At 40.3% G+C, this 288,358-nt stretch overlaps 1 protein-coding gene, 1 non-coding gene and 1 pseudogene across 7 annotated transcripts; all 3 read right to left on the reverse strand.

Moving 5' to 3' along the window:
- Nucleotides 1-15,587: 15,587 nt before the first annotated feature.
- LOC112812925 (GTP-binding nuclear protein Ran pseudogene) lies at nt 15,588-20,602 on the reverse strand (annotated as a pseudogene).
- Nucleotides 20,603-46,680: 26,078 nt separating this feature from the next.
- On the reverse strand, nt 46,681-203,687 carry USP9X (ubiquitin specific peptidase 9 X-linked). 6 transcript variants are annotated; one of them, XM_025857855.2, is made up of 45 exons: nt 203,566-203,687; nt 145,039-145,292; nt 141,006-141,151; nt 138,688-138,767; nt 136,233-136,345; nt 134,785-135,003; nt 132,076-132,191; nt 131,616-131,867; nt 131,404-131,542; nt 129,347-129,499; nt 128,130-128,234; nt 126,462-126,668; nt 125,075-125,211; nt 123,460-123,608; nt 109,875-109,962; nt 106,751-107,093; nt 105,290-105,385; nt 104,424-104,635; nt 102,991-103,231; nt 102,295-102,444; nt 100,933-101,053; nt 93,145-93,275; nt 92,672-92,950; nt 91,394-91,519; nt 90,341-90,466; nt 88,534-88,700; nt 83,483-83,591; nt 83,113-83,259; nt 82,189-82,335; nt 81,005-81,227; nt 78,038-78,258; nt 75,188-75,378; nt 70,221-70,394; nt 67,492-67,633; nt 65,590-66,343; nt 65,067-65,190; nt 64,203-64,428; nt 63,532-63,682; nt 58,926-59,111; nt 58,274-58,494; nt 58,095-58,183; nt 53,831-53,987; nt 53,464-53,676; nt 53,017-53,112; nt 46,681-50,610 (listed from the first exon to the last, which is right to left on the reverse strand). In XM_025857855.2, the coding sequence occupies exons 2-45, from the start codon at nt 145,132-145,134 to the stop codon at nt 50,473-50,475; spliced, it is 7,701 nt and encodes a 2,566-aa protein (XP_025713640.1). In that variant the 5' UTR covers nt 145,135-145,292; nt 203,566-203,687; the 3' UTR covers nt 46,681-50,472. The 6 variants fall into 6 exon arrangements, with proteins under 6 accessions (XP_025713640.1, XP_025713641.1, XP_025713638.1 ...); XM_025857856.2 differs by lacking the exon at nt 203,566-203,687 and adding an exon at nt 179,401-180,084 and having other exon boundaries at nt 123,460-123,593; XM_025857853.2 differs by lacking the exon at nt 203,566-203,687 and adding an exon at nt 179,401-180,084.
- Nucleotides 203,688-264,503: 60,816 nt separating this feature from the next.
- On the reverse strand, nt 264,504-264,610 carry LOC112813032 (U6 spliceosomal RNA). The gene has a single exon (XR_003205418.1). It is a non-coding gene; the product is annotated as a U6 spliceosomal RNA (small nuclear RNA).
- Nucleotides 264,611-288,358: the final 23,748 nt, after the last annotated feature.

Genomic DNA, 288,358 nt, shown 5'->3' on the forward strand with positions numbered 1-288,358 from the left:
CTTGGGAGGAGGGAGGAGGTCGGCTTACCCGGAAGCCCCTGGAGATGGCTGAGAGGCGGGGAGCCGACCGAAGGTTAGGGCTCCGCAGGTCCTGGTGATGCTTCTCCCCCTGAGCAGAGAGGACTCGGAGGCTGGCAGCCAGCAGAGCAATGCACACCCCCATCCTGGGCCTTGGCCCGGCTGGGGACCTGGGGGCGGGGGTGGGGGGGGTGAGGTGACCAAGGGCCCAGCGGCTGAGGGACACGCGAGCAGAGGCCCCGAGAAAGAGCACCCGGCGGGGGGCGGGGACGACACAGGCCGGGCACGGGGGCTGCACAGCGGCCTCCCCGCACAGCAGAGACAGGCTGGCCTAGGCATCCTGCAAGGCCCCTCTGCCTGGGTGGAGCTGCCGGCGTGGTCCAGGAGGCTGGGAGGGAACCGCCCTTTGAAATGTTTCTCTCCCCGCTTTGCCCCCAGGTTGCTAGGGTAAAATCCATAAACACCCCGACGGGCTTCGTTACTGATTAATGAGCTCCAGCTTTATGTCCGACAAGCCTTGGACTCGAACCAGGTGGCTGGCTTCCCGCCTTTCCTAAGGGCAGGTTCAAAGCTGCCCGCTTTCCCCCCGCCCCTCCCCCGGCCCCAGGCTCCCACAGCACAGTCGGATAGAAAGATAAGGAATCCGGGCTTCCTCCTCCACCGAAGCCTGGTGAACTCTCTGCTCACTTGTGTGTCTTCGTCCGCCTGTCTGGTCCTTCCTGATTCAGAGGTCGGCGGGGTGGGTGGCAGTGCCCCTTCCCAAGCCTGACCCAGCACCCGTGCCCTTGAACTCATCCTCATCAGCCATCTCTGAGGCATTTCACAATTTCCCTTCTTTTTTTAAGACTTTTTTTTTTTTTTAATAATCTCTACACCCAAGGTGAGGTTTGAACTCACAACTCCTGAGATCAAGTGTCACTTGCTTTACCGACTAAGCCAGCCAGGTGCCCCTCTGTGTTCTTTTTTAAGATTTATTTACTTTATTTTTTTGGGCGCCTGGGTGGCTCAGTTGGTTAAGTGATTGCCTTCGGCTCAGATCATGATCCCAAGGTCCCGGCATCGAGTCCCATATCAGGCTCCCTGCTCAGTGGGGAGTCTGCTTCTCCCTCTGACCCTCTTTCCTCTTGTGCTCTCTGTCTCTCATTCTCTCTCTCTCAAATAAATAAATAAAATCTTAAAAAAAAATCAACTTTAAAAAAAGATTTATTTACTTACATTTTTTAAAAGATTTTATTTATTTATTTGACAGAGAGAGACAGCGAGAGAGGGAACACAAGCAGGGGGAGTGGGAGATGGAGAAGCAGGTTTCCCGCGGAGCAGGGAGCCCAATGCAGGGCTCGATCCCAGGAACGTGGGACCATGACCTGAGCCGAAGGCAGATGCTTAACGACTGAGCCACCCAGGTGCCCCAAGATTTATTTATTTTAGAGAGAGAGTGAGAGTGAGCTCCTGCGCAGGCGCCTGTGGGCAGGGGGAGAGGCGGAGGGAGAGGGAGACAGACAGAATCCCCAGCAGACTCCCAGCTGAGTGGGGAGCCCTACATGGGGCTGGATCCCTCAACCCATGTGGTTACAACCTAAGCCAAAGTCACTAATCAGACACTTAACTGACTGGGGAGCCAACCAGGTCCCCCTGTGTTCTTTTTAAAAAAAACTAGTTTTATTAAAGTAGATGCTACATACAATCGACTAAGTGTATCATTTTGATGAGTTTTGACAAATGTATGCACACGTGTAACCACTATCACAATCAAGGTATAGATTTTATTACCCTAAGAAAGTTCAGTGGTGTCCCTTCCCAATCTGCTCCTGCCATCCCCATCCCCAGGCAACCACTGATCTGCTTGCTGTCACTCCAGAATAGATTTGTCTTTCTATAGTTTCGTATAAGTGGATTCCTACAGTATGGACCCTTTGGTGTCTTGCTTTTTTTGCTCGGCATGCATTTTGAGATTATCCATGCTGTTGTGTGCATGAATAGTTCATTCCTTTTTCTTGATGACTAGTATTCCATTCTATGGATATACCACAATTCTTTTATCCATTCACCTGACAATGGGTATTTGTGCCATTTCCACTTTTTTTAAAGCTATTATGAATAAAGCCATGGTGAACAATTGTATACGAGTCTTTCTGTGGACTCATTTCTCATTTACCCATTTCTCTTGTGTGATTAAGAGCAGAATAGTGGAGTCATGATATTTCTATGTTTATTTTTTTTTAAAGATTTTATTTATTTATTTGAGAGAGAGAATGAGAGAGAGAGAGCACGTGAGAGGGGGGAGGGTCAGAGGGAGAAGCAGACTCCCCGCTGAGCAGGGAGCCCGATGTGGGACTCGATCCCGGGACTCCAGGATCATGACCTGAGCCGAAGGCAGTCGCTTAACCAACTGAGCCACCCAGGCGCCCCATGATATTTCTATGTTTAAATTGCTAAGGAAGTGCCAGACCATTTTCCAGAGTTGCTAAAACATTTGACATCCCCACCAGCAGTGTATGAGAGCTTCAGTGGCTCCACATTCTTGCTAGCACTTGATATTGTCAGTCTTTTTCATTTTAGCCATTCTGATTGGTGGGTAGTAGCATTCTGTTTTCCTTTAGCTTGTTATCATGAAATATTTTCAGCACGTGAAATATTAAGATCCTAGGACTCTGGGATCATGACCTGGGCTGAAGGCAGACACTTAACTGACTGAGCCACCCAGGTGGCCCCATTTTCTTCTTTTTAAACAGCTTTATTTACATGTAATTTACATACCATACAATTCACCCAAAATATTTAATTTATTTATTTGACAGAGACAGACACAGTGAGAGAGGGAACACAAGCAGGGGGAGTGGGAGAGGGAGAAGCAGGCTTCCCACCGAGCAGGGAGCCTGATGCGGGGCTCGATCCCAGGACCCTGAGATCATGACCCGAGCCGAAGGCAGACGCTTAACGACTGAGCCACCCAGGTGCCCAAAATTCACCCATTTAAAGTATATAATCCAATGCGTTTTAGTATATTCACAGATAAGTGCAACCGTCACCACTTTGGGGTCTTTTAATCCTCGTGAATTTGTTAAAAATTGGACACTTTTTTTTTTTAAAGATTTTTTAAAAATTTATTTGAAAGAGAGATCAAGAGCGGGGGAAGGGGAGAGGGAGAAGCAGACTCTATGCTAAGCAGGGAGCCTGACGCAGGGCTCGATCCCAGGACGCTGGGATCATGACCTGAGCTGAAGGCAGATGCTTAACCAACCGAGCCACCCAGGGGCCCTGGACACTTTAAATAATGTAATGTGACAATTCTGGAAATCGGAGTCTTCCTCGATCCAGGGTTAGTTGTTGCTGCTGTTTATCCTTGTTGTTTGTTTCTGAGCTAATTCTATATGGTATATTCTTTGTCATGAGTGGCCACTGACGTCTCTGCTTGCTAGCTTAGTGGTCAGCTAATGAATGGACAGAGATTTCCTCAAGTGTCTGGAAGCAGTAAGTCCCCCAGTTATTGCCAGCGTGCTGTGGGGAACCATGGGTGCGAAGACACACTTTCAACACCCAGCCAGGCAGTCGACAATTCTGCCTTAGCCTTAACTTCCTGCTTGCACAAAGTCTCGACGTCAGCCCGAGCTGAGAGATTAGGGCTTCTCCCGGCCTTTCCTGGGCATGTGCACAGCTCTCCATGTGCAGGTGGCCTTCTAGATTTCCAGGAATATGTGAGAACTTTTCTGAGCCCCCATGGACATCTTCTTCCGTAGCTCTTCCTCCTCTTGTTGTCCCTGTGTCTGCTGACAACACCTTCAGCTGAATTGGGACTTTTTAGGTTACAGGAAACAGTTACTCCTCCGTGAAGTCAACTGTAGGTCCCGTGTGGGGCAATCAGAGAGACAGGTCTTGGGGCCTTGTTGGGCCACAAGAGGCAGAAAGGAGCCCAGGCTACAAGAGCCCGAGACCCCTCTGGTGGCCTCTCCCTCGCTCCTCGGCAATCTGCTGTCTTCTTTCCCTGATGACTACATCCTCTGCTTACTCATTTCATTCATCCTTTCTGTTCCCTCATAACTTCTGCTTACTCATGGCCTACCCACATCATGACCTTTTAGCTTATGCTCCCTTGATTAACTGATGAATCCCCCAGCATGCCCTGGTTTCAACCACCAAGTGTGAGAAAATCTCCTTCTCTGGGCTCATCTTCTCTTAGGCCCCCCTCAGAGGATGCCACTCCTCCTGTGGATTTACTTATCTCAGGTCCGGGCCTCACCGCAGTCCAATCAGCTATTGCCAAGGGGGTAGGGTGGAGTCAGGTGTTTCACTACAAAACACCTTCCAGGAGCTATGGGTGCGACACAGTTTCACTTGGTGCTGAGGATTTGCCGACACCATGAAAGACATCTCTAGGACTGTCACCTGCTATGGCAGAGCGTAATGATTAAGAGCACAGTGTCTGAAGCTAAACTGCCTCAATTTGTATCCCAGCTCCTTCACTTCCCAGTTATGTGTCCTTGAGCAAGTTAACTTCTTGGGACCTCAGTTCCCTTATCTGTCAAATGGGAATGGTGATAATCATCGTACCTACGGCAGGAGGGTTAAATAAATTAGCGTATGTAAAGCGCTCCGTGTAAATGCTAGAAATCATTATCCAGCCACTGCGGGTAGAAAATGCAGACTCCTTTCTCTCTCTTTAAATCTCCCACATCCGATGTCATTAACGTTCTACCAATCCTATAACCCAAATCCTTTTTTCTTTTTAATTTTTATTTTTTAAAGATTTATTTATTTAGAAAAGAGAGTGCACACGCGCACTAGTGTGCTCACAGAAGCAGGGATAGACGTCAGCCACTCTGCAAGCAATGGGGGTGCTCTGCTCCCTGGCAGTGCCCTGGGAAAAACGGCCTGACCCAAGAGAGCTGGCTAGGTGGCCCACCTGAGGGGCTGGACTCCAAGCTCCGGGACCTCCAGCCTGAAAAAGATTCCTAGACCCCCTGCCATCAATCCAAAGCACTGTCTTGGAATAGCCATAGGCTCCCAAGCTGATATGAAGGCTGGATTCCAGTATACTGACTTCAAGAAGTACATGTTTGTTTACACTGAACATACATTTTCATGGTCCAGAAATATCCATGTTTCCCATTAATAGCCCCCTGCTACTCTGAATAAAGGAAACTGGGAGGCCAAATTATTTTGTGGCAAGTTTGCTTAGCAAAAGTGGTGGACATGAAAGAGGACTTCAGCTGCCTCCATTTTATTGAATGATTGATTGATTTTTAGAGAGAGAGCACAAGAGCACATGCCCGGGGCGGGGGGCAGAGGGAGAGGGAGAGAGCGAATCTCAAGCAGGCTCCACACTCAGTTCAGAGCCCAACGCAGGGCTGGATCTCACCACCCCGAGATCATGACCTGAGCCAAAATCAAGAGTTGGATGCTTAACCGACTGAGCCACCCAGGGGTCTCAGCTGCCTCCATTTTGACCTCAGACTTTCTAGTTGGGTTCTTTCCAGCTTGTCTCTTGGCTCAGGTGGAAAACCCCAGGGCAAAGCATCCCCTGATGGGAAATAAAACTACCCCCTCAAGCAACAAGGACTGCCCTGAGCCAGCAAGATCCCGCCCATGGCTGACTCCAAGACAGTGACCAATTTGACCTTCACTGCCCACCTGCGCATACCCACCCACCCACATTTTTTTCTTTTTTTTTTTTTAAGTTTATTTTTTTAAGTAATCTTTACACCCTCTGTGGAGCTCAAACTCATGACCCTGGGATGAAGAGTCACAAGCTCTTCTGACTGAGACAGCGAGGCACCCCCCACCCCCACATTTTCCTTATATAAACCTGGAAGTATTTTTGGCACTTTGGAGACGGTCTTTGAGGCGTTAGTCCACTGTCTGCCTGGTGGTGGCCTCACTGAAATAAAGTCCTTTCTTGTTTCCCCTTCACTCGTTTCTCTGCCTTTAGGTTTTGTCAGTGGCCAAGTGGCCAAGCCTGGTCTGTTTGGTGCTCTTGTACCCCTGAGCCCCGGCTACAGACATACCTACCCAATCCCCTTTCTCCTCTTCCCCCTTGCCAACAGTACCCTGATATTACAGGAAGCAGCAATATGCCAGATAGAAAATGACATTCCCAGACTCCCTTGAAGCTAGGGATGACCACTGAGATGTGAACGGAAGTTGGTGGGTGAGTTTTCTAGGAAAGGTCTTTGATCCTTTGCCCTTCCCCTACTTCCTGCCTAGAATGTGGGTGTGGTGATGGACTCCTAGCAGCCTGGTGATCTGAGGGAGGGAAGCCCTGCCCTGAGGATGAAGAAAGGTAGAAAGAACCGGGCTCCCAGAGGCCTATGGAGCTACCTTGTCAGCCTTGGTTTGCTTATCTCTGGACTGCTTTTAAATGAAAAAGAAATAAACTATCTTGTTTAAACCACTAATGTTCTGTTTAACAGCCACACCTAATCCTAACTGATAAAATGAGCATAGAATCAGAGTACAGGCAGGAGGACCACCCGGAGGGGTAGTTCTTGCAGGCGGGGGTGTGAGTGCAGAGCCCTAGCCGTCCCCCGCAGCGGCCGCCTATGGCAGGAGCCTCAAAGATGGCCCCTGATGTTGGCCTCAAGGTCCTTCTCTCATATACAACCCTCCCGCAATGACTAGGGCGGGCAGTGTAGCTAATAGGATGCTGCCGAAGTGACAGTGCGTGACTTCTGACGTTAGGCCTTAACTGAAACTTCTACCTTGTTCTCTCTTGGGTCATTTTTTTCTGGGGAGAGGCAGTTGCCATGTTGTGAAGACACTCCCACAGCCCTAAAGAGAGGCCCACGTGGTGAGGAATTGAAGTCTCCTGCCAACAGCCAGTGTTGACTTGCCAGTCATGTGAGTCAGCCATCTTGGAAGTGGATGCTCCAGCCCAGTCAAGTCCTCAGAGACTGAAGTCCAGACTTAACTGCAACCTCATGGGAGACCCCAAATCAGAACCACCCTGGGAGCCACTCCCAGACTCTGGACCCACAGACACTGTGAGATGGTAGAGTGTTCAGTGTTGTTTTAGGCAGCTAAGTTTTGTTACACAGCTGTAGCTAACCAATACCCCACCACATGGGGACCTCTCGGTCAGCTTGGCTCTTGCCTCTGGCAAGTGGAACACTACCAGTTTCCTGCTCTTTGTGGACCAGCGGACTCTGGAGCAGAGCTTCCTGGCCAGAGCACCGTGGCTTCCTAGCTGCTGGGAATGGGCTGCAGGTCCCCCAAGCAACTGATGGTTGTACACTTTCTTGTAATTTTATTTGGATTTTATACAAATTCTATATTTTCTATCATCACCAATCCTTTTTTATTACCACAATTATATACTTTAAAGGAAATGGAATCGTTTTTCTTTTTTTTTTACCAAGCTTTTTATCAACACTCTGAAATGAATGATGCAAATGTTATCATTTTCTGTGTGTGATGAGGTTAGGAAGCCCTGGTCTACACTCACTGTTGACCGTTCCCTTCCACAACATGTTCTCTCCTTGAGCGGGGTCATCGCGTCATTGCCTTCTTGGACATGTACTCACATTTCCCCGAGACTACCACTCTAGTGGACTTGGCCATGGCTGACATTTCTCAGCTGAACCCTCAGACTACAACCTCTTGTGCTGGACGGAGGGTTGGTTGGGCTGGTTGCAGAAGTGGCCTGTTGATGTCTCCAAGCCTACATATCCTTCCTTCTCGAGTTTCCCGCATTGTTTAGGCAATCAGCTCCACCTCTCAGAGTCACACCATCTGGTTAGAGCATAGTCAGGGCTGAGGATTGTTTTGTGGCCTGGGGGAGCCCTGGGGGAGGAAAGCTGACTAATCAGAAATGGCTGGTAGCTGTATTTCCCTTTCTCCTTTGTAGCATTCCTGGTTCTCAAAATGAGGTTCCAGGACCACCAGTAAGAGCAGCACTTGCAAACTTGATAGAAATACAGATTCTCCTGGCCTCCCCCTAGACCAATTGAATCAGACCCTCTGGGGGCGGGGCCCAGCACTTTATGCTTTAATGAGCCCTCCAGGGGATTCAGAGGCCCCTCTTGTGAGAACTTGCAAAGCTCTCTCTCTCTTTTTTTTTTTGTTAAAGATTTTATTTATTTATTTGTCAGAGACAGAGAGAGCGAGAAAGAGCACAAGCAGGAGGAGTGGCAGGCAGAGGGAGAAGCAGGCTCCCCGCTGAGCAGGGAGCCCGACGCGGGACTCGATCCCAGGACCCTGGGATCATGACCTGAGCCGAAGGCAGCTGCTTAATCAACTGAACCACCCAGGCGTCCCCTTGCAAAGCTCTCTTAAGTCTGTCAGGGAATTGGATGAGAGGGCATCTTGCCTCTTAACTGTAAGGTCACTCAGCAAGGGTAGCGTTGACCGTTGACCAGAGCAGCCTCCGTGGCCCTCTGGGATCTCAGCACAGTGGGGTAACCCCTAGAGCTTTTCCACGTTGGGGACGGGGTCTGGGTGGGGGTTACTAATCTCTTAGAAAACTGGGTAGACAGAGATGGGCTCATAAACACTGCAAAGAAGTTGAGTCCCTCTGAAGGGTGAGATAACAAGGTGAGCTTTTTAGTATCTTTTTTTTTTTTAAAGCCCAGGTGCAGAGGGGCGAATTAACAATACTCCTCTGTTTGTGTCAGATTAACAGCAGTGATTCCCCATAAGGCCTGTTGTGTGCATGTGTGCATGGGTGCGTGTGTGTATTCATCTGATCTCTGTTCCCGCCCCCCTCCCTTTCCCCATAGACAGTCATTTCAATGTAGATCTTTTCCTTCGAATGGGCTCTTTTCCATAAACATGGTTTGGGGTTTTTTTTTTTTTTTTAAGATTTTATTTATTTGAGAGAGAGAGATACAGAGAGTTCTAGAGAGAGCAAGCCCGAATGGAGGGGAAGAGCAGAGGCAGAGGGAGAAGCCAGGCTTTGCCCTGAGCAGGGAGCCCGACGCGGGGCTCGATCCCAGGACCCTGAGATCGTGATCTCAGCTGAAGGCAGCCGCTTAACCGACTGAGCCACCCAGGCGCCCCAACGTGTTTTTTGTTTTAATGTGAATTGTATAGCCATGTAACACACATATGGAAAAATGCACAAATTGTAAGTGCACACCTGGATAAACTTTCACAAAATGAACACACCTTTGTAACCGGCTCCCAGCTGGAGAGAGAGAGAGAGCCCATGACCAGTGCTCCAGAAGCGCCTCGTGCCCCTTTCCAGTCACTACCTCTCCGAGGGTAATTTGTTCCTGGACTTCTAACGGCACAGGTTACATTTCCTGTTTTTGAAATTTATATGAATGGCACCCGTACATATTTTGAATTTACATTAATGGTATTGGCTTATATATATCATTCTGTTTCTTACCCTTTTTTTTCCACTAAAGATTAAGTTTTTCAGGGGCGCCTGGGTGGCTCAGTCGTTAAGCGTCTGCCTTCGGCTCAGGTCATGATCCTGGGGTCCTGGGATCAAGCCCCACATCAGGCTCCCTGCTCGGCGGGAAGCCTGCTTCTCCCTCTCCCACTCCCCCTGCTTGTGTTCCCTCTCTCGCTGTCTCTCTCTCTCTCTGTCAAAATAAATAAATAAAATCTTTAAAAAAATAAAAAATAAAAAATAAATGTGAGACAGGAGTTCATCAAAATCCTAGAGGAGAACACAGGCAGCAACCTCTTCGACCTCAGCCGCAGCAACTTCTTCCTAGAAACATCGCCAAAGACAAGGGAAGCGAGGGCAAAAATGAACTATTGGGACTTCATCAAGATAAAAAGCTTCTGCACAGCAAAAGGAACAGTCAACAAAACCAAAAGACAACCGACGGAATGGGAGAAGATGCTTGCAAATGACATATTAGATAAAGGGCTAGTATCCAAAATCTATAAAGAACTTTTTTCTATTAAACTTTTTTTAATTTTAGATTTTATTTATTTATTTGAGAGAGGAAAAAAAGAGAGCAAGCATGAGCAGGGGGTGCAGCAGAGGGAGAGGGAGAAGCAGACTCCCCGCTGAGCAAGGAGCCCGATGCGGGGCTTGATCCCAGGACCCCAGGATCATGACCTGAGCCGAAGGCAGACACTTAACCATTGAGCCACTCAGGCACCCCAAAATCTATAAAGAACTTATCAAACTCAACACCCAAAGAACAAATAATCCAATCAAGAAATGGGCAGAAGACATGAACAAACATTTTGCCAAAGAAGACATCCAAACGGCCAACAGACACATGAAAAAGTGCTCAACGTTGCTCGGCATCAGGGAGATCCAAATCAAAACCTCAATGAGATACCACCTCACACCAGTCAGAATGGCTAAAATTAACAAGTCAGGAAATGACAGATGTTGGTGAGGATGCGGAGAAAGGGGAACCCTCGTACACTGTTGGTGGGAATGCAAGCTGGTGCAGCCACTCTGGAAAACAGTACGGAGGTTCCTCAAAAAGTCGAAAATAGAGCTACCCTATGACCCAGCAATTGCACTACTGGGTATTTACCCCAAAGATACAGATGCAATGATCCGAAGGGGTACATGCACCCCAATGTTTATAGCAGCAATGGCCACAATAGCCAAACTATGGAAAGAGCCAAGATGTCCATCAACAGATGAATGGATAAAGAAGATGTGGTATATATACACACACACACACACACACACACACACACACACAATGGAATATTATGCAGCCATCAAAAAAACCCCACAAAATCTTGCCATTTGCAACAACATGGATGGAACTAGAGGGTATTATGCTAAGCGAAATAAGTCAATCAGAGAAAGACAAGTATCATATGATCTCACTGATATGAGGAATTCTTAATCTCAGGAAACAAACTGAGGGTTGCTGGAGTGGTGGGGGGTGGGAGGGATGGGGTGGCTGGGTGATAGACACTGGGGAGGGTATGTGCTATGGTGAGGATTGTGTAAGACTGTTGAATCACAGACCTGTACCTCTGAAACAAATAATACATTATATGTTAAAAAGAAAAAAAAAGTAGGAAGGGAAAAATGAAGGGGGGGAATCAGAGGGGAAGATGAACCATGAGAGACTATGGATTTTGAGAAACAAACTGAGGGTTCTAGAGGGGAAGGGGGTGGGTAGATGGGTTAGCCCGGTGATGGGTATTAAAGAGGGCACGTATTGAATGGAGCACTTCGGTGTTATACGCAAACAATGAATCATGGAACACTACATCAGATTTAGAGTCATCCCCCTCTTCCTGATACAGCCAGAGAGACACGCTTGTGAATGGAGAGTTCCCTTGCACTTGTAAACCTCTCTAACAAAAGGGTACCATCTACTTAGTTTTTTCTGAGCTTCACTTGTTGGCAGTTCCTTGAAAGTAATCTGCCTATCAGGATCCTTATGCCAAAGAGACATATTTTGGGGTGGCAAGTGATGCTCCCCTACAGTGTCATTTCGGATTTTAGAAGCAACACACAGCCCATTCTAGCCGGCCTCTCTGATATAATTACTGAGTAAAACGGAGGCAGAGGGAACCCAGAGCAAGAGACAGCTTGGAGTTAAGGCTCTAGTACAAGCCACTAGGCTGAGAGCTCTCAAAATTCTCTCTGGGGCGCCTGGCTGGCTCAGTTGGTGAAGTGTCCGCCCTCGGCTCAGGTCATGATCCTGGAGTCGGGAGATCAAGTCCTGCATCGGGCTCCCTGCTCAGCGGGGGGTTTGCTTCTCCCTCTGACCCTCCCACCTCTTGAGCTCTCTGTCTCTCATTCTCTCTCTCTCAAATAAATAAATAAAATCTTAAAAAAAAAAAAGTCTCTCTGGATAGAGACGCTGTACAGAGGCCCTGGCAAAGCGCAGATAAGAGAATCACACACAGACTCTCAGGGTTCAAAGCAAGTCTGTGCCCTCCCGTTCTGCAGTCAAATGTTTGCCTAGCTTTCCACTGGATGCCTGATCATGGACCATCCTCAAAATTTTAGTTCACCGCTTACTTGTAGGAAACTTTCCACAGACAACCACACTCTGTGGCCTCCAGTTTCTTGCATTGAATTTGTGTTTTATTGAACTGGATTTGTAGCCATTTGCCTTGCTAAGCGATCCACGTGTGTTGACTGTGTCTTCCAACTAGTTGTGTGATATCGAGCAAATGAACTCATCGGTTGAAAAGTGAAAGTAATAACACTTCCTTGCAGTGCTGGTTTCAGGTAAAGTGTGTAAAGGGCTTAGCACGGGGGCCCTAAAACAGTAGTGTTTATTAACACTAGGTTGTTAAGAACACAGTATGGTGGTTCCTCAAACAATGAGACATAAAAAAAAAAATGAAGCATAGACTTACCATATGATCCAATAATTCCATTTCAGGGTATGTCTCCAGAAGAATTGCAAGCTGGGCCTCAAACAGATTTGCACACCCACATTCGTAGAAGCATTGTTCACGATAGCCCAAAGGTGGAAACAACCGAAACGTCCAGTGATGGATGAATGGATACACAAAATGTGGCATACACATCCAATGGAATATTATTCAGCCTTAAAAAGGAAGGAAATTCTGACACATTCTACAACATGGATGAGCTTTGAAGACCCCAGGCTAAAATAAGCCAGACACAAAAGAACAAATATTGTATGATTCTCCTTGTATCAGGTACCCAGAGTTTACCAAACTCATAGAAAGCAGAAAAGTGGTTGCCAGGAGTGGGGTGGGAGAAGGAAATGGGGAATTATTGTTTAATGGACACAAATTTTCAATTTGGGATGATGAGAAAGTTCTGGAGGTGGATGGTGGTGATGGTTGCACAACACTGAGCGTACTTAATGCCACAAGTGGTTCAAGTGGAAATTTTAGGTGATGTATATTTTACTACAAAAGGTATGCAAATAAAATGTAATTGCTTTAAAACTGGGTTGTGAACTTCCTAAGAGCAGTGAGCGCATCTTTTATTTCTTTAGTGTCAGTCAATTAAAAATATTCATGGAAGCCTGACAACTGTATGTTGTCGAAGATGGAGAGCCTGACCCCACAGAGCTCGTGTTCCAGATGAATCTACCTCTCTCCATAGTGCCTGGTGAAATGTGTCAGACACAGGGGAAGGGCGCGTTGAGTGGCGACAAACATTTGCACAGGGCTCGGTAGCTTTTTGCTATCACCTCTAAAGCAGGCTTTAGGATTTTCGGAGGGCAAGGTCCTTTTCCTGCTTAGCTGTGGTAGCCAGCCTCCAAGATGGCCTCCAGTGATCTCTGCTTCCTGGTATTCACGCCTTTGTGTGATCCTCTCGTTAAGCGTGGGTTGGCTTAATAAATAGAAGGCAGAAGTGATGATGTGTGATTGGAAGACTAGGTCATAAAATGTAGAGTGGCTCATCTCTCAGTATCTGTCTCTTTCTCCCTCTCAGTACTTAACACTGGGGGAAGCCTTGTCCAGAGCAGCCCTATGGGAGAAGCCAATGTGTCAAGGAAGCCAGGCCTCCAGCCAACAGCCACACGAATGAGCTTAGAAAAAGATCCTCTAGGTTCAGTCAAGTCTTGGGAGAGTATAGCTTGACGGCAGCCTTCCCCCCATAAGACCTTCTGAGCCAGGGCGCCTGGGTGGCTCAGTTGGTTAAGACCTTCTGAGCCAGAACACCCAGATCCCTGACCCTCAGAAACTGTGTGTCATGATAACTGTCTGTTATTTTAAGCCACTAAGTTTTGGAGTCATTTGATACACACAGCAACATATAACTAATATCTTCCCCCATCACAACGCAGCAGGTCACCGTTGAACCCTGGAACTAGACTCTCTGGATTCAAATCCTGGGTAGGCCACTTCTAAGCTGTGTGATCTTGAGCGTGTGACAATTTTCCTGTGACTCAGCTTCTTCGGTTATAAAATGGGGGATATGACCTCATTAGGTTGGGAGGATTAAATAAATGCATATAAAGTGCTTAGCAAGGTGCCTGGCATATAATTAGCAGTCCGTAAATGGCCCCTGCTATTGCTGTCATTATTATAGGTGATGGGAGAATGGCACAGGGTCAGTGTGGGGATTAAGGGTGTCAGTAGCACGATGCTCTTGACCTCTGGGGAAAAGGGGCAAGGAGTCTTTGTAAGTGCTCCTGAAACAGGCCCCCATGGTTTTGCCTCGGTGCAGAGCATTATTGGCATCTACTTACTGCAGATGGGACTGTGCCGCCCGGAGTGAGGACAGCAGCCCTTAGGGACAGTTCCATGGATGCCAGGGTCAGGGGTTTGCCCAATCCTTGGGTGAAGCAGCCACCATTCAGAACACATGTCCCCCTAGGGGCGCCTGGGTGGCTCAGTTGGTTAAGCGACTGCCTTCAGCTCAGGTCATGATCCTGGAGTCCTAGGATCGAGTCCCGCATCGGGCTCCCTGCTCCGCAGGGGGTCTGCTTCTCCCTCTGACCCTCTTCCCTCTCATGCTCTCTATCTCTCATTCTCTCTCTCTCTCAAATAAATAAATAAATAAATAAAATCTTTAAAAAAAAAAAAGAACACGTGTCCCCAGGTCTTAAACATCCCTGCTCTGGAAAATGAAGTCAGAGAACACTTTAGACCCATTGGACTGTGGCTAAAACGAGAAATGCTGGGATTTCTAGGTTCCAGGACACAGTTGCTGTGATTTTCCCTTTTCCCAAAGGGAAAACATTTGATTCCAATTTACTGGGAGGCCCCAAATAAGCTTTTTCCCTCAATCGGAAGGTATGACGTACCATGTCCGCCAAAGGAGAGAAAGGGTGGGAAAATGTCAACAGGAAACTTCTACCATCACAGCAGATTGAGGGGGGGTGGGAGGGGATGGGGTCACTGGGGGATGGGCATTAAGGAGGGCACTTGATGGAATGAGCACTGGGTGTTCTATGCAACGGATGAATCACTGAACTCAACCTCTGAAACTAATAATAATAATAATAATAAATAAAAAAGCAAATTGAATTACTAAGTGAAAGAAGCCAATCTGAAAAGGCTCCATACTGCATGAGTCCAACTCTATGACATTCTGGAAAAGGCGAAACTATGGAGACAGTAAAAGGATCAGTGGTTGCCAGAGCTTAGGGGGAGGGAAGAATAGGCAGAGTGCAGAGGATTTTTAGAGCAATGCAATTAGTGTGTATGATACCATAATGGTGGATACGTGTCCTTCTGTCAGTGAGCCCTGTTGCTCAACTATAGACCCTGCCAATTAAAACCAGAAATAGACAAGCCCGCCTAACTCAGGCTCTAACTAAAACCCATTGTGCTTATTTCTTATCGCACTTTCTTGAGGCATTGACGAAAATGTTTTGCAATGACTGGAACATTCCAACCACCAGACCAGAAAAGTTCTGATACCGACGGAATGCCTAGAAGGCCACACCCCACACGTCTTCTTCCTGGCCCATGATCATGGGCTGAACACATGCTGACCCCCACGCGTGATCACGCGTCATCACGCGCTCCCTGCCTGCTGTCTTGCACATATCCCCCAAACCTCTCTTTACAAAACTCTAGGTGTCCATCTTGCAGGTGGAGAGGTCCCTTGAGCCTGCCACCACCACCCGTTGCCAGCAACCGAAATAAATTTCTCCCTTTCTCCCTTCCAAACCCTCATTTCTGGAGTTATTGACTTCTCTTGCGGCAAATTTATCCGAGTTTGTTGGCAAGGGCGTTGGCAAACTTAATCAGGAGCTGGGCTTTCGACTTGTCCAGCCCCCAATCTCCCCAGGATCCCCCTGGACGGAGCAGGTGGCCAGGGCTGTGCGAGGGCTCACCCGTTTGTTTCCTGAGTGAGTGGCTGTGAGAGGTCGATCAGTAACAATTATACATTTGTGCAAACCCATAGAATGTACAACACTGTACAACACCAAGAATAAACCTTAAGGTAAACTACAGACTCTGAGTGATTATGATGTGTCAATGTATGTCCATCAGCTTAACAAATGTGCGCTCTGGTGGGGGATGTTGACAAGTGGGGGTGCTGTTCATATGGGGGGGAGAGAGAGTATATGGGAACTCTCTGTACCTTCCTCCCAATTTTGCTGTGAACCTAAAACTGCTCTAAAAAATAAAATCTATGTTTTTAGGGGGCTTGGGTGGCTCAGTCGGTTAAACGTCTGCCTTAGGCTGAGGTCATGATCCCAGGGTCCTGGGATTGAGCCCCACATCAGGCTCCCCTCCTCAGTGAGGAGCCTGTTTCTCCCTCTGCCTGCCGCTCCCCCTGCTTGTGCTCTCTCTCTCTCTGTCAAATAAATAAATTAAAATCTTTTTATTTATTTATTTGACAGAGAGAGAGAGAGACAGCGAGAGAGGGAACACAAGCAGAGGGAGTGGGAGAGGGAGAAGCAGGCTTCCTGCTGAGCAGGGAGCCCGATGCAGGCTCCATCCCAGGACCCTGGGATCATGACCCCAACCGAAGGCAGCCGCTTAACGACTGAGCCCCCCAGCCCCCCCCAAATCTATGTTTTTAAAGTAAAATGAAAAATGAAGCTTTGATTTGAAGGCATATTATTTAGAAGCCCGTTGACTCCAAGCAACAGAAGTTTCGAGCTCACTGAACTTCAGAAGGTTAGCAGTGACAGGTGCCTGGCGAACCAGAAGACAGGGATTATTGTTACGGAAGATGGTGGGGGCGGGGGAGCTGCAGTGGGGCTCAGAAAGGCCAAGAAGGCAGCCGCGAGCATAAGCAGAATTCCTGTGGCCCGCCCCTCTCAGTGCTAGCAGCATTTTATGCTCGGTCTCCCCCTTCCTCTCTTCCCTCTCTCCCTTCTTCCCTTGGCCTTTTCTGCTGGCAGACTGCTCCCTCTGCCTCCTCAGACCTACAGCCTTCCATAGCTCCCCTGTGTACACCGAACGGCCCCTGGCTCTTCATAGACACGTGTTGCCTTTCTCCATCCCAATCTTAAATTCCTGGGTGAGGAGACTCTGGTGGCCCTGTACCTTGGGGGCAGGTGTCTGCTCCCTGCCCCAGCATCCCTGGCCACCGTGGGTGGAGGCGGGGACCTGGGAGCCCGGCACTGCGCAGAAAGTCAATGGAGAGGCGGGGCGGGGGGGGGTGGCCCTAGGAGGGGGTGTGGAGGGCTGGTGGCTTTCAGCTGGGCCTAATTCTGCGACATGTGACAATCGTCCGCTTAGGAGCAGGAGCATTACGTGAGCTGCTGACAGAACTCTGCCCCACTTTCTGTGCTTGCTGCTGGTGCCCGCTTTCCCTTTTGATTTAAGGCCTTGCAGGGGCTCTGATTTGGAGCGTGGCATCAGAGGAATTCTTTACCGCCAACTAGCCTTAATTCCTCCTTCTTACATAACCAAATGGCAACCGAGAGGATGTTTGGATTCTGGCTTGCCTGCCTTTTTTTTTTTTCTTTTCCGGTGCAAGAGTTTATTTATTAATTAGTGTGCAAAAAAATAAATAAATAAAAAGGAAGTAATAAAATAGCCTTGTTGATGTTCTGGTCCGCGTGCTGTGTGCTCATTTGTCGGCAGCCTGGCGTGGGGAAGCGGAGCGCTCGGCCCCGGGGGAGGGGGCCCGCACGGAGGGTGTCAGCATCATCCGCTGCGGATGCGACCGGCCAATGCAATTCATTCCTCTCCTTCCTTCCCCTTGCCCGCCTCCCCCCACCCCCCGTTTCTTCCTCCTCCCTCCCTCTCTCCCTCCGCGCTCGCGCCGCGGGGTCTGGGCGCCCTTGCAAGGAAAGAGGGCTTCCTGGGACGGTGGCTTCGAGGCCCGAGAGCTCACATCAGTCATTCCAAACGACGTTAGGAAGCGGGACGGCATCGATAAGGCGGGGGAAAATCAGGTTCCAGACGGCCTCGGGGGGGCGCTTACGTCCAGGCCAGGGCCGCGGGCCCCCCCCACCTCCCCGGCCGCCCGGCGCCCAGCCGGGGACAGTGCTGGTCCCGCCCCCGGCCCTCGACGCCGCGCCCCGTCACCCCTTCACTTCGGGGCTGCGCGCAGGTGTACAGCCGTCGAGGATCGGAGCCCAGGGGTGCCGGGGCTCCCGGAGAGTGTGACTCAGAGGGGGCAGAGGTTCCCCGCTCCCCAAAGCCGGGGCGTCCCAGGACGACTGGGAGCCCAGGGCGGTGCGCCCACCACCTGTCCCCTCGCAAGGCTGGTGGAGGGGATGGAATGACTGCCTGATCGGTCTAAGAGAAGCTTCTGGCCCCTCCCCGGATGGTTTGGAGCGGTTCGTAATTCAGGCTGGCCCGCCTTTTCCGGCCCCTCCCAGCACCCTCACCCCCACCCCGAGGACGGGGCAAGCGCTATCGGGCAGGCGGTCCTGGGCACTGTCACTACCCGAGCCAGAGCGTGGCCAGGAGGGCGGGCCAGAGAGCCGAGCGGGCGGCCCGGGAGGCGGGCCTTCCCCATAGGCTCCTCCCACTCCGGGAAGGATGGGGGGTGGGGGCCAGGGGCGCCTGCCCTGTTGGAGTCCTGTTGGGGGCGCCAGCTGCCTTTGGCGAGGTTTTTGGATGTGGGGTCATGCCAGGCTCCTCATCCTTATTCACCTCATGAGACACTCAGAAAATTTATATTATATAATATCCCAATGACTTCCAGGGGTGAACTGGAGAGTATTTGGAGAGTCGAAATGGGGCCTGGTGGAGGAAAAAATGATTTCATTGTGTGTATTATGCAATCATGTAAAGAAAATGAAATATAAACTATTGGAAATGGTGTTAAATACCCAGCAGGCATATACAGTTTCCTAATGAAGTCTTCACAACCCTCCCTTTATGTTCTCCTTTATACTATGGAAAATTTCACACATAAAAAAACAGATGAGTAGATAATCCTCAGCTTCAACAATTATCAAGGTAGGGTCAATTTCGTTTCATCTCTCTCCCCACCCACTTCCCCCTCCTGTTCTTATCCTTTCATTTTTTTTTTTAAAGATTTATTTATTTATTTGAGAGAGAGAGAGAGCAGGGTGGGGAGGGGCAGAGGGAGAGTTAGAGAATCTCAAGCTGACTCCAGGCTGAGTGTAGGCGTCCAGGGCAGGACTCGATACCACCACCCTGAGATCATGGCCTGAGCCAAAATCAAGAGTCAGAGGCTTAATAGACTAAGCCACCCAGGTGCCCCTATCCTTTCATTTTTTTAATGATAAATTGAGCTTGTGTTTTAGTTAGCCTTTGCTGTGTAACAAGCCACCCCAAAGTGTACTGGCCTAAAACAGCAATAGTCCATGCTCTGTCATGATTGTGCTGGTTTGGCCGGCCACTTTCTCCGTGGGTTTTGACTGGACTCATTCAAGAGGGAGGCTCAGCTGGGCTAGAAGGTCCAAGATGGCTTCACTTGCGTGTCTGGCTGTGGACTAGGACCCCTCAAGTCTCCTCTCCTCCATGACTTCTCCTGTTCTAGTAGGCTAGATGGACTCTTACATAGCAACCCGAACCTTCTAAGGGAATCAACACAGAAGCCTCAAGCTTCCTGTCTTAACTGTGGGAGCCCCAAGTCACGTCCACCTCTTTCTATTGGCAGAAGCAGATCACAGGGCCAGCCCAGACTCTTGGGTGGGGGGATGGAGAAATAGCCGGGCTCCTAGATGGGAGGAAGACGTGGGAGGACCTACTACACAGTGCAAAGGAGCATGGGAGGAATTGGTGGCCTTTAATCAATCTAGCACAGTTTGCTTTCATCAACTTAAGTTTTTATATGAGGTTTAGCGCTTGCAGTGGCCACACATAATTCCCGATCTAGACTTTTTGATGATTAACACTTGAATGCTTGATAGTCACCATCGAGGAGAAACTTTGTTAGCACAGGTAAGCAATTGACTCTTTTTTTTTTTTTATCATCCATTTAAAATTGTGCAACAGTTGGAATTATATTTAAAGCATCTAGCAGCTCTTCCTTTAGTGGACAGGTGAGATGTTGAAATTTCTTAGTGTAATGCATATGGATTTTGAAACCAAACGTGTCTCTTCCTATTAGGCACTTAAAATAAAGATGGTCTAATTGGCGGAAGGCACATGCATTAGAGAGCTGCCAACCTGTGGTTGGCGTGGGCGCCATGGAATTTCGAACCAGCCACAGGATAGAGGTATCTGGTACATGTGGAGATGGTGTTTCTGGGCACGCTGTGAGGGCCCCCCTCTACCAGCCTCATACCGTACTACCAGAACTGTGTCCGTGCCAACCTCTGGTGGGGCAAGAATGGGCGTGGCCACGAACTCCAAGTGAGGGTCTCCAGTTAGTTTTCAAACAAGCCAAAGGAAGAGCTTCTCAAAGTTTGTAGTTACTTTTAGCAGAAATGTCATAGTACTGAAGATTCTTTCAATGGAAAATGATGGATTTTGCCTTAACTTTCCTGTCCTTAATACCCACTTTGATGCCACCCAACGTGATGGGGATGTTTTCACATACTTGTACCAAATCTCTATGCCAGTGAGGCACATCCTTGGAAGTAACGCTCGATGTTACATCAGACATTACGACGGCACGCTGGGTTCATATATAACAGCCATCTCTCCTTGGTCCACCAAATTTCTCCTGATCCTTTGAATTCCATACATTGAACTCAACGGTCCTCTTCTGGTGTGGAACACAAGCAATGGGCGTCAACCTCCAACGTAGTCACATACTTCTCCAATTCACCAGTCAAATGATGTTCCACAAATGTCATTTTTCCAGCACATCATCACCAACCAACACAAGTTTGAACTGAACTTGTGATTCTCCTTGGGCAGCTTCCAGAAGCATCCCCGTGCTCCATCTGACTGAGGGCGTTATGACCATTATTCTTGCATTTACTGTTAACATGATAGCATTCTCCATCTGTGTACCCTCTTGTAAAACTAGGCAACAGTCTACAAGACCACCCTCTACAAGACCAGTCTACAAGACCACACTTCTCACACCAACTACAGAGTTCAGGGGTCCCCAAGACCACCCTCAGGTTTGATTATTTGCTAGAAAGACTCACAAAACTCACTGAAAGTTGTTATACCCACAGTTATAGTTTACTACAGTGAGACGATACTGATTAAAATCAATTAAGGGAGGGGACGCCTGGGTGGCTCAGTCATTAAGCATCTGCCTTCGGCTCAGGTCATGATCCCAGAGTCCTGGGATTGAGCCCCACTTTGGGCTCCTTGCTCAGTGGGGAGCCTGCTTCTCCCACTGCTTGCCACTCCTGCTGCTTGTGCTCTCTCTCTCTGACAAATAAATAAATAAAATCTTTTTAACAAGGGGGGGACAGAGAGAGGGGCCTGAGCAAATCTGTGCTAAGTTGCCTGGGGCACTGACCACCACTCCCAGGTCCAAGTTGAACCCTGAGCTTCAGGCAGAATAAGATCTGCCACCACCACACCCTAGGAGACCAGGCATCTTGGAGGTTACATGCACATGTGACTCTGGGAAGGAAGGCCACACCCAGCATGTGGGACAGACGTAGATGGTGAAGAATCTGGAGCCCCATCAGTCTACCCGTTCTAAGAGTAGGTGACAGATTGTTTTCCAAAATGGCCACAATTAAAAAAAAAGAAAAAAGGCCACGATTCCAGTTGCATGAGGTATCTAGAATAGTTAACTCATAGAAACAAACAGTAGAATAGAGGTACCAGGGGCCAAGGAAGGGGGAAAGAGGCAGTCACTGTACAGAGTCTGAGTTTGGGATGATGAAAAATTCTGGAGTTGACAACACCTAAGGCTGGTGAGAATGTGGAGCAACAGGAACGCTCATTCATTGCTGGTGGGAATGCAAAATGGTACAGCGGCTTTGGAAAGTAGTTTGACAGTTTCTTACAAAACTGAACATAGGCGGGGGCCTGGCTGGCTCAATCGGTGGAGTGTGCCACTCTCCATCTTGGGGTCATGAGTTCGAGCTGCACAATGGGTATAGAGATTACTTTAGTTTTTTTTATTTTTTAAAGATTTTATTTATTTATTTATTTATTTATTTATTTATTTATTTGACAGAGAGAGAGACAGCGAGAGAGGGAACACAAGCAGGGGGAGTGGGAGAGGGAGAAGCAGGCTGCCTGCTGAGCAGGGAGCCCGATGTGGGGCTTGATCCCAGGACCTGGGATCATGACCTGACTGAAGGCAGACACTTGACCGACTGAGCTACCCAGGTGCCCCTACTTTTAAAAAAGTGTGAAGAAAAACAAACACAAAAAAACTCTAAACATAGACTTACCATATAATCCAGCAAACGCATTCCTTGGTATTTACCCAAAGGCTTTGAAAGCTTATGTCCACACAAAAATGTGCACACAGATGTTTATAGCAGCTTGTTCATAATTGCCAAAACTTGGATGCAACCGAGATGTTTTCAGTAGGTGAGTGGATAAACAGTGGTACATCCACACCGTAAAATATGATTCAGCACTAAAAAGAAATGAGCTGTCAAGCCATGTAAAGTCATAGAGGAAACTTAGATGCATGTTACTAAGTGAAAGAAGCCAATCTGAAAAGTCTACATACTGTATACTTCCAACTATATGACATTTTGGAAAAGGCAAAACTACAGAGACGGTGAAAAGATGGCAGTTGCCAAGAGTTGGGGGAGAGAGAGGGATGAATAGGCAGAACACAGAAGAGTTTTTGAGGCAGTGAAAAGAAATGGTCCTATACTAACTCAAAAGTGCTAAATGAATAAAAGATAACATTTTTTAAAGTATATTTAAAAAAATGCTCTGGAAATGAATGGTGGTGATGGTTGTACAATGTGAATGTATTTCATGCCACTTGAATGTATACCTAAAAATGGATAAAAGGGTAATTTTGATGTTACGTATATTTTACCACGATACCAAAAAAAAAAAAATTTTTTTTAAAGTAGGCTCCACGCCCAATGTGGGGCTTGAACTCACAACCCCGAGATCAAGAGTTGCCTGCTCTACCGACTGAGCCAGCCAGGTGCCCTACGATATAAAATATTTAAAGAAAACATATGGCCACAATTATTACCCTCCCTGTACCTGTACCCTCCTCAATGCAGAGCAGCTCCTCTCATCAAGAGATGTAGCCCTTGAACCTGGTCTTGGGACTTGCTCTGACCAGTCCGAATACCAAATGTCATGCCTGGTCCAGGCCTGTCAAGAAGCCTTGAGCATTTTTGCTGTTTCTGTTTGCTCTCCTGCAACCCAGCCACCTCCCTATGAACAGACCCAGGCTCGCCTGCTGGGGGATGCCAAGACCATGTGGGAGAAAGACGATCTGACCGGCTGAGGCCATCCCAAACCAGCCTGCCCCAGCCAACCTGGCAGTGGATACTGTAGATGTGGGCATGAACCACATGCATCAGTGGACCAAGTCCAGATTGCCAGTCCACAGAATCAAGAGCTAAATCAAGAGTTGGATGGGGCTTCTAGGTGGTTCAGTTGGTTAGGCATCTGACTCTTGATTTTGGCTCAGGTCATGGTCTCAGGATCCTGCATCAGGCTCCATGCTCAGTGTGGAGTCTGCTTGAGACTCTCTCTTGCTCTCTCTGCCCCTCCCCCCTCACTTGCACGCTCTCGCTCTCTCTCTCTAAAAAAAAAAAAAGTTGGTGTCTTAAGGCACTAAGCTTAGTGGTGGATTGTTTTGTAGCAAAAGCTAACTGTCTCAGAGTGTGGTGATGGAGGTAAATAAGGACCTTCCTGGTGAGGAGCCTAACCCTCTCAGATGCTGGTTTCCCTTAAGTTGGAGTGTTTGAGGGACACTGGCCACTAAGGGTTCTGGGAACACTTTTGGAGATAGCTATTACCTTCATTGATGTTGAAGAAGCCTAGAACTTCTTGGAGGTCCAGGTTCCAGCCTTATGGGTTCTTGGATTTCAGAATCCAATATGAAAGAAAGTGGGTGAGCGAGAGAGCAACTAGCCAAGAACTTCTGGCGTGATGGCAGTGGGCATGGGGAGAGGAAGGGGTTGGGAGCCCAAGCTGGCCCTCCCAAGAAGCAGGCCCACCTGCTCTCCGTTGAGCCTCCAGGATGCTGTGTGGGCAGCCCGGCAGCAATGCCCCCAGGCAGGTTGGTGGGCCCACTCTGCTTCCCCTGGTGGGAGGCTCAGATGGGCCAAGGTTAATGCTAAATCTGGAGATTCTTACTCAGAGCTGGGTTTCACACCTTCTGGCATTCAATACTAGCCTAGTTTTTAATAAAAACAACACTATTTTGGTGCTGTAAACCTATTTTTCACCATCTGGCATACCCTTATGCCTCTTACGTTTTTTCTTCTAGTACCACCTGACAGGAAAAAACCATCATGGGACTAGAAGCTCCCTACCAAGGAGGATATTACTGCACATTCAAATGGACAAGGTACCTCTCTGCAGGTTGCAGCTGCTTTATTCTGAGCAGCAGACTTTTAAAAAACCTCTTTCCACAAATGTCAATAGAACAAAAGAAGTTTGGCTCGTGAAATATTAAGATAAAAAATAAGTTTGATTTTTTTTTTTTTTTTTTTGCATAACAGATGATGACAATCTAAAAATACGCAAGAGGCTAACGAGGAAGAAAAACCACTCCTTCTGTCTGAGGGGAATGGTGAAATAATGGCCCAAAGCTGTCCTCTACAATTCCTTTGGGAGTGACATTAAAGGAATGGAAGGCATGGGGAAACCAATGGGAAAATTAGCTTAAAAAAAAAAAAAGATTTCATTCTCAAGCAATCTCTGCATCCAACATGGGGCTCCAGCTCACAACCCCGAGCTCAAGAGTCGCATGCTCTACCAACTGAGCCAGCCAGGCGCCCCCAGGAAAATTAGCTTTGTTAGTAAAATTAGCTTAATTAGGAAAAATAATTCTCATCAGATCTAGCTTTTAACAAATCAATGGGCATTTTATGATTCTATGTATTTTCTGGAGTAGAAGTCTGATGTCAGACTTATGCTCACCAGCACTTTTTTACCAATAAGAAGAGCTACTCCAAAGCACACAAATGTCTCTAGGGAAGGGGTCTTGGCCTCTTTTTATGCCGTGAGCCTGTGGTTCTCCTTGGTTCTTGTGTATGTGAGATGAGTGTGTCTGTGTGTGCACGTGAGTGCGTGTGCACATGAGTGGGAGGTGGATGTAGGCTTTGTAGTTTGAAGAGTTTCTGATTTGGGGGAGCCCTTACATAGAAAAAAAGAACAGAATGGATACAGAATTAGGTAGGAGAGGGGTGTTACTTAGAGGAAGAAAGAAAAGACAATACGTAGCATTTTTAAAAAAAGTAATCTCTACACCCAATGTGGGGCTAGAACTTAGGACCCCAAGATCAAGAGTTACATGCTCTACTGACTGAGCCAGCCAGGCGCCTAGCACATAGCATTTTAAAGGCTGAGAAATACCTCAAATCTCACATAATTCAGAAAACTGACGTAAACTTTTGTTAACTGCCTGACAACCTCCCACAAGGCTTTTCCCCTATTTTTGGCTGCGGACTCTTTGAGCCCTTTTTGTATGACAACAATTTTGTGATATCATTTTCTAGCAAGAGGATAGAAAGATAACTTACTCTGTTTTTCTTCTGGTGTAGTTGATGGAAATTTGGTTTTCACTATTTTTTTAAAAGATTTTTTTGTTTATTTATTCATAAGAGACAGAGAGAGAGAGGCAGAGGGAGAAGCAGGCTCCCCGCTGAGCAGGGAGCCCGATGTGGGACTCGATTCCAGGACCCTGGGATCATGACACGAGCCAAAGGCAGATGCTCAACCATCTGAGCCACCCAGGCGCCCTGGTTTTCATCATTGATAGTTTAGAAAATTTTCGGCTTTGCAATTTGTTATTAGCAATGCTGTATACATTTGGGGGACTGCTGTCAAATATGGGGAAACCTCTATCAAGTTTCTTTTATAGAAAAGCTGTACATTTTCAGGGCATATCAAGGATTCAAGTTCAGGGACCAATCTCAAATACTCTGAATTAACAATACTCATCAGCCAACTTGACCTCAATGCCTTGTTGAGGTCTATTATGAAATCTCTGTTATCTTTGTCAATGTCAGTATTTTGGTCAAATCAGCAAGAAATTTAAATATTTTCCCATTGTGTTCATATACTTCACTTTTCATTCAGTAGATGATTAAACAAACCAAGAACACATTTATTACCTCTATTCAAAATTTATCGCTTTCTCCTTTGGTATGATCTGAAAAAAAATTTTGTTACAGTTTATTTTTCCAGGCCAGATTTGTTTCTATTGGTTACATATGGACATACCTGAAAAATAATTTCATTTTATAGGGATTTTGCAATTATCCTCACTGCATTATTGATGATATTCTTGGGAGGGCAAATTTCTGTTTTGATCTGCTCACAAGTTGAGGCATTTGGTGATTGGAAGAATTTCCCACAGACTAGTTTGCGCTCTGCACATTTCAAACCTCGTTTCTCCTCCTCCCACGCCCCAGCTGCTGTAGTGCTCGATGTCATGATGCCAGGTGGGCAGTGGGATTATTCCCGGAAGTCATTCCTACCCCGGGATGGCCGGTAATAACTGCATGTGTAAACAGTTCCCATTAAAGGCACACTCAATGTATTCCCAACTCCACTTCCCCTTAGCCAGACCCCAAAAGCCCTGGGCCGCTCCAGGACCAGAGGGGCAGTGTGACAGAGGGTCAGAGCGGGAAGAGAGCGACCTTAATTAATTACAGCTCAAATAGTTCACTTCTGCAAACTGTAGCAATACACATGACCAGGTGAATACATTTCTGGGGCCCCGCCGAGGGTCTTCAGCAAATGAGGCGCCCCCTCGCTTCAGCTTCATTAGCTCCGGGCGGGGGTTTTTTGTTTCTTTCTTTAACGAGCGGCAGCGGAATACCAAAGGGCCTACTCCGGAAGGCTCGGATCTGCGTCTCCCTACGACCTTGAACAAGCGGCTCGCCTCTGCGTCCACCTCGGTCCCGCAGCGGCCGGCCTCCAGCGCGCGCAGGGGCCCCCTAGGGTCGACCCCGTCCTCGGCCGTGCAGCCCCGTGGCCTCTAGAGGGCACTCCACCCCCATCCCGGAGCACCGGCCGCGTGCGCTCGGTTGCCAAGCGGACCGCGGCGTCTCGCGGCTGGACCGGCTCCCGGGGATTTCCGGTGCTCTGCGCGCAGGTGCTCGGCGCGGCCGGCCAACGCCTGCAGAACCCAGGTCAAGGCCGCGGGGGCCTGACGCGGACCCCGCTCAGGTTTGAACGTGACGGGGCAGGAGCCTCAGGGAGTGCGCCGGCTTCCTCACTGAAGTTCGGGGAACCCTTTCAGGTGCACAGAAGAGTTTTCCTTACCCATGAACCCCCGGGGGGGCAAAGGGCCGGGCCCCCTGCTGAGGTCTGCGGGGGGGGGGGGGGCGAGGGGAGGGTGGCTTCCCCAGCACTGGGCCTCTGGGCCTCCTCTGGGGACTTGGCCACCCGTCAGGCTCCTAAAGCGTAGAGGACACCCCTGCTCTTGATTTGGGGTGTCGGGCCTGGGAGGGGGTCTTAGTAGGTGATTTCGGGGTGCTTGTGACAGGGCGGGACCGCGAGCCGGGGTGGGCACACCAGCTAGAGAAGAAGGCGCCGGGCCTCTGAGGGCCTGTGTTGGTGGCACCACCCGGAGCTGTGCCGCCGGATCCTATGGGGTCCGCACCGCCCCTATTTGGAGGCCAGGCTATGCCCTGGGAGGAGGGCCCACCCCGCGGGGCAGCCCCCTCCGAGGCTGGCTGGCTTGGGTCTGGGAGCCGTGGCCGTAGCTCAGGTTTTCAACAAAGTATTGTCTTTGACCGCTGGGCCTCAGGTCCCTGGGGGTCTGCGGGAGACTGTCCAGAGCTCCCCTTCCAGGTCTGAGCAGAGGGTTGGGGCGAGGAGGCAGAATCAAAGGATTCAGGTGAGAAAATCACTGTGATGACTATGCCGATCATCAGTCCCCACAGCTGAACCCTGGGATAGCCCCAGTTCAGGTGTGGGAGGCTGCTGGGCTGGGCCCGGCCCGTTGTGGCCACGGCACAATCACAATAGCTACTGATTGGGGGTGGGGGTCAGGGGGCGGGAAGGGTTGGCCAACAGAGGAGGTACAGGAGGGTATCTGTGGAACCGGTGGGGGGCGGGCTGAGGGGGTGCGAGACTTCTTGCAGCCCCAGGCAGAAAAGGCACACGATGTGTGTGTGCGCGTGTGTAAATCAGCATAACACAGAAGTCATTGTTTTAATCACCTTGAAGCGTACAGTTCACTAGCATTCCGTCCAGTCCCAGTGTCGTGCAACCATCAACTTTATCTAGTTCCAGAACATTTTTTTTTCAAAGATTTTATTTATTTACTTGACAGAGAGACACAGCGAGAGAGGGAACACAAGCGAGGGAGCGGGTGGGAGAGGGAGAAGCAGGCTTCCCGCAGAGCAGGGAGCCCGAGGCGGGGCTCGATCCTGGGACCTGGGATCATATCATGACCTGAGCCGAAGGCAGACCTTAACAACTGAGCCACCCTGGCGCCCCCAGAACATTTTTATCACCACAAAAGGGAACTGGTACCATTAGCTGTCACTCCCTATCCCCACCCCTCTCCCAGCCCCAGGCAACCACTACTCTTTCTGTCCCTATGGATTCGCCTATTCTGGGTATTTCAGACAGGTGGAATCATAGACTATTTGGTCGTTGGCTTTCCCGGAGCGTGATGCTTCCAAGGTTCATCCGTGTCCTAGTGTGTACGGGTACTTCATTCCTTTTTGTGGCCGAAAAATATTCCGTTGTGCGGACATAGTTGTAGTGCATTCTGTTTATCCATTCCGCTATGAATGGCACTCGAGCCGTTTCCACATTTTGGCGATTCTGAACAGAGACACATGTAGCTTTCCTCTGTGTCTTGCCCTCGTCTGGGGGTTCCTCTGCGTGCAGCACTCCCTGCTGATGCTCGGATGTGAACGGCCCCCCCACCCTCGCTGGGGGAATCTCGGGGCTCATCAGGCTCGGCCTCAGGCCCGGATATGAAGCAAGAAGAGGGGAGACCGGCTGGCTGTGGGGCGGCAAAGGGTGCGGGGAACCTGTGGAGGCTCCGCCTGCACGAGCAGACCAACGTGGTCTTTCTTTGCCAAGGGAGAGGGGCACGTTGTGATGGCCAGTTCTAGGAAAGGGAGCCGGTCTCCCCCTTTACTTCCAGAAATCTCTGGGTGGGGGACTCTGTCTCCAAATCCACATGCAGGGAATCTTCCCTGGGCCTGTGGATCCGTGAACAAACCAGGTCAAGGTAAGCTTTTAATGGCTGGGGGTCCTTTGACCTGTCAGGTCTTCTAGTTACAGAAAATAAGCCCGCCTTTGTCCTCTCTGTTCCACCCTGCTCTTGACTAGAAATCAGCTGCTCAGTGAACAGGAGCAACTCCATTCCAAATCAGGTCATTTGGAATTCAGCATTTCCTAACTGACATACCATGGGTAAGCTGCTCTCAAATTTCCAGGTACCATTTGAAAAAAATTTTTTTTATTTTTAAATTCTAGTAGAATTAACATACAGCGTTATATTAGTTTTAGGTGTGCGGGATAGTGATTGAACAGTTGTATCCATTACTCGGCGCTCATGACAAGTGCCGTCCTTCATCCCCATCACCTATTTCCCCCATCGCCCCAACCCACCTCCCCTCTGGTGACCATCTGTTTCTTCTCTAGAGTTAGGAGTCTGTTTTTTGGTTTGTCTCTCTTTTTTCTTTGTTCATTTATTTCTTAAATTCCACATGAGTGAGATCATATGGTATTTGTCTTTCTCTGACTGATTTCACTTAGCATAATACCCTCTAGCTCCATCCATGTTGTTGCTAATGGCAAGGTTTCATGCTTTTTTATGGCTGAGTGGTATTCTATTGTGTATATATACCACAACTTAACTATCCATTCATCTATTTTTTAAAAATAATTTATTTGAGAGGGTGAGAGAGCACATGAGCACAAGCAGGGGGGAAGAGGGAAAAGCAGGCTCCCCACTGAGCAGGGAGCCCGATGTGGGGCTCGACCCCAGGACCCTGAGATCGTGACCCGAGCTGAAGGCAGACACTTAACCGACTGAGCCACCCAGGCGCCTCTCCATTCATCTGTTGATGGACATATAGGTTGCTTTTCTATATTGGCTAGTGTAAATAATGCTGCAATACATGTGCATGTATCCTTTCAAATTAGTGTTTTGGTTTTCTTTGGGTAAATGCCCAGTAGTGGAATTACTGGATTGTATGGTAATTATCTTTTTAAGTTTTTTTTTAATTATTTTTTTAAAGATTTTATTTATTTATTTGACAGCACAAGCAGGGGGAGCGGCTGGCAGAGGGAGGGGGAGATGCAGGCTCCCCACGGAGCAGGGAGCCCGATGTGGGGCTCGATCCCAGGACCCCGGGATCATGACCTGAGCTGAAGGCAGATGCTAAACCGACTGAGCCACCCAGGCGCCCCTCTTTTTAAGTTTTAGAGAAGACTGGATGATACTGTTTTCCCCAGTGGCCGCACCAGCTTATATTCCCACCAACAGTGCACAAGGGTTGTCCTTTCTCTCCACAGCCTCGCCAGCACCTGTTGTTTCTTGTGTTGTTGATTTTAGCCATTCGGACAGGTGTGAGGTGGTATCTCATTGTAGTTTTGATTTGTAGTTCCCTGGTGCCAAGTGGTGTTGAGCATCTTTTCATGTGTCTGTCGGCCATCTGGATGTCTTTCTTTTGAGAAATGTCTGTTCATGGCTTCTGGCCATTTTTAAATTGGATTATTTGTTTTTTGGGGTTTTTTTTGGTGTATAATTCTGTTATTTTTAATTTATCATTTCAGTGACAGTAATTTATTTTTAAATCTTACTGAGTTAATGATACAGACATGTTGCAAAAGCAAAAGGTATGAAGGGTTTATATTGAAAAATGTGTTGCTTCTATTGTCAGTTCATGTGCATACATTTTTTTTCCCTCAGAGGTTACCAATTTTACCAGTTTAAAAAAATTTTTTTAAAGATTTATTTATTTATTTGAGAGAGAGAGCATGAGCAGGGTGGGGGAAGAGGGAGAGAGAGAATCTCAAGCAGACTCCCCAGTCAGCATGGGGCCCGACTCAGGGCTCAATCCCATGACCCTGAGATCATGACCTGAGCTGAAACCAAGAGTGAGACACTTAACCAACTGAGCTACCCAGGCGCCCTCAGTGTTTTAAAAATTATTCTGAAGATATTATAGGAATAAAACACACATGTATGTGTGTATGTGAATGTGTATTTTTCTTACCAAAATGGTGGTTTAGTATAAAAAATGTTCTGCAAGTTGTATAAGTTCTATATTTTGGATACTAACCCTTTATCAGATAGGTCATTTGCAAATATCTTCTCCCATTCAGTAGGTTGCTTTTTTAAAAGTTTTGTTGACTGTTTGCTGTGAAGAAGCTTTTTATTTTGATGTAGTCCCAATAGTTTATTTTATTTTTCCAATAGTTTATTTTTGCTTTTGTTTCCTTTGCTTGAGGTGACATATCTAGACAAATGTTGCTACAGCCAATATCGGAGAGATTACTGCCTGTGCTCTCTTCTAGGATTTTTATGGTTTCAGGTCTCACATTTAAGTCTTTAGTCAATTGTGAGTTTATTTTTGTCTATAGTGTTAGAAAGTGGTCCAATTTCATTCTTTTGCATGTTGCTGTCAAGTTTTCCCAACACCATTTGTTGAAGAGACTGTCTTTTTCCCATTGCATATTCTTGCCTCCTTTGTTGTAGATTAATTGACCATGTAATCATGGGTTTATTTCTGGGCTCTTTATTCTGTTCCTTTGATCTGTGTGTCTGTTTTTCTGCCAGTACCGTACTGTTTTGATCACTACAGCTTTGTATTTATCTTGAAATGTGGGATTGTGATATCTTTAATTTTGTTCTTTTTCAAGATTGCTTTGGTTAGGGGCGCCTGGGTGGCTCAGTTGTTAAGCGTCTGCCTTCGGCTCAGGTCATGGTCCCAGGGTCCTGGAATCGAGTCCTGCATCAGGCTCCCTGCTCAGCAGAGTCTGCTTCTCCCTCTGCCACTCCCTCTGCTTGTGTTCCCTCTCTCACTGTGTCTCTCTCAAATAAATAAATCAAAATCAAAAAAAAAAAAGATTGCTTTGGCTAATCTGGGTCTTCTATGGTTCCATACAAATTTTAGGATGATTTGTTCTAGTTCTATGAAAAATGCTGTTGGTATTTTGATAGAGATTGCATTTATTTAATGTAAGTTGCTTTGGGTAGTATGGACATTTTAATAATATTGGCTTTCCCAATCCATGAGCATAGAATATCTTTCTGTTTGTTTGTGTCATCTTTAATCTCTTTCATCAGTGTTTTTATAGTTTTCAGAGTACAGCTCTTTCACCTCCTTGGTTAAGTTTATTTGTAGGCATTTTATTCTTTTTTTTTTTTTTAAAGATTTTATTTATTTATTTGACAGAGAGAGACACAGTAAGAGAAGGAACACAAGCAGGGAGAGTGGGAGAGGGGGAAGCAGGCTTCCCGCCGAGCAAGGAGCCCGACGCAGGGCTCGATCCCAGGACTCCGGGATCATGACCTGAGCCGAAGGCAGACGCTTAACGACTGAGCCACCCAGGCGCCCCTGTAGGCATTTTATTCTTTTTGATGCAGTTGTAAATGGGGTTGTTTTCTTTCTCTTTCTGCTACTTCATTATAAGTGTATAGAAATGCAATAGATTTCTGTATATTGATTTTGTATTCTGCGACTTTACTGAATTCATTGATTAGTTCTGATAGTTTTTTGGTGGAGTCGTTAAGGTTTTCTATATATAGTATCATGTCATCTGCAAATACTGAAAGTTTTATTTTTTCCTTACCAATTTGGATGCCTTTTATTTCTTTTTGTTGTCTGATTGCTGTGGTTAGGACTTCCGGTATGATGTTGAATAAAAGGGGTAAGAGTGAACATCCTTGTCTTGTTTGATTTTAGGGGAAAAGCTCTCAGTTTTTCCCCTTCGAGGATGATATTAGCTGTGGGTTTTTCATATATGCCCTTTATTATGTTTAGGTATGTTCCCTCTACCTCTACTTTGTTGAGAGTTTTTATCATGAATGGATGTTGTACTTTGTCAAATGCTTTTTTTTTGCATCTATTGAAATGATCATATGGCTTTTATCCTTTCTCTTATTGATGAGATAGATCACATTGATTGATTTGTGAATATCGAACCACCCTTGTATCCCTGGAATAAATCCACTAGATCATGGTGAATTATTTTTTTAAATGTATCGTTGGATTTAGTTTGCTGATATTTTGTTGATAATTTTTGTATCTGTATTCATCAGAGATATTGGCCTGTTCTTTTTTTTGTGGTGTCTTTATCTGGTTTTGGAATCAGGGTAATGCTGCCCTCATAGAATGAATTTGGAAGCTTTCCTTCCTCATCTGTTTTTTGGAATAGTTTTTGAAGAATAGGTATTAACTCTTCTTTAAAAGTTTGGTAGAATTCCCCTCTGAAGCCATCTGGTCCTGGACTTTTGTTTGATGGAAGTTTGTTGATCACTGATTCAGTTTCATTGCTGGTAACTGGTCTGTTCATATTTTCTATTTCTTCCTGATTCAGTTTTGGGATGTTATGTTTCTAGGAATTTATCCATTTCTTCTAGGTTGTCCAATTTGTTCGCATATAATTTTTCATAATATACTCTAATAATCCTTTGTATTTCTGTGATGTTGGTTGTCATTTCTCCTGTTCATTTCTGATTTTGTTTATTTGAGCCCCCCCCTCCGTCTCTCTTTTTTTTTCTTATCAGTGTGGCTAAAGGTTTATCAACTTTGTTGATCTTTTCAAAGAACCACCTTCTGGTTTCATTGATCTATTGCTTTTTTTTTTAGTTTCTATTTAATTTATTTCTGCTCTAATGTTTTGTTATTTCTTTCCTCCTACTGGTTTTTGCTCTTGTTTGTTCTTTTTTTCCTGACTCCTTTTCTTGTAAGGTTAGGTCACTGATGTGAGATTTTTCTTGCTTCTTGAGGTAGGATTGCTATAATCTTAGAACAGCTTTTGCTGCATCCCAGAGATTTTGGACCACTGTGTTTTCATTTTTATTCATCTTTATGTATTTTTTGATTTTCTCATTGATGTCTTGGTTGACCCATTCATTGTTTAGTAGCATGTTATTTAACCTCCATGTATTTGTGTTCCGTCCAGGTTTTTTTTTTTTCCTCTGGTTTATTTCTGGTTTCATAGCGTTGTCTTCAGAAAAGATGCATGGTTTAAGTCTTTTTTAATTTATTGAGACTTGCTTTGTGGCTTAATGTGATCTTTTCTGGAGAATATTTCATGTGCACTTGAATGTGTTTTCTGCTGTTTTAGGATGGAATGTTCTGAATATATCTGTTAGACCCATCTGGTCCAATGTGTCATTCAAAGCCACTCTTTCCTTGTTGGTTTTCTGTTTGGATGATCTATCCATTGATGTAAGTGGGGTATTAAAGCCCCCTACTATTATTGTATTACTATTGATTTCTTCCTTTATGTTTGTTAATTGCTGCTTTATGTAATTTGGGTGCTTCCATGTCGGGTGCATAAATATTTACAATTGTTATACCTTCTTGTAGGGTTGTCCCCTTTATGATTATGTAGTGTCCTTCTTTGTCTCATTACAGTCTTTATTTATTTTTTGTTAAGTAGGCTCCATGCTCAGCATGGCACCCAACATGGGGCTTGAACTCACAACCCTGAGATCAAGACCTGAGCTGAGATCAAGAGTCAGACACTTGGGGCGCCTGGGTGGCTCATCTGTTAAGCGGCTGCCTTCGGCTCTGGTCATGATCCCAGGGTCCTGGGATCGAGCCCCACATCGGGCTCCCTGCTCTGCGGGAAGCCTGCTTCTCCCTCTCCCACTCCCCCTGCTTGTGTTCCCTCTTTCGCTGTCTCTCTCTCTGTCAAATAAATAAAATCTTAAAAAAAAAAAAAGACACTTAACTGACTGAGCCACCCAGGCGCCCCTACAGTTTATTTTAAAGTCTATTTTGTCTGATATAAGTATTGTTACCCTAGCTTTCTTTTCACTTCCATTTGCATGATAAATGTTTTTCTATTCCTTCACTTTCAATCTGCTTGTGTGTGTAGATCTCAATCACTTTTGAAAAAAATATTTATTTATTTGACGAGAGAGAGAGAGCGAGAGAGGGAACACAAGCAGGGGGAGTGGGAGAGGGAGAAGCAGGCTTCCTGCTGAGCAGGGAGCCCTATGCGGGGCTTGATCCCAGGACCCCGGGATCATGACCTGAGCTAAAGGCAGTCGCTTAACCAAATGAGCCACCCAGGTGCCCCACTTTTTTTTTTTTTTTTAAGGATTTTATTTATTTTTTAACAGAGAGAGAGACAGTGAGAGAGGGAACACAAGCAGGGAGAGTGGGAAAGGGAGAAGCAGGCTTCCCGCCGAGCAGAGAGCCCGATGTGGGACTCGATCCCAGGACCCTGGGATCATGACTGGAGCCGAAGGCAGGCGCTTAAGGACTGAGCCACCCAGGCGCCCCACTTTTTTTTTTTTAAAGGAGACCGACATTAGTTTGCCTACTTTGTGTTTTGACAAGTTAGAGAATTAAAAAAACAACAACCCACTAGTATCATCATCATATAAGGATGGACATTTGAATTTTAAAAGGTCCAAAGATCCTATATTCTCATAGGACCATCTTTTAAATGGACCAGTTTCAGTTTTATGAGAATCTTACGGTGTTGTTTTGATTTCTCTCATCTGCCTCATTTTGACCAGACAGATCCTCAGAGTATGAGGTTTGGGGACCAGCCCAGTGTTTAGAAACCTGCCCTCCTTGGATCCCTTCCTTAGGACCCCTGGGAGCTTCCCATCTGGTTATCTTGTTTCCTTCTTTAGTTATTCTTACTAGTTTGCTTTTTTAAAACTTTACTGATTACTTAAAAAATTAAAAATTAAAAAAAAAAATCTTTGCGGACACCTGGCTGGCTCAGTTGGTAGAGCATGAGACTCTTGATCTCTGGGTTGTGAGTTTGAGCCCCAGGTTGGGTATAGAGATTACTTAAAAATAAATAAACTTCAAAACTTTACTGAGTAATAATTGACAAATATAAAGTGAACAGCATGATAATATGCATATATATTGTAGAATGATTGCCAAGATCAAAATAATTAACACATCCATCACCTCACATAGTTAAAACATAGTTGGCTCTGTGTGTGTGTGTGTGTGTGTGTGTGTGTGTGTGTGTGTGTGTGTGGTGAGCATGTTTAAGATCTATTCTCAACAACTTTCAAGTCTACAATAATATAGTTACCATGCTGTACATTAGAGCCTTAGACCTTTTTTTAAATTTTATTTTTTTAAGTTTTTTATTTTTTTTAAGATTTTATTTATTTGACAGAGAGAGAAACACAGCGAGAGAGGGAACACAAGTAGGGGGAGTGGGAGAGGGAGAAGCAGGCTCCCGGCTGAGCAAGGAGCCGGATGCGGGGCTCGATCCCAGGACCCTGGGACCATGACCTGAGCCGAAGGCAGACGCTTAACGACTGAGCCACCCAGGTGCCCCTAAATTTTTTTTTATTTTTAAGTAATCTCCACATCCAACCAGGGGCTCGAACTTACGATCCTGAAGATCAAGAGTCACATGCTCTACCAACTGAGCCAGACAGTCGCCCAACCTTATTCTTCTTAAAACCGAAGATTTGTACCCTTTGACCTACACCAGCCCATGTAGGTTTTCTTAATCAGTCATTCGTGGGGTCTTTAGCTAATTAGAAATCACATTGTTTAAATCAGAACCTCCTGTAGCTTTTAGAAATCTCAGTGGTGAGCAACCTTTATCTTCCCCCACAAGAGCCAATTTCGGGGGGAAAAATGATGCTTGTGTGTTGCATTTATTTTTATTCCCAATGAAAATAGCTTTGAGTCCCGTGGGGGAAAATGTATTTTCTTCCAGGGTAGAATGCGTGGGCAATCAAGGAGATTTATGCTAATGAGAGACTGGTGCTGCTTTCCAGTTACTAAAATGTTAATATCTGGCATAGTTGAGAACTAGTTACCTAGAGGCAGCTTTCTAATTCCTTACCCTAAAATTCATTGACAGGATGAGGGTATAGGTAAAGAGAAGGGCACAAAACCATTTACTACCAGCAGGAGGCTTCATTTCTCCCCATTTGATCCACCAGACTTGTTTTGATCCCATACAGGAAAGGAACCTGTGAAGACTTCTGCTTGTCCTTAGTACATTGCAAACTGTGCATTTCAGTCAGAACGCAGGTGCTTTCTAGGGTGGAGTTAACAGCCCGTGCTCAAAACAGCTGCTGTCCATGGGGAGTACCAGCTTCCTACGAGGTCCTTAAGGAAGCCCAGAGTGAACCTACTGGAATCGCTGTTTATGAAGGCTTTAAAAAAATTACAAAAATAAGTGCTTCTGTGTTATCAGGCAGATTTTACATACAGAGATCGTAAGTCAAATTATTGTGCAGTTGAGACATCTATTTTTACTAAATCATTCAAGTCAGCCCTAGCGGACCACAACTATGACAAAGAATTTGATCCAGGGGCGCCTGGGTGGCTCAGTTGGTGAAGCATCTGTGTTGGGTTCAGGTCATGATCCCAGAGTCCTGGGATCGAGTTCCCCCATGTAGGGTTCCCTGCTCGGTGGGGGTGGCGAGTCTGCTTCTCCCTCTCCCCCTGCGTGTGCACGTTCTCAAATAAATAAAATGTTTTAAAAAAAAGACTTAAAAAAAGAATTTGATCCGATTGATGCTAAGGTGTGGTGTTTGCCGCCTGGAGTCCAACTGCATGCGTTTGATTCCCGGAGGGAGCATTGTGAACTAATTTAGTTACTGCTGTGTGTGGCTCCTCGTGTGGAGGGACTTACCAACAGGGCCAGTGGAGTGTGACGGGGTTAGCAAGACATCAAAGCTGGGGACTGTTTTTAATGAGCCAGCGGAGGAGGAACAGACACCGGGTACAGCAAACTTGGAGAAATCACATGATCGAGGACACGCTTCCATATTCATTTCCTTATGCCTGCCTTTTCAGGCAAGAGCGTGCTTCGCCAGATGAGGACTAAACAGAATTGTCTGCCAGGCCGCAGTTCTCAGTTGGGTTTTCATTGTTAAAAAATGATTTAAAAAAGCCCCAGAGTTGGGGGGGGGATTGCACCTGGCTGGCTCAGGTGGTAGAGGGTGTGACTCTTGATCAGGGGGTGGTGAGTTCAGGCCCCACCTTGGGAGTGGAGCCTACTTAAGAAATAGTAATATTAAGTAAAATAATAATAATAATAATTAATAAACGCCAAAAAACTCCTGAAAGTGGGGCCTTCGGTGGAAGCGGCAGCATTGCTGCCCTTGACATTGAGTAGAGGCCCCGAAAGCCCCAGAAGCTGCACTTCGCTTATTTAGGGCCGTTTCATTAGATTTTGTGCTTTGGTAGTAAATTAAGAAAGCAGAAGAAACAAAAAGATCACCTACTGGGGGGAAAAAATCCAACACTTGCTAAGAGTTTATTCTATGAATAACTTTAAATCCTTGCAAGTCGTTTTTTTCTGTTGACCTCTGTCCGACACCCCCCCACCCTGCAAACCGAAAGCCCAGCCTCGGTTTTCTGTGACACAGAGAGGAACCGGTTTGTGGACAAAAAAAGTCTTTAATGTCCTCTCCTCCGGGGGCGCAGTAGTTGTCCGATTACAAAACTGCCCCCGCGCAGCTGTGACGTGCCGACGATCTGTTCCGGGACAGAAGACCGTGTAGGTTCGTTCCCGGGGCGCGCGGGACACCTTCCCTGGCTCCCTGGTGGTGGATGGCAGTGGGCCTGCCGCCCAGTGCCTTTGAACTGCGGCCTTGCGTTTGCCCGCCTCGTTTGGCCCCCGGCGGAAGACAAAGAAAACACGTTTTTGTGGTTCCCTCTCCCTGCGGAGAAACCCCGGGAAAGCCTTCTAAAGCTCTCGGAGCAGAGCTTTCTCCCCGGGACGAGGCCATTGTACCTTCCTCACAGGGTGGAGGATTAGCGCCGTCTTTTCGCGATACATATAATGCTATCTCGTGAGAGCACCGAGCAAACCAATAGGGAAAAGTCCCCACTGGAATTTTCCAAAGCAAACAACGCACCGAGCTGACCGCCATTGGTCATCCATGAACGTCCTCTCCCAAGCACCACCGGGAACCACTGGGTGAACTAGTTAGGCAGAGGTTCCAGAAGATTCTTCCTGCTAATTTCAGCCGCAAAGCCACATTGAGACGTAAAAACACGACCCCGAAGTTGTGACCCCACGCCCCCCACCCCCAGTTTCCTTGCTTTCCTTCGAATGCATTTGTTGCTCTAAAGTAAATCACACGGTCCCAAAACATCCTGGATAAAAATAAATTAAGTCGTGTTTCTTTCTGCGTTGGAAATTGCTTCTGGCTGCTCAGCCAGCCATGCTTTTTGCTAAACGCAGGGCTTTGTTTTTGCTTCTTACTGAAGCAGGTTTATAAACAGCAGAGGCAAAATGCACCAACTCAAACAGATGGCTCGAAGTGCTATTTCATTTGTCATTGTTTGTTCGGGGAATATTGCAGAGCTGGGCTGCTGGGACTGCAGACTGAAAGCTAGAGGAATCGTCTTGGGCAGAAGCAGAGCTCCCTAGTTGCAGAGCTGGGGCTCAGTACTTCCCTTTTCGGCAAGGAAAATTTGACAGAAGCCAGCCTCCTCTTGCTCATGGGACTCTAATCACAGGGGAGACAAACCAGATGACTAGGAATCTTGTTTCCACAAATGGTGGAAGGTAGTCGTGTCCTACCCCCACGTCTGTGCAGAACGCCATTTCTAACCCAGACCTCCATCGTCCCTTCCGGAGCAACACCATCCCTTCCTTTGGACCCTGACACCTTAGCCAGGAAATGCTACACTCTGGTCATTTTGCTCACACAACAAGCAATGCTCAGTGTTCCCGAATTCACCAACTTACTTATTTTTTTCTTTTTCCTTAGAATTCTTTAGGATCCTCCTGGTCCTTCTCCGGGTAATACAACTTGCAGTTCTCCCCATGGAACTGCCAGCCTCGGGTTGCTGTGGCCTCCTGAGCTGGCCATCCGTCAGCAGGCGTGGGCTCTGTTACACACTGCGCCTCAAGGATACCCACTGAACTGCGATGGGAACCTGGTTATCCAACCTGATCTCTGTTGACGAAAATAATACTTGTAGCAGACTTGCCAATTCCGGCCAAGAGGTGCGTGGGTGTTCGTTCTATTTGTCCACTCGTCTGTAGTTTTACAATTTGGCAGACACCCCCCCCCCATTTTTTTAAAGAACAACAGTTGAAATGGTTTTCAAACTCTGCTGCGTGTTGCATGTGGAACCTAAAAAAAAATGCTACAGATTCCTAGACACACCATATCGATGCTCAGTTTCCAGGAGTGGGACCCAGAAATTGTTGCGTTTTTTGTTTTTTGTTTTAGAATTGTTTTAAAGATTATTTATTTATTTATTTGAGAGAGATTGAGAGCAGAGCAAGAGAGAACATGAGTGGGTGGGGGGAGCCAAGGCAGAGAGAGAAGCAGGCTCCCCACCGAGCAGGGAGCCCGATGTGGGGCTCGATCCTAGGACCCCAAGATCATGACCTGAGCCGAAGGCAGACGCTTAACAGACTGAGCCACCCAGGTGCCCCTGAACATTGGGTTTTTAAAAAAAGCTCCCCAGATGTTCCTCATTCAGCCAGTTCAGCATCAGCCCTTGGACCAGAAGCACCACCACCTCGCAAAAGTTATTCTGTGTATATTTATGATTCTGTGTATTTATGATTCAGCCCATACAAAGCCAAAAACCACGTTAACTCACTTAAAAACCAAAAAACTAGCAGTGTATCTGTCCATGTGGGGATTCAACCCTTTCAGTCTACCAGACATCATCACTATCCCAAGAACAACAAAAAAAGGTCTTTTTTTAAAGTCTCTATATGTGAAAAGTGGGTCAAAACTCATTTGACAACATATAGACTATGATCCTCGTGCTGTTTTAAAGCCAAAGTTTGAAACTTTCCTAGTTTAGATTACCACACAGTCTGTGAACAGCATTTCAATATAAATGCATTTCCTTTTCAGACAATCTGGAGCTTTAATTCTGCCAGCTCCGGGGCAATTCAACTTGACAATAGTATCTTTTTCACAGTAGCATTGGATGTTATAGATCGTACACCAGATTTTCTTCTGATTGTCCTCGTTTTAGCTTGAATTTCCTTCTCTTGTGTGCAGAGTGATCCTTACCATGTTTTGAAGGGAACGAGCTGAAGCCCACCCACCATGAGTCCTTACATGTACATACACACAGTCACTCCTTGGGACTGCTGACCCAGTCTGCACACTTTGTCCCTTACTTTGTTCTTGCTTCTTATTTAATATTTTTTATTTTTTTAAGATTGATTTATTTGAGAGAGCGAGTGAGCACACGCACAAGTGCATGCGAGGGGGTAGCAGGGGGGGCGGACAGAGGGAGAAGCAGGCCACCCGTTGAGCAGGGAGCCCAACGTGGGGCTCGATCCCAGGACCCCGGGGTCATGACCTGAGCCGAAGGCAGATGCTGAACCAACTGAGCCGCCACCCAGGCGTCCCCTCCATTTTAATTCTAAGCAGAGAGATTTTATTAGTTACCTTTCTTTAAACATGAAATTGGCACTGACTGTCAAGAAAGTTGGCTTTTTTATTAGAAAAGACACAAGCACATCTGAAAAAGCCCAGGGAGGACATGCCTGACACTAGCATTTCTCTGGACTGGATACAAATGACTTTACACAAGACGAATGGCTGTGCACTTGGCATCCAGAGTCCAGAGCTTTCCAGACCAGGTTGGGACCCAAAGCACCGTACTCAAATCGAGAGCAACTGGAACAGACCGCAGTTTAAGGCATTATCAGAAGAATGTGAGTTTGAGGAGCACCACCCGGTGCCTCAGTGGGTTAAGCGTCTGCCTTCGGCTCAGGTCATGATCCCGGGGTCCTGGGATCGAGCCCCACATCGGGCTCCCTGCTCGGCGGGGAGTCTACTTCTCCCTCTCCCTCTGCCCCTGCCCCTCACCCCGCTTGTACTCGTGTGCTCTCTCCCAAATAAATAAATAAAATCTTAAAAATAAAAAAAAAATGTGAGTTTGAGTGATATGTGCACTTCACACATAGAATTCATGCTTTGGTTCTGATACCCACCCTCCCCTCCTTTCTTTAGGGTCACTTTCTTCAGCACCCGTAACATGGCTGCAGCATTAAGTATTATTCCCCAGTGATCGAGTGATCGTTACAGCAAAAGTCATGTCTGATGGAAACTCATCTTAACAAAGGGCAGAGGGAAATGCACATGAGAATGATTCCCACCCTGAGGCTGGCCTTGGGCAGTTTAAATTCAGACCCTTTCAGAAAGCTTCATAAGAAGGCGTGTCTTTAATCAGAATGACTGTGGTGGGCTTTAATATGAATAAACAGCTTTCTATTTTTTTAATGAGGGAAAACATTCCTAGTTGAGATCAAAGTTAAGAACCATATACAAAGTAGGACTATGTTAGCATTGTTTTTCTTCTCATTCCAAGTGGAGCCTACAGGAGACCCTCATCTGAGCTACCAGTGTATAATCTTTCAGTGTACTTACTCTCACATCAGAGTAAGAAAAAGTAAAAGGCACGTTTCAGTTTTCAAAATTGCAACCCCGCATCAAAGTCATAACAAAAGCTGTTCCTCAGTGGGAGTGCACACGAGACGAGACACACAGCGAAGACCTGTTGCAGGTTGATGTCTGGCATCATTTAAAATATGGGACAATAGGGGCGCCTGGGTGGCTCGGTCGTTAAGCGTCTGCCTTCGGCTCAGGTCATGATGGAGCCCCGCATCGGGCTCCCTGCTCGGCGGGAAGCCTGCTTCTCCCTCTCTTGCTCCCCCTGCTTGTGTTCCTGCTCTCGCTGTGTCTCTGTCAGATAAATAAATAAAATCTTAAAAATAAATAAAATATGGGACAATATAGTGTTTTAGGCAGCTGTATTTCCTCTCTTAATCTAGACACAAAATGTAACACTGCATTTCAGATTTAATACATACGTTTGTGAACAAATTCGGAACACAAAAAACCCATCCTTACTTGACTTTTCCTGACTCACTAGTCAAATTTATTATTATTTTTTTAAGATTTTATTTGACAGAGCGAGCAAGCACAAGCAGGGGGAGCAGGCTTCCCTGAGCAGGGAACCCAATCTGGGGCTCGATCCCAGGACCCTGGGATCGTGACCTGAGCTGAAGGCGGGTGCTTAACCGACTGAGCCACCCAGGCGCCCCTCGTTAGTCACATTTAGAAGGCCAAGTTTTAACAACTGCTTTTAAACCAACCTAACACCAAACTTCAGCATTTAGTTGGAGATTCAGGCATGACCTTATTTAGTTATGTCTCCTTTTGGTTCTAGCCTTATATTTCCAGTTCATTCTTTTTTATTTTTTATTTTTAAAGATTTTATTTATTTATTTGAGAGAGAGAATGAGAGAGAGAGAGTACATGAGAGGGGGGAGGGTCAGAGGGAGAAGCAGGCTCCTCGCTGAGCAGGGAGCCGGATGCGGGGCTCAATCCCGGGACTCCAGGATCATGACCTGAGCCGAAGGCAGTTGCCCAACCGACTGAGCCACCCAGGCGTCCTCCAGTTCATTGACTTAAAAAAAAACAAAACAACATTTCAATATAAACATTCTAGAGTTAAACCAGCTTCCCTAGGATATAAATTATTACTCTTCTCAGCCTCGGACTGATTTTTGTAATGATTATTGCCTATCAACTTCATAGCAGAACAGCAATTAAAAGCTTAAATGTAAATTGAATATTGAAAAATTATTACTGCTCAAAAGCACTCAAAATTGTTACTCTTGGTTACTTGGCACTGTGCTTTTCTGGAGACAAAAACAGTGAGTGGAGGGACATCCTGTAGCCATTTCTAGTTTATCACGGGTGGTAAGGTGTTTTCAATACTACATTCTTCTCCAGCCTGCACTCCTTCCAAAACAGTATATTGGATTCTTTTCCCTGTCCAAACGGAATATCTGCTAACCTTAGTGTAAGAAGCCTATTTCAAGTGTTTAATGCTGTGTCAATATGTGCTAAACAATAACTCAACGTCCAATTTATCTAGCACTTGCATTTCTAGCAACAACTGCTAAACCGTGCTTCGGTGGCTATATTAGAAAGGCAAGTCTGTTCATATTTTATTGCAAATCTAAATTTTTAGATTTTGCTTTTTAATTAAAAAGCCCAACCTTGGGGCAAAAGAGAAGGCTAACTGCAACCTAAGAAAGAGCTTGGTATGTATTTTCTTTTTTTTTTTTTTTTAAAGATTTTATTTATTTCACAGAGAAAGTCACAGCGAGAGAGGGAGAAGCAGGCTTCCCGCAGAGCAGGGAGCCTGATGCGGGGCTCAATCTCGGGACCCTGGGATCATGACCCGAGCCGAAGGCAGACGCTTAACGACTGAGCCACCCAGGCGCCCCTGTATTTTTAAGTCAAAATCTGTCATGAGAGACAGTGAAAACTTGGTTTTTAACACTGACTCGGGGGCTCCTGGGTGGCTCAGTCAGTCTGCCTTCAGCTCGGGTCATGATTGGGGGGGGGGTCCTGGGATCGAGTCCCGCTGTTGGGCTCCCTGCTCAGGGGGGAGTCTGCTTCTCCCTCTGCCACTCCCCACTGCTCGTGCTCTCTCAAATAAATCTTTAAAAAAACACAAAAACTGACTCGGTAGCTTTAGCTTTTAAGTCTTTAGCACATTCACTGTCTTAAGTCTTTAAGTCAGACTTCCTAAAGGAAGATATGTTAGCCTTTGGGGAATCTGTGTTAAGACCTGTTTTGTAGTGAAGAAATTTATCCTAAATGCTTAAGACACTCTGAAAGTAGATGGCTGAAAGAACTAATTAATAGTCCTACTGATGAATATTTTCAGTAAGGTAAGGTACTCACCAATTTGAGCAGTCACCATCTAGATTTGTTTTTAAACACACAGCTTGAAAAAACTTTGCCTATATTCATCCAACAGCACACACTATATCAAGAACTAAGTCGGGGACACATCCTGAACATTTAGAGACCTTAGGAAAATGGATTACCAAGGGCTTTTCCTCAACACACACTGAGCCCTGTCAACCTGTTTGCTTGGTGCCCTGCACGTAAATCCTTCCTCCTGCCAACAGCCACGGTGGAAGCTGCAGTTAGGTCCGAAGGCAAGGGGATTCTGAACCTTCGTGATGCAACGCTTCCTTCGCTCTACGACACCAGACTTAAGATCCCCATGTTAGCTTTACTTCTGAATTCCAAAGGTGTACCCTGTGTTTTAGTTAAGTGGGGAATTACACGAGAACTTGACTGATCCAGAGGGTGATGTTCAGCAACACTCTTAAGAATACATTTCCAAATCTTCATGCAAGAGAATCCTTCCAAAGGACTCCTGGAAACTCTCACAGCATCCAAAGCATCCATTTTGAGTATTTTAACATCTATACAGTTGAAAATAGAAAATGAATACAACTCTTGCTATCTACAGGTGACCCCACCAGGGTACCTTTGGGGACGAATAGTGAGAAGGGGAAGGAAACCAGTTGTTACACTTGTTCTCACACAGGGAAGTGCCTTGACAGACACACGAGGCCTGGGCAGCAGAATACTGGTGCAGAGAGAGTCTGCTCAGCGTCTTAACTGTAGTGTGCGTGGAAAGAAAACTGGAGGCTAGGACACAGAACCATCTCGAGAACCGCTTATACAGGGCACTCCCGTAATAGTTTGAGGACTCCTCAAAGGTTCAGTTCCATCAGACTTTTTCTTAATAAACTTGTCAGTTGGCCAGCTTTATTGCTAATTACACAAACAGGGTCTATTCCGCTAAGTTAATGTAAAAATAAGCCACACGAGAAAAGCCCAACACAATGAAAAACTTCTATTTCCAGATATTAAAAAAAGGTATTTGCTGTGGGTTACTACGAAATGGGATTCCCTACATTTTGATACAATCCCAGAAATTTGTAATTTTGATTACTGGGGCACCATGTAATAAGATGGCATCGTTAGATGAAATGTGGTATATTCTCTTTAAAATGTTGATGGAGCACAAGGAGATGATCTCTCATTTTCAGAAAACAGTTGAAAGCATTCCCACTGTACTCTGGAGTCTTGTCATTTAAATGGACAATCAAGTCATTTTTATATGGGTCTGAAATGTTTTATGGACAAAAGTTTGTGGTTGAAGAAATTCCCTTTGAGACTTTTATCCCTAAAGAAAATGAGCTATGAAAACCTTTTATGTAACCCCCAACTTTAAACGTTTAGGTAGATAGATAGTAAAAATTTAACTGTTAACTTTTTACTGACCTGTAAGTTGTCAGTTCAAAATAGCAGTGGCTATGTACATTTTCATTCAATTAAGTGTATTCATGTAGCTAAGAATAAAGTTCAAACGGTTTAATCCAAGTGCAGTTTTCCAAAATGCAGAACAGTGGTTAAATATCAGTCTTTTGATTCTATTTTTCAGAAATGTAGAAAATCTGAGCTAGGTCTTTAGCAGTACCCCAACTTAAAGGACACACCAACAGGCTTCTGTGGAAATCCTATTTCTTTGCAACACCGCAACAAAGAATTGCATTTCAGATACTAAAAAGTAGAGCAGATGAAATCTGCTGGAGAATTAACTGAATTGTCACTCCTATGACTCCCCTTAAAACATGTGACCTGCTGCACTTCTGATAATTTAAATGAACCTTGAAACACACACCAGAGTGTTTGCCAAGTCTCCATTTTAGACTGAACTGTTAAGTCAGCAATTAGATCACAACTCAATTTTTGAACTGCTTAGATGTGAATATACTTTGGAGATACAAAAGGAGGGCCAAATTCCTCTATTTGTAAACACTTCCCTTTTTAAGTTCCCATTAAATCTATTACACCTCTAAATTACCTGTTTATATTTTAATAAATAAAAGGGAAAGCCGAAATTTAATTTATAAAGTTTTATTTTTGTATATGTGCTAAATCTTAGGAACTGTGGACAATCTTCAGTCTGTTGGCTTGTAAAAGGCTGAGAAGTGTGTGATCTGGGTGGTGAATTTCCTTTGGGGAATCTGGATCTCAAAAAAAAAATCATTTGCAAGTTTAAAACATGGTGCACGTTTCCCCCTTTTTTCTTACACCTATGAATCTGGAGGAAAAGCACTACATTTCTGCAAATGTAAAATAATTGTTATACAGTCGGCAGCAAGTTCTTAATACATTTAGCACTTTTTGTAGTGATGTATCACACCCAAAACCTTATTTTTAAACACTAAACACTCATGTAGGTGCAGGACCAATTTTGGTTGAGCACTACTATAAAACCAGTACTGATTTTTTTTTCTTAGTAACACAAAAAACGGGGTGGGGTGGGGCGGGAAGGAGGATGTTTTCCTTTCTCTGCAGTATGTAGTACCTTCCAGCTAGAGACAGACAAAGTTGGGCACTTCTTATAAGGAAAAGGCAATTTTCTTATCCAGTTAGAATTCTAAATAAGGCAGGATATATCCACCAAATTAACCACAAAATTCAGCAAAGTAAGAGTTCGTGGGAGAAGAGAAGCTGGAAAAATACCAAGAAAAAGTAAAAGGAACCATTTTGTTGGAGTAGTCATCAGAAAATTCACAGACTGTTGCTTTCATTTACAAACGTAATTTCAATAAAAAAAGGCTCCTCTTTTTAACCACTACTAGGATTAAATACTTATCATTCACTAATAAAAGTTAATCATGAAAAAAATATAAAACATTTTAATTCTAAATTTGTATATATAATAGCTAAAAGACACAAGTTTGGGAAATTATGTTATTTCTGCCTCTACAATGCTGAGCATGAAAATTTGGTTGGTGGAGGGCTTAGAAACAGCAGCGATATGGTTTTACCAAGTTGTGCACGGAAATACTTCGATCCAACAGGGCAAAGCCCTTGTTCACAGATTAACAATGAAAAATAGCTTTAGTCTTTACGTTAACAGATTCTATGGTCTTCTATGAAGTTATCATGCCATTTAGAATCCTGGGGGGTACTTCTTTGAAAGGAAGACTAGTGATTCTGAAACAAACATTTAAAGTAGGAATTATATATATGGCTCAAGAAATCAGTTGAGGGAGAATTAAAGATAGGCACTTTGAAGACTTGGAAGTTTAAAATGTGCCACTGATGTTCAGAAAAAAACCTCAACACCACCATGTTGCTCTTACAATAACATGCGCCTTAAAATTTCCGCTTATATGTTAATGCTTGCTTAAGAAGTTAGAGAAAACAATTCACACAAACAAAAATAAATCTCCCTGTTCACTTTCCCTCGATCCTGGGCACAACACAGACGGCTCTTCCACAAATGGAGGGAAAAGGATTCACAAGCCCTCACCTGGCACAAGGGGAATTGTCAATTCAAAGCAACCAAGATGGGATCTCCCTCCAAGGAGAAAAATTCACAGCCTTTTCAAATGTCAAGTTTTTCGTGTTTAGGAAGTCATTAAAGTTTTTAAATTAAGTACATCACATACTTTGTTAAGGAGCAGGAAATACAAAAACCACCTCTCCTCATCTGGTGAGAAGGTGTATTTAAGGATAGCAAATTGTCCAAATAAAGTTAACCTATTTTGCTCATTGCTAAAGAGGCCTGGAATTGAGGAACTCAAACTACCAACTGGAACTGCAAAGTGTAGGACTTTTGCTCAAACTTAAACTCAGATGTAATATACTTAAGGTAAAAACAGGATCTGTCTGGTGTCAAAATTTCCTAATATTACATAAAACCTAGAAGCACAAATGGACTATAGAGTACTGCAAATAAGATACCCAAAGCTTTATCTTAAATACCTGCCCCTTTTAATCACAAAATAAAGCAATTCTCAATTTTGTTTCTGCTTTGTTCAGTTCCAACTGTAGCCTTTTTGACAAAACATTTTCCTATTAACTAAATTGTAAAAAATACAACCAAGCTTGTGCTCATTAAATATACATGTATATAAAAAACATACAAAAAGTACAAGATTATGTTAGGAAACTTTTACAGTGTCAACATCCTGTTTTCTCTAAATCTTTAGTCAAGGGCCAAAGGTCAAATCTTTCTGTGCACAAAAACTCGATGTGACTGAACTCCTGAATTCAGTGTCATGCCTAAGCATGCTATGCACAGAATTTTATTATGCAGTCCTCAAAAAAAAAAAAAGACAAAAAAAGGAAAAAAAAAAAAACAACCAAAAAACAAAAAACCAACCCAAAAACAAAACCAAAAACACACCACAGGACAAAAAGTTCTTCGTAAATCAAATTCTATTTGTGAATTCAGCAAAATAATTTCTATAAAATAAAACAGCAAAATATTTAAATAGAATAGGGTGGACTGTATCTGCAGGGGTATTTGGTTTTTAGACAGGTTCCAAAAATTACACACATTCAAGTTACCAATTCTCTTTTAAATACAGTATTAACTGATGAGTTCCTTATCTTTAATTAAATGTTTATGCTGAAATTATGATACCTCAATTAGATTGACTAACCACTAGTTTCCTTTTTAATCAAGACCCTGCTTTGAACATTCAAAGTTTTGGAATAATGGAAAAGGAGCTAGGACAATTTTTGCTTTCAAGTAAAACTGTGCCTCGAGCAGAAACTCAGCTAGACATCTTGGTGCAGTGGTGCTCCAAGTACTGTGGGATTCTGGTGACTTCCACTTCACTGGGGTCCAGCAGAAGGAAAGTTTTAGAAGATTCACCTAATAAGCTCTACCAAAGAAACAAAACAAGCACACCAAATACAGTCTTCTATTATGCTCCAAGCATCCTGGCATAGCAAATTTTTGCATATTTGTTTTAAATCTTTAAAAATTCCCATTACTGATACTTAAATTTCTTTATCCCACCCAGAGATTGAACTGTCAAACATCAGACATAAGCAACATGTGTGTAACTGAAAACCGCCTGTTTATCATATCACATTTCTCCCCTTGTTTTATATTTATATTCTACGTGTAAGAAGGAAAAGCTCTGAGCAAATCAGCTGTCACACTGGGACAACTGCTGTCATTATGGTAATTTTTTTCCTCATTGGCTACACTAACCTGGTGTGAAGCCATGCTAAATGTTACAGCATAACTATAGCTTCAAAGTGATTAACCTAATATCAGAATTAAAAAGGCAATGAAAAAGATCTAGAAACAATGTTACATCACCAATTGTCCACATCAACCAAATAATTTAAAGGTTACCAGCCTTACATCATTGCTCATAGTAAAACTGACTCCAGTGGCAAAGAATTAACATGAAACTATTGGTGTGGTTGACATGGATGGGCTCTGTTTTGTTGCTGTTGGTTTATTTTTTTTTTTTGTAAAGGAGTAGATCCAACTGCCACGAGGCAGGCAACACTGGTTGCAGAGTGCAGTGGGTAGAACAAGAAAATTAACTTGTAGTTTTTGTAGATCTGTGAGTCTCCTCAAGAAAAGTTTCTTGCTTAAGAATTAACAGTCAAACATTAATATACTATATACACCTTTGCCATTTACACATTAGCATCAGGCCATTTATTACAAAACACTATACACTTTCCACTGCAGGCGGGTTATATATTGACAGCAAATTTCTGCAGATAAGACAGTGAATAAACTCTCCACTCCATGTTATGATTAGGAATAGTTTTTCTAGTTTTAAATTATTAGCCAGACACAGAAAAAGGTTGGACTGTAAGGCCTGGGTGCACAGTCTTGATGGAACCAGTTAGTTATGTGCATTTCACTGATCCTTCGTCTGAGGTGGGGATACTTCTTCACTGCCTTCATAATTTTCTTGTGCTCGTTGGCCAGTTCTCTGAGGGTTGTTCATGTGATGTGCTGCTGGGCCTGTATATGGCTGTCCATGCACATGGTTATTCTGAGAGGGGAGGAGAGATCAATGTTAAAACTTTTCATATAGTAAACTTTAAAATCATGGGCTAAAATCTGTGGACACATAAACATTTCTTTTATTCCCGGAACTTACAAAGAGTAAATATCCTTAGGCTAATGGTGAGAAAGAAAAAACAAATTCATTTCAAAGAGGAAAGCTAGGGACACTTGGGTGGCTCAGTTGGTTAAGCGTCTGCCTTCAGCTCAGATCATGATCTCAGGGTGCTGGGATCCAGGTTCCACACTGGGCTCCCTGCTCAGTGGGGAGTCTGCTTTTCCCTCTCCCTCTATTGCTCCCCCTGCTTATGCTCTCACTCTCTGACAAATAAATAAAATCTTAAAAAAAAAAAAAAAGCTAGCCTAAATGCAAACCTCGAAACCCCAAACAAAAGCAGTGTAGATCTGTATAAATCTTTACCTGAAGTGATTTTTAGTGCCCCAAATCATTTAGACCTAAGTCCAACAAATAAGGGATTACAGCCTGTTATTGTTTATTGTCAAAAACACTCACAATATGATTTGTGAGTTAGAACACATTTATTCTGACTCTTTCAAGCACCTAGAAAGCTTCTATATGATAATGACAAATCTGACTGATTGTGGTCATATGAGATCTGCATTAGCAACAACCTTTAACAGAATGGTGCTAATGAAAATACAGTATTAAAGAAACATGGACGAGCCAGGCATGATTAATATATGAGCTTTCTCAGGGCCAAGGAAAGTAAGTTTCTTCCTTGTAAATTTCATTTCTTAACCCTTTAAACCCATGAACCCTCATTTTTCTGTACATTCCCACCAGTCAATAAGATTTTAGGTCTTTCTAGGGCGCCTGGGTGGCTCGGTTGGTTAAGCGACTGCCTTCGGCTCAGGTCATGATCCTGGAGTCCCAGGATTGAGTCCCGCATCGGGCTCCCTGCTCAGCGGGGAGTCTGCTTCTCCCTCTGACCCTCCCCCCTCTCATGTGCTCTCTCTCATTCTCTCAAATAAATAAAATCTTAAAAAAAAAAAAAAAGATTTTAGGTCTTTCTATAATTTGTATTATGAAAATATGTTGAATATGCATTTTCTAATTATTGAGTATGCTTCTATTTCCACCCCCCCGCCTTTTAAAGTAGGCTCCACGCCCAATCTGGAGCCCAGCTTGGGCTTGAACTCACAACCCTAAGATCAAGACCTGAGCTGAGGTCAAGAGTTGGACTTTTTAAAATAATTTTTTATTGTTATGTTAATCAACATACATCACATCGTTAGTTTTTGATGTAGTGTTCCATGATTCATTGTTTGTGCATAACACCCAGTGCTCCACGCAGAATGTGCCCTCTTTAATTCCCATTACCAGGCTAACCCATCCCCCCACCCCCTTCCCCTCTAGAACCCTCAGCCTGTTTTTCAGAGTCCATCGTCTCTAATGGTTGGTCTCCCCCAAGAGTTGGACTCTTAACCAGCTGAGCCACCCAGGCACCCCTCCATCCTGAAATATAAGAATGTCTTAAATAATGGTTCTGAAAGTATGGCTTCCAGACTAGCAGCAGCATCAATTACCTGGGAAAGAAATGTAGATTTTCTGGTTCCACCCCAGACCTAAATGAATCAGAAACTTGTACTCTGTATTGGAACAAGCCTACCAGGGGATTTTTTTTTTTTTTTTTAAAGATTTTATTTATTTGAGAGAGAGAAAACATGAGCAGGGGGAGGGGCAGGGGCAGGGGGAGAAGGAGGCTCCCCGCTGAGCAGGGAGCCCAATGTGGGACTCGATCCCAGGACCCTGGGATCATGACCTGAGTTGAAGGCAGACATTTAACCGACTGAGCGACTTAGGCGTCCGCACCAGAAGATTTTGATGCTTGTTCAAATTTGAGCATCACTGCCTCAAAAGATCTGAATTAGTCACCTCTGGGTTTTAGAAAGGTTATCTAAATTTTATTTACTCATCTTACAGGAAATTTTACAGCAATCTATCAAATCCTTGATATTTTTCAACAATCTTGAGTGTCACTGAAGTCTTAGTTAGGCTACGTAACCAAGAACAATTTCCTTCATTGCCACATCTTCAAGTCTTTGGAATCCATTTGCAGATTCAGCCTAACAGGAAATGTCCTAATCCTTTGTACTAAATATTATCATTTTATGTTGACCTCAACTGCCACAGTTTTACTAAGTCTGAGTACAAATGACAGGCACCTATTTGACCAGGAAAACACCATAGGGGGAAGTTCAAACACATCGCATCGTGACCCTGCCCCAGCCATTCCTCTTTTGTTCATGTTCTAAAGGTAGTCTTGATAATCCCTTTATTACTTTGCAGTCACAACAAAAAATTCAGCCATTCTTTAAATAAAGCATAAAAACTGGTTCTAGGGGATAAAAACACAAACCAACCCCTATTTACCTGTTGATACTGAGATCCAGGTGAATGGGGGTATAATGGGGCATCTTCAGGTGGAGGTGACTCATGCTCATCTGGGGCATCTTGGTCATCTGGCTCCTAATTTTAAATATTTAAAAATAAACAATTATGTAGGCAAATTCATGCTTGAGTTTTTTGTATTTGAAATAAAATTTTAAAAACCTACAAAACTGACTCACAAGTTTCCTTCTACAGAAGACAAATTGAAACAGATGAAAAAACCTGATTTGGGTTCTCTTCAGAAAGACTACATTTCAGACAGTTTCAGAAATTTCTCTAAAAGGCTTTCTCATTAACTTAAGATTACATATAGTAAACACTAAAGCAAACAAAACCTAAACAAAATTTCTTTGATATTATCATTAATACATAAACACTGGCCTATAAAGTAACAAATTGCTTTCTTCCATTTTTTTTTTTTTTTTTTACCTCCTCTGGACAGAGTTCACAAGCTTTTGCAAGTGTCATCCTAGCACTATGTGATCTCTCCAAGAAATAACCATTTGATGTTTCATTGCTCTGCACTGGAGGAGACCAGTTGTTATAAGTGTACTGAGGGTTGCCGGTGTATGGTCGTCTTTCAAGTTCATCTCCAAGCCATTCCACTGCCCAGGTCCACTTTCTTTTAAGATCTCCGTTGCCCTTCAAAAGAAAATAAAACCATGTATGGAAAAGGTTTTGGAATACTTCTTAAAGTTAACTTAAAATAGTAACTCCAAATTCTTATTCTTTTCTTTAAAATGGAATCCCTAATTCTGATTCAGACTTCTACAAAATTGTAAGAAAAAACACTCACCTGCAGAATCTGGTAAGCAACAGGACAATTGCTAAAAAGAGCTACCATACATTTTATACACTGGTATGCTCTTTTTTGATAGTGATTCTTAGAGCGCTGGATTGTGTCAAACAGCCCATCTCGGTCATCTGGGATTCCTTTAAGTGCGTTATGAATTCTGAAAAAGAACCAAATATAAAATTAAAACTTGTAAAATCAAATAGCAGCCAACATTAACTGAGTGCCCACTATGTGCCACTCAATAAAGATCTTGGATGTCATGTCATCTAATGCTGGACAGCAGGTACTGTTATTGAGCCTCTGCACAGGTTAAGGAGAGGGGTGCAGAGAGGTCTAACAGCTTGCCCAAGGTCATACAGCCGCCTAGCAGTGTGTGCTCTTACCAACTTGTTACCAATCCAAAATGATTTTGCTAGGTATGTAATTCAAAGACACTACCAGAAGTGATTTGAGGACACCAAGAGTAATACAGACAAAGTCAACTAACAACTAAGTTTATGACTGCTGTACCTAAGTTTGCTTCAAGTCAGTTCCTTTTATAAAACTGCATTTCGGAAAGTAAGTAATCTGTGACTATGAAATGGTGATATAATTTGGAAGTACAAAACGAACCTGAATTCTAATAATGAGCTATGGCAAAACAATTTTCACCATTACTATAATATAGCTGATTGGCCAATGATCGATGATTTCCTTTCAGTTCTTGCCAAGCCTAACAGAATAATATGTAATCAGTGATTTCTTGTTCTCCCCAATAAGCAATTTAAAAAAAGGACTCTAGGGGCAAACTGTGCCTGTTTTCTTTGTGTTAAAAGCATCACCTGCCAGTAAACAAAATGTGGTATATATACACAGTGTAATATTATTCAGCCTTAAAAAGGAATGAAATTGAGAAACATGCTACAATGTGTATTACTTTTTTTTTTTTTTTAAATTTATTATTTTAGAGAGTGAGCAAGTGAGCAGGGGTGGGGGGCAAAGGGAGAGGGAGAGAATCTCCAGCAGACTCCCTGCTGAGCATGGAGCCCAACGTGGGGCTGATCTCATGACCTTGAGAAACCATGACCTAAGTAGCTATCAAGAACTGCACGCTTAACTGACTGAGCCACCCAGGCGCCTCTACAACACGCATGAGTCTTAAAAGGCATTAAGTAAAATAAGCCAAATAAAAGAGGACAAATATTGTATGATTCTACCTATATGAGGTACTTAGAATAGGCAAAATCGAAGAAAAAATAACAGTTACCAGGAGTGGGGGGAAAAGGGGAATGGGGAGTTATGGTTTAATGGGTACAGAGTTTCAGTATGGGATAATGAAAAAGTTCTGGAAATGGATGGTGATGACGGTAACATAGTATTATGAGAATATACTTAATGCCACTGAATCGTACACTTAAAATGGCTAAAATGGTAAATTATGAACATTTTACAATTTGACTACAAAAAATAATAAAAAATTTACCTGCCTGCAATTCTACTGAGGTATATCCAAGAGAATTGAAAACAGATGTTTAAAAACAAATGACATGTACATGAATGTTCACAGCAGCATTATTCACAATTGCCAGAAGGTAGAAAACAACCCAAATGTCTAACACAAAAGGACATTTTGTATGATTCCATGTATCTGAAGAAGTGCCCAGGCAAAATCTGGACATTGTGCCTAGCCTATGGTCAGACAAATCTATAGAGACAGAGCAGATTAGTGGTTGCTGGGGGATGGGAGGTAAATTTAAGGAGTGACTGCTTAATTGGGTATGGGGTTTCCTTTTGGAGTGATGAAAATGTTCTGGAATTAGAGTGGTAATGGTTGCACATTGTGAATGTACGAAAAGCCACTGAACTGTATTCTTTAAAGTGATTAAAATGGTGAGTTTTATCTCCATAAAGAACATTACCTGTGTAGTCCATAATTTAAAAATAAACCAAAAGCCTTATATACCATAAATTTTATTTAATAAAATGTTCCAAATCAAAATGCAAGCTTTTTTTACATTGCATGCATTCATAAGATCTTTTGTTTGGAAATCATGACTCCAGCTATTCTGCAAGGTTTACTAATTTCAGACCAATCATACAAGCCTCTTGCTGTTTAATCTGAAACACTTCAGTGTATATTGTTTTTACCTTCAGTTTTGTCAAGTGATAATGAAGTGTTAAGCCATTCTTTCTGCCACATCACATTTTCTTCCCATTAGTTTTAACTGTTTTCAAATACTATTTTTATCTGTATCATCTTTGCCTGCCTTGTTCTCCAATGCCTGGTAGTGCCAAGCACATGGTAGATACTCCATAAATATTCAAACACTGCTTATCGAATGAACCAAAAGCTCACTATGAGAAAGTTATTTTCAAGCTTGGGCCAGTGATTCATAATAACAATACCTTACTAATCTCATTACACAAAAGTCAACTGTCCATATTTAATCCAGCACATGTGCCCTTACCATTATCGCTTGCTATAATGAATCAAGAGAGCTACGATATAACCAACTGGTTTAATGCTGTTAAGTGCTTACAATATTTTTTAAATGAAAAGAGGAAGTTAGACTCCATTAAAAACAACTTTTGTTTCTAGGGGGAGGGAAGGACAAAGGGAGAGGAAGAGAGAGAATCTTGAGCAGGCTCCATGCCCAGCACAGAGCCCGATGCAGGGCTCAATTTCACAACCCTGAGGTCATGACCTGAGCCAAAATCAAGAATCAGACATTTAACCAATTGAGCCACCCAGGCACAACTAAAAACAACTTTTAAGAAAAGTCTCAAATCCTATAAAACCATATTGGGAAGGGTACTGGACAGTGCTCAAAATATATGCTTATAGTTTGGGAACTATTAAACTTTCTGTCTCATGAAAACTGATTTTTGGTTTGATGCTATTTTTACATTAATACAACTTAAATCTATGATAATTCTGGAGATAATTTGGAAATATTCACGAATTCTGACATTTGCAATCTCCACTAAGACTCAAAATTTTAAGTTTTAAGCATTTTGTCATTACAGAGCTTGCTTTCAAGTTGCTGCTTTAATTACTGTATTGACAGACATAACATATATATATATATATATATAAATTTTGAACTTTCTGAAAATCAAGTATTATACTATCATTCATGTGGGGAGGGAAGTTATAAAATCTGGCAGAGTTGTCAACTAATTCCATACTTCACCATCACCTAGAATTCTTGGGATTAAAGATAATATATTAAACTTTATGGCAAAAAACGAGATGGAGGAATTCTGGAGGAAGCTTGAGGGATAGTTATGCTGGATATCCTCAGTTTAAAAAAAAATTGCACTCAAATTCTCATATACTGAAAAACTAAATTTGATGTTCATTATTCACAGATTCCGTGTTTGTGATTTTGTCTACTTGCTAAACTTTATTTGTAATGGCAAATACATGGCGCTTTGGTGGTCATGTGCTGAGTGGAAAAAAATTTGGACCAAACATGTATGTTCCCAGCTTGATTCAGCTCATACTGCAAAGGAGTGTCCTTTTTGCTATTTAGTGAAACCCTTCCCACACTTTGTGCTTTTTGTTGATTTCATAGTTTAAAACGGCCCCCAAATGTGTAGTGAAGTGCTACCTAGTATTCGTAAGCCCCAAAAGGCTTTGCAGAGAAAACACTGCATTAAATAAGCTTTATTCAGACACAAGTTATTGTGAGTTCACTGTTAGAGTCAGCAATGTATGGTAAATAAGCTGTCTTTAAAAAGATAAACACACATTTAGAAAAAGGTTATGATAGATTGGTTGACAAAAATGTAACTAGAGACTTGCAGGAACCTAACCCTGTATTTCCCCTAGGAGCAATGGCTCCGCATTCCCTCATTCAGTGTTCACAGCGACTTTATAGAATATAGCTACCATGAATAACGGGAACTGACTGTACTTTCTTACCTAAGGACTATTTTTAGATAACCAAATGTGACCTCATATGACTTATTCTAAAACGAAACTAATCTTAAAATAACCCTAGCACATCATTAATGAAATTAAGATATTTACAAAAAGCCTATGCTGTCCTTAATTAAAAAAAAAAAAAATTGAAAGCCAGAAGTATTTAGCACGGGCAAGAATAAAAAGTGAAATCAAGTGAGGGAAAGGGGTTCTTTTTATTAATTCTTAAGCTTTTAAGGTTAAACCATTATTACATCTCCAAGAAGTAAAAAGAAAAAAGAAAAAGAGAGGAAAAAAAAGCACTGACTGGCAATTTCAGTTAGTTTAAAAGTTGGGCAAGTAAAAACAAGGATCTACCTGTGAGTCTGCCAGGAGTCCTCAATCAGTAAGATCTGCAAAAGCAGATCCAAATAGGGTCGGAGTTCGTAAGTGTAGGAATATGCAACCTAAAAACAGGAAAAGACCCAGTGAATAACTTACTTAAAGGAATAACAAATCAAATTAGAGAGACATATGAATGTTTATTGTCCTTTAACCTGCCAGAGAAGTTCACCGAGGACAGTAGATGAGAACTGAGGATTCTCCCAGCAGCAAAAACGAAGCAATTTGACAGTTTCCTCTGAGTTACTGCAGTCCTCAATGATTTTCTTCACATAACTTGTTCTCACAAATAAAATGTCTGCCACATTCTGCTGAATTGGCATTATAGGTTGTGATAAATTAGGATCACCAAAAGGATTGGGAAGAGGAGGATTACCTAGAATACAGATTTGTCATCAATGAAAAACTAATAGGCTTCTCCACAATAAAATAACATAGATTTCACCATAGAAAACAGCTTATGAATTTTGTATTTTAGAAAAATAACATTTTAAATCAATATTCCTAAGTACCATGAAGAAAGTAGTATTAGGCATTATAATGATCAGATAGACCAAGATGATAAAATGCGAACTTTAAATGCCAACACTGGCATTTACCTATATAAAAAGTTAATTCTTAAATTACTTCACTTAGTATCAACCTCAGGAGCAAGTAGACGTGAAAAAGGTATAGAACCCAAAATATTATAGATTGTCAGACTCTTGGTTTTATATTTAAACATCTTCAGAATTACTTTTAACTGGGTACTACGAATGGCCAGCAGTATTTTAAAACCAATGTAAAGGATGGAGTATTCTACTTTACCATTGATTGAAGACTGCATTCTTGAAGAGACATTGCAACAGCGGATCAGCTGTGACACAACTGAGTACAATTTGCCTAATTCAGCATACTGGTATTTGATTGGAGGACCTGGACCTTCATCTAAGGACACCAGCATAAAGGTAGCAGGTACATTCAATTTCAGAAGTTGTGTCTTCTCTGCCACACCTTCCATGAAGCAAGCAGCGGGACGAGGGGGAGAAGAGTTACAAAAGAGAAAAGAATTAGGATGATAAGGGCTTCATAATAAAGCAATTATCTAAAATATTTTTCTATGATTTTTATAATCAGAAAACCTTTTTCTTTTTACCTCTTGGAGATGTAATAATGGTTTTACCTTAAAAGCTTAAGAATTAATAAAAATAAAATCAGAAATTTATAAAATCAAAAAACTCTTACTTAGCATTCAGGGAATGATTTAACCAGAACAGAAAATCTCCGTGGTATAATTAGATTTAAGTTCTAAAATGGTCAAAAACCATGACTTTCCAGTCAAACCAGGCATAAAGAAAATAAATACTTTCTATGGCCCGAGAGTCTGGGGGACTAGCCTAGACTTCAATCCTCAACGTAAGGGAGGATGATGAAAACTCAGTGAGAAATAAGAATTCTTTTACACACTGCCTATTTTCTTCCACAGCTAAGCTACTTGAAAATCAGGCCTAAACTCAGTGTCATCTGTTTTATTTTCCTACTCCTCAACCCATGCCAGTTTAGTTTCTGCCCCCCTTCCTGGGGTAAAGCTAAGGAATAGTTCTAAACCGTACTGCTTCCTTTCCTTCTTGGATTCCTCTTTTCCTTTCTTTCAACCTCTTCTCCTTAGTCTCATTTCTGAGTTTTCTTTCCTCTGTCTTTGAAAAATGGTTGCTCCTCAAAGTTCCCACACCAGGCTATTGTCTCACACTGTATGCTTTTCCTGGATGATCAAACCCACTCCAACGGCTTCAAGTTCCAGCTATTTTCGTTCAGATGATACCAAAGTATTTCCAGTATCTTAAATGTTCTACCGGAACACTGAACATCACTATTTGGGCGTCCAACAGGCTCAAACTCAATTTGCCCAAACTTAACTCATCACTTTACTCCCCTATCCATATTCTTCCTCCTGTGTTCTCCTCTCTCAGTACATGGCACTGCTATCTACTCAGTTGGAACCCTGGGCATCACTCAACATCTCTTCTGTGTTCCCCTCTCAATACCCAATCACTAAATCCTACTGACTTTACTGCTAATAAAAAGCATCAGCATCTGTCCACTTCTATCTCCTCCTCACTGCCAGTTCCCCAGTACTGGCCACAATGATCTTCTGCTATAAATCATTTTAACAATCTCTAGTGTTATTCCCCTGCAATCCATTCCACACTGTAGTCCGAGTGATCTTTCTAGAAGGTATGTCTATTAAAAACTCTACAATGGCTCATCAATGCTCTTAGGATAAAGTCTAGAATCCCTCAAGAGGCTTGCCAGAATAGCTTGATCAGAGATCATTTCTAGTCTGAATAACTTTCACTTCCTCCACACACTGAGTTTATTCCAAGTCTTTGCATCTGCTGTTCACTCTGGATAGAAACCCCAAACAACCAATTCCCACATCAACTCCCCCATTAAGTCCCCTGTACTCACCAAACCTGGTCTGGTATTCCTATTATATACTACCATAGCACTTTGTATTTTTCCCTATTATAGCCATTAACATACTTTATGGCAGTTATCTTTTTATTTGCTTCTATACCCCATTAGACAATAGGCTGTCCTTTTTATTGTCATATTCCATAAGTATAAAAAATACAGGCCCACAATCCCTTATCTGAAATCCCGAGATTCAAAAAGCTCTTATCATAAATATAAACAAAATTATTTCATAAAGTTGGTGTCAAAACATGTTTGGTGGGAAAAGCTGGCCTGAACTAAGAGGCTATTCACAGTCTTCATTTATCCCCTCTCAGGGTGACTATTCATGCTTGACTGTAGAAATATTAATGTGTATGATTATAAGGTGCTGTCTTGGACCCTGCTATAGGGATATCACATAATACATGGTATATACAAACAATTCTGAACCCCAAAGCATAAGTGGTACATTGAAGTTTATGGATCTGGGGGTGCCTGGGTGGCTCAGTCGGTTAAGTGTCTGCCTTCCAGCTCAGTGGGGAGTCTGCTTCTCTCTCTCTTTCGCCCTTTGCCCCTTCCCCCTGGCTCGTGTTCTCTCTCTCAAATAAATAAAATCTTTAAAAACAATAAATAAAATTTATGGATATGTATTTGCCTTTAGCAGGGAAATCTTAATTAAATTACATTACATGCCAATGATGTATGCTTTGTGAACAGGCAGTATCTAAAAAGGGAGTTGAACAGAATAGGATTTTTGTGAATGCCTAAATTTGGTATTTCTAACTTTGAAATACAGATTCCGCTTGCTTGTTTGTGCAATGAATATTCTCTCCCTTTTCAACTACAAATAACCAAGCACCTCTAGTATGGAAAGGTAAAGGAAAAGACAAACTACAGAGAAGTAGAATGTTGCTTATGTTAAAAGGGCCCCCGAGGTAAACTGGTGATTAGTAAGGTCACACACACAAAAAACATGGAATGACAGGGATGTTTGATTAGAGAACTTAATCTTGGATAAAAGGTATTTTTTTTCTTTTAAACTTTTTTTTTAAAGATTATTTATTTGTCAGAGAGAGAGAGAGAAAGAGAGAGACACAGAGAGGCAGAGGGAGAAGCAGGCTCCCTGCTGAGCCAGGAGCCTGATGCAGGACTCAATCCCAGGACCCTGGGATCATGACCTGAGCCGAAGGCAGACATTTAACCAACTGAGCCACCCAGGCACCCCAAACTTTTTGTATTTTTAAGATTTTTTATTTATTTGAGAGAAAGCGAGCACAAGCATGGGGAAGGGCAGAGGGAGAGAGACGAGCAGACTCTCGCTGAGCGTAGAGCCTAATGTTGGGGGCTCAATCCCAGGACCTCGAAATCATGACCTGGCCGAAGTCAGACTGAGCCACCCAGGTGCCCCTCTTTTAAAACTTTTAAATAAGTTATTCAAATTTGGCCAAATATTCATTATCATCACTAAGATCACTAAGATTTTATTTTTATTTATTTTTTTAAAGATTTTATTTATTTATTCATGAGAGACAGAGAGAGAGAGAGAGAGAGAGAGAGAGAGGGAGAAGCAGGCTCCCAAGGAGCAGGGAGCCTGATGCGGGACTCGATCCCAGGACCCTGGGATCATGACCTGAGCTGAAGGCAGACGCTTAACCATCTGAGCCACCCAGGCACCCGATCACTAAGATTTTAAATGGAATGTCTCAATAAATTAATCATGTTGGGAACAGTGCATTAATACCTGATTGGTAAGAAATTTTTATAATTTTAGGGGTGCCTGGTTGGCTCAGTTAGAAGAGCATGCAACCTTTGAGCTCAGGGTTATGAGTTGGGAGTCCCACATTGGGCATAGAGATTACTTAAATAAAACTTAAAAAAAAGAAAAAAGAAAAAGAAACTTTAATAAATTATAATCATAGGAAATTTATCACCTCAAAGCCAATGAACAAACAGCAAATGACAATGGAAGGATTTTTTTTTTTTTTAAAGATTTTATTTATTTATTTGAGAGAGAATGAGAGATGAGAGCATGAGAGGGAAGAGGGTCAGAGGGAGAAGCAGACTCCCTGCTGAGCAGGGAGCCCGACGCGGGACTCGATCCTGGGACTCCAGGATCATGACCTGAGCCGAAGGCAGTCGCTCAACCAACTGAGCCACCCAGGCGCCCCGACAATGGAAGGATTTTTGATAATATTCCTAACTGTCCATCTTTTCATTCAACAAACTTTTACTGAGTGTCACTGTGGAAAAACTCTGATCTCTGCAATCTCGTTGGGGAGCAACACAAAAATGTGAACACGATAAAAAAACAACAGAATAAGTAGAAGACAGCATAACAAACTTTTAAGTATTCTGGGATCACTGATCAGGTGATGTTAGAAAGGTTACTTTGAGAAGGAAAATGTTAAACAGAGGTAATAACATAGATAATAGGGTAAATGAATATATTATCTGTAATTTCAATTTAGTTTCCTTCAATAGAAACTTATGTTCAGACCAAGTCCTTTACCCAAACTTGGGTGAGTATCACAACCATCCAGGGACTTTTTGAAAATGTGGAGTCCTTGCGCTAGCTCTGAGAATTCTGATTCAGTTGGTGTGGGATGGGGCCTAGGAATCAGTATTTTCAAATCCAGACAGATCTGGCACCACCGTTTTAGGAGATAAAAACATGATTAAGACACAGATTCTGGGGGTGACCGGGTGGCTCAGGTGGCTCAGTCAGTTAAGCATCCAATTCTTGATTTTGGCTCAGGTTGTGATCTCATGGGTCTCTCTCCCTCTGCCCTTTCCCCTACTTACTCTTAAAAAAAAAAAAAAAAAAAGACATGATTCTGGCCTATGTATACTGCAGAGATATGCATAAGTAACTATAAAGTACAAGGTGAAAAGTACAGTAAAAAATGTTTCATCACTCAAAGACTTTGCCACTTAATAGAATACATTAAAACAGAATTGTAACAATTTAAATTCTTACCTAAATTGGCATACATTACAAACAGATTGAAATACTGCTGCAAATGACGCCCATGCTCTGAAACTTCCCTTCTCAAGAGATTGAGAACCGCCCGTAGTAGGTGATCGCTTAGGCTTAAGTTGTCATAAGCCTGTAAAGGATACAACACTGGCTATTTTCCAGTGACAAGATATAGGAACAATGTAATTCTATTTGCATAAAAGGGGACACAGACAGACACACCCACACACACACCCATGTTGAATATAGGCAGAAATTTTTGGAAGGACTAATTACACAACATACAATTAAAAAGGGTTGCTTTTTAGGAAAGGGAATGAAGATCTGAAGTAGATTTCATCTAGAGCCTTCATGATGTTTTAATTTTTAATAAATGGAAGTCCATTAAAAAAAACTTTACAAATAATATACATAACCATGTGTAAAATTAAGCCACTGCTTCTAACTGAACGAAGAAAATCCTGTTGTTTTTAAAGAGCTAATAACTGTTATTCACTGCTGTGAAGTATTTTTACTGAACTCCCAGATTATCAGATGGTGTGGTGTGTGTGTGCACACATCTGTTCACAAGGTAAATGTTATCAAACAGATGTACATATATTTGTGACTTCAACTTTCAGGCAAGAGATTTGTTAAGTATTTAATCACTAAAAAGAAAACCAGGCAATTACCTGACTAGAAGGTCCGGGAGATGCAAAAGGTGAAGGACATGGCCCATCTTGCAAGGAAAAATGTGCAATAAAAACTATAAGTTTTGCAAATGCACCCCTTACTTCTGCACTGGGGCACTCCAGAAGGTATTCAGAAAAGCGATTTGAAACATTAAAAAGGACATTGTGAGCAAACCAAAAACGGACATTCTTGCTGTGACGAAGGAGAATACACAATGCATCATACCTAAGACAAAACAAAAAATTTATGAATGGCAATTCAATGATGTGTTTCGTATATAGTACAGATATGGGTCTCTATGAACCAAATAAAAATCAAAGACCTTCTTTTACTACTGGAGTGAGAGAACCAGCAATGGTTGCTTCTAGTACCAACATTCAATGACAAAACAATCACTCCCCTAACCTTTCCTGAACATCTTACCACTGGATGAGTACATAAAAATTGTTCAATTAAGGTATTATAATGGCCTCTATACTTTCACAATTTGAAACTTAGGACACTCATTTTATTTGTTATGTTTTTAATCTATGGCAAAATTTAATCTAGGGAAGCTAAAACCACTAATTTCTGGATTAAGTAGCTCAGACTTTTAAGTATCATCCTATAATCTCTTGTATACAGATGTCAAAGATAGGATATAAGGTAACAGAAGCAGAAGCCAGCTTCAGAACAATGAAAGGTCATGTTTAACCTAAGTAATTATTTTTATATGATTTCTCTCACTAGTGCTATCAAGAGTTTTTGTAGTCTGCATTTCAGATCTGAAAGAAGACTGTTGTGATTTGAAAAAAATAAAGCAATATATTAAAGAACCAAACTAAATGCTAGGATAATAGGAATGAAAACCCAAAGCAATGTACCAATCACTGGCAGAGCCACGGACGATTTTCTTGGTGTGAAATCCTGTGGTAAAAAGGAACCTAGCAGCAAGCTGAATACTAATCATAGTGATTTCTTCTGCTTCAGGCAACAGGTGATCTTGCCCTATAAAAAAGGCAAATACATTTTTTTAAAGGCAAATACATTAAAAAAACAAAAAAACAAATTTCTATGTCTAAGCTCCATTTTCAAACAAGTCTGCATTTCCACTGATTTCTAGAAGTCCTAACTTTGCTAACTGCCCCCCCCGCGCCTACTTATGAAGTAATTCTTAGTTCAGTAAAGCATGTTTCAAACTAATGCTTGAGTCAAAAACAAATTGTTAGAATAAACAAAAGCTCCCGTTTCCAAGCAGCAAGACAATATATACTGCTCAAAGATAACTGAAATATGGCTTTAAAACAGCCCAAAGTAAAAATGTAAACATGCTGATGCTTGCTAAGAAATCTTGCAAGTACAGTAAGAATTATGCTTCTACTAAGAAGCTAAATTTTTGATACTTACCTGGCGGAGGATTTAAGTAAACACCATTACATGTAAGCAGCTTTTTCATGAACTGGAAATACTCCAGACTGTACTGCATTCGGTTATGCATGAATTGCACATTCTGCTTCCGTACACTTCTCTCAATGGCTGATGGCATAATAATTTGATGGGGTCTTGTGGTGATAGCAAGCTCAGATATGTATCTTATCAACTCATCACCCTGGTCTATGGTATCCAGTCGTTCGTAAAAAAGTATGTAAGCATTCCACCACCTTTTCTGGCGCCTGTATGACATGCGCTTCATCATGTGATCAAATACCTCTCCCATGTACTCTCCGCCAAAACACTGGTTTTTCATTTCTTCATCGTCATCCATTTTACACTCTGTTACATCTCCATCATCAAATTTATACCAGCGATTTCTCTCACCATCTCCACCATTCCTCTGAATGATGTAAGAATAATAATGTCCCCCACTTGCTTGGCCACTGTGTACCAGCACACCCACAAGTCTGTATTTCGTGCTTCCTGCCGTCTCACTTTCAGACTGCTCATTCTGCTGTATCAACTGACTTTCTGGGTTTACATTATCTCCTTCCAGCTTTGCAACACCTGCGACTGTGTAAGGTTCCATGTCCAGCTCTCGAGGAAATTCAAAATAATCATTGAATTTGATTGCACATTCTCTTTCCCAGTCATAGTCGAATCGTTTCAGTTGGATAGCAAGAACGGGAGGTAATTTTTTAATTAGCAAGCGCTTTACGGTATCAACCTAAAATAAACAGAGCAAGTTACTAGATGTTCTTTTATAATCCACTGCATAAAACAAACTATAAGCCTATATTACTAAATTCTCATGAAGACTAACTGGAGGTTATAAGTGGAAACAAACACTCAGCAATGAATATAATCAAGGTTATTCTGTCCAGGTGGGCATTTCAAAAAATGCTAACTAAAACCAATAATATGGAAATAGTTGATGGCATTTGCTACAAATTGCAAAAATTAGCGACACAGACATTACTCATTGCCTGGATTCTATACCGTCATTGCTATCTAACCACTGTTACTTGTTTGGTATTTACTGTTATGCTAAATGAAGATGTGCTGAAGAAATACTATAGCAGCTAATATCTATTGGGCCATTAGGTGCCAAGTAATATGCCAAGTGCTGCCCAAGGAGTCACACATGTAATCCTCACAAGCTCCCAGGCAGGAGCTCCTGGTGGTAGTGGGGAGCAGCAGGAGAGGGGCTGAGTCACCGGCCTCACAGCTCACATCTCAACTAGACTTTAATACCTCTTTAAGTGGCGTGTAAATGTCAAAATGATACAGGTGACTCGGAGGTGAGAAAATCTGGGAGCCCAGGCAGATACACGTTATTTACTGTCTGTGTAAACGGTCTCTCCCTAAGAGCCGTTAAGTGCCCTGAGATAACTATCAGGTGGGCCTAAAAATCTGATCCCAGTGGTTTAAAAACACAGGTGGTAGAAGAACTCTTATGTGACCAAACCGAGTAATGAAGGTTTCAGTAAACTTCTTGGTCCTTACAAGTAAATGGATAGGATAGGAGAAATGTTTTCCTGTCAGCGCTATAGCTTTGAGGGGTTCAACAGCAGTCTGGCTGGATACGGACGGCAAGTGTCTGTGGAACTCCAACAAGAGAAGGTGATAGTAAGCTATTATGACTTCTAAGATGTTCACTCTTACTTACCCATTTCCCTAGCCCTGCTGGCACTACCTTCTCTTAATCTTCTTTCCCTGAAAAATCATAATCTTTGTACCAGTTATCTTAACTACGTTCTGCTACCACTATAACAAAGCAGGGTAGGGAATAAAAATAAAAAACAAAAGCAACCAACCTTCAAATCCATGAAATTTAACCATAGTTACTTAAAAAAAACCCTGGATAATTCATACCTTTTTATTGCATTTTTCACAATGATACGCATTTGCACCTTCTAATAAATCTCCTTTGACATACTGTTCCAAAGAATCAAGAAGATTTTGGTGATTTCTAATGTCTACATTCAAAGTCGTAAATGATTCTTCACACTCGTATCTAAAGATAGTAAGAAATAAAAAGAATTTCTTAGTTTTCTAAACATTTTTAGTTATAGACTTAATGAAAACTGCATTTGCAATATTTATAATATGACATGAAACCCGAAATCATAGAATGCTACCAATAAATGACACATTTATTTGGCCACTTACCTAGTGTTGGGCACTACATTGGGTTGTTTACAGCCCATATATACATCAGGTTCTTTGTCTTCATGACAAACCTGCTAGAGAAATAGCACCACCTCCACTTCAGAGATGAGAGAACTGGGGTTTGGAAAGGATAATTTGGTCAAGATTACTAGGCAAAATCGTGTTTTGAAGCCAGGTCTGTCTTGCTTCATGGCTTAAGCTCTTTACAGTCTACCATGCTGCTTCCACTATCATCTAGTTAGGCAGTAATTCATGCCAAGGCCAAAGCATGAATTCATCAACTTCTGAAAAGGATATTTTAAACTATTAATGGGCTGAATTTTTAAATGGTCCTTCTTCTCTGTAATGGAAACCTTAATAAAGCACAAGTTTGAACACACCAATCAAGAGGAGATAAGCAATCTGAGCAGGAGCCAGAATCCCACCTTGTGGCAATTTTCTACCCAGGGAAATTTCAGATTTCTGAGGAGACACATTCATAAACTCAGAACATGGGATGTGGGAGAATACACTCTCAACCATCAAATTTATTCATTCAACAAATATATTTGGAGTGCCTTCCATGTGTAAAAGTACTCCGGGATAGTCAATGTTGAAGAAAAGTCCCTCGTATTTGGGGCTTTTCAATTTAGCTATGGGGAAAAAAGGTACACAAAGGTATTGGTAAGTGGCATGAATGGAATATGAAGTAGGTATAAAGCATATTGCTACTATGATCAGGGAACAACCCATAAAAAAGAAAAAAGAAGTCAGAACTTAGGACTTCACTTAAAAAGTAGGACATTCAAAGATGAGAGAAAGCCAGCAAAATTTTTTCTGTAAAAGGCCAGAAGAGTCCCTATTATAAGCTCTTTTTGGGGATATGAGGTCTCTGTGACTCAGCTGTTATAGGGAAAGCAGCTAGAGAGTAGGTAAAGAGGTAGATACGTTCCAAAAAAACTTTTTTATAAAAACAGATGCATGGCTGGATTTGACCAATGGTGCATATTTGCTAACTCCTGATCTAGACAAATAATGCCGTAAAACAGATAGACTTGGGACTCTTTATGTAACTTCTGGCATGTAATAAGAACAGGACTTTTGGGATCTTAATTATGATCATGCTCTCTGGACATTTTCACTTAGCAAAGAAAAGCAGTAATTTCCAAATGACTCTGAAAACGGTCTAAAACAAACCAACAAGGACTGATTAGAATAAATGACCAAAAAGTTGGCTTATTTTCATCAGTAATCGAAAATCAAGAGGTTAAAAGTGACAGTTTAATTGTCCACTTAATACAAAAGGTCTTTCAAAATGACCAAAACTTGTGCGGGCTATGTGAATAATTACATAGTCTTGTTCTGAATGAATGGTTTAACCTCACGGTAATTTCTCATTTATATAGCATTACCTCTCTGCCAATCATTTCCCTTTGATCAAAAATGAAACACTCCCACCAGCCATATACACACACACCTCATGACTATATAATACTGTTTGCGCTTGTAGAAAATACTATCGTACTGTGATATTTTGGTGAAAATTTGATTTCAAGCCAACAGTAATCAGTAACATGCAAGAGAAATTCCAAAGTAAAACTTCCATGTAATAGGCATAAACCCTGTATCTACTAGTAGTGAATTTTAATAGTTAACTATTTTCAGTAAGAGTCTTTTTTTTTTTTTAAGATTTACTTATTTGACAGAGAGAGACACAGCGAGAGAGAGGGAACACAAGCAGAGGGAGGGGGAGAGGGGGAGGGGGGAGAGGGAGAGAGGGAGGGAGAAGCAGGCTTCCCGCAGAGCAGGGAGCCTGATGCGGAGCTCAATCTGGGATCATGACCTGAGCCGAAGGCAGACGCTTAACGACTGAGCCACCCAGACGCCCCTTTAATAAGAGTCCTTTAATCAATTTCCTTTTTAAGTCAAAAACACAATTTGTTCACTCAACTCTTGCTATGTTTTTTGTTGAAAAGATACCTTAAGGATAATGATCACAATCAATGCTATTTTAAAAGTTAGTTATTTCACTTATATATGGAAATTGTACTCCATGTCCGTCATCTTCTAAGCTTAATGTATTTGTAATATTTTAATTGCTTTAACTCTGAGATAAAGGGCAAATTTATGAGTAACACCTGTAAGCTATATATGCAAAATGCCATTTGATTTCCCCAGTAATGATCATACATAAAAGAGGAGCCGAAAGTTATTTGATGAAACCAAACCCCCCAAAACCAGAAAAACAAACAAAAACCTCCACGAAAACCACCACCACACACAAAACCCGAACCCACAACAGTTAAGTAAGGTATGCACAGTATATAATTCATCCAGTCTCAGGTATATAGTTAAACTGGTGGCATACTCCACTTTTGTACATAACTACTAATAAATATTTTATTTTTCTTATAAATAAACAGTAGAACTTTAAACATATAATCAGCACTTACCTATGTGGGCAGCCTTGGCAAATCTTCTGATCAGCAAAGGAACCTCCTAAGACTTTACTTAGCATAGCTGGATGTCCCAAGGCTTTCAGAGCTTCATCTAAACTATCCACCAATGAATTAAAAAACTCTAAAGCATCATGCTGTTCACGCAGATTAACAGGCTCACCCCAAAGCCTAAGAAATGAATGGAATAAAATACAGTACTTTCTCAGGAAAAAAAGCAATACAACCACAAATAACAATATAGAAACAGATTTTTCCCCCCTCAACTACACGAGGAAGTAGAAAAAAGTAAACGTTCTTTATGTATAGAGTGCAGTGAGAAAGAAAGCGAGGCCCACAGTACAAGTAGAGCTCCAGTGGGGAAGAGTCACCATCAAACTGCTGGCGTGGCTGATGGATACCATGGCTCCAGCACCGGCGGTTGCTTTAGGTAACCTGGTACACATGCATTTTCAATCTAGATGAAAACACTACCTGGTGGATCTCACTCTTATGCAGGTGTTATAATCTTTGTTTCATGTTGCTTAAATTTCAGGTTATAGATACAGCGCCAAGATTTATTTACTCTGAATTAAATTGCTTTTACCAAATGAAAAGAGAAAGCTTTAACTTTGGAGTTCATCTCTTTTGAGTAATCTGAGGACTTAAGTTAGACAAATCAACTTTGAGAAAATAAACTATCAATTGTGTATACCAAAAAAATGAGAACTAACTGCTAAAATCCTAGGCACTGCTGGAAACTATCAATGAAATCTAATTTTGTATTTAGAGTGACATAAAGAAGTATGAATGCATTCTAAGTGAGAGATATGACACATGTATTTTAAATATGCTAGAGGAAATGTCTTCTGATCAATTTTTGTAACACTTTTTCTATGTAGCAAATAATCTCGTTCTAACTATGTATTATATTAAAAAAAAAATTTTTTTTTAAGTAGGCTCCATGGAGACCAACGTGGGGCTTGAACTCACAACTGAGATCAAGACCCAAGCTGAGATCAAGAGTCAGACGCTTAACCGACTGAGCCATCCAGGTGCCCAATCATATTTGACTTAAATTTGATACAGTGAGTTTAAAATAAAATATGTCCGTATTTGTTAAAACCAACTTGTTTCATTATTGGAAATGACACCAATCCATTCTATTAATTTTCAGATTATGGTCGAGTCCCCATACTTTCAGACATGTAGTCAACCATTAATTACAAAAGGGAAAAGATGAACAGATCTGTTAAGACACAAGTTAATATCACTAATAATCAGACAAACTGATACCATGTATCTCCCAATGCAATGCAATGAGAAGCACGGAACACCACCTACTGTGGTTTTCTTGCCAAAAACATTTAACCTGAATCTAATCATGAGGAAATAACCACACAAATCAAAATGAGAGCCGTTCTGCGAGACAACCAATCTAGGCTCTTAAAAAATTTCAGTGCCATACAAGTCATGACAAGTTAGGGAGATTTTTTTAAAGAAAACTAAAGAGGTAACAACCAAATTCTTTTGATTCCTTTCAGGATACCAGTCTGAGAGTAAAAAAAAAAAGTTACAAAGAATATTTTGGGGGAAATCAGAATATACACTGATGAGTATTAGGCATTATTATTTTTTAAAAATATTTAGAGGTAGGTAATTTATTTTTCATTCCTTTTCTTTTTTAAGTAATCTCTACACCCAATGTGGGGGCTCAAATTCACGACCCTGAAATCAAGAGTCGCATGCTCTACTGACTGAGCCAGGCACCCCATTAGGCATTTTAAATCAACATTAAATTTCATCAAGCGTGGTAATGGTATTATATATAAGTAGGAAAGTGTCTTTATTCTTAGCGGATACATACTGAAGCACATGTAGGTATGTGGGGGTCAAGTATCATGTTTACAACTATCAACTGGTTTAGAAGAATCAAAACCCAAGTACAGCTGACACTTGAACAACACAGGTTTGAACTATGAATCTACTTATACATGGATTTTTCCCCCATACAGTACAGTACTGTAAATGTATTTTCTCTTCCTTATGATTTTTATAACATTTTCTTTTCTCCAGTTTACTTGATTGTAAGAATGTATTCTTACATGTAATCTATACATATAATACACATAACATACAAAATGTTAATTGACTTTATGTTATTGGTAAGGTTTCCAGTCAAGAGTAGTAGGCTGTTCAGTTTTAAGGGCATCAAAAGTTATATGTGGATTTTCAAGTGTGAGGGGAATCAATGCCCCTAGCCCCACATTGTTCAAGGGCCAATGGTATACATATAAGCAAGCCTGGCAAAATGTTAACAACTGTCAAATCTGTTTAGAGTGTAACATAAAAGGTGACCACTATACTAATTCGTCACCTTTTCTGTTGGTTTCAAATTTTTCAAAATAAAAAATTGGGCATGGGGTGGGGAATGTGGTTCACTAACCCACATGTATTAGGAGTATATTGTGTGTCTAAAGCGAAAATCATCCAGAAGTACTAGTCTAGATAAACTGGAAGCTCCACTAGGCACAGGAAGTCATTTAGAAATAAAAAATGCAAATGTATTGTGAGAGAGAAAACTATTTGTAACTGAATGACAAATTTTAAGCTAGAAAAACAAAAAGTGTGAGAGTAATTTGGAAGAGGAAGAAGAGAAATGCTGAAAGCCTTATGGCAGAGATGGGACAAACTGGGGTAAGATAGAACTGGAACAGAGAGGAGGGTGAGGGGTGTGCCAGGTGATGGGATAGAAAGAAAGAGTACAAGCAGAGCTGGGAAGGAGGGTGGTGCATGCAAGCCAGTAGTGCGGATTAAAGCAGGGGACCTGGTTAGGGGAATCAGAGGAATTTAAATGGTTGAGTTCACAGGAAAGCCATTATACTTTAAAGTGGTGGTTTCAAAAGAAATCTAAATAGCATCCCTAGGGAAAAGGGAAGCTGCTCCATAGAAGCAGGGAAGGTAGCCCCGCAGGGTGGCAGTGTCAGGTGACCCTCTGCTTCCCCTGCTCTCAGCTGACTGGGAGAGACCTTGAAGAGATTCCGAGGAGTATTATTTAAAAACCCACTGCTATGAACGATTAGAGCCTTTCTCATAAACGGTAAAAAGAATTAAGTGGTTGTACTGTGGTATTTTAGTACAGTGCATGACACATAATAGGCAATGATTTAAAAAAGTAAAATTTAATAAAAGATCAAGATATAACTGAGAATTTTAATTTTAAAAAAAGGTATTTACCCCATCTTTCCTAGAAAATTGTACATCAGGATAGCAAAGTTGTTGTTTGTAGGTAGATTTATTCTTGCTAGTAAATGCAAGAATGATAAAATGAGACTACCACCATTCTGTAACCCTGGTGAAATACTCTTTTTTTTTTTTTTTTTTTAAGATTTTATTTATTTATTTGACAGAAACAGCGAGAGCAGGAACACAAGCAAGGAGAGTGAGAGAGGGAGAAGCAGGCTTCCTGCTGAGCAGGGAGCCCGATGCGGGGCTCGATCCCAGGACCCCGGGATCATGACCTGAGCCGAAGGCAGACGCTTAACCGACTGAGCCACCCAGGCGCCCCCCTGGTGAAATACTCTTGTCAATAATGTCAATGGTTGTGATCATGGGATACAGACATTATGTACCTCTCCCTATAGATGTAAACTTACCGTCTATAAAGCTTTGCCTATCATTTCAGAAAAAAAAAAAAAGAGAGAAAAACGCCTCGATCTCATCAAGTCTCTAAATCTCACTCCTTATTTATAGGAAATACAGTGGACTGAGGAAAAAAAGAAAATAAAAAATACCACAGGGATCCTATCAATAAAATCCAGATGGTGGGAAACTTTACATGGTAAACTACCTACTTTTCCCCCAACAAGCTGCAAGGGTGAAAACGATGAGAATAGAGGAGAGTCATCAACATTTGAGGTGTATGTACTTCATATGGATCCCGATTTCAAAAAAACAGATTGTAAAAAATAACTGAGAAAATCGGAACACTGACAAGGATATTAAGGATTTTTAAAAGACATGGTAATAGTATCATGGTTATGTTTAAAAAAAAAAAGCCATCAGAGATACATACTGCAATTATTTATAGATGGAAACGTGTGAGATTTGATTCAAACAATCTGGAAAGTAGATGGGAATGTAGTTTAAACAAAACTGGGCATGAGTCGTCAACTGCTGAGGCCGGGGGATGAATACATAAAAGGCTCACATGGTTCTCCCTACTTCTCTGAATGTGAGAAGTTTTCAAAATAAAAATTATTTTTTAAAGAAGATTTTATTTACTTGACAGAGAGCGAGAGAACATAAGCAGGGGGAACGGAAGAGGGAGAAGTAGACTCCCCGCAGAGCAGGGAGCCCAATGCAGGGCTGGATTCCAGGACCCTGGGATCGTGACCTGAACTAAAGGCAGACGCTTAACTGACTGAGCCACCCAGGTGCCCTCAAAATAAAAAATTATTAACATCTTAAGAGACTGAAGTATGCTGCCTCTCCAAACTATGACACTTTCTACCTGATTTTGAAGACAATAAGAGAAAAACACTAAGAAGTAAAGTTTATTATAGCTAACCCCTGTGGTAGAAACTCTGCCTATAACTTTTGACTCCCTAAAACTTTACTACTAAGAGCCTACTGTTGACTGGAAGTCTTATCTATAACATAAAAAAGCGATTACCACATGTATGTTTTATGTATTATATACTGTATTCGCACAATACAGTAAGCTGGGGAAAAGGAAATGTTATTAAGAAACCACAGGGAAAAGAAAAATACATTTAAAGTACTTTACTGTATTCATCAGGGGGAAAAAAATTCCGTGTATAAGTGGACCCATGTAATTCAAATGTTCTTCAGGGTCAACGGTACTACTGCTTAAATATTAAACATAAAGATACCCTCCAACATGTATTTTATAAGTTTAATGTTAGTGTACAGAGATGTTCATAAAGGTTTAAGCAGTATCCCTATTACTGTCTACAGTTTACCTGAACTGTTTCCAAAATCCTCTGGGCACATAGTATTGTAGTCGAGAAGCAGCTAAATGACCAAAGATGACTTGAAGGTGCCTTAGAACACCAATATTATACTCTTTCCTATCTTCTGTTTTACTTAATGCTGGTTTATCTTCAAATTGTTGAGGATATCCAAATACATCATCTCTGGGATCAACATTGCTCTAGAAAAGAAAAAATATGAATACATTAATCCAACTTTAAAGTATGTTGAGACAAGCACCAGTTAGTGAACAAATGATTAATCATTTGTATTTCTGTTTCTTATTTTCAAAGCACTTAACTTCCAATTTATAAATTTTAATTTACAATGTAAGTGTTTATCTCCACCATTTCACAGAAGAGTTGTCATAAAGGAATAACCCTGACTGTATATTGGAAAGGTAGATAATAAAGGCAACGTAGCAGAGTAGAGTGTGTTGTTTAACACAGACGGAACTGGACCCCAGTGTAGGCGCTGCCACTGAGAAGCTGGCTAACTCTGAGCAGGTCAGCTACCTCACGCTGCTTCTTTTTTTAAAAGATTGATTGATCGATAGTGTTACTAAGAGAGAGAGAGAGAATGCACGCACAAGCAGGGGAAGCAGGCTCCTCGCTGAGCAAGGAGCCTGATGCGGGACTCAATCCCAGGACCTTGGGATCACGACCTGAACTGAAGGCAGATGCTTAACCTTTTTAAGGTTTCAGAATCCATTAAGTATTAAACTACCTCAGAGCCGACTGAGCCACCCAGGTGTCCCTACTTCACGTTTCTAAGCTTCGGTTTCCTCATGGGGATGTGTGGCTGTGGGGAGGATTATGAGGTGCTCAGAACTGTGAATGAAATATGCATATTAAGAGTAGTACTCCTCAAAAAATGATGCTGGGGAAACTAGATATCCTTATGCAAAAGAATAAAGTTGTACTCCTCTCTAACACCACATACAAAAATTAACTCAATACAGATCAAAGACCTGAAAGCAAGAGCTAAAATTAAGAAATTCTTAAAAGAAAACATAGGGTAAAAATGTCACAGCATTTGATTAGGTGGTAATTTATTGGCTAGGACAACAAAGGCACAGCTAATGAAAGAAAAATGAGACATACTGGACCTCATGAAAATGAAAACTGGAACCCTTGTGCACTGTTGGGAGAAATGTTAAACGGTACAGCCACTGTGGACCAGTCCCCCTTAAAGAATTACATGGTCCAGCAATTCCATTTCTGGATATATGCCCAGAAGTGAAAGAAAGGTCCTGAAGAGAGATTTGTACACCCATGTTCATGAGAGTACTATTTACAATCGCCAAAGGGTGGAAGCAACCCAAGCATCCACTGATGGATAAATAAACAAAACGTGGTCTGTCCACACGGTGGAATATTATTCAGCCTTAAAAAGGAAGAAAACCTGGACACATGCTACAACATGGCCAAACCTTGAGAACATTATGTTGAGTGAAATAAGCCAGTCAGAAAAAGACAAAAATGGTATGATTCCACTTATATGAGGTACCTAGAATAGTCAAATTCATAGAGATGGAAAGAGAATTGTGGTACCAGAGACCTTTGATACAGAAACAGAATATCCAGTCCCTGTCCATGAGAAACTCTCTGTCCAGGGATGGAAACAAGAACAAAGGCCAAAGGCAAAGAACCAAAAAAAACCCCACAAGTGCAGTGGCGTGCTGAGACAACACAGAGCAGAAGGTACCATTGAGAGCAAACGTGGGACATCTTATTTGAAATTGTATCATATTTTGTCTGCCTTGTTTACTTCTTGCCAATGTAATTAGCTATCTCTCCCTGTGCTTACCCTCAACATCCCAGAGATGCGATGGGCTACAGAACCAGAATTTCAGTTTCAATTTCCACTCGGAGCAGTGGTTCTTAATCGGGTATAGGTGTAAAGTATCCCCACTATGAAGCTTTTTAAAAAATTAAACAATGCTTAGACCCTAACCCTTGGGATGATGCGGTTCAGTAGATCTGGGAAAGAACTGGGACAAGTATGTTTCAGAAGCCATGTTAAGTATTAAACTACCTCAGAGCAAATAGCTGTGGTGACTGAAGAGGGGCAAGGAGGAAAGAACCACTGAAGATATTTACAATTAGAACACATTCTGGCTACTCCCTGCAGTTCTCACCAACAACATGAACAGGAAAAGATAAAATAAAAACAAAGAAATACAGGATGGATATAAACATGACCACAGCTAAGTCTTGTAATATTCTCTTAAGAGCTATACCATAGTTATGTCAAATCTGATCCACCACCTACAACCAAACTTTCCCATAGCTTTATTGTGCAGTGGATACTTGGTAGGGAGCCTAAATTTTGTCACAAGACTACGTGATATCTGAAGTAGAGAGAAGTTTGTTGCTTAAGCAAGAAGAGCTATGATCTGGGGCAAATGTAAAAGTAACCTAAAAGTAAACACAGATAATGAAACTGGCATAGTATACAACTTAGCATAAATTAATGGAGATAAATTTAAAAGTATCAGTAGAAAAGTGAAAATGTAATTTAAATTGTTATAAAAATGGAAGATCCTTATCATTATGCAAACTCCAAATTATATTAAACATTTCACACAAAAAATGGAGTATGTGAACTGCTGCTTTAAAAACATATAAACCACCATGAAAATTAACTATAGTATAAAGTCTGGTAGCTAGTGAGCACTAGATTATGTCAAGACATAGCAGTCCATGCTGGGAGACTCTAGCTTTATTTTCAAATATACATCAACAAGTCCAACGAAAGTACAACATTTTGTAAGAGAGAATGACAGTATCTGGTAGCAGAATTTCAAACAGAAAACAGAAATGCTAAAAAAAATTTACCTCATTGTCCTGCTTCTCATCCCCAGACATATCATCATCTACATCACTACCTGTGCCTTCAATTGCAAGAATACCATTCCTGATGGAGGGAATCATGTAGAGTTGCTGAATCACAGAATTCATGTAACAAGTAGCACCAGCATTTTTCAGCCCCACAAATCCTTTAGGTGGGCGGGGTCCAACAGGTGGCAGATATTCCCACTCTGTAAGTGCTTCACAAGCTGAGAGAAGGGAAAAGATTCTTGTAGCACGAACACAACCATGTTGTACACTTTTAGCTCTATTAAGCTGATAAATTAACATTACCAACAATTCCACTACTTTTCCAGCCAGCTGAAGCAGTACACTGAGTGTGTTTCCCCCTCAACAAACTGAAGGGATGCAGCAACTTGCACTATAGGGGTTCTTATCCCACCATTTGAAAACCCGTGTCTTACCTGGTGTTGCTTCTACAGAAATGTCAGAAGCAATCTCCTGAGATGGTATAACGCTAATTTCTATGTGCTCACTTTTTAAATTTTTAAACATTTTATTAGAGAGCGAGCACAAGCGGGGCGGGGCGGGGGGGAGAACGACGGAGGGAGAGGGAGAAGCGGGCTCCCCACTGAGCAGGGAGCCTGATGGGGGGCTCAATCCCAGGACTCTGGGATCATGACCTGAGCTGAAGGCAGGCGCTTAACCCACTAAGCCAACCAGGCTCTATGTGCTCATTTTACTTTTAGTTTTACTGTTTAGTCATAATTTTTTTCTACTTTTGTATGTTTTTTTTAAAGTGTTTTCAGATTCATTCTGACATATAATGTTAATATAAATACACCAACGTATCATAGAGCTTGTTTGGTTTTAAAGCATCCTAGGACCACCTGGGGTTCATATCCAGGTTCTGTTGTTTACCAACTCTTTCACCTTCAGGTAAGCTTCTGTTTCCTTTGTTGTAATAAATGTATTAAGAGTAATAGTTGCTTTGCCTATAACTGCAATGTTATTTTGAGGGGCTAATGAAATAGTGGATTTGAAAGTTCTGGGAGAATTCTAAATCACCGTATGTCTCCCTCTACTTAGTATAAACCTGTAAACAGTGTATAAAGGACAGGTTAAATATAGTATACTAAATTGAAAAGTATATAAGCCAATAAATGGAATTAGGCAAACATGTATGTGCCGATAGGGAACAATTGCAGATATATTAAGGGGAAAACAAAGTGAAGACACTGTGTATACAATATGCCAATCCATGGTTAAAAACAAAAACAACTAAACCAAAAAGATTTTGTATGTGGATTTTCCATACAGTAATGCTCGAAGGAAAGACACAAACTGATGATAATGGTTACAGCTATCCAATGGGAGCTGGGACTAAAATGGGCAGGAAACGTACTTTTTAGTATGTAGCTTCTTTGGTAGTTCAAACTTTTACCACGTAAATGTACTACTTAAAAAACAAGCAGCCTTCCTGTTTCTGCCATCTTCAAGCCTGTGAAGGGATACCTGGAACACGACTTGTGAAACAGCAAATGTATCTGGAGGGTTGTGTCCAAGGCCACTTTTTGCTGGCTAGTAGTGGGGTCCTCCAAAACCAGAGTGAGAACACAACTCATCTTAAAGTTGAAGGTGATGATCGCCTGAGCCGGAACAATTTTATCTGGGCAAGAGATGTGCTCCCATGTACAAAGCAAAGGACAACACAGTGACTCCCAGTGGCAAACTGAACAAAACTGGGTGAATATGGGGAAAGGTTACCCATGCCCATGGAAGCAGTGGCATAGTTCGTGCCAAATTCCAAAGCAAGCTTCCTGCTAAGGCCACTGGACACAGAATCTGTGTGATATCGTACCCCTCGAGGGGATAAGCTTATTGAAAAGTAAATGAATAGGGGCGCCTGGGTGGCTCAGTCAGGTTAAGCGTCTGCCTTCAGCTCAGATCATGATCCCAGGGTCCTGGGATCGAGCCCCGCATCGGGCTCCCTGCTCAGCGGGAAGCCTGCTTCTTCCTCTCCCTCTCCCTCTGCTTATGTTCCCTTTCTGTCTCTTTCTCTGTCAAATAAATAAATAAAATCTTAAAAAAGAAAAAGTAAATGAATAAATGTGTGGATTTGTTGAAAAACCAACCAAGAACCCTGAACAAACAAAAGACTCTTCTTTAGGTTAAAACAAAACAAAACCCCCACCTTACTACATATAGATTTGGTAAATAAATAGCTAGGTCTAACCTTTTAAGCAGTTTAATCAGAATCTCCTAAAATGTTATTAAAAATGTCCTTATATTCTGAAATACAACATACCAAAAAATAATTTCACATGTTTTTAAATATTTAACAATTACATCCTTAAACTTTGTAGATAAACACTGGTTTTCTCTTAAATTATTTGTTTGATTTCTTATTTCTGCTTTTCCAGTCATTTGATATTGCCCCCATCCTTTTGGAGCTTCAGTTCCAGATCTGTATGATCTGGTCTACAGTCTATCTCAAGGGCTTCATGTGAGCAGTAACTGAGGACATAAAATGCACTAGAATGTTATCTTCTCATATTCTAATCTTTAAAAACCAGATTTTCTTTGAGCTCATATGAAAATAATATTAAAAAAGAGCTTTTGAATAAGAGCCTGAAAAGGTTTTCCAAGGCATGCAACTCGAGTTTTAAATTTAAACTCTGGCATTTCTTTTGACTACTTATTATTCCGTAGTTTGGGTTTTATTCCAGGTTTGACTGAGATGAAATTAATTTGCTAAATACTCAAACCCCTTACAGGAAGACATTTAACAAACACTTGAAAAATTTTCTACATCAAGGCTCTTTGCTTGTAATGGTGTTAAATTACACATCCATTTCCTACAAATGTTAAGGTAGTTGCTGAAAGAAAAACATGAACTGAAGATGTTTACCAAAAAGAAATTTTTAGGAAAATAGAATTTGAACAAATTAGAGAATTATCTGTCATCACAACACTGTATTTTAGTATACTTACTAGTTATTGCTGTGCCAATATAATACATTTCAGTCAAAGAATCTACTATCTGTTTGAGATTCCTCACACAGCCAACAGCTAATGCTACAAGTAACTCAAAACCAGCGTTAATGGTAGCTGGGGAGCTACAGACTGGAATTGCCTGTTCAGCAGGCAGCTCTCCGTTTCTCATATATTGCAGGTAAACATTGGATGCAGGGAAGATGAAATCATCAATTAATTCCTACAAGAGAAGAAAAAAGGATTACATATTAGCAATTACATATGTATGTTAGTTATATTTCTGTAACATTTATAAGTATGACACACCAAGTTGTGTGTGTGTGTGTTGTATACATTTATCTTTTTTTAAGGAAAGAAATGTCTCTTAGAAGGAAATAATGTTAAATTACTTGTCAGAAGTAAAGATATCATTACATCTGAGAAAATGTACTTGATTTTCTAATAAAAGGATCCCACTTCTAAACACTATTTACTGTAATATACCAAATTTCTCTGATTATCAACAGCAAGTTGACTATAGCACTTAACATTTTAAATAAATTTATTCCTTTATTTTTTTAGAAGTTCTTATTTATTTATTTATTTGAGAGCAGAGAGAGAGAGAGAGAGAGCATGCACACGCACAAGCAGGGAGGAGGGGAGAAGGGGCAGAGGAAGGAGAAAGACTCCCCACTGAGCAGGACCCTGAGATCATGACCTGAGCCTAAGGCAGACACTTAGCTGACTGAGCCACCCAGGTGCCCCATGTTTACTCCTTTAATCATATGTATACCAAAACTAATTTTGAATAAAAATATGTACTAAAATGATACTTTTTGCTTCCTTGAGTTACCACACATGTGAAGAAAGTCACTAAAGAAATAGGATAAACAAGATGCAGTCTCACAAACAGGTCTGTCATGTTTTAAGTAGACCGATGAAGTGAAAAATTCAGATTTTCTAAATAAAAAAAAAATTCAATAGTGTGTATTTACTATATTAAATACACAGTACTTTTATTTACATACAAAATTTAGAAACTGTATTTAAACAATTACTGTAACCTCTATAAAGATTCTTAAAAAGCAGAAGGCAGAAAAGGTCAAGATAATACACCAAAGACATGATATTATAAACCAACCAGACAGATTTGGTAACAAGCATTTAGGAGGTCACAGTATCTAGTTTCGGACAAAACTTACTTTAATGAGATTAGCACCTCCTTTTTCACAACCAATATGATACTTTTTCTCAGGGGTTTGAAAGGCCAGTAACTCTTTTGTTACCCCAAGGTGGCCTTCTAAGATCGTCTCTTCCACACCTGTTTCACCTGTTCTTTTAACATCATCCTGCCAAAGAAAAAATAACAAATGCCTAACTTATAGAAGGGAGGTAGGGAGGGAGAGAGGAGCCACAATTCGAGAACTAGACACACATGAGGTAATTCCCCCAAACCTTTCCATTCTTTTCTAAAACTTTATTTTTTAAAATCATTCAGTGTAGTTAACATACAGTGTAATATTAGTTTCATGTGTACAATACAGTGATTCAACACTTCCACACATCATGCAGTGCTCATCATGACAAGTGCCCTCCTTAATCCCCATCACCACCCCCCCCATCTCTCCCCACCTCCCCTCTGGTAACCATCTGTTTGTTCTCTATAGTTAAGAGTCTGTTTCTTGCCAAAGCTTTCCCTTCTAAGCAGGATGAAGTTCTCTTCAGAACTTTCTGAGGGCTATAAATGCTACGAATCTCTTCAGAAATAAATTCTCATACAATTCTTAGAATATCCAGTGTTAACATCAGGAGTTAAGTGCTAGTCTATACACACAGAGTTTTGATGAGAACAATTCAAACATTTTAGAAGATGAAAATTTGCAAAAAGGCCCAAGATTATAAAATCGAAGAGGCTGAAATCAGTATTTCAAGTTTCAAGTAAAACAAAGCATTTTACAAAACTAGCTATGCATTCATTCTGTGAATCATGAGTTACCAAGAACCACCATCACAGAGTATATTCTTTGGTCCTTTTTATTACTCTTTGGTGTTTTTCACTTAACCAACAAACTATCAATAAAACACTATTTATCGATACAATAAACACAGTATTAAAGGTAACTTACCCTAATTCTTTTAAGCCAATCAATTTCATTATTGAGAAGAACTTCAGCATTGGGTATGTTAATATTACTATTGTAAGCGTAATTAAGAAGGTGTCTTAAGAGGGTGAAGTAGTCGCCTGAATGCTTAGCTCTCTCTCTGGCTGTGCTCTGAAAACAATGGTAGAATAACGTGAATTCACATGTCCATGCTCAGAAGCCACTTTTTAAAAACCTAGAGTTAACTAGAGTAAAGGACTAAAATAATATGGGAAGTTATGAATATTTAATAAATATAGGCTGTTATAACTTGAATATAAGCTAAAACCATAAATTCCTGAATGCCTGTTTAAAGAATTAATCACAATGAGAAGCATATTTAAAAATGTCTCACCCCCAACACGGTAAAGAGCAGAGTAATGAAGAAAAGTAGAGGCCTGTGTCCCATGCAACATCTGGTGCACATTAAAAAGAACTGCTCCTGTGCCACCTGGCGAACGGTTCTGAAATAAAAATGGTTCACATTTAACATATTATTTGCACAAAGTAAAAAAAAAAAAAGAAAAGTTTCCAACACTGGTCTCTCTTTGGGGGAGGGGTGCGGTGGATTAAGGGTGAATTACAAGTAAGGATACAAGGATACAAGGTAACGCCCCCTGAAGCCAGCAACCCAGGACAGATGAACGGTAGGCTGTATGGCAAGAACTATAACCTCAAATTGTCATAGAAGAGTTTGAGGGAACAAACTGGAACTCCTCTACTGGATACAAGATGGCCTACAGTGAGCTTTACACATCTTTTGGGCCGTCCACAGAATTTTTACTCATTGCGCTCCAGAGCAAACAACTCTGTAGGAATTCTGTTGCAATTACAGTAAGGATAATGCTGCAATGTCCCTTTTATTATACTAGTGGTTCCCAAAGCATGGTCCCCAGATCAGCAGCATTAGCATCATTTAGGAACTTGTTAAAAATGTCAATTATCAGGCCCCATCCTGGACCTGCTGAATCGGAAATACTGGGGCTGCTACCCAGCAACTTGTGTTTTAATAAATCCTTCAGGTGACTTTAATGTGCACTAAAGATCGAAAACCACCGTATTATGATGACCCTCGGAAGTACTTGTCTCTGGTCCCACTACTGAGAACTTTACCTGACAATTATGAATCCTTAAAAAAAATTATATACTATATAGATCTCACTAGAGCAAATGTCCAAGAGGCTCGAGACATCACCTATTTACTACTGTGCCTCAAGAATCTAGAACAGTGACCGATGTATAATAGCACGCTAAGAATCAGTTCAGTTACCACATGCACAAATGCTGTTTGTAAGATAGTGGTCTGTCTCCACTAGAAAGTAAGCTCTTTCAGGACAGGGCTTTGCTGATGCCAGAGTTTCTGACACCTGGAAAACGCCTGACATACAGGGAGATGCTTAACAAGTATCTGCTAAGCATCTGTGTGTCTTACAGACATGGCAAACTACATTTCACAGAAAACTATCATGTTTCTGTCTTTGTGTTAGCCAACAAGAGAGCTTAGAACCAAATTTATAGCTCAGTGTAAAGGACTTGACAGCATACGCTTTGTGTACTAACCTCCCTCCTGGATGTTTCTAGGTTTCTAGAAACCTGTACATGGTCTTACAAACCAGGACTTTAGAAGCCTTGTGGGTTAAATGTGATGGAACCCAAGTAAATTGAAGTCAGGAGTACCTAAGTTTTCTGGGGAGCAAGTCCATAACTTTTATTAGATTTTCAAAGGTATATGTCATTTACACTGTCCTAGTTTTATTTTTGTAAAACATAGATATGCAGCCCAAATAAAGTAGGGATCTACATAGTATTTGTCATTTCCTGATGAAATCTCCCTCATACATATAGACTTCTGTGATGCTTTCAAAGAAACACGTGCCTATCTACAAATCGTGTGGCCTGTATCTTTATGACATACTCAAAATCTCATTTCTCACCACCTCTAATACTACCATACTTCCAGCCACGGTCATCTTTTATTTGGATTAAAAGTCTGTTTTTCCTGACACTCTAGAACTTATTCTCAACAAAGCAACCAGAATAAACTCAAAATGTTAGTAACTCAGCACACCATTCCTCTGCTCAAAATCCTACAATGGGATGCCCATCTCATGGTTAAAAAAAAAAAAAAAAATCCATGTTGTTAGAATGATCTATAAAATCCTAACAGGCTGCCTGTTAACTTTCTGACCTCATCTCCTACAGCTGCCCATCCCTCACTCACTGCTCCAGCCGCACTGGTCTCCTTGCTGTTCTTTAACACATCAGACATATTCCTGCCTCGGGACATTTACATCTCTTGTTCCTTCTGCTTAAAACATGCTTCCCCCATTATCTGCATGGATCACTACCTTCCTCTTTCAGAGCTTTGTTTAAAGGTCACCTTCTTAGAAGGCCTCCTCTATCCTATATAAAACTAAACTCTATTGACTCCAAACTACTCCTTGTCACCTTCCCTGCTTTCTCTCCATAGCATTTATCACTAACCTAACTATGTATTTTCCCACAAGTCTGCCCCTTCCGACTCCCCACCTCCTTTAGTTTGTAGACTCCAAGAAGGCTGCCATTCTGTTCTGTTTACTGCTATATCCCTAGTAGCTAGGATAGCGCCTGATACATAATAGGTACTTGCTAAATTATTTACCAACAGGACTGCCTACCATATTAAAATCGAACACTACTTAGGTCTTAGCATCAAAGGCCTTCTGTAAACTGACTCCCACTAATCTCCTTTACAGTATTATCCTGTACTCCTCTTTCACACATCAAACCAGACTACTCAGCTTTTCTCTGAAAGCACTACGCCAGGGGTGGCAAACTCAAATGTCTTCATCAATGAGAGGTAACATAAAGGAACTGAATAGGTAGGGTATATGGCAACAGGTGCTAGAAGGGGCTGGAAAAAACACAGCCTCCTAAAGGAATTTAAATCCAATTGTGAGTGATTACAGTAAGTTTAACGTTATGATGTAGAAACAGACCTCAACTAATATAAACAGAGGTCTGGGAGACTTTCCAAAAAACTTACCAGGAAATGTGGCATCGAAATTGAAACTTATACGCAGCAAGGGTCAAATTGTGGAGTGTTATAAGCCAAATTTAAAGTTTAGATTTAATTCAAAGGCAATGGGAAGTCATAGAAAGACTTTTTACCAGGAAAACAACATGATCATGCTTGGCAAAGATCATGCTGTCTGCAGTAATACCTTAGTGGTGCAGCACTGCGGTGGGAAGATTAAGGATATTGCAGTTGTCCAGGCAATGGATGCTGGTTGTTTAGACGAGGGTAGAAACAGTATGAGGAGGAGGAAAGTGTATGGAGTCCAACAATACAGAAGTAAAAACAGCATAATGGGGACTGAGGTTGAGGGGGAGCACCGCCAGTGCCCATCTTCCATTTGTATGCACATGTAAGTCTTACCCAAACCTGAGCTCACTTGTCACATTCTGCATAGAACCTTCACTTCTGCTCTTTCCAGGTAGAAAGTAACTTACTCCTCTTCTAACTCCTACAGTACTTTGCCTCTTATGACACCAATTTTTCTCTCAAAGTTCCTTGAGTGCAAGAACTATCTTATTTGACTTTGGACTTTGACTGCTAAGCACATAGTGGGGACTCACACTAATTTGTTCATGGATTATAATTATACAGAGTATAACCTTGTGGTAAAAGTTAGAACTCAAGAGGCAGGACTTGTCCTGTAACTTCAGCCTTAGTTCTGCCAGCAGCAGTCTACTTCTGAGTTGCTACAGAATTAAGGGAGAAAGCATACCTGGGAAATGCATTGTACACAGGTATACTGGTTAGTAATATTATGTAAGTATAAACTCTATGCAGGGCCACAATCCTGCATCTGAAATCCTTGGGGCTGGATGTGTTTGGGGATTTAGATTTTAGAAAGGTAATGCCAACAATTCATGTTCAAGTCAGGTTTGCTGTCAAATTCTTGCAAACCGGATATAAGGGCCTTTGAACCTGCAGAGAGGGGTGAGGGCCAGTCAGAGAAGAAAATCAGATATCTAAAGCTCAAAAAGATCTTGATCTTAGAAGACCCTTTCTGCTGTTGAAGACAAGGGAACAGAGGCATAATGAGATAAAGTATTGTCTACAGAACTTTACTTCATTCTATGAAGTTTCAGGAAAAGGAGGGAAATGGTTCTAATTTCCTATAAGGGGGAATTTTCATAAAGGTCTGTAGAGGGCAGAAAACCTGTAAAACCAAGTTCCTTAATACTTAGGAGCCAAGAAAGTGAAGTAAGTTCCTAATTTAGTTGAAGATTTGAAAATCAATACAGAACAAAACATTTGCTACGTTTGGGCTTGACTTCCCTAAAACTCTTTGGATAATCATCTTTCCTCTCCCCTCTCCCCTGACGTGTTATTAAATAGAACCAGACTCACTCAACCTGTTTATTTTTCTTCAAATACGGGGTTATCTCATGATGATCAAGTCTTTTCAAGGAGGTAACAAGCACAATCTTATGGGGGGGGGATCCTGTCAAAGGACTTTTTGAATTTCAAGGAAATTACCAAGGAACTTCTAAAACAGTAGACATTCCCACTAATTCACTTTACAGCATCCTCTGGAATGAGCAAGTTATATCTATTCCATTAATGTACATTTTTTAAAAAAGCTTTATCACTAGGTTTTATTTCAGCAAACTTTATTTTGACTTATTAATTTCATCAGTGATTTCTGTCATTGCTGAATGGCATCTGAGAGCATAACCAAAGTGAACATTTTGTCTTTTCACAAAATATATGTAAGACAGATTTACATGTAACAGTGATACTAATTAGAGCTCCAGTTTAAAGAGTTACTTCACGAAGGTCAGGATTAGAATGACATGAGGATGGAAACCGACTTTTCTACAAACCTGACTTGCACAAAAAGAAGTTTGAAACAAAGTTTATATAGATCATTGATGAAATGATCTTGAATTGAAAACAAGGGCTTTATATAGTTGCTCTTTGTTCTCATTATAAAATGCAAAAGTTCTCACCATAACCCTGATTTGTGAATTTCATACCGAATTAACAATCTCTTGAAACAAACCAACCAAAAAAAAAAAAACCTTGGCATCTACATATCCAAGACAGGAGGCGACTGTCCTGTTTAACTGAAACCTGTAAACCAGATTTTAAACATGTGCTAAACAATAGATCTCTTAGGTGAAACTAAGTTCTGAAATTAGAAAAAAAATTAATTTTACTTTGAGATTTAATGTTGCCATTTTGCAGAGACTAAAACCAAAGTTAGGCCTAGGCAAAACGTGGTTAAAGGAAATTTTCCTATTGTCATGCTACAGAGACAACAAACACTTGATTTCTGGGATAAATTCTGCCAGCATAAATTCATTTCTGCATAACAAAAGATCAAGTTTCTTATAATTAAAAAAGATACTTACTTGCTGTGACAGTGCAACAGTAAGTCAATAATGAATGTCTGCCAAGCCTTTTCTTTACTAAGAGCATCCAAGGCTGTCGGAATCAAGGCAAAACATAACGTCATCACTTCCAATGCTTCACAGCAAACTTGTTCATCTTCCAAGTCTGGCTCATTGCCTGCATTGGTCTGTAAAATTATGGTCAGAGGCAAATTACCTAGAGATGCATTTAAGAAAAATCTCGTACAACTTCAAGTTAGTGCTTAAAACTTACAGATCATTTAAACCATTTGGCCTCAGCCTCTCTACCTGCATCTTGAGACCCGTTTAAGAATAGTATGGAAATGATTAAACCAGACAATGAAGTCTTAAATTCCAGTATTTTGCTACATCCCAAGGAGCGATGAAGGAGCACACTGAGAATACCACCTGTTTCTTTGTCCTTCAGGCTCCTAGGGAGCTCCTAGGGATCTTCTGAAGCCAACAATCATTCCTTTCTTAAGGACCACTCTAGCACTGCAGAGTTCGGAACTTATGACTAGTTCCAAAATATAGCGTACCTACAGTGCCATTTTATTCTAAAGCAGTTTTCTTAGATAATTGTTCAGGAAGGTTTTACGGAAGGTTTTACAACCCAAAACATGCTTGGGTAGGTAGCTAATAAATTCTAATCTGACTTTATAAAAAAGTGATGATTACAATACATGCCTAAAAAAGAACAAGCATTCAAATACTATCTGAATGGGGGCACCTGGGTGGCTCAGTCAGTTAAGTTCAGCTCAGGTCAAGATCTCGGGGTCCTGGGATTGAGCCCTGTGTCAGGTTCTGTGCTTGGTGGAGAGTCTGCTTTGCTCTCTCCCCTCCTGCCGCTCCCCCCCGCCACTCATGCTCTCTAATAAATAAATAAAATCTTAAAAAAAAAAAAATACTAGTTGAATGTCCAGGACCTGTACCAGATAGACACTACAGGACTCTAAAATGTATCCTAGGAAAAACAGGGTTTTTCAACAGGTTATGTTGGACATAAAAAGGAAGCTCTACTAAGCCCAAAAGTTCCTACAAATTTAATTTTCTTTTCTAAATATTTAGCAGTGATTATGAGGGGCAAGTACATATAACAGGAAATGAAAGAGTCAAACACAGCCTCATGTCTATACATAGTTTGCTTCATCTAAGGGAAGGTCAGAGATGATACCTAATTGGCTGACACTCTTTCTACCTTTGACTGCTTTAAAAGACAAAAATATTTAAATGCCAGGACACCACAGCTGAAAGTTAACTAAACCAAAATTTACATAGGACAGAAAGATGATGAAAGAAAAAGAATGGAGAGAATAGGAAAAAGCAAATTCAGTAGGAGATCATAAATGACTCTAGTGAGAAGCAGAAAAACATCATTTCATATATGAAAAAGCAGCTTTATGGCAGGATTCGGAAGTACTTCCCTTCACAAGTAAAATTTTACTGTATTCTCATCTTACCTATAGCTACCATTTAATTTTCAACCATGAGGATGCAAATGATTGGATTTTTAAAGATAGCAGATGTAAGGATTCAGCCTCACACACAATTAAACATTAATTAATTGACTGACTTTTAAAAAGATTTTATTTATTTGACAGAGAGAGACACAGCAAGAGACGCAACACAAGCAGGGGGAGTGGGAGAGGGAGAAGCAGACTCTCCGTGGAGCAGGGAGCCCGATGTGGCGCTCGATCCCAGGACCCTGGGATCACGACCTGAGCCGAAGGCAGACGCTAAATGACTGAGCCACCCAGGCGCCCCAAACATTAATTTGAAAGGAAATTATTTCTGAGATAGTTCTTACCTTCTCATAAATTTTAGTGATTTCTTCATTTGGGCTAAATACTAGCTGTAATGCCCCACATCCTGATGCCCAGATGATTTTCTGAATAGCTCTAATTACACAGATATCAGGCATGTATCTTGAAGCCTGCAAGACAATGAATAATAAAAATGATGTGATAGCATATGAGAATAAAATAATAACTGGAAAAAAACGTTTCTCCTTGTAAAAGAAATAGGAATGGCTGTGAAGCAGTACTATTATCTTTACGTTCCCAAATTGCTTTTGTCCCTTTTTTTCATTTAACAGCAATACGACAAAGTATGCTCTCCAAGTTATTAACTGGCCCTATATTACTACTTTCAGAAGCATCTTAAAAAAGACTACAAAGATGATCCCACCACCATTCTACTCATTTTTTTACCCATAAAAAATGAAAACCAAGTCCACACAAACACTTGTATAGAATGGTCATAGCAGCTTTATCCACAGCCAGAAAAGGAAAACAATCCACATGTCCATTGCCAAGTGTATGGATGTAGAATATTCATAATGGGATACTACTCAGCAGCAAACAGGAATGGACTAATGGTCTACACAACACAGATAATTCTCAATGTCGTTATTCGGAGTGGGAGAAGCTAGACATAAAAGAACACACACTGTAGAATTCCACCTGTATAAAATTCTAGAAAATGAAAACTATTCTATAGTGACAAAAGATCACTGGTTACCTGGCGTAGAGGGAAGGGACTGCAAAGGGATATACAGAGTGATGGAAATGTTCTATGTCTTGATTATGGTGGTGGTTTCATACATACCTGCATTTGTGAAGACTGAATTATATACTTTTAAAGGACGCTGTTTACTGTACAAAAAGATGATTCAAAATGGAAAGTACTAACATTAATATTAGATAAAATTCATGTTAAGGGAACTCTAGACAGAGAGTGATTAGAGTGAATGGGCCTTAGGAAAATTCAGCCTTAAATCGTGGTAAGAATTATTTAAATAGAGGTCAAACACAGAACCAGACCTTGCAGGATTTCACAGCTTAAAAAGTTTAATACTAACCTCATCAGATATTTGCTGAGCAAGACGAATGGACACATTTCTAAGCATGCATTCTGATGATGGATTAGGAATGCTCTGAAGGGCACTTTGTAGCACCACGGCTTGATCATGAGTAACTTGGTTGACCTGAAAAAAACCACCATTTTGCTTGAAGTAAGTAATTTGTACAGAACCAGACCCAACCACTTGCTCCCCACCCATCACCACTAGCTCAAAATGACCTCTGTTCCATATATATACACTGGAGAACTGCGGTGACTTACACAAAAAGCAGTCCATATTGCCAACAATGTGGGTCTCTACTTTTCCTTGTGCAACAAGGTGCTACATGTCCCTCTGCAAATACCCATTCTAGATCAATTCAACTTGTGTCTCTACATGTGGCCACAGTGTAACTTGCAGACATAAGTGATAAACTGAAGTGATGATTCCAACTCTATCTAAAGACTCAATGAATTACTCCACGCCTCTTACATGTGTGCTTCTGGGCAGAACCTGCTCCCATTTCCCCTGCTCATCATTGTCTTCTTTGAAAAGGAGAAACATTAAGGCATTTCAGTCACAGCTATTGACGTTTGCTATTATGACAATATATGCGGTATTCCATATCACATATTTAATGTATCACATATCTAATCAACACTCCCAATTCCCTGATTAAGACCTAAGCCACTTATAAAAAATAGAATGTATATTCCCGAAGCTTTTATCTTCTATTGGTAAACTTAGTAAACCATCACTTGTGATGAATTTTAGAAAACCTCAAATTTTAGTCAGAATTAAGTGTATAGTTTGACCTCTCGTAAGTAGACACTGAATTATGGCATGTCCTGAGAACTTTTGGTGAGATGGATTAAGTATGCCACCAAGGCGAAGACAGAGTCCAGAGTTGGCGGAATAAGCTCAGAACTGGAGGTTAAGCCTATCAAGGTGGGAAGAGAGATTGGTAGCAGGCTAAAGTCAATTACAACTTTCCTATTACCACCTGTATCTTCATGTATCTGCCAGGTACAAGTTAATAAGAGATTCATATGGAGTTTTTATCAGGTTTAAAATAACTGAAAGCCAAACAGGATTTAAAGGAGTAGGGAGCAATTGTCCTCTTAAGAGTACAGCCAGTAAACAGCATTTTCACTTTTCACACGAATTTAATAGACGAAAAACCTCTGAAATAAGATACCACTGGAAGGGAATTTGAAACATTCTGAATCAACTCTGAAATCAAACTTTAAAAAATTACCATTAATACAAATAAGACATTTTTAAAAAGTGTATTACCGATGTCATGGGATTCACGCCTTCTACACCTGGCTGACAAGCTTCTGCTACAGCTCGAACATGGCCATAGCCAATGGCAGTTAGCAACAGTTTGGCTATTTTAAGAGCATTGAGGTAAGCACCCCTTCGAGTTTCCATATCTGCATTTGGTAGGAAGTTATTTCTGGTTAGCATGCTCAGGACAAGGGGTAGGCCACCACTTTTCAAGAAATGAAATTGAAAATCAGAGGAATCATCAGCCAGAGGTGCACCAGCAGGCATTAACAAGGCATAGACTACCTGGAAAAAAGAAAAAGACCATATTAAAAGGGTTTAAAAAGAGAACTTTTATTTTCCCTATCATCATTGCTAAGAAATTCTTGACCATTTAAAAAAATTTCAATTATAAATTTTATCCATGTTCTTCACATTATCATATAAAAAAAGGTCAAGTTCAAAGAACATGAAATAAATTCAAAAGGGAAAAAACCAACCTCTGTTAGGTATAGCACTTGTGAGGCTGAAGGACCAAAGAAAAGCGAGTCAAGAGATGGACTAAGGCTGCTTTCTCCAAGTTTGGCGTGGTCTAAACAAATAGCTCTTAATTTTTCTATTGTTGTGCTATCTGTAAGAAAACAGGAGACACAGTCTAAAACACAACATAATCCATGCATTCATAGTATTTCACTTTTGATACTTTGAAGACTACTTCAATACGGTCTATCAATTGAGTTAGAGGCTCATACGTCATGAAAAATAGCCGGATCTGGATTTAAAAAAAAAAAAAAAGATATATGCAAATAATGAATCATGGAACACTACATCAAAAACTAATGATGTATGGTGATTAACATAACATTAAAAAAAAAAAAAAGAAAAAAGAAATCACAACCAACTAGGACTTCCTAATCAGTCAACCCAAACATGAAGGAGACAGTATTCACCTAGTCAGAGACCTCAAATCAACGTGCCTCCACAACCACTAGAAACCTAAAAAATACAGTACACTTCAAAAAGAAGTCTTTTTTTTTTTTTAAAGGCCATTGGGTTCAAGTATTTCAAATGAGGTTTTTTTTTTTTTCAAAGATTTTATTTATTTTTTGACAGAGAGAGAGACAGCGAGAGAGGGAACACAAGCAGGGGGAGTGGGAGAGGGAGGAGCAGGGAGCCTGATGTGGGGCTCGATCCCAGAACCCTGGGATCATGACCTGAGCCGAAGACAGACACTTAACGACTGAGCCACCCAGGCGCCCCCAAAAAGAAGTTATTCTTATTGAAAATAACAGAAGAGAAAAAATTAGAAGCTCTTCCTTCCAACTTCTCTATTGTTCACCTTCATGACACTATGCATTAACTGTTTTATTTTAATGGAAAGAGCTTAGTGGTACCTTAGAAACTGAATTTTAAAAGGAAAGATGGCGAAGAAAAAAAAAAGGAATATAGGCAGACCGTTATGAAAGACCTGCATTAGCACCTGTTTTCATTAGCCACAAGAAATCCAAAGAGGATGATCACTTTTATGAAAAGAGGCAAAAATAGAATCCAGTGTTTGTTTTGCAGAAAGCTGTTTAAGAGGCAGTGTGCACCCTAAGCAGCGTAAGTAGCCCCGCAAAGCTCCTTCCCTGGGAATAACACTCAGCAACAGGCCACCAGAGTTTCAGACTGCCTCTGTGAGCATCTGTGTTTTTCTTATTTTGTGCAGCCATTACAACAAGATTTGTCCTAAGGTATCAGAAAAGCCTAAGAGGTTACTTTTTGGGTGTGGGAACACTCAAAAAATTTTCCATATAAACTAATGGTAACTGCTTCTTTGCTTTACACCATTTTGGCTTACAAAAGGTTTCATAGCAACACTCTACTTTTGAGTAGGAGAAACCTATAGTGATTAATATTTACCTCAAAGTAAGCACAGGGTTTCCCTCTCCCATGGTATTAAAACACTAGTTTGCTTGTTTGTTACTTTCTTTTTTAAAGATTTCATTTATTGGGGGGTGGGGGAGGTGGCCAGAGAATCTCAAGCAGACTCTGCTGAGTGTGGAGCCCCATGTGGAACTCGGTATCATGACTGAGCCAAAATCAAGAGCTGGACGCCTAACCGACTGAGCCACCCAGGCACCCCCACCTTTCTTTTAAATCACAGCGAAGAGTTTAAAAACAACAAACCCCATGATACAACTTAGCATTAGTTACTAAACATTCAAACTTAAGAATAGTCAATCAACTTTAGGTAGTACTATTATCAAATTATTTCCAAGGTAAATGCACTGATTAAAATACCACTTGATAAATAAGATTGCTTTAAAAAAATTAAAAGCTTTTATTAAGAATAAAGATAACTGAAAATTACTATAATTTCCGTACGGCAAGCTAATTTTATCTTATCAAAAAATCTTCAGTTTGTGGGATGCCTGGCTGACTCAGTTGGTGGAGCATGTGACTCTTCATTTTGGGGTTGTGAGTTCGAGCCCCAACATTGGGTATAAAGATTAAAAACAAAATAAATAAATCTTAAAAACAAAATCTTCAGTTTGTATTAAAATTGGTTTTCCCTATTCTGAAGGGACAGTGACAGATAATGTAACTAAAATATTGAGTTCTTATAATCAAATATTTGTGAACAGCTTCTCAGGTCATTAAATATTCATCCCCTGTATTATTTTTAATTGGTGATTAAAATAACATTATGTCATTTTACCAGTTTAATCTCTATTATTGGGCATTTAGGGTTTTTTCCCAGTATTTCTTTTATACTGAAGATCCTAACAGCTAATCTTTGCAATTATTTATTTCATCAGGAAAAAATCCTGCAAGCAGAAAGAACCACCAAGGTCCAAGACTTCTAACATACAACACCAAATTATTCTCTAAAAACCAACCAATTCATAGGCTGTATTTGAGAATGTCTTATTGGTTTAAAAATATTCTAAGTAGGGGCACCTGGGTGGCTTAGTCGATTGGGCGTCTGCTTTAGGCTGAGGTCACGACCGCAGGGTCCTGGGACTGAACTGTGCATTGGGCTCCCCACTCGGCGGAGAGTCTGCTTCTCCCTCTCCCTCTGCTCCGCCCCCACTCCTGCGCTCTCTCAAATAAAATCTTTAAAAAAGTGGAAGCGCTGAAGAGGAAAAGCAACTCAGTCTGCTTGGTAAAGCAGTATACGTTTTAATCACGCAGTATCAAGAAGAATCTGTTTTCCTGGTGCACACAGAGAGCACAGTCTAAATTACAAGAGATTAAATTACCTACAGAGAAGATTGGAGATGTTCCAAGTTTAACAGCAATTCATAATAGAGGCACCTGACTTCAGGCAGGTTCAGAAAGAACTAAGAGAGGGTAAAGTCAATGACTAGGAAAAAAAAAAAGCTACTCATTCCATCTTGGTTTTCTCCCAGTTTAAAATATATGCAAGCATGCACAAACATTAAATGATTACCCAAAAGTAACAACAGCCAGAAACAGAATTCCTTAGAGTCCCTGCTTCCTTTCTTAGAGGAGGGAAGGAGGGAGAGAGATAATGAATGTGTATGTGTGTGTGCATGCATGAGGCAACCACAGTGACAGGGAGGAGGTTAACATTTGTTGAATATTCATTAAATACCAGTCATTAGGCTGGGGTTTTCCATAGACGTATGAATGAATTACCCTTGTAATCCCTGCAATTCCATGAAATAGTTATTAGCCCAGTTTTATAGATAAGGAAGTTCTGAAAAATTAAGAAAACATGTCTAAGGCATGGAATAACAACTAGAATCAGAACCTGAGTTCACTCAAGTCCATTTGAGTCCAAAGCCTGTGATGTGTCTACTGTAATATGATCACTACTGGCTTTTTCAATGTTGGCTATTTCAAATTTAGGTACTATACTTTCATCACATAAAACATGAAAAAAGCACTCTTAGGTTTCCTGCCTGAACTTCTGGCAAAAGCTCACTCCCACCATGTAGTGGCATTATACTCAAATCACAAGATCAGTGATTCTGAAGTGGGTTTGTGTTTTAAATTATGTTGTGAAGGTAGACTCTGCATAAAGCAAAAACAACTGTTACTCAAACACCAGTAAATAAAACAATACAAATTCTAAACAGTACAACAGGTAAAGGATAAGGATTAAATTAAATGGTTGAGAGAAATACCTGAACTGATTCTGTCCCACATTAAACAGAAAACAAGATGGGAAATGCCAATACGGTGTTTGCTTTAGAAAAAGGAGATAATGGAAACACAGTCTTAAAAATTATGTGGGCCAATTACTGAACTGTTATTTATCAGCAACGCACCCACAAACCCCACTACAATGAGAATAACTTATTATAAAATATTATAAACTCAAAGGGACATACAAATAGGAGATGAAGAAACACTAGAAAGATGTAAGCCAATTACCGAAGGTATAGAGGGGATGGAAGACAGCTGGCTTAGATGAACCAAGAAGCACCTGTGGGGTTAGTTAAGAGGGTGGAGGGGGTGGGGAAGAGGCTACTTATTAAGTTAATGCCCCACTGAATCCTAGAAAAGCTAAGGATATGAAAACAATAGGTACTTGGGAAAGTAGAGATGAATCAAAGACCTAACAAGAGTGGCTGAAGTCTGCATAAGAAGCAAGTCACCCCCCCCACCCCGCACCAACAATAAATCAATGAAGTTGGGAAGCAGATCCCACTAATTTATAGATACAAATATCAAACTGAGAAAGACGAAGAAGCTGTAGTAGTACCAGTATGAACCCATGTTTGTTTTTTCTAACAGAGACAGATACAGAAATTGATATAGATGTGTATTACTTCCTCAGTTTAATGAAAAGGCCTGGAAACAAGACACCCCAGTACTAGTAAGTTTCTGGTTTCTAAATAACCACTCACTGAAAGGAGTAATGGCTGATTCTAGGGCTAGGATAAAAGTACTAGATGAGCTTTAAACATCTTGTGCCATATAACACATCACAAATAGGGTTGCCAACCAGTAAATGTAGAATGATCAAGTTAAATAAAATCACCATTTTGCAACCATTACAGAAAAAACGGATTCAAGCAATAATCACAACGAATGGTAAAATCAGTAAAAGTTTGATGAGGAAAGAGTTACAGGGTCTCAAAACGTCTCTCCAAAAAAGGAAAAGTAACTTTGCAGAGGAGAAATCTGGCAGACATCAATTATGTGATCCGGGATAGTATCACCAATGAAGGACAAACTGACATGTGCCTCCTGGTATAATGCTCTGAGAAAGAGCATCACATAAGTGGTATTCTGGGGAAAAAAAAAAAAAAAAAAGTACAACCTGTATATAACATCAGGAAACAGACAAAAGCTAAGGAGACACATTTAACACCACAACTGATCTGTGCACTTTTCAAAACCATCAAAGTCATAAAAGTCAAAGACTGAGGAACCGTTCCAGATTAAAGATACCACATGAATCATGCAATGTAAAGAAGCTGAACTGGACTCTCAACAAGAAAACAGTTTTAAGGTTCATTATGGAGATAATTAGTAAATGTAAGTTCTATAAATTAATTTATCAGTGCTGTACTTTTTCTTTTGAAAGATTTTATTTGACAGAGACACAGCAAGAGAGGGAACACAAGCAGGGGGAGTGGGACATGGAGAAGCAGACTTCCCGCTGAGCAGGGAGCCTGATGTGGGGCTTGATCCCAGGACCCTGGGCTCATAACCTGAGCCGAAGGCAGACGCTTAAGGACTGAGCCACCCAGGCGCCCCAATGCTGTATTTTCGATTAATACCGTGGTAATTTGAAGAGAATGTCCTTGTTCTTAGAAAGCAATAGGTATTTAGGGATAAAAAGACAGGGTATCTACAACTTGTTCTCCAAAGGTTAGGAAAAAAATATCTTACCACAGAATCATGTAACAAATATAGCAAAACGTTAGGTAAGAACTACTGAATCTGGGGAAGGGTAAATGAGATCGTACTGTTCTTTGTTAAGTTTGAAATTATTTAATAAGAAAGTAAGTTTTTATTTTTTAAAAAAAGATTTTACTTACTTATTTTGAAGGGGGGAGGAAAGCACAAGCAGGGGGAGCAACAGGCAGAGGGAGCAGCAGATTCTCCATTGAGCAGGGAGCCCAATGTGGGATTTGATCTGATCCCAGGACCCCAGGATCACGACCTGAGCTGGAGGAGATGCCTAACCGACTGAGCCACCCAGGCGTCCCGAAAATAAGCATGTATGTATGTATGTATGTATTTATTTTAAGATTTTATTTATTTATTTGACAGAAAGAGACACAGCAAGAGAGGGAACACAGCACAGGGAGTGGGAGAGGGAGAAGCAGGCTTCCCGCCAAGCAGGGAGCCTGATGTGGGGCTCAATCCCAGGACACTGGGATCATGACCTGAGCCGAAGGCAGACGCTTAACGATTGAGCCACCCAGGCGCCCCCAAAATACGTTTATAATAGGAAAAAAGGTACTCTCCAAAAACAAGAGACAAGCAGGAAACAAAAGAAAAGAAAGCACCTATCAGTATTAGACTTCAGGGAAGTAAGTACAGTCTACTAAGTTGTCACACGTTTCTAAAACCCCAATTAGCTCATATTCAAATGGCAAATAAAAGGGTGTAAGTATAATGTGGAAGGTGCCAGTATAACAGAAGAAGTGCAACTTTCAAAAACAACAAAAACCAAAACCAACCAACCAAAAACCCTGTGGCCTGGCAGCTGTACAGGAAGAAGCCCTTTTAACTTCTTAGGAAAAATGAAAAGTGAGCACCTGCACGCAGACAGAGCTTATCCTGAGAGGTGCACTCCCAGCCTTTCAGGACTCTGGGTGTTTGTTCTGGGCCCACTTTAATGGCAGCCCATCTGTCTCGGAGCTCCACGTCCCCGTGTTATCTCAGCATTACCAAGTCAGCACTTTCTATTGGTCTCATGTCTTTTTATTATCTGCTAAGGCAGCCTTCAACCACGTTCAACTACCTGGTGGGCTGTTCAAGTTCTCTCTGAAGATCCAAATTATTTATTTTTTTAAAGATTTATTTATTTGAGAGAGAATGAGAGATAGAGAGCACGAGAGAGAAGAGGGTCAGAGGGAGCAGCAGACTCCCTGCTGAGCAGAGAGCCCGATGTGGGACTCGATCCCGGGACTCCAGGATCATGACCTGAGCCGAAGGCAGTCACTTAACCAACTGAGCCACCCAGGCGCCCGATCCAAATTATTTTTATTAGTGCTGTTTAAACTGTATGTGAAAGGGCTCCTAGTCTAGGGTATTATAGCCCAAGCAGGGTAAGGAGGACATCCTTGTGGGGGGGGGGGGGGGGAGAAAAAATTTCAAGAAAGGCCCAAGACACAGAACCTGAGAATAGGGACCCCCTGCCATGGAAAAGGTGAAGAAAGAAGTCCCGCAACAGTAGCTGTATAGAAGGCAAAGAGCAACAGATGAGAGGCAGAAAGGCTCCAGAAAACAGTGAAACCTGACAGATCATATAATGCAAATAACAATGGGAAATTATTTTGAGAAGTTATTGGAAGATCTATGGGATGAATTAGTGATAGGTGTACAGAAAATGAAGAAAACGAAAAGGTGGTATTAAATCCAGTAAAAAAAAGTTGTCAGTAATCCAGGCAAACTACTTTTCAGACTCTTGAAATGTAAATTTACATTTTAGCATCAATTTTAGATTACGAATTTAAGCAAAAATGGGGAGAATGTGAGAATAAGACTTAAGTTTTCATCTCTACGACAGAAACTCAGTAGGTATCTAAAACTGACAAAGACACAGTTGTATGAGTTTATTATTTACAGATATGTTATACATATACAAGAAAAAAGCTGCACGTTAAAGTGTTTGTTTCTAAGGAATAAAAAAAGAAACAGTGCGACAGATGACACATGGTCCATAATACGGTGCAGAGGTCAGATAAATATTTAAGGTTTTGCAGACCATAGGGTGGTCAGCCATAACCACTGAGCTCTGCTGTTTTAAAAACAAAAGTAGCCACAGTTAGTAAATGTAAATGAATGAGCATGGCCACACGGTAATAAGTTTGTTTAGGACATGAAAATATAAGTTTCATGTAATTTTCATGAACCACAAAATATTATTCTCTTGATATCCCTCTTCCCAATTTAAGGATGAAAAACCATCCTTGGCTCCTGGACTGTACAAAATCAGGCAGTGGGCTGAATGTGGCCTGTGCTCTGTAGTTTGCCAACTCCTGATGTGGTCTATATAACAAAGGATATTCCACCTAGACAGATAATTTGTTAATATACCCTGTTATTGTCCAGCGTATATTTTATGAGCATTATACACATAAAAAAATTCTTACCTGGTGGCATAAGTTTCATAAGTACTCTTGCTCCATCTCTAAGAGGAGGCATATTTAGGCTGCTACCTAAGTCTGCAACTTGCCAAAGGAAAGAGATGTATCTGGGATGCAGTGACATTATCTAGAATACAAAATATACAAACCACTTACCTATAAATTACACGCCCCCCCAAAAAAAACAGCCAAATAAGTAATTTCCACACTTTTGTGTCATTTCTACTCTAAAATGGCCTGTCTTAACCATCATTCCACCTGTAGAAATCCTTCATGATGTACACTGAATATATTATCCAAGCTATCTCCAATAATTTCTGTGTGATGGCTCTTTTATTATTTTGTTAAATTATTTCTCTCATACGTACAAGTTAGACTCCATATATGCCAAAAGCTGTCATGCCTGCAAATAGTTAAATTCCTAATCCAATGTTGTAAGGAGCCAATTCTTCTGACACTGGAGTGGCTGGTTATTATCGCAGCCATTAAAATTCCTTTGGGGAGGGGTGGAAGGAGAGGGTAAAGGAAGGAGGAATAACTGTTTCTTTAGATACTAGATATGTTAAGGAAAACTTGAGAAAGATTGCAGACATTTTCCTACAGAAACAGTTGTGAAGAAAGGATTCATTTCTGTGGTACGAATATAAGATACAGTGATATTTTTCTAAGTTTATATATTTTAAGAGTTTTAATTCAGCTGTATAATAGATTAATTTTATGAAACCTAAAAATACTGTATCTAAAGGGAAATGTTTTAAATTTCAACCAAGTTACAAATCACCTTTCAGATCTAATCTGAAGTTGATGGTTAACTATACAGTTAATTGATATTTTGCCACATTAAATTGTACACTTCTCAAGAAAAAAGAACTAGTCTATATACAGCTGGCCCTTCAACAACACGGGTTTGAACTGCACAGGTTCACTTACACACATATTTTTTCCCACAAGCACAAGACAGTACTATAAATGTATTTTTCCTTCCTTATGATTTTAACATTTTCTTTTCTGTAGCTTTATTATAAAAATAAATACAGTATATTATACATACAATATATAATACAGTAAAAATACGTAAGTATACACACAACATACAAAATATGTGTTCATCAACTGGTTATGTTATTAGTAAGGCATTTGGTTAACACTAGGCTATGAGTAGTTAAGTTTTGGGGAGTTAAAAGATATACATGGAAAAAAATAAATAAAAATAAAAGATATACATGAATTTTCTACCTCACCCCCGGGGTGGGGTGGGGGGAGGATAAGGGAGGGGCAGGTGGTCAATATGAGGTCAAACTGTATTTCTTTATTCTCAAACTATTTCTATAATGCCCTGCATATAGTAGCTCAAAACCATCTACTCACCACCCCAGGTAAACAGCTTTCCACTTCTGGATTGGGACCATCACTGTAATGATTACCATGGTTTCCAGGAGACCCAGTTGAGGAATCAGAAGAACTATCAGGGCTTGAAGGCATATTGGAACTTATTTGTGTAAGTTTGGCTGTAATTAGCTGAAAATAACATACAAAGTTAGTATCGAAGTCAAGGAAAAATATGCAAAACAGAAGTTAGTAACATACCAACAAACAAAAAAACTATAGGCAATACTTCTAGAAATACAATTAGTAGGTGCTGCCTAACAACCAAAGAGTTTTATTTTTACAAAACTTCTACTATATTTTAAGTACCATAATGCCAGTCTTAGTGTTATAATCCATATACCTAATAAAGAGCCTCACACATAACAGATGCTCAATTAATATTTACTAAATAAATTGTTAACTAGTCAAATGAAAAATAGGTTTGACTTTCTTCCCTTTTTTTTTTTTTTTAAAGAACATTTTATTTATTTGACAGAGACAGAGAGAGAGCACAAGCAGGGAGAACGGCAGGGAGAGGGAGAAGCAGACTTCCCGTTAAGCAGGGAGCTGATGTGGGGCTCGATCCCAGGACCCTGAGATCATGACCTGAGCTGAAGGCAGATGCTTAACCAGCTAAGCCAACCAGGTGCCCCAGGTTTGACCTTCTTGTAAAGTTTGGTAATTACAGATACTTACTGATTTATCTTTTAAGTTTAATTGTCCAATCAACTTTCTGTCGTCTGCAGGATCTATCAGTTCACCGCCCACAAAGAGCTCGATTTTTGTATGAGCTACATTGGCTTTAATACGATTGAGAATATATCGTCTTACTGAACCGATCGTATCATTTGTATGAGACCATACGTCCAAGTCATCAACTTGTCTGCCCTGGTTTGGAAATCGAACTATAAAAGAGAGGTGTTTACCACGGAAAGCTCTGAGGAAGGGGAGGGGGGGAGAAAAAAAATCCTAGTTAGAATTTCGTATCTTCTTGTAAAGAAAATAAACATAGGAATTTAATATTGAATATTTTCTTATTAAACAAGAGAAAGTGAGTTAAGGATACTTATTATTTTTAGGATCTTGAAAATAAAAACTTATTGTCTTTTAATTTCAAATATTTTAAGTGATCTTGAAAATACAACAATCATTTCCCACTGTTATTCTTGTACCTATGCTTGCAGAAAATGAGATGACTAGTTATAAGAAATTAATCAGAGACCTGAGTTAACACTTATTTTAATGCCATAAAAGTGCAACTCACTAAGACTATTTTTAAAAGTGAAAGATAAACTTTAGCTTGAGAATATTAACAAAAATGCAAAGATGTAAATTTTTTCTGAAAAATTGTTAATATCAAACTTCACACCCCAAATAATATTTGTTAATATCTTTTTTAAAATTTTATTTATTTGAGAGGAGAGAGAGCGCAAGTGAGCGAGAGAGCAAGAGTGGGGGATGGGGAGAGAGCCAAAGGGAGAAGCAGACTCCCTGCTGAGCAGGGAGCCCAAAACAGGGCTCGACCTCAGGACCCTGAGATCATAACCTGAGCCAAAGGCAGATGCTTAACTGACTGAGCCACCCAGGCGCCCCTGATAACATCTTCTCATAGGTAATAAGATACAACAACTAAAAATTATATTCAAGAAGCAACTTTATATAATTTCATGGTTAGCAATGAGAACTCTTCTAAAATAAATACTGATAGCATTCATTCTATAAACATCTCTAAATTATAAATACTATTTGAATTACTCAATGGTGAGACGAACTTAACAGAAATGTTAGTAGGCCATTTGGAAGTATTTCTTGCTATATCAGCTACCTGTCAAAAGCAACTTTTAAGAGTTTTTTCCAATTATTCTCCAATCTTACTATGCAATTAACTGTATAAATGAATGGCATCAAAATACTTCAACTTCTTATTATCCTTGGCAACTTAACAGGTACTAAAATCATGGCCAAAAAAAAAAAAGGAATACAAAGAGAAAACTAGACTTAATGCCCTACCAAAACAACAACTAGACTTAATGCCCTACCAAAACAACAACAAACAAAAACTAGATCCTGGGAAAAAAAGGTCTAGGAAAACACCAATTAATTAATTAGCAGATCAGTTATTCACAAACCTTGACATAGGTAGAATTGTTCTTTCCTCGTGATAATCACTGTCACATTCATTTATGTACTCTCTTAACACAGTTAATACTCGAACCATTCGAACAGCTTCCTGCCTTGCACAATTAATACTGTCTTTGTCACCATCCAAAACACACAACGTGTCATAAGAGGCTTTCAAACGATCAAAGCAAGACTGAATGAAGTCTTCATGGATTACCACCTACAAATAATGGGCCAAATAAAGACAGTCCAAGATGCTTTAAAATGTAAAAAAAAAAAAAAAAAAAAACAAATACACTTAAAAACATTAATTCAATTAAAGATGGCAACAACTAATTAAAGATAGCTCTCAATTATTTAACCAAAATCTACACTGACAATAAAACATACTATGTTTTGTCAAAGGAAGCTAGAGTTATGTACCTTAAGAAGTATGAACTCGATATTAAAAAAATGAACTTCGGAGTATGTGGTAGAATCAAAAGAAATTCAGTTAAAATCTCATGCCATAATTATATTCAAAATAATCACTTCATGTAATTATCAAGACAAGATTCATTTAGATAACATTTTATATAATGGAAAGAGAGACCAAATATATTAGATAAATACTATTTTTAAAGCAGGATCCACACTCAACAGGGAGCAATGTAGGGCTTGAACTCATGACCCTGAGGTCAAGACCTGACCTGAGATTAAAAGTCGGACACTCAATTGACTGAGCCACCCAGACATCCCTTTTAGGTGTATTTTTAATGGGAGTTGAAACAAAACAATTTAGTTAATTCAGAACCGAAGAAAAAATTCTTATCAGCGAAGAGTTCTTTAATCAGAATTCTAATTTATCGAAGTTTTAGTGGATGTCAATCCTTACCTGATTGACCTGCAGCCTCGGACCAAGGTTTGTATATATCTCTTTAAGGAGATCTATAGCTCTGCTGGCAATATCGTCATTACTTTGAATCACGACCTAGGTTCAAAAGATTCAAGTATAAACAACTTTCATGAGTATTTTAGCTGGACATTTCAATTCAAACCATATCCTCTGTTATTTTCAACACATTACTCAATAATAATTCAAGGGTATATTTACTTGATATTCAAGTAAATCAAGTAAAATTAAGTGGAAAAAAACAGACCGAAAAACAGTAATAAAATGCAAAACTCAACTGTTTGAATAAAGCAATCTAAGAATGGAAGGCACATATTACTAAGAACAAAATATGCTTTGACCAGTATTAACCCCACAAATTAACACCCTGGTAACCAAGTTGTAAGACACTGAAGGAGGAATTCAAGTTACTTAAAAAGAAACAAAATATAAATGAAATACTGTTTAGCACAAAGAGCTACACTATGTTCCCCTCCATTTCTATAGATCTTCATCACTCATCTAATTATACTGGTGGTCTTCAAACTATGTGCAGAACTCTAGGGGATTGAAGAAGTGTTTTAAGGCTGACCCCTATGTAGGCTTGGGAAGGGGGAAGGCTGGGAAGTACAGGGAGAATGAGCAGAAAAAACAAAAACCCAAAGAAAAAAAAACAAAACAATAGGATCTCTCTTCTCCAACTAGTTTTACATTTTGGAGTACTGTATAAATTTTTATTTTTAAAAAGGGTTCTGGCTGTTTGAATAATCGAATGACACAGTAAACAGTCCATGGTTTGCAGAAAAATATATCCAAAAAACAATATAAACTGCTGTGAACAGGTCAGATTTTTAAAGGTAGAATTAATACATTAATACTGTATTGCCACAACATGGAAAGACCTTGAGGGCATTATGCTAAGTAAAACAAATTTAGGGAAAGACAAATACTGTATGATTTCATTTGTATGTAGTATCTAAAAACAAAAAACTGATCTCATAGAACATATATACATATAAATACTAAAAAGGTGGAAAAATTAAACAGATGGTAATATTTTACTCCCTCAGGTGTTTAAAAACATGCTAAGTTAAAACACTGCCATTAAAGTATACATTTGTAGTCCATTCTAAATAGTCTTTTCCTCTGTCCTGTTTTAGGAAGAACAGTAACTTCCATGGGGAGGCATGAAAAATCTGTATGGTCAGTGTATTTCTAAACACATCTGGAAGGACAGATTCTAAGCCAAGACGAAAGGATCATCAGTGACGGGAGCGGGGGAAGGGAGAGAAGAAAAAAAACCTAATGACAAATGACCCAATAAGATAAAGATGAACTATCACTACCTTCTGGGACAAGCATCAGAGCAGCATACACATATAATTTATATGCAAAATTGTAGCCCTTTGCTATTTGAAAAATTTCATCAGAAAGAACGTCTATAAGTTCCTACTTTTCACTTACCCTCCAAAGGTAGTCTAATCCTATTAACTCCAAATCATCCATCATATATGCTCTCCTTTTTGCTACTAGTTTTCCTTCTCGACAATTCACAGCTTTGAAGAATCGCTCAAAACATTTCATTCCATTCTCAGTTAATAGGGAAGGATCAAGCTGAAGCACATTACTTTCAAAGAAGTCTTTATTAATATCAGGATCCAAGTCTGGTTCATCCCCCATCAACTTGGAATACCACTTAAAGCAGGCTTCACGATCACAAAGGTAAACTGCATTCTCTGCTAAGCATTTCCATATCTGTTTTGCCTGAGGAGCACATAGCCACAGTTGGCCATCCTTCAATAAAAATCTTGGAAAACATAAAAAATGAGCAATTAGATCTACATAATTTTTATCATGAAAGGCAACCAGTATGTCATAATAATCCATCTATCACAATTATATTTTAACTACAGTTAGAAAGATGTCAGTTCTTATTAACATTTTACCAAACTTAATTTTATCTTGTAGTAAAAAAAAAAAAATTCTAGGTATTCATTCATTTAACAAGCACATATTGGATGCCTACAATGTGCCAGGAACTCGGCTAGGTGACTGGGCCTAAACTGAATAAAAGATTTGTTTCCTGAACTTAAACAGTTTGGTCTTTGAAACCAGCCATTGCAAAGCTATGTTTAATGGGTTGAGTTTTACCATTCTGCTTCTATGGCATCATTGGAAAATGAGGTAGTCTCCAAGTGACTTTTACAGATAACCATTTCAAAATTCCTTAAATTTTAATGCTTTCTGATGGTCAAATACGCATAACTCAGTACCTGGCTGCATTAAACAGAATAACCTATGTATTATTTAAACTTTTTCTGTCAATATTTAGCAGGATGCTTATCAATTATTCGGTGATGCTCTTTTTAGTTTTGTGAATGTTGGTTATTAAGACAAAGGTGAATTTCATTACAGCTACCGTCTCTTCTGTTAACTCTGTATTTCTTTTAAAATTCCTCCACCTACCCTGTCTGCCTGATGTGTCTGTGAATGACAGAAAAAGAGAACACCTCACTTTATTCTGAATTAGCACAGAATTTCTAGCTAACATAATGATGGCTCCACGCCCAGTTATGGAGTAAGGTGCAGGTATTTCATGTCAATGCGTTCCCTCATTACTTCAAGCATTTTGGGATCTCAATCCCAGGGTTTTTGTTATTTTATTTTGTTATTTATTTTTTTAAAGACACTTTTTAAAGATTTTATTTATTTGACAGAGACAGCGAGAGAGGGAACACAAGCAGAGGGAGTAGAAGAGGGAGAAGCAGGCTCCCCGCTGAGCAGGGAGCCCGATATGGGGCTCCATCCCAGGACCCTGGGATCATGACCTGAGCCAAAGGTTAACGACTGAGCCACACAGGCGCCCCGGTTTTTGTTATTTTAATAGAATTGCAGAGCCTCAGGAGGGTTTCTAGCACCTAGTCCTACCTAACCCTGCTACCTCTAATTTACAGATACAATATGAAATGTCCTCTGTGGTAACATACATTTGTTTTTCAAAGTTTGTTTTTGTTTTTAAATATAACAGCAAAAAATTCTTCAAGCAAAAGTTCCATTTGGAAGTCCAATGTATAAATTATAAGTGGGGCTGCCCTGATGTTGGGAGGAGGAAAGAAAGGAGCAATGGGAAATCAAATCTCTAATGCCTGTTCAGAAATCTTGGAGAAAGCTCCTTAGAAGCCTTAAGGCTCTAAGACAGACTTGCAAAAATCACTGTGTAATATAAAGAGCATAGACCTTAAAGTCAGATAGATCTAGTTGAGCGGTGCAACTGGCGTCCATACTGGCTGCGAGATTTCAAAGAAGCTAGTTTAAGCCATGCTGATCTCCATTTGCTTTTTAATCAAATGGGGAGAATACCTGCCTTCTGCATGGCTATATTAAACATAAAGCATTTAACATAGGCCAAATAAAAAAGTAAAGTTAGGTTCTTTTCTCTTGAGTGTGTTGCTGTAGGTCATGTAGACACGTATAATAGAGAATGGAGTAAAATAGGTTCTGTGATTTCAAACTTGAAGATAATAGGACTCATAACCATTTTTCTGTTCTAGGAAACCTAAGAGATACAACATATACCGATCAATAACAGTCACTCACTATGGCAGTAATTTTCGATCTAGACAGGCAGGTCCTTCTATTCATGCGGTTGAAAATCAAAACACACACAGAAAAAAAAACATTTCATTTTCAACAAATGTCAAATTTCTTAAAATCTGGTGGCTAGAGTTTTTCCTCAAGTTAAAATCCTATAACTATTTATATGTAAATGTGTCCCAGTAAATAGACACACAGTTCAATAAACAAGTCCATAATTAACTTAGCTCAGGAGAAAATATCCCAATATATCAAAATAATAAATGCAATAGATTTCCCAAAGCACTGAAAATCTAAGCATTTGTCTTAGCACACTTAGGCACTGAATAGCACTTCTGCAGTATGTGGTTTCTGAATTCACAAGAAACCGCTCATCAAAAGTTCTTAACAATTTCAAATCTGTTAGGTGTATAGTCATTAAAGGCTAATTACCACTGAGGAAATTCAAATTGAGCCTTGGACTACATTTAGCTATGGCTCAAGGGGATAAACCTCTTTGCCTCATCCCCATCAGAATAATGTTATACACACATTCAGACCACCTTTGTCAGCCAATGCTAGGATAAACAAGGCAGCAGTGGATGCAAACCACTCTTTTGAGGTTTTGAGCCAGCAGCCCTTTGTCTCCATTTCCTTATTGTCTAGGATACCATTAAGGTGAGTATAGTTCTCCAGCTGGTTATATCAAAATACGCAAATTTCTTTAAAAATAAAATTTTTAGCGAAAACAAATACGAAAGACAAAAGTCTATATAAAATCTTAAAATGTGCTCTCTTCAAATACTTCAAAAAGTTAAAACTCAGCCAATAAAAGTGTTTAATCATAAACACTTAGGGAAATGTCCTTTGACTTTTAGGTAGTGATTTCCATGTGGGAAAGTAAAAGGTGGCAGGCGAAAAGGTCACCTAACAAAGACCTAACTCTATAGCAGCACATTAACTAAACATTCATTATCTGTCTTAAAGAGAACAACATTGATGGTTTAAAACAAACCTAAGGAAGTTAAGCCGTTCTTGGACTTCTTGAACATGACTATATCTACTTCCCAGCCTCACAGTTTGGGGGTCATAGTCTTCATGATCTGCAAATTAAGAAAAATCATGCATTATACACACATGGATATCCACAACACTGCTGACTTTAACCAAAAGAATTTAAGTTAAAAAGTCATTAATTCTTTATTAAAAGGCAACCTGAAGTTTACTATTAATTCATGGTTTCTACCAATCTCTTATTTTCCTTACAAAAATGTACTTTTACATAACCGAAAGAAAACAATCTGTTAAATGTGCTGTCATAAACAATTCTTCAGGGGCGCCTGGGTGGCTCAGTCGGTTTGGCGTCCTTCTTCGGCTCAGGTCATGATCCCAGGGTCCTGGGATAGAGCCCCACATTGGGATCCCTGCTCAGTGGGGAGCCTGCTTCTCCCTCTGCCTGCCCCTCCCCCCGCTTGTGCTCGCTCTCTAAAAAAAAAAAAAAAAATCATCACAGCACCTTTGCACCATCTTTATACATAACGAAGCAATTTCTGATTACAGCCTAAAACTGACCTGAGTGGTCTGTGAACATGAATTAACTACCAGGACAAAATTTTTTTCTTGGATTTCCTTCCTGTTATACTGAAAAGTCTTCATGGAAAAAAAAAAAGTTATAAAAATAAATATTACCAATTTTTTTTTATTTTTAAAGATTTTATTCATTTATTTGAGACAGAGTGAGAGCAAGAGCTGGGAGACAGAGGGAGAGGGAGAAGCAGGATCCCCACTGAGCAGGGAGCCTGAAGCACGGCTCAATCCCAGGACTCTGGGATCATGACCTGAGCCAAAGGCAGACAGACACTTAACTGACTGATCCACTCAGGTGCCCATATATTACCAATTTTTACCTAAAAGGAGTAACACAAGATGCTATTCTGTATAATAAATTATCACAGTTTTCACCATCAGCATGTTATGACAGTCTAGAACAGTCTCAGATAGAAATTCGAGAAAACTGGCACTTTCATCATGACCATGCTAGGTGTTGGTCACTAAGCCTAGCTTAATTTGTAAATTCCTTCTTAAAAGAAAGAAGATGAGGGGCACCTGGGTGGCTTAGTCGCTTAAGTGACTGACTCTGATCTCAGAGTCCTGAGATTGTATCCCACCTTGGGCTCCACGCTCAGCCCAGAACCTGCTCCAGATTCTCTCTCTCCCTCTGCCCCTCCACCCACTCGCTCACACACACACTCTCTCTAAAAATAAAAACTTTAAATAAGAAATTTAAAAAAAGAAGAAGAAGAAAAGAAAAAGGTGGCCCAGTTGGTTGAGCATCTAACTCTTGGTTTTGGCTCAGGTCCATGATCTCAGGGTTGTGGAATCCAGCCCCCGTGTGCGGAGTCTGCTTGAGATTCTCTCTCCCTCTCCCTATGCTCCTCCCACTTGTGCTCACTCTCTCTCAAATAAATAGATCTTAAAAAAAAGAAAAAGAAAGTTAGTAAACCCTTTGGTTTTATTTTCATTACAGTATGCAATGGGTGGAAAAATCTCAGTATTTGCTATGAAAGACCACAGCAGAACACCTTAAAAAGCACCTATTGTCCTAAAAAGACGATGGACAGTGGTTTTGTTTTGACTTTACTGCAAAAAGCTGCATGACTTGGAAATGGTCAAGATGATCTGCGGCTTGGAGCTAAGGAGACATGAAGCAAATGCTCTGACAAGTACCATCAACCACGAGGAAATCACTGACCTTTCTTCCAAAAGTTGTACCAAGTTACAGAGGAATGAGAAATTATGCTATTTCCCTTTAGCATTAATTACTGATCTTTGCATACCAGATCATGGACTTTATGGTACATGTGTGCTACTGCCACAGAATACTAATTGTGTGAGACCTTTCAGAAACAGTAACCAAAGTCTTCAAAAATAGTGAAGTTTCTTCTCTGAAGAAAATCTTGACATGTTGTAAAGATGGAACATATAATGTTTAAAAATGTTTTTGATATTTTTGTGAAGCCCAATGTATTAGGACTGCTTTCTATTTTCACACGTACTGCCATCTACCAAAAGTCCTAAACACACATTCTCTACTTCCATGAAAAGTCAATTTCGTCAGGGCTCAGGACTTAAAGCACTACTTCTCAAGAGGTTTGCTCAAGAAACTGGATAGAATATAAAATACTAATCAACTATGTAGAACTTATTTAAGAGAGTGAGAAGGGGGGAGGGGCAGAGGGAGAGGGGACAGAAGGTAGGCTCCACACCCAGCATGGAGCCCAACACGGGGCTAGATCTCTTGATCCCGAGTTCATGACCTGAGCTGATAACAAGAGTTGGACACTTAACTGACTGAGCCACCCAGGCACCCAAAAATTTTCTTTCTCAAAGAACCAGTCCTTAGGTATCTGAATAATCAACGGACTTCGTTGCCTTTTTAAAAATTTAAACAAGGAGTTTATGCACAGCTTTGTTTACTTGCCATATTCTTTTCTTGGGGAAATTTTAAATTTTAGTAATTTCAAACTTAGGACAAATTTCAAAAATAATGCAAGAATTCCCTTATCACCTTCACCCATTCACCAGTTGTTGACATCTTGCCCCATTTGTTTCATTAGCTGCCACATATACATAAGTGTAGTTTTTCTTAACTATTTAAGAGTCAGTTGAAAACATCGCTCTTTACCCTTAAACACTTAAATGAGCACTTCCAAATAACGACACTTGCTTATATAACCACATTACAATTACCAAATTAACACTGATACAGTACTGAAGGTAACTCTGATCACTTGGCTAAAGTGGTTTCCAGTAGGTTATTGCACTGTGAAGTTACTATTTTTATTTTCATAATCAGTAAGTAATTAGTGGGGAGAGACCTGCAGACTACGTAAGTATCTTGCTTCTTACCAATCTTTGATCCCCTAGGTTTAGTATCCCCATTTCTTTTTTATTTAGGTGCCAGCACTTTATCAGTAACTAGGATCCTGGATGCCTGGGGGGCTCAGCTGGTAGAGCATGTGACTCCTGATCTTGGGGTCTTAAGGTTGAGCTCCAGGGTGGGCATGGAGCCTATTTTAAAAAAAAGAAAAAAACTAGGAATGTGAACACAAGCCAAGAACTTTGAAGATATTTAGTATCAAACAATAATCAAGAATAGTCAAGAAGTGGGGCGCCTGAGTGGCTCAGTTGGTTGGGTGTCTACCTTTAGCTCAGGTCATGATCCCAGGGTCCTGGGATCAAGGTCCATATTGGGCTTCCTGCTCAGCGGGAAGCCTACCTCTACCTCTGCCTGCTGTTCCCCCTGCCTGTGCTCTCTCTCTCTCCCTCCCTCTGTCAAACAAATAAATAAAATCTTAGAAAAAAAAAAGAATAATCAATTAGTAAGAAGATCCATCAATGCTAAATAGGAAGAGAGAGACTTTACACTTTGCTACAGAGAAGATTTTGGGGTGTCAGAACATAAACAGGATGGTTGATGGTTTTCCTTGTAAATATTCAGCTCTAAATACTATGATGAGTTAGGAAGGAGGATCCATTTTTTACTCCTGCTGCATCCCACTGACAAGAGCAAGAGAACTAAGATGAGAGTAAATTAAATTCAAGTGTCTATGGCTAAGGCTAATATAAACTGGTTGTCATTATAGAATGCAAGTGGTTTAGAGTCCATTTCATTATGGAAAAAAAGTTCATTTGAAAAAATATCTTGAGACAGGATTCAAATACCATAAAATCCACACATTCAAAATGTACACTTCAATGGCTTTTAGTATAGTCAGGGCTACGTAAACATTTTTGTCATTTTTGTCATCCTTAGGTGTGAAATAGAATCTCAATGTAGTTTTGATTCGCATTTCCTTAATAACTAATGATACTGAGCATCTTTTCGTTTGCCTTAGCCATTTGTTTATCTTGGGAGAACTGTCTATACAGATCCTCTGCCCATTTCCTAACTGGGCTTTTAATTGTTGAGTTGTAAGAGTTCTTATATATTCTGGATTTAAGTCCTTTATCAGATATGGTCTACATTATTTTGTCCCGTTGTCATTTTACTTTCTTGATCGTATCATTTGCAAGTAGTTTTTAACTTCGATGTACTCCAATATATTATTACCTTTTCCCTTCCTTACAATGTTGCTTTCCCCTAACCCAAAGCCACAAAAATTTATTCCTATTTTTTCCCTAAGAGTCTTATACTTTTAGGTCTATGGTAGGTTTTAAGTTTTGTGGATGGTGTGAGGCAGGGGATCAAACTTTATTCTTTTAGATGTGCATACCAGCAACACTTATCAAAAAGACTACTTGTTTCTTTTTTTTAAATTAATTTTTTTTTTAAAGATTTTATTTATTTGACAGAGAGAGACAGTGAGAGAGGGAACACAAGCAGGGGGAGTGGGAGAGGGAGATGCAGGCTTCCTGCCGAGCACGGAGCCCGAGGTGGGGCTTGATCCCAGAACCCTGGGATCATGACCTGAGCCAAAGGCAGGCACTTAACAACTGAGCCACCCAGGCACCCCAAGACTACTTGTTTCCAATGAATATTCTGGGCACCCTTATAAGAAATTAAGCATAACTTTAACAATTTATTTCTGGACTATCAATTATTACTGATGCATACATCTATTATGTCAGTACCACACTGTCTTATGGTTATTTTGCATTAAGTTTAGAAATCAAGGTTTTGTGGGTCAGCCAATTTTGGTTTTTACAATCAAGACTGTTTTGGCTATTAGGGTCCTAAGGTCCCTTGCATTTCCATGATTTTTAGGATTAGCTTGTCAATTTCTGTAAAAAGAAAAAAGTGCGGATTTTTATAGGGATTGTGTTGAATCTGTAGACCAACTTGCAGAGTACTATGACCTTAAAAATATTAAGTCTTCCATGCAGTGGGTATGGGCTCTCTCTCCCTTTACTTAGATCTTTAACTTCTTTCAACAATGTTGTTCTGTAGTTTAAAATGTGCAAGTTTTGGGGGTGCGTGACTGGCCTCATCAGTGGAGCTTAAGACTCTTGATCTCAGGGTTATGTATTTGAGCCCCACTGAAAAAAATAAAATCTTTAAAAAAAACAGAAGTACACATTTTGTACTTCTTTTGCTCAATTCATTCCTAAGCATTTCATTCTTTATAAAACTATTGTAAATAAAATTAATTTTTCAGGTTGATCATTGCTGAGCATACAGAAATACAACTAACATTGTATAGTAATCTTAATTCCTGCAATCTTGTTTAACTCATTTATTAGTTTTAAAAGATTTTAGGGATTTCTTTAGGATTTCCATATATAGATGTTGTTTTCTATGAGAACAGATAGTTTTGCTTCTTTTCCAATGAGAGTGTTTATTTTTCTTGCCTAGCTGCTCAGGCTAGCACCTCCAGCAGAAGGTTAAGTAGAAGTGACTAGGATGGACATCCTTGTCTTATTCCTGTTCCTAAGGGAAAACAGCCAGTCTTTCATCATTAAGTATGAGGTTAGCTGTGAGATCTTTGAGATGCCCTTTATCAGGCTGATAAAATTACATTCTATTCCTAGTTTGCTGAATTTAAAATGAAAGGTGTTAAGATTTTGTCAAATACCTTTCCTTCACCTACTGAGATTGTAGTTTTGTTCCTTTATTGTATTAATATGGTGTATCACAATGGACTTTTGGGTGTCAAATTAACTTTGTGTTCAGGAGATACATTCCAATTAGCAATGATACATAATCCTTTTCTCTGAGATTTTGTTTTTAAGTAATCTCCACACCCAATGTGGGGGGTTGAACTCACAACCCCAAGATCAAGAGTTGCATGCTCTTTTGACTGAGCCAGCCAGGCACCCCCATAATCCTTTTTATATGTTGCTGAATTTGGTGGTTTATTTATTTTTGAGGATTTTGAATCTATACTTCTAAGAGATATTGGTCTGCAGTTTTCTTCTGATGTCTTTGTATTATTTTGCCACCAGGGTAGTAACAGCTTCATAGAAGAAGTGTTCCTTAATTTTTTTGCAAGATTTGTGACGGACTGGTGATAACTCTTCTTGAATGTTCAGCAAATTCACTAATGAAACCATCTGGTGCTGGAATTTCTTTGTGATAAGTTTCTGGGTTACTAATTCAATCTTTTTACTTGATATGTGTTATTCTCATATTTTTTCGTAAGATCAGTACTGATACCCTCTCACTTTTGATTTTCATAACTGAGTCTTATCTTCTTAGCCTAGCTAAAGATTTGTCAATTTTGCTGATCTTTTCAAAAACCAACTTCAGTTTCACTGATTTTTCTCTATTTCTTTTTCTCCTTTATCTTACTTGATATCCCCTCCAATATTCAGTATTTCCTTCCTTCCTACTCTGGGTTTAGTTTGCTCTTTTCTAGTTTCTAAAGGTTACTGATTTGCCTTCTTCTTTACAATAAACATTGGGAGTTATAAATTTCCCTCTGAGCACTGACTTAGCAACTCTCCCCAAGTTTTGGCATTTTGTTTTCATTCATCTGAGTATATTCTCATTTCACAGTTGTCATTTCTTCTTTGACCCATTGGTTAGTCAGGAGCATATACTTGACACATACTTGTGAAATCCCCAAATTTCCCTTTTGACTTATAATTTAATTCAATTGTGGATCAAACTCCTACCTCGTAGGATTTCAATACTTTAGGTAAATGAGGTCTGCTGATGGCCTAGAATATGGTCTGTCCCGCAGAATATTTTATTTACACTTAAGAATGTACATTTTGCTGTTGCTGGATGGAGTATTCCATAGAAACCTGTTAGGTATGGATTGTGGGTTTATAGTGTTCAAAACTTCTATAGGCATACTTTGGAGATATTGCAAGTCTGGTTTCAGGACCCCAAAACAAAGCAAGTATTGCAATAAAGTAAGTCAAGTGAAGTCTTTGGCTTTCCAGTGCGTGTGAAAGTTAGGTTGACTCTATCATATTCTACTAAGCAGGAAATAGCATTATGTCTTAAAAAACAAGGTAAATACCTTAATTTAAAAATACTTTATTGCTAAAAAATGCTAATCAAGGTGCTGGGTGGCTCAGTTAAGCGTCTGCCTTCAGCTCAGATCATAATCCCAAGGTCCTGGGATCAAGTCTCTCCATCAGGTTCCCTGCTCAGCGGGAAGTCTGCTTCTCCTTCTACCCTTCCCCCAAGGTGGTGATCTCTCTCTCTCAAATAAATCTTCTAGAAATGCTAATCATCTGAGCGTTCATTCATCAAGTCATAATCATCAATCATAGATCACCTTAACAAGAACAATGAAAGAGTTTGAAATACTGAGAGAATTACCAAAATATGACAGAGACATGAAGTGAGCAATGTTATTGGAAAACGAGCACTGGTAGAACTGCTCGATGCAGACTTGTCACAAACCTTCAATTTGTAAAATATTCTAAGAGCAATAAAACAAGGTATGCCTGTATTTCTTTTATCCCCCCCACCCCGGGGTTTGACTTACTGTCCGGTGTCACTTACTGTCAGCCCAATTACTTCCTTTAGTATTTCTTGCAGGGCAAGTCTGCTAGCAATAAATTCTCAGAATTTATCTAGGAAGGTCTTTATTTTGCCTTTGTTTTTTAATGATAGTTTTGCTGCATGTAAGACTCTTAGCTGTTAGGTCCCTTCACTGCCCCTAGCACTTTGTGTACATCATCTTAATGCCTTCTGGTCTCTGAAGTTCTAAGACACAATGTTAATTTTACTGATGTATCCTTGTGAAGTCTCATTTTTTTCTTTTACATCCTTCAAAATTTCTTACAACTATGATGTGCTGCATCTAGGTCTAACTTTAACTTACTTGGAATTCTTTAAGCTTCTGTATGGGTTAATGTCTATCATCGAAATCTAGACGTCTTCAGTGATTATGTCTTTTTCTGCTCCCTTCTCACCCCCCCTCAATATCCTTCCAGTACTCCCATTACATATAGGTTGGTGCTCTTAATGGTGTCCTGTATTTCCCTAAGATGCTCGTTCTTCTTCATCCTTTCTTCACTGTTCTTCCGACTGCATAATTTTATTGATCAATCTTCACAGACTGATCCTTCCACCAGCTCAAATCTACTGTTCAGCCCCTGTAGCAAATTTCTCATTTTAGGTACTGTATTTTTCAACTACAGAATTTCCATTTGATTCTCTTTAGAAAAAATTGTATCTTGTTATTGCTATTCTCAACTAAAACGGTCACAATACTTCCCTTTAATTCTGCAGACACAATTTCCAAGAGCACCTTGAGCATATTTGTAATAACTGCTTTCAAGTTTTCGTCTACAAGGTCTACCATCTGGGCCCTTTCAGAGGCAGTTTCTGTGGTCTGTGTATGTATGACACCTTTAAATTTTTTTAGTTGAAACCTGGGTATTTAAATGTATTGTAGCAACCTGAATACTGACGCCACCCACTCACTCCCTGGGTTGGTGTTGTCTGTTGGTTGTTTAGTGATTAGGCTGAACTAACTCAGTCAAGTCTATCTCAGCCATAGTGTTTTTCCTCGTTTGTACCTTTCAGGCTTGCTACCTGTATGTTGTTCCTGGTTCAGCATTAGCCCCTTACTGGTCAAAGGCTGTAATTAAGTCCCCTTGGTAGTTAGATTACCCTTTACCACTGGATGTAATTGTGGTTTGGAGACTACCATCACAGTTCAAGTAGTTGTTGTCCCACATTCAGTCAAGGACTAGTAGTACCTGAGATGTTTTCTTCCTCATCACTCCTGAGGGTAGTCTTAGGCATGAAAGTCTTTCTGTTATATTTTATTCTATTTTACTCTGATATATTTTATTCCTTTTTTTTTTTAAGATTTTATTTATAGAGAGAAACACAGCGAGAGAGGGAACACAAGCAGGGGGAGCGGGAGAGGGAGAAGGAGGCCTCCCGCAGAGTAGGGAGCCCGATGCGGGGCTCAACCCCAGAACCCTGGGATCATGACCTGAGTCGAAGGCAGACACTTAATGACTGAGCCACCGAGGCGCTCCTCCTTCTACTTTTAAAAGGGATACAATTTTACTTTTAAGCCTGGCTCCCTAGGAGTTGCCCCTGGGTCACAGTAACCTTAATTCACCCAGTGTTTGGTCAGAAGTTGAATTTAAGTCCTTGAGCCAGTGAAGCTTACAACCTTTGCTGATGGATTGGTGTGTGAACTGAAGAATGTTTTCAACTTGTCCATGTCTTGCTCTGATTGCTTCAAAGTGGGTGCAATCTAATGAATGTGCAGAACATTTGTGACCCCCCCCTCAGGGTTGACGGTGTTCCCAGGAGGGCTCATCTTGGCTGTCTTTATCTAGATCTCTCTGTTAAACTTTTGGTTGCTCTGCAGTTTCGTTGGTTAATATGAGTACACGGAACTACAAGCTCCCCCTTAATTGCTCTTCACCAAAATTTCCACTGCTTTTAATAATGCTCTTAGGAATGGTATGCTCTGGTCCAAATAAGGTCAACCCCTTCAAACCTAACTGCTGAGCTCTTTGTCCTCACAGCCTGTCTCTCCCTCTGGGCAGAACTTCTGTGCCACTGCACAGGAGCCAGTGACAACATAGCAAGCAGCTTCTCCCAGAGTGATACCTCTGGCTCTATGAGTGGTGCTGGTATGTGGGAAATGGTAATAGCCCCTGATTTTCTCAGTTTGTCCCTCTAGGCACAGAATATCCATCTTATGACAGAGTAAGCTGCAATGGCAGTAATCTGAACTTCAGTATCCTCAGACTGCCATGCCTAAAGTAAAGCTTCAGCCCTATGATTAGACCATGCAGGATAAGGGAGTCTGTTCTACCACGTCTGCCTTAGAATAGAACTTCTGTAAAATATAACTAGGCAAGATAATAAATGCCAATAGCCTGCCCTTCTTATGGTGGAACCACAGCCCTACACTGGCAGCTATGCGGAGCGGAGTAAAAGTTGTGGCTCCAATGCTACAGATTCTTGCTATTCTTCTCAAGAGATTTTCTTGAATAACTGTTTCCCTATTTTCTGTATCCCCTTAGAATAATTCCCAGGTACTTTCGATGATTATTTAAAACTTCAGTGAAATGGTTGTTTTGTTAAGGAGAATGTCCACTGAGGGTGCCTGGGTGGCTCAGTTGGTCAGGTGCCCAACTCTTGATTTCGGCTCAGGTCATGATCTTAGCGTTGTGAGATCGAGCCACGTGTTGGGCTGCACGCTTGGAGGGCAGTCTGCTTGAGATTCTTGCTCTCTTTCCCTCTCTCCCACTTCCCCCTTGTACCCTCTCTCTAAAATAAATAATCTTATAAAAAAAAAAGGTCCACTGAGCATCTTACTCCCACCATTCAAAAAATTATACCCCTCATCCCATGGATTTTTTTTATCATATGTTCTGCATGTATCAGTTGGTACACTTCCCTTTCTTTCAGCATGGACGTAGGGGTCTGTATTTTATTTAATGGGTTTATTTTTATTATTTATTTTGACCTAATTCTGGCCAGTAAGAGCCAACTCTTATTTATTTTTGACATGTCAACAAGATTTTTTTTTTTTTTTTTTTTAAGATTTGAGAGAGACAACGTGCACACATTGGGGGGGTGGGTGGAGAGGATAGAGAATCCCAAGTCGACTCCCTGTGGAGTGCAGAGCCTGACTCCAGGACTTGAGCTCATGACCAGTCAAAATCAAAAGTCAGACGCTCACCCAACTGAGCCATCCAGGTGCCCCTTAACAAAATTCCTTAAGCCCTTTCTAACTTTCTAAAATAAGATGTTGAAGGACCATCTTATGTACTTTCCTTACACCAGGCCTTGAATATAACCACTACGCTAGAGAACTATAATAAGCTACTTATAAAATGAATACTCAATTTTTTTTGAATCACAAAGAGCCCACACAGATTTAACTGTATTTCATGACTGATGGGTAGGAATGAGCCAGAGCTGAGAAAGTCTAGACCAGGATTTGACCCTAACACAAAGAGCACTGTTGGTGAACGACGCTCACGAAGAAATCTTTTATGTGGAAAACTGTTCCTAGAAATTTCCAGTACTGGATGTAAAAGATTGGGAAGAGGTCACTAGAAGTGGTAGTCCTTAGAAAATAGAATGCAAAAAAATGATTTATAATGAAGATGAGTCCTACAACTCTATCCAGAAACCAGGAAAAATGGTAAATAAAACTATCAATAAGTGTTCAAGTCAATACAATGACTACCCTACCAGTAAGGCAAAACTTGAGTGAAAATTAAAAGTGATCTTCTACTTTGTTGTCTGCACTAAAAAACTTTTTAAAGGATGACTTGTAACCACCAGTATCTGAAGGCACTACTAGTAAGAACACACGAGTAAATATTGGAGATAATTTTAATAAATTCATTACTTTATCTAAATAATATTAAAACAAGAGGTAGAGTCAGCTGACCATACTACTGTAAAAACGTTTTATTCCAAAACTAAAGATGGTGGAGATGAAATGTGGGCAGGACAAATATGTAACACTGATATAATAGTTATCAGAAATTAAGAGTACCAGAAAATTGTGGAAGCTTGATATCATCCTGTGAATAGTATGTCTCATACCTAATGAGATCTATGGAATACTTCTATTATACAAAGACTGTAATTTACTTTAGAATTCCAAATTCAGAAATTGGTGGTTGATATTACCACAGAAGTGACTTACTACTGCAGAAAGTTTCTTATAACAGGAGAATTTTACCAGTTTTAAAAAGTATATCACCCCCTTCCCCCATATTTAAGGATCTCTAGACTGACCGTTTGGTATTATCAGTAGAGCATTGTAATAAAGGAGGAAAAGTTAACAAAGTTAGGAGAAACAGGTGTGTCAATGAATTTAGGGGAACATCAATAACAAAAATCCAAAGTGCCTGGCAGTGTTCTAGCATACATAACTTGCCCAAGGTCATACACCTAATATGTTTTTAGTCATTTTCAAATCTAGACAATCTGACTTGTATCCAAGAGTCATACCTCTAATTTTACGGAGCTACAGATAATTTAAGGAGGGAAAACTGAAGACTGAAAACCTTCTTGTGACAATACAATTGAGATGAGGCAATGATTCATGCAGAATTTGCCTAAAACAAAGCCGGAAACCCTAGTGAGGCTGAACTGCACACGCACCATCATCTCCTGACTGCCCCAACAGAACAGTACTCAACTTTTGGCAATGAAAAGAATCAAAACATCACATACGAAGGAAGTAAATAAAAATTAGCATTGTAGCACAAAGGATTTATATGGCTCCATTTCGGGTAAAGGCCTGCAATGGCATTTTGTGAGGACGTTGTACCAGCAAGAAGAGATGAGACCAAGACAACAAATCTGCAGTATGTTAAACTGAGCCCAGATGCTTGAGTGATTGACGGGGTGTATTACATGGAAACCTCCTGTACTTCTCTCAGATTTTGGTTGCGTTTGGCACAGAACATAAATTACATGGTCACGTGCCAATATTGCTCTGATCATCTTATCATGCTGCTTAGAAGGAACTCAGGCTTGAAACGGCACAAGATCATTGACTGGTGCCTATCAGTCACCTGATGCTTAGATTGCTTATCTAGCTCTACAATCTACTGCCTAGGTCTCAGTTGGCCCAGAGGGGGGTAAATTGAAGAACAAAGGAGTCAATACAATTAGTAGGCATATCTGAAGAGCTGCTTAATTTTTCCATTATGTATATCTGAATTTTAGACGGGAATATACATACATATCCTGTGTTAAAGCAAATCCTATGATTTATAAGCATCTTGGGATTTTATTCAAGAATGCCAAGAATCTAATCTACTCTTCAGGTAATGAGTATTAGAAATACCATTTTAAATACATAACTACTGGCTTCTGCAGACTCTTATCTACTATAAAATGTTAAATCAGTAGTATGTTCAGTAACCATTATGTTCAATTCTATTTCTAGCAGTGGTAGTACAGTTTTCTTTCTGTGACTATGGGAACAAGGTTGGGCCTCCAAGACAGTGGAATATGTACTAAAAACCCATCCTTACTCTAGCACAAATAAACACAACTGCCAGAGGGCAAAAAGGAGTATTGAAACAGAGCTCCACATAATGGCAAGAACTTAAAAACTGGCTGCTGAAACCTCAGGAAACTCTACCCTACACATTTAAACAAATTCACTTTGTAAACCAGCATAAACGTGGATTTTTGTAGTTTCACATCGCTGTCCTTGTGAATTTTCTAATTCACAAAGTCTGAAAGATTTATGAAATAAGGACTCAGGATTATAAAGGAATTATAACATATACAAGAACAGACTTAACACAAATTTTCATGAAAAAATAAAGGTGATGGTAGTAATGAAACAAAGGTTGAGAATGAGTCAAGTACATCCCAAAGACGGTAACAAGCAATTATATAGTACAGGCAGGCAGAACTCCCGGAGAAGAAAAAGAAATCAATTTAACAAGGAGATTGGGAAAAGCAAGCACCAAGAAAGAGTTGTGAAATGCTGGCTTGAAATTTAGGGTAGGTAAAAATTCAGAGTAAAAATGGAACATAAGCTCATAAAGGAACACAGTTAATAAGACCCATTATCATCCATCTTTTAAAATACTTTTGTCCATTTGTGAAGTAACTGATGAAAAAAATGCTGGGAAATTGCTGTTATTTCCTGTATTTTGGGTGAGCTCACAATACATACCTCTAGCATACAGCCTCATGCTTTCCATATAAGTTGCAAGGTTTTCTGCTACCAAAGTAACTAGGGCATGATTGTGCTGAAGTTGATTGATTAAGTCATGGCGATAAAATACATGAGGACTTCGCTGAGTTTGACTGAAACGAGAAGAACTTAACAATATAATTAGGCAATTAAACTCTGTTGTAAGCAAAAGAGCTTAATACAATCTAAATTCTTAGCTCCTACTAGAAAAATTTAAAATGGTTTTCCTCATGATAGACTTATACTCTTAGCCATTTACTTTAATAATATCAAATAATTTTTAAAAAAGTCTCAAAAATCAGACATTTATTCCATTTTTCTTATTTACATGGAAACTATAATGTTCTCCAATCTCATAACATGGGCATCTACCTCAACGACTAATTTCTACTCCTATACTACAGTAGTACTAAAGCACTTGTTGAAGTTTACAGAATTACAGAACAGGAACATAATCCTTGCAAGACCAGTAGCACAAAGATTATGCTGTAATAGTGAAGAATTTGATCAAAGAAAATGCCTTCTGTAAAATTTTATTTATTAGCTATTCAAGGTACATTCTGGGACACTTGGTTTGTAGCTATATTTGCCCACAGGTATCACTAGAAAGACATCTAGTCCCTTTCCTACCTGTTCTGATACCTTCACTGAAACCAATAAACTCTCAGAGCCATTACTATTCTAGTGGAAATGAAGCTACTGTACCCTGAAAGAGTATGGAAACTGCTCTTTCTACAACAGACAAGTTAATTCATTTGAGAAAGGCAGAAAGGCATTATATACAGTGGCCCAAAAATAAAAATATGTCCCTCAAATAAATGTTACTGTTAATAAGATATACGTCTGGATTTCCTTCACTGTTTATCCCTACAGCTTTTCTAATTTCATATTTTTTCAAGCCTTTGGATAAAACTGAGACGAAGTTCAACCACTGAAACCAAAATATATATGGCCTTTTCTGTCTTAGGCATAATCTTAATAATCTGGGGCAAAGGATCTTTGGCAATCATCTAATTTTACACATAAGAAAAACACGTTTCTTTCAATTAGTAAATCTTTACAAGATGATATGACTGTTTAGACTCAAGGGTCATACTCAGGAATCCTGACCCCATTATTAAGTATTCTTGATACTATACCTAGCTCTCTCTCTGCACATTATTTTTAACTTTTCACATTATCTGTTCCAACTCTTAGAAAATACCAGGACAAATTATTCTAGTAACGAGAATTCAGCATGTAAGAGGATTATATTTGAAGACCACTATTTATAAATACATACATATCTACATACATACAACTACTTAACAGAAATTTAGCTATAATCAAAAAATATTTTAAACCGTATCTTATCATCTTTCATGAGTAATACAGAATATTGCTGAGTCTGACATTTATCACTTAATTGTGGCATACTTTCTCATCAATAAAATCAAGGATATAGATATGATACAGGAATCTTTTGTTCCAAATTAACCCTTCTCTTAGCCTATCAACTCCCCACATTCCTTTGAAAAATTTGTTTTTACCAAGTGACAATGCTATTTCTTTTCAACAAAATAAAAATATTGAAATTTTCTGTTAAAAGCCTTACCTCAAATTTTGAGGGGCTTCACCAAACAAACTACAAATTTCTCTAATTTGTTTCAGTGCAGGAATTACCCATTTGTCATTTGTACGAAGTTCTTCTATAAAACGATCTATCCACTGGATCTTCTGTGTGTCACGGTCCTTAAACAAACAATTTCAATGTTTTAGATGGGTCATACACAGGAAAACTCCAATGATAAAATAGGGCTTTTCTTATAAGATCATCATCACAAGCATGTAGTAATTGCAGATAAGAGTTTAACAGTGTTTAAAAGTAGTAAATACATTTTTATTTCACATTTACTACCAAAACTACAAAAAGTAAAACAGTACTATCCAATGTTTCAAAGAATTCTATTGAATAAAATTCAGCAATAACATATAACCCCAATTGTTATTCCAAATGGGATTGTTTTAGCATAGTGAAGGACACCGAAAATTTCTATTTTCCCAAGAAAATAATGGTATGGCAACTAAGTTAAAAAAAAGTTTCACCGAAAATCAATATAAGGACATATGGACATATACACAAAAAAGATAAAAGGAAAGCAGTTATAAAAGTATTATAAACTCAAAATTTTATTTCAAATGTATTTCACTTTTCCTATCTTATTTACTCCTTCCCCTAATCAAGAGTAATCAGAAATGTAGGTTTTTGCACCTAAGGAGTTTAAGTTTGGATTACTTTGTGTGTGTATGTCTCTGTTTAATGAAATAATTTAAATTGAAGCTTCTTATTAGTATTTGGTATACTAAGTGTTTAATGACCTATTACAAGAAAAGTATAGTAAAAAAAACCGAATGGCACCTGAATCACATACACCTACTTGATCTTATTAGCTCTCACCTAAATTTCAGTTCATGAGGGTAGCAAATTGTTTCAACAAGTGGAAAATTAGTTAATCAGCAATTTTCATTTTACCATAAAAGTTAACATAATACAAGTTAGAATCCAGGGAAGCTGTTGTGTGATTTGCTCACAGGAAAGACTCAGAATGTTTTACTATTCAGAAAATTCTATTAACTCTTCTTAATTTCCCTGTGATCAAAGAAACTCAAAATTCTCTTACCTCTAAAGTCCCTTTAATATCTTATGATCTATTTGAAACTGATTATTTCAGCCCCATGCATCTGACAATTGTACCACTATATAACCTGTTTTGTTTTGTTTTTTTAATACCGTCTTTCTCCCAAGGAAACTAAAATGCTTTTCAGATGATACACAAAATTTTGACATAGATACCTAACATGAGGAAGGCAGACTTACATGAAGAAAGTGAGCCAATTCTTTTTCAAAAATAACATCAAAAGATGTGGAACTATTCTGTATCTAAGCCATCCTGAGAATGAAGGCAAGTGTGAGAAAAAGTGAACAAAGGGGCACACCTTACCTGTGAGCAACTATAATCTAGTATTTTTATGTGGGCACTGAGAGCCAGGTCCATGATGTCTACAGGTACATCATCACTGTGGGCCAGATTCCACAGTAGGTTCAGCACTTTGTGTGCCATTACACCATCTTTATCATCTTCTGCAAGGCGACGTATCAGCTCAAGTAGCTTTTCACGCTGCTTTTTACTTGCATTTGTCCAACTGGCCTAGAAAAATAATTAAAAATGACATGAAAACACCACATTTACCCATCAGTGATTAAATTGTCACAGGATTAACTATATTCATGGGAAAAACATGCTGAGCACAGGATTATTCTAGTGATACCCGAGAGATAAGATAGGGCAGAATTAAACGTGAGGACAAAAAAAAAATCTCTATTTATAGAAATACCTAACATCGCGGTTTTTCAACCTTGGTACTGACATTTTAGGTTGGAGGAATCTTTGTTGTGGGGTTTTCCTCTGCACTGTTTAGCAGCATCCCTGGCCCCTACCCAGTAGAGGCTAGTAGCAACTCTTCCTCCCACCTGTGACAACCAAATTATGTCCACATCCTGCCAAATATCTCTGACAGTGGGGGTGAGGGGTACAGAACTGGCCTGCTGAAAACCACGTTCCATTTACCCATTCTACATAGCAATTTTCTTGTTTGCTATTACAAATAATTCTGCTATAAATGTTAAACGTGAATCCTGGTGTACATATGCATCAGTTCCTCTAGAGGATATATTGAGAAGTCAAACTGATGAGTCATGAGAATCCTACACTTTTCAAGAAATACCAATCTACTTCCAAGATGGTTGTAACAACTTATATTCCCACCAGCAGTCAGTATAACTGTTACTTTAAACAAGATACCTTTATCATCTAATGCCAGTTGTTAATGGAACACTCATCGTGAACACTGCTATTGCCTTAAGGTCGTTATGTTCTTAATCCACAAATTCACCAATCATATGATTTTCACAAACCCAATATTAACAACTGTAGAGAGACCACTACACAATATGGCCTTAACAAGTACATGATACTACCAATGCAGGTATCGCTATCGGGGCTCTTGGGCTACCTTATAAATTACATTTCCATTTGCCTGTGCACATCACCCCAGAATACCAAGCTATTGGTAATCCCTTGTTATTGACACTTTATTTTTTATTGCAACCAATCATCCTTCCCTGAAGTCCTACAGTGCACCTGAACCTATAATAAAAATTCAAACTGCTAGGGGAAAGAAATCCAAACTCACAACCTGAGTTTAAAAGATTCCGTATTGGGCGCCTGGGTGGCTCAGTTGGTTAAGCGACTGCCTTCGGCTCAGGTCATGATCCTGGAGTCCTGGGATCGAGTTGCGCATCAGGTTCCCTGCTCCGCGGGGAGTCAGCTTCTCCCTCTGACCCTCCCCCCTCTCATTCTCTCTCTCTCAAAAGTAAATTAAAAAAAAAAAAAAACACAGTAAACTTAAAAAAAAAGATTCCGTATTTATGAGGACTATTATTATAAAAATGAACATTAAGTTCTCACTGGAAAAAAAAATGACCATTTCCTTCACACGAGAAATTGTTCAATAATTTCTATTGAAGTAGTTATTGGCTAAGAGCAACTCACAGATCTAATAAGGTAATTTTATTAAAATGAAGTGGCACTACTTTACTATGCTATTACCTTAAAGCAATCAAAAAGATGATCAAGTTGTTCAGGAGAAAAATCCCACGCTAACTTTGCCAGTAGATCATGTACATTCTTCACAATGGCTTCATGCTTCCCTGCCTATTGAAAAACCAAAGATAACATAGCATATCAGAATTTGAACAGCAGATAAGTTGTGTATACACAACGGCTGGCAGCTATTAATTAAACTATTCCCACCAGCTTCATCTAAGTGTAAAACGTAAGAAAATTCTTAACATTTTAAAAATGCTTGAGAACTGGCCTCTAAAACCTGACAAATTAATTCCTTGATATACTGGTTAATGGTTACTTGGGAATTCATGTGAGCCTTTATTACAATTTACTGAATTTAACGTGCCAATTTTAACATTGCAAGTAGGAGAACAATAAGGCACACCAATGGTACTGTTCCAAAACTGGAACCTTAAGCACTCAAAGGGAAAATTTCTGAATGTTTTCTTGGTTTCTACAGACTCAAAACATGAAGCTTTGTAATCTAAAAACCCAACAATACTTCCCAAGTGATCCCAGTAGAAACTTGTCATTGAGGTAATCAAAGGAATCACCTAGTTTCTAGCTATGAAACCAAAAAAGTTACTTATTTTTCAGAAAAGCTCTAAGTCCTGGGGATTATTACAAGTCTTCACAAATAATCTAGTGTTTAACTCTACTGACATTAAAGTTTTTTCTAATTAAGTTTATGAAGAAACTAATGTAACGTGTAAATACTTGAGTCAAAAATTTGTAGTGAAAATTAAAAAGAAAAAACACCACCTACAATTGCTAACCTGTACCAAACATACAAGCAAATTATGAACATATTTAAAATATTATTAGTTATTTCGGGGCACCTAGGTGATGCAGTCAGTCAGGTGTCCGACTCGTGGTTTCTGCCCAGGTCATGAGGTTGAGCCCTGTGTCATGCTCTGCACTCAGGGCGGAGTCTGCTTAAGACTTTCTCCCCCTCTCCCTCTGTCTCTCCCCCTGCTCTAAAATAAATACATACATTTTTTTTATGGATCTTTAAAAATATGTATTATTGGCTATTTAAAAAAGATTCTTAACACGATTTCTGTAAATCATGAGCATTTAAACATACTAGAAGCCAAACAATGTAAGTGTTCGACCTGTTTCACAACTACTATGTTCCTTTAGTTTTTATTAGTATTTTTCTTTTAGAAACCAAATAGTCACCATATGAAATTTCTTACCTGTGCTGCCCAGATATTATCAAGATCTTGTAAAGTCAGAGCTTTTTCTTTGATGACAAAACGAAGAATCTTCTCTAGCTTTTCTACATACTGTGGTTGATGCAGACTATCTCGCAATACTATGGATAAGATATTGTTCTGCTGTATCCATTCCTAAACGTAATTCAAAAATTTGATTTAAAGAAGAAACTGAAACACAGAAGCTTTTTTAAAAATACGTATGAAATATCATTCACTTTAAACATTAGTACGAATTAAAAAATACAAAATAAATACAATAATGTGACAGGCTTAATGTGCTGTTTTAATTCACAACCATGGAAAAACCAAAATAATTTCATGGAACTTAATTTTGCATATACAGAAATGTTTCCATGACTCAGAAATAGTATACTTATTAAAAAGATTCTACTCCAGCATTTACACAGAAAAGTATTATTTAAGTGCAGCAAGCACCATGGTTTAGGTAGAGTGGGTACAAGACCCATTTTAACATTTTTGGTTTCCTTACAATGGTTGTGATTTTGATGAAAACATGCCCTTTTAATCTTTTGCTTTTATTATTTATATAATTATATTATTATAAAGTATTACTGCTTATCCAGTAGCACTTTACTCCTCCAAACAATCCTAATGAGGGATATATTATCCTATTATGGAAGAATAAACAGGCTCAGAAACGTTAGAAGTGGAACTGGAATTAAGGCTGCATGCTTCCCAAGTCTGTGTTTCTGTAACACTATGCTATGTTGCTGACTGGCATTTATTTAATATCTATACCAATAGAAGAAAACTCTAATTCATGATACAAAAAGGTAATAGCCCATACTGTGTAATTTTACAGTATTCAACTTAATGAGATTAAAAAAGTATCAAACCCCCAAATGTGCTGGAGAAGTACACTTCTCAGGTGGTAAAGGTCCATTTTTATTTCTAACCTGTTGCAAGTACGTTTATAAAATACAGGAATTATGTGGCAATGTCAAATTGCTACGAAAGTTTCTGAACACTTGATGACATTTTCTGTACTCCTCTAGCACTGGCAACAGTTCAAGGACCAGAAGCAGACCTCAGACCATACTCTGACAAGCACTGTGTTCAGAATTCCCACAAAGTAGACAAATCACATATACAAAATCAGATGTTTAACACCTGACCCCTAACACAGAGCCAATGTCTATGCATTTTTCACATACCTTTTATCACATCCTAATCACTGTCTCCCCTATTAAACTGAGGAGGGCATGAGGGCAAGGACAGTTCTTTTACAGATGTCTGCTCAGTACCGTCAGACACGATGCACTCAAGTTATTCGACCAATACTTTCAAAGTGGCATACTTATGTATTTTAAAAACTACAAAATAAAGAAGTATCTATGATAAAGGGTGCCTGGGTGGCTCAGCTGGTTAAGTCTCGGCTCAGGTCATGATCTCATGGATCATGGGATTGATCACCACGCCAGGCTCTACACTCATCGGAGAATCTCATTGGAGACTCTCTCTCCTTCTGCCCGTCCCCCAACTCGTGCACTAAAATAAATGAAATCTTAAAAAAAAATAGTATCTATGGTAAAGTTTCCTAAACATTCAACATTAGAATACTATGAATAGAAGTGCTTAAGTGAAGTTCTTAAAATAATAAAACATTAATTCACGTACATCTTATTCCAGTAATTGTATTTCTTATTTTAAAATCTGTAAGTGGCATCAGTCAAATGAACGATAGGCCACTTCATTCATCAAATATCAGATACTATCCAATCTATCCCGAAGATCACCTTTATCTACTCCATTTCAACCAATCCACCCAAACAAGCTAATAATTACTTCAGAATACCTACATTCAGCATTAAGTTTATCAAAGATGTGCGAAGCTACCTATATCACTACCAAATAAGCTATGCTATTACAAAAAGTTCCAAGGATTAAGAGTCATAAATCAGTCCCAACACCTCCCAGTTTCAAGGTTTTCTTTAAAATGTTATAACATTAAGTAAAGCCATTCTAATTTTTTGCCTTAGGCAGATTTTTATTCATGAAAGAACCAAAGGACTTACTGCCATTCGTTCAGCTGTAAGCCACTCTTCCTCCTCAGGGTTACCATGCCGATGAGTGTAGTAAGACACACTAGATATCACCTTATTAACCTCATTCAGTGCATTCATCTTTCCATTGAAAGATGAAATTTGCAGTAATCTAGAAGAGAAATTCAGTGTTAAATAGGATTCTAAATATTCACACAGTTTATTTCAAGAGGAAAATATCTTACCTAAGTATCATTTTTAACCTAAATATTTCTAAATTTTTTACAGTTTCTTCTTGTCCTGGAACCCTTGAAGCTAAATTCTTCAAAGATTTAATAATCATTGAAAGAGCATCATTTTTGGCTTCATTCTTTGCTTCTTTTTTCAACTCTTCATCAGTTAAGTTTTCTAAAAACTGTGGAACCATTTCTATTACTGGAAGAAAGTACTTTTTCACTGTATGAAGAGTGAGAAACTCATAGCATTGCCCAAATGGTCTGAAAGAAGACAAAAACAAACAAAAACTCTTGTAATACTCACTTTCTTACAATCAACTAGGACTGAACTCAGACTTATATTACTTTTTAAAAAAATCCAAGTTATCAGTTAAAGAGGAAACCATGCTTGAAAAAAGAATATTTTTATCACGGAATTAAGTAGCAATTCCTATAACGCACTGAAGATTCATTTAAAAACATAACTTACTTAATAAGGGCTGCAATTATTTGAACATTTAATGCTGATCCATTAATAAAACGATCATGCAAAATCTGGAACCCATTTAAAGTGCCGAACTTGTTGAGAAGATCCACCAGCCAACCCTGTAATACAGTTAATGAAAAAGGTTGACTTCCTGCTTTTAAGAAAGAAAAGCACCATCTGAAGTAATTTCTTCATTAAACAAACTAGAAACAGGAAACTCAAAAAAAGAAAATCATGTAAAACCATCTTTGAAATAAAATATTATGTATTATTCACAGTAATCTTGTCTGTGAGAAAAAGCATAAGCAGTACAGATTAGATCACGAAGGCACAGTTGGTTGGTTGGTTCTACCAATAGAGCTGGTGAACAGGGATTAGAAGCCATGTTTCTATTTCAGAGATCCCACTGTAGGAGAATATCTTATTATCTGAAAGTTATTTTTTAAAAATTTAGGAGGATTTAAAAAAAACCTCTTTAAAAAATAAGAAAAAGATATGTGATAACCTAAGATAATGTTTGAATTCATTTTTTTATTGTAGTTGTAAATAATTAAAAATTTCCTATAAATACAATAATCTTAAAGCCTGAAAGTAAACTATTAATTAAAGCCAATGGTATTGGCTGGTATTGTATCTGTTGCTCTGGACTAGAACATGCTGGTTGATGCTTTTGCTGGCTCCCGTGAATGCCCCAATTCTCAGCTTAGAGGTAACCACGATGCAGTAACTATGGACTGTCTTTCAAACCCTTCCCTAAGGAACAGCAGTAATTCACAGTACAATGAAATTGGGATAGGCAATAGTTTGTGGAGTTAAAAGCATGCTTACGTGTAAAAACTTAAATTAAGAGGTTACATACGGATCTAAGAATCAAATCTATCTAAAAATTTATGTACCCAAGATGAACCTTTATACCTAGGTTTCTTCTAAAAAGTACGTTTTAGAGTCCACTGAGGGAAAACCAATAGGGGAAAGGGGAATTTCGCTACTAAGTCTTAAGCAAAAATAATTTCTACAGCTACTCAAGAACAAAAACAAAAAAAACATGTCCAGGACAAAGGGAAAATGGAAGTATAAGGTAACTGCTTTCAAAGAGACAGTATGTAAGCTAAAGGTAGTTTTGATAGGATTTTATGTCTGAATCAATTAAATTCTCCACTAAATTAACAACACTTTTCTATGTAAGCTCATTATAGTATTTTCCTACCTTTTTATTTGGTCTTAAAAAGCTAATTTGAAACAATTAAAAATCTGAGCATTTTAATTCACCAGTCCCTATGGCATTCAGCAAGTCTGCATTTCAATTTCTCAAGTAAATGGAATGAGACTAATAGTCTGATATACTCAATAGTTATGTATAATATGTATATATAAAATAGTATATGTGCACAAAGTAAAAAAAAAAAAATCAGTCTAAAACTAATCTTCCTTTATGTTTTCAGCTAAAATGTATCTTTAAGCAATCAAGAACACTGTAATTAGTAAAACTCAAGAAGAGCTAGGCGTCAAAGAAAGATATAAAAAGATCTTCAACCAGAAGCCATTTTAAAACAAATTGTTCCCTGTGAATCTCAAGATTATCACCAACTTATAGAGCAAAAATCAGAAAGATAAATACAGGTATATTTTGGAGACTGTCACTGTTTAGATAGTAATTTGATTTACCAAACCAAAAATAAGCATGAAGTGGCAACAATATTAATCTTGGGAAATATCAGAAAATCCCAGCTCTCAGTTTAACACATTTTGAAGATTTCCACTTTTAATAGAATAAACCTAAAGTTTTATGTATAAATTCAAATTTTCCTGGCTGGGTTTTCCTTTTTATAAGGCCCACAATATTAAAAAGTCTCCCTAAAGGGACACCTGGGTGGCTCAGTTGGTTTAAGCATCTGCCTTCAGCTCAGGTCACAATGCCGGAGTCCCGGGATTGAGTCCTGGGTTGGGCTCTCTGCTCAGTGGGTAGTCTGCTTGTCCCTGTCCCTCCACCCCTCCCCCTGGTTGTACTCACTCTCTCTTTCAAATAAATATCATAAAAAAAATAGAATAGAAAAATAAAGTCTCCCTAAATTATAAAATTTAAAAACTATGTATTAATATTTATTAAAAGATGAACAATTTAAGGATAGATTTTGTTTTGTATACTATTTATGCCAATATAGAAAATTTACATTTGACAACTTTTACAGTGATGTGTATCATATATATTTCATTGACATTCATAAAGTTTTACTATTTTGTTTTCATTTATAATTTCTATAATTTTACTTTTATGACACATTATTAGACATTTGTATGATATACTTGATCCTGAAGTCAAAACATTAGACTGTCCACAGTGATCATGGCCTTGGGTCAAAGTCACCTCCTATTCTACTCTCATTTTTGAGGAAAATTATGGCCTGTTTCATCTAACCCATTTTATGACTATTTCCCAAAGGGCTGAGCACAAGATAATGGGAACTAACTACATGGAGAAAGCTAAAGAGAACAACAAAACAAACAAACAAAAAAACACAGTCTAAAACAATTTTGTCAATTATACTTCAGTAAAGCTAGGGAGGAAAAAAGAATCCAAAACACAAAATAATGCAGAATCCCTTCATAGTAACATGAAACTACTCTTCTTCACATTAACAGGTGGTTCAGATCTTTTACAGCTCTGTGGCAGAGCAAAACTGTATTAATTATGAAAATAACAAACCAACACACTTTTGGTGATCGAGGGTCTGGAGAACGAGCGAAGAGTTCATCTTCAGGCAACTGAACACTTGAGGAAACGGATTCACACGGACGTGTACCATTGTAGATATGGAATTTGCAATGAGGATTTAAGGCCATGGAGAGAAGTTCTAGAAGTGGAAACCAGTCTTGGGACAACTTGGCCACACACAGCTCCACCAGGCGATGAGTATTGTTGATAATACACCTCTGTTTAATAAAAGGAGGAAAGGTGATTTATAAGATCAAAACATTACGACTCCACCTCTCCATTTGTTTACACTGACCATTTTAATTGTTTAATATTGGGATCAAACTGACAGATCAAAAAACCAAATTAACATTTACTATCCTTTATAGAGTACTTTACTTTAAAAAGCCATTTGCAACAGCTTACAAAATTAAGATCTTGTCTCTATAGAGACAAGACGCAAATTACTATATTTTTTCCTCTTTGGAATTTGTACACTAGAGGCGGCAATTCTAAAATCTATACAATATATTAATTATCCAAGATGGAATAGATTTGTTATCTAAGCCTCAATGAAAAAGTCTGATAGCACCTTCAAAGTTTCCGTTTCTTTACTTATAAAGTTACATGTTGAATTAGAAGATGGTGGGATTTTTGTGCTATGGTTATATTTGAAAAATAGTTCACAGAGCACAAAAATATCTGCCTCACAATTTATGACCAGATTTCCACAGTATGAACAGGGAACAGAGACTTGGAGTAATTACGGCATTTCGTCAATCTAAGATGCATGTTCTTTTACTTTTTAAAATCTCTGAAATTTCATTGTATCTTATAATCAATGCATAGTAGTTTCTTCAACTGAGGGTATTGTAGAGAAAACCTGTGTTTGCTTCTGCCAATCACTTGGGCACACAACGAACCTTAGACCATTTAAGGATTTTTTTTTGTTTCACAACTATAATTTGATTTCAAATTACCAAACTCTTTGAATACTGGCCTGTTGTTTAAATTTTCAGGAGACTTTTAACCCAAGATGCCATGGTTGAGACAGACAGGTTCCTTTCACATCTCTTTCTGTATGGATAAGTTTATTTCTCTACATTGACCCTTTGTGTCCCAGATACTAGATTCCCGATCTTGGGTGTTTTCCTTCTTTAGTGGTACATAAAATGAGTGTGTGGTGCATCTCACAATTAATGAAACGTGGTGACTTGCCTAGGGTCACAAGGCACTTGAGAATCCAGAACACATATTAAACCAAAGGTCTCTAACTCTAAACCTCACACTAAAAGATCATGCTTTCTTAGATAGAAATTAGAACTTATAACAAGTATTTTTAAGGTTCCTCGGTATTACACCCTTTAATTCAATTAATGTATCAAATATACAACCAATATGAATGAGAAAACAACTCCCAGGCATCACTATGAAAATCTGGATTTTTAAAGTCAAATGCAAGACTCACATGAATTTCGAACTTCCAGCCACTTACTGCCTCATCTGTAAGGATTTTAGTGAATGATATTGTTAGCCCATCTCGGAAAAATCGCTGGCATGCTTCACTTTTAACATCAAGGCCTAAGAAAAGGGAAGAAAAATTAATGTAAACAAAGCATTTTTCTGTTTGTCTCAAAATAACTATATGATAAAAAGTAATAAAGGGCGCCTGGGTGGCTCCGTCGTTAAGCATCTGCCTTCAGCTCATGATCCCAGGTTCCTGGGATCGAGCCCTCCATCGGGCTCCCTGCTCAGCAGGAAGCCTGCTTCTCCCTCTCCCACTCCGCCTCTCTTACTGTCTCTCTCTCTCTCTCTGTCAAATAAATAAATAAATAAATAAATAAAATCTTTTAAAAAAGGTAATAAATAATTTATACTATTCACCAATAGCTATGAAATTCACACTAGCTTTGGAAAAAACTCACAGCATTATCTATTGTTAAGAGATCAAAAAAATATACAAGTATTATCAAAGTTCCTGTGTTAAGAGGTAACTGATTCAGAAACAAAATCTTCAATGAATTTCAAAACTATTTAATTGTATAAAAGTACATCAAACCAAGCAAGGTGAATTGAAAACATTTCAAATTATGACACTAGACCTGAAATGTAAAATGGTTACCAGTACCACTGAGGGGGAATCTAAATGCTTCATAGCATTTTACTCTCTGAAAATAAACTAAAACTTAGAAAATGATGTTTCACAACTATTTTTAAAATCTTATTTTGGTTGTAAATGATCCATTAGACACCAATATCCTTAACACTACTCTATGTAAGTGTTTCATTGAGTAAGATGAATTGTTTTGTTTTAGTGTCTTTCACTATCCCAGCATCTATGCTTTATAGCTTTGCTTAGTATCATCTGATTTCAGAAAGGCAATAGAGCCAAATGCCCTGCCTGGCCAAACACAGAGAAAATCTTTAACTCTTCTTTTATAATTATTATTTTTTTGGTCTTAGAGAAAGTGTGTGAGTGAGCACACATGTGTGCATGGGGGAGCCCCGGGGGGCGCGGAGGGGTGCAGAGGGAGAGAGAAAGAGAGAATCTTAAGCAGGCTCCACACTCAGCATGGAGCCCAACTTGGGGCGTGATCTCACAACCCTGAGATCATGATCTGAGCTGAAATCAAGAGTCGGACGCTCAACCGAGCCACCCAGGCACCCCTTGAAAATCTTTAACGCTTGAGGACAAAGTGAAAAGTTATTCAATTTTTATATAAAGTGTTCTGTGAGTTTGACTGTACAGAAGAGAGGACATTTAAACTCAGTATTGTATGTGAAAATCTGAACCTTGCCTAAAATAAACCATGGTCCCAGAAAAGAAAGATAGAGGTAGGGGGGCTACATGTCCAATGAATGTCCATGAATATAATGAAATACCATTATGTGTTCTTACCTATAATTATACAGTCAGGACGTAGAACATGCCTAGTGCAAAAGTTTTCAAAAAATTGCTCAATTAATTAATGTGCAAACAAACAAAAGAAATTTGAGTGGTCGTCAATAATAGCAATCTGGAAATGAATTTATATAGTTTATTATTTTTACAAGATTAAAAAGGTGTGGAGACATTCTTTAAATGAAGGAAGTTAATTATTCTAAGATAAAGAAAACATCACCCTTGCCATGGAGTGAAACAGACTTAAGCAGATAAATTTTTGTAATGATCAACTTCAACTGTGATAATACCTAATGATAATTAGAATACATCCATGGCTACACTATTTCAGAAATTGAAATGTTACTGCCATTGATGTTCATTTCCAATGCCTTAAAAGCGAAGAGAGTATTTTAATAGTTGTCCTTTGCTAAGAGAATTCAACTGCACCTAAAGCAAAGTTATTAGAAAAAATGATCGGGCGCCTGGGTGGCTCAGATGGTTAAACATCTGCCTTCGGCTCAGGTCATGATCCCGGGGTCCTGGGATCGAGTCCCGCATCGGGCTCCCTGCTCCTTGGGAGCCTGCTTCTCCCTCTGCCTCTCTCTCTCTCTGTCTCTCGTGAATAAATAAATAAAAATAAAAAAAAAAAAAAGAAAAAATGATCAATTCCAAATTCCGCTTTCACTTCTAGACAAGATAAAAACACCAGAGCTCATCTTTCAAGCCTTTTTATCTTTTGGAAAGAAAATCAAACCTTTTCAGTATATTAAAAAGAACAGTCAACATGTAAACTAGACAGTTTAAAAATGAATGTACACAAAATTTTATGTGTGACTTCAGCAAGTTCACGAACACCCTCTGAAGGCTGTCCAAAGGATCTGAACCCTTGTTCTAAGGATATATGATATGCCACAGCAAGAAAACTCAGATGTTCTGGTCTAGGAATATCCAGTGTTTGTAAGAAATGAAGTCTTCAGGGATGAACTGAAAGTGTATTAGTAGCATACATTCTGAAAACCATAAGAACACTTAAACTTACCTTTTTTACTAAGATCAATAGCAGCTTCTAAAAGCACTTCTAATTCCCCTTTTGGCAAAACTGGAACCACCCATCGAGGCCTAAGAGTTTTAAAAATATAAAAAGTTGTTTATTGGTTGCACTCTAAAGCACTATACTTACCTCACATGAAAATATTAATATTAAAAAACATTAAAATATTAAAACAACAAGGTTGGCAGAATATCTGCTCTGTGAAACTAAGTTCCATCTGTCGTCTCTACAAACAATTTTTTTTTAAGAACTGTCAAACAAAAGACAGCAGGGGTGGGGGGGAGGAAATTATTTTAACTACCATAAAACTACCATAAACATAAAACTACCATAATAATCAAGTAGCAATTAAACCTATTGTTCAAGTTCATGGGAATGTGCTCTTTCAGGATTCGTCATCATGAATCTCTTAGCGGTCTTCATTTCCTCACAAAGGAGAAAAATTTAGGTGGAATGTAACAGATTACTGCCTCAATTCATAATCTGTCAATTTTTCCTGAAGGTTAAGTGAGACGTGGCTCTCCAGGTCTCTCTGCCTCCACAGGTACCCTCCTCCCTCCAACAAGGATGTAGCATGCACCCAGGTGGTGCTTTCTCTGGCCCCAGTGGCAGCCCAACCATCTCCGAGGCCATCCTTCCCTATCCCTTCGTCCTCACCCTCCTCACTGCTCCCAAAACCCTGGTTTTGAGAAAAAGTGCTCCATGACTATATAATCTATTAAAAACAAATGCATACCACCTTTGTCATTGTTTTTATTTACATTAAAATATCATTTGTATTTCTCTTCCCCTGAAAATTTGCTAATATGCAACTTTGTCCTCAAGTCTGCATAGAAAGTACCCTTTACTAACAACCACCAATCACCAGACAGAAAGCAAAAAGCAACAGGAAAACCTTTTGCTAGGTCTCTGTTAGAGAAAGCTCAGGGACATTAAAATAACTTTACATGATTTCTGGGTTTTTTTAACTACAATTCATTGTATAACATTATTAATTGTAAGAATCTCCTGGAATTACAGTTAATGTGTTCTTTCAAATACATTATTAAAAATAATGAGTTAAAAATATAGTAATAGGAGGGGCGCCTGGGTGGCTCAGACGGTTAAGCGTCTGCCTTCAGCTCAGGTCATGATCCCAGGGTCCTGGGATCGAGCCCCGCATCCGGCTCCCTGCTCGGCGGGAGGCCTGCTTCTCCCTCTCCCTCTGCCTGCTGCTTCCCCTGCTTGTACACTCTGTCAAAAATAAAATCTTAATATATATATATATATATATATATATAGGAAAAATTTCAAGATAAATGAAGTGAGGAAAGCAAGTTACAAAATGGTACAGTAAAAATATCGTATCTGTAGAAAAATCAATACAAATGATAGTAAACGTAATGTGAAGAGCATACTTATTAGTAATTTTTTGTTAGGATGTGTGTACAGAAGATGGATATTGAAGGACTTTATCAACATATATTTCCATGTTTAATAGTACATTTATTACTTACGTAATCAGAATTTTTGGGGAAAAAATGCAAGGGGTTTCTATTTCCCTTCTATTATATACGTTAACAGTGTTAACTGATTTTTAGAAAGTGAAATACAACAAGAAAATCTGGTAAGGCAAATGCTCATACGTGTGCGTATTTTCCTTCCTTTCCCTACACCTCACTAGCACTCACTTGTTGAACCCACAGCCATGTGGGGATTCCCCAACACACTCTTTCCTTATTATCTTCTTTAAATCTTTTTCTTCCCCTGCACATAAGCTTAAACTTTCACTCTCTGGGAGTCTTCCACTACACGTATAAAAAATTATACCCTGAACTTGCCCCTGAGGTGAAGATCAAGAGAAACAAATAGCTGAGATGGTTAAATGCCTCAGTCTAGTCAAGGGTTCACAAGGGGCAGGCTCTGAGGAACTCGATGTTCTAATTACCTGGCTTACCTCAGGACCATGCAAAAATTAAGAAAATCATCCAGCTATCGTAGCAACCAACATACCAAAAAAGAAAAAAAAAAAACAACAACAAAAAACTTCATAAACTCTGAAAGAGGGAAATAACATATGGTTCTACTTCAGAAACATACCAGCTTGGGTCATCATCATTAATCTGAAAACTTTATTGACACTGTTACTCGATGATTAAGAACCATGGGTTAGAAAGTATTTGGTAAGCACTAAAATGTTAAGGCTATTGAGGCAATGTGGCTACTGTGATATTTCTGCCCACTCTTTCTCTTTTCTTACTACTAATCACTATGCTGAGAAACTGTTGGTTTTCCTGTGTATTACACACATTAACAAAACAACTCACCTATTGATCATGTCATCCAACTTTGCCAGGTCAGTATGTGGAAATGCAGGTTCCTCATCTTCAAGCTGTGGTGGGGCATCACCTTGACCTTGTTCATCTGGGGGAGTTGCCGGGGAATTTTCATTGGAAGAATCAGGCGATGAAGTCTTAATTAAAAATTAGATATTCCAGATTTAGGTTTCTATGACATAGGTAACAACATCTGATAATTCAAACACGAACACAGATTAGGGTAAAAGAATAAAATTTGAAAGATAAAATCACTGTAAACTTATGTTTCAGGTATTCTCTGTGCTAGGTTTTAAAATTTCATTTAATCCTTAACAGCCTAAGAAGTATTGAACAGCCATTTAATAGGTAAAAACACAAACTCAGAAAATAAGTAATTAGCCCAAGGTCACACAGCTCCAACTCTATGGTCAGGATTTGAATCCAGGTTTAGCTCTGAAGTTTGTGTTCTTAACCACGATGTGTATTGCTTCTCTGCTTCCATTTCCCATTATACAAGCCCTGCCATAATAGGAATTATTGTACAAATATGAAACAATGCATTTCACATTTCACAGATGGAAAGTTCTGAATTATAACTTTCATTTTTTAATTTGAAGGGGAAAAATAAATTTTATTCTATTCAGCAATTTGCCTAGTCTCAAACTACTACCCAATTATGAAAACTTCATGATTGTGGTTTCTAAGTAAGTCACATTTTTTTAAAAAAGATTTTATTTATTTGACAGGGAGAGAGAGAGAGAGAGAGAGAGAGACACAGAGCGCTCAAGCAGGGGGAGTGGCAGGCAGAGGGAGACGGAGAAGCAGGCTCCCCAGTGAGCAGGGAGCCTGATGTGGGGCTTGATCCCAGAAGTCTGGGATCATGACCTAGCCAAAGGCAGATGCTTAACGACTGAGCCACCCAGGTACCCCAAGCCATGTCATTTTCAACTAACAGGTCTAATTTTATTCCCTTTTATTCTTCATTTTTAGCATATCTTTCTCTTTCCCCCTTCTTTAGATGTGCATAATATTTCTGCAACTAAGTAAATGTTATTCAGCCATAAAAAGAATGAAATCTTGCCATTTTCAACAACAGGGATGTTTCTAGAGGATATAATGCTAAGTAAAATAAGTCAGAGAAAGACAAATACCATGATTTCACTCATATGTGGAATTTGAGAAACAAATGAACAAGGACAAATGGAAACCAGAAAAAATTTTTTTATTTGCTAGACAGCGAGCGAGAGAGAGAGAGAGCACGAGCAGGGGGAGCTGCAGGCAGAGGGAGAAGCAGGATCCCTGCTGAGCAAGGAGCCCGATGGAGGACTTGATCCCAGGACCCCGGGATCATGTGAGCCGAAGGCAGCCTCTTAATCGACTGCCTTCGGCTCAGGTCATGATCCCGGGGTCCTGGGATCAAGCCCTCCATCGGGCTCCCTGATAGGCGGGAAGCCTGCTTCTCCCTCTCCCACTCCCCCTGCTTGTGTTCCCCCTCTCGCTGTGTCTCCCTCTGTCAAATAAATAAATAAATCTTTAAAAAAAAAATCTTAATTCCAGTGTAGTTAACACAGAGCAGACTTCAATATAGAGAACTGGTAGCTGCCAGAGGGGAGGTAGGTGGGGGAATTGTTGAATCGTATTGTACACCTGAAACTAATATAACACTATGTTAATTATACTTGAATTTTAAAAATAATTAAAATTTAAGACTGAGGAATCACTGACCTCTACCTGTGAAACGAATACATTATGTTAATTAATTGAACTTAAATTTAAGAATGTTTAAAAAAATAAAAATAAACAGAAAAGAGAGTGAAACATACTGAAACTCTACTAGCTCCTGGTTTAAAAATAGATTCTTTGGCATCCAACACAAACCTCTATGTTTAAAGAAACCTCAATACTAGGTAACGAATTTATGACACAAGGAAGATTAATGATTCTGTCCAATACCTGTGACTATATACTTCAGTATTTTATGGCTTAAACATGGGAACTGGAGAGGAAAAGGAATAAAGGTGACACATTTATTTGGAAAAATAAAATTAAAACCTGACTTGCTCACTTCTCTAAAATGGCAGAGGGAGAAGAAAGGAGGGCAAAGGGAGAGAGAGCATATGTGCATCTCTTTTCTACCATTCTTATAATAGATTATCTAATCTATAATAACTGGACAATAAGAACTTATCCCCCCCAAAAAAACTTATCCCCAAGTGACAAACTTAAGTACCCTACAATAACAATATTTTTGCCTAAAACCTTACCCATACAGAATTCTACATAAACATGCACCAACTGTAAGCAGCATGTCTGTGATTCATGTGCATGCACCTCAGCTATAAATTCACCTGCAAGCGTTGTTTGAGCTGCACATCACAAATTTTAGTATGTTTGTCTTATCTGGGTATTACCCAATACTAGTTTATTTATCAGAAAAAGTACCTGAGGGGCGCCTGGGTGGCTCATTCGGTTGAGCGTCTGCCTTTGGCTCGGGTCACGATCCCAGGGTCCTAGGATTGAGACCCGAGTGGGGCTCCCTGCTCAGCGGGGAGTCTCCTTTTCTCTCTGACCCTCCCCCCCGCTTATGCTCGCTCTCTAATAAATAAAATCTTAAAAAAGTAGGTGAAAATCAATTACTAAACTTCCACTTCAAGAAAAGAGAAAAATAATAGGGCAAATTCAAAGGAAACGAAGGGAACAAAGATAATGGCAAAAGCACACAAGTAGGGAGGGGAGAGAAAACTGAAGTCAAAAGTTGGTTTTGGGGCAAGTTTAATGAAATTGATGAATCCCTAGGAAAGAGTATGAGGAGAGGGAATGCAAATTAGCAGTATCAGAAATGAAAGAGGAGAGATTACCATAGACTTTGAGACATTAAAAAGGTAGTAAGCATATAAGAAACTACTTCTATAAATTTGACAATCTAGGTGAGGGTACAAATTCCATGAAAGACACAACTTACCAAAAGACACATACACCACCCCCCCCAAAAACAGAAATCAGAAAATTCCCCTATTAAAAAAAGCTGGATCTGCATTAAAACCTTGATGGTTTCACCAATAAAATCTTCCAAATAATTAATGAAAAAATAACAGAACTCTTACACAAATTCATCCACAGAATAGAAAAAAATATTATCCTGTGAGTTTTAAGGCCAGCATAAAACCTTGATATCAAAATCTACTTTAGGGGCGCCTGGGTGGCTCAGTTGGTTAAGCGACTGCCTTCAGCTCAGGGCATGATCCTGGAGTCCCAGGACTGAGTCCCACATCGGGCTCCCTGCTCGGCAGGAGTCTGCTTCTCCCTCTGACCCTCTTCCCTCTCGTGCTTTCTGTCTCTCATTCTCTCTCTCAAATAAATAAAATCTTTAAAAAAAAATCTACTTTATACTCTTTGCAAACATTAATTCACTTGATCCTCTTCACAATCCCATGTAGTACTACTGTTAACCCCATTTTACAGATGAAAAACTGAGCCTCAGAGGTTAATTTACCCATTTAGACTAGTACGGTGAAAAGCTCAAATTTGAACACAAACATGACCTGAGTCCATGCTCTTTACCATAGGCTACACTGAATGATTTAATGTTTTGCTCTGGAATTGACAAGGGGATTAAATATTTCATTTGATAACTGACCGTGTAAGACACCAGCAAAAGAGGGGCTACATACTCAAGCATCACCATCTATAGTGCTTGAGCTTTCTTATCATTACTGTTAAAGATAATGTAAATATAGGTCTAACAGTTTTATGGTTACTTCTCAAATTATTCAGAACATGCTCCATTTTATTTATTTATTTGAGAGACAGAGAGCGAGGGAGGGGAAGGGGCACAAGCAGGAGGAGTGGCAGGCAGAGGGAGAGGGAGAAGCAGGCTCCCCATGATGCAGGACCTGATCCCGTGGACTCTGTGATCATAACCTGAGCCCAAAGCAGACACTTAACTGACTGAGCCACCCAGGCACCCAGAACATGCTCCACTATTTAGTATCTCATAGTAGACATACCAGTGTAGCTTTAACTAGTATCTTAAACATCGTACCTGATTCTGTTGGAGGGGGGGCTGAGACTGTCCATCAGGAGCCTGGCCCTGGCTGTCATTCCCTCCTACTGGAGAGCCACGAGTCGTGGCTGTCATACTCGACACAGGGCAGATCTTTGCAATTTTGTCTGCTTATGTAGTTGTCTTGAGAAAAGAAATTATAGTCCACTTATAGAAGATGAAGTACCAGCATTTGTCAGTCTTAAAAAGCTCCAATTCAAGAATAAACCATCTTGCAGAGACCATTGCATAACCTACAAGAAAAAAAAGTACATTTGTTTTAGATTTAAAAATCATGAATTAAGGAACTGTTCAAACTTAGTATTACCAGTGAATCTAGTCAAGAGAAGGTGGCTATATAATGAGAGGATAAGGTGAAAAGCTAACGTCTCATTAATACCATATTTAACTTAAACTGAAAACTGTAGATCAGCTTGTACAAAACCACGGCCTTTTATGTTTCAGCTTTCTTTTGGGATTCCAAAGACATTATCAAGGTATTTAGTTGCCATTTTGATTCAATCATGGAATGGCAAAAACTGTCTTCCGATTTGCTAATACCTTCAATACACTGTAAAAATATGTATATTCAAGACATAAACGAGATAAAATGTTATTTTTAAAAACATTCCAGGAAAGATTGCACAACTAACATTTATCACTGGTACTAGGGCATTATAAATGGTTTTTGAACAAGCTTATAACAGGTTTTAACAGAAACTTTAAAACTTTGGGGGAATTTTTCTTTGGAAAAAGTTCAAACTATGTACTACTATTCCTAAACAACCCAGTCGGTTAAGTGACCCTGACTCCCCACTTTTGGCAAGGTTTTGGTCACAGGCATTCCCAGAGGCATGACAGGGCTAGAGACCACAACTGTTTAACAATGGAATTCTTTGTTACCTCACCAGCAAAGGTGTACAGGGGAATGTCAGCAAAGCCTCAATTCTATATATTAATTAGACCAATGGCTCTCATCCTTAGCTGCATACGAAAATCATCTGAGATGCTTTGGAAAACAATGATGTGCACACCCCTCTCCAGAATGAATAAATTACTGTATTTGAGAGTGAAGCCTAGGCATCAGTACTTTCCATAAATTCTCCCCTGGTGATTGAGAATTGTGCCATGAGATTGAGAGCCTTAGCTGATGAGTTATAGGTATTTCATTATAAGGCGACCATACTTTCCATGTAGTCCAGAACAGTCCATGTTTGCCTCCAATTTAAATATAATCACTTGGGGCACCTGGGTGGCTCAGTCAGTTAAGTGTCTGACTCGATTTTGGCTTAGGTCATGATCTTGGGGTTGAGGGGCTTGATTCCACAACCCTGAGATCACGACCTGAGCTGAAGTCAGACACTTAACTGACTGAGCCACCCAGGCACCTCTAAAATAAACCTTTAAAAACAAATAGTCACTTAGGGCGCCTGGGTGGCTCAGATGGTTAGGCGTCTGCCTTCGGCTCAGGTCATGATCCCGGGGTCCTGGGATCGAGTCCTGCAGGGAGGCTGCTTCTCCCTCTGCCTCTGCCTCTCTCTCTCTCTGACTCTCATGAATAAATAAACATTAAAAAAAATGTTTAAAAAAATAAAATAAAAATAGTCACTTAACCCAGAGATAGGTTCCTAACAAGATTTTGTTTCATTTATCAAATTTGTGTAACAACAAAGTTTAAGACCGATAATATCAAATACTGGTGAGGCTAAAAACATAGAAAAATGTTTAATACATAAAGTGAAAATACAAAAGAGAACATGAATGAGCAGCCTTTCACTTTTGTTTTCCATTTTCATACACCCTACATTACAAAAAAACTCACGTGAAGTAAAGAAAACAATTTTAAAAACCTGGAGAAACTAGCTAATAATTTTCTTTAGTCATTTTGGGTCTGCTGGCAAATTATTTGAGTGCCTTTCTTTTCTTGCCACTCAAAATTATCAGCTAATCAATTCAACTTGATTCTTCTCCACTTCAAATTTGTTCCAATTTCTTCCCTTTGTTTCCCAACCTGGGTTCATGATCCACTTGTGTATACTGTCCCCAGAGGATGATCCCCTCGCTCTTTTCCTGGATGCCTTGTTATTTGTCTATAAATATGCTTGAGTCTTCCTTACTGAAAAACCACCAATCTCTGCCCTTCCCTTTTCCCAAAAATCTTTTTTAATTTTATTTATTTGAGAGAGAGAGACAGAGATAGTGAGAGAGCGAGCACAAGTGGGGAGGAGAGGGAGAAGCAGGCTCCCCACAGAGCAGGGAGCCCGATGCGGGACTCGATCCCAGGACCCTGGGATCATGACCTGAGCCGAAGGTAGACGCTTAACCGACTGAGCCACCCAGGCGCCCCCTTTTCCCAAAAATCTTAGGAAGAATGTCTCTGCTTCCCCTTTCACCTCTTCCATTTTCCCTCATCATCTGGCTGGGTCTAAGCTACCAAAATTGTTTTAAGTCAGTGGGTCGTAACTGAGGACTATGGATGGATTTGAAGATAACTCCCCTAAAACTACATGCAAAGCTTTGTGAATATGTACATTTGGTGGGGAGAGAAGGGGGAGAAGGTCTGATTCATAGATCATCAATGCTCTACTAACGGACAAATCGAGTAACTGCTTCTTGCTGTTCACCCTGCATGCCCCCTCTTCTCAGCATGAGATACAATACAATACAATCCTGGACTCCAGGTTTTCTTTCCTTTCCACTTCTTTTCAAGGGGGATGGTGGCAGGTAGTAGTGATGTCAGTGAGGACTAGTTCTGAACACTGAAACAGAAGTGAAAACATCCACTGGACAGTTCACTCTCCAAGTCTGAACTGAAGCAAAACTTGGGGATCTTGAACATAGAGCCAGTTATTCACAAAAGGGTCAAAAGAGATGGACTCATTAGTATAACCTCAGAGTCCCCCCAGCCTCCCATAAACACAACCTCCACCTGGCCACCACCTACTGAGAGGAAGTGGGTCACAATGTTATGGGATGGTAGGAAGTAGCATGACATACTCCCAAGTGTGGGGAAAGTCTAGGAGAGAGGACAAATCCTGAGGTACACCAAAAATTAAAGTCGGTTTTGTTTTTTGTTTTTTTTTAGGTAAATCTTCACCATTTACACAGAATGTGGTATTTTCCTAAAATTAAAAACCAAGCATCTAAAAAGCAACTTGACCAAAGCCCAAGTAGAAAGTTAACAAGTCTAGAAATTCTATTACCTTGTCCACTACACCAATACTCTCTCTTTAAAAAGCCTTTCCAGGAAGCAATCCAAGGACAAAAGAATAAACAAAATGTGGTATGCACACACAATGAGATATTCTCTAGGTGTTAAAAAGGAAGGAAATTCTAACACATGCTACAACATGGATGAACCTTGAGGACACTATGCTAAGTGAAATAAGCCAGTCACAGAGACAAATATTCTATGATTACACTTACTTGAGGTGCCTACACTAATCCAGAAAGTAGAAAGGTGGTTACCAGAGGTTACGGGGAGAAGATTGGGGAGTTAATAACAGGTGCAGTTTCAGCTTGGGAAGATTAAAAAAAAAGTTCTGAAGGTGAATGGTGATGGATGATGGTGATGATTGCACAATGTGAATGTAACTTAATGGTCAATGAATTGTATGTACACTTAAAAATGGTTAAAATGATAATTTAAGGTTATATGTATTTTCTCACAATAAAATTTTAGATATATATATAGCACTGACTGCTCTCTTGCTTTACAGTCCTTCAACATTTGGCGATCATTTGAGTTAAAATATCTTAAAATTATATCGTGTTTGTTGTTTTATGCTCAACATCCTTCTATCTATATGTATCCCAATAACCCTCCATCTATAGACAAATCAAAACTATCTGGCAAAAGTCTGGAAATAAACTATTCTAAACAAAAGTATTCTGTGGATTACTAAAGAACTATCCCTTTAAACAAAATACAGTATTTTTGTGTATCTGACCACAGAACTAAATCATCATCATCATCTTGCAGAATATCCCACTGACAAAGCCTCAAGCTGCCTGCCATCCCTATCTCCTCTTATATAATTCTCACCTTTCCATCCCTTGGTTTCTAGATTTCTTCTACCTCTGTCAAGTTTTCCACACTTCAAGATTTCCAGGACTGCTGAGCAGGTATGTCAGGTCTCAGCATAGCATACCCTGCTCTATTCTGGTATTAACAGACATCTCTCTCCCACCACATAAAAATTGATACCTTTCTTCAGTATGCTAGGATTGAAAGATTAAGAGCAAGAAATAGGTATGGAGCAATTAAAAACACTTTCTGGATTTTTTATGTACATATGTATGTATGTATGTATGTATTTATGAGAGAGAGAGAGAGGGAGAGCACAAGCAGGGGGAAGCGGCAGGCAGAGAAGTAGGCTCTCCCAGCTGAGCAGGGAGCCCGATGTGGGACTCGATCCCAGGACTCTGGGATCATGACCCGAGGTGAAGGCAGACGCCTAAATGACTGAGCCACTCAGGCGTCCCACCTGCTGGATTTTAAAAACGTAATTTTTATTTCAAAATCCCACCTCTGCCACTTAACAAGCTGCCTATCTTCAAGGCCAGTGACGTCCACTCTATCTTCACAGGTGTTTAAAACTGAGATAATGCCACCCACAAAAATGCCACGAGGATTATTTAAATATAGGTGTTTTGCAAATACCAAGCACGCAGTAATTCTTAAAATATGTAATTTTCTTTTCCCTTTCTATAATGTACTGTGCAGGGTTCTTGAATATCTGAGGTAATAATTGGAAAATAACATTTTCAGATATAATTTGGAAAGCTTTGAATGGTAAAAAAAATTATCAAAGATATGCTACAACTAAGTTATCCAAGAATTACACTGCTACCTTTCTTAATAAATCCCATTCAATCCAAGTGGAGGAAATAGATGGGAATCACACTGTTTTACTTGATTTCCAAGAAGCAGTCCCAAGTACAGAGCTTGTTTTCCAGGAGACATTTAGGCATACCCAGCAAGGCTAGAACAAGCTTTCTACCAAGTCAAAGCAGCAGTCCACTGAGCAACTAAAAAATTATTCAGATCATTTGAAATTTAACACAATAACCATTTCCTAAAGGAATGCTCAAATTCAACATATCCAATGTGAGAATTTACTGGTATGAAATTTTAAGCTTTGCATAAAAAGCATCAAATTTTATTTTATTTAAAGATTTTATTTATTTATTTGACAGAGAGAGACACAGCGAGAGAAGGAACACAAGCAGGGGGAGCGGAGAGGGAGAAGCAGGCTTCCTGGATCATGACCTGAGCTGAAGGCAGACCCTTAAGGACTGAGCCACCCAGGCGCCCCTGAAGTTTTATTTTAGAAAAACAAAAGTATTGTAAGGGTCACTGTTCTCCCTTTCTTTCACTCAGGTTTTACCAGAAATTATGTTGGATTTTCTGCAATGCAACATGTAACCACAATGGCAACATTAGACGACATTTAGAAGACAGCATTTTTTGTATTCAAACTTAGCATCTCAGTATCTTCCAAGATGGGAGAAGCATCACCTTTACCTGGTTAAAGGTTGGCATTATGTTTTTTTAAAAATAACCTAGTATTCCGTAAGTGGCAACCATTTATATTCACTTTAAAATTTGCGGAACTGAATTTCTCCAACAGTTTTCTCTCTCTTTTTAAAGATTTTAGAGTATGAAAATACTTACTTTTAGGCCAAAGGTATTTAGACCTTTCTGAATTCTATTTAATAAGATCTTTTTTTTTTTTTATTTATTTGAGAGAGCAAGTGCAAGGACAAAGTAGGGAGGGGGAGAGGGGATCCTATCTAGAGTATTCCAAGCAGGCTCCACGTCCAGCATGGAGTCTGACACAGGGCTCAACCTCACAATCTTGAGATCATTACTGAAGCAGAAATCAAGAGTCAGGCACTTAACTGACTGAGCCACCCAGGCGCCCCGACCTTTTTGAATTTTAAATTGGGATTTCTATTACTATGACAGATTAAATATGCTTAAAGGCAAACTTTTTATATGCATTATCTGGGGAAAAAAAAAGTATCCTGTCCTACATAGAAGTTTTTCTACTACATGAGAAAAGACACATACAGCTACTGCAGGTTTAGACACTTCCATGGACACAGAAAAACTGGAAAACCCAGAAACTATTAAAAAAAATACACACACACAAAATAAAAACAAACAGTTTGTGCAGTTAATTATCTGCACCAATAGCTGGACTTACAGGATTTTTTTTTAATATCCCTTCTAAGAAAACATTGAAATATGAGTAAAAATAGTTACTCAGAATAATCCTGAATCTAATTTTTTGGTAACCTTACTTGCAAACATTGCTATTTTACTTGCTTTAATTATTTAACTATGTATGATTATTTCTTATCACATTCCTCACAATTATATTCAGACACTATGATCTATAACCACTCTAGTGGGTAAAGGCAAAATAGGTTTCAGTATTCATACTATCCAAGGAATTTTTTCTTTTGTGGATTTGTTGGTTCCATTCCATTCAAAGTTTCTCTGTGACTGCAATTCTACACCCAGTTACAACGTGTTTTTTCCCTCACACTAAGCAATCTCACTCTAGCTGGGTGTCCTACAATATGACTAAATTCTGACACTATCTACCTGGAGATAGCATCAGATCCCACAGGTTAAGGGCTCAGTCAGTCCTACAAGATCGACCTCTCCCCCACACCTCAGTCACCAGTCACAAGTCCAAGTTGTCACCTGTGCTTCTCACTAATCGGCTATAGACTGGAGGTTCCAATGAACCCTGCACCCTGGGATCGATTTAATTTGCTAGAGTTGCTCACAGAACTCAGAAAAACTTTTTATTTACTAGATTATGGTTTATTATTAAAGGATGTAACTCAGAAACAGCCAGATGGAAGAGATGCGTAAGACAACATATGGGGAAAGAGCAAGGAGCTTCCATGTTCTCTCTGGGCTCACCATTCTCCCCAAATTTCCATGTATTTACCAATCCAGAAGCCCTCTGAACCCCGTCTTTTTGGAGTTTTATGGAGGCTTCATTACACAGGCATGACTGATTAAATCACTGGCTATTAAAGGTTAAATACGATCTCTAGTCTCTCCCCCACACCCCAAGGGGGTGGGGGAAGGGGCTGAAAGTTCCAACCCTCTAATCACGTGGTTGGTTCCCCTGACAACCAGCCTCCACCCTTAGGGGCTTTCCAAAAATCACTCATTTACATAACATAAGATGCCCCTTTTTGGCTCTTACCACTTAGGAAATTCCTAGGGTTTTTGAAGCTCTGTGCCAGAAACTGGAATGAAGACTGAATATATATTTATTATAAATCACAGTTATCACAGGCTCCCTTTTTTAATAGATTTATTGAGACTGTGGGGCAATTAAATCCCAGGGCATCACCTAAAACAATCAACCAATCAGCCAACAATTAGGGGAGACTAACATTTGCATTGATACCAACAGAGGGAGACAGCTTGACACAGAAATGCTAAGCCTGTACCCTCTGAAGAGTAGAATCACAGGCTGCACACTGCAAGGAAAATGGATTTCATTACAGCAGTCTAGCCAGTTGCTAGACAGACAAGAAAGTAACAAGTCTGTAAGTATGGGTAGTGGGGAATCAGTATCCAAAATTACTATGGTAGACTAAAGATCCAGTAATCTCCCCCAAAATTTACAAGATCTACAAAGATAGGAGACTGTGGCCCATACACGGGGGAGGGGGGCAGGCAAAAGAAACTGGCTTTGAGAGGGTCCACATGTCAGACTTAGCAAAGACTTCAAAACAGCTATTATGAGTATGTTCAAAGAACTAAAGGAAAAGTGTGCTTAAAAGAAGTAAAGGAAATGAGCGCCTGGGTGGCTCAGTCAGTTAAGCGTCTGCCTTCGGCTCAGGTCATGATCTCCAGGTCCTGGGATCAAGCCCCGTGTTGGGCTCCCTGCTCACAGGGGAGTCTGCTTTTCTCCCACTGCCCCTCCGCTCTGTGTATGTGCACGCTTTCTCTAATAAAAAAATAAAATCTTAGAACAAAAAGTAAAGGAAAATATGACAACATTTAAAAAGAGACTATAAATAGATAAGAGTAAGAAATTAAGAAAAAAAATGAAAATTCCAGAGTCAGAATTTTTAGTCAATAACCAAAAAAATGAAAAAATTAACTGAAGTGGTTCAACAGAAGATACAAGCTGTCAGAAAAAAGAATAAGCAAGCTAGTAGATCAATAGATTAAGCAATTTGGAGAACAGAGAGAGGAAAAAAAATGAGTTTCAGAGAAATGTGGAACACAATTAAGCATACCAACATATGCATAATGGAGTCCAGAAAGAGAAAGGAAAAGACATTTGAAGAAATTATGGCCCAAACTCCCCCAAACTCAATGAAAAACATTAATCTACACATCCAAGAAGTTCAGCAAACTCCAACTAGGATAAATTCAGAGAGACCAGATTGAGAAACATAATCAAAATGTCAAAAGCCAAATACAAAGAGAAGTGAGAAAGCAGGAAGAAGCAAATCACACAGAAAGGTTCCTCAACACGGTCAGCTGATTTCTCATCAGACAATATGGACACCAGAAAGCACCGGGTTGACACATTCACAGTAGTAAAAGAAAAAAAACCTGTCAACCAAAATTGTTTCAAAAATGAAGTCAGAGATCAACTTCCAGCATGACAGCATAAAGAGCTTTGGCAGACCCAATCCCCAGTGAAAGAGCCCTGATAAATGTAAGAACAGTATAAATGCATTTTTCTTTCTGCTCTTAACTAATACAAAAAGCATCATAGAAAACGAAGTGTACATATGCATAATTGGCTCTACTGCATATAGAAATATTTCCCTATAACAGAATGAATTAATGCAAAATGAATGACCTAAAAAATCAAAATCTACAAAATTCTTTGAAGAAAACATAAGGATAAATCTTCACGACCTAGCATTTCAGCAATGGCTTCTTACAGGTATGACACCAAAAGCAAGAGCAACAAAACAGATAAAATGGACTTCACTAAAATCAAAAACTTTTGTGCTCCAAAAGGCATTTAATATAGTATCAAGACAGTGAAAAGACAACCCAGAGAATGGGAGGGGGGAAAACACCCACTACAAATCACAAATCTAATAAGGGACCTATATTTAGAATATACAAAAAAAAAAAGCCCTCCTACAATTCAGTAATAAAAAAGACAACCAACTTAAATATGAGGAAGGCGGGCGCCTGGGTGGCTCAGACGGTTGGGCGTCAGCCTTCGGCTCAGGTCATGACCCCAGGATCCTGGAATTGAGTCCCACATGGGGCTCCCTGCTCGGAGGGGGGCCTGCTTCTCCCTCTCCCTCTGCTGCTCCCCCACTTGTGCTCTTTTGCAATCTCTGTCAAATAAATAAATAAAATCTTAAAAAATAAATATGAGGAAGGCATCTGAATAGGCATTTTTCTCCAAAGAAGATGTACAAATGGCCAGTAAGTATGTGAAAAGATGCTCAACACATCATTAGCCACCAGGAAAATGCAAATCAAAGCCCCAGTGAGATAGATTCCTCCCACTGACTAGGATGATTATAATAAAAAAGATGGAAAATAACAAGTGTTGGTGAGGATGTAGAGGGAGAATCCTTGTGCATTGCTGGTGGTAGTGTAAAATGGTGCAGCCTCTGGAAAATGGTATGGCAGTTTCCCAAAAAACTAAACACAGAATTAGTATATTATGCAACAATCCCACTTCTGCATATACACTCAAAAGAGTTGAAAGCAGAGGTTCAGATTATTCGTACACCCATTTTCACAGCAGCACTATTCACAGGAGCCAAAAGGTAGAAGTTATCCAAGCGTCCATCTACAGATGAATAAAATGTGGTATACACAATGGAATATTATTCAAGTTTTAAAAAGGAAGTCAAGGGGCACGTGGGTGGCTCAGTCCGTTAAGGCCCTGACTCCCACTCAGGTCATGATCTCAGGCACGGTGCTCAGCCCTCAGCCCTGCCCCTCCCCCACCTGTGCTCACTCTCCCTCCCATATAAATCTTTAAAAATAATAAAAACAAAAAAGAAGTCAAGACATATTATAACATGCACGAACCCTGAAGACATTACACTAAGTGAAATAAGCCAGTCACAAAAGGGCAAATATTGTAGGATTCCACTTATCTATGACACATAGAGTAGTCAACTTCAGAGACAAAAAAATGGTGGTTATCAAGGACTTGGGGGAAAGGAATTTGAGGAATTAATATTTAATGGACACAGGTTCAGTTGGGGAAAATGAACACATTCTGGAGATGGATGGTGGTGACAGCTGCACAACCAAGTGAATGCACTTAATACCACAGAACTGTACACTTAAAAATGGTTGAAATGGTAAATTTTACATTATGTATATTTTCCCAACAAAAGGGTGGGAGGACAGAAAAGTGTTGGTGAGAACGTGGAGAAAGTGGAAACTTTAAACACTGCTAGCAGGAATACAAAAAGTTGCAGACTCTTTGAAAAAGTTTGGCCGTTCCTCAAAAAGTTAAATACACAATTAACATATGACCCAGTTGTTTTAACTCCTATGTATATAAATGAGAAATGAAAAACATGTCCACACCAAAAAGATGTACACGAATGTTTGTAGCAGCATTAGCCAAAATGTAGAAAACACTCAAACGTCTGTTAACAGATGAATTAACAAAATGTGTTATACCACAGAATAGATTCTTCATAAAAAATATAGTTCTTATACATGCTATAATATGGATGAGCCTTGAAAACACTATGCTAAGTGAAATAAAGCAGTTACAAAAGGACAAATAAACTGATTCCACTTGTCTATTTAGAATAGGCAAATTCATAGTGACAGAAAGCAGAGGTGGTACCAGGGATTGGAGCTGAAGGAAAGGAAGGATAGGAAGGATAGAGATTTATTGGTTAGCTATTACAGAATGTGTCTGTGGTGATGAGTAAGTTTTGGAAGTAGATAGTTGTGATGATTGTACACCACTGTGAATATAAATAATGCACTAAGCTGTACACTTAAAATGGTTAAAATAGCAAATTTTGTGATATATTTTAACACAATCTTTTAAAATGATGAACAAAAACCACTGAATTGTATACTTTAGATGGATGAACTGTAGAATATGTAAATATCTCAATAAATCTATTTAGAAAATGTAAACAAATACAGTGGAAAAATTAATTGGAAGGAATTAAAATACTACATTAGAAAATATCCACTTAAGGCAAAAGAAATCAGTAAAAGAAACAAAAAAAAAAAGACATGAGATACAGAAAACAAAGTAAAATGGCAGATATAAATCCAGCTAGATCAATGACATTAAATGTGAATGGCTCCTAAAATTCAATCAAATCACAGAGATAGACTGGATTTAAAAAGAAAGATCCAGGGGCACCTGGGTGGCTTAGCTGGTTAAGCGACTGCCTTCGGCTCAGGTCATGATCCTGGAGTGCTGGGATTGACTCCCACATCAGGCTCCCTGCTCAGCAGGGAGCCTGCTTCTCCCTCTGACCCTCCCCCCTCTCATGTACTCTCTCTCTCATTCTCGCTCTCTCAAATAAATAAATCTTTAAAAAAAAAAAAAAAAAAAAGGAAGATCCAACCACATGCTGTCAATAGGAGAATTTTAGATCCAAGGATACAAATTGGTTAAAAGCAAAAGGATGAAGAGCACCTGGCTAGGCCAGTCGGTAGCGTGTGCAACTCTTTATCTTGGCGTCATGAGTTTGAGTCCCACATTGGGCACAGAGGTTACTTAAAAAAAAAAAAAAGTAAAAGAATGGAAAAATATGCAGCATGCAAGACAGCAATCATAAGAAAGGCAAAGTGTCTATACATTTATCACAAAAAATAGACTAAGACAAAAAATACATTACTAAAGATAAAAAGAACATTTTATAATAGAAGGGTCCATTCGTCAAGATGTAACAATTATAAATACATATACGCAAAGTACCAGAGCCCCAAAATATATGAAGCAATTCAACAATTAAAACTTCCAACTCCCCACTTTCAATAATGGATGAACAACTAAGAAAAGATCAAGGATAGAAGATTTTAATAACACTATAAACCAATTAGACAATACAGACATACGTAGAACACTTATACCAACAACAGAATACATACTCTTGAGTGCACATGAACATTCTCCAGAATAGACCATATGCTACGCTGTAAATCAAGTCTCAATAAATTTAAAGGACTGAAAGTTTCGTTCTTTGAACAGAGAGAAATAAAACTAGAATTCAACCAAAGGAAATTAATTTATTTTGGCACAGTGATCATATTCAAACCATTTACTAGTTCCTCAACTGATTTTCCTATATATAATCCTGCCATCTACAAATAATGAAAAACCTGAATTCTCCTTAAAGACAAAATAAAACAAGGCACGATCATGTCACTGAAATATACCATAGACTATTTCTTCTTTTTTCTTAGTGAGTATATTTATACATTATATTTACACATATTATACTTAATAAATGCAAGAAATTTAGGCACACCAAACGATGAGACTAAAATAGCATACCTATGTATTCAGCTCCATAGATCGTACCTTGAAAACTGAAACATTACAAATCCTCACACATCACTACTTTTTAAAATTGTCCAGCCCTGCATAAAAATAGCCATCCAAATACATCCAAAACATCGGGTGCCTGGGTGGCTCAGTTGGTTAAGTGTCTGCCTTCCGCTCAGGTCACGATCCCAGAGTCCTGGGATCCAGGCCCAATACCGGGCTCCCTGCTCAAGGGGAAGTCTGCTCCTTCCTCTCCCTCTGCTCCTCCCCCAGCTCGTGCTCTCTCTTGCTCACTCTCAAATAAATAAAAATAATTTTAAAAAAAGGTTAAAAATACTCCCAAAACATCAATGAAAACTTAGGAAGTGTTAAAAAACATCAATATTCAGTTAAGTACAATCTATATTTAATCTATTTCAAATCAATGATATGCACAGACAGGGAAGAAGGGGAGAAGTAGAATAGTATGGATTAAAAGCAGAAAAAGAACCAAAACATGAGGGAAGCAATGGGGTAGGGGTGACAGACAAGGAAGTTAACATTTACTAAGCACTTAACCTTGAGCCAGATTATCATTTAAAGGATTGTGATCTATTAACTTCTTTAATATTCATAACAATCCCAAGAGGTAATCATCATTACCAGTTCACAGATGGAAAAAAACTGAGGTGCACAGACATAATCTGACTAATCTGAAATAGCTAATAGGGAGAACAAAGTTAGCAAATCTAGATTTCAAATCGTCTTTGACAAGTTGGTACCACTGCCTCTGCTCATCCCCTTGCTATGCTCCATCACTATTTGTGCCTATTTCAGTGCTGTAAGACACCAGTGGGGGAGGAATAGAATGACTTCACCAATCCTATTAGGTGTGTTAGACAAACACTCTTGTTAAAGGCCTCATAAAATTATTTTGCCAGAAGCAGTATGGTATACAAAAGCAAATTTTTAACCAGAAACATGAATTTAAACTTCTCTGATACCTACTGTGTGATCTTGAGCAAACTTCCCAAACCTCTTTGGGACTCAGTTTCCTCACCTGAGGATACAAGGCTATGGCTGTGATGATTAAATGAGGTAATGATTATCTTTAAATGCCAGAAGGTGTCCAGTGAAGTATTAGTTCCCTTTCCTAACAACATTCCATTGGAGGGGAGACATTTTTAAAGACAACTATTTGCAATTTAGTATCGAAGTGGAACATGAGTGTGGGTTTTGAAGTGAAAAAGACTTGGTCAAACTCTACTTTGCTACAAAACATGCAGCTTTGTAATGGGATTTAGCTCACTGGCAAATGCCAGCAAACACACCTGCAAGTCATGTTAATTCAGAAGCAATTTTCCCCTCAAAACACTGATGCCTTGCACCAAATAACAGCTGCAGTATGAGGGTGGGGGATAAAGGTCTGAAATGGAGAGCCATCACCCCACATTCTTCTTGGCTCAGTCTGGCTACATGCTCTGCCTTGGAAGTACATATACTGTTCTTTCTGATCTCTGTGCATTTTATTTCCCCCATGTGCTCCCTCACTCCATGACCTCAACGGTTCCCTATATGGAAGGGTTCCATTAGGTTACCAGTTTTTAATAAGTCCTATATTTACTGTAGCTTGTCAGGAATTCAAGATGTTTTTAACTGTGCTGTTTATTTTATTAGAATTTTTATTGTTTCTGTTAGTGCTCTAATTACAAGGTTACATAGCTTTTGAGTGATCCCTTTACTCTTAACCCTATTTTCCCCCTATAAATCCAGTTACATTTTGGTGCCTGATTTTGCAGACCATGAGGTTTTTCAGCAACGACAATGTAAAAGACATGCCTGTAATAGGTAGTGTTTAATCTCAAAGTATCACTCCCCCCGCCCCAAATTGGCTAATACTTTCAGAGATTATTGGGAAGCTTGAATGGGAGAATGTATGTGAAGTGCCTTCAAAATAGAAGGTACCCAATAATTAGCAAGTGTTCTAACAAGTGCCAGTTTCTTCTCCCCGAAATGCCAATTAGATGATAAACTCTATTTTTGAACCTTCCCAGACTCCTGATGACTATGATCTTTAGATCAGTTCACGGGAAAAGTATTCTCAACTATAAATTACCAGGATTCTATGCTCCTGATATATGTATCACAATTGCTCAGGTTGATTTTTAAAATAAATGAACAGCCTCAACAGTTTTATACCAATATAGCTGCTTTTATTATTCTGTTGCGTTAACACAGAATCCTACCATATTCCAAAATTTTGTCCTACTTTTCAAAAAGTTTCAAATCAAGGATTATCTTAACATTTGTAAGACAACTCATAGCACAGTTTCCCTATCAGAATTTGTGCTGGCTCTAAGGAAAATGTGACAATAGGGAGAATAAAGAAACCATAATAAGACATCAAAATCATGTGGATCTACACGACTTACAAATTATCTGTTGAGTAAAAGAATGAACAAAAGAACCACACTTTCAGGTAGAAACATAAGCACATTTTTCATTTAATAAATAACCTACTAAATATGGATTGGCGTCCCAGTCACCTGACTCCAAGCACCAGATTTCTATCAACAATACCAAGCTGGCTCAAGTTTGCCAATTTTGGTTCTACCTTAACAGTATTTTTTAAAAACTAAATTACTTTCTATTTTAACACTGTTTAAACATATATAAAAATGAAATTAAGAATTAAACTCCTTATGCTTCTTGCCCTCCTACAAAACGAACTAAATACAAACAAAACTATTAATAATAATATAAAGTGACAGATGGCCCCATATTACTGACTGCTAAGGCCATGGGTTCCTGTGAGTTTTGCACAGCTATCCTACCACCATCATATGCCATGTGGGAGACTCAGCCCTCCTACTTAATTACATCACTGTGTATACATGGTGTGCTATGACATCATTTGTCCTTGAAACCAATGCATCATTATGTGGTAAGTCAGCCTCTGTTGTTCTCACTGTCCCACAAATCAAATGGTACAATTAAGCACCAATGCGTGAAAAACACAAAGCTAACGTTAAGTACTGAAATGGTGTGGCAGTTCTTGGGTACCTGGGTGGCTCAGTTGGTTAAATGGCTGCCTTCGGCTCAATTCATGATCTCAGAGTACTGGGACTGAGCCCCAGGTCAGGGCTCCCTGTTCAGTGGGAAGTCTGCTTCTCCCTCTCCCTCCCTTGCCTCTCTCCCTACTTGTGCACACACACACTCTCTCTCAAATAAAATCTTTAAAAAAATTAAGAATTAAAAAATGGTGTGGCAGTTCTTGATTAGGAGGCAGTCCAAAATACATGTACTAATTTTAAAACAAGTCTGCTTTCTTTAACAAGAAAACATTTAACTTGAGCACAAAAAAGGCACCAAAGAGATACTTGTAAGGCTAGAACTTTGCAGGGAGTAGGGGAGGAGTGGCTTGAAGACCATTGAGATTTGGAAATTAATTGCTCCAAATTCAATTCAACCTCTTTTCTGCCCTTGAAGATTTCCCATTAAAATTGTTAAGCCCACTGCTGTCAGCAGGAAGGTCTCTCTTCTATCAAAAGTCTATTTCCCCTGTCACTGATGCTTACCTACTGGTTATGGTTCTGCCTACTAAAACAGAAAGTTAATATTCACCATTTTCTGCATTATGATACTTCAAAATACTGAGACTTACAGTGCATATCATCCAAACTGCTTTTCAAGAGGAAGATACTTCTACTTACATATTCTTTTATTTACTAAATCCTTACACAAAAGGGTGTGAGGTCCCATTAGATTCCAGTCCCTAAACAAATCAACCTATTAATAAGTGAGCAATGTTGACTTAAAATATTAGACAAAGTCACATACCACATATCACAGAAGGTGTAACTACTTATCAGTCTACTCTTTGTTAAATATCAAGATTAACTCAAAGTTATCTATTAATAGCTTTTTAACAGTCTTTATCAAAATTATAGTTAATACTTGTAAGTTACTAATTCAGTCATGAAATGCTAATCCATCACACCGAAACAAGGACCTCATTTCATTTGGTCAACATTTTAAGAAAGGCAAATAGATTATCAATAATTACCATTTTCAATGTGCATCCTGTGGGTATTCTTTTTGTCTGAATCTTCCACAACTAGATTAAGTCACAAATGTAAAGAATTTGAAAAGGAAACCAAGGAAATGGAAATTCCTTTCAGTCAATGAGATGAATTTCACTGTATTTTAAGTTACACAGAATAGTTTTTTAAAGAACAGCCAAGAGATCTAATTCACATATACCATATAAATCACCCATCTAAAGTGTACCAATTGGGGCGCCTGGGTGGCTCAGTCGTTAAGCGTCTGCCTTCGGCTCAGGTCATGTGGGATCCAGCCCCGAGTCGGGCTCCCCTTTTGGAGGGAAGCCAGCTTCTCCCTCTCCCACTCCCCCTGCTTGTGTTCCCTCTCTCGCTGTGTCTGTCAAATAAATAAATAAAATCTTTAAAAAAAATAAAAATAAAGTGTACCAATTCTTTTCAGTTTATTCGGAGCTGTACAGCTATCACCACAATCAATTTTAGAACATTTTCATCACCCCAAAAAGAAACCCCATATCCATTAGTAGCTGTCATTCCCCATTCCCTCCTCACCCTCAGCCCCAATCTAATCTTTTTGTCTTTATAGAACTGCCTTTTTTTTTTTTTTTTTAAGATTTTATTTATCATAGAGAAAGAGAGAGAGCACAAGCCAGGGAGAGAGGCAGAGGGAGAACCAGGCTCCCCACTGAGCAGGGAGCACGATGTGGGGCAGGACCCTGGGACCATGACCTGAGCCAAAGGCAGATGCTCAACTGACTGAGCCACCCAGGTGCCCCTAGAACTGCCTATTCTTGACATTTCATATAAATGGTATCATACAATAGTCTTTTGTGACTAGCTTCTTTCACTTAGCGTAATTATTTTTCAAGGTTCAACCAAACCAAGTTGTAGCATGTATCGGTACTTCATTTCCTTTTATTGTTGAAAAATATTCCATTGTATAGTACACATTTTATTTATGCATTCATTAGCCGATGGACATTGGCATTGTTTTTGTGATGTAATTTTATACATGTAGATGCCACTAAAAGATATCTAACAGAAAAATTATCCTTTAGTCTGTATGTACAATCCTAAAGGTTCAAAGTAACACTCTGAAGTACACCATGAAGGCTAATACTCAAATCAAAAGAGAAATATCAAAACTGGAAGCTGTAATACCAAGTTACTGAAAATGAAAATTTTAAGTCTATAATGTTGAAGCAAAAATGCAAACTCAACAATAAAAATTTTAAATGTAGCATACAAATATAAAACATTCCAATTCAATTTTGGCATTCATTCCCCTTATTATAGTCAGACACTATTATTAAACAGAGGCCAGAGGTCAGCGATTATTTTTTGACATATTACAAATGAAATGAAAAGCAGAAGGGCTCCAGGCAAAGGAACCTCATCTTTAAAATGGGAGAGCTGCATGCTAAGGTCCCTTCCGGCTGTATTTTATTAAAGAGCAAATAGTGCCTGGGTGCTGTTGGCAAATACAAGGTAAAAGGTGGCCAAACTAATAAGAAGGAACAAGTGCTAACAGATAAAAGAGCTCATTCACTCAGGCATTATATACGGTAGTGGTTAAGAGTACAGATTGAAGATAAACCACCTCAGTTTGAATTCTTGTTCTGCGACTTACCTATATATCCAAGCTGAACAAATTCCTTAATATCTGTGTCTTGGTTTCCTAATATAGAGACAGTTTTATAAAACAAGAATAGCCATAGGGACGCACCTGGGTGGCTCAGTCATTAAGCGTCTGCCTTCGGCTCAGGTCATGATCCCAGGGTCCTGGGATCGAGTCCCGCATCAGGCTCCCCGCTCTGCGGGAAGCCTGCTTCTCCCTCTCCCACTTCCCCTGCTTGTGTTCCCTCTCTCACTGTGTCTCTGTCAAATAAATAGATAAAATCTTTAAAAAAATTAATTAAATTAAATTAAAAAAAAAAAAGAACAGCCATAAAGTGAAGCTAGGTGATAGGAGTTTATCTGCATCTTCGTATGTTTGATTTTTCCTTAATAAAAAGTTTGGGTGGGAGGATGGGTGAAATAGGTGATGGGGATTAAGGAGTGCACTTCCTGTGATGAGCACCAGGTGTTGTACAGAAGTGCTGAATCACTATATTGTACACCTGAAACTAATATTACACTGTATGTTAACCAACTGGAATTTAAATAACCTAAGGGGTACCTGGGTGGATCAGTCAGTTAAGCATCCGACTCTTGGTTTCGGCTCAGGTCATGATCTCAGGGTTTTGAGATCCAGCCCTGTGTCGAGCCCCATATCTAGCTTGGGGTCTGCTTGAAGATTCTCTCCCTCTGCCCCTCCCTTCACTCGTGCACCCACTCTTTCTCTAAAATAAATAAAGAAAAACTTTTAAAATATCTACAAAAGCTTCTCAGAAGAACAACACGTGAGCTGCATCTTAAAGAGTAACCATAAGTAGCAAAGTCAACTAAGCATATGTAGGGATGGAGGAGAAAAGACAAAAGCAGCAGTATGGAATAGGCTAATGTAGCTAATGTTAATAGTTCAGAATAAGCGGATCAGAAGACTAGCACCAATCACCTCAAGTACCATGGAGTGGCCTTCACCATTTCTCCTATCTCTGGCATTAAGTGTTACATTTTAACAAAGAAAATTTGGCCTATACAAAAAGCTCACTGATAAATAAAACATATGCAATCATATTAAAATAAATCAGATAGTCTTAAGGGTATTCAAGGATTATCTATATCCTTGCCCATGCCTTAAGACATGTTTATATAGGTGAAATCTGGTTAAATAATTAAAGGCAGGATGGAAAAAAAAATCTATGAAAAAGTCAATTTGCCTTGGTGAATACCTGACTCCCTACCAAACCCTTAAGATATAATCATAAAAACGACTGTTTTTGCTCTTCCAGAATTTACCAAAGAAGGACAGCAAGTAAATGCTTTAAAATGCATTTCACAAGTGTGAATTTCACACACAAAAGATTCACAGCTAAGCTTAGACACTTACTGGAATGCATAAAGAAGTCCTGGACAGCGGAACCAATGCAGAATCAAGCAAGCTTCCTGTTTTATTATTTTTTCTCTCTGGACATTGAACACATTTGTTTTTATTTATTTTTTGGACTAGGCTCCATGCCCAACGTAGGGCTTGAACTCACAACCCCGAGATGAGGCGTCACATGCGCTACTGAGCGAGCCGGCCAGGTGTCCCCCATTTTTTTACCCTTTGACCTCCCGTTTCATCCATTAATCTCTTCCCCACCCCCACCTCTGGCAGCCACCAACCTTTTCTCTATATCTCTGAGCCTGATTTTTGTTTTTTGATTCCACATATAAGAGATCATGTGGTATTTGTCCTTGACTGATTTCAGTTCGCATAATGCCTTCAAGGTCCATCCACACTGTCACAAATGGCAAGATTCATTCTTACGGCTGAATAACATCCCATTGTATATACACATACAATGGAATAGATACACGCCACAATTTCTTTATCCACTTCTCCACTGATGGACACTTAAGAGTCTTTCTGTATTTTGGCTATTGTAAATAGCGCTGCAACAAACATGGAGGTGCATAAATGTACTCAAATTAGCATTTTCATTTTCTTCAGATTAATACCCGGTAGTGGACTTACTGGATCTCATGGTAGTTCTATTTTTAATTTTTTGAGGAACCTCCATATTGTTTTCCATAGTGGCTGCACCAATTTACATTCCCAACAGTGCACAACGGTTCCCTTTTCTCCACATCCTCACCAACACTTGTTATTTCTTATCTTCTTGCTATTTCTAAAGCCCATAGTTTAATCTAAAGTACTGACTCTCTGAAGAGCAAAGATCTTTCCAGCCATACTCTAAAGCCAAACATGCATAATTTTCTTTAAATTAACAGCAATGCTTAACCCCATTATCACTATCAATTAAGTTCATTTAAAAAAAAACCTCATATTTTCAAGAACTCACTCAACTAGTGATTCCGAGCCACAAGAGGCTTCAAGCTGTCTACTAGCCAAACTTCAGATTTTATACGTAAGCAAGAGTTAAACAGCGGAAAAACTAGTAAGCATATGAAAAGGTTCTAACCATCATTAGATACAAGCAAATGAATATTTAGGCCACAATTAGAGATTCCTAAACCTCTACAAAACCAGCTAAAGTTAAAAGGACAATACTAAGTGTTGTTAAGGAAGAGCAATAGGAACTACAGTGGTGGGATTCTAAACTGGTACACCAACAACTTGGGAAATCTGTTTGGCAGTATCTACCAAAACTAAACGGATACATATCCTATAACCTAGCAATTCCACTTCTGGGTGTATACCAAAAGACATGTACTAAAATGATCATGGCAACATTCTTTATAATTAGGGAAAACCCTATAAACAATCGAAATGTCCACAAACAGTAAAATGGATAAATCAGTCATGGTGTCTTTCATACGACGACTACACAGTAACGAGAAAGAAATTAATAATGTGGGGCAAAAGAAGCCAAAGACAAGAGTGCATATTCTATTATTTCATTTATATGAAGCTTTAAAAAACAAGTATAATTAATTCACTGAAAGACAGAAGGAGGGGGCGCCTGGCTGGCTCAGTTGGTTGAGCATCTCTCTCTTGATCTCAGCTCAGGTCTTGATCACAACATCCTGAGTTCAAGCCCCCCCCAAATAAAATTAAAAAAGAGGGCGTATTGGGGTTTCTTTTCGGGGGGGCGGCATAAAGGAGCCTTCTGGGATGCTGGAAATGATATATTGATCTAAGTGGTTGTTGTGCTCGCTTCGGCAGCACATATACTAAAATTGGAACGATCTAAGTGGTTGTTACACAGATGTGTACGTTTGTTAAAAAAAAAATCTTATCAAGCTACACATTTAAGACTCGTGGTCTTCACTATATGCAACTTATATCTCAAATTAAAAAATAAAAATTTATAGTAGTTAAGCCACTTGAAAGATAATGTCAAACTTGCTTTGGAAGTCTAAGGCACTGGTTCTCAAAGTGTGGTCCACTGAGACCCTTTCAGGAGATCTCAAGAAGTCAAAATTTTTTTAACAATAAAACATCATTTGCTATCGTCACTGTCATTCTCTCTCCAGTATACAGTGGAGTTCTTCCAAAGGCTACATGATGTATTCTATGACAAGAGATTAAAGGCAGAATCTAGCTTTCTTCTGTTACACCAAACATGAGATATCTGCAAAAAATGTAGGACAGTGCAATGCTGCTGCTCCCTTAATTCCTGTTTTCTTAGAAAAGCTATTTTTCATAAAAGTATTACTTACATTAACATGCAATGGGCTTGGGGCGCCTGGGTGGCCTAGTCGGTTAAGCGTCTGCCTTCAGCTCAGGTCATGATCTCGGGTCCTGGGATCAAGCCCCATGCTGGGTTCCCTGCTCAGTGGAGAGCCTGCTTCTCCCTCTCCCTCTGCTCCCTGCCCCCTCCCCGTTAGTGTGTGCTCTCTCTCAAATAAAATCTTAAAAAAAAAAACAACATGCAGTGAGTTTTACTTTTAAATGCATACACAAGTTTAAAGCTTTTTTTCCATTTTAACTTCCAAAATAGTAAACATCAAAGGATAGTAACTCAACATAAACAAAAGCTCCCTGAGGCCTCACTAAGTATAAAGGGGTCCTGAGAGCAGGAAGTTTGAGAATGACTGGCCTAATGATATATAACGAAAATAATGAGCTTCTTTTGCTACTTCTCTTGTAGTGATGAAAAACAAGGTATTAACATTTTCTCTGAAACCATCTGCACCAGACAAATCACCGCTACTATATTTATCTGCATACTTTCATTCTCAATTCAGAAAAAACAACTTCTCCTGAATATTATTTTCCCTAGCTGGCTACATCATTTTTTAACAGCACTTTGTCCTTAAAGCTTAAGCTAGACTTCAGATGAAAACTTAACCAAACTTTAGGCTGCTCTGCCAGCAAAGAAATTATATCCTGGCTACCAAGTCTGTGCTTCCTAAATTCACACTACAAGCTGTTGGCCAAGCACAATTAGCCCATAAGAATCTAAATAAAATAAAGCCCTCCAGAAAAACCCAGACACACAGAGGAAAAACAAGTTAAAGGAAACACTGAAATTATTTTCTTATCCCTCCCTTTACACTTGTCAATCTAAACCCAACAACTCCTAAATCTCTTAACTCTTTTTTTTTTTTACCTTTCCCATTTTTCTTTACTTGAAAATTTTTCTTCTCCAGAATCCAGTTTTTTCCACATCTCTAGGGATAAAGATAAAATTAACTCAAAAAAAAAAAAAAAAAAAAAACGGTGGTAGCTTAAGTCATCTCTTGTCCAACACCATGGTTTACAGATAAGAGTAATGAGGACCCAAGAATTAAGTGATTAACAGAGAGAGCAGGATAACTGGAACTAAAACACAGCCCTTCTGACTGGAGTCCAGTACCCTCCCACTGACTATACCACTTTCAATTCAAATACGAATGCTGTTTTGAAACAAAAAAACCCTCCAAACTAGGAGCGAGTGGAATTAATGCAATTATTTAAACAGTAAGATTATTCTTCTACTTTTGTATATCAATCTAATTTAAAAGCTGTAAAATAATGCCTGTACAAACCATGGCGAGCCAACAGTTAACAGTCTCTGGATACCAGATTCTAGTTCCCTACATTTTAAGGGAGGCAGGAGGCAATGAAAGCATGTGCTTTGATAATCCACTGTTTAAGTAATGGAGCCACACTGGGGAAAATACAGTTATTCTATAACCCAGATTCCTCTCTATGACCTTTTGACACATATCAACAGTCAGAAGCTCTCAAGTGGAGAGATGAAATTGGGAATGGGGGAAGAGTTGAAGAAGGGAAAGACAATAAAGGTGCTTTGCTTTCCAGCTCAACACTCCCTTCAATGATGGAAGCCAAAATCAAATTAGCAGCAACTCCCTCATTCAAGGGGAGTCCCAGGTATCTCACGTCCTTTACTCCATTCCCTCAACCATTCTCTTATCTCTCAGCCAAAGTGTTAAAAATACTGCCTCAAATACTCCTGGCTCCCCACCTCTTCTGACATGTCTGCCACAATGCCATCAGAATTATCTTTCAGAAACACAAACCTAATCATCTCACTTAATTTAAAAGTACAACTCATTACCCTAAAAACAAAACAGAAGTGCCCTAATGTGGCACCCAAGTTCGTCCCTTGTGATATAGCCTCACCTCCCATAATCCCTTCCCTCTCAATTATCTCCAACGCTCCTTCTACATTCTACTACTAACTTTTCTCTAAAACACTGAAGTTTCACTTCCATTCCTCCATTTCAAGTAGTGGTTCTCAAATTTTGTCCCTAGGACACAGTTGGCAATGTCTAGAAACATTTTTAGTTATCACAATGGGGGGAGGGGGCAGCAGGTACTACTGGCATCTTGTGGGTAGAGGCCAGAAAGGAATAGCACAGCACCCCACACAACAAAGAATCATCTGGCCCAAAATGTCAATAGTGTTAAGGTTAAAAACCCTGATCTTGGGGTACCTGGGTGATTCAGTTGGTTAAGCATCCAACTCTTGGTTTCAGTTCAGGTCATGATCTCAGGGTCGTGAGATGCAGCCCCACATAGGGCTCCACACTGCGTGGAGCCTGCTTGATATTCTCTCTCCCTCTCTCTCTGCCCTTCCCCCAGCTCCCCCACCCCCACCCCCACCCCTCGCATGTGTGCACATGCGTTCTCTAAAAAACAAAATTAAACAAAAACCAACAAACCAACCCTCATCTCGAGTTGCTCCCTCTACCCAGAAGTCCCTGCTCTAATTCATAGGGCCACCAAAAGAGTACACTTCTGAAGACCAGCAAACCTCGCTCAACCTCAAACTACAATGATTTCTTCATCTCTTCTACTACTCCATTTTTCACACCTCTATGTAACATAGCACTTATCACATGTATAATTAATTGTCTAGCCTACTAGACAATAAAACTTAGAAAGTAAGAATTAATCACCTTTGTATCCCTTGTGCCAGTATGGTATTAAATGAATGAATTCATTGTTATAAGAAAGCAATCACCCAATCCAAAGCCTTCACTTTACGATTTCATGGAGGTAAAGGAACTTCCTCACTAGTTGGTAGAGGAATTACAGCTGTAACCTAAGCCTTTTGACTGAGATTAGAGCTCTTTACTACCTACTATACCACTCTCTCAATCAGGCTGAGGGGAGGTTCTGACCACCTACAAAAGACAGTTCAGACTTAAGACTATCAACGGAGCCTCAGGAACTTCCAGAGCCACCTTCCAGGGGCTTTATCTGAAGAAACACAAACAAAAAGTAGTAGAGTAAGTTAAGGCCAAAAGAAAAGCACAGGAAAAATGCTACCAGAATTCAGAGACGGTAAAGACCAATTTCCAACTAAATTAGAAAATACTTCACGGGCGCCTGGGTGGCTCAGTTGGTTAAGCGACTGCCTTCGGCTCAGGTCATGATCCTGGAGTCCCGGGACCGAGCCCCACATCGGGCTTCCTGCTCAGCAGGGAGTCTGCTTCTCCCTCTGACCCTCTTCCCTCTCATGCTTTCTATCTCTCATTCTCTCTCTCCCTCAAATAAATAAATAAAATCTTTAAAAAAAAAAGAAAAAGAAAATACTTCACGAACATAGCCTGTGAGCTAGATGCTGGAGGCTAGCCACAAAGGGGAGATGGAGCTCCAAGAAGTAAAACCACGAGAATAGGAAAGGCTGGGGCATCCACATCAAGTATGGATTGTTTGATTAGATGGGAGAACAAGAAATCACCTTGGAAAAGCAGACTGGAATTATGTCAGAATGACCTCTTTTGGATAGAGCTGCCATGGTATATTTTGGGCAGTATTTTTTAATTTTTAAATAAGTCCTACATGCAACATGGGACTTGAACTAACAACCCTGAGATCAAGAGTTGCACATTCCACCGACTGAGCCAGCCAGGTGCCCCAATTTTGAGTATGCGGGGAGAGATAAGGAGATACCTGAACACGATCCTTGTGGCTGTGTAGATGAACAAAAGCCAAAGAATCTTGCCATTTCTCCTTTCACTGACACGATTCTTCTTCCCATGATGCACGGAGAATAACTAAGGTAATGCTTGAGTAGGAGCAATTTGAGACAGCTGACATTTATATGGCTCAAATAATGACATCCAGTCAGACAAGGAATACACCTGCAGGGAGTACATTAGGTTCCTCCTCCAACCCTCAGCCTGGACTTACAATCCCTTTCACCCCAGCTCAACACACTCCAAGTCAAAAACTCAGAAGAACTTTGGATAACTGATTTATATCTACAAAGGATATAGTAAACAACTATATACATACTGATTAAATAGGAGTAAATGAGTTTTTCTGCAACCACTTTCACAAGAGCCTAGGCAGTACTCTTCCCTTTCATACAGAATGCATTCCTGAGAATGTGATAGATATCAAATATTCCAAAACCAAACAATAGATTCACGTGTTCTTAGAGGTTTTTCCAACTCTGAGTGCAGGAAAGTATCATAAGCTTTACTACACATTTGCCATACTTAATTTCCTGTGTCAGTGTAATTATTTCATCCACCACTGAACAAAGTCAACCAACATAACCAATGAGCACAACCTAACCCAGTAATGTTAAAGACTTATATTCCTAATCAGTTCCCTGTCTCAAGGATATTAAGTTTGGAAATTCCAGCTGATACAAAGAATAGGAAACTTATCCTAAAAAGGATACTGAAGAAATAAAATAGAGGTGTGAAAGAATAAGGAGTGTGTGGAGAATTGGGCGAGTCAAGTAAATGAAGGATGGGGGGGGATAAAGAAAAAAAATAGCGGGAAATTAAGTTCTAGTATATGAAAATCAACTTCATAATTAAAGTTTGCAGCAGTGTTTACAAATGCAGTAGCTAAAAAAGGAGCAGGGGAGGGAGGAGGGACATGAAAACTGTCTCCTAGGCAGGATGAACAAATGGCACACACTCAAGTCCTACGGCAGGAGTAAGTGGAGGCACAGGACAGCAGACACAGGATACGTGACTTAGTGAATTATGTAACTGATGAGAACTTTTGATTTAACACACATCTAAATAATATGGTTGCTTCTACATGATGGAATTATCAAAGGTGGGGTTTGTGTCTTCCTTTTGCTTTTATTCCCTCGTGCTCCCCAAACATTTTAACAGAATACATAAATTTCATAATCAGATGAAAATTATGAAGTATGTAACATCTTTAGAAAGCCTTCCATCAAATAACTGGTTTAAGTACTTAAAAGCAAGCTTTGGGGGCGCCTGGGTGGCTCAGTCGGTTAAGCGTCTGCCTTCGGCTCAGGTCATGATCCCGGGGTCCTGGGATCGAGCCCCACGTCAGGCTCCCTGCTCAGCAAGGAGCCTGCTCCTCCTCCTGCCACTCCCCCTGCTCATGCTCTTTGTTAAATAAATAAAATCCTGAAAAAATAAAAATAAGCTTTGGTGAATCTGAAAAATTCATTTATACAGAACATTATCCCCTAAGACTTCAAATTAATGAAGTATTTATTTTGTAATGTCTCCTTCCAATTTAGCTTTCCTTTAACGAGCATCAAACACCACTGCCCTGCTTTCAAAATGGTGCTTTTTGTTTCACAGACTCTAGCTCTAAAGGGTTTGTGGAAACTGACTTTTTTTTTTTAAGGATTTTATTTGCGAGAGTGTGTGTGCGTGCGGGAGCAGGGGGAGGGGCAGAGGGACAAGCCGACTCACCACTCAGTGGGGAGCCCAACTCAGGGCTCAATTCTAGAGCCCCGAGATCATAACCTAAGCCAAAGTCAGGCAACCAACTGAGTCACCCAAGTGCCCCAGAAACTGATTTTTAAACTCACTAACCAGTATATAGACAGGAACAATTCTGTTTTGCTCACCTTGTATCCCTGTTATCTGGTACAATACCTACCATGTAATAAGCGTTTAACATGTAAGTGCAGAATTTAAAATAAAGTACAAAATAAAAAGGATTCAAGAAAAATTAGACAAAACTATAAGCCTGAAGAAAAATAAGATATGCTAGAATTAATCTCTAAGCCAGTAATTCTCCAATGGTGGTTCCATACTTGGGAACTTGTTAGAAATACTTTTTTTTTTTTTTTAAAGATTTTATTCATTTACTTGACAGAGAGAGACAGAGAGAGAGGAAACACAAGCAGGGGGAGTGGGAGAGAGAGAAGCAGGCTTCCTGCGGAGCAGGGAGCCCGATGTGGGGGCTCGATCCCAGGACCTGGGACCATGACCTGAGCCAAAGGCAGACGCTTAACAACTGAGCCACCCAGGTGCCCCAGATATATATACTCTTGAGCCCCCATCCCATACTTACTGAATCAAACGCAGGGGGCCCAAATATCTATTTTAACAAACCCTCCAGGCTTTAGAACTTTGCCCTAAACCAGGGCTGGCAAATTATGTTCACAGACCAAATCCAACTCCTGTTTTTGTACAGCCCACAAGCTGAGAATGCATTTCACACAGGCACATTTCCAACCAGTTTAATGACAGGGAACACTAACTTTAAATCCTCCATTATGCAAAAAAAAGTATTTATGAGCCCCCCCATTCTATTCTTACCAGACCTGAATTACAAATAATTGCACCATCATATTTTAAATTTCACCAATAGAAAATTGATCTAACATCCTCAATTTCGCCTCTTAGCATGCAAACCTATTTCCGATCTGGCTTTTTACAGAAAAGTCTGCTGATCCCTGATTTGAATTTGGGAGGTATTATCAAGCAAGGAGAACAACCAAATCTTTCTACACTACCTTGATCAGGGACAAAATACACGGTTAGATACAACATGGGGCTAATACCATGTAATAATTTCCATGCTTTCTGGTGTCTAATTGCGTAGAGGTATTCAGTTCTTAGAAGTAACCGAGAGAAAAGACCCCAACAGAAGAGAGATAACAACCTAAACTCTGAATAAACACCAAAGTCAGCAGGAAGGAAATTGGCATAAATAGGATAGGAAAGGGAGTCTTCTACTCCTTTTTTTTGTCTAAACTTTCTCTTCCTACTTTACAGGGTTTGCAACCAAGGATAGGATCCAAGACAACCAGCTCAAAATCAAGCCAAGGAAAACAGTTCCTCTGATAATGGCTGACCAATCAATATGGGTCTAGTGTTCAAAACTTCTATAATTGATCAGTTACAGAAGGATAAACTGAAAGAAACCAAAATGTGATGATACATCAATTTTGTATGCAATTCTAGGTATTGGGAGTCAAATATTCCTCCAGATTTTGCCATTCAGGCAGTTATTGTAAAGATTATTCTATATGCTCCATAATACACAAAGGTAAAGGACAGAATTGCTGACCTTATTACCCATTATCCATCACCAGAGAGAAATTTAAGTGTGAATTTTAGGACGGTGACTACAAAGGTAATGGAAATCAAAGAATAGTTACTGTGCCTTATTAAATATGTTAAGAGCTTCATGCAGAACATAGTCTATGCACACTATCTTAGTCAAGTTACTTCAGCAGCCATGTTCTTCATCTGAAAAACAAGGAGTTTGAGATCTAAGACTCCTTTCAGGACTGTTCATCATAAAAGAGTTATCAGGACGCCTGGGTGGCTCAGTCGGTTATGCATCTGCCTTTGGCTCAGGTCCATGATCCCAGGGTCCTGGGATCGGGTCCCACATCAGGCTCCCTGCTCAGCAGGGAATCTGCTTCTCCCTCTGCCTCTCCTCCCAGCTTGTGCTCTCGCTCGCTCAAATAAATAAGTAAAATCTTTAAAATCAAATAAATAAATAAAAATAAATGAATAAAAAAATTATCAGGTCAAGTTAAGTGACTCCAAGTAATAAAGAGAATTAGGGAAAAAAAATAGAGAAATCATACCACAATATAATATGGTGAACTGACTATTCATCCAACAAATAATTACTGAATATCTATGTGCCAGGCACTTTCTAGGTACTAGAGATGTATCAGTGACTTAGGATCTTGAGTCTGGTGAGATGAATGCCACAAATCTAAAATTTGGAGGACAAAAATCGAAGCATCTGAACAAAATAATTAAAACAAACAAAAAAATACACACCAACAGCATAGAGGTAACTGACGGAGCAGCAATACAAAAAAGGAACAGCAGGAGGAAGGGTTGGACACCAGAGTATTTAATTCCTGGCCAAATATTAAAAGCACTGCAAATACAGCTATTCCTAAACTCAATATGCAAGAATTCTAATCCATTTCTACTGTACCTGACTTTTGTGTTCACTGGAGAAGACTGGAGATCAGCTTGAATTTCTATTGAAAAGAAACTCAAAGATAAAAGGAAAACTCCACTGGATTATACCATAACTAGGTAAATTTCTTATAACAGAATTCAGTCTCCATCTATGAAGCACAATAAAGAATGACAAAATTAGAGCTAGGAAAGACTTTGGAGATCAGCCAGTCCAATGCTCCTCACTTCCTACAACATAAGCTTCTAGACAATAGCAATCTCTAGAAAAGTACCTGGCACATAAATGCCCAATAAATATTTGTTGGATAAAAAGCAAACTAATGCCTTAAAACAGGTATTAATAAGCTAGTATTAGAGCTGTAACCTTAACTCCAAGAAGGTGCTCATAAGAGATAATGAATTTTTGCGGGCCTGTTGTGTGTATGTACATAAAACTCTGGAATCATGAACTATTAATCTAGCTTCTGAACTTTTTTGCTACTTTGTGTCTGGAATTTTTGGCAGTGTGAGTGGCAAAACTAAACTCATACTGCCTAATGGTAGCACACAAAACTCAAAGTCTCAGATCTTCCCTTTCCCTCAAATGAAGTACAAAGAACCCCCTAGCTGCACATCAGAAATATTTTTTGTTTTTCAAATGCCTAGTTTCTACCCCAAACTTAATCATAATTTCCAGAGCGTTAAGACCTAGAAAATTAGCTTTTTTTAATTTTTGGAAAATAATTTTGAAAAAGCTCTACAGGTGATTCTGATCCACAGCTGAGGCAGAAAATCATTGTTAGACAGTAGCTGGAAATAGAATTAAAACCCATCTGCTGCTGAATACACGTAGTGTGCGTGCGTGTGTACTGAAGCCCACAAGACACAGGCACATATGAAAAATAAATTTAGGTAAGATATCTTAAAAGTATACTTTTTCACTTCTTATTCCTTGAAAGTATATTACATTGGTCATTATATTCAATAGTAATAATTCAAACTCCAATAAACGTAGTATCAGAAGCTCTATGAAGTCGTCTTCCTTTTGATACTTTATACCACAGAAAATAAGACTACAATGACCATTAACAGAAAGATCTTTGAGATCTTGTGCCGCATTAAGAAAGCTCATAGATTCCACATTAGCAGGCTTTCCCCCCAGCCTCAGTACAGAATTTAACACAACAGACCAAGAGAATTAAGAGAAATAAACACCAAATAAAAGCGTTTACTGCTATTTCATTTAATCCATAACATTATTGAGTGATACTACAAAAATGCAAAATGAAACCCTTAGTTTTAAAAACTGTTTGTGAAAATTATACTGATTTTAAACTAAGCTAAATAAAACTCAGAATTTTCAAATTGAGATAATAGAAGTTCACATGATACTAAATGTTCATTTATGTGATCATTTAAATAAATTACTGGGAGACAAATGCCTGGATTTTACATCTTTTAGGAACGTTATGTTGCCTAACATTATTTTAGTCATAAACACACCCACCAACTAATCAACCAGAACATGTTGGGAGACATATGGAAAAGGAAGAACCTACTTGCTGCAAAGCTTTTAGCACCTCTCTGGCTAACTGGTTATTTCCCAAATTGCAGATGATTGTCATATTTTTATCAAAATTTTAACCTAAAGCTACTCTGGTTCAGGAAACAAACGAAAGTTCCAAATGTTTTTTAAAAACAGTGATCAGTGTCATTTCACTAATGTGGCACCGTAGCTGAAACACCACTGGTTGACAGACCTCAATCCCTCACCTGTATGATGAAGACAATACTATTTATGTTGATAAATGAAAACATTTAAGAAAAAAAAAATTCATCTTATTTATCTGCTTGAAAGTTCAATAAGAACATACTAACAGCATTAACAGTGGTATTCAACCCTGACTGCATGAAAATCGCCTACAGTGGTTTTAACATAAACCTTTGCCCAGGACCCGTATCAGACCTAATCAGTCTTATCAGACCTAATCAGTCTTAGGGAGGGAGATCCAGGCATCAGTTCCCCCCCACCCAAACTCCCCTAAGTGATTCTAATGTGCAGCAAAGGGTTGAGGGTCAACGCATTAACCCTTTCCCAAACACTAACGTTAGACCCTATACTAAGACAAGAACTTAGCAACAAACAAAAAAAGGGGGGGAGGGACTAAAATCCCACCCCCCCCCCCATTTTTTAGAAAAAAAAATTTTTTTTTTCCAAGATTCACAAAACATACCAGCAAGAGGGAAAATATAATGCAGGCTATTATGAAACCATCACATTATTTTAGAAGTCAAAAACAAACAGAACAAAACAACCCCACCAAAAAACAAAAAAACCCAACTAGCTCAAGAACCACAGAATAAGATCCATTCCGAATTGCCAAGACTTACAAGACTGATCTTTAACACGCCATTATGTTTCAAACAACTTTCTTAACCTAATTTAAACAAAGATTGGTTTCAATACTAAAATCCTGGAACTTTAGTATAAAAACTTTATTAAAGTTGACCTTATAAAATAAACTGAAAGAACCCTTGCTTGTATCCAACTAATCAAGCACTTGACTAGCAAATTCATGACAAACATCCATTTTCAAAAACTATAAACAGCATTATTAATACCATCTCAAAAAAATTTATCTTTGAAGAGACATCCACGAAATCCCTCATCTTCTTGAGATGTCAGAATATTTATTTCAAGAGCCTGGAAGAAAAAAAGATCCAGAGTAAATCCTACTTGAGCATTCCATCGATAAAACAAGAGAACTATGGAACACCAACAAGAGATTACAATTTGGTGAAAGGTAAAATCTGCCCTTCAAGGTAATTTTCTGAAGAATCCAGATTCTCACATGTACTGTTCTTGCCATTCTTCAATCCCTCCAGAAATTTTCCCTCTCAGAAACTACAAGGTCAGCAAACAAAAGGAAGAAATAGCATGAGAACATTAAGATAACACGTTAAAAATTCCAAGTTGAACGTCCGTGCAAAAAAATACAGGAAAAAGGGTAGGGGGAAAATATTCGTATACCCCAAATGCCTTTTTTTTTTTAAATAAAGAAAACAAAATGTAATAAACATTGAGTTCACCTTTGGAACACCAATTCCAGATACTTCTGATTGTCACTCTATGCAGGCCCTGGAACAATAACGCTTAATCTTTAAGAACTTGGGAGGCATTTGCTGAAACCAAAATGGCAGCCCACTGAATCAGTAGACCAGGGAGATCTAAAGGAGAGTTTGCAGTCTCTATTTTTAAATTCAAGTGTACGGATTAAGAAAGCCAAGCTAGTCATGGTTAATGAGTCCTTACTATATAATCACTAAGAGTAGATAATGAGCTCCAAGAGAGGGTTAAGTACCTGCTGAAAAGTTTCCTAATCAATAGATACAGCCCAGATTCTTCCTCAGAAGTGAAGGTATACAAACATTATGTAGATTTAGGAGGCTCGTGAGTTTCCAGGTAAAAGACGGCTACAAATGTTTCCCTCCGCCCAAAATGAGGCACGAATATTTACAACTACAACTCGCTCAGTTAAATTTAAAGACAGTCCGAAGAAATTACACACACCTGTAAACTGCACGATGGAAAATCCAATTAAGGTTATAACTATGGTACTTTCAAAAAATATGCTTAATTTAAGCAGGTTCTATTGGAAATCTTAAAAATTTCCCGTGTAAGTTCCAGTCCCCACAGAAGTCCCTACAACGATTACAAAACAATGTATACACCTGCTCCGTAACTCTTAGTATTTCACAATGAATGAAAAATAAATTTATCGAACCCGAAGCCTCGTACCACAAGAAATCTGAAGGGTTCGTTATCACCAAGCTCACAGAGACTAATATTTTTGGCAGAAACAGTTAAAAATAGAAAGGTGGTGGGTTCAAGGTAGCTGGGAGGCGATTTCTGCATCAAAACATCTTTCGCGGCTTTGGCCCTCAGCACATGAAGGGGGACGAAGGAGGTGTAGGAGGCCGATAACCCGGCTCAGGCTCCCAGTCCACAGGGCCGAGGAGAAGCTGACTGTTATCGCGGGAGGGTGGGGGCGGGGGTGGGGGCGGGGGGGGGAGGCGGACAAGTCGTCTGGCCTGATAGCCAGGCGTAGCCGAGGCCTAGCTCTGCCGCTCCAAATCACTCCACCTCAGTAATGGCGTTTGGTGTCAAGTGGAACGAGACTGGGGAGGAGAGCGGCCGCGACTCGGCCGAGCGCCGGGCCGCAAGCCCGGGAGCCGGGGGCCAGTAGCCCCCGCCGCCGACCCCGGCCCCCGGGCGCCGATGCGGGGGCGGCACGCCGGGCCCGGCGACTCCATCCTCCTACTCGGCCCCAGACAGGGCTGGAAGGGGGAGGAGGGGGAGGGACGAAGCCGTCAGCCATTTTCCCTTACAGTCCAAAACACACAGACACGCTCCCGGGACGCCGGCTCGGCACGGAACGGAGCCCCGCGCCCCCACCCGCGCCGCGCGCGTTCGCCCAGCCCGCGGCGGAGGAGGGGGAGCCGGGAAGCCCCCGGCCCGGCCAGCGGCCGGCCGACGGAGGAACCGTGGGCTCGCACACCCCCCTCGCCCTCCTCCCCTCACTTAGATCCAGCTGTTGGCCCCGGAGAAGCGCGTCGTCCCGGCGCGGCAGGCTACTCACCGCACGACACAGGCGTCTTCTCTTGAAACAGGGCACGCGGAGGCAGCAAACAGCTGCAAGACTCAGTCCCAGGACAAGGCCGACCCTGGGTACATCCCAGGCCCGGGGCTGACTGGCGACAAAGTGTGCCGAGAGGCTGCGGGCGTGAAGACCAGGGAGCTGCACAGGGGGCGCCGGAATTCGCTGGTCGCCGCGCCCGCCCTGCAGCAGCGGTGGCCGCGGCCGCCTCCTCCTCCTCCTCCTCAGCCGGCGGCGGCGGCGGTGTCCCTCTTCCCTCTTCTCCCCTCGGGCCGGGGCTCTCAGAGCTCAGACGGGCTCCGGGCGGTGCGTTTCTCCTGCGTCACCTCCTCCTGCTCCTCCTCCTGCAGTGGCGGCTTCACCTTCCCCTGGTCGCCGCCTCTGTCCCCACTCCGGGCCTGGTCGCTTTGCTGCGGCTCGCTCCTCGCTCCCGGCGCCGACCGGAGCACCGGGGGCTGAGGCGGCCGCCTCCCGGGAGAGAGGCGGCAACGGCGGGCTCCCGCGAGGCCTGTGAGCAGAGCAACGCGGGGAGGGGCTCCGCGCGCCAGAGGCCCGGACGGGCCGGGTGCTGGGAGGTTGCGGCTCCGGCAGCCGCGGAGACTAGCTTCCGCAGCCGCGGATGCCCGTCCTCGCCAATATGGCGGATCCGGCAAACCAAAAAAAAAAAAAAAAAAAAAAGAAAAGAAAAGAAAAAAAAGAAAAAAAAAACGCTCGGCCAGTGGCGGCGGCGGTAGCGGCGGCGGCAGCAGCACTAGTGGCGGCGACGGCAGCAGCGCGGCGGCGCAGACTCCCACTAACCCCAGCACCGCCCAAAGCCCTGAGGATCCCCGCCCCCGTCAAGTCCCGCCCCACAGGGCCCGCCCCCTGGCCCTCCTCTCCTCCTCCTCCCTACCCCGCCCCCCCCCCCCCCAGCTGCTCCTTCTGCTCCCTTCTCCTACACCCCGGGCCGTCGAGCCAGGGGGAGTTGCGTGTGTTACCAGGGAAGCCGGGCCAGGCGCGAGGCGCTTGTAACCCGGAGAGCTGGAGTGGGGGAGGGGAACACAATGCGGTAGAGATTGTTCACGCAATACCGTTTTTTCCGGCCGGCCCCTCCAGGGTCGCGCTACGACCGGCAACTGTGTTCCAAACCCCTCATATAGGGAGGGGACTGAGAACAGAGGTGACACGAGGACAGGGACAAATGGGGAAAGGGAAGTGCGGAAGGCTCTGGCATACCACGGCGGAGAAGGAACTGGGAGATCTGGCAGTGTGTGGCCAGGACAGGGTTAATCGCGCGAAACGCAGCTGCGTCGCTCAGAGTTTGACTTGGGCCGCTTGTTTTTGTTCCATTGTGAGCCGTGGCCCCGCCGGCGAGTGCCCGGATGATGACGTCACCAGTCTCCCCCTTTTTCCGGGATTGTGGGGGGAGGGGCAGCGGAAAGACGAGATCTTGAGACCACGCGCTGGGCGGTCGCACCCGCGGTGCGTGGGGGGGTCCCGGGGGCAGAGCTGACCCGCGTCACTAGGCCCGTAAGCCAGCCAGGCCCATTGGGCGGGCACCTTGGGGGGTGGCAGCAGTGCGAGGTCTCCAGGGCCTGGCCACCTGCTCCGCGCCGATAGGGGGAAGGTGTGGCTATCTCCTGCGGGGTAGGGGGGAACATGGGGGGATTGGGGGAGCCTCCCACCCCCATTCTATGAAGCAAGTGCTCTGAGAAACTCATTCACATGATCCTGCAGCATCAGTACCTGACAGCGCTTGGGCTTCCTCACAACCTTACTGACTGTGACCGATCACCCTTTGAGTATAGGAGCCCTTAGAACAGCAAAGAAAAAAAGTGCCATGGAAGGCATAGCGACAAAACAGTACTGAACAGCAAGATTAGCCTCTTTTGCCAAATCATCAATACAATTCAGTGTTAGAATCGAGAAAGGCCTTAACCCAAGACATCCACCATGTATGTCATGGACTATTTTCTACATGTTTATATTCCAAAGTGAAGGTTATCGCTAATTTCAAATAAATGGTGTGCTTCGATCAATTCTATACAGTCTACCTTCGATGACCAAAGAGAAAAGAAATGCGGTTCCTAATTTACCAGATTTCCTTTAGACTTAAAAATGCTTTTGGACACTAAATGCAAAATAGCAAACCCTTGTAAAGTAAGATTATTATATTTTGAATGGAACAGAGTTAGATTTAGTTATGCTATAATTATGTTACTTTGTAATAGAGTTGTTAAAATGGAATCCAAACTAATTAGGGATGACAGCCCATTACTAGTATCTTAAATTTTAAAATCATTTCTCTGTACATTACTAGACTCATGTTTTCACCCCAAAAATTATCTAACAAGGTACTCAAGAAAAAATTCATAGCCCTAATAATTCGTAGCACATTTTACCTTGTTTTCATAATTATTTCCATGAATGGCTTTTCTTCTCCATTAGCTTATGAGCCCCTAAAGAGCACAGACTACCATCTGTGTACACTGTAGGTTTGTTAAACACATGATTTTACTTAATCCTCAGAACCCTGTGAGGTAGCCAGAACATACATTGCTATCTCTAATTTTAGATAAACAGAAAGGATAAGTGATTTGCCCATGATCACCAGACAGGATTGGAAAGTGTTGAACACCGGTCTTTTAACCCTACCAAAAGTGCACCTTTAACAAGGATGTCCACTCTCACCAATTCTATTCAACATTGTACTTGTGTTTCAAACCACAACAAGAAAAAGAACTAAAAGGCACACAGATAAGAAAGGACCAATGAAACCACCTCTATCCTCTATTTGCAGATGACATGATCTTATATATAGAAACTGGGAAATCCACTACAGAAAACTATTAGAGCTTAAAAAATGAGTTTAGCAAAGTTTACAGGATATAAGATCAATAATAAAAAGATCAATTATATTTTTATATACTAGCAATAAACAATCTGAAAATGAAGTTAAGAAAACAATTCTATTACATCATTAACATCAAAAAGAATAAAATAGTAATGAATGAATTTAACAAAAGTGCAAGATCTGTACACTGAAAACTACAAACATCATTAAAAGAAATTAAAGATGACCAAAATAAATTGAAAAATAACCCATGTTCAAGGATTAGAAGACTTAATTTTGTTAAAATAGCACTACCCCCCCCAAGTTGATCTTCAGAGTCAACCCAATCCCGATCAAAATCCCAGCAGGCTTTTTTTTTGCAATAAGCACATGAAAAGATGCTCAATATCACCAGTCTTGAGGGAAATGCAAATCAAAACCACAATGAGCTACCACTTCACACCCATTAGGATGGCTATAATTAAAAAAAAAAAAAGGAAAATAGAAAGTGCTGGCAAGGATATGGAGAAATTGGAACACTTGTGTGCTGCTGGTAGGAATGTAAAATGAGGCAGCTGCTACAGAAAACAGTTTGGCAGTTCCCCACAACCTAAACATAAAATCACCCTATGGACCAGCAATTCCACTCCTAAGTATAGACTCACAAGAATTGAAAGCAGGGACTCAGATACTTGTTCCTCCTTGTTCATGGCAGCACTATTCACAGTAGCCAAAATGTGGAAACAATCGAAATGTTCATCAATAGATGAGTGGAAAAACAAGATGTAGTATATACACACAATGGAATATTATTCAGACTTCAAAAGGAATGAAATTCCAACACAGGCTGCTACATGAATGGACCTTGAAAACATTATGCTAAATGAAAGAAGCCAGACACAAAAGGTCACATACTGTATGATTCCACTTCATAAGGTACCTAAAACAGATAAATTCATGGACAGCCAGCAGAACAGGGGTTACCAGGGGCTGGGGGAGGAGGGAATGGAGAGTAATTAATGGATAAGGGTGTTTCTGTTTGGGATGATGAAAAAGTTCTGGAAGTGAAAACTGCTGATGGGTACACGACATTGTGAATGTACTCAAAGCCAATGAACGGTACACTTAAAAATGGTTAAAATGGTACATAAAATTACTTTTATGTTATATATATTTTACCACAATCTTTAAAAAGTGGTAAAAAATTCACTTTTTATGGTTTAGCCTATAAATGACACTCCCACCAGCAGTTCTAGGCAGAACTAGTCTGTCAAGTCAAACTCACCAGCAACTCACTCTTTCCTATGCTCTGTGAAGCTACCATGTGCAACTTGGCTCCCCAGGGGGGCGTGGCCTACAGGACTGCCCACTTTTGACACCTTCCACTCAGTTAATGGCCTAGGCAATGAACAGTTTTTTTTTTTTTTAAGATTTTATTTATTTATTTGAGAGAGAGAGAATGAGAGATAGAGAGCACAAGAGGGAAGAGGGTCAGAGGGAGAAGCAGACTCCCTGCTGAGCAGGGAGCCCGATGTGGGACTCCATCCCGGGACTCCAGGAAGGATCATGACCTGAGCCAAAGGCAGTCGCCCAACCAACTGAGCCACCCAGGTGCCCAGCAACGAACAGTTTCAAGTTAAAAGAACAGGTTCAATGCCATCGTGCAAGCTCCTTAAAATCCATATAGTCCAGGCCTTCCTTCTTCCTTCATTTTGATTTCTCGCTCTTTTTTTAAAAAAGATTTATTTGAGAGAGAGAATTTGCGCCTGCACGGGGTGGGGGGGGGGAGGGGCCAAGGGAGAGGGTGAGAGAATTCCAAGCAGAGTCGCCACTGAGTGGGGAGCCCCATGTGGGGCTCGATCCCAAGACCCTGAGGTCAAGACCTGAGCAAAAATTAAAAGAGTTCAGCCCTTAACTGACTGAGCCACCCAGGCACCCCTTGGTTTCTCGTTTCTTTTCTTCTCTCTTTTCTTAAGATTTTATTTATTTAGGGGTGCCTGGGTGGCTCAGTCCTTGAGCATCTGCCTTTGGCTCAGGTCATGGTCCCAGGGTCCTGGAATCTAGCCCCTCATCGAGCTCCCTGTTCCGCGGGAAGCCTGCTTTTCCCCTCCCACTTCCCCTGCTTGTGTTCCCTCTCTCATTGTCTGTCAAATAAATACATAAAATATTTTTAAAAATATATTTTATGTATTTATTTGAGGGAGAGAGGGCAAGAGAGAGCACGAGGGGGGTAAGGGGCAGAGGTAGAGCCCCCCATGCGGGGTTCGATTCCAGAACTCAAGGATCATGACCTGAGCTGAAGGCAGATGCTTAATCAGCTGAGCCACCCACGCACCCCTGGTTTCTCGTTTTTTTGTTTTAAAGATTTTATTTATTTGACAGAGAGGACACAGTGAGAGAGGGAACACAAGCAGGAGGAGTGGGAGAGGGAGAAGCAGGCTTCCCGCTGAGCAGGGAGCCCAATGTGGGGCTTGATCCCAGGACCCTGAGACCACGACCTGAGCCGAAGGCAGACGCCCAATGACTGAGCTACCCAGGCGCCCCTGGTTTCTCGTTTCTAACACCTGTCCTCCTTTAGCTTTAAAACTGTAATTTTTTACTTCCTGGTTCTATCTTGGTAGAGCAAAGCCTTATCATATTACATTCCTCATAAAATTTCCCACTGCACTCTTTATTTGTCCAACCAGAAATGCTTAATAAAGTATACTCATTGTTTACTAGGACACATCTTACGGAACAGACACAAAGTGAAAAAAGTCAGAGAAAGACAAACCATAGGATTTCACTTATATGTGGAATCTAAAAACCAAAATAAAGCAGAACACAGACCCATAAATATGGAGAACAAACTGGTGGTTGCCAGAGGGGAGGGGGTTGAGCGTGGGCAAAAAGAGGTGAAGGGGAGTGGGAGGTACAGGCTTCCAGTTATGGAACGAAAAAATACAAAGTACGGGATGAAAGGTACAGCATAGAGAATACAGTTAATGGTATTGTAATAGCGTTGTTATGCTGATGGATTATAGCTACCCTTGTGGTGAGCACAGCCAATCTATAGAGCTGTCCAGCCACTGTGTTGAACACCTGAAACTAACAGAACACTGTATATCAACTGTACTTCAATTAGAACAAAAAAAGAACGGACAGAACTTCTTGGATAAATTGATACTAGTTAATACTTTGAGGGCCACACATTCCCAAATTCTAGAGACAAGGGATTAAATAGTTCATACTTGTGAAAAGGTCCTCTGGGTTAATGGCCAAGCTAATATAAAACTGGTAATATGTCTCCTAGAGAAGGCTTTGTGATCTGAATGGAATGAGGAAAGTTCCCGATGACTTACTATCTTTCATATAAAAATATGGTAAGGGGCGCCTGGGTGGCTCAGTCAACTAAGAAACTGACTCTTGTTTTCAGGCAGGTCATGATCTCAGTTGTGAAATCCAGTCCGGCGTTGCACTCAGCGGGAGTCTGCTTGAGATTCTCTCTTCCTCTGCCCCTCCCCCAATTCACACATTCTCTCTCTCAAAAAAAATAAATGAATAAATAAATCTTAAAAAAAAAAAAAAAGAAAGTAGTCCGTCTATCCTGCTGTGGGACAATCTCTCTGAAACTGACCAATTCCCAGCCAAGGACCTGTACGCAGACTCCGGTGGATTATTTCACTCCTTTTATTCTAGAGTTTTAAAATCTCCTGGGTTTTATTTAAAATTTGAAGGGTTCTGTTTTACATATTTTATATAAACCACCATGGGACAAAATAATCTGATCCTTTTATTTTTACTACCAGTCTGACTTACTTTGTCTAGGCTTAAGAAATACACATTTTCCCAGTTGGAGAAGGACAACTATGCCTCCTTAGAAGCCTGGATCTTTCTTACCTTTATGGCATAAGCAAATAACCTCAGCATGGCTTGGGGCTGCTGATTATGCCTCACTCATGGCCCACTGCTAGTTCTACTAAACTCAGAGCTCCTTAACAGTGGTATAGCTCAGCTCTGTCGGTGTGTCTGTCCAGAAGATTCCAAATGTTCCAGGTCTTATCTAGCTAAAATATAAGCCTCCTGATTTAAATGTGAACCTGCAAAGTCCACCTGATTTTCTCAACCATTTTTACAATCAAAATTGCACTGCAGTCACACAGACCAACCTTCTGGTAATTTAATCACTAAGTCAAATTCTTACTACATTCTCTCCACATGGTTGCAGCCTGGTAAAACCTCAGCTCCATCTTGCTTTCTGCTTTAGCACACCCTCCCTATTTCTTCTTGGCCAGCCTGGAAACTTTATAATAATGCAAATTTTCAACCAATTTTTCCTTGTGCTAGAATTTCTTCAAAGTCCACTCTAATTTGGAAATATTATTGCTTATGCCAGAAAAAAAAGTAATCACAATTAAGCTCCAAAGTTCTAACCACCAATTTCAAAATGTGTGTGGGAGGGAGGTGGTTTTTCCCCCACAACACCAATTAACGATTCTCTGACACCAGCTGAGTGTCCTACAATTCAACTTAATTCTGACACGATCCACCCAGAGACAGCATCACATTCCATAGGTTAAGGGACCAGTCCCAACAAAAGTGCCCTTCACTTCGGATGGCAATCACAACTCCAGGTTGTTACCTGTGCTTCTGACAAACCAGCTATAGACTGGAGGTTCCAATGACCCCTACCTTGGGTTACAGATTAAGGGCTCAGTCCTACAAGACTGCCCCCCTCACCCGACTTCAAACTGTGTCAACTGCAAATCCAGGATATCACTGATGCTTCTGTCCAAACGGCTATAAATCAAAGGCTCCCATGACACCAGCCATGGGTTCGATTAATTTGCTAGAGCAATTCACAGAACTCAGAGAAACATTTTACTTATAGATTACTGACTTACTATAAAAGGACAAATAACTCAGGAACAGCCAGATGAAGAGATGCATAGGGACCAGTGTGGGTAAAAGGCATGGAGAGTCCATGCCCTATCCAAGTGTGCCATCCTCCCATAACTCCATTTGTTCACCAGCCTGGGAGCTCTCTGAAGCCTCTCCCTTTTGGGTTTTTATGGAGGCTTCATTATATAGATTAACTTAATCAATGACCACTGGTGATCTATTGATTCTCTAGTCCATCTCTGCTCCCTGGAAATTAGGGGGTGGGAGTAACTGAAAGTTCTAACCCTCCAATCTTATGGTTGATTCTCCTGGCAACCAGCCTCCAACCTCAGGTGCTTTCCAGAAGTCACCTCATTAACATATACCCAGTGGCGGTAGAAAAGGGACTTGTTATGAATAAGAAGACACCCATTTCACTTTATGACTCTGAAGCCATGAAGTTTCAGGAACTGTGGACAAAAGGCCAAATATTATGACAAAAAATGCTCCTGCTGCTCTTACTGCTCAGGAAATTCCAAGGATTTGGGGAGCTAGCTATGAGCCAGGAACCTTGGACGAAGACTAAAGATATAAGAAATATATGTTTGGTCATTCAATGAGCAGGGAGCCCAACACGGGGCTCCATCCCACGACCCATGAGGTCATGACCTGAGTGGAAATCTCGAGTCGGATGCTTAACCCACTAAGCCACTCAGGCACCCCTGTATATATTCTAATATATATAATTACTTTATACGTATAAGATGTAATAAAGTGCTATTTCTCTAAATATATGCTGCAATTCAAACTTTTCACAAACACAAAGAGGCTTTCTTTCAACCAAATTTGGTAAGATTTCCAGTTTTTTGTTTTCATTTATATTTGTCTTCTAAGCATTGCATTTTTGACTGCTAGAAACAGCTATTCTTTCTTGGCCCTTAGGTATGTGTTTTGCCTCTTTCTTTTAGATAAATTTTTTTTTTTTAGAAAAAATGCAAATGATGCTTTGTCAACTATATAGAATCGATTTCTCCCTTCTTTTTATTTTTGGGCTCATTTCAGGACTTCTTGCTTCTTGGGTTGATCTAGGTAATGCAGAGGACATCACTGCTCCCGCTCTGTTCTTGGGTCTGCAGACTCAAGTAGCTCTTTACAGAATGTGCTACTGTTTGTGGCTGCATTGTTCACTTGGTTTGCTCAAGGACTGGAGAAGTACAACATTGCTTTCCAAATCAGCCAGTCTTTTCTGCTTTATCAAGTCCTTCAAGGGGCGCCTGGGTAGCTCAGTCGGTTAAGCGTCTGCCTTCAGCTCAGGTCATGATCCCAGGGTCCTGGGATTGAGTCCCACATCGGGCTCCCTGCTCTGCGGAAAGCCTGCTTCTCCCTCTCCCACTCCCCCTGCTTGTGTTCCCTCTCTCGCTGTGTCTCTCTCTGTCAAATAAATAAATAAAATCTTAAAAAAAAAAAAGTCCTTCAACAAACATGGGACTATGTATCAAAATAGTGATTTTATAATAGCTTTTCAGTATGTGCTAGGAATGCTAGCGTAACAGGTGGTATAACCAGCCTGTTCCAAGCCTAACGTGGACATCAGTTGCTTAAACAAAATACAATCTGCATGTGTGTAACAAAAAAACATTATTGTATATGTGATGTCAAATTACAAAACGTCTGGCAAATGGGAGAAATTCTCCTTACTTCCATTACCAAAACCAATGACCACTATCATTTTTGTGTATAATTTCCAGATTTTTTCAAATGAATACTCCTTTAAAAAATTATAGAAATGATGTAACCAAATTTAGAAAAATAAAAACCCCTAGAATGCTAAAATGTGATTGCTATAATTTTGGTATATCTTCCACTAATCTTTTAAAATTGTATTTCCTTTACTTATTTTGAAGAATACTAGGTATGGATACACATCCTTTTTTAAAACAAACATTTATTCACTTCAAAGAACACTCATTCATGCTTTTTATTTTCTGTGCCTTGCATTTTGTCACTTAAATATCTTGCAAATGGGGCATGTGGGTGGCTCAGTTGGTTGAGCGGCTGACTCCTGGTTTCAGCTCAGATCATGATCTTGGGATCGTGAGATCAAGCCTGGTGTCAGGCTCTGCACTCAGTGCTGAGTCTGCTCGTCCCTCTCCCTCTGCTCTGCCCCCCACTAGCTCACTCTCTCTCTCTCTCTCTAAAATAAGTAAGTAAATTTTTAAAAAAAATATCTTGCAAATCTTTCCATATCAGCACATCTAGGGCTGGCCTTTTTGATTACATAGTATTCCCCTGGGTGGATGCAGCGTAATTTAAATAGCCAGTTCTTGGGGTACCTGGGTGGCACAGTTGATTAAGTGTCCAACTCTTGATTTCAGCTCAGGTTGTGATCTCAGGGTTGTGAGATGGAGCCCCACTTCAGGCTCTGTGCTGGGTGCGGAGTCTGCTTGAGATTCTCTCTCCCTCTCCCTCTGCCCCTCCTGCTCGTGCCCCCCCAAATAAATTAATCTTTAAAAATAAATAAATCAATAGTCAGACCTTTACTGATGCATGATGTACACCTGTCATGTTTTTAATCTTTTGCTGTGATAGAAAATATTGACTTCTAGTTTCTGGTCCAACATATAAGGAGCTTGAAAGTTATCAGTGCCATCTTTACAAGAAAATTTGAACAGATTGAAAATCAACAACTCCTCTTAGATCCATCAGAAATTTGAGGTCACAGAGCTAACGGCTGACCCTCCAAATCAAGAGACAGTAAATACAGATAATCACAGTTTACTATAGCAGAAGCCTCAGAACAGAAGCCTAAAGCTGGAGCCAGTCCCAGGTAAGAAAATATAAGCTGTAATGATGAATCACTGGAGGCTCCATGTGGACAAGCTAGAGTTCAGGACTCCAGGAGTGTGTGTGTGTGTGTGTGTGTGTGTGTGTGTGTGTGTGTGTGTGTGTTGGGAGGGTCCAGTTCAATTTTACCTCTAGGAGGTCCACCATGTTTTCAAGAGAAATAGCCCTCCTGATGGTCAGTAGGGGTAAGGAGAAAGTAAGCCTAAGGGGGCAGGAGGAGGGTCTCTCTAGCCTTTTATAAGGGGGGGGGAATACTCAACTCCAGCCCCAGCCCCCTCTAGCCTTTCTGTTTCACCAATATTGGAGGGAAAGGAAAGAAATGAGAAGCACTTGTGAAGGTCACAGCTCAGGGGCCCAGGCTCACTGAAGACTGAGACCTAATCATAGGGCTATTATAGAATGTTTCTCCTCTACCCCACATTACCATATCACTAAGGGCCATTTACCACAGTTCCTTTCTCCCAGTACATCATGTCTAATTTTCAACCAAAAATTACAAGGCACACCAAAGCCAAAAAAACAGAGTTTGAGGAGACAGAGCAAAGCATGAGAACCAAACTCAGACATGGAAGAGATGTGGAAATTATGAAACCAGGAATTTTAAGTCTATGACTAATATGCTAAGAGCTCTAGTGGGAAAAGTGAACAACATGTAAGAACAGATAAGTAATAATAAGCATAGAGTAGAAAACTGTTAAAGAATAGACAGGAAATGCTAGAAACAAAGACACTGTAACAAATGAAGAATGCCTTTGATGGGCTTATTGGTAGATCAGACATGGCCAAAGAAAGAATAAGTGAGCCTGAACAGATGTTAACCTAAGCTTCCAAAACTGAAATGCAAAGAGAAAAAAAAAAAAAGAATGAAAAAGAATGGAATATCCAAGAATTGTGGGGAAATTACAAAAGATGTAACATCCGCATAATGGGAATAACAAGGGGGGAAAAAACAGAAAAAGGAACAGAAGGAATATTCGACTAATAGCTGAGAATTTTCCTATATTAATGACACAAACCACAGATCCAGGAAGCTTAGAGAATACCATGCATGATAAATGTCAATAAATGTATACCTAAGCATATCCTACTCAAAGTGTAGAAAATCAAAGACAAAGAAAAAATCTTGAAAGAAGACAGAGGGGAGAAAACACCCTACCTACAGAGGAGCAACAGTAAGAATGACATTGGATTTCCCTTCAGAAACGAAGCAAACAAGAAGAGAGAAGAGTGAAAAGTGAAATATTTAAAGTATTGAGAGAAAAAACCACCAACATAGAATTTTATATCCAGCCAATTATCATACCAAAGTGAAGGGGAAATAAAGACATTCTCAGACAAAAATCGAGGGGATTTGTTGCCAGTAGAGTGACCTGCAAGAAATGTTGGAAGAGGGGCACCTGGGTGGCTCAGTTGGTTAAGCGACTGCCTTCGGCTCAGGTCATGATCCCAGGGTCCTGGGATCAAGCCCCGCATCGGGCTCCCTGCTCCGCGGGAAGCCTGCTTCTCCCTCTCCCACTTCTCTGCTTGTGTTCCCTCTCTCACTGTCTCTCTCTCTCTGTCAAATAAATAAATAAAATCTTTAAAAAAAAAAAAAAAAGAAAGAAATGTTGGAAGAAGTGCTTCAGAAAAAAGGAAAATAATACAGGTCAGAAACTTGGACTGACACAAAGAAAGGAAGAACACTAGAAAAGAAATAAATGGTCAAATAAAATGTTTTATTTTTTATTCTTAATGGATCTAACAGATAAGTTTGTTCAAAATAGCAATAGCAACAAGGTTAGCAATAACAACACTTAATAAGCATACAGGTAAGTGATATAAATGACAGCAATGTCATAAGGAACAGAAGGGAGGAACTGGGAATATTCTGTTATAAGGTATGTGCACTCTCCATGAAGTGACAGTGTTACTTGAAAGTGGATATGGACTAGTTGTGAAAGTATATTTGCACACTCCAGGGCAACCACCTGCTCAGCCGGTAACCTGCTTCTCCCTCTCCCTCTGCCGCTCCCACTGCTTGTGCTCTCCTGCTCTTTAAAATAAATAAAATCTTTAAAAAAAAAAATAGTAATACTTCCATGAATATCATTCCACACACATAACTTTTTTTTTCTTATTTAGAAGACAGATGATCTCTTTTTCTCCAGACTTTTCTGTTTGTTTTCTTCTTTTACTGAAGTATAAAATATATACAGTAATGTAGGTAAAATGCATTAAAGAGTATAGCTTGATGAATTTTTGTTTGCTTGAAACATTGTTCTTTTCTCTTTAAGTTTTTATTTAAATTACAGTTAGTTAACATACAGTGTTATATTAGTTTCAGGTGTACAATACAGTGATTCAGCAATTCTATACAACACCCAGTGCTCATGCCTTCCTTAATCCCCATCACCATGTCACCCATTCCCCACACCCCTCCCTTCTGGTACCCATCAGTGTGTTCTCTATAGTTAAGAGTCTGTTTCTCGGTTTGTATCTCTTTTTCCCTTTGCTCATTTGTTTCGTTTCTTAAATTCCACATATGAGTGAAATCCTATGGTATCTGTCTTTCTCTGACTGATTTATTCCACTTAGCCTAATACTCTCTAGTTCCATCCATGTCATTGTAAATGGCAAGATTTCGTGCTTGATGAATTTTTACATACATACATGTATTTTCTACAGTTTTAACAATGTTAATTTTGTTAACAATGTGAACAATTTAGCAGTTATCCTGTTAAGCACTGTTCTAAGAACTACACGTGTATTAATTCCTTTTAATCCTCATAATAAACCTGTAAGTTAGGTACTATTATCATCCCATTTTAGAGATGAGGAAACTAGGGCACAGAGTAAGCATTTCGCCAAGGTCATATGGTTTGTAAACTCGGAGCCACAATTCAGATCCATGCTGTCATGTCCCCGCATCTGAGCGCTTAATATTCCTGTAACTACATGTAAACATAATCATGGAAGTGGCTTAGCACAGTATCTGATGCACACTAGTAAGTGCTCAGTAGCATCATCGTTTTTACTCTTATTATTACGATTTCATTGAATCTAGGGTGCCATCAGTTGCAAGACACATCATTTTAAATGATACTAACAAAGAAAACACTGTCAATCATAATATATATTTAGTGCTGTAAGACGCATTCCAATTTCAAAGATCTTAAGATGTTAAAAAATGTACTTTGTACAATGAATGAAATTCAGTATTACTGTATAGAGTTTTGTAGTTAGTGCTGTTTAATAGCTCCAAATACCATATATGTACCAAGCCCCCCCCCCCCGGTTATATATTCAGTCCTGACCACTCCTTTGAACCATAAACCTCTGTCTCCAACTGCCTACTTAATGTCTCCACATGGATACCTCAAAAATTACACGTCTAAAACTGAGTTTTCAATAGCCTTTCCCATCTTGGCATACAGCAACTCTATTCTTCCAACTTTTCAGGCCCCAAACCTTGGTGTCAACAAATTCTGAGGTCTCTACTTTCTTTTTTTTTTTTATGTTTTATTTTTATTTATTTGTCAGAGAGAGAGAGCACAATCAGGGGGAGCAGCAGGCAGAGGGAGAAGCAGGCTTCCCGCTGAGCAGGGAGCCCGGGTGCGGGGCTCAATCCCAGGCCCCTGGGCTCCTGACCTGAGCCGAAAGCAGACGCTTAACCGACTGAGCCACCCAGGTGCCCCTGAGGTCTCTACCTTCTATATAAATCCAGAATTCAGCCACTTCTCTCCACTCGCACTGCCAATACAACTATTCCACATGTGGCACAGACTGCTAGCTGCTCACCTACTCCATGCTTTCCTCTTCTTCCTGGGCACACATTTCCCAGCCTCCCTTGCAGTTAGGTGTGGCCACATGGAATGCGAGAACAAATTTCAAGTACCATTTCCAGCCTGTCCGTGTAAACCTCGCAAGTATACTAATGTATGCTTCTCTCCCCTTGCAGCTTGCTATAACAGAAATGGCTCCAAACCTTACTCCTAAGGATGACCTTGGTGGCCCCGTGTTGAAGAAAAGCAAAGCCTCAGTCAGCCTGGGTTTCTGAATGACAGCACGGAGGGCTGTCCCAATGACCTGTTCACCCACCCGGTATGATACGATGAGCAATAAAGAAATTTTTGTTGTTTGAACCAGTAGACAAGGAGGAAAATTATATTGGATGATAAAAAGATGGCGAGTCTTGTCTTGTCAAACAGCAAATGTTACCTATAATAAAAGGAAGTCGCACTAAGCGCCTCCTGAGCCCACAGCTTTCAGAAAGGAGGATGGAAAGCGATCTTAGTAGTGTGTATTGATGGTTACTTAGTTAGCAACGTGTTACAAGAAAGACAAAAAACTCAGATAAGAATGAGCTGGTTAAGTTGCAGAAATGACATAAGAAATTTGAGGATGCAAGATGAGAAAAGCTGACTGCTGGAGAGCCTGGGTGGCTCCTGAGCCCCCGACACTTGATTTCTGCTCAGATCGTGATCTCAGGGTCGTGAGATGGAGCCCCACGTCCAGCTCCCCGCTGGGCATGGAGTCTACTTTAGATTCTCGCTCTCCCTCTGCTCTATTTCAGTATCTTTCAAAAAAAGAAAAGAAAAGGGGCACCTGGGTGGCTCAGCAGTTAAGTGTCTGCCTTCGGCTCAGGTCATGATCCCAGGGTCCTGGGATCGAGCCCCGCATCGGGCTCCCTGCTCAGCGGGAAGCCTGCTTCTCCCTCACCCACTCCCCGCTTGTGTTCCCTCTCTCTCTGTGTCTCTCTCTGTCAAATAAATAAATAAAATCCTTAAAAAAGAAAAGAAAAGAAAGAAAGAAAAAAAAGCTGACTGCTTCTGTATCCCAAATAATAAGACTGAAAAGGGCTTTGTGTAACAAAGGTGTAGGGGAACAGCTCCCTCATGACGGCCAGTGACCCTGCCTATCTCCACGTAGGCCACATAAACAAGGGATCTGCAGTCTGACCCAATTCATGGCAGAATCCTCTTGTGATTCCTCCTGGAACATACCGAGTTAAGGACGGAGCTGCTACAATGTTGCTTCTCACGCCTATCTTGTGGGAGACTGCCACAAGGCCGTTTCTTATCCATCTCCCTGGTTTGGGGGAAGGCAATGCTTTTGCCAGCTTTCTATAAAACTGCTTAGCTGTAGTTGAGAACTGGCTTTTTCCACAGCCAGTGACTGACCACTCTGGTGGTCTGTCATTTTGTTCCTCATGTTCAGTGTTACCCTGTGGGACCGCCTGAGCACTGGACACAAAGGCTTCTAAGACTCCTTAGTTAAACAGGGGGACTCTGCCCTAAAGCGAAAATCAGACTGAAGGTGGCGGTGCCCTTCTCATCTAAGCCTGCTGTTTGAGATGATATCGAGGGAGCCCCTGTTAGTTTCAAAAGGGAGCAGCGCAGAAACAAGGAGACAAATACATCAGGTAGACGCCACCATCACCTCTAGGAAGAGAACGTGGGCAAGGTCTAAAAAAGATGAGAGGACTACTGAGGTTTTGAGGGAACTGAATCACCAAAGAAATCAAGACCTGGCCTGAAAAAGCTATGAGGTTTAAAACAACCCTTGGGCAGGAAACCATCTGGGAAAGCGGAATGAGTTTCCAGTCCCCATCATTATCTCTCTCACATCCTTTCCTGCTCTCCCTCCTCACGCTCCCCATACCAACCAGCATCCTTATCATTCAGTGAACAGATAAAGCACATTCCCACCTCAGATGCTTGGCCTTGCTGGTTCCTTCCTATTCCTGAAAAAAGTTTCTTTTCAGGTATCTACAAGGTAGTTAGTATTTGCAGATTTCAGATATTTACAAGGGACATCACTAGATTCCCCCCTAGGTACACCAGGATAACTGACAGAGACTGTAGCTTTCTCCCTGCAGTTCCCACTCCCACAGGCACCAGGTCCACTGTTGGCTGAATAAAACAAAAGCTAGATATAACCTAACTGCCCCGCCACCTGCTCATGCAAGGACCTCAGAGCTCCCACAAAATGCGTCTAATTATTTCCAGGAGTCACTAGGGGTTGTCATGTGGGCTCGGGAACAAGTCCCATCCAATAGTCTCCATGAGACTCTACTCTCAGCTGGATACCAGACACTGCAGCCACTCTGAAGACTCCCTGAGGGTACTGGTACCTCCAGCTTGATGACAGTAGTTCTACCTTGGTGGCCCCTTAGGGAGTAGGGTGCACAAGGTGCCTGCTGCGTTGTGGTGTGGTTAGGGTGAACAGCTCTCTCACCAGGGTTATCTTCTGCTAAAGGAGCCCGGAGTAGAGCCAGATGGGCCATGTAGGATAAGGCAGCCATATTGCATCCTGTAGCAAGAGCATTGGCACTCTCCTAGGTCGCTTGTCTTGCAGGTATCCTGAAACACAATTTCCAATGTGTGGGGGGCAGGGTTTCCCACACTAACGTACAATTCGCAGACACCAACAGGATGCCTGAGAATTCAGATCAATTTTGACACTACCTGGAAAGGTATCAGGTTCTACAGGTTAAGGATTCAGGCCTACAAGACTGCCACCCCCCCCAACACACACACATCCCCTCACCTCAGACACCAGTCACAAAAGCAGGTTGTTACTCATGCTTCTGACCAACTGGCTATAGATAGGTTCAATGACCGCCTCCTTGGTGACTCAATTCAAACACCAGCTGCAAGTCTACATTGACCTGTCTTCTAACTGGCTAGTTCCAACGACCTACTCCTTGGGTTCAATTCATCTGCTGGAGCCGCTCACAGAACTCAGAGAAACGTTTTACTTACTAGATCATTGGTTTATTATAAAAAGATATAATTCAGGAACAGCCAGATGGAAGAGATGCATAGGGGGAGGTCTGGGGAAAGGATGAGAAGCTTCCATGCCCTCTGCAGGCACACCACTCTGCCCACGTCTCCATGTGCTCACCAACCCAGAGGGTCTCTGAACCGTGTCCTTTTAGTTTAAATCAATGGCCAATGGTGATTGATTCAATACCCCCCCCCATCAGAGGGGTGGGACTGAAATTTCCAACCTTCTAATCACAAGATTGGTTCCCAAGGCAACCAGCCCCCTTCCTTAGGTGCAGTCCAAGTCACTCATGAACATAACAAAAGACACCTTTAAGGCTCTCAACAAGGAGGAAATTCCAAAGGTTTTAGGACTTCGAAGACCAAATATAATTCTATAAACCACAATATCACAGTCCACCCTGGTCTTCGAACAGCGATCCCTAATAGCAAAACAATCATAAAAGTCAAAAAGATATCTCATTCAGTCATTAATAACTATCCAGTCCAGCATCATATGGAGGAGGAGCAGTCCTCCGGGATCCCAGCGGGTTGGCCACTCAGATTTGCAGGCTTCCACTGGATCCTGTCAGGTTCCAAAAACAAGAGTGGTCTCAGCAACATACGGCTTCACCCACTCAGTCATTTGGTATACTCAAGCTAAGAAGTAACAGCATCTCCTGCTCTGAGCCTCTTTGGAGAGGTCAATGTAATACTGGATTTCCCCCATGATATAACACACGTATTCATTCCCTTACCCCTCAGCTACTATTTTTCTTTCCCTCCATTTATATCCAAACCTTCCCACCTCTGGAAGGGACATTAGGTTTGGCCACTGTCCTGGTGTAGATTGCAGGCAGCAAAACTAGTCTAGCAAGTCCCTCCCCCACAGTCCAGGTCTAGTCAGATAAGGTAAGGTTACCCACGTGCAGAACTAGTGGGCTATCTTTACCACCACACCATATAGCTGAATTCGCTGTTAGCCCCAATTTTGCCAGAAGGGGTGCAGGCCCATCCTGCCCCATCAGGCCCTTAGGAATTCTGACACAAAGGTTAAAAATACACAGTTGCAGTTTCTTGCTTAGGAATCCAGCCCTTGTAGTCCTGGGTCCTGTGACCACCGCATCAAGTAAAAAAAAAAAAAAAAAAAAAAAACAGTTGAGGCAATGTGGAAAAGAAAGATTACTAGCACCTTCCATACCCCCTCTTCCCAGATGCAACAGAAAAACAGAGGACTCTATCCAGTGGGGACACTCTTGTCGCGCTGAGTGTGAGCACACACTCGTGAAGGCCTGTAAGCCAGCCCCCTTCATGTGTTTCTCTCCCCCTTGCCTACCCCGACCCCCCATCTTTAGACAACCACTGTTTAATCGCCCCATCCATTCTCTGACAAACTAGTACTCTGAGGAGGATCTCCCTGCCCAGTGTTGGACATTATCAGCTATATAAAGTATACTCCTCGGTCTGAAGGAATGCCGAGGGGCTGTCCAAAGTAGCACCGTGTCCTCAGTTCCGGTTCTTTCCCAGCACTGGGGCATCTGCCCCTCCCACCCGGTATGCAAAGCCAGTCTACAGTCAGTGACTCCCGCGGTCAGGACCCATCTGTAACCCCCCGGGGGGCTGCCAGCATCAGTCTCATCTGCCCCCGCCAGGGAATCTGCCACATAGCCATCTGTAGTCTCTGTCTCCTTTGCTAACGGAACAATTTCTTACTAACATTTTGTGCCTCACAAGGTGCCAGAGGAACAGGTCTGGAACCAGCCCATCTCTGCACTGCTGCAGACCCCCAGTGTCCACTCATCTCATGGACCCAGGCGGCCACCTCAAGGGCGCACAGGGGGAGATCTGCTGGTCTGTTCCAACCACCTTCCGAACCTGGAAGGGAGTTCTTCTGATGGGCATTGATATGCCCTACCTTAATGCACCTTTCAAATTTCCATAGGGCCATGCCCTGCATGGGCATCCCTTTAATAGGCCACGTTTCTGCTGCACTCCTGCTGACCAGAAGCCCAGGCCACTGGCCACTGCCCATTAGTCAGTAAAAAGTCAAACATACAGGCTTTTTATCGCGGTTCAATTCTTCCATCACTGCTAGCAAAACAGCATGCAATTCAGACCACTGAGCTGATGGGTTTTTACCTTTTTCAGTCAGAATGGAGGCCTTCCAAGCAAGATGTTGTCCATTCTACCCACCCCCACCCCCGTGGAACTTCTGTTCACAAATCAAGCAGCTCTTTGTCCGTCAGTTGAGAGCTGTTTATAGGGTACTAAGTGACGAGAGAATCCAGCAAGCTCCTCACACAGTCCCCGAGTCAGTCCTAGGGGAAAGGGGGCTCCCTGCTCCTGAGGAAACTCCTCCTCGCATTCCCCAGGCACTGCCATCCCCATTAAGGTGTTTCTCCAACATCATCCTAGACATTACGGGTATTTCAGGTTTCAAGATCATGTATGTCCTTCAGCTTCAATTAATATCCCATAGCAAGGTAGTAAATGCCCTTCAAAATTCTCTTCCCCAAAGTCCCAGTAGCGGTCACTGGGAGGCGCTCAGAGGCTCTTGCCATAAGCTGCAGTCTACACTCTACGTAGTGCTATTGGGGAGAACTGGGCTTACCAGCATTCCAGCTTCCACCCTCCACTGTGTGGGCTCAGGGGTTTTACTGGTTCCCATTTAGCACGTCCACTATATTTATTTATTGCTCGTAGGGCAAATGTATGTGCCTTTTGTTACAATACTAGGTAGGGGAAGTATTCCCATCAGATACAATGTCCACCCCTTGTCAATCCCTAATATTTTGCCTTTCAGCCATCAGGTAAAAGAAACTCAACCCCTTCCCATAAAGTCTATTCAAACATACAAATTCTCCTACAGACTTTTACCACGATGCCATCAACTCGCATTCTTAGCTGTAGCCTCCGTGAGGACTTCATCAACAGGTTATATAGGGTAAGGGAAGTGTTCCTCAGCCACATTTAATATCCATCCCCATAAAACATTCAGGTAAAGTTAACATGATTCCTTTAGAGAGTTATCAGCTTCAACATTCCAACTTTCATAATCCTATCAACCCTATGTTTTTACATTCTGTCAATTTAATTGTGGCAGGAGTCAGGGCTTCCCTTGGTACCATAGTTTATGGGACTCCCAGATCAAGGAGTCCGGGAAAACTGAACTTCTCTGACCATTTTACCCACTCTTGTGCTATGAAGGCTTCCCAGTGAGGGGGTCAAGCCAAGGGACCCTGACCCTTTTGTCAATCTTTATCTCGATTAATCTGCCTAACTGCTCACCCACGCAGTTACTGGTCAGGTACTTCATTGTAATTTTTGCCTTCCATGTTGTAAAATTTCTCCAAACAGGGGTAAATAAAGCAGAATTGTTTGGGGCCCTTTAATGCTGGAGGAGCAACAGGGGTCCATTTGGCCCGACAAACCTTAGGTAATACTGTATTTAAAGCCCTCGTCTTAACCTCCTCAATGTCTGTTTTATTCATCCTATTTCTTAAAAAAAAAAAAAAATTATGCAACTTATATATACTAAACAAACAAAAAAAAAGTTCAACTATTTCTTACTAATCATCTAAAAATTTCCACCCAGCTCGGACGAGTCCTCTTTCTGTTTCCTCTTTGCTTCGCTCCCACCGATATTCACTTTATTCACCATATTTCTTAATAACTTCAAAAATTTCCACCTAGTTCCGGAAGCGTCCCTTGACTTTCCCCATTGGCTTGTTAATTAACCTGAGGTTTCTATTAGCATCTGTAAGACCCCTGAGGAGAAGCTGAGACAGCAAATTCGATGAGGATTCCCGAGCTGTTTTTGGTTTTGCAACAATGAGGTTACATGGGGTGCCCCTGAGAAAGGGACCCCCTCAACCACAGCATTTACCATGACCTGGGTAATGGGCATACTGAGCGGGTTAATATCTCGGTTGTCATAAAGCCAGTCCCAGATGCCTTGCATAGGAAGCGTATCAGCTGCTTCATCGGGGTGTTTGACTCGGCATTCATGGGGGTTAAGGACAGTCCCCTTTCTAAGGATTAACAAGGCTTAGGGTGGCTTTTATGCAGTCCACCAGACTGGTTGTTCCCTCGGGAAATGTCTGGATCACATAACAGCCACCTGCGATTGTTCCACAGTGATCTGTGGGTCAGGCATCGACCCAAACACGCTCCTCCACCCAGCGGCATTCAGACCAGAGACACCGCCCCCAATCAGTTACTCCCCCAAACCCCTTCAGTGAGGCTTCCTCAGGAAGCTGAGGATACTGACAGACGAAATGAAAACAACTTTCACTTTATAGCCCCCTAGTTTTAAGTTTCTTCGCTTTGCCCTTCCCCCACAGTGACTTCTACCTTGGGGGGCGGCTTTGAGGCTAATGGTCAGAGCTCAGACTCAACTGAAATCGGAGTTTGGACTAGCATCGAAGTCCAACTGAGCATTCCCTTTTAGTTTAGCTATTACAGATAACGATGACCAAGGGATTGAGTATTTTGCCTTTTTCTCATTAGTATGCACTTCCTTATTCCAACTGCCCGGGAGTTGGTCCCATGTTTAGTTAACTGAATGCAGCACAGTTGCTGCTCCATTCCTTGCGTGACCACATGGACACCCAGGAATCAAGAAGTTCATCCCCACCCGACCTCCCTTCATCCTTTCTCTTCCCAAACCACATGTTTCTGTGAGCCAGGGACGGTCTAGCAAATCCCAATTCACTGACCACCAACTCTTTTGGGTTCCTGGACCCAAATCCAAAGTTGGGGGAAGGGCTTTCCACACAATACCAAGCAATTCCTGACACCAGCAGTGAGTCCAAGAATTCAACTCAATTCCAATACCACCTACCCGGAGACAGCATCAGACTGCCCAGGTTAAGAGTTCAGTCCTACAAGACTGTTCCCCTACCCCTGGCCACCGTACATCAACTTCAGATGCCAGTCACAAGCCCAGGCTGTTAACCGTGCTTCTGACTGACCAGGTAGATTGGAGGGTCCAATGACCATCTCCTTGGGTTCGATTAATTTGCTGGAGCGGCTCACAGAACTCGGAGAAACATCTTACTTACTAGGTCACCGGTTTATTCTAAAAGGATATAACCCAGAAACAGCTAGATGGAAGAGTTGCACAGAGCAAAGTCTGGGGAAAGGATGAGGTGCTTCCATGCCCTCTCCAGGCCCGCCACTGTGCCTGAAACCCCACGTGTTCGACAACCTGGAAGCTCTGTGAACCCTGTTCTTTGGGGTTTTATGGAGGCTTCATTACATAGTCATGATTGATTTAATCATTGGCCATTGGTGATTGATTCAACCTCCAGCCCCCTCTCCCCGCCGGGGAGGTCAGGGGGTGGGACTGAAAGTTCCAACCCTCTATTCATACTTGGTTCCCCTGGCAACCAGCCCCCAGTCTTAGGTGCAGCCCAAATGTCACTCATTAACATAACAAAAGACACCTTTGTTGCTCTCATCACTTAGGAAATTCCAAGGGTTTTAGGAGCTCTATGCCAGCAATGAAAGGGAGGCCAAATTTGTATTTCTTATAACCTATCACAGTATCACAGCCTGTAAATTGCAACTACCTTTTGGAGGACATATTTTTAACATCTAATGCAAGTTGTAAATATGCATTCTCTCTGACCCAGCATTTCTTCTACTCTGTCTCGATTCTAGAGAAACACTCAACAGGTACAAAGAGGTACAAAGATGCAGGGACATGAACATTAATCATAGAACGGGCGTAAGAGTGAACATAAGGCAACAGGGAAATAAACAATGGCATATGCACTCCTAATAAGGAATATTAGGCAGCAGGTGAAAAGAATGAAATTGGGGGGGCGCCTGGGTGGCTCAGATGGTTAAGCGTCTGACTTCGGCTCAGGTCTTGATCTCAGGATCCTGGGATCCAGACCTGCGTCCCGCTCCCTGCTCAGTGGGGAGTCTGCTTCTCCCTCTGCCCCCTCCCCAACTCTCTCTCTCAAATAAATAAATAAAAATCTTTTTTAAAAAAGGAGACGAATGAGGTGGGTCTATGCGTCATCATATGGAATGAATGACATCCAAGACAAATTGTTTAGTGAATAAAGCAAATTGCAAAAAGATACGTATACTTCGCAAAAAACTTTTAAACCTACGCATAACTCCACAAATGTTTTAATCAGCATATATATGTAGAAAAGCACATGTAAATAATAACCGGTAACACTGGCTGCCTCTGGGTAGGAGGGAAGACAAGGGAATCAGAACTGGGGCCGGTGACTGAGAGGACTTGAGCTTTTTTTCTTCGTAACTGTCCTTCAAGGACAATTAACGCTTCCGTAATTAGAAATTAATGTTTTACAAAGGGCATCTGGCTGTGTAGCAAAATTGTCGAGCCGCCCCCACCTTCTTTATCACTTTAGTGCACACTGGCACAACTTCCAATTGGTAGCGCCTGCATTACTTCGCCCAAGGACTTTCTCTTGCCACTGGAACCTGTTCAGCTGCTGAAGTTGCCTTTGCTGCCCATGTGGCAGCCCAGAAATGCTGGGGAATGAGCCCCCTGAACGCAGCCCTCAAGCAAGGACTGACTGATGGGAGTGAGGGTACCTCTCATCAGGGACGAGCCAGGAGGTAGAAAGCGCCTTGGTTATTTGAACAGACAGGATTTATTATTTAAAAAAAACAAAACAAACAAACAAAACCCGTAAACTAGGCATAAAGTTGTAAAGGAGCTAACTCCAGGGGTGAAAAGAGAACTCTAAGGTATCGTAAAGAAAGTAACCGGAGGAAGCGGCCACCAGCCCCGGGGCTGGGGTACAAAGGAGAGAGAAGGGAATGGTTACAACTTAGAAGCTTGGAGGAAGGGCTCCATGGAACTGGGACCCAGACCCCCGAGGAGGGGGTGCTACTCACCTCATGCTGGTGTTGCTGATGGGGGTGGGATGAGTCTGGTTCTGTGAATCCTGGAGAACTGCAAACCGGATTCAGCTGTAGACAACGAAAGGCGCTGCTGGGGAGGCGGTGAAGAAATGTTCTAGGGGAATGCTGACAGCAGCAGGAAGCTGACAGGAGGGAACAAGGAAGAACAGAAAGGAGTTTAAGTTGCTACGTCCTCCTCCCGCCTTGCAGTCTCCCTCTATCGCCCCCTATAGGCAGAGTCTAGCAGGAAGCAGCCGGCCAAGCTGGAATGCGGATGGTCGCATCCCATCCCCCCCCAATCAAAGGGTAGAGTATAGAAGTGTGAGTTTGAAGTTGAATAACTTAATAACATGCGGGAAAATAGAGAATAGTTTAATGACTCTCAGTTCATCTGTCACTTAGCTTTAAGAGTTATTACTACTTTGGCTTTCTTGCTTCATTTATTTCCCTCCGTACTTTCCCCCCCACCCCAGAGTATTTTAAAGCAAATGACATAATTTCACCCATAGAATACTTCAGTGTCTAATAGGATACAGACTTTAGGAACACAGTACCATTATCACACCTAATAAAAACAACACTAATTCCTTAATATAATCGAATACTTAGTTTGTGTTGAAATTTTCCCGGTTGTCTCAAATTTGTTTGAATTAAGACCCAAACAATGTCCAGGTATTGTTTTTGTTAATGTATCTCTCTCTCTCTTTTTTTTTAAGATTTTATTTATTTGACAGAGAGACGGCCAGAGAGGGAACACAAGCAGAGGGAGTGGGAGAGGGAGAAGCAGGCCCCCCGCTGAGCAGGGAGCCCGATGTGGGGCTCCATCCCAGGACCCCGGGATCATGACCTGAGCTGAATGCAGACCCTTAACCGACTGAGCCACCCAGGTGTCCAGAGCTTGCATTATTTTTTAACGAAGAACTTTCTCATCAATTCTGAATGCTCTGAAATACAGTCAGGCAGAATAGGTGTTTAATTTTTTTTTCTTTGTCAATTTTATGATTAATAAATTGGTGTCCTAGCAGCCTCCAAAAAGTGACCAATGAGGTTTTATTTTTTTTTAAGATTTTATTTATTTTTGAAAAAGAGAGAGAGCACAAGCGGAGGAGGGGGGCAGAGGGTGAGGGAGAAACAGACTCCTCACGGAGCAGGGAGCCTGAAGTGGGGCTTGATCCCAGGACCCCAGGATCATGACCTGAGCCAAAAGCAGATGTTTAACCAACTGAGCCACCCAGGCACCCCAAGGTTTTATTTTTTAGTATCAGGATGAACTCAGGGGGTTCTAAAATATTTGACGTATAAATATATACACTACTTTGCAGTCACTATGCTTTTTCATGCTTAAAGTGTTCTATCTTGGGCCAGTGAGAACCCCTTAAAAAGTTGGTTCCTTAATCCTTTAATACAACCCTTGTAGTCCTTAATTTCTAGTTAGGATATTCCAGGTTCATCTTTTGTATTTCCAGCCTCAGAATTGAAATTAGCTCTTTCCCTAAGGAGCTCTGCATTTGTTTGTTTTAAATTATATTTAGTCACCATAATCTGGATGCTGGGTATTTATTGCTATTATGTTGTCATTTCTCTTAGGTCTTTTCAGTGCACCAAGCTAGGAAAGACATATTTCTTAGAAAAAGAAAAATAAACTATAAATTCATACTGCTATTTCCAATCCAAATGAAATATTAAAGGATTTTTACTTAATTTCTTTGATTCTGTGTTTATATCTCTTTTCTCTTGTGCATAAAATCTTGGTTCTTTTTTTTTAAAGATTTTATTTATTTATTTGACAGAGACACAGCGAGAGAGGGAACACAAGCAGGGGGAGTGGGAGAGGGAGAAGCAGGCTTCCCGCTGAGCAAAGAGCCCGATGTAGGGCTCAATCCCAGGACCCTGGGACCATGACCTGAGCGGAAGGCAGACGCTTAACGAAGGAGCCACCCAGGCACCCCAGAATCTTGGTTCTTAATGACATTAACATAATGACTTATTTGCTTGATTTTACTATATGGAGGAGTGTCAGGATAACAATATCAATTTTATTGGGGACAATTAGACCACTGAATGCCATTTCAGATTTATTTGCAGTTCTTATTGTCCTTAGGATCTACCTCACTAGGGATATACTGTAAAAATACTGTGTTTGCAAGTCACTTGGTTTAATTATTCTCTGTGTAGTTTTGCCACCAGCTTGATATATACTTGGGTTCATTTGTTTCAGTTTGTCTTCAGTTTGTAAGAATAATACTCAGTTTTTAAATTATTTTAAACAATTTTATGGTTCCAACATGTATTAGTTGCTGCCTAGCAAATTAAATCGAACTTAAAATAACAAGTATTTATTATCTCACAGTTTCTGAGTGTCAGAAATCTGGAATGGCTTAGCTGGGTGGTTCTAGTTCAGGGTCTCTCATGAAATACAGTCAGAATGTCAGCTAGGGTTGCAGTCATCTCAGGGTTTAACTGGGACTGGACATCTGCTTCCAAGATGGTTCACCCACGTGACTGCTGGCAGACCTCAGATCCTCACCATGTGGGACTGTTCAACCAGGCAACTGGCTTCCCCCAGAACAAGTGATCCAAGAGAAAGAAGGAATAAAACAGAAGCCACATTGTCCTTTAGAGTCTAATCTTGGAAGTTACATACTATTGCTTCTGCCAAATTCTACTGGTCACACAGACCAACCGTGCTACAATGTCAAGGGAACTTCACAAGGATGTAAATACTAGGAGGTGGGAATCTTTGGAGGGCCATCTTTTACTCAAAACAAAATTATAAAACAAGATGTATTCAGAGAGGTCTAGCTGCCATCTTTGTGCTTTCCACATTCACTGCCTTCTCCTTTAGGAAACCACTTTTTTTTTTTTTAAGTTTTATTTATTTATTTATTTATTTATTTGACACAGAGTGAGAGCACAAGCAGGGGGAGCAGGGGCAGAGGGAGAGGGAGAAGCAGGCTCCTCACTGAGTGGGGAGCCCGATGCAGGGCACGATCCCAGGACCCTGGGATCATGACCTGAGCCAAAGGAAGACGCTTAACAGCTGAGCCACCCAGGTGCCCCAGGAAACCACTTTTATTAGTCCTTGCTTTATCTTTCCATTGTTTTTCTTTTGAAAAATATCAGAAAATACGTACCTATATTTATACTCCCAAAATATATTTCCTACCCTATAACTTTTCTGCACCTTGCTTTCTTTCAGTTAACACCATATTCTACAGATCAGCTAAAAGCAACACACAGAGATCTTCCTCACTCCATTTTACAGATTCATTAAACTTCATTACATAGATATACTATAGTTAACATTTTAATGGCTTCATTTATTATTAATTCTCCAAATTTGGGATGTCTAAGTTGTTTATCATTTTCATCATTATAAATAATGCTGCAACAAAATCTTTGTGTATACAAGTTTCTCTGGATGTAGGATTTTTTTTTTTTGAAGACTTATTTCATTATTTTTGAGAGAGAGAGAGGATAGGAGGGGCAGAGGGAGAGAGAGTCCCAAGCCGACTCCATGCTGAGCACAGAGCCGGATGCGGGGCTCAATCCCATGACCCTGAGATCATGACCTGAGCCAAAACCAAGAGTCATGTTCAACAGACTGCACCACCCAGGCACCCCTGGGTGTAGGATTATTATCTTAGACTACTAGACTCACATAGTTATTAAGTCAAAGTTATGAATAATTTTTATGCTCTGTTTATATACTGCTAACTTGGTTCACAAAAGAGCTACACTGCATTACATTTCTACCTAGTAAGTATAGAGTTCATTTTCTCTGTATTCTTATCTGAATTGGGTAGTCTAATTCTTTCTCATCTTTACTATTTTGACAGATAAAAACTTAAGTATATTCTTGTAGTGGCCGTGTATTTTCACATAATGCTTTAGTATTAAGTTAGTTTACTTTATTACTCTGTATTTCAAAGACAACTCTTACTATTTGGAAACTATATCAAATACCATTTTTTTTTAAGATTTTATTTATTTATTTGACAGAGAGAGACACAGCGAGAGAGGGAACACAAGCAGGGGGAGTGGGAGAGGGAGAAGCAGCCCTCCCCACTGAGCAGCGAGCCCGATGCGGGGCTCGATCCCAGGACCCTGGGATCATGACCCGAGCCGAAGGCAGACACTTAATGACTGAGCCACCCAGGCTCCCCTCAAATACCATTTTTGACTATTTAAATTTATTTTTCTATATCTTTAACCTGAAGTGCATGTGCACTTATAGGATATTCTTCTGAGCTAGTAAATATTTAGTACTGACATGCAAGACTATAATGTGTGCAAAAATTATAAAGTGCAATAATGATTACACAAGTCATAAAAAATGCAATAAAAATTATCCCAGCAATTTTTAGTATAATATATTCATAAATTTAGAGATAATAAAATATTCAAGTCATTTTGTTGGATTTGTAGCTCTATGATTTTATTCTCGCTATAAAAATAGCTGTTAACCCTTTTTCACTAAGAAAATATCTACTGGAGTAAGAGATCTATTATTCATGAACTACATATTCAGTAAATGTTTTTAAAACAGCCCTGCCATGTTTCTCATTAAGATAGCTATGGCATATGTTTCTAAATCCATATGTCATCGTTCTTCATTGGATTAATTAGCAAAATGATTTTTTCTCCTTTTACCTTTCTGAGTGATATTTTAAAAATATTTTTGGCATTTATACAGAGTACAATTTATAGGTCATAAAAATATTCATGTTACAGAGTACTCTTGCGTAGCTCTTCTGCTGCTGCTGTGAATACTAATTATGAATATATATTTAGGTATTCCTAACACGTAGCCATTTTGCTGAAATGTAACCAGACTCAGCAGCAGAGCCCTCCAGGGGTTGGGGGGGGGGGGGGGTCGCTAACACCAAGACCACCTGCAAATTAACACTCTCATTGTTATCAACAAACAATTCTAACAAACTGGGTTGAAATGTCCTGAAATTCTTCTCCCAGCAGCGTTGTTATTGTTAATCAGTATGTTTCATGCCTTGACCAGCAAAACAGCTCAGGCCTGCTGGAATTAACCCCCACAGCACAATAGCCAAACACTGATTACATCTCAATACTTTCTGAAAAACGCAAACGGTCCAAAGCAGGGTTTTTGGACCACAAGGCAAAGATTAGCAAATACGGACAATAAAAATCAATAGAAAATGCAAACTAAAACGAAGTACTTTTTAAAAATATAAAAATGATGCAAATTAACGAGAACGTTAATATCCAGCGTCAGTAAGGATAGGCCTCTTCATTCACTGCTGAGGGAAGACATAAAATTGTAAAGGTACAATGGCCTTTTGAAGGACTTGGTCATCTGCATCAAGATTCTTTAAAAGTACATTCCCCCCTTGGAGCAATTACTTATGTTGCATTTCATTCTGAAGAGATAATTGAGGATATGGGCAGAGCAAAATTACAAGGATGTTTATTGCAGCACAGTGAATAATAGCAAAAAGCTGGAAACAACCAAATGTCTAGCAAAACAGAGACTTTCAGTAAGTTATATCCATATGCAGTTATTCAAAATAACTTTGTAGAGGTCTATTTGTAGCAGGCTTTGTTAAGTGCCTGCCTAAAATCCTTTCCCCTTTTCCTCTGTGCTAACAGAACCCAGAGAATGTTCAGGGCCGCAATGTTCACTGCTCCAAGCACCAAATCGTGACAATCCTGTTCCCACTTTCCCAGCTTCCCCTGCGCCTAGGGATGGACTTGTGATCCAGCTCTGACCAATTAATTTTCAGGGAAAGTCTTCTGGGGGCTTCTGAGAACGTTTTTGCTTTCCAGATAAAAAGGACAGATACTGTCGATGCCAGCAATTATGTACTGCAGACCTTCTGTTGAGACAGACTCCTATTTATTAAGCCAGGGTCGGTGCGGGTTTTCTGCTATACACTGTCCCTAACTACAGTGGATTCTGTGATGTGCTGCTCAGATACCCCTTCAGGACGGGCTGGCTATCGGGAATACTACAGGCTGACAGCCTTCATCTGGCAGCCATCTCCAGGAATTGTACCCCGTTGAAGTCAGCTGCCTTAGCTAGTGTCAGACCCGCCTCGCTGGAGGCAGCCACATCTAACAACACGGGAGTATAAAGGCCAAGCCTCTTCAGTTTGGGACTTGCGAGGCCCTCTCAACTATGAAGTCTGAGCCCTTGTTGCCTCTGCACCTTTGCTCTTGCCTCTAATCCTGCTTCGTTCCCTTCCCCCATACATGTTGATCCTCAAAGCCTTACCTAATAAACTTCCTGTACCCAAATCTCTATCTGTTTCCTGGGAAACCCCACCCACAACACTACTGATACGTTTATTCACATGAAAATACATTGCTAAATGACAGAACAACAGGGTATGAAGCCGTACGCGTGATGTCGGCCTGTTTTCTTACTACACAAATTATATACCTGCAGAGAAAAAAAGATCTGGGAAACTTTTTAGGGCATAATGTAAGAGAATTATCTTTATGATCTTGTGATAGTGGGAAATTTCTGAAGACGAAAAAGTACAAACCATAAAGAAAGGCTTACATATTTGAATACACTTAAACTGAGACCTAATGTTAATCAAAAGACACATGGGAAAAAGTGAAACCATAAGCTACAAACAAGGAGACAATATTCTTTTTCTTTCAAATTTTTATTTAACTTCTAGTTAGTAGGGCACCTGGGTGGCTCAACCGATTAAGCGTCTGCCTTCAGCTCAGGTCTTGATCTGTGGGTCCTGGGATCAAGCCCCCCATCCGGCTCCCTGCTCGGTAGGGAGCCCACTTCTCCCTCTCCCTCTGCTGCTCCCTCCTGCTCATGCTCTCTCTCTCTCTCTCTCAAATAAATACATACAATCTTTAAAAAAAAAAAAAGTACCTCAAAAGCAGCCACAGACAAAATATAAGCAAATGAGTGTGAAGATGTTCCAATAAAACTTAAAAATAAATAAATAAATAAATAAATAAATAAATAAATACTAGTTAGTTAACATAGAGACAGTATTTTTATATTTTCAACATGATAGCTGACAAAGGATTGTATCCAGGATACACAAAGAATCAATTAGAAAAAGTCAAATCCAATAGAAAAGAGGGCAAAGAATAAGAAAAGCAAAAAAAAAAAAAAAAGACATATAACTCTTCTATCACTCATGAAAGTTTCCTCATGTTCTTTCCCTGTCATTACCCAACCCTATCTGCCAGAGGCAACCACTATTCTTACTTTTTCCACTGTTGATTAGTTTCGTTCATTCTAGAATATCATACAGTTTACTTTTTTTTTTTAGAGAGGGAGTTGGGGTGAGGGGCAGAGGGAGAGGGAGAGAGAGAATCTTAAGCAGGCTCCATGCCCAGCACAGAGCCCAACGCTCAGCTTGATCTCACGACCCTTAGATCATGACCTGAGCTGAAATCAAGAGTCAGATGCTTAACCGACTGAGTCACCCAGGTGCCCCTTAAGTTGGTTTTTTTTTTTAGAATATCATATAAATGAAATCATACAGTATGTACTCTTGTATAAGGCTTCTTTCACTCCCTAGCATTACATTTTTGAGATTCTTCATGCTTTGCATGTAACAGTAGCTCATTCCTTCTGAGTAGTATTTCACTGCATGAATATACAAGATTTTGTTTATCCATTCCCCTATCGATGGACACCTGGGATCATCAATTGTCCTATTGATATTTCCTCATCTTGGCTGTTATAAATAAAGCTGTTATGAAGATTCATGTAGAAGTCTTTGTGTAAATATGTTTCATTTCTTTGGGGTAAATAGCAATGGAATTGCTGGGTTACAGGGCAGTAAATGTTTAGTTTTATAAGAAACTGCCACATCTTTTTCTAAAGTTGTTATACAGTTTCAAATTCTCACCAACAAGTTTGAGAGTTCTGGTTCGTTATTCTACATCTTCACCAACCTTTGGGTTGTGGGTCATTTAAATTTAGCCATTCTTGGGGTGCCTGGGTGGCTCAGTCGTTAAGTGTCTGCCTCCAGCTCAGGTCATGATTCCAGGGTCCTGAGATCGAGCCCCACATCAGGTTCCCTGCTAGGCCGGAAGCCTGCTTCTCCCTCTCCCACTCCCCCTGCTTATGGTCCTGCTCTCGCTCTCTCTGTGTCAAATAAAAAAATCTTAAAAAAAAAATGAATTTAGCCATTCTTTTTCTATTAAATTTAATTAATTTTTTTAAAGATTTTATTTATTTGAGAGAGAGTATATGAGAGAGAGAAAGAGCACGAGCAGAGGCAGAGGGAGAAGCAGGCTTCCCGCTGAGCAGGGAGCCCGATGTGGGGCTCGATCCCACGACCCTGGGATCATGACCTGAGCCGAAGGCAGACGCTTAACTGACTGAGCCACCCAGGTGCCCTAATTTTATTATTTTTTAAGTAAGCTCTACACCCAATGTGGGGACCAAACTCACAAACCCAAGATCAAGAGTCCCATTCTCCACCAACTGAGCCAGCCAGGCGCCCTAAATTTAGCCATTCTAAAAGATGTACAGTGCTACTGATGAGGAGTACAAAGGCTAGAGAAATGTAGCAAAAATTAAATCTTACAACCTGCAGCCCACTGATAAATCCTTGAGAAGTGCAGAGTGTGACATTTCTCAAGGAACTCATGGCTACCTAAAATGTTGATGTTTCATTAGAGACTAAAAGCAACATTATCTTAACAATTGCTAGCCCTCCAAGGTCTTGGAGACCTTGCTTTTAACATGTGCAAATTCCTTAGAGATTTATGTTATCCCTAACCCCCACTAACTAAAAAGCATATAATCAGTCATTCCTCACAATCCCAGTGTCCTGTCCCTGCCCGTGCTATGATAAAAGCACCTTTTTGCACAGAAAACATCTCAAGATTTCTTTCTTGGCCGTTTGCTGGGCGGCCCCACATCAGTATTTCATTGTGGATTTAATTTGTATTTCTCTGATGACTAATGTCTTGGTCACTTTTTCATGTGATAATTGGCTATTTATTTTCTTTTGAGAAACACCTTTTCCAAGCTGTTGCCTGTTTTAAGTTGGGTTCTTTGTCTTTTTACTACTGAGTTATAGAGTTATTTATATTTCTTTCATAGCAGTCCTTTGTCAGATATATGTTTTCTGAATATTTTTTCCTAGTCTGTAGATTGTCTTTGAATATTCTTAGTGGTGTTTTGATGAGCAGAGTTTTTAATTTTGATGAAATCTAATTTATCAGTGTTTTCTTCTATGACACTGCTTTCTATGACCTGCTAAGCCAACTTTACCTATCTCGTCATGAAAATATTCTTCTAAAGTTTCCTTTAAAAATATATAGTTTTCATAATAAAAAAATTAAAAAGATAAAAAATAAAATAAAATAAAAATATATAGTTTAGGGGCACCTGGGTGGCTCAGATGGTTAAGCGTCTGCCTTGGGCTCAGGTCATGATCTCCAGGTCCTGGGATGAAGCCCCACATCGGGCTCCAGGCTAGGTTGATGGGGAGTCTGCTTCTCCCTCTCCCTCCGCCTCTCCCCCTGCTTGTGTGCTCTCTCTGTCTCTCTCTCTCTCAAATGAATAAATAAAATCTTTTAAAAATATATAGAGAGAGAGTTTACCACTTACATTCAGGTATATGATCCATCTCAGATTGATTTTTGTATGGTGTGAGGTAGAGGTTAACATTTGTATTTTTATATATGGATAGACAGTTACTATGCATCATTTACTGCATAAATATTTTTTTCCTGATTGGATTGCTTTGGTGCTTTTGTAAAAAATCAAATGACTGTATACGTGTGGGTCTATTTCTAGCTCTCTTATGCCATCAATTTACATGCCATACTCTCTTGATTAGTGTGGCTTTATAATTAGACTTGAAGCCAAGGTAGGGCAAGTTCTCAAACTTTGTTCTTCTTTTTAAAATTCTTTGGGTAGTCTAGGCCCTTTATATTTCCATAACTTTAGAACTAGATTTTCAATATCTACAAAAATAACTGCTGATATTTGGATAAAGATTGAATTGAATCTATAGATCAGTGTAGGTAGAATTGACAGATTAACAATATCAAGTCTTCCAATTCATGGACATGGTCTATTTCCCCCAACTATTTAGTTTTTCTTTAATTTCTCTCAAAAATGTTTCTGGGGCACCTAACTGGTTCAGTCAGTAGAGCATGAAACTCTTGATCTTAGAGTGGTGAGTTCAAGCCCCACGTTGAGTATAGAGCTTACTTAAAAAAAAAAAAAATTTGTTTTCTAGTGTAGAGGTCTTGCACATGTGAAATTTATTCCTAAGTATTTTATGTTTTTTGATGCTATTATACATGAAATTCATTTACAATTTTATTTTGTAATCATTTGCTAACAATATATAAAAATATTATTGAGTTTTCGGGCGCCTGGGTGGCTCAGTTGGTTAAGCGACTGCCTTCGGCTCAGGTCATGATCCTGGAGTCCCGGGATCGAGTCCCATGTCGGGCTCCTTGCTCAGCAGGGAGTCTGCTTCTCTCTCTGACCCTCTTCCCTCTCGTGCTCTCTATCTCTCATTCTCTCTCTCAAATAAATAAATAAAATCTTTAAAAAAAAAATTGAGTTTTCAAAAATAACTTTGTATTCTGGGACTTTGAAAAATTAGGTTATAGTTATGTATATTCCTTAAGCTTTTCTAAGTAAATAATTGTGTCATCTGCAAAAAGAGATAGTTTTACTGTTTCCTTTCTGGTCTGTATGCCTTTAATTTTTCTTGCCTTGGCTACACTGAGTCAGGCTTCCTTCCAGTACTGTTAAATAGCAGTAGAGGGAGTGGCATTTTGACCTTGTTCCTGCTTTTAAGGAGAAAATGTTCATTATTTCACCATTAAGTATAATGTTAGCTGTAGGATTTTTTGGTAGGTGCCCTTTACGATTTTGGAGGAGGAAGAAATTTCATTTGAAGACATAATAATAAAACTATCCAAAATTAAACACATAGAGAACAAAGAGCACCAGTGAGTTGTTTGACAACTTCAAGTGGTCTATGGTAATATGGTAATATGGTAATTAGAGCCCCTGGAAGGGGGGGACAAAAAAATTGAAGAAATAATGGACAGAACATTCTAAACTTCGTGAAAATTGTAAACCCACAGGTCCTAGAAACTCAACAAACACAACTAACAAAGAAAAAAAACCTAGAATTCTATACCTGGGAAAATATCTTTCATAAAGTAAAGCAATATGAAGTCATTTTCAAACATATGAAAGTTGAAAGAATTCATCACTAGCGCACACGCAGTACAAGAAATGTTAAAGGAGATCCTCCAGGCAGAAGAAAAGTGATACCAGATGGAAATCTGGATCTACCCAAAGAAATGAAGAGCACCAGAAAAGGTTAACTACATGGGTAAATATATAAGATGTTTTAATTATGTAAATCTCTTTAAAAGATAATTGACTGGTTCAGCAAAAATAAGCACAATGTATTATGAAGTTCATAACCTATATACAAGTTAAGGACATGGCAACAGTAGCATAAGGACCAAGAGGAGACAAATGGGAAGTCTATTATTGTAAGGCTCTTACATTATAAGTGAAGTGGTATAATATTACTTAAAAGTAAACTGGTGGGGCACCTGAGTGGCTCAGTCATTAAGCATCTGCCTTCGGCTCAGGTCGTGATCCCAGGGGATCGAGCCCCACGTCGGGCTCCCTACTCCGCGGGAAGCCTGCTTCTCCCTCTCCCACTCCCCCTGCCTGTGTTCCCTCTCTCGCCGTGTCTCTCTCTGTCAAATAAATAAATAAAATCTTAAAAAAAAAAAAAGAAATTCAAACTTAATAGGAATATATTAAAAAAAATAAACTGGTAAGTTAAATATGTGTACTATAAACCCTAAGACAATCATTAAAATTTAAAAACAATCTATAGTTATTTTCTATTGCTGTATAATAAGTTACCACAAATTTGGCAGCTAAAAACAACACCCATTTATTAGCTCATAGTCCTTTAAGTCAGAAGTCAGGCACAGCATAGCTAGGTTCTCTGCTCAGGGTGTCATAAGCTCAAATCAAGTTGTTGACCACACAAAGTTCTTGTGTGGCAGTTCTGGGGAAAAATCCACTTCCAAGTTAATTCTTGTTGTTGACAGACTTCAGTTCTTTGTGCTTGTTGAACTGAGGTCTACATTTTCTTGCTAACTGCTCACTGGGGGCCACTCTCAGTTCCTAGAGGCCTTCCTGTGCTTTGAATCTTTGACTTTCTCTTTTGCTATTAACCAACAAAGGTGATAAAATGGAATCATACAAAATATTCAATAATGAACAACAACAAGAAAAGGAGAAAAATGGGAAGAAGGGAACAAAGAGCAGATGGGTCAGATAGAAACAACAAGATGATGGACTCAAACCTAGCCATATAGAAATTACATTACATGGGGCACCTGGGTGGCTCAGTCATTACGCGTCTGCCTTTGGCTCAGGTCATGATCCCAGGGTCCTGGGATTGAGCCCCACGTCAGGCTCCTTGCTCGGCGGGACGCCTGCTTCTCCCTCTCCCACTCTCCCTGCTTGTGTTCCTTCTCTCACTGTGTCTCTCTCTGTCAAATAAATAAATAAAATCTTTAAAAAAAAAAGAAATTACATTACATGTAAATGGCTTAAACACCTCAATTAAAAGACGACTATATGCTGCCTATAAGAAATTCAAGTACTCAGGGGGCGCCTGGGTGGCTCAGTCGTTGGGCATCTGCCTTCGGCTCAGGTCAGGATCCCAGAGTCCTGGGATTGAGCCCCGCATCGGGCTCCCTGCTCGGTGGGGAGCCTGCTTCTCCCTCTCCCACTCCCCCTGCTTGTGTTCCCTCTCTCGCTGTGCCTCTCTCTGTCAAATAAATAAAATCTTTAAAAAAAAAAAAGAAATTCAAGTACTCAGGAAGGTCTTGCCTCAGTAATGGGGAATAATTAGCCCTAAACTGATCATTACTCCAGACCCACCTAACAAATCATGAGAACAAGACCAAAAAGGATTAAACTATTTTTAAGTAGCTGAATTGCATCCCAGAACAAAGCTTAAGAATATTTATGGGAACACAAAAATATCCAGCACCCAACAAGGTAAAATCCAATCAAAGATTACCAGGCATGCGAAGAGGCAGGAAAATGACCTCTGGTGAGGCAAAGATGTCTTAGCTATAACACCAAAAGTATAATCCTTCCCCAAATGATAAATTGGACTTCATGAAAATTAAAAACTTTTGTCCTTTTAAAGACATAAGAGAATGTCGGGGCACCTGGCTGGCTCAGTTGGAGGAGTGTGCAACTCTTGATCTCAGGGTTGTGGGTTCAAGCCCCGTGTTGGATGTAGAGATTGCTTAAATAAAACAAACAACCAACAAAAAAACATGAGAATAACAAAACAAGCCATAGACTCAGAAAAAACATTTATAAAACGTACACATTTAGGGGCGCCTGGCTGTCTCAGTTGGTAGAGCATGTGACTCTTGATCTTGGGGTTGTGGGTTCGAGACCCACATTGGGTGTAGTGATTACTTTAAAAAATTAATTAAAAAAATACATGGGGCACCTGGGTGGCTCAGTAGGTTAAGCATCTGACTCTTGGTTTTGGCTCAAGTCATGATCTCATGGGTTGTGAGTTCAAGCCCCACACTGGGCTCCACGGTCAATGTGGAGTCTGCTTGAGATTCTCTATCTCTCTCCCTCTGCCCCTCTCCTCACTCGCATGTGTGCTCCCTCGCTCTCTAAAATAAATAAATAAAAAATCTTCAAAGAAATTAAAAAAATACACATTTAAATTTTTAAAATTGTGGCAAAATTCATATAACATAAAATGTACCATCTTAACCATTTTAAATTTTTTAGTTTTATTTGTTAATTTTTTTACATCAGCCATTTTTAAATGTACAGTTTGTTTATTTTAATTTTCTTAGATTTTTTTTAGGAATTTTATTTATTTATTTATTTGACAGAGAGAGACACAGTGAGAGGCAACACAAGAACACAAGCAGGGGGAATGGGAGAGGCAGAAGCAGGCTTCCCACTGAACAGGGAGCCCGATGCAGGGCTCGATCCCAGGACCCTGGGATCATGACCTGAGAGGAAGGCAGATGCTTAACAACTGAGCCACCCAGATGCCCCAATTTTTTTAGATTTTATTTGTACAGTGTACAGTTTAATAGTGTTAAGTACATTCACTTAATTGTACAACCAACCTCTGGAACTCTTTTCATCTTGCAAAACTGAAACTGTACTCATTAAACAATTCATTCTCCCTTCCCTCTAGCCCCTAGCAATCACCATTCTATTCTCTGTCTCTATGAATTTAACCACTCTAGGTACTTCATACAAGTGGAATCATACAGTATATGTCTTTTTGTGACTAGTGTATTTCACTCAGCATAATGTCCTCAAGATTCATCCATGTTGTAGCACATGTCAGTATTTCTTCCCTTTTTAAGGCTGAATAATATTCCATTGTATGGATATACCACATTTTATATATCATGTATCCATCAAAAGAGACGGGTTGTTTCCATCTTTTGGTGATTGTGAATAATACTATAAACATAGGTGTATAAATATCTTTGAGTTCCTCCTTTCAGTCTTTTTTGGGTCTACACCCAGAAGTAGAATTACTGGACCATATGATAATTCTATTTTTAATTACAAAACATATGTTTTATAAGGGATTTGTATTTAAGATATATAAAAAAAAAACTCTGAAAACTCAATAAGAAAAAAAAAACAATAAAATTTGGGAAAATTATTTGAACAGACACTTCACCAAAAAAGATACGTGGATGGCAAAAAAAGCACTTGAAAAGATGCTCAATATCATTACTATCATTAGGGAGATGCAAATTAAAACCATGAGATACCACTATATACCCATTAGAATTGGAAAAATTAAAAAGACTGAATATAACAAGTATTGGCAAGTTGCAGAGGAATGGAACTCTCATACACTGCTGGTGGAAATGTGAAATGGCACAAACACTTTGTAGCATATTTGGTGGTTTCATAAAGTTAAACATACACTTACCTACCTTATGATCCAGCTACTCTACTATGTATTTACCCAAGAGAAAGGAAAGCATACATACAAAGACCTATTTAAGAATGTTCATAACAGCTTTATTTGTAATAGCCCCAAATTGGAAACAACCCAGATGTTCTTCAACATGTGAACAGATAAAGAAATTGTGGTGTAGCCATACAATGGAGGAATACAACTCAAAACAAAGGGGATAAATTATTGATACATGCAACAACATGGATACATTGCAAACTAATTATGCTGTGTGAAAGAAGTCAGACAATAATGAGTATATACTGTATGATTCCATTTATATAAAATTCTAAAAAATACAAAATAACCTGTAATGACTGAAAGTAGATCAGCAGTTGCCTGGGGCTGGGGTGGTATGAGAAGGGGCTGGAGGAATTACAAAGGGGCACCAGAAAGTTTGAGCATGATGGATATGCTCACCATATTGATTGTGGTAATGATTTCATGGATATCTGTCTATCTATCAGTAATATAAAATGTTATATTACATGTAAAACTATATATATTTTTCAAATTGTACATTTTATTTTTATTTTATTTATTTGACAGAGAGAGAGAGAGCAAGAGAGGGAACACAAGCAGGGAGAGTGGGAGAGGGAGAAGCAGGCTTCCTGCTGAGCAGAGAGCCCAATGCAGGGCTTGATCCCAGGACCCTGGTATCATGACCTAAGCTGAAGGCAGCTGCTTAACGCCTGAGCCAGCCAGGTGCCCCATCAAATTGTACATTTTAAATATGGGCAGATTTCTGCATATCAATTATACTTCAATAAAAACATGCAAAAAAACACCCAGATTTGGATGATGCCTGGGTGACTCAGATGGTTAAGCATCCAACTCTTGATTTCAGCTCAGGTCATGGTCTCAGGGTTGTGGGATCAAGCCCCTTGTGGGGCTCTAACTCAGGGGAGTCTGCTCAGGATTCTTTCTCTCCTTCTCCCTCTGCTCCCTCTGCCCCATGCACACTCAATCTCTCTCTCTCTCAAAATAAATAAATAAGTCCTTTAAAAAAAAAAAAGAGAAAGAAAAAGGAAAGCAACCCCCAGACTTGGGTTCTTCACCTTCCCCTACCCCAAAACAGTGGATCTGTGTTGTCTTACATCATCTTGACAGCAGGGAGACAGAAAAGTTTTTGGCAGGGGCTTACCTTTTCAAGATTTTTAAAAATCCAATAGTTCATTTTCTAAGACTGTTCCCCATTCATATGTGGATTTCTTTACAATAGAAAAAGCCCACGAAAGCCAAATATAAAGCAATGGAGCAATAATTTCCTGGCTGTGGCTAAATATCAAAAAGGAACCTTTGGGGGCGCCTGGGAGGCTCAGTTGGTTAAGCAGCTGCCTTCGGCTCGGGTCATGATCCTGGAGTCCCAGGATCGAGTCCCGCGTCGGGCTTCCTGCTCAGCGGGGAGTCTGCTTCTCCCTCTGACCCTCTTCCCTCTCGTGCTTTCTATCTCTCATTCTCTCTCTCTCTCAAATAAATAAATAAAAATCTTTTTAAAAAATCTTTAAAAAAAAAAGGAACCTTTGGGGGGCACCTGGGTGGCTCAGCTCAAGTCATGATCTCACGGTCCCCACACTCGGCAGGGAATCTGCTTATCCCTGTCCCTCTCTCTCTGCCCTTCCCTCTGCTCTCTCTCTCTGTCTCTCTCTCAAATAAAGAAATAAATAAAAATAAAAAATCTTTTTTTAATAATTTTTAAAAAAGATTTTATTTATTTCTTTGACAGAGAGAGACACAGAGAGGGAGAGGGAACACAAGCAGGGGGAGAGGGAGAAGCAGACTCCCCGCTGAGCAGGGAGCCTGATGTGGGGCTCGATCCCCGGACCCTGGGATCATGACCTGAGCCGAAGGCAGGCGCCCAACGACTGAGCCACCCAGGCGCCCCTAAAAATAAAAAATATTCAAAAAACAAAAAAAGGAGGGCGCCTGGGTGGCTCAGTCGGTTAAGCGTCTGCCTTCAGCTCAGGTCATGATCCCGGGGTTCTGGGATCGAGTCCCGCGTCGGGCTCCCTGCTCTGTGGGGAGCCTGCTTCTTCCTCTCCTCCCCACTTGTGGTCTCTCACTATCTCTGTCTCTCTCTCTCAAATAAATAAAATCGAAAAAAAAAATTAAAAAAAAAAAAGGAACCTTGGGGACTTCCACTTCCAGGAAGATGGAGTAAATGTACTTATCCCTAGATTTCCATATGTAAAATAAGCATAAGAAGACTGAAAAGTGGAGAGAAAACATCAGACCAATTCAGGACCTCAGGACCAAGCAACAACATGGTGGTAAATTACCAGAGTTTTCCTTGTGTCTCACATCTCCCCAACGGGGTGCTGGAGAAGTTAGCAACCCAGAAACATCAACGGGGCACAGACAACAACAAAAATTAACAACAAGAAAACAGATCCAAGAAAAGCCTGCTCTTTTAGCCGAAAGACCAGGAAAAGGACAGCCAGCCTAGCAAGACAGAAAACTTTTAATCAGTCATTGCTTTAGTCTGGCCAAACACCACAGGGGAAAAAAAAAAGTGGCCCCAGTCGGCCAGCAAAGGCCAAGTGGGACACCCAGACTTCCACCCTTGCCAGACAATCCGGAGGTGCCCCAAATCACCCCTTCCCCATCCAGGTGGTATCAGGAGGCTGAGTGGGAAGGCAGGCACTTACTATCCCTGCTAAATTGTAACAAGCCCCCCACCAGTAGAAACCACAAGGGAGTCTGGGCTTCCACTCCCCCCCACGCCGCCCTGACCAGGCAGTAGCAAGGTGCCCCTCCCCTTCCTTTCTGGGGTGGTGTCAGAGGAGGCGTAGTGGAGGATTAGGATTTTCACCATCTCTCAGTGGTTATGGAGCCGCCCTCTCACTCCCCACTCTACAGTGAATGAAGGCAGCAATGAAGCACCTTGCAGCCAAGGTAGTTCTGGTGGAGGCCTAGCAGGGAGCCGGAACCTCCCACTACTGCCCAACAGTAACAAGGAACACCCCCACCCCCCCACGCCTCTCAACAAAGGCCGAGAAGAGAATGTGGACTCTTGCCCTCATCTGGCAGGGTCCTCGCTTACTGATGGTCTGCTAAATCACAAGATGTAACACTTGGAATATTATAACATCATGCCCCAAATGTCCTCGTTTGAATCAAAAACTAGTCGTCATTGGGCGCCTGGGTGGCTCAGATGGTTAAGCGTCTGCCTTCGGCTCAGGTCATGATCCTGGAGTCCTAAATCAAGTCCCGCATCGGGCTCCCTGCTCCTTGGGAGTCTGCTTCTCCTTCTGCCTCTCTCTCTCTCTCTCTCTCTCCCTCTCTCTGTCTCTCATGAATAAATAAATAAAATCTTTAAAAAAAAAAAAACTAGTCGTCAAATCAAGAACCAGGGAGATCTCGGTTTGCATGAGAAAAGACAATTAACCGAAGTGACAAGGACTTACAAGACCAGTGCTCTAACCCCTGAGCTATGGAGCCTTTTCCTGTGACAAGGACTTAAAGCAGCCGTCATAAGAATGCTTCCGTGAGGGGCGCCTGGGTGGCTCAGTCGCTAAGGGTCTGCCTTTGGCTCAGGTCATGATCCCAGGGTCCTGGGTTCGAGCCCCGCATTGGGCTCCCTGCTCCAAGGGAAGTCTGTTTCTCCCTCTCCCACTCCCCCTGCTTGTATTCCCTCTCTCGCTGTGTCTCTCTCTGTCAAATAAATAAAATCTTAAAAAAAAAATGCTTCCATGAATAATTACAAACATGCTTGAAAGAAATGAAAAAAAAAAGTAGAAGAAAAGTCTCAGCAAAGAAATCTAAAATATAAGCAAGAACAAAATGGAAATTTTAGAACTAGAAATTGCAATAAGGGAAATTAAAAAAAAAAAAACAACAAAACTCAATGCATAGACTCAAGAGCAGAATATGGAAGACAGAGGAAAGACTCAGAGAATTTGAGGCTAGAATAGAGAATCCCCAATCTGAACAACAGAGAAAACAGACTGAAAAATAAAATGAACAGAACTTGAAGGACATGGGAGACTCTAACATAAAATGAATACTTGGATCACAGAGAGGAGTAAGAAGGTGGAGTTGAAATAGTGGCTAAAAATTTCCAAAATTTGGCAAAAGATATAAACGTACAGATTCCAAAAGCTGAGCAAACCCCCAAACAGGATAAATTTAAAGAAATCTATGCCAAGGTGTATCATAGTCAAACTTCTAAACATTAGAACAAAGAAAAAAAATCTTGAGAAAAGCCAGAGAAATGATACTACCGGTAGGGGAAAAACAATTAGAATAATAGCAGATTTGGGGGGCGTCTGGGTGGCTCAGTCAGTTGAGTGTCTACCTTCATGTCAGGTCATGATCCCAGGGTCCTAGGATCAAGCCCTGAGTCCAGTTCCCTGCTCTGTGGGGAGCATGCTCCTTCCTCCCGCTTGTGCTCTCTCTCAAATAAATAAATAAAATCTTAAAAAAAAATAACAACAGATTTTTTTCTCATCAGAAACTGGGGAGGCCAGAAAAAAATGGCACAACATTTTTCAAGTGCTGAAAGCAAAGAGCTTTCAACGCAGAATTGTACAGCTAGCAAAAATATCCTACAGGAATGAAGGGGAAATCAAGACATTTTCTGATGACAAAAAACTAGGAGAATTTGTTGCCAGCAGGCTTACCCTTCTGAATGGCTAAAGGAAGTTCTCTAAATAGAAAGAAAACTATAAAAGAAGAAATCTTGGCCCATCAGAGAGGAAGAAAAAAAGTGACAGAGCAAATACATGTTTGAGGGTTGAAACAAAATTATAACATTGGCTAATGTAGTTCTCTAAGTAAGGGAAATATTTAAGACAATCATATTATATATCGGGGTGGGTGAAGAGTTGGAAAAGGAAGTAAGGTTTCTTTTTTTCTTTTTTTTTGGAAGTCAGCTTTCTACACTTCACTGGAACTGGTAAAATGTTGACAACATTAGACTGGTAAGTTATGTATATATAATGTAATACTTAGAGCAACCACTAAAAAGATACATGAAGAAATACACTCAAAGAACACTATAGATAAATCTAAATGGGACTTTTTTTTTTTTTTTTAGTAATCTCTATACCCAACATGGGGCTCAAACTCAGAACCCTGAGATCAAGAGTCACATGCTTTACCGACTGAGCCAGTTAGGCGTCCCTCAAAATGGGATCCTAAAAAATGTTCAAGCAATCCATAGGAAGGCAGGAAAAAAGGTGATTCTGGTGGCAAATAAGAGGCTGATGGGGGTGTAGCAGGGGAGCGGGAGTGGGGGCATCTCTGCTGTATGCCAGGGTTATTCCTAAGCTAACCTAGACCCCTCTCCAAGGAAGCATAGTTCATCGTGCCGCTTTGGGGAGCAATGGGGGTGGGGAAAGGGGGAGAAATAGGCCAAGTTCTTCCGTGGAGCTTTGCTTAGGGAGTTAGGGTGGGTCAGTGACTGTTTTTATTGGTGCTCAAGGAAGACTGTTTTCCAGGCCAGCAGGCCAACCTGCCATGACAACCGGAAGGGGCTCCTTGCCAAGGCTTGGGCTCAGCTAAACTTCCACACCATAGGGGCGCCCTCCTAGGGCAGGATGGTACCTTTGCGTTCTGGTTACAAAAGCCAAGAGCATTTTGTGTGTGACCTATACTGCTGGGAAAATGGAATAAAGATGGTTTGAAAAGGGCGTGATGCAATTTTGGCAAGGGGGAGAAGCCAACTTCATACATTTGGAGCTCTGCCCTAAGTCCTTAAGCTGTATTTGGGTTCCAAATCAGACAACCTCGGCAAACTCTCTATACCAGATATAAAGATCTATTTTAACAGGCATCTTTAGCTTTTGCACAATTAGGAAGAAAATGATACCACAGTAGTTCAAGTTCCTTTTCATTTATTGGGGGCAGGAATTCTGTAGGGTTCTTGGGAGGTGGTGAGCCTCAAAGTCTTGTAGTAGATCACCTTCTAGGACCTACTGATGCTGAATTTATGGTCCCCCAACCTTGAGTTTCTCAGAAGAATGCTTCTAAAGACTTTCCATGATAGTTGTTTATAAATTTTATATTTAAAAAAAAAGAAAAAAGGTGTCTGGGAGCTATTTGTGCCATTCATTATTCCAAATATCATTTTAATAATTTCAACATGAAAGCATCTTAATAGTCTCAACAATGGCACCAGTAACTTTAAATATTAAAATCTGTATTAGGAAGAAAGGATAAGCTAGACAATCTGCTCTTATAGATACAATACCATATAAATGCTTAAGTTTAGGTGATTTGTGGAAAATTGATATCTTTGCAGTATTAAATCTTCCAATCTAGGTTTCCTTGCATTTCTATCAATAATATATATATGTATATATTACATACATACACACACATATATATTTCTAGAGAGGTACTGAGGGAGACAGAGAGAGAGAGAGAGGAGGGGGAGAGGGGCAGAGGGAGAAGGAGAGAGAGAGAATCTTAAGCAGGCTCCAAGCCCAGTGTGGAGCCCAGCTCAGGGCTCAGTCTCACAACCCTGAGATCATGACCTGAGCCAAAATCAAGACTCGGATGCTTAACCAACTGAGCCACCAGGCACCTCTCTATCAATAGTATTAATAGTATTTCATAGCTTTCTCTGTGGAATTCTGGTATTATTATGGTAGATTTATTGTATGTATTTAGTGCTTTTTTATGCTAATAGAAATGATTCCTATTTAAGGTTTCATTTTCTATTTTTTTCCTAATTATTTTTGATGGCATATAAAAATGCAACTGATTTTGTTTTGACATTTCGTGCTGCACCTTGCTGACCTTCCACATACACAACTTCCCACATACACAATCATGCTGCTAACAAGTAGTGACAGTTTTCTTTTTTGCTAGACATACTGTATTCTCATTTATTCTTTCTTGTCTTATTGTATTGGCTATATTACAATGGAGGTTAAATAGTGAGAGTGGACATCCTCATCTTGTTTCCATTTCACAGCCTCAAATATTTTATCATTGCGTATGATGGCTGCTGTAGGGTTTTAGTATGTGTCACTTTAAGGAAGCCCATTTCTACTTTTTTTTTTTTAAGATTTTATTTATTTGACAGAGAAGAGAGAGAGAGAGAGAGAGAGAAAGCTCAGCAGAGGGAGAGGGAGAAGCAGGCTCCCCACTGAGCAGGAAGCCCGATGTGGGACTCGATCCAAGGACCCCTGGATCATGACCTGAGCCGAAGGCAGCCACCTAACCAACTGAGCCACCCAGGCACCCATACATTTTTTTTAAGTAGGCTCCATGCCCAGTGTAGAGCTCAGCATGGGCCTTGAACTCAAGACCCTCAGACTGAGACCTGAGCTGAGATCAAGAGTTGGATGCTTAACCAACTAAACCACCCAGGTGCCCAAAGGAATCCTATTTCTATTTGGAGTTTTCTAAGAATTGGTATCACGAATGGACGTTATATTAAATGCTTTTAATGCATCTTGAGATACTCATAACTCTGCTCCTTGTTTTATTAATATGGTGACTAACATTTATTTTCAATCTGCATACCAATCCTGCATTTCTGAAATAAACATATCCTTTTTAATAAAAATAAAAAGTCAGTCTTTGCCAGTTCTACCCAGACTGCGTCATGATGACTCACAGTGGCAGCCCTCTAGAGCTTTGAATGTTTTTGATGTTTTGTGTTGGAATTTTGTGGCAAGTGCGTTCTCTAAGAGGTAATAACCTAAATGGGAAAAATCCTTAAAAAGATTTACTAGTTGTTTCTTGCGTGAGCGTGTATGTGTGTGCATCTGTGTGTGTGCTCGCTTTAAAACTAGATTCATAATTATCCAGCCTTTTCTTATTAATGTAGGTATTATCTATTTTGGTTTTGCATTGCTGTATAACAAACCACCCCAAATTCAGTGGCATAAAACAACTGGTGTTCTATTACAGTTGGATTAGGGAGTCACAAAGGACGCAGTGAGATTGGCTTGTTTCTGCTATATGATGTCTGGGGCTTTAGCTGGGGGACTAAAATGTCTGGGGATGACTTGAACAGCTGGGGAAAAGAATCACCTGGAGGCTTTTCATTTCTATGTCTGGTGCCTGGGATGGGATATTTCAAAGTCTAGGCTCAGCTTGGATTATCTACCAGAGTGTCTATCTTGGGCTCTCCTTTGTAGTTTGAGCTACCCCAGTACAGTAGCTTCAGGGGGTTAGGACTTCTTATGTGGCAGGGTTCCTAAAAAGAGTATATTCTAACGAGCAAGGTGGAACTGCATGGCATTTTTTGGCTTAGTCTAGGGGTCAGCACGTTTTTTTCTGTAAAGGGTCAGATAGTGAATACTTTAGGTTTGAAGACCATACAGCCTCTCTTTCAACTACTCAATTCTGCTATCAGTTTGTTGATGATGGACACTGAAATTCAAATTCCAGGTAATGCTCACAGGTTTCTTTTGAGTCTTTTCAATGATTAAAGAAAAATGTAAAAGACATTCTTAGCTCACTGACCATACAGAAATAGACTGCAGGCCAGGTTTGGCCCATGGGGAGTAGTTTGCTAACCTTGATATAAAACATTTCTATCCCTTCAAAAAGTTTCCTTGTTCATCTTTTCAGCCAATGCCTACCTTCACCCTGGGCCCCAGACAACCACTGGCCCGCTTTCTCTCACTCTAGATTAGTTTTGCTCATTCCAGAATTTCGTATGAATGAAATCATCTAGTATGTCTGGCTTTTATTAGTCAGGATAATGTTCCTAACATTCATCTGTGTTGTGTGTATAGTTTGTTTATTTTTATTGCTGAATAGTATAATTTCATATGGGTATACCCTAATTTGTATATCCATTTTTCTATTAATACCTTTAGTGTTGTTCTAAATTTGGCTACTACAAAGTTGCTATGCACATCTGTGCACAAGTCTTTGTATATTTTCACTTCTTTGGGGTAAATACTTAAGAGTGGAATTGCTGGTATGGTAAGTGTATGTTTAACTTTGAATCTTAATTTGCATTTTCCCATTAACTAATAATGTTGAATACATGATTTTTCATGTATTTATAGGTCACTTGCATATCTTCTTTTCTGAAGTATCTGCTCAAATTTTTTGCCTGTATTTTAAGGGATTATCTTATTGTCTTAAGAGTTTGTTATGCATTTTGTATACAAATCTTTTGTCAGATATATGTATTGAGAATATTTGCCCTCAAAATTTGGCTTGTTTTTTCACTTTCTTATTAGTGATTTTCAGTGGGCAGTACTTTTTAATTTTGATTAGGTGCAATTTATTTTTTTCTTGTATAGTTCACATTTCTTGTATCCTAAGAAATCTGTCCTTAGTTCAAGATTATATAAATTTTCTCCTATATATATTTTTTAAAGATTTTATTTATTTATTTGAGAAAGAGAGAATGAGAGACAGAGAGCACGAGAGGGAAGAGGGTCAGAGGGAGAAGCAGACTCCCTGCTGAGCAGGGAGCCCGATGCAGGACTCGATCCTGGGACTCCAGGATCATGACCTGAGACGAAGGCAGTCGCTTAACCAACTGAGCCACCCAGGCGCCCTCTCCTATATTTTCTTATAAATATTTTGTATTTTAGGTTTTACATTGAGGTCTATACCCCTTTTTGAGCTAATTTTTTTGTGTATGGTGTAAACTAAGGTAGAGCTGCATTTTTTTCCATATGAATATCTAAGGGATTACTAAGTATTGAAATCAGGTAATGTAAATCCTCCAACATTATTCTTTTTTTTTTTCAAAATTATTTAGGCTATTTTAGTTCCTTTTCATTTCCATGTAAAATTTAGAAATAGTTTGTTACTTTCTTTAAAAAAAAAAGAGACTGGTGGGATTTTCATTGGATGGGATTTGCATTTGCGTTGAATCTACAGATAAATTTGGGGAGACTTGATACCTTAACATTTTGAACCTTCCCGTCCATGAATATGGTATCTCTCTCCATTTACTTAGGTCTTTTTAAATTTCTCTATGTAAAATTTTGGTTTTTAGTGTATAGGTCTTGAATGTATTTTGTTAAATCTATTTCTATTTCATGTATTTGGATGCTGTTTTTTTTTTTTTATTTGACTGAGAGAGAGAGTGATCACAACTAGGCAGACAGGTAGGCAGAGGGAGAGGGAGAAGCAGGCTCCCCGCTGAGCATGGAGCCCGATGTGGGGCTTGATCCTAGGACACCGGGATTGTGACCCAAGCCGAAGGCAGACGCCCAATGGACTGAGCCATCCAGGCGCCCCATTTGGATGCTATTTTAAAATTTTCAGTTTCCTGTTGTTCATTACTTGTATATAGACATATAATCAATTTTTGTATTTTTTTCCTTGTATGTCACAAACTTGTTAAACTCACCTATTAGTACTAGTAGCTTTTTTGGAGATTCTTTAGGGTATTTTCTGTACATGATCATGTCATCTATCAATAAATACAATTTTACCTTTTATTTTCCAATCTTTATGCCACTTATTTCTTTTCCTTAACTTATTACACTTGTACCACTTGTAGCACACTAATAAATAGAAGCGGTGAGATGGGTATTTTGGTGCTGTTCCTGGTCTTATTGGGAAAACATCTATTATTTAATTATTATTTATTAAAACATTGGGAAAACATCTATTATTTAATTATTATATATTAAATATAATGTTAGCTGCATTTTAACACAGATGTTCTTTATCACGTTAAGGAAGTTCTCATTTATTCCTAATTTTTTCAAAGATTTTATGATGAAGGAGTGTTGAATATTGTCAAATGTGGTTTTGTTTTGTTGTATTGAGGTGATCATATGATTTTTTTTTTTAGTCTGTTAAATGGCCAATTTTATTGATTGATTTTTAAATGGCAAACCAATATATATTCCTTAGATAATACCAGTTGGTCACGTGGTCATGTGTATCGTCCTTTTTATATATTGCTGGATTTTAGTTGTTAATATTTTATTAAGGATTTTTGTGTCTATGTTTATGAAGAATACTAGTTTGTAGTTTTATTTTTCTGTAATGTCTTTACCAGGTTTGAGTATCAGAATAATGCTCTCCTCATAAATTGAGTTAGGAAGTGTTCTTTTCTATGTTTTGAAAGATTTTAGTAGAATTAGTATTATATCTTCCTTATGTGTTTGGTAGTGTTCAGTGAAGCCATCTGGGCACACGGTTTTCTTTCTGGAATGGTCATTATTTGTGGATTCAATTTTTGTAATTGATATAGGGCTTTTCTTCTTTTCTATTTCTTGTTGAGTGCATTTTGATAATTTTGTCTTTCAAAGAATTTGTCCATTTCATCTAGTTCTTGAACTTGTTGGTATGAAGTTATTTTATATATTATATATATTTACATATATATTATATATGTTATATATAATGTGTATATTCTCTATGATCTATATGATGTACCCTCTTCTATTCCTGTTGATACTGAGGATTTGTATCTTCTCTCTTCTTCTTGATCAATCTAGCTAGAGGTTTATCAATTTTATTGACATTTTCAAGGAACCAGCTTTTGGTTTCATTGATTTTTCTTTACTGCTTGTCCATTTTCTATTTTATTGATTTCTGTTCCTATCTTTACTTTCCCTTCCTTCTAATTACTTTGTGTCTAATATGTTCTTCTTTTAGCTCCTTATGGTGGAAGCTTAGCTCACTGGTAGTAGATATCTTTTCTAATGTAAGTATTTAAAGTTATAAAATTTCTGGGGCACCTGGGTGGCTCAGTTGGTTAAGCGTCTGCCTTCAACTTAGGTCACGATCCCAGGGTCCTGGGATCAAGTCCCTCATCAGGCGCCCTACTCAGTGGGGGGCCTGCTTCTTCCTCTCCCTCTGCCACTCCCCCTGCTTGTGCCCTCTCATTCTCTCTGTTAAATAAAGAAATAAAGTCTTTAAAAAAAGTTATAAAATTTGCTTGTGATTTCTTCTTTGACTCATGTGTTATTCAGAAATGTATTGTTTAATTTCCAAATATTTGGGCATTTTTCAAATATCTTTCTCATATTGGTTTGTAATTTAGTTCTGTTGTGGGTAAGGAGCATGTTCGGTATGATACAATCCTCTCAAATTTATTTATTTATTTATTTATTTATTTTTAAGATTTTATTTATTTATTTGACAGAGACAGAGACAGCGAGAGAGGGAACACAAGCAGGGGGAGTGGGAGAGGGAGAAGCAGGCTTCCCGCCGAGGAGGGAGCCCGACGTGGGACTTGATCCCAGGACCCTGAGATCATGACCTGAGCTGAAAGCGGACGCTTAACGACTGAGCCACCCAGGCGCCCTCCTCTTAAATTTATTAAGACTTGTTTTATGATGCAGCATACGGTCTATTTTGCTAAATGTTCCATGTGCACTTGAAAAAAAATGTGTATTCTGTAGTTGTATGGAGTATTTTTAAATGTCAATTAGGTCAAGTTGAACGATTGTGCTGTGTTCTTTACTCCCATTGATTTTTTGTCTGCTTTTCTTTCAATTACTATGGGGAATATGTTGAAATCTCCAATTATAATTTTGGCTTTATCTACTTCTTTCACTTCTGTCAGTTTTTGTAGACAGCATACACTTGGGTCTTGCTTTTAATTTTTTAAAACGCTGTCTGATAATTTCTGCTGTTTTTTAATTAAAGTATAATTGACATACAGTATCCTATTAGTTTTAGGTGTACATCATTGTGATTTAATATTTTTATACATTACAAAATGCTCCTCACAGTAAGTCTAATTGCCATCTGTCATCATACAAAGTTACTACAATGGTATTGATTACATTCTCTATGTTGTACATTTAACTCCCTTGACTTATTTATTTTGTAACTGGAAGATTGTACTTCTTAATCCCCTTCACCTATTTTGTCTGTCCCCCAACCTCTCCCCACTTTGTTTCCTGTATCTGTGAGTCTGTTTTTGTTTTGTTTGTCTTCTTTTTTACATATAAGTGAAAACATATGGTATTTGTGTTTCTCTGACTTATTTCACTCAGCATAATGCCCTCTAGGTCCATCCATGTCACAGATGGTAAGATCTCATTCTTCTTTATGGCTCAGTAATATTCCATTATATATGTATATATCATATCTTTATTCATTAATCTATTCATGGTTACTTAGTTTGCTTCTATAACTTGGCTATTGTAAATAACGCTGCAGTGAACATAGGGGAGAAGATATCTCTTCAGATTGGTGTTTTGTTTTTGTTTTTTTTTTCAGATAACTACCCAGAAGTGGAATTGCTGGGTCATATGGTAGCTCTATTTTTATTTTTTTGAGGAACCTTTACACTGTTTCCCATAGTGGCTGCACCAATTTACATTCCAATCAACAGTGTATAAGGGTTCTCTTTTTACCACATCCCTGACAACACTTGTTAGTTTTTGTCTTTTTGATAACGGCCAAACTAACAGGTGTGAGGAGATATTTCATTTAGTTTTGACTTACATTTCCCTGATGATTAGTGATGTTGAGAGCATCTTTTTGTGTGTCTGTTGCCCATCTGTGTATCTTCTTTGGAAAAATGTCTATTTAAGTCCTGTGCCCACTTTTTTTAAAAAAATATTTATTTATTTATTTATTTGAGAGAGAGAATGAGAGAGAGAGAGCACATGGGGGGGGAGGGTCAGAGGGAGAAGCAGACTCCCTGCTGAGCAGGGAGCCCGACGTGGGACTCGATCCTGGGACTCCAGGATCATGACCTGAGCCGAAGGCAGTCGCTTAACCAACTGAGCCACCCAGGTGCCCCTGTGCCCACTATTTAATCAAGTTATTTATGGTTTTTGATATTAAGTTGTGTAAGTTCTTTATATAATTTTGATATTAACCCTTATTGGATGTATATTGCAAATATATTCTCCCCATTCAGTAGGTTCCCTTTTTGTTTCATTGATGGTTTTCTTCACTGTGCAAAAAAGGTTTTTAGTTTGATGTTAATTTCTGCCTTTTTTTTTTTTTTTTTTAATGTAGGCCTCACACCCAGTGTGGAGCCCAACTCAGGGCTCAAATTCACAACCCTGAAATTGAGACCTGACCTGAGACCCAGAATCAGATACTTAGCCAACTGAGCCACTCAGGTGCCCCTAATTTCTGCTTTTCAATTGGAGCATTTAGATGATTTACATTTAATGTATCAGTATGATTAGCTTTAAATCTAACATTTGCTCTTTGTTTTGTTTGTTTATATGTTCTTTGTTCCTTTCCCCCTCTTTTCCTGTCTTCTTTTTTTTTTTTAAAGATTTTATTTATTTATTTGACAGAGAGAGACACAGCGAGAGAGGGAACACAAGCAGGGGGAGTGGGAGAGGGAGAAGCAGGCTTCCTGCCGAGCAGGGAGCCCAATGCCGGGCTCGATCCCAGGACCCTGAGATCAGGACCTGAGCCAAAGGCAGACGCTCAACGACTGAGCCACCCAGGCGCCCCTCCTGTCTTCTTTTGGATTGATTACTTTTGTATTCCATTTCATTTCCACTATTGACTTATTCTCTATACCTCTTTGCTTTGAGGTGGTTGCTCTAGGGTTTACAAAATTTGTCTTCATCTTATCCGAATTTGTTTTCAGATAATATGATACATATAGTGTAAGAACCATGCAACAGGGTACTTCCCTTTCTCCCCTCCTGACCTATGTGTTGATGTACCTTACAGTACATCATTATTATTTTTCCTTTAAACAATTATCTTGTAAAATGGTTAGAAAATTGGAAAAGTGACTTTTATATTTAACTGCATATATGCCATTTCAGCACTCTTCATTCCTTTTTGTAGATCTGTTTCTTTCTGGTATCATATCCCTCTGCTGGAAGAAATTTTTTTTCCTTTTTTAATTTTTTATTTATTTTTATTATTTTTTTAAGATTTTATTTATTTATTTGACAGAGAGAGACACAGCAAGAGAAGGAACAGAAGCAGGGGGAGTGGGAGAGGGAGAAGCAGGCCTCCTGCTGAGCAGGGAGCCTAATGCGGGGCTCGATGCCAGGACCCTGGGATCATGACCTGAGCCGAAGGCAGACGCGTAACAACTGAGCCACCCAGGCGCCGCCTTTCCTTTTTTAAAAAAGATTTTATTTATTTATTTGAGAGAGAGAGAGAGCATGAGCAGGGGGAGGGGCAGAGGGAGAGGGAGAAGCAGACTCCCTGCTGAGCAGGGAGCCCCATGCAGGGCTCGATCCCAGGACCCGGAGATCATGACCTGAGCTGAAGGCAAATGCTTAACCGACTGAACCACCCAGGCACCCCTGGAAGAACTTCTTTTAACATTTCTTGTAGTGCAGGTGTGCTGGTGCCAAATCCTCTCAGTTATTGTTTGCCTGAAAACTCTTTTTTTCACCTTCATTTTTGAAGGATATATTTTCTGGGTAGAGAATTCTAAGTTGACTTTTTAAAAATTCCTTCCAGCTCCATCAAGATCTGCATATATGTCTTTTATAGTCTCTGAAGAAAAGTCAATAGTGATTTTTTCCCTTGTACATCTGTACATAATATGCCTTTCTTCTCTAGCTACTTTTAAGATTTCCTCTCCCTCTTTTATGTGATAACAAACAAAGTTTAACATTTCATGAAGTAGGCAGTCTCCTTTTGGAGAACTGCCAAGATTTTTCTTTATCACTCTCTCTCTTTTTTTTTTTTTTAGGTTTTATTTATTTAAGTAATCTCTATACCCCACGTGGAGTTCAAATTCATGACCCTGAGATCAAAAGTCACATGCTCTTCTGACTGAGCCAGCCAGGTGCCCATTTATCACTCTTTTTTAACAATTTAATTTTGATGTGTCTTGATGTGGTTTTCTTTGTGTTTTTCTTGCTTGGGGTTCATTGTGCTATTTGGACCTGTGGGTTTATAGGATTTTTAAAAAGACTTTATTTTTTTTAGAGCAGTTTTAGCTTTTCAATAAAATTGAAGGTACAGAGATTTCCCATATATGAGTTTCTCCAATCACTTACCAGAATGATATGTATATATATATTTTTTATCAAGGATTAACCTACATTGACATATTATAATCACCCAAAGTTTATAGTTTACATTAGAGTTTACTCTTGGTACATTCAGTGGGTTTAGACAAATATGTAATGACATCCATCCATCATTATAATATCATACAAACTATTTCACCACCTTAAAAATCTTCTGTGCTCTTTTCATCCCCACTCCTACCTCTTGTTCCTATCTGGCAACCACTGATCTTTTTACTGTCCCCATATCTGTGTCTTTTCCAGAATGTCATATAGTTGGAATCATGCAGTATATAGCATTCTCAGATTTCACTTAGTAATATGCATTTAAGACTCTTTCCTGTCTTGATAACTAACTTCTTATACCACTGAATAAATGGTCCATTGTCTGGATGTACCACAGCTTATTTAGTTTATTTATCCATCCACCTATTGAGGTTTATCAGATTTTTTTTTAAGATTTATTTTTAAGTAATCTCTACACTCAATTTGGGGCTTGAACTCACAACCCTGAGATCAAGACTCACATGCTCCACTGACTGAGCCAGCCAGGTGCCCCTGAGGTTTATCAGATTTAAAAAATCATTTTTGGAAAAATTTTGGTCAGGTCATTATTTCTTCAAATATTTTTGAGTCTCCCTCCTTTCTCCTCTCCTGGGATTCAAATTTGTACATATGTTAAACCATTTGATATTTTCCTATAGATTATTGAGGTTCTGTGTATTATTTTCTTAGCCATTTTTCTCTCTGCCTCATTTTGGATAGTTTCTGTTGCTATGTCTTCAAGATCTCTTGTCTTTTCTTCTGTGGTGTTTACTCTTCTGTTAAACCCATCCGGTGAAGTTGTAAATTCAAGTACTGTGTTTTCCACATCTAGAATTTCCACTTGGCTCTTTTCTCCACATCTTCCCATTTCTGTTTTCATTCTGTTCTGTTAGTAGCTTCTTATTTTTACTTTAGTATATCAAGAATATTTGTAATAGCTGTTTTATCATCCTTGTCTGTTATCCCCAGCACTTCGTAATTCCTGTGTCTGTTTCTGTTGTCTATTTTTTCTCCTTATGGTCATATTTTCTGTTTCTTTGCATACTGGGTAATTTCTGATTGGATGTCAGGTATTACTAATCTTACATAGGTGTGTCCTAGAATTTGCCATATTACTTTAAATACAATTGGACTTTGTCCTGGCAGGCAGTTATGTTATTTGTAGGTCATCTTGATCCCTTCAAGCCTTCTTTTCAAGAATTTTTAGGGCAGGTCTAGAGTAGCTTTCCCTGCAGGGCTAGATTAACCACACTCCTAAGGTATGGCATTTCTAGGATCAAGATCTCTCAGGCTGATAAGAACCTGAAGATCGCTGGTCCTGTGTTAACTCTGGGACTCAACTGAATACAACTTTCTGGTAGTTCTTTGTGCAGAAGTTCTTTGTTCAGCCATGTGGAGTTTCATTCTATATATGGGGGCCCTCACTGCAGATTTCTGGAACTCCTAGAATTATGCCTACTATTTTATGGTACTGACCCACAAATTTTATTTTGCAAATTTTATTTTGGTGCCCTGAACGACAATGAGGGTGAAATTCCATGAATATTCTAAATTGTCTAATCTCTATTCCAGTGACCTATCCAGTAATAAATCATTCTGTTAGTTTTGCAGTTTCATTTAGGTCTAATGTTCTAAGCATTACTAAACCAAATTATATAGTACGATGAAAATCGAAGCACAAACATGTAATTGGTATTACAATAGATCACTCTATTGGGAAAATTACTTTGAATAGTTCAGAATCATCATCTCACCAAAAAGCATACTTGTTACATTGGGTTATTGCTGCTCCCATTGTTGGAATGGAACAAAGCCAGCATGCGCACAGACAGCTTCTGGATAGCTCACTGGTGTGTCGAAAGCATTTCCCAGTGCTTTCTCAGCTTGCTGGTTTTCAGTCTAAAGGATTCTGAGGCCTTTGTTGGTAAGGTAAAGATAAAGTGCTGTAGCAGATGTGGATTAATAATTGGCCATTTCTTAGCTGCAAGTGTTAGGAAGTCAGTTGGAATTACATGTTATAAATCAATAGCTAAAGGACTGTCTTAAAACATAAGAGATAATTATATTTTTTTCATGTTATCTGCATGGATGACTCATTTGCTCACGTTAGCAAAATTTAGTGATATTTTAAAGATTTTTGCTATGCTTATGGTAGTACCATAGCTTTGGCACTTTTTAAGGGGAAGGAATTATAGTTTACTATTTTTATCATGTAATTGATACAGTAAGTACCCAGCTAGACACATGATTTCAAGGGTAAGGACAACTGCCGACTTGTTTGCATTTCTTACTCCAAATTTTTCAAATGCATAAAGATTCCACTGTGAAAAGTGCAGAAAAGGTACCAAGGAACATTTTTTTCAACAGAATCCTTGCCAATGAAACCAAAGCTTTGCATTACACTATTAAAAATCCAACTAGGAAATTTTTAAATTATGGGTGCTTTTTCTGAGTGGAGTAAAGGCTTTTCTGAAGTCCATTGTTTATTAATCACAGTTTGGACAATTCCTATTCCTGATTACTGTACCAGATGCCTCAATAAATATTTTTCTTCTGAAATGAAAATAATTAAAACACTTGAGGAAACATGTTTAATGGTTAATAGCATTAGCACTTAGTGGAGAATGTCAGGCTGCTGAATAAATAGATGTTGCCAAAAAAAATCAATATTTAATAATGCTAAATCACAGCAATCATTTGAAAATGATCATGTTTTGTATTAGATTTTAAGATTGTTTATATTGCAATTTTTTGTTGTTGTTTTCACCAAAAAGAATATAATAATGTACTGATGATTCTGGAGTGAAAATACGTGGGTATTTTCTGGCTCCATTACTTAATAGTTATATGATCTTAAGCAAGTCACAAAATCCTTCTATACCTTGGCTTTCCCATCTTAACCACTCTACCTAGACCAGCAGTATCAACACCTCCTGGGAATTTCCTTAAAGTGCCAATTTTTGGCCCCACTAGAGACATAACTGAATTAGAACCTCTGGAGGTGGGGCTCAACGATCTGCTTTAACAAGCCCTCCCTCCTGATGCACATGAAAGTTTAGAACCACTGTTCTAAGGCACTGTAATACCGTCCATGGCTTCTGCTAATCTCGTGTGATGGTGAGTAATTATAGTTAATCTATTTCTTGGCATTGTCTTTAAAAGTTGAGATCTTAAGCCTCCATCAAATGTGTATGTTACCAATGAGAGATTATAGATATTTAAATAAAACTACAAGCAGACTAAATTTCAGAGGAGGCACAGGAGACCCTCTACTAAGAGATGTACATTTTTAAAAAAGATTTTATTTATTGATTGATTTGAGAGGGAGAAGGGGGTGGCAGAGGGAGAGAGAATCTCGAGCAGACTCAGTGCTGAGCACAGAGCCCGATGTGGGGCTCAATCCCACGACCCTGAGATCATGACCTGAGCCAAAACGAAGAGTTGGACGCTTAACAACTGGAGCCACCCAGACGCCCCAGAGATGTATGTTTTTAACAGTGGATCTGCTTCCAGTGCCTAGCTTGTTTGGTTTTGGGCAATGGGATGGCATAGACTGGGATGGGATGGGCTGCACCTTGAACTTTGTGCCCTAGCTCTAGGCACGAAAACAAAATTTATTCCAGCAAGTCTGACACAGTATGGAAGTAATAATAGTAACAATACTCAGAGTTTGATAGAGAACACTATATAAAATGATCAGCATGGGAGGACCAAACATGAAAACAGAGGAATAGGGTTTCTTAACAAGAGGGCAGAACTTGGTGACCAAGATTCCAGGAAAGGCAATGTTCAGGGACTGAGGTGGGCAGACAGGTAGGCAAGCAGTCTATTTAAGGGACATCTGCCAGCAGATGCAAGGAGTGCAGTCCCTGGGACAGGTACTGATAAAAGCCTAGCAGGACCCAGCCTTACAGGGGGCAAATTATCAACACTTGACAGGTGGACAAAGACAAGGAAGGTGACTACAGGTCAGGAACAATGTGGGCATCTCCTCACTGATCCTCACATAAGAGTCAAATAGCAGTTGGATCAACTTAGTGCTGGGTCCCAGCCTGGCGCTATAGGTCTTCTATAGCCTTTTTTTTTTTTTTTTAAGATTTTTATTTATTTATTTGACAGAGAGAGACACAGCGAGAAAGGGAATGCAAGCAGGGGGAGTGGCAGAGGGAGAAGCAGACTCCCCGCCGAGCAGGGAGCCTGTCGCGGGGCTCCATCCCAGGACTCAGAGATCATGACCCAAGCCGAAGGCAGACACTTCACTGAGCCACCCACGCACCCCAGCCAAAAATATTCTTTTTTTTTTTTTAAGATTTTATTTATTTATTCAAGAGAGACAGAGAGAGAGAGAGAGAGGCAGACGGAGAAGCAGACTCCCTGCCGAGCAGGGAGCCCGTTGCGGGACTCCATCCCAGGACTCAGAGATCATGACCCGAGCCGAAGGCAGATGCTTAACGGCTGAGCCACCCAGGCACCCCTAGCCTCCTTATCCAAGGACAGTATTTGGTCCTAGGGCTGGGTTCAGGCTGAGCCTGTAGGTGGGTCAAAGTGGCTGGGGCTGTGGGAAGAGGTGAGGACCGGCAGGATCACACATAACCCAGGGCAGTGACTCTGATAGAGAAATTTTCGAGCCAGTAAGGAGCAAAAGGATGGCAACACAGCTGCCTGGACAGACTCCTGCATAATCTACTGACAACTGTGCTTTAAAAGGAAATAGAGAAGTACGAATGTATATATTGACGTTTTAAACATTTAGAATAAGCAATAAACTCACATAGTTATAAATTCAAAGTATAAAAGAGGGTGTAATACAAACTGTCATTTACATCCCTGTCCTCCAAATACCCAGTTCTCCTCCCCATAGCAATATCATTCGTTTTTTGTGTATATGTTTTTTCTTTAGGTATATATATATTTTCTCTTTTGTGTTTATGTATATGGAATGTCCCCCTTTTACCTGAATGGTAGCGTACTATATTTCTCTGCTCCTTTTTTTCCCCCCCATTAACAATAGATCTTCAAGGGGCGCCTGGGTGGCTCAGTTGGTTAAACGGCTGCCTTCAGCTCAGGTCATGATCCCAAGGTCCTGGGATCGAGCCCCATATCGGGCTCCCTGCTCAGTGGGGAGTCTGCTTCTCCCTCTCCCTCTGCTGCTCTCTTGCTCGTGCTCTTTCTCTCTCAAATAAATGAATAAAATCTTAAAAAATAGATCTTCAATATATTTCCATTATCACCACACAGAGGACTTCTTTTTTTTTCATAGTTGCATGATATTCCATGGATGTACCATATTTTATGTAACTAGTCTCCCATTGATGGATATTTAAGTTGCTTTTAACCTTTGGTGTTCAAAATAGACTTGTACATATATTAGTTCACACATGTGTAAATATTTCTGTGGTAAAAAATTTCTAGAAGTGGAATTGATGGGTCAAATGATTTATGTATGTTCAATTTTTTTCCTCTATCTATCTCAACCATGCCCCCACTGACCTCTCATCTGGCAACTACCAGTTTGTTCTCTGTATTTGAGTCTGATTTTTTCACTTATTTGTTTTTATCTTTTTTTTCTTAGTTTGTTCCTTTGTTTTGTTTTTTAAATTGCACATATGAGTGAAATCATATGGTATTTGCCTTTCTCTGACTGACTTATCTTACTTAGCATTATACCCTCCTAGGTCCATCCATGTTGTTGCCAATGGCAAGATCTCATTCTTTTTTATGGCTGAGTAATATTCCACTGTATATAAATACCACCTCTAATCCATTCATCTACCGACAGACACTTGGGTTGCTTCCATATCTTGGTTATTGTAAATAATGCTGCAATAAACATAGGGTGCTCATATCTTTTCAAATTAGTGTTTTCATTTTCTCTGGGTAAATAAATGATAATGGAATTACTGGATTATATGGTATTTCTATTTTTAATTTTTAGAGGAAGCTTCATCCTCCATACTGTTTTCCACAGTGGCTACACCAATTTGCATTCCTACCAATAGCGCACAAGGGTTCCTTTTTCTCCAAACCCTTGTCAACACTTATTATTTCTTGTCTTTTTTATTCTAGCCAGGTGTGAGGTGATAGCTCATTGTGGTTTTGATTTGCATTTCCCTGATGAGTGATGCTGAGCATCTTTTCTTGTGTTTATAAGCCATCTGTATGTGTTCTTTGGGAAAATATCTATTCAGGTCCTCTACCCACTTTTTAATTGAATTGTTTTGGTTTTTTGGTGTTGGGTTGTATAAGTTCTTTATATACTTTGGATATTAACCACTTATCAGATATAACATGTGCAAATATCTTCTCCCATTCAGTAGGTTGTGATTTTGTTTTGTTATTGGTTTCCTTTGCAGTGTAAAAGCTTTTTATTTTGGTATAGTCCCAGTAGTCTATTTTTGCTTTTGTTTCCCTTGCCTGAGAAGACAAGGTGCTCAGTTGGAAGAGCAGGCAACTCTTGATCTCGGGGTTGTGAGTTCAAGCCTCATGTTGGGTGTAGAAATTACCTAAAAAATAAATCTAAAAAAATGCAGCCCATAGAAAAATGTTGCTACAGCTGATGTCAAAGACATTACTGCCTATGTTGTCTACCAGGGGTTTTACAGTTTCAGGTCTCATATTTAGATCTTTAATGCATTTTGAGTTTATTTTGTGTATGGTGTAAGAAAGCAGTCCAGTTTCATTCTTTTGCATGTGGCTGTCCAGTTTTCCCAGCACCGTTTGTTGAAGAGACTATCTTTTTCCCATGTATTGTATGTTTTTGCTTCCTTTGTCGTAGATTAATTGACCATATAAGCATGGGTTTATTTCTGGGCTGTCTAGTCTTTACATATTAGTAATTTTGATTAATTTTGCAAAATTGACCTCTGGGGTTATACCAATTTAGGTTCCCACTAGCAATTTATGAGAACAGCTAGCAACTGAATATTTTAACTATGTATTTCAGCTGCGTGCAGAGGCCAATGCTATGACTACAGAAAAACAGTTCATGGAAACAACTCCTACAAGTGTAGGCCACCAGGTAAGGCAAAGCCAGATGGGTCATGTCTTTCATGAGGTTGTAGAAAGCTGCTACTTTATTTAGGGAAGCTCATTGACTAAGAAATCTTTATAATTTGGAATATTACATTCTCTGCCTTTTTTTTTTGAAGATTTTATTTATTTATTTGACAGAGAGAGACACAGCGAGAGAGGGATCACAAGCAGGGGCAGAGGGAGAGGGAGAAGCAGACCCCCTACTGAGCAGGGAGCCCAATTGGGGGCTGGATCCCAGGACCCCGGGATCATGACCTGAGCCAAAGGCAGATGACCAACCAACTGAACCATCCAGGCGCCCCTCCCTGCCTTTTATAAAGCTGAAAGGTGAACCATCATCCCACTACAATAACCAAAATAAAGATGCTGCTTTAGGGGCGCCTGGGTGGCTCAGTTGGTTGAGCGGCTGCCTTCGGCTCGGGTCATGATCCTGAGGTCTTGGAATCGAGCCCCGCATCCGGCTCCCTGCTCGGCAGAGAGCCTGCTTCTCCCTCTTCTTCTGCCTGCCACTCTGCCTACTTGTGTTCTCTCTCTCTCTGTCAAATAAATAAATAAAGTCTGAAAAAAAAATGCTGCTTTACAGTTTATGAAGTGTTTTCCCATACAGGATTTTTAAACCTACCTTTCTCTGAACCTAAAACCTAGGTTTAAAATGATGTAATAAAGGAAGAGAGTGGAAACAAATAATAAAGTAAAATAAAACGATATACTACAGTTTAAGAACTTTGCTTCAGAAATACTAGAAAAGTCAAAAGAGAACTAGAGCAAGAAATCATTTGTCAAATTTATACCAGCATGTTCCTCATGTCGACAGGCCCAGTTTTGTATTTCAAAGCAGTTATTTTTCTAATAGTGTTTGGAATTCTCAGTGCCTCTTGAATCCAAGCCCATGTATTAAAAATGAATGACAGCACCATATTATAGTGGCTGATTCCTCCTTTAATCATTCCTGCAAAACCTTTTCGCATTCCAAGACAATGAAAAATGCAAAAAGCTGTTACAAACAGCTGAGTCAAGATCTAATTCTCCAGTATGTTCATTCTTAAGTTCTACATAACCTATTAGCAAAGGAGATTAAATAACATTCTGGCAGAAATTGAAATTACTGACAAACAGCTACGTGGTGCTAGGTGCAAAGGCCTGACAAGAATCTTTGTATGGAATCTTTTACCCACCAATTTATTTAGCACAGTTCATGCGACCATCTTTGAAGTTTGTGACAGAGGAACAGAATTTGCTTGTGCAGTGCAGCAAGCCTTAAAGAGGTTTATTTTGTCCTCTGTAAAGTTCATGGTCATGAAAATCATGAAAGGCTTAGCGACAGGAGATAGTGCTATTCATTTGGAAAATAACCAAAGCCCACTTTTCACTAGTATATTGTCCACAGATGTGTATAAAATGATGGATCAACAGGGCAAATAATCCTAGCACTGCCAAAGATATACTTTTAAAGACCATTTTAATAGATGATTCCCATATCTGTATTTAATAAAAATCGGTGGTCCAGAAAGCCTTTGATGTACACCCTTTGCTGGAGTTGGCCTCATTTTTTTCCCTTGTTTTTCTTCACAGCTGTGGATAAGAGCTCACCAAAAACTTCCAATTAAGAACCATTCATCCACCTCACCAGTTCTAGAAGAAAATGTGGGTGAAATTCCTTAAAACTGTGCTTCTCAAATTTTAGTATGCAAATTAACTAACTAATGTGATCTTGGTAAAATGCAGAGTCTGATTCAGTAGGTCTGAATGAGGCTGGAGATTCTACGTTTCTAAAAGGATACAGGTAATGCCAACATTGCTGATCTGAGGACCACACTTAGGTAGCAAGGCTGCCAGACAATCTGAGAGAAAGTCAAACTTTTACAACGATGACTCAAAATACAAGTCATGGGGCGCCTGAGTGGCTCAGTCGGTTAAGCGTCTGCCTTCAGCTCAGGTCATGATCCCAGGGTGCTGGGATTGAGCCCCTCATCGGGCTCTGTGCTCAGTGGGAGCCTGCTTCTCCCTCTGCCTGCGGCTACCCCTGCTTGTGCTCTCTCTCTCTGACAAATAAATAAATAAAATCTTAAAAAAAATACAAAAGACATAAGGAAAAAGCTGATCTGGCTACGTTCAAATAACTGTTGGATGCAAAACCAAATGACCAAAAACACCTTTAATAGAAGAAAAAGATAAATGACAAAATGGGAAAAAAATATATTTGCAATTTGTATCTCATATAAAGGGTTACTATTCCTAATATATGATAAGCTTTTAAAAGTATGGGGTACCAGGGTGGCTCAGTCAGTTAAGCATCTGACTCTTGATTTCGGCTTAGGTCATGATCTCAGGGTCATGAGATTGAGCCACTTCAGCTCTGTGTTCAGTGTGGAGTCTGCTTAAGATTCTCTCTCTCAGGGGCGCCTGGGTGGCTCAGTTGGTTAAGCATCTGCCTTCAACTCAGGTCATGATCCCAGGGTCTTGGGATTAAGCCCTGGGTGGGGCTCCCTGCTCGATGGAGAACCTGACTCCCCTGCTCCTGCTCTCTTTCTCACTCTTTCTAAAGAAAAAAAAAAAGATTCTCCCTCTGCCCTCCCCACCCTGCTCGTGCATGTGCATGCATGCTCTCTCTCTCAAAAAAAAAAATAAATAAATAAAAAATAGAGAAGAAAAAGACTAAAAAATTCTAGAAAAAGGCTAAAGATGTGAACAATCAATTTAAGAGAAATAAATGCAAATGACTCTTGACCATATGGAAAGAGGCTGGTCTTGCTCATAATAGAAATGCAAATTACAACTACATTGAAGCACCTTCTCTCTCCTACCAGGTTAGCAAAAATCCAAGTTTGACAACATTTTCTGTTGGTATTTCCACTTTTAGGAATCTGTCCTAAGGGTACAAAATAAAAAGATGAAAGAACAAATATTTATTGCAGAATTAATTATAGTAGCAAAAGACTGGAAATAATACAAATGTCTGTGGGGGGACTTGTAGAATAAATTCAGATCTATCTATCTACACAATGAGATACTACTTAAGTGTAAAGGAGAACAAAGAGTATCTCTATGCACGGCTATGAAGTATTCTCCAGGATATAATGTTAAGTAAAAAAAAAGCAAAGTGGGGGGCACCTGGGTGGCTCAGTAGGTTGGGCATTTGCCTTCAGTTCAGGTCGTGATCCCAGGGTCCTGTTCAGCCGGGGAGCCTGCTTCTCTCTCTCCGTCTGTCTCTCCCATGGCTTGTGCTCTCTCTCTCTCTCTCTCTCTTTCACTCACTCTCTCTCAAATAAATAAATAAATAAAATCCTTAAAAAAAAAGCTAAGTGGAAAAAGAAAAGAACATAGTTTATTCCAGTTTATCTAAGAAAGGGAGAACGATGCAAATATGTATGTATTTATATTTTCAAAGGACAATGTAAGGATAGACCATAAACAAATACATTACCTTTGAAAGGAGAAAGGGAATAGAGTACAGGGACAGAACCTAGATTTTTATGAAGATACTTTGAATTATAGATTAGACTATAGGACCATGTCAATATTTTACATAATTATAAAGCAAAATTAATCAAAAATTTTAAAAAAGCATTATCTAAATATCAAAAGCAAAATGAAACAAAAGGATCCATGTGTAGAATTAAAGGCTTAATTACATGAAGGCAAATTATTTCAAGTGAACTTTAAAAGACAGCAATTTGGGGGCACCTGGTTAGCTCAGTCAGTTGAGCATCTGACTCTTGATTTTGGCTGGGGTCATGATCAAAGGGTCATGGGATCAAGCCCCCTGTCGGGCTCTGCACTCAGCTCGGATTCTGTTTGTCCTTCTCCCTCCCCTGCTTGTGCATTCTCTCCCTCTCTCTCTCTCAAATAAATAAATAAAATCTTTAAAATAAATAAATAAAAGACAGTAATTTATCCCATAGAATAAAAACTCTAAGTTTCTACGGGATATACCCAAAGGATAAAAAAGAAATAGAAAATAAAATCTGAAACTGAGAGTAATATATTGTTTTTCTGATATATATATAATTTTTCTTAAATATATTTAATTTAAATATATTACATTTTTATTAATAATATATACTAGTTCCATATTTTTTTTTTAAGTGGGCACCATGCCCCATGTGGAGCCCAACGTGGGGCTTGAACTCACATCCCTGAGATCAAGACCTGAGCTGAGATCAAGAGTCAGACACTTAACCAACTGAGCCACTCACTCACCCCAATACTAGTTATATATTTAAATTAAATATATATTTAGTAGGATAAAGCTTATAATTATGCTAATGTCTTTAGGAATGAAGATTTTCAGCATAGGCCCAATAAAATATAAAATCAAGTTCTTTAATCCTGGTAATAGAAACTACCAGTATGAATTTAGGATGTATTTTCTCTTTAAAATAAGATGTATTTCCTAGCTCTTGCCAGTGGAAACACAGAGCAAAAATGACCAACTCAGTAACACTGAACAGTTGTATCAGTCTGAGAGCGAAGTCACACAGTAACCTGAACAGGGAAAGTTTAATATCAAGAATGATTAATTATAGAAGGAGATTAGAGTAACAAGAGATTGGCTAGTAATAAATAAAGATCACTCTAAATACAGAAATAGCAGACATAAGGTGCAATCACTACCAAGAGGGCTGAGATAAAGCACCCAGTGAAGAGTCCCCTTTCCACCCCCAGGCCTGAGATCCATACTGTGTTGGAGATGTCATAGTCATGGCTCACTGAATGGCACACAAGTTGCAGTGCTTGCCCCACTGGTGCTGTAACTCTGTCCTCTGGAAAGTTCCGGAAAATAGCCCCCTGTAACTTGCTGGAAATCTGTCCTCTGGAACAAGGCAGAAGTCCACCCACTGGGGTGCTTGGGCCATTTATTACTGATTCCTGCTGGCAACTGCACACAGCAGGAGCTGGGCGATTGATAAGCTGTCCATGTTGCAGGAGCCCGGTGCCACACAGTGCCACCCATGCTGCAGGAGCCTGCTGAGAGCACACAGGGACTGGGAAGCAAATCCCTTTCTTCCTGCAATGTCTCTCCAACGCCCTCTACTGACAAAGATTCAGTGCCTAATGGCAAAGGAAAAAAGATTTAAAGGGCCCAGATTCATTTTCACAGAGCAGTCTAAAAGGGTGAATTTGGATCTGAGAGGCAATGTATCAATAACTGGCACAGCCTTCCCAGCACCCAGATTGTGGTCTTTGAATACCTTTTTCTACTGAAAGAAACCAGAACTCCTTAGAAGAATGGTTGATTCTGGGTCCAAATCAGGAAAAGTACAGTACGACCATGGTATATCCTGTTATATAAGAAGGCAAGGAAGTGGGGCGTCTGGATGGCTCAGTCGGTTAAGTGTCTGCCTTTGACTCAGGTCATGATCTCAGGGTCCCGGGATCGAGCCCCGCATTGGACTTCCTGCTCGGTGGGGAGTCTGCTTCTCCCTCTCCCTCTGCCTCCTCCCCCTGCTCATGCTCATGCTCTGTCTCTCTCCCTCTCTCAAATGAAGAAATAAAATCTAAAAAAAAAAAAAAAAAGAAAAAGAAAACATTGAAAAAAAAGAAGGCAAGAAAGTTGTCAAAGAATATTTGGGTTTGGGTCACGTCAAAAGGACTCAGTAGCCAATGTGAAGAAGCTCCCATTAGCAAATGATGGGAATAGTTAAGTATCAATAAAAATAATAGTTGCAATTGATAGAAACACATCAAATATATTAAAAGTGAAAGTTCATAATGAAATAAACTAACAGATTCTCACTGACCACCTTTGTAGGATGCTAGAGAATCATTAAAAAAAAAAAAAAAAACCTCAGGGCACCTGGGTGGCTCAGCCGTTAAGTGTCTGCGTTCAGCTCAGGTCATGATCCCAGGGTCCTGGGATGGAGCCCCGCATCGGGCTCCCTGCTAGGCAGGGAGTCTGCTTCTCCCTCTCCCTCTGCCTGCCACTCCCCCTACTTGTGCTCTCTCTCTCTCTCTCTGTCAAATAAATAAATAAAATCTTAAAAAAATAAATAAAATAAACAAAAAAACTAGTAAATCAAGGGAAAAAATAAAAATTTAACTTGCCTTTTCTTGTACAAACTGACCTCAGGGTAACCAAATAGTGAGGGAAAGTTTCCCTCTAAGAAAGTATTCTAATTTGAAAATGAAGAGGAAATGAAAGAATTAGAACTGTGGTACTTGAAGTGTGGGCCTCCGGATTCTTTCAGGGGTCCACGAAGTCAAAACTGTTTTTACAATAATATGAAGATGTTATTTACCTTTTTCACTAGGCTGACATTTCACTGATGGTGCAAAAGCAGTGATGGCTAAAACTGCTGGTACCTTAGCATGAGGTAAGGCAGTGGCGCTGACTATGCTAATAGTCATTGTATCCTTCACTGCCACATTCACTGTAAAAGATTGCTGGTTTCACTTACGAGTGTCCTTGTTGAAGCAATAAAATTATTAATTGTATTAGATCTCAACCTCTGAGTACACGTCTTTGTAAAATTCTGTATGATAGAATGGGAAATATGTATAAAACACTTCTGCACAACAGTTAAGAACTGTCTTGAAAAGCAATTGTGCAATTATTTTAGTGGAGAGCTGAACTAGTCACTTTTTTTGTGGAATACTATTTTTATCTAAAAGAATCACTGACATTAAAAATAAAACTCCCGGGGTGGGGGGGGGCCTGATTGGCTCAGTTGGCGGAGCATGCGACTCTTGATCTGGGGATTGTGAATTCAAGCCCCAAGTTGGGTGTGGAGCTCACTTTAAAAAAAATAAATAGGGGGCGTCTGGGTGGCTCAGTTGGTTAAACGTCTGCCTTCGGCTCAGGTCATGATCTCAGGGTCCTGGGATCGAGCCTCGCATTAGGCTCCCTGTTTGGAGGAGAGCCTGCTTCTCCCTCTCCCTCTGCCTGCCTCTCTGCCTACTTGTGTTCTCTCTCTCTCTCTGTCAAATAAATAAATAAAATCTTAAAAAAAGTAAAAAATAAAATAAAATAAAATAAAAATAAATACGGGGCGTCTGGGTGGCTCAGTGGGTTAAGCAACTGCCTTTGGCTCAGGTCATGATCTCAGGGTCCTGGGATGGAGTCTTGCTTCGGGCTCCCTGCTCAGCAGAGAGTCTGCTTCTCCCTCTACCCCTCCCCCCTACTTGTGCTCTCTCTCTCTCTCTCTCTCATGTTCTCTCTCTCTCTCAAATAAATAAATAAAATCTTAAAAAATAAAATAAATAAAATAAAAACTAAAACTACCATATGTGACCTTGCAATCCCACGTCTGGGTATATATCAAAAGAAATGAAAATGAGATCTCAAAGAGATATCTGTAGTCCCATGGTCATTGTGGCATTGTTCTTAATAGTCAAGATATGGAAACAACGTAAGAGTCCATCAATGGATGAATGGAAAAAGAGTATGTGGTATATGTATACAATAGAACATTATTCGGCCATGAAAAGGAAGGAAATCCTACTATTTGAGGTAACATGGATGGATAGACAATGAGTGCGGTATGCCAAATGAAATAAGGCAGACAGAGAAAGACAAATACTGTATGATCTTATACATGGATTTCAAAAGAAAAAAAATCTGAACTTGCAGAAACAGAGAGTAGAATGGTGGTTACCAGGGGCTGGGGGGTGGGAGAAATAGGGAGATGTTGGTCAAACAGTACAAATTTCCAGTTAGAAGATGAATAAGTTCTGGGGATCTAGTATGCAACATTGTGAATATAAATAACAACACTATAGTATATACTTAAATGTTGCTAAAAGAGTAGAACTTAAATGTTCTCACCACAAGAAATGGAAGTATGTGATACTGTGGAAGTGTTTGCTAAAGCTACGGTCGTAATCATATTACAATATGTAAGTGTGTTAGGGCGCCTCGGTGGCTCATTCGGTTAGGCATCTGCCTTCGGCTCGGGTCATGGTTCCAGGGTCCTGGGATCGAGCCCCACATGGGGCTCCCAGCTCAGTGGGAGCCTGCTTCGCCCTCTGCCTGTTGCTACCCCTGCTTGTGCTCTCTCTCTGTCAAATAAATAAATAAAATCTTTAAAAAAAAATGTGTGTCAAATAACCCAAACTTATACAATGTTCTATGCCATTTGTATTTCAATAAAGCTGGGGGGAAAAAAAAAAGAAAACGAAGCAAAATAAAATAAAAATGGACTAGAGAAAAAAGGAAAAGAATCACTGACAGGCAAAGTAGTTATTCATCCAGGAGTATTGGGCAGATATTTTCTTGAAAATTAAGACATGAACCTTGTCACATCAAGGAAAACAACTTAACAGTATTTATTGCCAATGATAAAATTCAAGGTTTCAAGTGAAAATTGAAATTCTGGAAACCTTGTATCCTCCACTATGAGTTTAATATCTTCTCAATATGTAAAGATTTTTCTCATGAGGATTGGTGGTGATATTAACAAATGGGATTTTTAAAGATATTGTGTAATGAGATGTGTCAACATTTGCAATATTTGCATAACTCAATGAACCAATATTTTTGAAATGACTAATGCATGATGTTACAAAATCATGGATGGGTAAAAGATGCATTCGAAGTACAAAACAGATTTTAATGAAACAGAGTATAAAAAGTACACTGGTGTGATTTCAGATTCTGCATCAGACTATTAATCTTTAAGAAACTACCACTTCTTTCCTAAAAAGAATATCTACAATTATTTGTAGAGGTTATTAAAATGCTTTTCCCTTTTCTAACTACATAGCTATGTGATATTAAATATTCTCCATATACTTCAATCAAAGCAACATATTACAACAGATTGAATATAGAAGAAAACATGAGAATCCAGCTGTCTTACATTAAGCCAGACATTAAAGAGATTTACACAAATGTATAGTGCCACTTTTCTTACTAATTGTTTTTGTTTTGGAAAATATGGTTATTTTACATAAAATATGTTATTTACGCTCAGCTTGTTTTTGTTACTTTTTCAAGGATTTATTTATTTATTTTAGAGAGAGAGAGAGAGAGAGAGAGAGAGTGTGATCATGCAGTTGGGTGGGAGGGGCAGAGAGAGAGAGAGAGAGAGAGAGCGCACACACAAACAAGGGGAGCGGCAGGCAGAGGGAGAAGCAGGCTCCCCGCTGAGCAAGGAGCCTGATGTGGGACTTGATCCCAGGACCCTGGGATCATGACTTGAGCTGAAGGCAGATGCTTAACCAACTGAGCTACACAGACATCCCTATTTTATTTATTTTAGAGAGTGAGAGTGTGGGGTGGGGGTGAGAGGGAGAGAGAGAGAGAATCTTAAGCAGACTCCCCACTGAGTGCAGAGCCTGACTTGGGGCTTGATCCCATGACCCTGAGACCATGACCTGAACCAAAATCAAGAGTCAGACACTTACCGACTTAGTCACCCAGGCGCCCAATAAAATTTCTCAGTTTTAATATTGCATATGGTAAATATCAATAGATATAACCTACATAAAGAAAACCTCTGGAATCCTCAATAACTATTAAGAATTCTGGGTCTAAAAAAGTTTGAGAACTTTTGACTTAGATTATCACTGTTTTCCAAATAGTTAATAATCCTGGGCATTGATCATCAATGGTCACTACATCACGAGAAAAGGAGATACTATGTACCTCTTTTTTTTTTTTTTTTAAAGATTTTACTTATTTATTTGACAAAGATAGATAAAGCGAGAGAGGAAACACAAGCAGGGGGAGTGGGAGAGGGAGAAGCAGGTTTCCTGCGGAGCAGGGAGCCCGATGTGGGGCCCGATCCCAGGACCCCGGGATCGTGACCTGAGCCGATGGCAGATGCTTAAAGACTGAGCCACCCAGGCGCCCCACTATGTACCTCTTGATGGAGATTTATAACATCACACATGGAATATTCTTGCCCTCAAATCAAACCTAACTCTGAGAATGCTTCTGGATTCTACTACCAGTTTGTATGAAATACAGGGGCAAGATTAAGCCCTAATCCCTAATGTGATGGCATCTGGAGATGGGGCCTTTAGGAGGGAATTAGGATTAGATGGTGTCATGAGCGTGGGGCCCTCGTGATGGGATTGGTGCCCTTATAAGAGGAGACATCGGAGAGCTTGCTCACTTTCTCTCTTTGCTATGTAAGGACAAGTGAGAAGGCAGTCATCTACAAGCCAGGAAGAGAGTCCTCACTAGAACCTGACCATGTTGCCATCCTGATTTCAGAATCCCAGCCTCCAGAACTGGGAGAAAATAAATTCTTCTTTTTCTTTTTCTTTCTTTCTCTCTTTTCTTTTTCTCTTTCTCTCTCTCTTTCTTTCTTTCTCTCTTCCTCTCCCTTCCTTCCTTCCTTTTCCCTTCCCTTCTCCTCCTTCCCCTCCTTCCTTCCCTTTCCTTCCTTCCTTTCCTTCCTTCCTTCCTTCCTTCCTTCCTTCCTTCCTTCCTTCCTTCCTTCCCTCTCCCTTCCCTTCCTTCCTTCCTTCTTTCTTTCCTTCATTCTTTCCTTAAGTAGGCTGCATGGCCAACATGGAGCTTGAACTCAGGACCCTGAGATCAACAGTTGCATGCTCTACCAACTGAGCCAGCCAGGTGCCCCAAATTTTTGTTGTTTAAGCCACTCAGTCTATGGTATTTTGTTACAGCAGTCAGAGCTGATGAATAAAACTACCTTAGTTCCTTCTACATTTTGAGGTTCTTCACTATTTTCCTTTGTCCAGGAAACTAGACTTTACACAGTGTCCTTAGGTTTTCATCAGGTCTAATCTTGACAGAAAGCAAGTTTGTTTGTATGTTTACTTATTTTTAAGTGGGCTCCACGTCCAATGTGTTGCTTGAACTCAAAACCCTGAGTCCAAGAGTTGCATACTCCACCAACTGAGCCAGCCAGGTGCCCCAAGGCAAGTTTAATAACACGCACAAATGGTTACTGAGTGGCCACCCTATGACAGGCACTGCTCTGGGTGCAGGATGGTCTGAGGGTTAAGGATTCAGGGAATTCCTGTCCTGAGCTTATATCCTACTTGGGAGATGGACAATGATCAAGTGAATCCATAAATATAATTCCAGTTATGGTAAATGCTGTGAAGAAAAACAAACAGAACACTGTGGTGGAGAATCAGGGCGTGGGGGAGGAGAGGAGTGGAGGGTACTGTGGTTAGGATGGCAAGGGACCTGGAGACAGTTAAGCTGAGATACAAGGGAGCCAGCTATGTTGAAAATGGGGTTAGAACTTGACTTACAGGGCTTGGGGAACAGTAAGTGCAAAGGACTTGAGGCAGGAAAGAGCTTGATCTGTTCTGATTGTTGGAAGGTGAACAGGAGCACAATTTGCCACCCCCCAATATTCCTCTTTGGCATAAGGATTATCTTGAGCTGGTTATTTTTAAGAAACAGCAGACAGAGGAAAAGCTTTGAAAACTGAGTAGAAGAAGTTACCCTTTCAAAAGAGGCATTCACATTTACAGGGAAAGGGAAATCTCCATTTGTAAGGGTGTCTCCCTCTCTTTGCCAGGCAGAGGAGTATGACTAAATCTCTAGAAACTCTTATCAGTGGAGAAGGCAGTGACTTAAATTGGCATAGCAATCATACCTCTGCTTTGACTGATAACCTCCCATAACTGACTCCCACCCTCAACATTCTTCTTTTGTCTTTAGCTGGAGATGTTATTTAAGGTGGACACTTGAGGTATTCTGAGGAGTAACTCAGTTTTCATGGGTATCTCTCATATATACGTATATGAACACGTGTTATTAAACTTCTGTTTCCTTCCTCCCTCCCAGTTGTATATCTGTTAGTCTGTCTTTTATTACATGGGGGCCTCAGCCAAGAACCTAGAAGGGTAGATGGAAAATTATTTTTGCTCCTCTACAAGGGCTAAGGTGACTGGAGAGTAGCGAGTGCAGATGAGGGGACTGTGAGCTGAGAGCAGGGAGGGTACAAAAGCTCTCAGTGTCCTGCACCCCAGGGTAAGTGCTTTAGGTTTCATTCTGAGAGCAAGCGGAACTCTTTGAAGTGCTTTAAGCAAGTAAATGATTCATATTTCTGGCTGCTGTGTGGAGCATGGATTGGAGGATGGGCAAGAATGGAGCAGGGAGACCAGTTAGGAGGTTCTTACAGGAGTCTAGGCCCGAGATGGTGGCAGCAGAGAATGAGAGAAGTGGACCTATTGGAGATCTCTTTGGCGGGTCAACAGAACCTGCTGATGGATCGGATGGGAGTGGGGTCTCCATATACCGCAATGTTACTGCATCCTTGCAGCCCAGAGCTCCTAACTGGGAATCCATGTGTCCCAGGAGATCCATGAATACATCTCAGGGAGTCCACAAATGCCCTGGAAAGGCACACACAGTTATGCGTCTGAGCATTGTCTTGGCAGGGGTGGGGGGTGGCAGTCCACGGTGTTCATGAGGTTCTCACAGGTGATAGCAATACTGACAAGCGTGAAAGGCTATCAGAGCTGGGGTAGAGGCACATGGGGGTTTGTCGTGTTCTTTACTTCTGTGTTTATTTGGAAATTTTCATAATAAACAGTATGCACACTATGCAATAAAATCAAAGAACTATTGTTGTGGCAGACCTTTTCAAAGCCATGTTGCTACATTTTATGGTTCATGCTCAGTCCGTTTTTCGTTAAGATCTCAAGGTATTCTTGCCAGATTTGCATAGCCCCTGCCCTTCCCTATTTCACTTTGCTTCTTCTCCATGTGGATTACCCTCCATTGAATTTCACTTTCTGGATTTCAGAAATACAGAGTATATTAAAGTCACTCTAAATAAATAGCACAGGTGCTGGCGTCTGAGGGCCCTGACTTGGAAACTCAGTTTCCCCAGTAACGAGTGTGACTCTGGGAAATAACCTAAGCTCTGAGGCTTGAATTCTTCCATGTAAAAGAGAACCTTTATTTGCTTATAGGTTGATTGGTATTTCAATAAGCAGGCATATGTAAAACACATTTTCCAGGACTACATAAATAAACATGAGCCTGGCACTCCTCCCCTCTTTTGAGTTGTGGGAAAATCATGCAAAATTGGTGAGCACGATTTTCTCTTCCATCACTCAATAGGTCAAGGTAAAATTTTAATGTGGGTGTAAGGAGAGGACTGACCCCTGTGGAAAGCCAGTTATTACACTGAATGTCTCTCTTGCCCCCAACTGGCTGTAACCAACCCCAAGATGGAGCCGCTCATTTGAGTTGGGCTGAAACCCTGATTTTCCCCTGGTTTTGCTAAAACACCTGCAGAGTGTCTTTGAGCTATGCAGATCTTCCTCAACTTATGGTGGGTTACATCCTGATAAACCGAGTGTAAGCTGAAAATAACTTAAATCAGAAATGCATTTACTACGCCTAACCTACCCTACATCATCGCTTAGCCTAGCCTACCTTACGTGTGCTCAGAACACTTCCATTAGCCTCCAGTTGGGCAAAATCATCTAACACAAAGGCTCGTTTATAAGGAAGTGTCGAATATCTCATGTAATTAATGGGATACTGTACTGAAAGTGAAAAACAGAATGGTCGCATGGGTATAGAACAGTAAGTGTATTGGTTGTTCACCCTCATGACTGCACGGCTGACGGGGAGCTGTGGCTAACCGCTCAGCATCATGAGAGAGTATCCTACTCCATCTTGCTAGCCTAGGAAAAGATCAAAAATCAAAGTATAGTGTCTACTGACTGCGTATCACTTTTGCCCATTGTAAAGTCAAAAAATCATAAGTTGGGGGGCACCTGAGTGGCTCAGTCGGTTAAGTGTCTGCCTTCGGCTCAGGTCATTATCCCGGGGTCCTGGGATCGAGCCCCGCATCGGGCTCCCTGCTCAGCGGGGAGTCTGCTTCTCCCTCTCCCACTCCCCCTGCTTGTGCTCTCTCTCTCTCTCTCAAAGAAATAAATAAAATCTTAAAAAAAAATCGTAAGTTGGATCATCATAAGTTGGGGACTATCTGTAGTTATGTTTCTATTTAGTTCAGTTCTACTTTTGATGGAACGAGAGCTGTTCGCCTGGTGGCCCGTGGCAGCTTGCCCAGAGTCCACCCCTTTGCTGGCCTGTGCACCTCAGGTTCTGCCCTGTGGTGACATCATGGGCTGCTCCAGGGGAATTTCGCTGCCTCTCCTCTGCTGCTTGGGGCAGGTCAGCCTCTGGCACCTGGTTCTTTCCTTGTTCTCAGCTCGGTTTCCTTTTCCCCTCTTGCAGTTATCCTCTACCAAAGCCACTGGCCAGTTTCCTCAATGCCCCTGTTTCCGTAGGTCCCTGAAGACAATCCGTCTTTCTGTTTTGTTTTCAAGGGTTTCAAAGGCTGCCAAGGGCAATGCCTCCTGTAAGGCAAGAGCATCCCCTGTGCCATCTCATTTTATTCTTACAATTGCCTTAATCATGTGAAGGCTTTGTGGTGTGGTGGAGGCGGAAGCGGGTGGTGGCTAAGAGAGCGAGCTCTAGTGTCAGCAAACTTGATTCACATCATGGCCCTCTTATCTATTAACTGAGTGACCCTGGCAAAGTCACTTAATCTCTCTTTGTCACCATTTTTCACCTCTAAAATAGGGAAAGGGGTGTCTGGATGGCTCAGTCGGTTGATCGTCTGACTCTTGGTTTTGGCTCAGGTCATGATCTCAGGGTTGTGGGACTTAGCCAAGTGTTGGGCTCTGTACAGGGCGTGGAGTCTGCTAAGGATTCTCTCTCTCTCCCTCTCCCCGCTCCCTCTCTAAAAAAAAAAAAAAAAAAAAGAATGAATATAATGAAGAAAATCAAAGAAGAAGAAGGAATCTATTAATGAAGAAAATCCTGGTCGTTCAAGTAATGCCAGGTGTGTTTTTTTTTTTTTTTTTTGCCCCTTCAGACCCACTCTCCATTCTCCTCTACCCTGCTTTCTGTTCTTCTGCTTGTGTTTGGCCAATGGGGAGCCCCAGCAAGAGATCAAAGGAAGGGGATAGAATGAAGCCAGGGGTATATTTCCTTGGCTTTCTTTCTGCAGGGTCCCCTCAGTTTGGCTGTGTTCCTTGAGAAAAGGTCACAGCTCTCCCCAACGCAGCCCTTTCTTTCTCTGTACGAGACTTTCCCTTCTGGGTTCCAGTTACCACTCTACAGCCTCGATCTTTGAACCTAGGAGTGATTAACAGCCTCAGGGTACTGCACTGACCTTAACTGGCAAAGCTGGGAGCTTCCAGAGTGACTTCCTTCTTGGATTCCTTATTTCTCATAGGCTTGGGCCTTTAGGGCATCTCTCCTCACAAGGACTTGAGGAAATAATCCAACGAAATACAACACTAGAGTACTTTGTTCACAATAAAGCACTGTATGAGTACAAGAGTTTTATTAGTTGACTGAGCCCTAGCAGGTGAAATAAATGTCTACAAGGATCACATAGGAACATCATCTACGGTATTTACCTTATGTCTCACTTTCTACTTAGGTGTTTGGGTTATAAGTTCACAACACAATTTATCAAAATGGAGCCCACACGTTAGTGAGAACCTGAGAAAAGAATGCTTGTAGGCATCTGGGTCTTAGGCAGTAGGCCCCTATGGTGTCCTCTTGGCTTTTCTACCACATGACCCGAGGAATTAAAGGTCTATCTCCTCTATAGGCTGCAGCCCCACAGTCTCATTCAGGACTCCGCCTGTTCTGTTTTCATCACTGATGCATCTGTCTTTCCAAAAGGTGAGGAAGTTTGATCTGTAAGCTATATCGTCTTGGTCTGTGAATTACTGGAGCTTTGCCTAGTCCCCGAATACAGTTTAACACAATTTAATATGCATGTCAGACATTTTCATTTCTGACCTCTTCTTCCCTCAGGCTGTATGACTAGTTCTTAGAGCTGATGGGTAGAGACATTTCACCCCTTTTGGCACTGGCTCTAGGCCAGAATTAAATTTTTTGGCAGCCCTGTCCCTGGAGCTAGCAGTTCTCTGAATTACACACTCAGATTTTTCTCCACCAACATTTCTCTCTACCTTCACAGTGAGATCAGTGTTTCTGCAGTCTCCCCTCTTAACTAAATCATACCCATCCCTTCTTGACTATCTTGGCCAACTTCTTTCCTATTTGCATTAATAGGGGCGCCTGGTGGTACAGTCAGTTGAGGGTCCGACTCTTGGTTTCTACTCAGGTCATGATCTCACGGATTGTGAGACTGAGCCCTGCATGGGGCTCTGCACTCAGCATGGAGTCTGTTTGAGATTCTCTCTCCCTCTCCCTCTGTCCCTCCTGCCCATGTTCTCTCTCTCTCTAAAATAATAAAAAAAAATCATATTTGTATCAATAAATGTCTCCTTTGGTTCTGACTTATCTAAGACTCAATGCCCTCCCCTTCTTTTCTTCTCTCAAAAATCATTCTCAAGGACATGTTCCCAACTTGTCCAGCAGCCTCTGTTAGTATATGTCACTGTTAGCATATGTCACTTTACATCCCAAACTCATCTAAGTTATAATTGAGGCATAATAACAACTCACATAATGAAGGAAGTGTCTTTCATCACTGTGTGCAAATCAAGTTCCCTTGTGTCTGTTGCCACAGAATTCTGGCTGAAAAAGCTCTAAACTGTTGTACAGGCGTAGGAGGTATGGACCCTACTTAAGGCCAGTTTTTATTATTCACCCATCTTTCCCTCAAATCATTTCAATTTAACTGCCCACTAGGGACTGCTTCTTGATTTAGGTTGAGTTGTACTGCATAGAAATCTCAACCATTTTCTTTAATTGATAACCAAGGGTGACCCTTTCCTCTGTGAACATAATTACCTTTCATTATAGCCTGTTTCTGTCCTCCTCCAGTCCTGTGATTCCACAGCTATTCTTTCCCTAAAAATAATTTTGTTCCTGTTAAGGTCAGCATTAAAAAAAGAGCCAAATTGGACTCAAGATAATGGCGGAAATGAGCTTTAAAGGAAGGTAATAAGCTGAAATTGCCAATATGGTCATTATAAACCCTGGCTGTCCACTGACAGTTATGGTTTGATAGACAGCCGGAATGATCCAGAAATCCAAAGGATGTAAGTGAATGGCAGAATGCTGAAAACAGCATCATGATCTGGTAACATACTAAACCCACCCAAGAACAGTGTCAGGGATTCAGCTGAATCCCCTAAGGAGCAAAACCATCTGGTATGACACATTCATTTTGTTAGAGTCAGCACCAGAGATAGGTTTAATAGCTGCCTTTTAAAGGAAATGGAAGCACATTGGCTTAAAATTTTTTTTTTATTTATGTGTAACATATATATGGAAAAGTGCACAAATCTTTTATTTTTTTAAAGTAAACTCTATGCCCAACATTGGGCTCGAACTCATGACCCCAAGATCAAGAGTTGCATGCTCTACCGACGGAGCCAGCCAGGCACCCCCAGGACACAAATCTTAAGTCCACGTTCACTTAACTTTCACAAACTGAGCATGCCCATGTAGCACCCAGATCAAGAAACAGGAAATGACTAGTCACCCCCAGAAATTTCCTCTTGTGGCCCCTTCCAGCCATTGTCCCCTGTTTAGCACTTCTATTTAGCATACTGAATATTTCAGTTGTCTTATTTATAATGTCTCCCTCACCAGAACATAAGCTTCACGAGGGCAGAGATTTTTGTTCTGTTTTGTCAAGTGCTATGTGGCCTGCTCCTAGCACATAGTTATCACTCAGTAAATATTTGTGAAACCAATGAATGAAACTCTGCAATAATTAATGCTAAAAAATAAACCTAACCATCAACAGATGAATGACTAAAGAAAAATGTGGCATCTCCATACAATGGCATTTTATTTAGCTTTATAAAGGAATGAAGTATTGATACATGCTACAGTATGAATGAACCTTGGAAACGTTATGCTAAATGAAAAAGCCAGATACAAAGGACCACATATTGTATGATTCCATTTACATGTAATGTCTAGAATAGGCAGCTCGAGAAACAAATAGAAAGTAGATTAGTAGTTGCTTAAGGCTTGGGAGGGAGGGAATGGAAATGACTGTTTTAATGGGTACAGGTCTTCTTTTGGGGTAAGGAAAATGTATCAGAATTAGATACAGGTGATTGCCTACACAGCTGTGAATATACTAAATGCCACCGAACTGTATACCTAAAGATGCTTGATTTCATATTATGTGAATTTTACTTAAAAATTCACTTAAAAAAAATCCTAAATTAAAAAAAAAATCCTAAAAAGGACAAAATTTATTGAACACCTTTCCCTTCACCACCAGAAAGAGGATTCTGGTAACGAGAGGATCCTTTGTTCGAGGAGGGTGATGGATATGTAGGCATACACTTGGAGTGACTGGACTAGGCTCCACTGCTCTGTATAGGAAGGGGAGAGAGGATTTCTAGTCACAGGAACCGGGAGACTCGAGCCAGCCAAGTTGAGTGAAGGTTGCTGTGGATGGAGGAAAAGATGTAGAGATTCCAGGACCGAGAGAAGAAACTTGGGATGAATCACTTTAATGGGATTCTTGAGCAAAATGCAGCCCTTTGCGCTGTTAAGGATCATTTCTTAATAAAATAGGCCATGTTCATGACTATAGCACTGTGGAGACAGGCTTGAAAGCTCTAAAAACAGTCAGGCAAAGAAAGACTTCTGAGTCCAGGGAGATAAGATCTTGTAGTAGGTTGAATGGTGGCCCCCAAAAGAAGTGTCCATGTCCTAAACCCTGGAATCTGTGACTATGACCTTGTTTGGTAAAAAGGTCTTTGAAGATGTAATTAAGGAGCTCAAGATGCGGAGCTCACCCTGGATTATCTGAGTGGGTGCTAAATTCCAATGACAAATGTCCTTAGAAGAGAAAGGCACAGAGAGATTAAAGAGAGAGAAGACAGAGGAGAAAACACAGAGTTGAAGGTGTGACCATGGATGGAAAGATTGGAGTGATGTGGCCACAAGCCAAGGAACACAAGGGAATGTTGGCGACCACCAGAAGCTAGAAGGAGTATAGGCCTTTGGACACCTTGATATTGGACTCTGGCCTCCAGACTAAGAGAGTTTAAATTTCTACTGTTTGAAGTCACCAGGTTTATGGTAATTGTTACAGTGGGCCCCAGGAAATGATGACAGGCTTGCAGCCATAAACCCATGAAACAACAAGCCCCAAATGGAGTCATTTACCCGCTATGACAGCAAACCAAGACTCAGTTTCAACCTCTCCCAGGAATGTGGTCTTTTCTTTCTTTTTTTTTTTTTTTTAAGTAATGTCTACACCCAACGTGGGGCTCAAACTCACGACCCCTAGATCAACAGTCGCAAGCTCTGGAGACTGAGCCAGCCAGGCGCCCCAGGAATGTGGTCTTTTAACAGTCAATCTGAAATTTCCGGATCAGCACTAGTGAAGTAATTTGCATGATAAAAACCCTGCCCAGCCCTTCCCCGCAAAAAGAAGTCGTCCTGGCCTGAAACAATCCTTCTTTTCTTTTGCTAATACTTCCTTGCCACACCACGCCAGCCTATAAAAACCTTCCATTTTGTGCAATTTTTTTTCTCTCTCTACTTGCTAGATTGGATGCTGCCTGATTCCTGGATTGCTTAGTAAAACCAATTAGATCTTCAAACGTATTCGGTTGAATTTTGTTTTTTAACACTTCCCAAGTTGGAGGTGACACCACACGGGGAGCCAAGAGTTTGGGTCCCCGGGGCTCCAGGGAGTAGAGAGGACTCCTTCTTTGTGTCCTTGAGAATGAGCTGGTGGTTCTCTGGCTGCTTGTCCAGGGGCAGAGGAGGAGTCCATGGGCTGAGGATTGGCTTGCAGCATTTCCTGTCCTGTGGCCACTTGTCAGCATTACTGCTGCAGGAATAGGTGCATGCTTTGGACATAAGTGAGAGTGAGAAGATTTAAACAGCAGTCAAGGAGAAAGCAATCTATATTTGCTTGGTGGAAATAAAATTTTACAGCTCTGTGAGCCTGGCTTATTAATTTGGAGTAGGGAGAGGAAATTGGCAAAGTCTGCCACCTTTTATTTGATAAAGTGACCAGCCACCTGAGGCGGGCATGTTTTAAAGAACCGGCTCACTGTGTGAGGATGGAAGGGGGATGAGCAAGTTTGATTTTTGAAGGAACAATGCCACAGAATGTTTATTCTACGTACCTGCTGTCTCCTTTGAAGAGAATGTTGACTTTCAAAATTGTTCTCTATTGGAAACTGTTTTTAAAAACTTCCTTTCTGTGATTGTTACAAAGAAAGGGAGCTAGGATTGGGAGGAGAAAGGAGAGGGTCTTTGACATAATTTTTTTAACATTAAAGCCTTCACTGGATGCCTCAGCACTATTAGGAGGATAGCATGCTGTTGGGTTGTATAATGTTTAAGTATCCTCGGACATCGTCTTTGCTCCTGTTCACACGTAATTTTATATTTTATATTAAAAAAAACAAAAACAAAAAACAACACCCAGCTGTACTAGGTAAGAATCACTCCTTTCTCTTTCAAGTCACAAAGGATGGTTCCTTAGAGGATAGAGACTGGACTAATTCTTTGACTACATCCTACAAAAATAGGGTAAAGCTTGATTGAAAATTTTCAGACTACAAAAATAATATCACTTCCAATTTCTTCCCCTCTTCCATCCATTTATCTTATAAAAACAAGATAGAGAAAGTATATCTTCTCGGTTCTTCCTTCTCATTTCCTTTTTCACTTCGGTCTATATGTAAGGCATACATTATTCATCCTCCACTAGTTCACTTAATAATCTCCCTTCCTTTTTCTCCTTTCACACCCACGGTCTATAAATTAGCATCTGCGATATATAGATTCTAAATAGAAGGTGGAATTCTGCCTTACAATCTGGAACATTTCTTATGTTATTCTTCGTTTCAAGGAAAGCAAAATCTGCAAGTATTATACCAGTCAGGATTCAGACAGGGAAGCAGAGCCACCATGAGTATTCTAGGAATAAAACCTCTCACAGATGTGGGAAGTGCTGCGGAAGTGAAATGTCTGGAAGGAGGAGCCATTAGCCGCTCCCGGAAGCACTGATGCAGTCGGAACTTTCAGAGCTTTCAGGAAAGTTCAAGAAGCCAAGTGCATACAGCTGCCCAAGCCGGGCAGTGAAGGGGTTGTTTGTGGACGGGTTTATGGAGGCTGTGGCCTCTGCGTAACTTCTGCTCCAGTGTGTGTGGGGCTACAGACAAGTCCCTGGCGGTGGGCCTGGCAGAGCCAACAGTAGGAAATGGGAGCTGGAGGTGGAGCCGGCGAGAGCCGATAAGCTGGGATCTGCCGGGCACCCCTGTTTCTGACTGGCACTGTAGCTGACGGGAAACCTGCCAAACGTAGTGACTGCTGCTCGCCTTCTGCCCTACAATTCCCACACAAGTTCCTCTTTTGGCCAACTCTAACCCAGAATCATACCAGGGAGGGGCTTCTAGGAAACTGTAGTTCCCTGCCTGAATCAGGTTGCCACAGTGCAGTTCAGCACAGCACCCACCGCCATGATGGTTGACATGGCATCACACACAGAAGCCATTTTAAAATCACTCTTCCATCTTGATGTCCCTCAGCTCAGAATTTAAAATGCCTAAGTATGCCATCCTTTTTACTATGGCTAAGTTCTCCTGCTTTTGGTGGTGTTGGACCTGGCAGGATATTGTCCAATGGAGGGGGTGGCATGTGCTGAGGAGCTCAGAGGACTCCTGGTTGTGGCTCCGACTCATATGTGATATGTAACCCGCAGCAAGTCCTTCCCATCTGTGCCTCTCTTTCCCTCACCTTAAAATGGGCAGAATTGTACCCACTTGGCTTTTATAGGCCAAATGAGATAATGGAAGTGAAAGCACTTTGTAAATTGATAAACACCATGATGGTTGTAAATCCCATTCTTTCAAGGGATATTCTTCATTGTGGCAAATGTTTAGAGCTTACGTATAAAACAGATGCTCAAAAGTAATGGTGAAATGAACTAATTAATGAACGAACATGACTTGGCATCATGGAAAAAAAATTTAACGTGTTGGTGAGGACATAATTTCACATGAGGAAGCTGCCAGAGAACATCTTTACTCCCCAAAGTCAGCATACTCCATGGACCCTCAACAGGGACATGATAACTCAGCAGTTTCCCTGCCCCTACAGAGATCCGTTTATTTTCTAGTTAACAAAGAGTAAGGCGGGGGTGGTGGTGCCTGGGTGGCTCAGTTGGTTAAGCATCTGCCTTTAGCTCAGGTCCATGATCCCAGGGTCCTGGGATAGAGCCCTGCATCTGGCTTCCTGCTCAGCGGGGGACCTGCTTCTCCCTCTCCTCCCTGCTGTGCTCTCTCTCACTATCCCTGTCGCTATTTCTGTCTCTCTCAAATAAGTAAAATCTTTTTTTTTTAAAGATTTTATTTATTTATTTGAGAGAGAGAGAATGAGAGATAGAGAGCACAAGAGGGAAGAGGGTCAGAGGGAGAAGCAGACTCCCTGCTGAGCAGGGAGCCCGATGTGGGACTCAATCCCAGGACTCCAGGATCATGACCTGAGCCGAAGGCAGTCGCTTAACCAACTGAGCCACCCAGGCGCCCTCAAATAAGTAAAATCTTAAAAAAAAAAAAAGCGTAAGGGGGACATAAATCATCATCATCATCATCACCATTACCTGGAGGCCCAGAATACACTGGAACAGAGAGAGTACTGCTGATGGGAGAGGGATTAATGTTGACCTGTCTAGAGGGTAACTTGGAAATTTGGCTCATGACCTAGTAATTCTACTTCTATGAGTTTATCTGAAGCCAGTGCTCCAATATATATAAAAGTGTAACTGCAGTCCAGAGGTGAGCAAACTTCATCTTAGAGGTGGCTGTGTCTTTTGTTAAAGGAAGCACCTGCAGGAACCTTGATGGTATATTCTAATTGGGGAAGAACTTGGAAGGGCATAACGTAGACTAAGAGAGTTAACAAGAATGTGTGGAGCTCCTCCTATGTGTCAATTCCTAGTCCAGAATAAAGGAATATAGCAATAAACAAAACAGACCAGTTCCTGCCCTCATGGGGGAAAAGAGACAATACAAAAATGAACAATGTAATCAAATGTCAGGTTAAGCACCATAAGGGAAAATAAAGCAGTGTCAAGGATTACAGAATGATGTGGGTGCTCTTTTTTTTTTCTTTTTAAATATGGAACGCTTCACGAATTTGCATGTCATCCTTGCGCAGGGGCCATGCTAATCTTCTCTGTATCGTTCCAATTTTACTATATGTGCTGCCGAAGCGAGCACGTGGGTGCTCTTTTTAGATAAGGTGGTCGAGGAAGGCCTCTCTGAGGAGATGCCATTTGCTCAGCGACCTGAATGAACAGAGGCAGGATACTATACTGTGATCCAGGGGCAGAACACTTCAGGAAGGGGAACAGTGAGTGCACAGGCCCCAAGATGAGAAAGAGTCTCTTTACTTAAGGGACAACAGGGAGACCAGTGTGGCCGTACCACAGTGGGCAAGTGGGGAGGGTGGTAGTAGCTGAAGTTGGAGAGAGAGCCAGGTTACAGACCACATTGGCTTTTGATTTGGGTCAAGTCATATGGGAAGCCATTGCAAAGTTCTGAACTGGAATGTGACTTTTGCTGGCTTGAGTACTGAAAGGATATTCATGAAAAGCGAATCGTAGATGGACAAGAGTGGAAGCAGAGGGACCAGTTGGGATCAAATGCAGTGGTCCATAAAGGAGGCTATCAGGGGTCTGGGAATGGGATAGGTTAGTGGTAGAGGAGGTGAGGGGTAGTCAGAACCATCATATACTCTGAAGTCAGAGCTGGCAGGATTTCCTTCCAGGAAAAACATGAGGTGTGAGAGAAAGACAAGAGTCAAGGATGCCTCCAAGGTTTTGGCCTGAGCAAGTGGAAGAATGGAGCTGGCGGTTACTGAGATGGGGACTGCCAGATGAGGAACAAATTTGGGAGTAATGCAAAATTTAGTTTTGGAAAGATTAACTTCGAGATGCATATTAGGCATCCAAGTGAAGAAGCTGAGCCTAGAGGTCAGAGCAGAAGATATACATTTGAGAATCATTAGTGTATAGAGGGTACTTATAGCCATTAGATAGGATGCAATCATTCAGGAATGAGTAAAGATGGAAAAGAGGTCGAAAATCTCAGTCCTGGGACCCCTTGGTGTTTAGAAGTCAGGAAGAGGACGATGAGCCAGTAAAGGAAGCTGAGGAGTGGCCAGTAAGGAAGGAAGGAAACCAGGAGAATGTAGTGTCTAGAAGCCAAATGAAGAAAATGTTTTGAAGAGGGACGGTTTCCTGGGATGTGTGAGGGATTAAACAATATTAAAGTAGGAGGCGTTTAGAATTTTGGGGGCTGCTAGAGTGAGGAGGTGAACAGTTTAGGTACAGAGAAAAAAAGAGAAGACATAACGTGGTCAATGGAGAGAGCAGAAGGTCCCAGGAACATGGCAGGTCATCAGGGTCCATGAGGAAACATCATGAATAAAAAGTCCCCATATGGTGGAGAACGGCCAGTAACTTTCCAGAGACAGTAATATTTGGTGTGAATTTGAAGTTATTTCTTGCTGTGCTGTGACTGGCTTTCATTTCCCCCAAACCTCAGTTAAAATCAGCCACCTATGGCTGCCATGCTCTAGTGGCACTTTGGGCCGATGAAGGAAGAGGGGACAGAGTCATGTTGAAAGAGCGCAGAGGGTAAAATGCCCAAGAAGGTGAAATGCTTGGAGGGATAAACAGGAAAACAGAGTGAGAGGTGACCAGGAGAAATGGAACCCCCTGGAGGCCCTTAGGTGACTTTGGGGGAGGTGGGGACTTCCCTTGGCTTCTGGAATGGAGTCCTTAGCATTTTATTTAGATATTAAAGGAAAAGATTAACTGTGCAGGCTGGAGGACCTGGGGTCATCTGGGTAACAATAATAAACTGAAAAGCGTACAAGGGTATATGTGTGGGCATGTTCTTAGCAGGATTTTTGATACTAACCAATACTGGGAGGCAATTTGGATGTCCTGCAGTGAGGGTGTGATTAAGTAGGTTGTGAGGCTTCTTTTTAATGCAGCCCCTAGAAATGATAAGGGTACATATTCTGTTGAATGAGAGAAGCAGGTTTCAAAACAGTATGCATCATGGGATCCCAGTTTTGTAGAGGTAATATGTGCATATCTATATGTGTGCAAGAAGAAACAATTAAAATCATTAGCCAATATATTTGAAATGGTGGTCCCTGAGTGGTGAAATTATGGGTGTCTTTTATTTTATTTTTTCTCCTTTGTATTTTTCTGTATTTTCTAAGTTTTTTTTGTTTACAGTGAATATTTACTACTTTTATGATTAGAGAAAGCAATTAATGTTTAAAGAAGTATGACTTGGATATTTGTGAGCACGGTCTCTACCTTTTTTCGATAAACTTTATTTGACTGGAAAGAGGTTCAAAGAGGCCTTAGGTTCAAAATTCGCCCGTGGGTAATAGAGATGTGTGTAACCAAGATGATTCTGGGGCAGTTAGATGTGTTCTGAGCTCTTGTGGTAGATCAGCTTTCAGAGGAAAAATGATTGCCAAGGCAGAGATATTACTGTCTCCAGGTTGTCATTTGTTATTCTCTGGTCTGGCTCTAAAATCAAAAGACTGCAGGAGATTTGCTGGATTCACTGTAGAGTTTGGAGAAGACAGATGCATGGTCGTCCTGAAGGTAGAATGCATGTTTCAGACAGGTAAGCATGCCAGCTTCCTCCTTGGCCATGTAGCCCAGAAAATGGATATTCATGCTGCTTTTATCCCCTCTCAAAGCCCATCTGGACAGCTGGTTCCGTTTTGGTGCACATCATCAATCTTGATGTTTGTGCAAAGCAATACCGACAAGCTAGTACAGAACGGTCCATTGCTCCAGGTGTACATAACAAAATCATCAATCATTAACATAAAAAAACCTTCCAAGGGCCCCCATCTCCAGGTGTTGGGCAAGGCTTCATCATGATTCTAGGTTCCCTTGGAGACATGTGAGGCATGAGCAACCAGAAATACTGTGTTACTCTTTCCTACCCTCCTGTTTTCCAGGTTTTTACCACAAAGGGGCAGCAACTTAGACTCTCCGATTCCCAAGTTCAATACCCCCAGGGAAAGGCTCTGATTGGTCCATCCCGGGTCAGGTGCTCACATCTGAGCCAATCAACAAGTGATAGTATATGTGCATTGCTCTGTGTGTGAAAGTACCAATCTTTGGGAAATTAAAATGAAAGTTGCCTGTGGTAGGTTGGGTTCACCAGGAAACTGACTCTGAGATGGAGTTTATAGTTACTGCAGGATGTTTATTAAGAAGTGCTCTTAGTGGGGTGCCTGGGTGACACAGTCTGTTGGGTGTCTGACTCTTGGTTTCCTCTCAGGCATAGGGTTTCACTGTTAGTGTGGAGTCTGCTTGACACTCCCTCTCCTTCTCCCTCTGTTCCTCCCCGCACGCTCTCTCTCTCAAGATGAATAAATAAATCTTAAAAAAAAAAAACGAAGTGCTCTTAGCAATGAGTCAAGAAAAAGAAATAAAAGGCATCCAAAATGGAAAGGAAGAAGTAAAATTGTCTTTGCAGATGATATGATCTTATATACAGAAAATCCTAAAGATGCCCCCAAAACTGCTAGAACTAATCAACAGATTCACTAAAGTTGCAGGATACAAAATCAACATACAGAAAACAGTTGTGTTTCTATACACTAATAACAAAGCATCCGAAAAAGAAATAAAGAAAACAATCCCATTCACAATAGCACCAAAAACAATAAAATACTTGGTAATAAATTTAAGCAAGGAGGTGAAAGATCTATAAACTATAAAGCTTTGATAAAGAAATTGAAGAAGACTCAAGTAATTCTAAAGATATTCTGTGCTCAGGAGTTGGAAATATTAACATACTGTTAAAATGTCCACACTAGTCAAAGCTATCTACAGATTCAATACAATCCCTATAAAAATTCCAGTGGCATTTTTCACAGAAATAGAACAAACAGTTCTAAAATTTGTATGGAACCACAAAAGACCCCTAATAGTCAAGGCAATTCCGAGAAAGAAGAACAAAGTTGGAGGCATCACATTTCCTGATTTCAAACCATACTATAAAGCTATAGAAATCAAAACAATGTGGTACTGGCATAAAAATAGACACACTGACCAATGGAACAGAATCAAGAGCCCAGAAATAAACTCGCCCACACTAATATTTGACAAGGGAGCCGAAAATACTCATTGGGGAAAGGATAGTTTCTTTGACGAACGGTGTGGGGAAAACTGGGTAACCATATGCAGAAGAATTAAATTGGACCCCTCACAAAAATTAACATGAAATGGATTATAGACTTAAACACAAAACCTGAGGGGCGCCTGGGTGGCTCAGCTGGTTGAGTGTCGGCCTTCAGCTCGGGTCGTGATCCCGGAGTCCTGGGATCGAGTCTTGCATTGGGCTCCCTGCTCAGCAGGGAGACTACTTCTCCCTCTCCCTCTGCCTGCTGCTCCCCCTGCTTGTCTCTCTTTCTCTCAAATAAATAAATAAAATCTTTAAAAAAACAAAAAAACCAACCCCCCCCATAAAAACCCCACAAGACTTGAAACTGTAAAACTTCTAGAACAAAACACGGGAAAAAAGCTCCTTGACATTGGTCTTGGCAGTGATTTCCTGGACATGACACCAAAAGCACAAACGACAAAATAAAAAATAGACAAATGGGACTACATCAAATTCAAAAGCTTCCGCACAGCAAAGGAAACAATCAATGAGATGCAAAGGCAACCTACAAGATGAGAGGAAATATTTGTGAATCATCTATCTGATAAGGTGCTAATATCCAAAATATACAAGGAACTCATACAACTCAATAGCAAAAAATAGAAAAATTAAAAATAATAGTTAAATTAAAAATGGGTAAAGAACCCGAATAGATATTTTTTGAAGGAAATCATACAAATGGCCAACAGATACAGGAGAAGGTGCTTGACAACACTAATCATCAGGGAAATGTAAATCAAAACCACAGTGAGGGGCGCCTGGATTGTTCAGTCAATTAAGCATCTGAGTTCAGCTCAGGTCATGATCCCAGGGTCCTGGGATCGAGCCCCGCATTGGGCTCCCAGCTCAGGGGGAGCCTGCTTCTCCCTCTCCCCCTGCCCCCGCTGCTTGTGTTTCCTCTCTCTCTGTCAAATAAATAAATAAAATCTTCAAAAAAAACCCAACAACAAAACACAGTGAGATATCACCTCATACCTGTTAGAGTGACTATCATCAAAAGGACAAGAGATAACAAGAGTCGAGGAGCATGTGGAGAAAAGGGAACCCTCGTGCACCGTTGATGGGGATGTAAGTTGGTGGAACACAATGTGGGGGTTCCTCAAAACTTAAAACAAAACTACCATATTAACCAGCAATCCTACTTCCGGGAGATGAAGTCAGTATCTCAGAGATATCTGCACCCCCATGTTCAATGCAGCATTATTTACAATAGCCAATGGAGTCCTTAGCATTTTATTCCATCAGCAGATGAATGGATAAAGGTGTGATACAAAGAAGATGTGATACACAGACACATGGACACACAGACACACACACACACACACACACACCCTCCCCCACAGGCATATTATTCATACATGATAAAGAAGGAAATCCTGTCATTTGCAGCAACTCGGATGAATGAACCTTGTGGACATAATGTTAAGTGAAATAAGTTAGACAGAGAAAGACAAATACTGTATGATGTCACTTATATGTGGATTCTGAAAAAGCCGAACTCAGGGAAACAGAGTGGAGCGGTGGTTACCAGGGGCTGGAGGGGAGATATTGGTCAAAGGGTACAAACTTCCAGTTATAATATTAACAGGTTCTGGGGATCCAATGTACAGCATGGTGATTATAGCTAATAATACTTTGTTGTATACTTGAAAGTTGCTAAGACAATAAACCTTAAATGTTTTCACCATTAAAAAATGGTAATTATGTGATGGGATGGAGGTGTCAGCTAAAGCTGTGGTGGTAACCATTTTCAATATATTAATGTATCAGGTGCCTGGCTGGCTCAGTTGGTAGAGCATATGACTCTTGATCTCAGGGTTGTGAATTTGAGCCCCATGTTGGGTGTAGAGATTACTTAAAAATAAAATCTTTAAAAAAAAGTATCAAATCAACACACTGTACACCTTAAATTTATATAATGTTATATGTCGATTATGTCTCAATAAAACTGGAAAAAAGTGCTCTTGGAATCAACACCTGTGGGTATTGGGAGGGGAAGAAAGCAGGATTGGGTAGAGGAAGAAGTCAAGTTTCAATGCAGGCCTGATGGCAGACTTGGCTGACCCTATAGGGAGCCCTGCAGTTAGAAGAGTCCTGTAGAATTGTCCAAAGATGGGCAGAAATGGCCAGACCTTTATACCCCTGCAATGATAGTCATTGGATGTGGGCTGTCCCAGTGATTCTATACAGCGGAGGTGGACCCTGGAGGGTGGACATCTAAGGACTATCTGCTGACCATACTCTTGAAGTTGGACAATAAGAGATAAGATCTGGGTAATGCATTACAGCATTCACCACGATGCCCACTTGGCAGGATATGCAAAAATAAATAAATAAATTCTAGGGCATTTGAAACATAAATGCCATATTGTACTTCGGAAAGGTTGTATGGATTATATTAAATTTCAACCTGGAGGGGCGCCTGGGTGGCTCAGTCGTTAAGCGTCTGCCTTCAGCTCAGGTCATGGTCCCAGGGTCCTGGGATCGAGCCCCGTATCGGGCTCCCTGCTCCGCGGGAAGCCTGCTTCTCCCTCTCCCACTCCCCTTGCTTGTGTTCCCTCTCTCACCATGTCTCTCTCTGTCAAATAAATAAAATCTTTAAAAAAAAAAATTTCAACCTGGAAGTAAAAATTCCTATGACTCAATTTTCAATTAGCAGTAATCGCGCCTCAGATAAACTTCATGACTCAATTTTCAAAAGACAACCCAAATGAAAATGAGCAAAGGTTTGGGATAGACATTTCACCATGGAGGATGTACAAATGGCTAATAAACACATGAAATGATGTTCAACATCATCGTTCTGCGGGAAATGCAAATCAAAGCCACAATGAGATACCACTTCACACCCACTAGGATGCTTAGGATCAAAATGATAGTAAGAAATACTGGCAAGGGCACCTGGGTGGCTCAGTTGGTTAAGCGTGTGCTTTCAGCTCAGGTCATGATCCCAGCATCCTGGGTTCGAGCCCCGCATTGGGTAGCCTGCTTCTCCCTCTCCCTCTGCTGCTCCCCCAGCTTGTGGTCTCTCTCTCTCTGTCAAATAAATAAAATCTTAAAGAAACAACAACAACAGCATCAACCAAAAAACCTTTAAAAAACAAATACTGGCAAGAACATGGAGAAATGGGAACCGTCATACATGGTTGGCAGGTATGAAAAAAATGATACGACAACTCTGGAAAATAGTTTGTCAGTTTCTTAAATAGTTAAACATAAATTTACCATGCTTAGCAATTGCTCTCTTAGGTATCTACACATAAGAAATGAAAGTGTATGTCCTCACAAAGGCTTGCATGCAGATATTCATAACAGCATTATTCATAATAGCCAAATGGCGAAAGCAACCCAAATGTCCACCCACTGATGAATGGATAAACAAATTGTGGTATACTCATACAGTGGAATATTATTTTGCTATCAAAAAGGTACAAAGCACTGACACAGGCTCCAACATGCATGAATCTTGAAAACATCATGCTAAGTGAAAGAAGCCAGACTCAAGAGTACATGTCATATGATTCCATTTATATAAAAAGTCTAGAAAAGGTAAATCTAGAGAGTCAATGGTTGCCTGAAGCTAGGATAATACAAATGTTCTAAAACTGTATTGTGGTGATGGCTGCACAACTCAATAAATTCTTTTTTTTTTTTTAAAGATTTTATTTATTTATTTGACAGAGAGAGAGACAGCGAGAGAGGGAACACACGCAGGGGGAGTGGGAGAGGGAGAAGCAGGCTTCCTGCGGAGCAGGGAGCCCGATGCAGGGCTCGATCCCAGGACCCTGGGATCATGACCTGAGCCGAAGGCAGAGTAAACGACTGAGCCACCCAGGCGCCCCTCACAACTGAATAAATTCACTAGACATCACTGAATTGCCATTTAAAACTGGGTGAATTTTATGGGAGTAAATTATGCCTCAATAAAATTGTTTTAAAAATTTCAAGCTGGTTCTAGAATATTTAACAAATGAAATCCAATAGAACTAAGATCAGAGGGAAATCTAAAATTCATTTAAAAGATAGACAGGTAATTTAACCGAGTTCTAATTTTAAAGCATGTTAGACATTTCTTATTCTAACTCAGAATACTTTCTGGGCACAGGAGAGGCACAAACAGTAGATCATTTTCTTCCTCTCTTTAGGGCAACGAAGTAGGATCTAGAATTAATCAGTGTCAGTAGCTAAAAATGGAAAATCAATTTTTAAAAAACAAGTTCAGTAGGTAATATGCAGAAAAGATGCTATCGGTGTTTACTTTCACCCTCCATTTAATAAATCTTATGTGAAGAATTAATTTACTGTTACCAACACAAAGTTAATACAATGCATCATTGTGCAGAGTGAGAATTGCCATGTGAGTCCAGTCACCTTCAGATTTGTGAGCAAAATAAAGTATTTGTTTTAGGTCACCATTTCGGGGTGGTTTGTTACACACATTGATAACCTGAACACGACCTAAGTCCTTCAATCAGAGGAGCCCCCAGGGAGACAGGCATCTTCTCTCCCCCAGTTCCTCCATTTCTCTCCGTGGCTTCTCCAGCTTCCTAGTTACCTAGGTTTGAAACCACAGAGTCATTCTGTGCATACTTTCCTTCACCCCACCCAAGGATTGGTCAATTGCCAAGTCTTGTCAGTTCCATATTGCTTGCCTCTGTTTCATCCCCTCCAGGCTGGCTGTAATTACCCTGCTTTCCCTCTTGCCTGGATGATCACAGCGGTCTCCTAAATTCTCTCTCTGCCTCCAGGCTTCCTCATTCCAACCCTCTGGCCTCTAAGTCTTTAGTGGTTCTCACAGCCTAAAGACTAGCCTAGCATTCAAGGTCTTTCTTCAACTGGCCGTTACCTTCCTGTGATGATTAACTGTATGTGTCAACTTGGCTGGGCCATGGGGTGCCAACATATTTGGTCAAACATTATTCTCAGTGTTTCTGTGAGGGTATTTTTGGATGGGGTTAACATTTAAATTGGCGGACTTTGAGTAAAATAGATTGCCCTCTGTAATGTGGGTGGGCCTCACCCAATCATTTGAAGGCCTGAATAGAACAATGTCCAATTTGACCCTTGTTCCCTGCCCCCAGCCATGCTCCACCCACAGGATCTGGGGCAGCCTGCTCCTTCAGCTAGGACCAATATTTGAACTCTCTGCCATGTTCTGTCTTTCCTCAGGTGTACTGGAATAGGTATCTCAGCAAGCTTTCTCAAAACCAGCTAAAGCACTGACATATTTCACAGACTTGTGGCCCAGCATGTAAAGTCACTGTTAGGTCAGGATCTGATAAGAGTTTTATCTCAAAGACTTACCCAGCGATAGTACATTGGATATGGAGTCCAATTCCAGCTGGTCTCCATGACCAAATTGTGGAGATTAAGCTTGATTGTGGAGATTTAAGCTTGATCAGCTATTCTTTTGTATATTTTTAAAAATCAAGAATAATGTTCATTTAGTTTCACATAAACACTAGGGCTCTTTCCTGCATTTTAATCCAATTCTCAGAACTGTCATTAGGCTTTAAATTGAATTCACAAATATAATGTTTAGAGAATTTTTTTTCTCACTGAAATTTAGTATATTATTTGTTCCTGACCCATGTGATTTGCGAGTATCTAAAATGCATAAATTATTTATGGTCCAGATGGTGATCTGATACTCTGCCTCTCAAAATGTTTTGTGCTTTTGCTGCATGCATAGATGTTCAATTACAAAATTCAGGTTGGTCTTTAGGTACTAGTGTAATAGCTCAAGGCATTTTTTTTAAAAAAGGTTTTATTTATTTATTTGACAGAGAGAGAGAGACAATGAGAGAGGGAACACAAGCAGGGGGGAGTGGGAGAGGGAGAAGCAGGCTTTCCTTGGAGCAGGAAGCCCGACACGGGGCTCGATCCCAGGACCCTGGGATCATGACCTGAGCCGAAGGTAGATGCTTAACGACAGAGCCACCCAGGCGCCTCCAAGGCATTTTTTTGTTTTAATTACAAATAAACACTCCAGTTTTAAGCAACCTTTTTCCCCCTCCAACTTTCATGGCTTAGAATTAAAAACTGTTCTTCTCTGGGAGCTACCAAGTTAAGAGAAAAGAGGGAAAAATCTTTTTTTCCTCTTGCTAGAAGAGGGAATTGCTTTTCTTGGCCAAGTTAAAAATTTCCAAGTTTCAAAACGAGAGGCTGTGAATAGACTGCTAATTGTTCCCCAAAATACTTGTTTGTTTTTTTTTTAATAGAAATCCTGAACTTAAGAAGGTAAAATGGCTTCCCAGAATAGAGACTACATTACCCAGCTTTCTTTACAGCTAGGTATGGTCATGTGACTGCATTCTGGTTAACCATACATGGGCAGAACTGATATGTGCAAGTTGTGGGTCATGTCCTTGAAAGAGCAGAGTTTGCTGCCCCCCATCTCTTCCTGCTTCTTGCTGGCTGGAAAAGGTATGTGCTAGGGAGCCATTCTGGACCATATGGACAAAGCTCCACACAGGCATGGCAGTTCCATAAGATGGAAGGACCCAGGGATGGCAGTGCCATAAGACAGAGGAGCCTGAGAACCACCATGGTGCTGACAGAGCAGCCCTGGACTACCTATGCTCAGATGTTAACATGAGAGAGAAATGAACTGCTTTCTATCATGTAAAATGTTATTATTTTGGCTCTCTGAGATAATAGCTAAAACTATGTCCTAATGAAAATCACCAATACTTAAGCAGAATTACAGAAAATTTTCATTAGGGGTGCCTGAGTGGTGCAGTCAGTTAAGCGTCTGCTCATGATCCCAGGATCCTGGGATAGAGTTCGGCATCAGGCTCTCTGCTCAGGGGGGAGCCTGCTTCTCCCTCTCCCTCTGCTGCTCCCCCTGCTTGTGCTCTCTTCTCTCGCTCTGTCAAATAAATAAAATCTTTTTTAAAAAAGAAAATTTTCATTAAAAGCCTAGAAAAATGACCAATAAAAGTTCCCATTGTCCATTTGCAGTTGAGGGTTGGAAAAAGCATTGATGGGTTTTTCTTGATATACGGTTATAGACTTTTTTTGACTAAATGCTTGAAGAAAAGTCCTTTCAAGTCTGAGGCTGAAGGTCTTTTTGCCTCCTCTTAAGACTGCTTCAGGGACTGATTCAGCACTTAGAAGTAAATCAGGAAGGGACCCAAATACAACACAATGGGTCTTAAAAACACCAGAAAAGGTTGCAAACATATCAGCAAGGGTCTCAACGAAGTTAGAAAGGGTCTTAGTGTTATCAGAAAGAGTCTCAAACAAAACAAAAAGGGTCTCAAAGATGTCAGAAAAAGTCTCAATGTCCTTATATATATAAGGATGGGTCTCAAATAGGTCAGGAAGACATTCATGTCAGGAAGAGGGTCAAATAAGCCAGGTAAACTTTCTGAAATAGGTAGGAAAGGGTCAAAAACATGTCAAGATGAGAAGTCAGAAAGAGTCTCAGACAAAGAAGGAAGCATTCTAAGCAGAACCATGGCAGTTGGCAAGATCAAGTGTTTTATAAAAGGCAGCAAAAAGGGAGCCAAGAAGAAAGTGATCCAATTTATAAGAAAGACTGGTATGATGTGAAAGCACCAGCTATGTTCAATTAATAATAAATATTGGAAAAACACTCATGACAAGAACTCAAGGAACCAAAATTGCATCTGTTGGCCTCAAGGTTAATGTTTTTTGAAGTGAACCTTGCTGATCTGCAGAATGATTAAGTTGCATGTCGAAAATTAACGCTAACTACTGAGGATATTCAGGGCAAAGACTGCCTGACTTACTTCCATGGCATGGATCTTATCTGTGACAAAATGTGCTCCATAGTCAAAAAATGGCAGCCCATGATTGAAGCTCATGTTAATGTCAAGACTACCAAAGGTTATTTGCTTCATCTACTCTGTGTTGGTTTTACTAAAAATTGCAACAATCAGATTTGGAACAGCTCTTACACCTAGCACCAACACGTTTGCCAAATCCAGAAGATAATGTAAATCATGACCCTAGAGGTGCAGACAAATGACTTAAAAGCAGTGGCCAATAAATTGATTGCAGACAGTATTGGAAAAGATATAGAAAATGTTTGCTAGTGTATTTATCCACTCCCTGGCATCTTTGTTAGAAAAGTAAAAATGATGAAGAAGCCCAAGTTTGAGTTGGGAAAACTCAGGGAGTTTCATGGTGACGGTAGTAGTCTGGAAAAAACTACTGGGAATGAGGCAGGTGCTAAAGTTGAACAAGCTGATGAATATGAGCCACCAGTCTGAAAATCTGTTTAAAATTCAGGCTTTTAATGGTGACAAATAAAAAGTCTTATTTGTGACAAAAAAAGAAGGAAGGATCTCAAACATGTCAAAAAGTGTCTTAGACCGGAAGACTCTCAAATAGTAAGGAGGAGTCTTAGACACTTCAGGAAAGGTCTCAGGCAAGTCAGAAATTGTCTCAAATATGTCAGAAGGAGTCTCAAACAAGTCAAGAAAAATCTCAAATACTTCTTGAAGAGTCTCAACTAAGTTAAGAAGGGTACTAAATAATAAGGAAGTGTCTAAAACAGTAAGGAATAGTTTTGAATAGTCAGAAGAGGGTCAAACACATCAGAAAAAGTGTCAAGCAAGATATGAAAAGTTCAAATATGTCATAAAGGGCCCCAAATAATCTGGAAGAATCTCAGAAAATCAAGAATGGTCTCAAGTATATCAGGAAGCCCCTCACACAAGTTATAAAAGGTCTCAAACATGTTAGGAAGGGTCTCAAAGTCACTGGGAAGAGTTTTAGATACACCAGGAAGGGACTCATACAAGATGGGTCTCAAATACATCAGGAAGGGTCTCAAATATGACGATAAAGGTCTTAAGCAGTCAGTAAGAGATTCAAATACATAAGGAAGGGTCACAAACTCATAAGGAAATGTTTTAATGACTTTTGAAAGGATCTCACGCTGACAGTCATAAAGGGTTTCAAAAAAGTCATGGGGGTAGCAAACGAGTCAGAAAGGACTGTGCACATGGCAGAAGGTGACTTAACATCATTAGTAAGTCTCAATCAGGAATGGTCCCAAATAAGTCAGAAAGTGGCTCAAACAGGTCATCAAGTCAAATACGTTAGTCTCAACCATGTCAGAAAGAGTTTCAAGCAAGTAAATTGTTTCAAATGCAACAAGAAGGCTCTCTAATGGGGTAGAAAGAGTCTCAAAGTCACCAGGATTGATTTTAAGCAAGCAATAAAGAGTCTTAAATTCAAGAAGTTTTTGAGACAAGTCAGTAAGAGTTTCAAACAAGCCAAGAAGGAATTGAAACAAAGGGAGAATCTCAAATACACCATGAAAAGTCTCAAATATGTAAGGTATCTTAAACATGTCATGAAGTGTATCACACAAGTATGAAAAGGTCTCAAAGATCAGAGGAAGGTATCAGGAAGTCTCACATATCTCAAGAAGGGCTTCAAACACATCATGAAGTATCTTAGACATGTCCAGAGGAGTCAAATATGTCAGGAAAGCTATCTAATACCTCTGGAAGTGTCTTGAGAAAGTCAGGAAGGGTATAAATGTTATGAGGAAGAATCTTGGTCAGGACAGGTTTCAAACATTTCAGCAAGAATATTAAGCAGGTATGAATGAGTGTCAAACAAGTCAAGCAGGGTGTAAAATATGACAGGAAGGGTCTCAAAGTCATCAGGAAGAGTCTCAAATGGTCAGGAAGGGTCTCAGACAAGTCAGGAAGGGTCTTAAATAATGAGAAAGAAACATTAATATTTCAAGAAGTATCTCAGCCAGGCAGAGAACACCACATATAGTCAGGAAAAGACTTTAACATGTCAGGAAGAGTCTTATACAAGTTAGGAACTTTCTCAATCATGTAAGGAGGAATAAAACAAATCCAGAAAGATCTCACTCAAGTTCGGAAGGGTCTCAAACTGAAAAGAAGATTCTCATTTAAGGCTGGAAGGGTCTGAACATGTCAAGAAGAGTCTCACAGAAGTTGGGAAATGTCTCAAGTAAGTCAGAATGATCTGAAATACATCAGGAAGAGTCTGAAACAAATCACGAAATGCTCTAAACAGGTCAGAAAGTCTTTTTTTTTAAAACTATTTTTAAAATAGCTTCACTGAGATATAATACACATACACATACCATATAATCCATCCACTTAAAGTACATAATTTAATGGTTTTTACTATAGTCACATACATGTATAACCATCTTCACAATTTTAGAATATTTTCATTGCTTCAGAAAGAAATTTTATATCCTTTTGCTATCACTTATTCCCTTATTCCCTGTCCCCTGTCCTAGCCCTAACCACTAATCTCATTTCTGTCTCTATAGATTTTCCTATTCTGGACTTTCATGTGAATTGAACCATATAACCTGTGGTCTTTTTTGACTGGCTTCTTTCACTTACCTTAATGTTTTCAAGGTTCATCCATGTTGTAGCATTCACCTCTATTGTGCTGCTCAAGTCCTCTATTTCCTTTTTGATCATCTGCTGGTTAGATCTTCTGCCTAATTATTGTATTATTTATTTACTTATTAATTAAAGATTTTATTTATTTATTTGACAGAGAGAGAGAGAGAGAAAGCACAAGCAGGGGGAGCGAAAGGCAGAGGGAGAGGGAGAAGCAGACGCCCCACTGAGCAGGGAGCCCGACAACATATAGTTGGGTCTTGGTTTTGATCCACTCTGACAATCTATGTCTTTTAATTGGTGCATGTAGACCACTGACATTCAAAGTGATTATTGATATAGTTGGATTGATATCTACCATGTTTGTTACTATTGCCTTCTTCTTTATTCCTGTTTCTGTCTTCCACTATTTTTCTGCCTGTGATTTTAACTGAGTGTTTTGTATAATTCCATTTTCTCTCCTTTCTTATCATATTGTCATACTTTTTAAAAATACTTTTTTTTGTGGTAGCCCTAGAGTTTGCAATATACATTTACAGCTAATTCAAATCCACTTTCAAATAACACGATACCACTGCACAGGCAGTGTGAGTAGCTTGTAATAACAAAATAATCCCAATTCATCCCTCTTATCTTTTCTATCATTGCGGTCATTCATTTCACTTACATGTAAGCTTATATAAGCATATATCTATATTATATGCTATATACATAAGCATACATAATCAAATAAGTTGTTGATGCTATTTTGAAGAAACTTATTTGTTAGATCAACTAAGAATAAGAAAAAGAAAAGTTTTTATTTTATCTTCACTTATTCCTTCTTTCACATTTTTCCTTCCTTTATGTAGATTGAGTGTCTGACCTATATTATTTTCCTTCTCTTCAAAGAACTTCTTTTTTTCCTTTTTTAAAGATTTTATTTATTTATTTGAGAGACAGAGAGACAGAGATAGTGACAGAGCACAAGCAGGGAGGAGAGGGAGAAGCAGGCTCCTTGCTGAGCAGGGAGCCCAATGTGGGGCTCAATCCCAGGACCCTGGGATCATGACCTGAGTTAAAGGCAGATGCTTAACTAACTGAGCCACACAGGTGCCCTCTTCAAAGAATTTCTTTTAACATTTCTTACAAGGCCAGTCTACTGGAAACAAATTCAATTTCTGTTTATCTGAGAAAGTCTTTATTTCTCCTTCACTTTTCCAGGATAATTTTGTAGGTACATAATTCTAGGCTGGTGGTTTTTTCCTCTCAACACTTTAAATATTTCACTCCACTCTTTTCTTGCTTGCATGGTTCTGAGGACTTTGTTCCTCCATAGGTAAGGTTTTTTTGTTTAATTTTGTTTATGTCTGACTTCTTTCAGGTTTTTTTCTTTATTTTTGATTTTATGTAGTATGAAAATGATATGTGTAGGTGTAGGTTTTTGGGCATTTATCCCGCTTCACATTCTCTGAGCTTGTTGTATCTGTGGTTTAATGTCTGACATTAATTTTGGGGAAATTCTCAGCCATTATTGTTTCAAATATTTCTTATGTTCCTTTTTCTGTTCTCCTTATGATATTCTCATTATGCCTATATTATATTTTTTGTAGTTGTCCTACAGTCCTTGGATATTTTTTCCTGTTTTTTTTCTTTTTTACAGTCTCTGTTCACTTTGCTTTAGAGTTTTTTTTTTTTTAAAGATTTCATTTATTTATTTGACAGAGAGAGAAACACAGTGAAAGAGGGAACACAAGCAGGGGCAGAGGGAGAGGGAGAAGCAGGCTTCCCGTAGAGCAGGGAGCCGGATGCGGGGCTTGATCCCAGGACCCTGGGATCATAAGCTGAGCAGAAGGCAGATGCTTAACGACTGAGCCACCCAGGCGCCCCTGCTTTAGAGTTTTTAAGGATTCTATTAATATATCCTCTAGTTCATATATTCTTTCCTCAGCCATGTCCAGTCTACTAATAAGCCCAAGAAAGGCATTCTTCATTTCTGTGACAGTATTTTTTTTTTTATTGTCTAGCATTTTTTTCTGTTTTTTTTTCCCCCCTCAGGATTCCCATCTCTATTCTTTCATTGTTCATCTGTTCTTACATGCTGTCCACTTTATCCATTAGAGCCCTTAGCATTTAATCATAGTTGCTTAAATTCCTGGTTGATAATTCCAACATCCCTGTCATGTCTGGTTCTAATGCTTATTCTGTCACTTCAAACTGTGGTTTTTACTTTTTGGTATGCGTTGTAATTTTTTTTTTCTTAATAGGTGGACATGATGGGGCGCCTGGGTGGCTCAGTCGTTAAGCGTCTGCCTTCGGCTCAGGTCATGATTGGGATCGAGTCCCACATGGGGCTCCCTGCTCTGCGGGAAGCCTGCTTCTCCCTCTCCCACTCCCCCTGCTTGTGTTCCCTCTCTCGCTGTGTCTCTCTCTGTCAAATAAATAAATAAAATCTTCAAAAAAAAATAGCTGGACATGATGGACTAAGTAAAAGGAACTGTGGCAAATAGGCCTTAGTAATGTGGTGGTGACCTGTTGTGAGAGGGGAAGCATCGTATAATCCTATGATTAGATCTCAGTCTTTTAGTGACCTTTGTCTCTGGAGTGTGAACTTCACAAGAGTTTCTTTTCTTTTTTTTCTTTTATCAGAGGTGGAACAGGATGGCTAGAGGGGCTGGATTTGTTTTTTTCCCTTCTCCCTTAGGTCAGTTAGGCTCTAATAATATCCCAATAGGTTAGGCCCTGGTTAACTAGTTTACCCTGAGGGCAGGCCTTGTTAAGAAGTGCAGAGTGTTGTAGTGTATTTCAAAATGCACTTTCTTTCCCCTTAACAGAAGCACCAGGGAATTTTTCTCCAATATTTACTCTGGGAAACTAGTTGATCTTCTAGAAGTAAATCTCATAATATCGTGGAGAGCCCCTTATGTCTGGACCCCCAAAGTTTTTAGCTCTTAGTTGGTTAGGGCTCCTCTACGAAAAATGCCACAGACTCAGTGGCTTAAACAACAGACATTTATTTCTCACAGTTCTGGAAGCTGGGAAGCCCAAGATCAAGGTGAGGGCAGACTGAGCGAGGTCCTGCTTCCTGGTTCATAGACAGCTGGCTTATCATCATGTCCTCACATTGCAGAAGAGGTGATGGAGCTCTCTGGGGTCTTTTTTTTATAAGGGCAGTCATCCAATTCTTGAGGGCTCCAACCTCATGGTCTAATCACCTCCCAAATGCCCCATTCTAAATGCTATCATATTGGGGATTAGATTTCAACCTACGAATTTTGGGAGAGGACACAAACATTCAGTCTATTACAGTTATCATGCCTTCTTTAAGCATCATTTCCTTTAGTTCTTTGAATATATTTGTAATGGCTACTTTGAAGTCTTTGTTAAATCTGACATTTGGTTGCTCTCACCTGCAGTTTCTGTTGCCTGCTTTTTTCCTGTGTTTGAATGATACTTTTCTATTTCTTTGCATGTCTTGTAATTTTTTGTTGAAAATTGGACATTTTATATAATATATTGTAGCGACACTGGTACCAGTGCCCTTCCCCCTGGATCTTGTTATTGTTGTTTGTTTATTTGCTTAGTGATTGGCTGGATCATTTTAGTGAAGTCAATTTCCTATGCAATGTGAAGCCTTTGATATTGCTCCTCAGAGGGCAAAGTCCTGGTCTCGAGCAGTCAGCCTGGGATGAAATTGTTTTTAGTAGGGCTCTCTTTCCCTGGTCACACCCAGCTGTTAAGCTCCACTAATTGTTGGATGATTGCTCTATTGCTTTTAACAATACCCTGGGGGCATAAATGGCCCCATAGACTGAATCCTTTAAATTCAGGCTCCTTTGCAGGGATAGGGATTGAGGTCAGTGAGGTTTTTTTCTGACCCTAAGAGGACTATTCTAGCTGTCACTTTCCCTGGTTCTCCCTATAAACAAGCTGGCCTATGGCTTAGCTTATATCTCTAATGAAACTTACCAGTCTCCTGATGCTTTCCACCGAAACCTCCATTGTTTTTTAGAGATTTCGGAGGCTTGAATTTCCCCACACTAATGCTTCAAATCAAGTTAGTTCCTTTGGGAAGAACTAAAGAGTTCTCAGAGCCTGCCTATCCCTCAGGGAAAAATTTATGAGTCATGGCTCCTGAGCTGGGGGCAGGGACAGTGGCATACTTTCCGAGTGATAAGCCTGCTTTAGGAGCTGGGCACTGAGCAGGGTGGTAGCCTCCGGTCTTAGTTTCTGTCCTCCTGCATGAAAACTCTACCCTATGAGCAAGCTGGGGTAAGAGTGATCAGGGCCCCAGTATTCTCAGTGTATGACACCTGAAGCAAATCCTTCACCCAAGGAGTGGGGACTATGTGGAATACAGGAGCCCTCAACCTCTCAACTATACTCACCTGGAACTTAGCCTCTGTAACAGGGACCTACAGGGTTAAATGATAAATACTGAAGTTCTGCTCCTTTGAGAAAAATTCACAAATATGTGGAAATTAAACACACTCCTGAAAAACCAATAGATCAAAGAAGAAATCAAAAGGGTAATTTAAAAAAAATCTTGAAAATAATGAACATGGAAGTACAACATGCCAAAACTTATGGAATGAAGCAAAAGAAGTTTTAAGAGGTAAATTTATTGCAATAGACACCTACATTAAGAAAAAAGAACAATCTGAAATAATCAACCTCATTTTACACCTCAAGGAACTAGAAAAAAAAGAGCAAAGTAGCCCAAAGTTAGCAGAAGGAAGGAAATAAAACAGATCAGAGCAGAAATAAGTGAAATGGAGACACACACACAAAAACCAATAGAAAATACAAAACTAAGAACTGGTTTGTTTGTTTTTTTTTTGAAGAGATAAACAAATTTGATAAACCTTTAACTGTACTAACCAAAAAGAAAAAAAAACTCAAATAAATAAAATTAGAAATTTAAGAGAAGACATTATAACTGATACCACAGAAATACAATGGATCATAAGAGACTATTTTGAACAATTATATGCCCCCAAATTAGATAACCTAGAAGAAATGGACAAAGTCCTAGTAACGTAACCTATCAAGACTGGATCATGAAGAGAAAATATGAATAAACCAATAATGAGTAAGGAGATTGAATCAGTAATGAAAAACCTCCTAACAAAGAAAATCCCAGGACCAGGTGGTTTTACTGGTGAATTCTACCAAATATATAAAGAAAAATTAATGCCAATACTTATCAAACTCTTCTAAAAAATTGATGAGGAGAGAACATCCAAACTCATTTTATGAAGCCACCTTAATACAAAAGCCAGATATGGATCCTACAAAAAAAGAAAACTATAGATAAATATCCCTGATGAATACAGATGCAAAAATTCTCAACAAGATACTAGCAAACTGAATTCAGCAGCACATTAGATAACACACCATGATCACGTAGGATTTATCCCTGGGATACAAGGATGGTTCAATATACGCAATTCAATTAATGTGATATACCACTTTAACAAAATGAATGATAAAAATCACACGGATATCTCAATGCATGCAGGAAAAGCGTCTGAGAAAAACTTTACATCCTTCCATGCTAAAAACTTTCAACAAATTACACATAGAAGGAATATACATCAACACAATGAAGGACATACATGACAAACACATAGCTAACATACTCAATGGTGAAAGGTTGAAAGCTTTCCCTTTAAGATCAGGATCAAGACAAGGGTACCCACTTTTGGCACTCCTATTCAACACAGTACTGGAAGTCCTAGCCAGAAGAATATGAAATAAAAAAAACAAAGAAATAAAACTCATCCAAATTGAAAATGAAGAGGTAAATTGTCTTTGCAGATGACATATAAAGAAAATCCCAAAGACCACCAAAGAACTGTTAGAACTAATAAATTCAGTAAAGTTGCAGGATACAAAATAAACATAAATAATCAGTTGTGTTTCTCTATGCTAACAATGAAATATCTTAAAAAGAAATAAAGAAAATAATCTCATTTACAGTAGCATTAAAAATAATACAATAGTTAGGAATAAACTTAATGAAGGAGGTGAAAGATCTATAAAATGAAAATTATAAGACTTGGATGAAAGAAATTTAGAAAACACAAATAAATGGAAAGATATCCTCTGTTCATGAATTGGAAGAATTAATATTGTTAAAATGTCCAAAACATTCTGTAGATTCAGTGCAATCCATAGAGTCAGAGCAATCCCTACAAAATTCCAATGACATTTTTTGCAGACGTAGAAAAAACAATCCTAAAATTCATTTAGAACCAAAATAGACTCTGAATAGCCAAAGCAATCTTGAGAAAGAACAAAGCTGGAGGTATCACACTTGATTTCAAAATATATTACAAATCTGTAGTAATCAAAATAGTATGGTACTAAGTATCAAAATAGACACACAGACTGATAGAATAGAATCAAGAGCCCAGGAATAAAATCATGCATAGATGGTCAACTATTATTTGAGAAGGGAACCAATAATACTCAATGGGAAGTACTTGAGGTTCCTCAAAAAATTAAAAATAGAATGACCATATGATCTAGCAATCCCACTTATGGGTATATATCCAAAGGAAATGAAATTAGGATCTCAAAGAGATATCTGCACTTCCATGTTTGTTGCTGCATTATTCACAATAGCCAAAACATGGAAACAATCTAAGCCCCCATTGACAGACAAATGGATAAAGGACATATCTCACACACACACACACACACACACACACACACACACACACACACACACACTTGAATATTATTCAGTCATTTAAAAGGGAAGGAAATCCTGTCATTTGTGACAACATGGATGGACCCTGAGGGCATTATGCTCAGTGAAATGAGTTAGAGAAAGTAAAATACTGAATGATCTCACATGTGCAATCTAAAAAGTTGAACTGATAGAAATAGAGTGGAGAATAGTTGTTGCCAGGGGCTGGTAGGGGGGCAATGGTGGAAGAAATGGGATGTTAGTCAAAGGATATATATAAACTTCCAATTATAAGATGAGTAAGTTCTGGGGATCTAATGTGCCTCATGGTGACTATAGTTAAGAATAAATTCATTATCGGGGCGCCTGGGTGGCTCAGATGGTTAAGCATCTGCCTTTGGCTCAGGTCATGATCCCAGGGTCCTGGGATCGAGCCCCACATTGGGCTCCTGGCTCAGCAAGGAGCCTGCTTCTCCCTCTCCCTCTGCCTCTCTCCCTGCTCATGCTTTCTCTTCTCTCTCTCTGTATCTCTGTGTCTCAAATGAATAAATAAAATCCTTAAAAAAAAATTAAAAAAAAATTCATTATATATTTGAAAGTTGCTAAGAGAGTAACTCTTAAATGATCTCACCACACACACAGAAAAGGTAATTAGGTCAGGTGGTGGAGGTGTTAACTTACCTCATAGTGATCATTTCACAATATATATGTGTATCAAGTCATCAAAATATATACCTTAACGTTACACAATGTTATATGTCAATTATATCAATAAAGCTAGAAAAAAATAAAACCATTTATAATCTTAAAAAGGAAAACACATCTGGAAGGGTCTCCATGTTTCAAACATGTTCTTAAAGGTCTAAAAAAGTCAGAACGGGTCTTAAATATATCAGGAAGTATCTCAAAATTGAAATTCATTGGAAAGAGTTTATTTTTGCATAGAATATCTTATTGATATATAATTCACAAACAGTAAGTGTAAAATTCAGTGGCTTGTGTATATATACAAGGGGTCAACCATCACCACTATATAATTCCAGAATATTTTCATCACCCTAAAAATAAACCCAATACCCATCAGCAGTCACTCACCATTCCTCCCTACCCCCAGTTGTGGCAATTACTGATCTAATTTTTGTCTCTATGGGTTTGCTTATTCTGACATTTCATATAAATGGAATCATAGAACATATGGCCTTTTTATCTGGTTTCTTTCCCTTATCATAATCTTTTCAAGATCCATCCATGCTGTAGAATATATCAGTACATTATTCCTTTTTATGGCTTAATAATATTCCATTGTATAGTTATGCAACATTTTACTTCTCCATTCATCAGCTGATGGACATTTGGGTTGTTTCGACTTTCTGGCTATTATGAATAATGACACTAAGAACATTTGAGTACAAGTTTTGTGTGAACATAAGTTTTCATTTCTCCTGGAGTATATACCTAGGAGTTAAATTACTAGGTCATATGGCAAGGAAGAGTTTTATTTAGTTTTTATTTTTATTTTTTAATTTTTATTTATTTACTTTGAAAGATTTTTACTTATTTATTTGAGAGAGTGAACAAATGAGGGAGAGCACAAGAAAGGGGAGGAGCAGAGGGAGAGGGAGAAGCAGACTCCCCGCTGAGGAGGAAGCCCAACTTGGGGCTTGATCGCAGGACTCCAGGATCATGACCTGAGCCAAGGGCAGATGCTTAACCAACTGAGCCACCCAGGTGCCCCAGCAAGGAAGAGTTTCAATCACCTCAGGAAAGGTCATAGATAAAATAAGAAGGGTCTCTATCATATAGGAAGGGTTCAAATACATCAGGAAGTGTGGCAAATATATTGTAAATGTTCTCAAAGAAAGAAGAAGTGTCTGAAATACATCAGAAATCATCTCAAACAAGTTAGTAATGTTCTCAGCATAGTCAGGAAAATTTAAAAATATGTCAGTGAGGAGAAATACCATATGACCCAGTAATTCTACTTTTGGGTATTTATCCCTTCAAATGAAAACACTAATTTGAAAAGATATACACACCCCTATGTTTATTGCAGCGTTATTTACAATAGCCAAAATATGAAAGTAAGCTAAGGATTCACTGGCAGATGAATGGATAAAGAAGATGTGGTATTAACAATGGAATATTACTCAGCCATAAAAAAGAACTGAAATCTTGACACTTGTGACAACATGGATGGACCAGAGGGTATTATGCTAAATGAAATAAGTCAGACAGAGAAAGACAAATATCATATGATTTCACTTATATGTGGAATCTATAAAACAAAACAAATGAATGAACAAGAAACAGACACATGAATACAGAGAACAAATTGGTGGTTGTCAGAGGGGAGGGAGGGGAGAGGATAGGAGAACTAGGTCAAGGGGATTATGAGGTACAAACTTCCAGTTATAAAATAAATAAGTCATGGGGATGAAAATTACAGCATAGGGAATATAGTCAATAATATTGTAATAGCTTTGTGTGGTAACATAAGGTAACTATACTTATTGTGATGAACATTTTGTAATGTATGTAATTGCTGAATCACTTTGCTGTACACATCTAATTAATATAATATTATATGCCAACTATACTTAAATTAAAAATTAAAAAAAAAATATCAGTAAGGGCTCCAAACTGAGATGAACGTCTTAAATACATTACAAAGGGCCTCAAACCTAAAGGACGCATAGCAAA

The sequence above is a fragment of the Callorhinus ursinus genome, unplaced genomic scaffold (assembly GCF_003265705.2).
Source record: "Callorhinus ursinus isolate GAN/ISIS: 27379988/994484 unplaced genomic scaffold, GSC_fseal_2.0 scaffold16, whole genome shotgun sequence".
Taxonomy (NCBI): Eukaryota; Metazoa; Chordata; class Mammalia; order Carnivora; family Otariidae; genus Callorhinus; species Callorhinus ursinus.

Excerpts from the sequence above, each read along its gene's own strand:
- USP9X (XM_025857855.2), bottom strand. The coding sequence starts at position 145,134 with ATGACAGCCACGACTCGTGGCTCTCCAGTAGGAGGGAATGACAGCCAG. Across the intron at positions 65,191-65,589 it reads TTACTTAAATCCTCCGCCAG|GGCAAGATCACCTGTTGCCT; the intron begins GTAAGTATCAAA and ends CCTTTTTTATAG. Across the intron at positions 53,677-53,830 it reads TTGCTTACCAGATTCTGCAG|GGCAACGGAGATCTTAAAAG; the intron begins GTGAGTGTTTTT and ends TTTCTTTTGAAG.